Raw genomic sequence first — 278,495 nt, 5'->3', positions numbered from 1 at the left:
TTCCAAGTAAGGGGTGTGTTGGAGACCCTTCTGAGGGTAGCTTGTCCTGGAAGAATGGGAGAAAGGTGGCAGCAGTGACTGTCTCCAAGGACATCGGTGTAGCAACCTGGGGGACCCTGTGCTCTCCCCCACCCTCCCAGCCCAGGCGAGCAGGGACCAGGCTTGCTTATTATCACCTGACGCTGAGCAGCCACTGATCCCATTGGTGGAGCCAGATTCTGTCTGGCTCTCCCGTTCTTTCTCGCCTTCCCTGCCTCTCTCTCTCTCTCCTCCACGCTGCTTTGAATTTGCTCTTGCCTCTCGTGTTTGCTTGCTCGCTCAGCTGGGAACCTCGTCTCACTGGGGGCGGCAGCGCTAGCTGCCGAGTCAGATAAGAGCTGCCTGCTAGGCATGGAAACAGCTTCCTTGGCAGTCCCGAGAAGGAGGAGCGCACACTGCTGCCTGTAACCCAGGCGTCCAGCTTCTGTCCCCTGCCTGGGGAGCTCATCCACAGAGCTCTCTCTCTTTCCCTCCTGCCAGGATTCCCTCTGCAGAGCCCAGTAAAGCCAGGTAAGTGTCTTTCTCCCTAGACCATCCTGCTGTCTAGCTTGAGAGGCTGCAACTTGGGGACACTGGGGTCTTGCCACTGTCTGGGGACCCACTTGGGATGCCAGGCCTGACGACCTTGTTCCCTGTTCCCTAGGTCCTTGGCAAAGAGCTTAACAGCTGGATCTGGTCTCCGGGGCGACACAGTTAGTTACCCCGTGACCATTCTGCTGCAGTCAGCGATGTCAACAGGGAAAGCGGGTGGGGGAGAAATCCCTTTGGCATGCCCGTGGCTTTCTGGATGGGTATGGGGAAGGGGGTCCCCATGTGAACAATGTATGTGCGTGCTTGCAAGAAGGCTGGAGACTACTTGCATAGCTAGGTCTGTCGGCATATAGTGATGCCCTATAAGGGATTTGACTGGCTGGTGGCATGTCTAGGAACATAGCTTCCTTGCACGAGTGAGGTACATGTGTGTGGGGGGGGGCATCGCTTATCTGAGTAGCCTGTGGGCATACGTGGGCGGGGACTCTGTGAGGCAGTATATTTAGGGGGTGGACATGTCACCTGTCATGTGGGTGGGAGTGGATGTGGAGGGAGGGTAGCAACCAGATGGTTTCTATGTGGGGTGGTCTAAGTCGAGGACAAGACAGTGTGAGTGGGTGGGAAGTGTGGGCAGATACCAGAGTCGGGGGCAGACCTGCTTAGGTGCACAAACCTGTTGGCGTGTGAAGGATCGGGCTGGCAGAGTTTGGCCAGAGACAAACATGTTTTCAAAGTCTGAGTCTTTGAGCCTGGAGAAGACTCCAGAGAGAATACCAGAGAACCCAGGCGGGGGCTGGCATGTGCACAAATGTACATAAGTGCGCAGGCAGGCCTGTGCTGTGCCTCCTTGAGGGGGAGGCGGCACACATACGTGTTGGTGCCTGCGGCTTCCTCCTTTTCTCCAAATATGGCTTGTGAGGAGGGGCACATGTGTGGGGGTGGGCCTGGGCCCACGGACATGAACACGTATGGGTCTGGCACGAAGGCAACAGCTTACAGAGGGAAACCTGGGGGACATTCTTAGACTCTGCAAGGTGCCAGAAGGTCCCCCGATAGGTACGTGTCTGGGGGTGAGGGTCTCCCAGGGGGTGCACACAGAGGTGGGTACCTCCTCGCATGTGTGTGTATGTGTGTGTGCCTGCCTGTGTGGGGGTGTGAGCAGGCTTGCCCCAGGTGGATTCACATGGGAGTGTGGGTGTTCCTAGGGTGTTGCCTCAACCTGTCTCTCACAGCCTGCCCTTCCCAGGCATCTGGGCGTAGAGAGGCAAGGTCCCTGCCCACCCTGAGCCACCCTGGCGGGTTCTCTCTCACTGTCATTCTCTCAAGCAAAAGTAGGCAGTCATCTCAGGTCCCCAAGAACTGGAGAGAGGAAGGGATAAACAGCCAGCCTGAGCCTAGAGCCCGCCACATCCCCCCACAATTGTTGGACCTCTAGGAAGACTCTCAGGAAAGGAGGTATAGAGACAGAGACAGGTGCCCACCCACAGGGCAGATGTAAGCTACATCTCACATGGGTAGAGGCTGCTCAGGTCTCCTCAGATGGGAGTGTGTGTGTGTGTGTGTGTGTGTGTGTGTGTGTGTGTGTGTGTGTGAGACACATATGTTCCCTTTGGAACTTGTCAGGATCCAGGGTGTTGGTAACTCCCCACTGTTTCAACACCTGTTCCCCAGATAATAAACAGGTTTGTTACTATAAGGTTATTTTCAGGCACATATCTGTTGTATTTTGGGGGTGTACCTGGTAGCACTCCCACTTTTATTTACCATAGGATTCTCTGTGCATGGAGCATTGGCATTTTAGGGTGGGAGGCTAAGATGAAACAGGGCCTGAAGGACGCTTGGGGCAGGTAAGGGCCCACATTCAGAGCTTTCCCTGGCATCTGCCACCTAGTCAGCCCACAGGCTAATTTAGAAGTACTCGGCTTTAGAGCAGGCTTAATTGACAGGGAAGTGTGGGCTGGATCTTCTAGAAGCTATAAATAAAAGTACCTGCTTTTTTCAAGCACACGTTGCCCTCACCCTTAGCTCCTGGGAAAGGAGAGGAGAGGTAAAGAGAGGAGAAGAGGTGGCGTGAAGTATGCTGGCTGATGGGCTGGGGGAAGGAAAGTGTGAGACGGAGGCTAACTGCTTTAGAAAGTGTACCCACAGTTGTGACTCCCCCCTCCCTTCCCCACTGGGTCCATGGAGCTCAGGTGAGCCAGGCTATGGGTCAGCACAAGTGGGAAAGATGGCAGAACGTAGTCCTTTCACACCGGAAGGGCCCCACATGCCAGAACAGAACAGGAGTGGGAGGGGAAAACACAATTGCTAAAAGGAAGAAAATAGACATCAGAAACGTATACATCCCATGTCTGGCCACATGACATACCCAGAAATATATACACACATACACACACAGCTCAATGCAGCAGCCTTAGCTCAGCGGCAAAGAGCCCAGCCTCCAGAGAATGAGCCATTTGCTGGTTGTGTCCTTGGGCATGTTAGCATCCTCGGTCTCAGGTACCTGTCTGTAAAATGGGGGGAATGACAGTGGCACCCTACAGTGAGGCACTTGTGACATAATGTCAGTGGAATTACAAGTACCTGCCATCAATCTCAAAACTAGTTACGTAAGAGTCAAGTGAGGATCAGCAAAAACAGGCAGCGTGCTTGTCCAGAAATTTTGGGATACGCAGAGCTTGAAGGTGGCTGTGGGCCAGGGCCACCCCCTCCCGCCACGAATGCATTCAGGGACACCTAATGATGGCACTTGTCCTCCCAGCCCTCACTGGATCACTCTGGGGAGGAGACAGACCTCAGCACAAGGGTCTTGGCACCTGTGGACGTTGAGCTGTCCTGCCTGCCACCTCCCTCTGCCCTCAGCAGGCGCTTCCTGCCTTACCTCCACCTCCCACCCATCCCCTCCATCCCCACCCTTTCTCTTTTCACGCCTGCTGGCTGAGGGCCCCTCCCTCCTCAGCCCCATCTGCTGCAAATCTGTCCCTGCCCAACGTTTACAGCATACCCACTGCCTTTGCCACCTGTCAGGTGCCATCTGCTATTGTAGACCCTCCAAGGAGAGAGCAGAGCCCCGTGGGAAGGACCCCATCTTACCTCGGGCACTTCCCCTTCCGTCTGCCTGCCATCTTTTCTACCCTATTTACCAGGCAGGTGCCTCTGACGGAGGCGCTGAAGGTTCTAGCTCTTAAGGCATGTTGGGAGCTGCACATTCCAGAAAGTTCTATGGTGGGAGGGAGCCGCTGATCCTCTGATGCTCAGTCCTCACAGGAGCCAAACCACAGGGGAGCATGGAGCTGCTGTCCACCCCCCACAGCATTGAGATCAACAACATCACTTGCGATTCCTTCCGCATCTCCTGGGCCATGGAGGACAGTGACCTGGAGAGAGTCACCCACTATTTCATTGACCTCAACAAGAAGGAGAACAAAAATTCCAATAAGTTCAAGCACCGGGTAAGGAGAAAATGCCTGGCACCCATCTCCAGCTGCTGCTCTAGAAGGAGGAAGGAAGACGAACCACTGGGGAGAAGTTGGGGCCGAGTTGGGGGCCTGGTTTTCTCATTGGGTTATCTTAGGAAAATGACTTCTCGGAGCCTGAGTTCTTCTCTGGTGAAAAGGGAATAATCACACCTAGCCTAGTTCGGTTGTCGGGAGGATTTCATGAGTAGTGTGTGTGTGTGTGTGTGTGTGTGTGTGTGTGGTGTTTGGCATGATGCCTAGCACAGCGTGAATGCTTTTATGAGTAGCAGGACTGGGACTTCTGACAGGGGCAGAGTTTCCGGTGGGTGAGATGGGGCAGATGTTGTCACATCTGGGGGTGATGCTGCAATTTCTAACAGGCACAGGACTTAGCAGCCTCGTTGACCAGATGCACACCATGTTCCTTGGACAGGAGTGAGCCCTTCTTTTTGTGCTGGATACTCCATGTTCTTGACATTCTGTCTTCCCCCTATTTACCAACTGCTCTAGAAAAGTAATGAGAGGGGCTTCACTGGGGTGTCCTTTCCCTGGGTTACAAGCTGGCATGGAGCAGGCGGGAGGGAGCCTCAAATCTTCTCCAGCAGGAAGAAGCTTGGCTCCCAGGACACCAGGCTTGGTGTGGGTTATTCACCCTTGTTCCTCCATCTCTCTGAATCTGGCTCTCCTGATCCGGGTGTCTTTTGGCAGGCCAGTTGCCACGGTGATGTGAATGCTCAGCACCGCCCCCTGAGTCCTCCCCCCCAAAGAATAAGGCATATTTTTCTTTCCTCCCTGGCTTCTCAGCATTTGCTGTTGCCATGGAGATGCACTGCAGTGTGCAGAGCTCTCGAAGTTTCCATCAAAAAATGGTCTTGCTACTTTCAACTTTGGTGGCCTCTTCTCTAGTGGCTTTCCTGGTCTGTTCCCAAGACAATAGGGTGCCAAGGAGAACCTCAGGAGCTGTAGAAGCTGGAGAGAGTCAGTGGTGCAGCTGTCCCGAGCTACTTTTTGCTTCCGAAGGCAGATGGTGGCCAAGAGACAGACTTATTGGGTCCCTGAGACTCTTTTCCTCCCTGGAAAGAAGAGGGGGGACCATCTGAGGAGCAAGGATTCTAGAAGAACACTATCAGGTGTGACCTTCAGATTGACTCTTGGCTCTCTCTGTAACCCATTTCCTAGGATGTCCCCACCAAACTTGTGGCCAAGGCGGTGCCACTACCCATGACAGTAAGAGGCCATTGGTTCCTGAGCCCCCGCACAGAATACAGTGTGGCTGTGCAGACAGCAGTGAAGCAGAGCGATGGCGAGTACCTGGTATCTGGCTGGAGCGAGACAGTGGAGTTCTGCACTGGGGGTGAGGCCCGTTTAGTACATCACTGCTTTGCTTGCTTGGCACATCTGGCTCCATCTTAACCCAGCAAACACTCATGAACACCTAAGCGTATTGTTGAGACCAGGGGGAGGCAGACACATCTGGCCAGGACCCTCCCCACCCTCAGAAAAACTGCTCCTTTTCTAACAAATGATAGATCAGATTCTATCCGGTGACGATACCACCTCCAAAAAGGGATGAACTTACTTTTCTGGCTTAAGCCAAGAATATTTTTTAAAAATTGTGGCAAAACAGACATCACATAAAAATCTATCATGGGCCAGGTGCCAGTAGTTTACCCTTATAATCTTAGCTACTCTGGAGGCTAAGGTATTAAGATCATGGTTCAAAGCCAGCCCAGGCAGGTAAGTCTGTGAGATTCTTAGCTCCAATTAACCACTGTAAGCAGAAATGGAGTTGAGGCTTAAGTGGTAAAGTGCTAGCCTTGAGCAAAAAAACAAAAAACAAAACACTAAAACTAAAATAGAAAAGACCAGAAGTGGTGCTGTGGCTCAAGTGGTAGAGCTCTAGGCTTGAGAAAGCCCAAGGACAGTGCTCAGGCCCTGAGTTCAAGTCTCAGGACTGGCAAAAAAAAAGAGCTAAAACAAAGCACCCTGAAGGAATAGTGCATAGTGCTTAGGCCCAAGTTCAAGTACAAAACAAAATAATAAACCAAACTTAACCACCGTTTTTTTTGTTTGTTTTTTGTTTAGGGGCTGTGCCTTACCTTTTTTTAAGTGCTTGACCACTTAAACCACAGCTTAAGCTTCCAGCTATTTGTGTGGTTAATTGGAGATAAGAATCTCAGGGACTGTCCTGCTGAAATGGGGTGGGGGGAGGGCTCCAAACCAAGACCTTCCATCTCATCCTCCTGAGTAGCTAGGATTTCAAGTGTGAGCCATCAGCAGCTTGCAGCTCTTAACTATTTCTAGCAAATGATGCAGTAGTGTTAAATGTATTTACATTGTTATGCAACTAATTTCTATGACTTTTCCATCTTGCAAAACCGAAACTCTATGCTCATTAAACAACCACTCCCCTTTTCCCCTCCCCCAGGCCCAGGCAACCTCATCCTACTTTCTGTGTAGGATTTAGACTACTGTAGGTGCCTCGCCAAAGTGAAATTATCCCAACATTTGTCCTTTTGGTGACTGGCTTATTTCTTTCAGCATAATATCTCAAGATGCATGAGTACTGTATAACTTGTGTCAGAATTTCTTTTGCCTTAGGGCTGAATAGCATTCCGTAGTATACAGAGATCACATTTTCTTTAGCAGTGGTTTGTCAGTAGTCTCTTGAATTTTTTTTACTGTTATTATAAAGGTGATATACAAAGAGGTTATAGTTATATAAGTCAGGTAAAGAGTATATTTCTTTTTGGACACTGTCACCACTGTTCTTACTCTCGCCCAGGTTTTCCCTCCCATCCCCACCCACAAGTTATATAGTTCATTTTCAAAACAGTGTCTAGTGAGACCCATTGATGCATTGTTCATCCATTATCCATTTCTGTGCCCCGCCCCCTTCCATCAGTGGTCTCTTTTTGGATGGTTATGTCTTGCTAGTACTGAGTCTCTTCTTGGCAAAATGGCCTCCACTGGATAGCCTTGCAAGCTCTCTCTTCTGAGCCTAGATTGTACTTTACAGAGTGATCAAACACTAGCCTCGTATTTGCTTGCTCACAGATGACCCAAGATCTGCCCCGTAATTTTCCTTCCCTTTGGCATCCATGTGAGAACTGCTCCAGATTGCTCTCTGTCTCAACCAAGGGACAGGGAACATTCTCTGCCCTCAGGCCTCTGAGGCTGCTGGCTCCCTCTTCTGCCAAGCTCCTTGAGCTGCCATGAGCCTGACTTTGGGGCAGCGCTCCTAGCCCTTGTAAGACAGACTTCTTGTTTTGCCCGGAAAACTGAATATGCAGTGGGCATTTAAGTCTAACTGGGGAGCTGGAGATGCCTGCAATCTAGTCTGTGCTTCTCTTGCCAAACCAATCAGGGATACATCCACAATGAGCAAAGAGTACTATTGCCTAATTTTACCAAGAGGCTGTCCAATCTAGCAGCAGGGAACCAATTTTCCCATCTTGGTGGCAACCCTTCCCTGTATGTCCTGAGAAGACCATGCAAAGCACAAAGCACCCCAGAGCTGGGTCTACTTCAACATTCACATGCTTTGTGGGCCAAGGCTCTATTTTCCACAAGACCCTCTCCGTAATTATAACTGGCTTTCACACAGTGGTGCTTGGAGGTACCTACTGCATTTGAGACACCCTCCTCCAAGGACCTTGCATTCTCTCCCATCCCCAGTTCAAGTCTTTCTTTTGCCTACTTCACCTCTTTCCACAGGCCTGGGATGATAACAGGGCAGCCCCCTCCCTTTCTGGACTCAGGGCGGTCTGAATCTCTAGCAATGACACAGAGGTGATGAGGACAAATGGCATGCAATGTTGCCAGCCAGTGCCAGCTGGCTTGTGCCCATCTGAGTCCAAGCTGTTGTAGTAGCTAGCTCTTGTCCCCCTCCTGGACTGCTCCAGAGGACAGAGGTCGACCAGCACAGCACAGCGCATGTGTGTGCGGGGAAGAGGTTGTATTCCTGCAGCTGGTCTTGGCTCACCTCATCTTGCCTGGACTCTTGCAGATTATGCTAAGGAGCACCTGGCCCAGCTGCAGGAGAAGGCTGAGCAGATCGCTGGACGAATGCTGCGCTTCTCCGTCTTCTACCGCAACCATCACAAGGAGTACTTCCAGCATGCCAGGTATGGCAACCCAGGAGACCGGGCTACCACCAGTCTGCTCCTGTTTCCCTCAGCTCTCCCTCCTCCTGCCCTGGCTGTCTGAGGTCACTGCTGCTGAGGGCTACCGGACTCTTCTCTAGAGTCCCTTTGACAGTTGATTGAGAAAGGACTGCTACTCTGGGATTGAGTCCCAGAGGTGAATGAGGTCTTTGCTTGATCCCCCTCAGGGACAGTTCCTTCACTGGGGTCCCCCACCTTAGATCTTTTTATTTTAGGACCCGGAGCACAGAGGAGGTGGTGAGGAGCAGGCAAAACAAGAGCTGCAGGGTTCAGGGAACACTGGGGCTCAGTGTTCCAAGCTGGGAGCTGAGGATCCTGAAGGCATCGTGGGGAATCCTTTAGGGGACTGGTAGGTCCTACCTCAGTGGTCCCACCAGAGCAGCCTCAGCCTTACTTACCTATGTATGATTTCCTTTGGGGGAAGGCCTCTTCAATCCCGAAGTACTTTAAAACTAAGCATCCTATCCCGCACCCTGCGGGATGAGGAGCTTGAGGTTGCTGTGAACCTTGGTTGATCTGTTGAGCCAGCAAGCTTCTCGTCATTCAGGAAGCCAGGATCAAGCAACAGTGACATGGGTCTGGGGCTGGCTTACTCGCCTGCCTCTATGCTGGCTGACACTACTTCCAATCTAAGCCTTCCAAGCCCAGCTAGGGCAAGCTGCCTTTAGTACCCCCATTATAGTTAGCTGGGGTGAGGCTTTGGATTGTACCCCCCTGCACCGGGTAGGAAGAACCTCAAAGGTCTTGAGTATTTTTATGAACGAAAACAAGCAATGGTCTGGAGACAGACACCAGTGTGTGCCAGCTCCTTAGTGGAGGCCTGGATAGGAAGATGAAAGCAGAGGACATCTCTTTAAGAACCTCAGAGTCTGGTCAGGGCTACAGGTTGAGAGGATTTCAGGTCTATTTGTCACTTGTGGAGGCAGTAAGATGGTGGGGGCACTGGGGAGCCCCACCAGTTCGCTCTCCTCAACCATGCAGCAGCCAAGTCCCAGCAGAGCTCATTTGCAGCACTTCCCCCTTCCTTTTGGCTTTTCTTCCTGGCAAGCAGGACCCACTGTGGGAACATGCTTCAGCCCTACCTGAAGGACAACAGTGGCAGCCATGGCTCCCCGACCAGCGGCATGCTCCACGGCGTGTTCTTCAGCTGCAATACCGAGTTCAACACTGGCCAGCCCCCCCAGGACTCCCCCTACGGCCGCTGGCGCTTCCAGATCCCCGCCCAGCGCCTCTTCAATCCCAGCACCAACCTCTACTTTGCGGACTTCTACTGTATGTACACCGCTTACCACTATGCCATCCTGGTTCTGGCACCCAAGGGTTCCTTGGGGGACCGCTTCTGCCGTGACCGCCTGCCCCTCCTGGACATTGCCTGCAACAAGTTCCTGACCTGCAGCGTGGAGGATGGGGAGCTAGTCTTCCGCCACGCCCAGGACCTCATCCTGGAGATAATCTACACCGAGCCAGTCGACCTGTCCCTGGGCACTCTCGGGGAGATCAGTGGGCATCAGCTCATGAGCCTGTCCACTGCCGATGCCAAGAAAGACCCCAGCTGCAAGACCTGCAATATAAGTGTGGGCCGCTAGGGACTCCTGGGGAGCTGGGGAATTAGGGAGAGGGTAGAGATGGGTGGCTGAGGTTCAGGGAGCTGGCTTTCTCTCCCCTGCCCCCTGCTCCCTCCACTCTGTCCACCCCTCTCCCTTTGCCAAGAGAGGCAACAGATGGCGGCCCAATCCAGGCACAGTGGACTTGGGAGGGCTTCCCAGCCTCAGTAGGTCAGCAGGTGGGCTGCATTTCCAGAGAATTCTCCCTTCATCTGGTTTCCCTCTCCCTATCATGACTCATCCAAGCTTCCACCTCCCAGAATCCTACCCACCTCCTCCTGGGCTCTCCTGAGAAGCCTTTTCTCTGGGCCAAAGCCCACATGTAGCCTGGCTGTTTCCATGGAGACAGAGAGCTGTGGGGCATCTCTTCCTTAGCCCCACTTACCCCACTCAGGGCCACCCCAGGAAGCCCCCTCTCAGCTGAGATGGGCCTGGGGGGTTTTCCCCCCTGCTCCAGGCTAGGACCCCCCTCTATAAATAGCCACCTGCACTGCTCTCACACCCTGGCTGCTCCTCACCCCAAGAGCCTGTTCCCTGCTGGGAAGAGCTGTCCCTCCCTCCCTCCTTCCCACGTCTAGAAAGAGACCTTTTTGACCCTGGGAGCCTATGGGCTCCTGGGATTTTCCTCTTCATCTATCTGGAGATAATACATTCCCCAGCAAACTTTTCCTTGCTCAGATTGTACGGGAGCTGGAGCAGCAGCCTCAGAGGCCTAGAACAGGAGCCACTGGGGTCGAGGAGGGGGCAGGACACCCCTGAGACCCCTTCCTCCGCAGAAACGGGCTGCCTCATGCCTTGATGGAGCCTGACATAGAACCAGGGGACAGAGGGCTACCCGCAGAACACTGGCATTCCGCCTGCCACTGTGGTGACTTCTCCGTGACTGCGTGTGAGCTGGGCCGTGGGCACTCTGCTTCTGGCCTCTTGGCCAGCACACTAGCCCTCTCTGCTCTCTTGACCACTGCTTGGGGAGTTCTTGATGAAGCCCTCCCTCAGTTCCCTGTTGTTGTTGTTGTTGTTGTTGTTGTTTTAAATCTTGTTCCTACTGCTGTCTGGGTCATGGGGGTGATCCCCAAGGCAAGCAAAGTAGTTGGAGAGATGGGTGAGGACTGGAACCTGTGAAGAGCAGTCTCCTCAGTGACTTCCCCAGAGATGACAGGGACAAGGCACAAGCAGCTGGAGTTCTGCGAAGAAGGACAAGAGGGGCTGGCAGACCAACAGGCCATGCTCTGGATGGCCAGTTGCCAGTCAGCTGTCTCCTTGGGGTGGGCAGGAGGTCTGGGGCTCTGGGAGAATGTGGACGAGAGGATGCAGCCCCCAGGCCCTTCTCCCCGTACTGACAGCACTGCCATTGAGTAGCTGTTGCCTCCCCTGGCCCTGGCATCCTCCCTGGGTGGGGGCATGCCCGCCTATGCTGTGCTTGCAATATGTACCAATAAACCACATGGCCTGAAGAGCTCGTCTGCGTTGGTCCATTCAGGCTGCTAGAACAAAACACCTCAGGCCAGATGACTTATGGAAAACAGAAAATTGTCTCTGATAGGTCTGGAGATGAAGAAGTTCAAGATGAAGGTATTGGTTAATTCAGTATCTGGTGAGAGCCCACGTATATGCATGAGTAGCCATTTTCTCCTTGTGTCCCCACAGGGTAGAAGGGATGAACCAGCTCCCTCTGCTTCTTTCCTGAGGCCACTAATCACATTCATGAAGGCGCCACACTCATGAACCCTGGCACCTCTCAAAGGCCCCCATCCTAATACCATTGCCATGAGATTAGGATTTCAACACATGCACTTTGGGCTGGGGCTTATCATCCCGGCTACTCAGGAAGCCTACACCTGGAGAATGGAGGTTCAAAGTCATCCAGAAGAAAGTCTGAGACTCACTCTCCAAAATAGCTAGCAAAAAAAGCCAGTCTGGGGCTGAGAGTTTGGCCTAGTGGTTAAAGTGCTTGCCTAGCATGCACGAAGCCCCGGGTTCAATTCCTTGGTACCACATACATAGAAAAAAGCTGGAAGTGGTGCTGAGGCTCAAGTGGTAGAGCTCTAGCCTTGAGAAAGTCCAAGGACAGTGCTCAGGCCATGAGCTCAAGTCCAGGACTGGCAAAAAAAAAAGAGCCAGTCTGGAGGCCTGGCTCAAGTGGTAGAGCATTAGCAAGTACACTGATTGAGCAGGATGTCCTGAGCTTAAACCCTGGTATCGCCAGAGAAATAAAAGCATGAACTCTTCCAGGCTGGGGGAAGGGTAAGATGCACAATCCATAGAAAAGCTCAAGTGAGGATACCCAGGGTAGACCATCAGGAACTGGATGGTAGAGTGGACCCAATTTCTACTGTGGGTGACTGTGCTCAGAGTCCACAGCCACAACTCAGAAGGGACTCCTGTTAGGGCCCTATGCACTATTGCAGGCTATCATGCCTCAGACCTTGATGCCACTGGGTTTCCTATCCAGCAGTGCTACTCTGTTGCACATCTGAGTCACCTCTGAATCTATTATTATGGGCTTATTAAAATGGTCCTTAGCTGGAGTGGAAACGCTCCAGAACAGTCAGAGGCACCTTACCAACCCCGCCTGAGTCAATGCCAAGTTCACATGTGTCAGACTGTCACACTGTGAAGCATGGCCTCTTTGGGTTAGGAAGGAAAGCTGAAGGGCAGCAATCACTTCCCGATGGCCCACTGTGTGCAGACATGGACTGATGTTTCCGTATCTATCAACTGTTGATCTATGCAGTGGCCCTGGTAGGGGTAGAATTCCTATCTAGCAGATGAAGGATCTGAGGTACAAAGAAATGAAAAGCCTGGCCCGGGATCACATCAATTCACAAACAAGTATTTGAATGCAGAGCCATCCTGGACAGTTAGACACAGGCAGGTCCTGTCTCAGACATGGGGGTCTCCTCTTCTAGCTACGTGAGGTCTAGTTCCAGAGTAACGCCAGGGGGTGCTGTGGAGTCACACATGCCATGGAGGCATGTGGGCAGCACTTGAGCCCAAGCTTCCAAGGATGGGGAATGACTCTGGGTTTCCACAATGCTCCAGGGGAATGGGTTCAATTTTTCTTCAGAGTCCTTCTGTGTTTCTTGGGAAGTGGGACTAGTTCTCAAAGTCTTGCTATAGTTACAAGAAGAGAGAACAAAGGTGTGTATGGTGTGGGTGTGGGGAGGGGGGAGGCTGTAGCTTCCTCCAGACAACCTGCTTCTCCGTCCTCTGTCCAGATGGCCACTCCTGTCATATAGCCAGCATGGACTGCGCAAAGCACCAGTCAGATGAAGCAGGGGTCTGGGCATCTGCTGGAGTCCGGCCTGGGGTCTAACCTGACCCAGTAGAAGGAAAGAGGTCCCCGCATGAGGCACATGCCCATGTACGCTATGTGTGCCTACATGCATGCCCTCCCTGGACTGCTCAAGACAGGTCCTGATCCACAGACAACTGTGAACTGTAGGGGCTTAGCTCTGTCTTCAGTCAGGCAGGGAAGGAAACCAAGGCTGTGGTCAGAAAGTAATGCTCCAGGTTACAGGTGGGTATTATACCGGGCAGGTACTGACACACAGACAAACCCAACACAGACACATAGTTGTACACATGTGCTCCTCAACACACCATACACATACGACTCCTACATTCTCCTCTGCTTTGATACATATCCCTACTTCCCTTCCTCTTCTTTCCTTCCAGCCCAGCATTTTTGCTTTTAATTCTGGGTGAATACGAACCCAAGTCTATTATGAATCAGAAAGAGAGAAGAGGCCAGCTTTAAGGATCAAAAGTCAATTCCTTGTAGCTTTGGTATGCATCTCTTCTCCATCTTAGAAAAAACAGGTGACTGGGTCCCAAAAAACGGGACAATGATGGGGTAATCCCCTGAAATGAAGGGAGGCCTTAGTCAGGAAGCAGAGCTGAGGTGATTGGCCATAAAACAGTGTGGCCACGGCATCTGGAGGAGATTGGAACCAGATGTCCCTGGATGGGGGCAGGGAGGGTGTGGGGTAAGGAGCAGCAACTCTGATCGGCAGGAGGCTGGGTTTTGGGGGAACCTCCCAACTCTCTGGGGAAAACATCTGGCTGTCCTCTCCCCTCCCCACCAACTCTCCAAGTCAGACACTATTTTTGCAAACTAGAGCAGCAAATCTTTCCACGGATTCCAGAATCAGCCTTGTGCAGAGGGACAGTCAAGTACAGGGTGTGACTCAGGAGGTACCCAGAAAGGCCACCAGATGGCCAAAAATATGTCCCTGTTGCCCCACAAGCTCCTCCTTGCTGTGGGTTGAGCTCTGCCCCAAGCTCTGAATGTCTGACTGGAAACCAGTGAATGGAAATTTGCTTTTAGTCTAGGATTAAATGTTGGGCAGAGAAAAGGCCCCTTAGGAAGAGCCTGCTGTTTGACAAGCACAGTGTCAGGCTTTCCTCCAAGGCTACCCTGGTTCATTCTTTATCATGACAGGTGTTATTATCACCCGGGTTGACAGATGAAGAAACTGAGGCTCTAGGCGGTTAAATGACTCATTCAGTTTCATACAGCAACCAAGGGTTCAAAGACTCGTTGACTCTCAAGCTTATCTCTTCCTCCCTCCTTCCCTCCTTTGACCCATCCTGGTCTTAGGCTTGAACTCAGGGCTTAGGTGCTGTCCCTAAGCTTCTGTGTTCAAGGTTAGTTCTCTACCATTTCAGCCAAAGCTCCACTTCCAGCCCTTTGGTGGTTAATTGGGGATAAAAGGTTCATGGAGGGCTGAGAGAGGGCCTTGTGGTAGAGTGCTTGCCTAGCATGCACAAAGCCCCAGGTTCAATCCCTCGGTACCACTCACATAGAAAAAGCCAGAATGGTACTGTGGCTCAAGTGGTAGAGTGCTTGCCTTGAGAAAGGCCAAGGACAGTGCTCAGGTCTTGAGTTCAAGCCCCAAGACTGGCAAAAAAATAAATAAATAAAGCGGTTCATGTTATTTCCTGCTGGGGCTAGTTCCTAATCGTGATTCTCAGATCCCAGCTTCCTGAATAGCTAGGATTATATATATCAATTATTAGCACCTGGCTCACTCTTTTCCTTCCTTCTTTCTTTCTTTCCTTTCTTTCTTTCTTTCCTTTCTTTCTTTCTTTCCTTTCTTTCTTTCTTTCTTTCTTCCTTCCTTCCTTCCTTCCTTTCTTTCTTTTGCCTTTTAAAAAATTCCTTTAGAAGGTTGCAGAAAGGGCGGGCAGGAGAGGAAGGAGTAGAAAAGAAGAGCAAAAAGGAAGAAGCTGGGCACTAATCGTTCACACCTGTAATTCTAGGTGTTCAGGAGGCTGAGATCTGAGGATCCCAATTTGAAGCTGGCCTGGCTTCAATTAAATGACAGAAACAGCTGGAAATGGCGCTGTGGCTCCAGTGGAAGAGTACTAGCCTTGAGCAAAAGGAGTGAGAGGCACAGAGTAGGAGGCATAGCTATAGCTAGGCAACCAACTTTCCAGATTTTTGAGCATTGAGCCAACAGTTGGTCTTAGAAATGAGCTGTTTCCCAAAGATCCCAGTTGCTTCAACAGCCTGGACCCCTACAATTCAGGCTGCCTTGAAGCCTAGACCCTGGGTTGATTTGCCTCTGGCTGTGGTAGGAAGGGCACTGGGAGAGAGAAACCTGGCCAGCCTCACAGAACTAAGTGTGGCAAAGCCTGACTGCAAAGTCCATTTTGCAGAGGGATGGCTATTGCTCCCAGAACCAAGCCTGGAAGCTCGGGGGTGGGGGTGGGGGAGGGGTGCTGATGGCCTCCTGATTCTGGGTGCAGAGTGGAGGAGTCCATCTTGGCTCTTCCACAGGGGCAGGCACTGGAGCCACAGGGAATCCTCAGGGGTAGGTTGGAGGAACCACCGAGCCTTCCACAACCAAAGCCTCACCTGCACTGAACCAGAATTGGCCTAGTTCAGAGCTGGAGGCAGCCAGAAGGCAAGCAAGGGTGGGCTGGTCCTGGAGAGCAGTTTTGATTTTTACTAAATTCTGAACTAAGTTTCTCTGGCCTGCAGCCAGCTCTGAGCCACTTTCCCCACCCTGAGAGCCCTGTTCCATGTCTTTTTCCCTGCCCCCCCTCCCAATCATCTTGTCTTCCTTTGGTATTCTCTATCCTCTTTCCAACAAGGTTCCTCCTCCTCCATCTCTCCTTCCTCTTCCTTCTCTGCCTCTCCATCAGAGCCTGCCCACTATCCACACTTCAGGCTGTCGGCTGCTGTATTGTAAGATTTGGGGGTGGACATGTGGGCATCCAGACAGGTCTGTCCCCAACAGGGCCTTAACTTCTGTGAGGCTCTGCTTAGTGGTCTGGAGATGTGGATTCACACATTCTACTGGGTGGAGTAGGCGCTCACCCCACGAGCTGACCCTGCCCCAAAGCCTCCCACACTGGTTTGGTCTAGGTTTGGGGACTCTAAGACACTGCACTTGTTGCTACTAGCATAGTTTCTCCTGTTGGGTCTGCCCTAGACCCGAGGTGCTTTGGCCGCCCAGCTGCCTCTGAACACGGGCCCTGGGAAGGCTAGGAGCCCCTCTCACGCCCTCAGAGGGGTCTGGTTCTGCCTGGAGCCCTTCTGGAGGGCATCATGGTCTTGGCTTCTGTGGACACGTGGTTTTGGGATTGTGATCCTCTGAGCTCTGGAAGAACCTAAAGGGCTGGCACGCGCAGCTGCCACCCCTGAATACAAACCTTGCTATAGAGTCAAGTTGGTAAACAGATGGAGTAAGATGCCAAGGCAGCGCCTACCATTTGGGGGTCTCTCCATCCTGCTTAAGGCTTCCCAGGCTGTCTTGAAACAAGGAAGGATAAGCGCCAGTGCCTCATCTGCTGTGGTGTCTGAAAGGGCCACAGCTTGATGATAGGCAGCTGGCTTCCTGGAAGAGGACTCTCCCAACACACACACACACACACACACACACACACACACACACACACACACACACGAGGACTCTCCCAACACACACTTCACACACACACACACACACTTCATGGTTTCTATATAAAAAGCCAATAGGGGTCTTCACATGTCACATTGTTCCCTGGGGGGGGGGTCTGTCTCAGTACCTGCCCCTGCAATAGTGATGGGCCTGGGCTAAGAGAAGACTCGGGTCCACAGACGGTTCCTAGGAAGCTCTGGCTTGGAGGCTGGCGGCTCTGTCCAGAATCTGGGCGTGGCCAGTCCAGGCAGGAAAGCCTTATCTCCAGGTCCTCTCTTTGTCATCCTCAGACAGATCCAGGCAGAGAAAGGAGAGGGGAGGTGGCAATGGCAGGAAGGAGGAGGCTGGACAAGACACAACCTCAGCTTGCCCGGGAGAGAGGCCAGAGTTGGAATGCTTGCTCAGTGGCTGTGGAGCCAGTGTCTGCCTCTTGTCTCCAAAACTGGAAGATCCACAAGGCCTGCACTCGATGTCGGCACTCTGTCCGCCCATCAGAAAGGCAGGCACTGAGTGAAACAGAGGACGTGTCCTAGCTGGTCTGCGTTTTCTAGCTCTGGGTGGGCTTCCCAGCCAGACTCCCTGCAGCCCACTTACTCTTTTTCTAGATGAAGACAGAAAAACCAGATGGACACCCCCACCCCACTCCTTTTTCATGCCTCCTTCCTCCCCTGAACAGACTCTTTATAGAATGTTCTACCTCTCTTGTGTGGGAGGGCTACAGCAGTGTGTGTGTGTGTGTGTGTGTGTGTGTGAGAGAGAGAGAGAGAGAGAGAGAGAGAGAGAGAGAGAGAGAGAGAGAGAGAGAGAGAGAGAGAGAGAGAGGGAGGGAGAGAGAGGTGCCTACAGCCTGTGTCCAAGTGTGAAAGCACACCCTTAGGAGTCCTGGGACTGTGGGAGAGAAGGGCAGCCAGTAAAGCCAGGTGTTCTGGCCACATGCTGGCCTCAGATACCCAGCAAGCCTGCACATCTGGAAGAGATCTCCTCCCCTATGTCCCAGACAGCATCTGGCACCGGCTGTTAGTGGTATCACTTTCCGTTTATTGGCTGGTGCGCCCTGCTGTAGCGGACCAGCCATGGGCCTGAAGCAGCCTGGCCTTGCTTCTCCAGCTCTTCCTCTCCATCTCCCCACTGTGGCTACCAGAGGACACGCATGGACACTCATACCCCTGGAAACCAGGGAAGAGGGTCAAAATAAAACCAAAATGAGGCTGGAGAAGAGGCCGGAAATGTACATTACAATGAAGATTACAGCCAGCTGCTCTACACAATACAGCGTGTAAGACGGCAGGGAGGGCAGCTGGATCCTACTGACAGGTCCTCTCACAACTGGGCAGGGGAGAAATGGTCACTTCAAGTGTCTCAGTAGAAGCTCTGGCTCCCTGGCACAGGCCCTCAGGCTGGTGAGGGGACTGTAGAAAGGTGGCATGTGTGGAGTCCAATCCCCCACCTCCTGAGGACAGACTCATGCGGCCCATCAGCTCTGCAGGTCCTGGTGTCTGGTGGTAAGGGACAGTATGTCACCTCTGCCAGCTCCCCTCACTGTCCAGTCTAAGAGACTGAAGGAAGCTGGACTTCTATCCCTGCCCCTGTGAGAGGGCAGTGGTCACTTCCGGCTGTGGAGTGTGTCCTGGAACTTGGTGCTTGTGTACCGCAGGTGGAATCCTTTCTTGGTGATGGTGTCATCTGAATGGAACTTCACCAGGACAGAATCTCCAGCAGAGTACACCTCCTCAGGAGGCTGCAGAGAAAGAGATAGGCATGAGGCAGAGGGAGGAGGCTGGGACTTCTCTTCCCTCTGCTCACAGGAAAGCAAGAGGTGTAGTTATTTTGGCCAGATCTCCTAACTCCATGAAGCAGAACGTCTGCCAGGCCTGGTGGTACATGCCCATAATCCCAGCACTCTGGAGGCAGAGGCAGGAGGAAAATAAGTTTGAGACCAGCCTAAGGTAAATAGTGAGTCTGAGGCTACATAGCAAGATCCTATATTAGGAAGGAAGGAAGGAAAAGATCGAATGGAGTTTAATGGGATACTCAAGAGAGAGTAAATTGTCTTAAGTACAGTCACCTTCCATTTTAAACCCAGCTCTTCTACTAACTAGTTAGCAGTGTAGACCCAGGCCAGCCACCCTCTTCTCTGGGCCTGTAGTCTCTCAACTGCGCCTGAAAGGTTGCTGGAGAAAAATCAGCAAGAGGATGAAGGTGAGAGAGTGACGGCAGAGGTCGCTGTGGGGGCCACATCCTGGCTGGCTGGGTGTCTCAGGCTTGCAGAAAAGATGGAGCAGCATTCCTCTGCCAGCCAGGTGGTGTAGTAAACCACAGGGAAAGGACAGTGGCCCTCAGACTCTGCTGTCCCCCACCATCCCCACCCCTTCTGGATCTGACCATCCATCTGTGCCAGATGATACCCTTCCTAAGGTGGTTCTACAAACCCACAGGGGCGCTCCAGTCCTCCAGGCATAGAAGAACCATTCTGAAAGCCTTGGGGATCTTTCCCACATCCCATCCCCTTAGCTCCAGCCCAAGGAAGTCTCTGGAAGAATCTCCCTGGAGATATTCCATTTGGTGTATGACTCAGAGGAAGGGGCAAAGTGGGAAGAGGTGTGAAGCTTGGAAATCAGATGCCAGAGCAGCTTGGCAGGCAGGCTGGGGTTTTGTACCAGCTTTTCACTGTCTACTTTACCTTGGCGCAACTCCTGCTGTTCATGCAAGGCTCCTAAGGAGCTCTGTGCCTAAGGAGAGACCGACCCCAGCAAAGCCAGGCCCCACAGCTGCTGCCACTCCTGGACACTTAACCCTTCCCAGGCACCAGGATGCTGGGGCACAGCCTTGAGAGAAGTGGGGGCCAGAGACTGCTTTGAATTTGAGTGCATGCATGTGAATCTAAGTGAGTATGTGTGTGTATGTGAAAGAGAGAGGGGGAGGGAGGGAGGGAGGGAGAAAGGGGGAGAGATAGAGAGAGAGAGATAGAGAGAGAGAGAGAGAGAGAGAGAGAGAGAGAGAGAGAGAGAGAGAGAGAGAGAGAGAGAGAGAGAGCGCGTGCAAGCACATAGCTCTTGCTGGGAGGAAAAGAAATCCATGGCCCATGGCCTTTGTTAGAAGCTTGCTAAACTGACTGTGTCCATAGCCTCCCAGGTACTGCTTGGATGGTACCAGAAATGGCTTTGGAACAAGATGGCTTTTCAGAGGGCAAGGGATGGGCAGAGTAAGAAATGCTGGTACTTTAACTGGGTGTGGGTAACTCCCCCTTGTAGTCCTGGCTACTTAGAAGGCTGAAATCTGGAAGATCTCAGTCAGAAGCCAGCCTGAACCAAAAAGCCAGTCTCTCAGAAAAATGTGTGTGAGTCTCCATCTCCAATTAAGCAGGAAAAAAAAATCTAGAGGCATGGCTCAAAGTGGCAAAGTGCCAGCCGTGAGCAACAAGGCTGAGTGAGAGCACAGGGCTCTGAGTTCAAGTCCGGACACCAGAAAATTAAAAAAGCCATAGAAAAGAAATCAGGGTGGGATTTTTCAGTTTTTTTTTCCTTTTTTTTTTTTTTTGCCAGTTGTGGGGCTTGAACTCAGGGCCTGGGCACTGTCCTTGGACTTTTTTTTTCTCAAGGCTAGAGCTCTAACCACTTGAGCCACAGCACAACTTCCAGATTTTTTCTATGCATTTGGTACCAAGGAATCGAACCTGGATCTTTGTACGTGCTGGACAAGCATTCTACCACTAGGCCAAACTCCAGGCCCCTGAAATCAGGGTATTTTTTTTTTTTTTATGGTTCCACTTAGTCTAGTTCCCACAGGTCAGGCTGGCTCTGGTTGCAACTATGCCCCCATTCCAGGCCCTAAGGGACTCTGCCCTAGGACAGCTGAGGGGACAAGGGAAAACGCCATCTCTTCTTCAGACACAAGCTGCCCTCATAGACCTAATCAAGCTGGTCCGGAGCCAGAGTGGGTCAGTACAGAGCCTGGGCCAGAGGCTGCAGAAACCTGTGCTGCCCAGAAAGAACTCTAACCTCCTGGGTGAGGATGGACTGGGGTGAGGATGGAGGGTAATGGGGGGCTCACCCCAGAGCCGCAGTAGCGCCCTAGTCTGGGAGCTGTGCTGTCATAACCATCGAAGAGTTCCATGTAGTCATAACCACAGTCAGTCTCCTCCTCCACCTCGAAGGTCTGGAATACCAGTTCCACGCCATAGCCCTCCTCAGCCACGATGACCCACTCGCAGTCCACGCCCCCGGGGTAGTTGTTGTCACCGAATTGGGCATGAGAGTACAGGTCCTTAGTCTTCACATCTGCTCGCACCTGGCCTCCACACTCTGCAGAAACAAACAGGATTGGCCACTCCCCCGGTCACTGACAGGCTGGGACCTGGTCCTGAGGAAGTGTCTTGCTGTCACTTCTCTGGAGAGATGCATGGAGCTTTGGGGTGGGGTTCCCAGTGGAAGTGGACGTTTGCTTCAGCTGAGAGATATCATGGAGGAACATGGCCCAGTGTTGCCAGAATATATTTTTAAGAAAGAAGCTGTGCATCTTGGCTTTTTTTTTTCATGAGAAAAATCCTAGTTTTTAAGCATTGACTCAGATGAAAAATAAGACAAAAAATACTGTGTGATCCAGACACAGAGGTTTGGCCAGATGGAGTTCTGGTTTGTGACCCTGGGCTGGGCTAGGTTAAGAGGGAACACACAGGGCGAGGCTGGCAGTAGCCAACCTCCCCTAGATGCTCTGGCCTGTCCTGTGCCCAGTGTTCACATCCTTTGGAGGAGGTGAAAGAGAGAGGGCCAGGATGCCTGCATCACGATGGAGGAAAGTGCAGGCAGGGGGTGGGAGAGAGGATGTCTGACAGGTGACTCAAGACCCACTAAAAGACTGCATATTCTGGTGACTGATATTCTGGGTCTGATTCAGGCCTCTGAGAACTGGACTATGTAGTTACATAGTCTTCACTTAACTTAGGTTGTCATATTTCTTTTTTTTTTTTGCCAGTCCTGGGCTTAAGCTCAGGGCCTGAGCACTGTCCTTGGATTTTTCTCAAGGCTAGAGCTCTACGACGTGAGCCTCAGCACCACTTCTGGCTTTTTCTAAGTATGTGGTACCAAGGAATTGAACCTGGGTCTTCGTGCATGCTAGGCAAGCACTCTACCACTAGGCCAAACTCCCAGCCCAAGGTTGTCATATTTCTTTCTCTGGCCATACTAAGTGATTCCCAGTCATCTGGGTACACCCTGAGCTGAGCGAGAGCCTGGGGACCCAGCTGAACCTGCTCCCACCCAACCTTTCTTCTCTTATTGTGTTCTTTACCCTGGGGCCAGCAAGGCTGATGGTCTTTGTCCTATCCATTCCTAGGCACCTGCAGACTTTGGAGTAAGAAGAGCTGGAGAGATGAATGTGGAAAGAGACCCTCGGGGCCTAGGATGGTCTCTGTTAGCTCCATTTTGGTGACTTGCACTTAGAATTCAGCCTCTTACATATTCTTTGTGAATAAATACCCGCGGAATAACTGAGCAAGGGCATCTGGGAGTCAGAGGGTGGGTAGGACAATGCAATGCCAAGTGTGCTACCAATGCAGAGACTGGGGGGGGATTCCCTTCCAATTTCTGGCCTCTCTGTCTGCCCTTCATTGCTGTTTTTGGATCTTTGTCACCCCTCCTCATGACTGCCCCTTCCCTGGCCTTTAGTGCCCACGCTGCTCCTCCACACAGTCCTTGGAACCCCCTGCCTTGCCTCCCAGGGCTAAAGGATGGGCTGTCCACTGTTTATGAGCCCCTTGTAAACCCAAGGCTTGGCCTGGAGACCAGGATCAGCAGTGACACTGGAGCCACGCCGAGGTGGACCTCACCTGTAGAGTGAGATGCCTGGAAGCCCTTCCTCTGGACTGAGTTATCTGAGTAGAAGCGCAGGAACATGCGGTTGCCTGTGGCCAGGACAGGCTCGGGCTTCTTGCTGCCACAGAAACGGCCAAGGACTGGTGCCTTGGTGTCCCGCCCGTCGAACACTTCCAGATGATCATAAGCGCACTCAGGCTGAGACTCGATGTCCATCTCCACAAAGGTCTGGGGGAACCAGGGAGGAGAGCAGGTTAAGGGTTCAATCCAAGGCACCTGAGCTAGGGATAGGGTACAAACCTAGGCTTGTGGGCCCCATGAGAGTGGTCTTAGCTGGGGATGTGGTGGTGAGGGAGGGCCTGGCAACAGGCAATGGCAGGTGCACTCTTCTCCATGTTTACTGGAAAAGGGGTCCTCTGTCTAGGAGGCCTTGTCCTCACAGGGGCAGTGGGCCCAGTGGCTCAGCTGGTCTGAGGCCAGCATCTCTGACTCATGCAGGGCTTTCGTGAAACAGAAGCAGCCCCCCTGATATGGAGACAGAGGGTGCCCAAACAGCTGGGGCATCTTACCAGCTTGACACGATGCCCAGGGGTGCTGGAGATAGCCCATGTGCATTCTTTCTTGCTGGGATATTTGTCAGGCCAGTTGGGACTGGTGATGGTACCACTGGTGGATGTCACCTTGTGGTCACAGCCAGCTGTGGGGGACATGGATGATAGAAGGGGACCCACAGAGACTCCATGCTTCAGTGAAGGCCCTCCCTTCTGGCCCTCTTCTTGTCCCCCCTCTTCTATAATGGACTGAGGACCAACGTCATTGCTTCTTCATTTCATCATCTATGCCCAGCTGCTTGGTTCCTACAGAAGGCTTGGGTGAGGACCCAGCAGCATTTGTGTGTAAGGCTCTATGTGGCCTCATCACACCTGCCTAGAAACCTTCATACCACAAATGTCTCTCTCCTCCACTCTCCCAGCACTGGAGCCTGAGAAACTGTGAATCCTGAAGCTGTCATCTACAGGGCCACATTAGTTACAACCACCGGAGGCTTTACCACCTGACTCAGTCCTCCCCAGCCCTGCTCCTGCCACTGCCACGGGCAGCTGGTCCACTCACAGCAGTCTGTGTCCCTTGACCTTCTCAGCCCTGTTAGTCTGTATTTCCCTTTCTCACAAATGGCTACCTCCCATCTGCCCAGCATACTCAGGCACCATCTTTCCACTTTAGAGAGAACCCTATGGTCTTTCTTATAAATGCGCTACAGGGGATTTAGTCCAGGATCCCTCACAGCTACCCAAACCCACACCTGTTCAAATCCTTTATATGCAATGGCATAGTGTTTGCATAGAAGTAACATCAACCTCCCTTGGAATTCAAATGGTCTCTGGATTATTAATATGCAACCCTAATGGCTGATATACAGCACTGTTTAGGGAATAACGACAAGGAGAAAAGTCTGGACACGCTCAGTACAGAGGCAACCGTCATAGGCCTAACTGTATTTTCGATCTGAGTTGGCTGGATTCAGATATGGAGCCCACAGACCTGGAAGGCTCACATCTTCCTCACGTAGCCGATTTGGCTGACTGCCACTGAAGACGGACTACATGGCTGGTCACCCAAACTGCTCACTGACCATTCCTATAGGCTGCTTCCCTCTTCTGCTCTCCTTCCACTGAGAAACCCATTTATGGGGCAGGTACGGTGGTTTATGCCTATCATCCCGACTTCTCGGGAGATAGAAACCAGAAGGATAACAATTCAAGGTTGGCCAGAGAAAAAACTCCAGACCCCCATTTCAACCAAAAAGGAGGGAGTGGTGGTGTGTGCCCATCATCGAATCTCCTAAGAAGGTATAAGCAGGAGGAGCAACGTCTAAGGCCACCCAGATAAAAACTCAAGAGCCTCTCCTAAAAATAACTAAAGCCAAAACAGGGTTAAGGGTATGGCTCACGTTATAGAATAGCTGCCTAGCAACAGTGAAGCCTTAAGTTGGAACTCTAATACCAGAAAAGAAGGAAGGAAGGATGGAGGGAGGGAGGAAACATTTGTGATGTTCAATTTGCTGGGCCACCAACCACTAAGTTGTCTTTCATGAGCTGCTGCTCCGCAACTGCCCAAACTGTCATCCCTCTCCTTTTTTTTTGCCAGTCCTGGGCTTGAGCTCAGGGCCTGAGCACTATCCTTGGACTTTCTCAAGGCTAGAGCTCTACCACTTGAGTCTCAGCACCACTTCTGGCTTTTTTCTATGTATGTGGTACTGAGGAATCGAACCCGGGTCTTCCTGCATGCTAGGCAAGCACTTTAACCACTAGGCCAAACTCCCGGCCATCCCTCTCCTTAAATGCAGTCTCCATTGTATGCCTGTTGTCTTAGCTACCTGAAAGATAGCTAGGAGGGTTACAGCTCAAGGCCAAGTCAGGCAAAGAGGTAGTTAGACTCAGTCTCACCCAATAAGCTGGGAGTTATAGTGTTTGGTGATTGGCCCAGCTACACAGGAGTCATAAATAGGAGACTTGTTGTCCAAAACTGACTCGGGCAAGAATACAAGACCACATTTTGAAAACGAGCAACAACAACAAACCTAAAGGAAAAATGGTTGGGATATGGCTCAAGTGGCAGAATGCTTGCCTAGCAAGCACAAGACTCTGAGCTCAATCCTCAGTACTACAAGAGTACTTGTAGAGAGTAGTTGTTATTGTTGTTGTTTGTGTCTGTATGTCAATACTGGAGCTTGAAATTGGCCTGGGCATTGTCCCTTGGCTTTTTTACTCAAGTCATGCTCTACCACTTGAGCCATAGCTTTACTTCCGGCTTCTGCCAGTTAATTGAAGATGCAAGTCTCAGGGACTTTCTTGCCCAGGCTCGCTTCAAATCAGGATCCTCAGATCACAGGCATGAGTCATTGGCTCTGAGTACTGGACAAAAGTTCTGACAAGTACTAATCACTAGCAGAGCCTGGAAAGAGAACCTTGGGGCAGCTGTGAGCTCCTCTCCTGTGGTGGACAAATGGAGACCACCAGTGTGTGTTTGAAGAGGAGGAGAACCTGAGCACTACCAAGAGGTGAAACGAATGGCCTCAGAGACCCCTCACTCCATGAGTAAACTGAGTCTAACAGAGATGGCACTGCCAATCTTCCCGTTCCCTAGCACTAAGCACCAAGCACCTAGCACAAGCTCTCCGCATGTGGATGTCCCCAGTCAGTGCATAGGGAAGTTATGGCGGCCCCCACAGCCAGCCCCAGCCTCCACACAGCCCTTACCTTCCTTGCAGTCGTGTTTGTTGTCGTGGAGGACGAAGCCGCTGCGACACTGGCACTCGTAACTGCCGAACGTGTTGACGCAATCTTGTTGGCAGCCGCCATTGTCCTTGGAGCACTCGTCCTTGTCTAGGAGAGCAAACAAGAGCGGTGCGTCTGTAAGGGCTAGGGTCAAGTCAAGGGGGGTCTGGCTGAGATCTGTGAGGGGAAGAGGGTGGCCCGGTGGGGCATCCCCCCGCTGGGAGGGACAGCGCAAGGCCTGTGCCAGCCAGCAGGACTTGTGGGAAGGAGGTGGCAGGGGCCCCAGGCAGGCTCTGCTGTGGGGAGAGGAGGTAGAAGTGATGGGAAGGGGTCTGAGGGGTCAGAGCTGACCGGTCTGGGGGACCTCTACCATTACCTGCTTACTGGACAGACGGACAAGTGGAAAAACAGACACACGGACAAGCAGACTGCAAGAGAAAGGAGCAGGACGCAGGGGTCCCTCTTTTACTTCACAACAGGAAATGTCACAGACACCATCAAAACGGGAGGGGGGAGGGAAGGGCCCTCTGTCATCTGAGGTGGACAGGGGGAGAGGAGAGCACCAGTTCTGTCCAGCCAGAGGAGGCGGCCGGAATGGCAGAGAGGAGGCAGGGGTGGGTGGGCTCCGAAGCCCCCAGCCCACTCTGTCCGAGGTGAGCTTCCTGAGTAACGAAGGGTCTGGGAGGCCTGCAGGCCTCACTGGGGGGTCCGGTTTCTTTTCTGCACACGGAATTTGACCTGGTGGGGGCGTCCCCGAGGGGGCTGCAGAGTTGGCCTCTTTTCTGAAACGAGAGAGAGAAGGAGAAAAGGGACCCGGGGGTGGGGGGTGGAAGGCAGGGGCCAGGCAAAGGACAGCCATGAAAATCAGACCCAGGGCTTTGAGTCAGGTGGGCAGGGTGGGGTGGGGGTGGGGTGGGAAGCAGACAGACACACACATGCAGGGTGGCCATGTCCACGCAGCCAGGTCATGGAGGGCTGGGTTAGCAGGTGGAAGGAGGCACAGCCACAGGGATGAAACAGGGCTGTGGCAGGGGGAAGGGCTGCAGGGTTGGCTCGCTCTAGGTGTGCACACTGGGAGGGAGGAGAGACCAGGCACGGTCAGCTGAAGGCTACCATGTGTCAAGAGGGCCTCTCATTCTGGTGGCTGCACGTGGAATGTTAGATCTGGACATACAACTCACACAAACACAACCAGACACTGGCTCGTGGCACAGCCCCAAGCATAGATCTACTATTTTCCAAACATGGTGATGCATGTACATACCACACAAACACACAATATACAACCACATGGATGCAGAGACACAGGAGGCCACTCAGAGATCCACGTTGCCATTTGTGTGGGACAGATACAGGTAGAAACACAGGACACCTGGGAACTCAGACAGGGACATGGCATACGCATGTGCAGAGAACTCAGGCTCACAGGCAGCCCACTCGTATCCAGAGTGCCTTAAACACACACGCACATGGTCACACACGTGTACACTGACACAAATGCACAAGGTCACAGGTGTATGTAGAACACAGCCACGCAGTCTCACGTCTGTCTGTGGTGTGACTGTTAGGGGAACGGTGTGTTTGGCTTAGAGGCAGGCATTCAGGGACGGTGGGCACCCAGGATTCCAGATGCTAATTAGTGTGTCTACGACAAGGGACTCTATTCCTGTATCCTCAGGAGAGGAAAACGAGGGCTGGATAATCAGCTAGCTTTTCCTGCCCAGTCTCACGGGGTCCACAGGAAGACAGGGAAGTTAATGGAGTCTCCATCTCTCTCTCTCTCTCTCTCTCTCTCTCTCTCTCTCTCTCTCTCTCTCTCTCTCTCCCTCCCTCCCTCCCTCCCTCCCTCCCTCCCTCTCTCTCTCTCTCTCTCTCTCTCTCTCTCTCTCTCTCTCTCTCTTTCTTTTTTTTTTTGCCAGTCCTGGGGCTTGAACTCAGGGCCTGAGCACGGTCCTTGGGCTTCTTCCTCAAGGCTAGCACTCTGCCACTTGAGCCACAGCACCACTTCAGGTTTTTCTCTGTATGTGGTACTGAGGAATTGAACCCAGATCTTTGTGCCTGCTAGGCAAACACTCTACCACTAGGTCAAACTCCTGGCCACTGTGTCTCTTTCTAAGAGTTCTTGACCAAGGGCTATAGGATGCTGTCTTTGCGCTAGCCTGTGGCATGTGGAGGTAAGGGGATCTACAACCTGTGCAGAGTTTCCTGAGGGCATCGCTGGGGGTTCTGCTGGAGTTGTACGCTTCTTCATAGCTATACCCCAGATGCCTAGCCAACGCATGAAACACCATAGAGGTAAAAATAAATGCTCGCCAAATGAATGAGTGGCTGGATAAGGGAATGACTGCAGGAATGAATAAGAGTCCGGGTACTTGCTTTGGCATTTGGGTGGGGGCTCTGGCACCTGTGGGAGTGGGCCATCCCTTGATACCAGTGAAACAAACTGCAGAAGGTGCTAGGGCAGGGAAGGTGGTGTGGGCCCCCAAAATGAGATGGCACTCACCCTACAGTGCCCAAATGCCCTGGAGGTGCAGGGGTCTTCAGGTTCTTGCTTCTTCTTGGATTAGGGTCTCCTCGATGGGTGTCCCAAAAGTCCACACAGACCCCCTCCTGGGAGTCCAGAGGCAGATGCCCCAGGCCCTGAGGCTGCACCTCGATGTCCTCTGCAGGTTTCTTTTGCAGTGGAGCAGTGTGAGTGAGTGTGTGTGTGTGTGTGTGTGTGTGTGTGTTTTATGCAGGGCTGAGTAGAGAGGGCCATGTCATATGGGGGTTGGAAGGGGGAGACAAGGCAGTAACTCCAGACAGATGTGAGTGTTGCCCCATCCCCTCTAACACTAGAGCAACAGAAAGGCAGAAGAGACGAGAGTAAGCAGGTAATGGTTTCCCTGGGCAGCACCAACCCGGAGCAGGTATCATGCCCCACCCAGCCCTCTGGTGAGCACCTGCCAGGACTTCTACATGGGCCAGGGAAGGAAGGGATTGTGTTACATGGGAGGGTCTCAGCAAGCAATAGGACTGGAATCTGGGGTAGGCAGAAGCTTAACTGAGCACTTGAAGCAGAGCAGTGGCTGGCAGTGCCGAGCAAGGAACTAGTACACAAGGGCAGGTGCATGGCACCAGGGTGGGCAGGCGCATGGCACCAGGGTAGGCAGGCAAGGGTGCAGGGTGGGTGGAGGATGCAGGAGCCTGCTCAAGCAGGGGAGTAAGGAGGAGTATAACTGTGGCCAGGGGCTTCCTGCTTCCTGCCTGCTTATGCCTGGCCCCAGGAGTGGTAAGGATGGGTCCCTGGGCCATTCCTCCACAAAACACCTGCTCCAACCAGCCCACCAGCTTCCTGCTCTCTCCATGCTCCACTGCAGGCAGCTCTCACCCTTCCCTGCTTGGGTCTGGGCCCTCTTGACTCTGGAGGCCTCCGGCTGCCTCAGAGCCTAGGCAAACCAAAGACCTCCAGATTCCAACAGCAGGGGAAAGATCTCCTGGGACTCCGGAGGTCTGGCTCCAACAGGCTGGGAAGACCACCCGGACAGAGGCCTTAAAGGGCCAGATGAGGCCAAAGAACTAGAGCTCAAGTGTTACATGGAGTGGGTCTCCGTTGATATAAGCAGAAAAGACCCAAGTCTTCCACCCAGAGGCCAGGAAAGGGGGACTGGTATAGAAGGGGCAGTGACTCCTCCTTTCAGAAGGCCTGGTATGAACCCATTTGGCTTGTACAGGGTCTGATTCGAAGTCTGGCTGCTGCCAGATAATCTGTCCTACACAGTCCAAGGCAAACACCCTCCTCTTCCCTTGTTCCCTTGTTCTCAGCCAAACTGAACTTGCTGTTCCAGGGCTTGCCCTCTCTCAGGTCTTGGTTTGCAGGCTCCTAACACCTGGAACCTGATCTTCCTTCACTGGGAATGTGTACATTCTACCCTTCCCCAAGCTTGACTCCACTGGGGGCTGAGAGGGCTCAGAAAATGGGATTTGGATAGCCAGGGGCTGGCTTGATGATGGAGACAGCAGTGGGCAGGGCAGGTACCATGAGAGCTGGGGAACACAGGGATAGGGGTGCGGGAAGAGGGGGAGCCCTGTCCTCTGAGGGAGGCAGGACTGGGAGCTGAGAAGTCTGGGGTTACCTGAGAAGAAGTGGGCCTTGAAGCCCTTTTTGGATACGGTGTTGTCGGATTTGAACTCCACACGCATATTGTTGTACTGGGAGGTGATGACCTCTGGCTTCTCGGAGCCACAAAACTTGCCATGCAGCTTGGAGTCCGCTGTGAGTCCACTGCGCACCTCCACAAAGTCGTACTTGCATACCTGCAGGAGAGGCCAGCCCTGGCTACCTCCTCCGGAAAGCCTCTCCTGACTACACCCACCCCTGGAAATGTCCAGCCTGCAGATCCTTCAGCCAATAGTTTCCCCGCCCCATCAGATGCACTTGGGCACCCACAAAGCCTAGGGGGCAGCCTCAAGCCCATCCTTGGCCCACAGGCATCTGACTCAATGTCTGAGTCCTTCGAGGTCCTCCCAGAGTGGCCAAGCCTTCCTGGCGCCCCACACCTCCCAGCCCAGCTTGGTCTCAAGGGGTACTTACATCATTGCCCTCTGTCTCGAAGAAGTCGAACTGCAGGGAAATGCGGTACTGGGTGGGAGCCACCAACTGCCAGATGCAGTTTTTGTTAGGAGGGTATTCCTTGGGCCAGCCCGGGCTGGTGATGGAGCCATTAAGTTTAGTAAGGAATCCACCACAGGCAGCTGGTGAGGGGGAGCAGGGAAGGAGGGGAAGACAACAAAAGAAGAAGCATCATCATCTGCCAGGAGTTACCATCGGTCCAGTAGCCCAGAGGCTTCAAACACATAGGAAGAGGTGAAGTAGGAGGAGGGAGGAGAGGAGCAGAGCGGCTGCATGTATGGCTATTTCTACATCAGTGCTAGAGAGCAGAGCAGAGAACTGCTGGGGAGAGGAAGGCAGGGAGGGGTTCTGGGAAAGCAGAGTGGCTCGGCAGTCTAGGGAGGTACACAAACGGGCTGCTCATAGGCTGGACACAATCAGCGCATGCTGGAGTTACTAGCTGGAATGCTGCTACCAGCACCTTAGGGACATGCATGGAGAGAGGCCGAGACTCGGTGTCCATCCAAGAACAGTGGCTTCCAAATTGTAGATGGGGATCCTCTGCTGGGTGGTGACATCAATCACCAACTCAAGACATTAACAGAAGACCTAGAGCTAGGCACTAGTGGCTCACATCTGTAATCCTAGCTGAGAGGCTGAGAGCTAAGGATCAAGGTTTGAAGTCAGCCTGAGCAGGAAAGTTCATGAAACTGAACTATTAGCCACCAAAGGAAAAGTGAAAGTGGGAGGTGGCGCTGTGGCTCAAGTAGCAGAGTACCAGCCTTGTGTGAAGAAGCTAAGGGACCTCACTCAAGCCCTGAGTTCAAGCCCTAGTATAAGTACGTACACACACACACACACACACACACACACACACACACACACACACACACACACACACACACACAGAATAAAAACTATCCTAAAGCTAGCCATGCATCCCACAGGATAAGAGTGTTCCAGGACTGCAAGAAAAAGCTGTGAACAGCACTAGGAAATAAATCTCTCAGCTTGTTGAAGAAGTTGTCATTTCAAGGGCGCAGGTAAGGGATCCCAAGGGTCTGGGGTACTTACCCTCACAGCGACGCTTGTCTGGGGCCAGCTCGTACCCAGGGTCACAACTGCACTTGTAGCTGCCCAGGGTATTCAGGCACCGCTGCTCACAGCCCCCACGGTTGGGCCGAGAGCACTCATCTACCTCTGCGGGGAAGGAAAACGGGTCAATGGCTGCCAGGCCAGGCCAGATTCTTCTTCTTGTCTTCTGCTTAGTGGTCAAGCCCAGAGGCCTTTGGGCTTTGCCTCTATTCCAGGGGCAAGTCAGCTGAAAGCCACATTTGTCTGCTCCAGTTAGAGCAATCTGGCTGCTTAAAACCCCACAAGGAGACCCCACAGGGTCTTCCTTCTAAGCATTCTGATTGGCTGATAGTGATCACCACCTCCTGCAGCTTCTTAAAAAATAGTTACCTATTTTTCTTGTCCCTGTACTAGGGCTTGAACTCAGGGCCTGGTCATTGTCCCTCAGGTTTTCACTGAAGGCTAGCACTCTACCACTTGAGCTGTACTTGTGCTTCTGGCCTTTTGGTGATTAACTGGACAAAAGAGTCTTATGGATTTTCCTGCCCAGGCTGGCTTTGAACCACAATCCTCAGATCTCAGTCTCCTAAAAAGCTAGGATTTCAGGTGTGAGAGCTGGCACTTGGTTTTCCTGATGCCTCTCGCGATGGTCCCTGGTGCTGAAGTACTACTACTCTCTCATTTCTCCTTCAGCCCTTCCATGAAGCCTGTGCTGGGGACAACTACTGTGCCCAATGCATATAGGCCAGAACTGAGGCCCAGGGAGAACACATGACCCAAGTCATACTGATTAAAAATGTCACACACATTTGCTTCTCCCCAGAATACTGCTGGCCTCTGCTCCTCATGGGATTGCCCTTTTCTCCCTGCATTGCTCTCAACTCCTGAAGCCCAGGGTCCTAGCATCTTTCCTGGTATTTGCATCTTGTCATGGGGTATCCATGTTAAAACGAGTGCCTGAAGAAGGAATGAAGGAAATGGATTGGTCACAGGAGGGAATGGAGATGAAGACGAGGCACCTTTGAAAAAGTTGACTGCAAAGCCAGCTTTGTTAATGGAGCCATCAGAGACGAACTTGAGCCAGAGGCGGCTGGATGTGCTTTTGATGTCATCAGGCTTCTCGTAGCCACAGTAGCGGCCGATGAGGTTGCTGCTTTCACTGTGCCCGTCTCGGACTTCCAGGTAGTCATAGGCACAGCTGTCATGGCGCTCGATCTAGAGGTCAGGGGTTCCATCAGTGGAAGGAGGACTGGCTACCAAGGCCCCAGGCCCCTGGAGCCTGCAGAAAGGAGAGGAGGGCTGTCCCCGAGAACACCCAGGACATTTAAGGGTCAGATCACAGGGTATCTGACTACCTCAAAGGACTGGAACGTGAGGCCCACGTGGAAGCCCTCAGACACCTGGATCCGCCAGATACACACTTTGCTGGGCCGGTAGTCATCTGGGTAATTGGGTGACTGGATATGGCCGTTATCCTTTTTCACATCACCCCCACAGATGGCTTTGGGGGCATAGGGTGGGGTGGGAAAGGTAGTCAGTCAGCATGTTCTGCCCTGCCTGGGTGCCCCTTGTCCACTCCAGTCCTTCCCACGTTCTTCTACCCACCAGAAAATCCCATCCATCCCTCTGCTTCTTTCCTGGAGAACCCACAACGGTGCCCCCCTCCGGGGCCAGCTCTGAGTGGTTCTAGGATACCCAGGGACCCCCTCCCCCTCCTCAGTACCTTCATAGACAGCAAAGAAACCTTTTCCAACCCAATTGCTGCTGCTGCGGAATTCAACCCAGAGGCGGCTGTCGGTGGAGACAATGGGCTCAGGGAGTTTACCCCCACAGAATCGGCCTGTAGACATTGTGAACAGAGGAGCCCTGAGCCTCCATGGCATCTCTAAGAAGCCTCTGCTTTCTGGGGCCCAGGTCTCTGGTTTGTGGTTTCCATACATCCCTAAGTTACAACAGCTGACAGCTGGCTTCTGGCTCATACAAAGCTCAGCTTTTTCTTCAGTTCTGAAGAACCAGAGAGACCTCTTGAGGGAATAGAGCATAAATTTGTTTGTGAAGGGTAAGGTGGATCCTCAGAATATCTGAGGATGTTTAGCTTTTGAAAGAGCCTATTTCAAGCTGGGCATGGAAGTACATACCTATAATCCCAGTACTTAGGAGGTTGATGTAGGAGGATTGTGACTTACGAGGCCAACCAGAGCCTTAAAAAGCATACTGCCATCATTGCTGCTGTTTATTTGCTATCCATGCCAAGAAACAGCAGCCCAGAAAGAGACACAGCTTTTCCTGCATGTTAAGACAGGCTATCACTGGTTCACCATCATTGAACCAAAAGCAGGGGAAGGCTCGGATCATCACATAAATCCCAGGATCAGAGAATTAGGTTAGAAATGAGATCTAACAAGAGTCAACCTAAGGAGTGAGGCTGGCCAAATAGGGAATTTCTTTGCGGTCAAGCATTGACTGTGTTGCCTGGGAGTGTGGCCTAGTGGGAGAGTGCTTGCCTAGCATGCATGAAGATCCAGGTTCAATTCCTCGGTACCACATACATAGAAAAAAACCGAAGTGGCTGTGGCTCAAGGAGTAGAGCTCTAGCCTTGAGAAAGCCGAAAGCCCAAGGACAGTTCTTTTGCCAGTTCTCTGGCCAAAAAAAAAAAAAATTGTTGATGATTTGTGTGTTTCTAGTAAGATTATGTGTTTCTCAACTGTCGGGAGGGGCAGAGGGTGCTGGCTTAAGAATGTAAGTTATGAGGAGGGGAAAAAAACCTCCAAGGAGACCAAACATGGCTGTGGAGGAAGTGGTGGAGTGACACTGCTTTGGGTGACTAATGAGAACTCTGGGTATGATATCCTAGGGGAGAAAGAGAGGGTGAGAGAGTGGTGTTGGGCTGCTTCCCGCCCAGGCAGGCTTCCCGCTGAGGCCAAGGGCCAGTCCCGAGCCTCTCAGGACTGTGTCCAGATGGGAGGCAGCATCACACAGCTCCTCAGGCTTCATGCAGATGGCCGCTAGCAATGTCAGACTCACTTTGCTCTAATTCTATGTGGGTTAATGTGCCTTCTGTGTCACATGGTGGGTTTTTGCACACATGGCAAGAGACAAAGTATCCAATGCAAACAAACTCAGGCATTGCTTTATTACTCAGAACTAGACTGTACTGTGGATGCCCTAAAACTGGATGGAGAAAACAGAGCCTCTGAATTGGCCCAACAAGGGGAGAGCCTAGAGCAGAGGGATGTGCAGCACGGCCTGTGACTGTCAGCTTTTATGGCTCCCTCACTTGCAGAGTGACATCCATGCTCTGGGGGAGGCCCAGAAACCAGCACTGAGGACCCTGAGGTCACGGGTGAGACACAAAGGTCTGATGCTAGTATTAGAACTAGCCAGGCCTCACTCTACCAGAACTCCTGGGCCCCACATCTGAATGTCCCGCAGGATGTCCCCTGGATGAAGAGCATGACGTAAGCTGTTCTAAAAGAAAGCAGGAGGCGGGGCGACCAGCATCCCTTACCTCGGAGGGGCGCCTTCCGCCAGAAGCCATCCCGAACCTCCACGTAGTCATACCAACACAGGCGGCTGCGGTACAGGTCCATGGACGTGAAGTTCAGAATGATCTGCGGGACGCCAGAGGAGGAAGGTTACTGGGCTCTGCAATCTGCACCTACAACCGTCCTCCCCTGGCCAGTGCCAGCCACGTGACCACTGCCAGCCTTATTTTAGGCAGGTTGCCATGGGGGTGAGGGATAACCACTCTCTACCAGGGTCAGTGGGGTTCCCATGCCAGCCCCTGCTGGGAATGCACGACCATTGTTCCCACAACATACATAGACCAGGGTTCCACCGTATTTCTCCCCTAGTAACAGAACCATCTAGGAGATTATAGCCTGCTTATAATTGATCTAAATCACCATGTCTTGTGCGTGCGTGCATGTGTGCGTGTGCGTGTGTGTGTGTGTGTGCGTGTGTGCGCACGCACGTGCACACATACACATGTTCTTAGGCTTGAACTCAGGACCTGGGCAGTTGTCCCTTGGCCTTTTCACTCAAGGCTAATACTCTATTATTTGAGCCTCTGCTCCACTTCTGGCTATTTTGCTGGTTTACTGGAGGTAAGAGTCTCATTGACTTGCCTGCTCAGGGTTTCAAACTGTGATCCTTAGATCTCAGTCTCCTGAGAGGCTAGGATTACAGACCAGAGTTTAGGATGAGGGGGATAAGACATGTATGAAAGATCACACAGTTAAAGAACTCAAGTCATGCATTTTTATGCTAAGACCTGAGCCAACTTCAACCAGCTTGTATACAAGATTGGGGGAACAGCCTTGGACCCAATACGGTGCTCCCTGCAGACAGCACTCTTCACAGGCTTCACAGCAAGGCTGGCTCAGGCCTGCCTCAGTGAGTCCCACAGCTTCGCAGCCAGGGGTTATCCTGTGCAGGTGCGAGGGACCAGAGTGAGTCAAAGAAGGCTGTACAGTTCCCACCAGCAGGCGCTTTAGGTAAATGGTCACTTTGAGCTGTGAGGTATGGATGCCAGAGGGCCTGGGCGCTTCCCATTCTGAGCTGGTGGGCTTTCCAGAGGGGATGGGCCAGAGCTCATGGACAGCTAAACAGAGTAGAGGCCAGGATGAAACACCCCAAGGTGGGAGCTGGCCTCTGCTATGTCATGGCCCATGCTGTGACTGGTCAGGAAAGAGCTTCTGGTGCCCAGGCACTCTCATGGCTGGGAGGTTTTAACACAGTTGCATGGTCTCTCTGCTATAGGACTATCTCTGTCCACTTTCTCTTCGTTCCTGTTCCTTTTAGAACATACCACAGTATACCATGTTAGGCCCTCACACCATTTGTAAACAGGGGTGCTACCCTCTTGATCACCCAGTCTTTCCTGGCTTACTCTGCCTGTTGAGTAACTCAGGGCGTTATGCTCACTAAGCAGATGTTTTACAGCTGGAGTCAAGTCTCTAGTCCATTTATGCCTCGGTTATTTCTAGAGTAAGTCAAGTTTGGACCATCATCCTCCTATCTATGCCTCCCAAATAGATGAGATTAATGATGCATGCCACCATGCAACTTGTTGTTTAGACTGGCCTTGAACAATGATTCTTCTTATATTTCTGTCTCCAGAGTATCCAGCTATGATTTCAGATGTATGCACTTGGCCCCTAACAATTCTCACTGGGCCTCAGTGCACTTACCTACAACACCTTCCCACACCCCCTCTGCTGCTTCCTTCTCTCCTTTTCTAACTTATAGTGTCTTCCTTTTCTTTTCTGTCCTAAATATAACAGTTTAAATACATTTATATTTAGAAACATTTTAATAATTGTGGTACTCTACAATCTAACTGAATGAGATCACGTTTTGAAAAGCAAATGATATATTTATCTTTTTATTAATCAGAATCACTGGAAGTTATTATTCCTAGAATTTTTTCTTTTTTCTTTCTCTTTCCTTCCCTCCCTTCCTCTCTTCCTCTTTCCTTCCTACCTTCTTCTCACAGAAACCAAAGTGGGAATGACTAAAAAAATTAAAGGGAGAGAAAGTAAGAGGCTACAATGACTAAGCACCCACGAAAATGAACATGGCAACTCCATGCAAGCTGACATGGAGAGAAGCTGTAGAAAGACCACATGTGTCTACGTAAAGTCCTTTTGGTTTTGTGTGCATGCACACAAGTCCAGAAGAGTACAACTGTGCTTGAATGCCTTCCGATGAGTGGGATGTAGAGGAAGATACTAGGGCTGGAACTCAGAACTCAGAGGCTCACATTTCCATGGCTTGCTTGCTAGTGCTCTATCATTCGAGACACAACCTCAGCTGGCTTTCTGCTGGTTACTTTGGACATGGAGTGTCAATGAACCTTCATCCTCTAGCTCTCAGTTTCCCTAACAAGATAGATTATAGGCATGAGACATCAGTGCCTAGCTAGAGGAAGATTTGTTTTTTACTTAAACATTTTTAGACTTCAAAAATTTTTATGACATGCGCGTGTTATTTTTATATCTAAGAAATGACAAAAAATATCTTTGAAAGAGATGCTGGATAAAAGAAGGAATGCAGATGGCTGAACAAGTGTCCATTCCCACCCTCCCCCCCCTTACAGAAGCAGGCCTGCATCTTTTGGGAGGGAGGATATGGTATGGGTTCCAGAGACCACGCCCATTGGGCAGAAACCCAGCAAGCCCACCCAATACCTCCCAAGGGGAGGGAGGAAGCACGGTCACCTCCCACAGGAAGAGACCCCGCACTGGTGGTTAGTAGTGTTCTGCAGGGAGGCACAGCCAAAGCTATATTGAGACTGGAGGTGTCTAATTAAGAGTTGTACCAACTTCTGTCATGTGGATACAGCTGTGCCCTGGTGGCAGGGGCAGTGCCTTCTGCCAAAGAAAACCTGTCCAGCTCCACCACTTCCTGGCTGGGGACTCTGGGCTGTGGATCAGCTTCCTGGATCCTCAGGGTCTTTGTGTAACAAATGGAGGTAGTCACCGGCTCCTGTGAGGACTTGGGATTAAATGCGATGTAGTGCAGTGTCTCTCAGTATCCCCTTCATGGGGGAAGGTCATCTATACTTAGAGGATGTTTTCCTGGAAGAACTGATAGAGCTAACCTCCTCCCTAGCTCCAAGCAGAAGCCATGCTTGCTACCAACCAAAACAACCCCCAGCCACCCACTGGCTTCAATGCAGTCTCACTGCTGGATCTTAGACTTGGAATTGGATTCCTCTCTGTCTTCTTTTATTTCTAAGAGGGTGAAGATGATTAGATCTAGCTCTTGGGGCATAGAGAATAAACTCAAAGGCTTACAATGGGGTCTGGCTGTCTATAAGTATAGATTTTACAGTTGGATGCTGGTAGCTAATACCTTTAACCCTTGCTATTCAGGAGGCTGAGATATGAGGATTGTGGTTCAAAGCCAGCCTAGGCAGGAAAGTTCATGAGACTCTTACCTTCAATTAACCACCCAAAAGCCAGAGTGGAGCTGAGGCTCAAGCGGTAGAGTATCAGCCTTGAGGAAAAAAAGCAGATGAGGGAGTATATTCTGACTGTGAGTTCAAGCTCCAGTACCAGAAAAGGAAAAAAAAAAAAGTATAGATTTTACCTTTCAAGTTGAATTTGTTTAAGACATTTAAAATGGCTCAGGCCAGATCCTGGAAGTAGAAGCAAGTAGGCTTCTAGGATGTGACCAGGATTTAGTCACTGGGTAATTTATGAATCAATTTAATAATTTATTCTACTAGAAATAGAAGAGACAACAGTAAGCCAGGCACAGTGCCTCATGTCTGTAATCCTAGCTACTTGGGAGGCAGAAACCAGGAGGACGTGGTCTCAGGCCTGCCTAGCTAAAAGATTCAGACAGAAAAAAAGCGCTAGCGGTGAATGCCCATTACTGTAGCTATGGGAAGCGCAAACTAGGAGGGTGACAATTCAGAAGAAAAAGAAAAGGCCATCAGCTTCTGGTACTGGCTGAACTGTTACTGTGAACTACTCTAAACACTTTATCTGGATTTGCTTCTCTGTGACAAGCCCTGAGAAGGTGAATCATTTTCAGGCCCCTTTTACAAGTGGGAAACAAAGGTACCGGGAGGCTAAGCCACTTCCCCAGATCTCACAGCCTGGAGCCAGCAGGCAGACCAAGATATACTGGCTCCCAGATCTGCCCTTGACAATGCCTCCACAAGCTTCGGATCAATTCTTCTCAGCAGCTGGGCTGAGAATTGTATCTACTTCCCCTTTCTCCACAGATCCTCAAGTCTTCCAGTACCAAAGAAGCAGGACTAAGGGGAGGGTCCAACAGAGGCATCCCAGAGAGGACTTCCTCCTGCTTGGGGGGGGGGGGGAAGGCTGCTCTAGGACAGCCTGGTGGGGGAGGGGACTTTGAAGATCAGATGGCATTTCCCAAGGCAGAGATAGGATTGAGGGTGGATGCCTGACAGCTCCAAGACATTTACAGTTCTTATCTTCCTGGCTCCTTTGCATAGTTGGCTAGCCTGCCACGGCTCCTCCTTAGAGCACTCTCCTCCCATGAAGTCTGCTTTGTTGCCTGGGAACCAAGGTAAATCCTTGAGTCAGCTGCTAATTATGCAAGTTGGGACACTCAGGGGGGCTCTTTCTTGTGGCTGACATATCTGTGACGTATGGATTGTATAAGATTTATTTTATACATTCAGACCACTGGCAGGGAGCCGAGCACTGGGAAGCAAGAGAAAAACAACTCCTGGGAGCTGAAATTGATGTCAAAGTCCATCCGCACAGCAGGTGGCGTTATTTAAGGTTTACTGTTGAAAGATCAGACTTTGACCAATCCAGAACCAAACATTGGTTTTACCTGGGAATCTGAGCTATGAGTTTCCATTCCCCTTTGTACACAGCAGGGGTAGCCAAGAGTACTTAGCTCTGAACATTGTAAGGCCGCAGGGCACCAGTGGCTCACGCCTGTAACCCTAGTTACTCAGGTGGCTGGGATCTGGGAATCAGGGTTCAAAGCTAGCTCAGGCAGGAAAGTCTATGACTCTTATCTCCAATTAAACACCCACAAGCCAGAAAGGGAGCTGTGGCTCACGTGGTAGAATTCTAACCTTGAGCATAACAGCTCAGGGACAGTGCCTAAGCCTTGAGGCCACGCACAAGTCTATGGCCTGCACAAAAAGAAAGAAAGAAAGAAAGAAATTTTTGTAGGGAACAATGAGGCTGTGTATGTAAGATACTTCCACTGACACATACTTGCTACAATAACAAAGTCAAGGCACAGACAGTTCAAACCAGCAAAAGCGGACTAATTTTTTGCCAGTGCTGACATTTGAACTCAGACCCGTATGCTTGCTAGATGAGTGCTCTACGATTTGAGCCACCTATACTTTGCCTTTTTATTTTCTTTCGCTGCGTTCAGATATTTCCCCTGTTTCTTGCCTGGGGCTGGCTTCAGACCTTGATCATCCTACTTATACCTCCCACATAGCTGGAACATATGCAATGCCTATCATCACACACCTAGCGTATAGGTTAAAATGCCCCAGATCGCAATTTTTAAGTGAGATTTGTAACAAAAAGAAAGTAGAGGGGCCGGGAGTTTGGCTTAGTGGTAGAGTGCTTGCCTAGCATGCACGAAGACCTGGGTTCGATTCCTCAGTACCACAAACATAGAAAAAAAGCTGGAACTGGTGCTGAGGTTCAAGTGGTAGTGGTAGAGCTCTAGCCTTGAGAAAGTCCAAGGACAGTGTTCAGGCCCTGAGCTCAAGCCCAGGAATGGCAAAAAAAAAAAAAAAAAAAAAAAAAAGTAGTCATTTTATGACACCAACCTCTCAGGGCTCCTGAGTCCTTAGGCTCCCACTCCGCCACTTTTTTTTTTTTTTTTTTTTTTTTTTTTTTGAGACAGGGTATCTCTGTGTAGTGCTCAAACTAACAATCCTCCTGCCTCACTCTCCTGAGTGCTAGGATTACAAGTTTTCCATAGGCCCTATGAAGCTCAACACCCCCAGGTGCCATCTTGGGTTCACTTACAAACAGACCTGATTTTATGTGATACATTTCTATAGTCATGTATTGATCCATGCACAATTTTTATCCTAAGCTTTATTCCTGCCCTGGAGCTCCAGACTTTGGGGAATTATAGAGGAACCAGTTCACAAAATGGAAATGCTCCTGCTACAGACAGAGCTCTGTATCCATCAGAGACACATGGGCCAGTGTATGTCACCAGGAATAATAGGCCCTGCCTCTCTGCCTCACCCTGCTGCCTGAGCCAAACCCTATGAGAGAAAGCAGTCTTTCCTGCCTGCTGTTCGTTGGGGCTAGGACTATTTTATAAAGCTGCATGTCCCTAGTGCTTGGCCCAGTGCTAGGCACATAGTAGGTCCACAGGTTTAATGGAAGAACATCAGGGCAATTATTGAAATGCAACAGAGCATTTCAGTGTCAACCCTCAACTAAACTCCATCATACTTCAATCATAGACTCGTGTGTCACAATCCAGGTTCTATGTGACCTTCAGCCTTATGACCTTAAAGGGACAATGTCAATGCCTACCCTACATTGTCATTGTGCTAAGAGCTATAACAGATATAAACTACTGAATACCCACCTAATCAGATATATGCGTAGGAATTGTTAGTTGTCGCTATTAATATTATTATCATCATCATTTATAGGTGAAATGTTCACAGACTGGAGGAGTAGGGATCTTGGGAGAGAAATGAGAGCCGCCAGAGCTCTGCTAGTTCAAAACAGCCAAAAAGACTGGAATTTTCTTTTTTGGTGCCAGTACTGGGGCTTGATCTCAAGGCTGGCACTCTGTCACTTGAACCACAGACCCATTTCCGGCCTTTTTTGGTAGTTAATCAGAGATAAGAGTCATAAATTTTTCTGCCTAGGCTGGCTTTAAACCATGATCCTCGTATCCCAGCTTTCTGAGTACAGGCATGACCCACTGGCACCAGCTACGATTGCAATTTTAAGTGAGATTTGGAACAAGAACAAGAAAGAGATGATTTCATTTCTGAGATGATGGTAGAACACCAAGAGAGATGACAGAATTACTCACTTCTCACTAAAACATCTATTTTATGTGAGAGCAATCTTCAAACTGGTTGGAAATAAAAGGTCAGCTGCTCTATACAGAGAAAGAGAAGTCAGGGAACACCTCTCAAAATTGGCTTTTGTCTCTGCTCACAAATGACATCAGAGGACAATCAAATAGCTTGCAGATGTGTGGTTAGCATGTACAAGAACTCAGAAACTTCCCCAATCTCTGAGGGGAGAGGGAGAGGGAGAGAGAGTGTTGAGAGTTGGGAAGGTGTTAGGAAGATACTGTGTACCAGAACTGAACATCAATCTCTAATTAAATAGATATCTATGGCCATGTAAGAAAGAAGTAGTGATTGCTGGGAGCGATTTTCCTTTTTAGGCAGCCGTGGTAGAGTATGCCTATAATCCCAGCACTTAGGAGGCTAAGATGGGAGAATCAGACTATAGTAAAACCTTGTCTTACACACACACACACACACACACACACACACACACATGCGCACACGTAAGGGTGTTTTATTCTCAATGGAAGTGATTTTATGAGGCATACTGGCTTATGTATTAAGTACTCATTCATCACTTCCTATGCCAGAGAAAGAAACATGACAGAAGAGGTTCATAAACAGACCCTGCAACTTGTGGGACCTGTGACTGGAGGACAGTGGCAAGTGGCATCAATGATGGCCAATGGGAAAGTAGCAGATGAATTGCTGTTTAGAGGGGGAATCTTGGGCTGATTTTGGTTGGCAATTTGTTCAACATATGGATCAAAAACCAGGACAAAGAACAGGATGTGTGGATGTGTCTATCAAATGAACCATGGCAGAGGTAAAAGACTCTTGAGAGACATGCTACAATAAACGATATGCCCAGTAGTAACACTGAGTCTAGCTCAGGGCTCCGGTGGTACTTCAAGTACTGTGTTCCAATCGAAGGAACAGTCTTGTGGCTCACTCTGGGGAAGTAACACAAATATGAAGGGCACAGAAGTTCCAGACTGCGCCTGATAAGCCTGCCAATCAACCTAAGAAGGCTCAGAAGTGGCCTACCCAGGTTGAGGGAATGACTGGGACTCAGGGACAGAAGTTTTAGTGAACTGCTTCTGGGAGAGAGATGTGAAGTTTCAGAGACAGAGATCCTCCTCTCTATCAGGAAGACACTTTGTGGCGCGATGAGATGGCAAGAGAAGAGAATGGCAAATTCTGAGAAGCAGTGAGCCTGTCTTTAGTCATTCAAAGCTAGTCAACTTCGGAGGAGGGAACGGTACTACAGGCTGAGGCCTTTCGGCATCTTGTGTGCACTCTGCTTGCCTACCTGAGTAGCAGGCTCAAGGTTGCTTTCTGGGGGAAGTCCTTTCTGAGTAGATCAAGAAGGTGGAGACGGCTGGGCTCACTCTAGTAGCTCACGCAACTCACACATCCCTAGCTACACAAGAGACTGAGATCTGAGGATTGTAGTTTAAAGTCACCTTGGGCAGAGGAGTCTAAGAGACTTATATCTCCAATTTATCAGCAAAAAGCTGGAAGTGAACCTGTAGCTCAAGTGACAGAGCTTGAGCACTAAGCATAAAAGCCAAAGAGACTAAGTATCCGAGATTAGTGTTCGTAACATTCCATTTACTTGTGTGTTCCATGTATTTATAAAGACCACGTATGTCCTCCTCCCTGAGATCCTGGAGATGGGGCTCCCCAAGAAGACAAATTCTTACTCACTGGGTACTAGCATGTCTGATTACAGTTACCTTCTCCCCAGGCGTGACAGAGATGCGCCACACACAGTGCATGTGGGCAGAGTAGCCATTGGGGTACTCAGGCGAGGAGAAGTTGCCTGTGCTGTCCTGCAGGGTCTCTCCACAGGCTGCCAAGAAAAGGAAGAGATTGGACAGCTGGCTGCAGGCACCATATCCCCCTGTCTCTGGCTCACTCCCACCCTGACTCTTGGTACACTTTAGGGGACAGAGGCGTGGCTGAGGAGAGGAATTGGTCCTATCCCTTTAAGATCCACTCCCTCCTCCTCCCCTCACACACCATCCTACTTCCTGGGCCTAGTGCTACCAGGGTAACCAGATGCCCTGTTGTCAAGGCAACATGGGCTTCAGAGTTAAGGTCAAGCTCCTTTGGTGGGCCTCACTTCCTCTTCTCCCCTGAAATGGTTCTGCTCTTCCCTTACTGCTTGGATCACCTACCCTGCACTTTCCTAGAATCCCCTGAGGCAGATGGCTCCATTTTTTCCTGCCTAAGCCTAGCTCCTGTGGCCTCTGAGCTGGAACCCTAGCCCTTCCTTAATGGCTGTCCTCTAACACCCTTCTCTGAGAATTAAGGCTCTGACATTCTTGGTGGCCCCAGGCCCCAGCCTCTGCCTCTTTTGGATTCCACCTTTAACCCCACAGTAAGGCCTGTCCTTTCCTGCTCCAACCTGGGCACTTGTAGAGCTTGCGGGCCTGGGCGATATCCCCTTTGCTGAGTCGGGTCCTTTGGCCAATGGGAGGCTTCACTCCGTTTACCTCATACTTGGGGACAATAGTGTCCAGGAAGATGCCCCTGAGGAGGACATGGAGAGGGTAAGGGCACTGGTCAATGGAGAGTGAACAAGGAGGGAGGGCAGTGTGCCTGTCTGCACCCACAGGTCATGACCCCACCAGAGCCCAGACATTCCTCAGCAGGGTCAGGGACGGGTGGAGACATCTCACCCTGTCATTAAGCTGCCCACTGACCAGCAGCCACCCTGCTCCGTGGCAGCCATACCACAGGAGCTGTGGGAGACCTGGGCTTGGGGACTGTCCCAGCTCAGTCGCCCCAGCTCTCAGCCCCAGGGAAGCTTCGGGCTGAGTCCATCATCTCTGCAGCCCCTCCCAGCCTCCACTGCTGACTCAGCCTCCACGAACCTCTCCCAGGACTGTCGGGGCCAACTCATCACCCTCTGATCCACTGTGTCTGACAGAACCTGGAGAAAGGCCAAAGGGCAGGGGCAGCTTCCATTGTGGCCCAGGCCCCATTGTCTATGTCTCCTGGCTAAGCCTGCAGCATTGATGTAGGGAGCTGGAGGAAGGAGAGGTGGCAGGCCAACATCTCCCAGGGCTCCTGACTCACACACAGCTGGGCAGAACACAGCAGGGGTGGGAAGTGGAAGAAGGGTCTGTGGGTGTGGAGGGCAGAATGACTTCACTGCCCTGCCTTGCTCTCTGTTGTCAGGTCTGGAGCAGGAAGAGTGTGTCTAGAAGTAAGTAGGAAAAAAAGGGCCACCACCCTAGACGGGGATGTGAAGAAAGAGCCTGGCCATGAGAAGGCCAGGCCAGGCAGGAACATGGAGGGGGTCCCTCTACTCTCCAGTCGGAGAAATTGGGGTGGGGGCTGAGACATTGGTACCTTGTGTGTGTGGGGGGGGTCTTGCTGTGACTTCTGAGAAACCAGTGGATAAGGAAGTTAACTTGTGAGCTGGCAATAGGGAGCAGAAGCCAGGCTTCGTTCAAATTAGCCACAAAAAGGAAGATAACTAGAGAATGGTGCTTTCCTCTAGGAACCAACAAGAAAAATGGGCCCTTTTGTAAGAGATGAAAGCCCAGCCCATGCTAGGCACAGGTGACTCACACCTGTAATCCTCGATACACGGAGGCTGAGATCTGAGGATCAGGGGTTCAAAGACAGCTGGGGCAGGCTAGCCCATGGACTCTCATCTCTAATTAAACACTAAAAAGCCAGAAGTGAAACTGTGGCTCAAGAGGCACAGCACCAGTTCTAAGTTCAACCCCAGGACCAGTTCCCAAAAAGCCCATCCCAGAGGTACCTTTGGGCCATACAGTTTGGGACCTCACAGAGCAGGGCTCATGCAGCACTGGATCTCAGCTTTCCAGGCCGATGCCCTTGGTGTGCACAGCAGTAGACTAAGAATCTGGAGGGCCTACCCCACCCTGGAAGCGGACAGTAGGTCGGGAAACTCCACAGACCTCCTTGGAGGCTACAGTCACTCAGAGGGACCGCTGTGTCCTCACAAATGGGAGCTATGAAGGGAATGGCTTCCAAAGAGGCTCAGCCCTTCTCTCACCTGGAGAATGTATTCCGAGCATAGTGCATGATGCTGTCGAAGTCATATGTCTCCCCCAGGGACTCCACCTCCTGAACCTCCATCTTTAGGAAGTTATACTCCTGCCCTGTGAGAACCAGGAGAAGGGGATGGATGGAGGTAGAGGACAGCGCTTCATCCTCCCTGTACATGAAAAGGACTCCTACCTAAGGGCCAGGAAGCAGTCAAGGGGAGTCAAGGAGCAGGGGGGTAGGGGAGGGGGTGGGGTGGGAAGGGGGAGAGCTGTAGAAGAGTCCTGTCCAGCCAAGAGACTGGTGAATGGTGGACTTGCTAGGGGAAAGGCCAGGGACACAGTCTCCTGACTGAAGGCAGATGACTGCAGAAAGATGGAGAGAGAGGCCTGGAGTAGGGTCCATGGAGGAACTAAGTGCACCTGGCTCCCTCCCCCCAACTCAGGCCAGGTGGATTCTAGAGATTCCACATAGTCCTTCTGACCAGAACCATGACTTGTGACAGCCTCCAAGCTGCTCCACTGATATGGTGTCCCTAAGTTACTAGCAGCCTTGAGTAGCTGCCTCGGGAAAGGGTCCAGACCCCTGGGTTGTGGGAAGCAGTTACAATTCCCACCCCACAGGGAGACCTAGAGCAAGAGGTTCCTCATACCTGGCTGGATATTCTCACGCACAATAGAGACGTGGCGGTCCCGGTCAGGTCGTGTGTGTTCATGCCAGAAGCCAATGACATGGCCCAGCTCGTGAACCACGATGCCAAACTTGTCACAATTCTTGCCGATGGAGATGGCCTGGGGGCCCCCACCACGGCGACCCACGTAGGAGCAGCACCTGGAGGGCGGGGCCAGCTCAGGGGGGTGGTCCCGAGCTGGGGGAGTGCATCCACTCAGGGGCCGGGCCAGGCTGCCAGGGGTGGTAGGGGAGTCCCGAGCACCCACTGCCCAGGCTATGTGCCAGGCATAGAGTCACACCAATGGGAGATGCCCCATTGGCAGGAGGGAGTGGGCAGTGTCCAACTGGAGGCAGTGGCAGTGCCCAGGGCAGAACTTGGCTGGGGGCAGGGGGTCAGGGTCCAGGGTACAGCACCCAGGGGTCCCTGCTCACCCGCAGGGTCGGTAGGTGAATACGATATAGCTGTCCTCATCTGTGCGCTCCAAGAAGGTGACACAGGTGTGTTTCTCCCAGTGTCTCATGGCCTGCCGGAAGACTGCCCGCTGGCTGCCTACCAAGAGGAAGGAAGCCGGGCTGTCACAAGGTTTAGGGGGACACCTCCACCCACTTCCAATGCGTCACAGCCCATCTGGGAGCTTGCAGACAGACAGGCCTAGGTGGCAAGGCCAGGGTCAGCTGCAGGATGTGCCCAGGGCAGCATGAGAGTGCACTCACCAGTGAAGTTTCCCCCAATCACAAAGGGGATGACCCCATCTGGCCACACGCGCTCAGGTCTGGACGTCGCTGCCCTCCTGCTCCGGCTCCGAGATCTGCCTCTCCATCTCCCCCGGGGTTCCCTCTGTGTCTGCCCACCACAGCTCAGGCAGCCAGGGACAGAAGAGTTTCCTGGAATTGTAAGAGAAAGAAAGCACTAGCAGCCAGCAAACAGAAGAAGAAAGGAAGCACAGTAGAGCCCCACCGTGGGTGGAGTTCATGGATGCAAATTTGCCAACTTGCAGAAATTTATTTGCAATTCCCAGATCCATGCCCAGGGCTCTCATGGTCATCTACAGATGTACACAGAGTGGAAAAGCTGTCGCCAGGGCACACACTGCCAGCAGAGGTTCAACAAGGCACCACTGCCTGCTTGTTTCAGCGGTCATGCTGTAAACAAGCACCCCTTTGGAGGTGTATTGAGAGTCACTTTTTTGTAGTTTGGTGCTTTAGGTTAATAGTTTTGCTGTTTCAAATGGCTCCCAAAATATGTTGAAGGGCTGTCTTATGTTCTCAAGGATAAAAGGACAGGGAAAGACATGTATTCAAAAAATTGGTTCAGGCCTGGTTCAGTAATATTGGCCATGAGTTTAATTTCAGTAAAGCAACTGTGTATTATTAACTAAGGTGTCCTTAAATGAAACACAAGTAAAATACAATCATAGCCAGGCACAGTAGGTCATGCCTATAATCCCAGCTCCTTGAGAAGCAGAGATGGAAAGATCATAGATCAAGTCTAGACAAGTAAGGAGGATCAAAGTTGGAGGCCAGACCTAGACAAAAGCAGGGGAACTATTGGAAAAATAACTAAAGCAAAAAGGATGGGGGAGGGGAGAGACTCAGGGAATGGCTCAAATGATAGAGTGTGAGGCCCTGGGTGTATTAAACCTCAGTCACACACACACCAACACATAGTAGTTGGTTGACAAATGTGACCAGAGCCCACACTTCTTCTAAGTGTAATGACTCAGTATTCATGAATTCAGTGTTTTTGGTGACAATATAGAAAATCCCTAAAGTTGTACAATAACTATGAAACTATGCTATGACTATGCATCACTCCCACGTGTGGCAAGAATGGGTTAGGTTTGCAAATGAGAGCGATGATGTACTCATTTCCTAGGAACTGGAGGACCCGGGGAAGCTGTGGTTTGGAAGTTGTCCTTTCCCAATGAAGAAACCTTGATATGTGTAGTGCAATACAGAACTTTATGTTTTCTGAAAGGTTCTCAGATTCATGTGTTTACTTGACATGGCAGCTCTATGGGAGGCTGTCAAGGGCATTAGCTACAGGAGATGAAAGCCAAAGCTTTGCCCAAAGATTTGCTCTTGTGGCATGCCTACTACTCCCCACTAAGGTCCTATAAGCTTTGTCACCAGGTCACCATCGACCTCTGATGCCAGTTGTCTTCTGGAATAGTTGCCCTCCCTTCCCCCAGCTGCCCACTGTAGAATCCTCCCTCCTGCTGGTCAGGCGATTGCCCAGCACACAGAGCCCAGAACTGAACCTCAACCAGAATCCCTGCTTTAGACAACAGGAGAACACTATGTGATCATGCAGGTCCTGCTCTGAGCCTCAGCACAGAGTGGACAAGACTTAGGGGAGGCTGAGAAGAATTGATCCATCCCAGGCCCTCATTCCTCCATGCTCTTTCCCCTGTATTGGTGCCCCAGGAGCTGCTGGATGCCCAGGCCACCAGGGAAAGAAACTGCCCTGACCCTGAAGAGCCACATAGAAGATAGGCCACAGAAATCAATTATTTGCATGTAGAGTAGTTAAGAGAGATGCTTGCTAACTATTCACACAGAGCAGAGGGCATCAGGGCTGCAGGTGTCTAAGGGATAGGCAGGAAAGAGTTACAGGAGAAACCCCTGAGATGGACCCTGGATGACATGTCAAAGTTTACAAAGTAGGACTTGGAGACTCAAAGGAACTATCAGATAACATCTCATGAGACAGAAGGCTTGGGTTCAAGTCCCATTTCTGTCTCTCACCAACAAGATATATCAGCATATCACTTTCCTTCTGCAAGGTAGGTAAGACAAGTGTTTGCCTGACACATCTCTCTGAAGGTGACTGGGGATAAAGCAAGGGCTAAAACTTGGGACTTTTCACTCTTTCTTGGCTTTATCTGCTCAATACTGACTTGCCACCAATTCAGCCACCATCTCCACTTCTGGTTTCTGTTGGTTAATTGGAGATAAGAGTTTCTTGGATTTGTCTGCCTGGGATTTCTCTGTTAGGGCTGGCTTCTGAATATGATCCTTAGATCTTAGTTTTCAGAGGTGTGAACAACCAGCACCAGGTTAGGGTAGGTAATACTTATGGAGAAATTTTGTTGGCTGTAAAGTAGAAAACCTGTCACTCTCAGCCCCTGGGTAGGCATAAAGACATCCTAAGCTAAGACAAGCCCTCATGCTGCGTTCAAACTCATGGCCTCTGTTCAAGGATAGCCTGGAGCTCTTCTTCTGGAAGGCATCTCTGGGTCACAGGAGGTTGGCCTGTCCCCAGCATACCTATAGCTCTAATGGACGACCTGTGGGCTGCTCGTTGTCTAAGATCTGCAGCCCGCTGCACCTGGAAGGTCTTCAAGTCTTCCTCATCCAGAGCAATGTCCCCAAGAAAGGCAGCTGGAGAGAGAAGGAAGAGACAGAATTAATCTTAACCTGGATGGGGTGCAGCATGCTCACGGCCTAACTGTAGGGACACAGCCCTGGTCCCCAGAGCATCCCCAGCCTTCAAATACCACCATCAGCTTCTAGAAGCTCCTGGAAGATCATTCTGGCTTTTTAAAAAAAATTCCAATAAAAGCTGGCAAGGTGCTTATGAGGTATGGGCCTATAGTCTCCACGACTTGGGTGGCTGAGACAGGAGGGTAATTTGAGCTCGGGCCAGGGGCCAGCCTGAAAAACATATAACCTGTCACGTGTGTGTGTGTGTATGTGTGTGTGTGTGTGTGTACAAGTCCATGTGTGACTAAGGATTGAACACATGTGTGAGGCAAGCACTCTACCTTTTAAGCCATGTTCCCAGTCCTTTGGTTTGCATTTTGTCTTATTGTTGTGTGGTACTATTGGTGTTTGAATTCATGAACTCCTAATTGCTAGAGAGAGTCTCACTAACTTTGTCCAGACTAGCCTGAAACTCACTGTCCTCCTATCTCTGCCTCGCAAGTCCCCAGGATTACTGGCATGCACCATATCATCTGGCTGAAACTCTAACTCTTAAGAAATAATACAGGCAGCCGGGGTGGCTCACGCATGTCATCCTAGCTACTCAGGAGGCTGAGATCTGAGAATCAAGGTTCAAAGCCAGCTCGGGCACAAAGGACCTGAGACTCTTATCTCCAATTAACCTCTAGAAAATGGCAAAGTGGGGCTTGGCTCAAGGGTAGGGCGGTAGCCTTAGGCTGAAGAGCTCAGGGACAGCGCCCAGGCCAAGTTCAAGCCCCAAGATCTACAAAAAAAGAAAAGGAAGAAAGAAAGAACACAGGCATGGTGGTTCATACCTGCAACTGCAGCTATTCAGGAGATGAAGATCTGGAGGACTGGGGTTGAAAGCCAGCCCAGGCCAAAAATGAGTGAGACTTTCTCTCAACAAATAAACTGTGCAAGATGGCATATGCCAGTAATGCCACTGCATTCCAAGTCTTACTCTGAACAAAATCTTGAGACTCTATGTTAAAAAAAAAAATTGGGGGTGTAGTTCAACTGATAGAGTACTTGCTTACCAAGTGCAAGACCCCAAGTTTAAACCCTAGTACCACTCAAAAATAATATGTACTCGACGGGCTGGGGGTTTGGCTTAATGGTGGAGTGCTTGCCTAGCATGCACAAAGACCAAGGTTCGATTCCTTGGTTCCACATACATAGAAAAAAAAGGGGGACTCTTGCCTCTCCTGAAGAGGCATATAAGCCCCTGTGTGAAAAATAAAATTCGCAGCTTGATCAGAAAAAAAAAGGGGGGGAAATGGTGCTAAGTCTCAAGTGGTAGAACTCTAGCCTTGAGAAAGTCCATTGACAGTGCTCAGACCCTGAGCTCAAGCCCAGGACTGGCAAAATAAATAAATAAAAAATAAAAATAAATAATAATATGCACTCGATCATACAAAAATAAAATCAGTCTGGGGTTATGTCCAATGTAGAGTACTTATTTGTCTGTCAAGAACAAGGTTTTAGCTTCCATCCTTAGCACCACATAAAACAAAATAAAACCCCAGCAAAGGAGAGACACCACACTAGAGTTCCACGAATACACGGTCATTTATTTCATCATTCTTCAGCAAATACTTAGTCAGCATTGACAGTGGTCAGGCACTATGCCAGGGCAGCAAGACAGAAGAGATCTCTGTCCTGGTGGCCCAGCCTTCAGCAATACAGGGTGCACAAGTACTGACAGACCAGTCCAGGTAGACACAAGGGCTTTGAAAAAAGGCAAGAGAAGAGGTGACTGTGTCTACACTGTGATGTAGGAAGTGTCCACCAAGGGCCCATGGATCAGAGGCTCGATCCCTGGGACAGTGTGGTTGGAGGCTTATGGGAGAGCCATGGCCTTGAAGGATACCCCAAGTCTCTGTCCCTTCTTCTCTTGGCTTCCTGGTTGAAGAAGTGAGCGGTCCTGCTTCTGCCAAATGCTCTCACCATGATGTGCTTCCTTACCAGAGGCCTCAAACCATGTCTTCCTTGCCACCACCAGTACCTAGACACTCCAGGACTGGCAGCCCCAAATCACCTTTTCTCTTTCTAAGTCAACAATCTCAGGTGTTTTGTTAGAATAACAGAACGCTAACACAATCTATCTGTGGACCCATAACCTTAGCACTGGGCACCTGGCCAACGTCATGCCAATCAAATCAAGGAGAGAGTACCAAGTATTATAAAATGTCTAGTATCTTTATCTGTTTCAATAAGATTCAGAGCAGGTAAACCAAAACACACACTGAGAGCTTCCCAACTAGCAGGAAAAAGTTGAACAGTTCTCAAGCGATTTCTATTCTGATGGTTGGGTCTCCTCTCTGGAGAAGAGGCCCTGGGGCTTCTGGAGCTGGGAAGAGATATTCCCAAAGAGATAGGCTGAACGAGGAGGCAGGACCAGAGAACTGGCCACTCTGGAAGAAGCCCAGATGTGAGCTCCACTGGGGACTGGGCTGGAGGCGGAAGCAACCCCAGTGGCTGCCCCAGTGGCCACACCAGGCCACCCTCATCATGCACACTATCTTGAGGCGTTCTACATAAATTTCTCCTTCCCAGTTGATTCGATTAAGTGAACACATACACATATGCTTTTGTCACCCAGAGAATCAGACACATGTAGTGCATATAGTAACATACGGTGACACCCCACCCCCTGCCGCCATGCTGTCAAGTGCAGCACCATGGAGGGTGGCACACATCCCTGCTCAGGCAAGCAGGACCCAGCTCTAGGTTTTGAGGAGGAAGGCATTTAGTGAGCTTTCTCTAGAAGAATGAAGTGCCATGCCTGAGTTCTCCAGCCTATAACCACACACCCAGAGACACATGTTCATGGAGACACAGGTCAATAGAGTGTGAGTGATCTTGACAATCACCTACGCCATCATTCACTTAACAGTTAGGAAAACTAAGGCCCAGAAAGGCACTGACTCAATGGAGACCACACTGCTAGTTGCTGGGAGGCTTGATTTATAACTGGAAACTGTAAGCCTTCCCAGTCCAGTGATGACTGCTGTCAGATTCATTATCACCCTAGAAACCACGGTGTGTGTGTGTGTGTGTGTACAAAAATAAACACAAAAACACAAACACAAATACATGCAGTCATAGATGGTCCTAGAAAATATACAGGAACAAACTCCAACAAACACACAAGCCAAAGGCTTGCGAACACATGAAGCCAATAATAGTAGCCATAATGACACCTTATGTAAATGTCTGTTGAAATTTACCTGGTGTTTGCCAGTTGAAGAAGTTCTTGCACTTTATGAGTTCATTTAATCCTGGCCCACCCATGACACACCCAAAAAGCTGTACACCATTCCACGCTTTTGCCAAGGGCTGTCCCATCACAAGCAACCAACCAGCCCTCCTGACTCCAAAGGTTAGAAGCTTTGGGCCCAAGAAGGAAATGACCTGTCTAAGGTCACCAGCCTACAACTGATGCAGAGTCCCTTGCAGACTACAAGCAGCATCTCCTCCTTCAGAGCTGTTCTCAGAGCCTGGGCTTACAGACCCATGGGAGACACTTCTCAGCTGATTTATGTGAGGAGCTTTCAGGCAGATATGAATAAGAAGTCAGCTCCAGAGAAAGTCCTTTCTGCCAAGGTCACATGACTATGTACATGTCACATGAACATTTTGTACTTCATAAACTGCAACTTTATGCACACACACACACACACACACACACACACACACACACACACACACACTGCATCTCTGGGCCTCCAGTCCACACCCAAAGCTATCACCAAACACAGCTGTGCCCTCAAGTCCCTAAGGAATTGGTCTAGGATTTCCCCCTCTCCAACGGACACCAAAACCTGAAGATACTCAATTCCTTTATTGAAAATTACAACATTCTTATATGTAACCTACCCAATATCCTCCTGTATACTTTAAGTCATCTCTAACTTTTATACGTAAAACAATGTAAATCTGTTATATTGTGTTGCTAAGAAATAACAAGCTGAGTGCTGGTGGCTCAATCTGTAATCTTAACTACTTAAGAGGCTGAGCTCTGGGGATTGCAAATTCAAGGCCAAATTGGGCAGAAAAGTTCACTAGGCTCCATCTCAAAAATGACCAGCAAGAAAACAGGATAGGAAGCATGGCTCAAGTGATATAACACAAGCCCAGCAACTGTGAGTCCCCAAATTCAAGCCCCAATATTGTCCCCCCCCCAAAAAAAAAGCCAGAAATAGTAACAAGAAAGAAGTCTATACATGCTTAGCACAGACACACTTTGTAAAAAAAAAAATTGTTGGGAATTTATTAATTTAGTCACAATTTTATTCTCAAACATTTTTAATCCATAGTTGGTTGAGCAATGGAGGTGGGGGGCCATGGTTATGAATTGTACCCATATGGCTGGATTTTCAGACCCTCATTAATTAGCCAGCCAGCAAAGAGCAATGTTTTGAGTCAGACAGATTTTCAAAGAAATTAACTGTTTTTATGCCTCAACTTCATTCTAAATAAAAAGGGGACTATTGCTTAAATGCAGCTTCTAGAATTCCAGGCAAGTAAATGAAGCTCCTAGAGCACAGAGCCTGAAGCCCAGTAAACACCCCGTAACCAGTACTCAGTACTACCCCACTACCAGTCCAGAAGCCCACAGTCAGCTCTACATCTCCCTTGGCTCCTCCACACTCACTCCTGCCCCTCAGATGAAACCCCAGGACAGAGGCCATAAAACCATGCTAGCCTGAGGAACGAAGGCAGGGCAAAAGGAAGGCGGGATAGGGCTGGCTGCAAGCTCAGCTGGAGAGGGCGCCCTGTGGTGGGGATGTCATGGCTGAAGAATGCATGGGAACAGAGTGGGGGTGGGGTGGGGGGCAGAAGAGCCTCACAGCTGGGAAATGGGCCTGAGGGCTGCCCATTTGGGACTCTGACCTCAGGAAGCTAGGGCATCTGGATGCCCCTCTGACCCACAGGAAGTCCCAAGGTCAGAATGTCTTCAACACAAGACCAAAAACTTTTGTTTTGCTTTGTGGCTGTAAACTGGCCAGAAGCACTCCTGACTGCTCCATCCCCAGGCTGGACAACAGGAGAACAGAGAGTCACATCACATGTCTGGACCTGGGGAGGAGTTTGTTCTCTAGACTCTGAAGCCCCCCCACCCAGGGGCCCAACAAAGCCTCCCACAGGGAGAAGTCTGGTAGGTGTGATGGCTTTCAAAGCTACACATGCCTTGGGGCACACGTGAATACAACCTCCTAGAGAAGGGAGTTCACAGCTAATCCACACAATGGGCATAATCATGTGTCCTCTACACATGCTGCACATTTACACTCCTGCTTACTCAACGATCAAGCACACACAGTGAACAGACCTGCCATTAAGCAAGGCAGTACCCATAAATGCACATCAGCTACTTCTGAGCAAGTTCTGATGTTCTCGAACACTTGAAAAACTGTAGGTGTGCACTGCTTATCACAAGCTGCCTTCTCTAAAGTTCTGAGAAGGGTGACCCTAGAAATGGACAGGATGGGGCCAGGAGTTTGACCTAGTGGTAGAATGCTTGCCTAGCATGCACGAAGACCGGGGTTCGATTCCTTGGTACCACATACATAGAAAAAAGCTGGAAGTGGTGCTGTGGCTCAACTGGTAGAGCTCTTGCCTTGAGAAAGTCCAAGGACAGTGCTCAGGCCCTGAATTCAAGCCCCAGGACTGGCAAAAGAAGGAGGAAGAGGAAGAGGAGGAGCAGGAAGAGGAGGAGGACGACAGGATGTATATATGTATAGGGAATGGAAAAAGGAGATGGAAAGAGAGGACTGAGCCTCCCCTATTCCTTCCTCAGTGGTCTGAGGAATGACCCATTTACTTCCTTTCCCCTAATATGGCCTCCCCAAATCTCCAGATGAACAGAATTCTTCACCTTTCTTTTCTTTTTGGTGTTGGTACTTGGGCTTGAACTCAGGGCTGCTTGACTTTGCTTAGCTTTTTTACTAAAGGCTAGTGTTCTACTACTAGAACCATATCTCTCCACTTCTGGCTTTTTGCTGGTTAATTAGAGGTGAGTCTCTTGGATTTGTCTGCCAGGGTTGGCTTTGAACTGTGATCCTCACTCAGGTCTCCACCTCCTGAATAGATAGAATTACAGGTGTGAACCTCAAGGGCCACACACGTGGGGGACAGAGTCCCTTTCTCCCTAGGACTTTCACTAGTCCCTCTCCATACAGAGCCCAGGTAGACTGCATTTTCTTCCTCCCTCAGGGCACTTAAAAGACAGGGTGACTCAGGAAGCAGGGGCTTAGGTGGGTGGGTGACTCACTCAGTGTGTCTGGAAGGGGAAATGTGGTTTGGTAAAAGAAGAAATTGGGCTCAATTTCCTGAAACTGCATCCTGTTCCCAAGCTCCACGAAACCCATACCTGGGTCTCTAGGGTGAGGATGGTGAGGAGAGGTGGCCTGGCGTGCTATGTAGCTTCCCCAGACCTGAGCTGAGGGAGCCAGGGCTTTCTAAATCTGGGTCGGATTTCAGGGCTTCTCTGCGTAGGGGATCAACTTTGTGCCCATTCCTGCCTCCAGGGTCTAGCTGTCCCAGAGCCACATATGTCACTGACAAGTCACACCTGGGGCAGCCAAGCCAAGCTGGCAATCTCAGAGAGAGACCTAACATACCAAATATCAGGACTGCCTTGAAATCTCCCTAGGCAAGGCTTGCAAGAAAAGCCCAGAGCAAAGCAACAGGAACAGTCCTTATCAGCTTCCTGTCCACTGTGTGGTCTTGCTCCAAAGTCCAGAACCTTCCCCAGGGTCTTAAGTTTGGGTCTTAAATTTGTTCTTTGCTGGGTATAGTGGCATATACTTATAATCCCAGCATGCAGTAGACTGAGCCACTCAAGTTTGAGCTTGCCTGTGCTATATAGTGAGACTCTGCCTCAACAACAATGTAAACACACACACACACACACACACACACACACACACACCACACACCCCATACACCCCACACACCCCACACACCACATATTTGGACAGTAAATCTCAGAGGTGATTTGAAGTAATAAGGCTCAGCCATCCATGGGGCAACCTGATAGATCACAGGTAAAGTCATTTTTATTGCTGGCCCTCAGTGTAGGTAGAGGAGGAGAAAGAGAGCTGGAGAGGGAAGGCTGTGGGGTGAGAAGTACACCAGCCAAATCCAAAGGAAGCAGAGGCAGGCGCCTGCCAGCATCAGGAAGTCAGGGCTGCTGAGCAGCCAAGAAGCAAAACCAGGCAGAAGACAATGCAGAAATGAGAGCCTAGGGACCAATGGCTTTTGGGGTAGGAACAGGGAAGAGGCCAAAAGGCCAGACTCAGCAGAGGTGTCTCTGAGTGTGCATATATGTCTGTGCATGCATGTACACACACACACACACACACACACACACACACATACACACACACAGGAAGAAAGATCCAAATCCCCTCCAGAGGTGGGCTACAGTCACACTCATAGGGAGGCCTGATCTGACCTTGTCAGACTCACAGGTCCTCTCAGCCACCCCCAGGCCTGGCCTATCTCCCTACCAGCCTTACTTCACCCTGGTGGAGAGCTTACTCCAGAGCCCTTGGGTGAAGTTCCAATTCAGCCAGCTCCACCCTAGCATGAAATATGAACCAGGGTAGAGTCTTCAGCCTCTTGCTGTTCCCCCAATTGTGCCCATTTTCAGCATCAGTATGGTTCCCTATCTATTCCACCCGTCCATGTCTCTGCTCCAGGTCCTCTACAAAGACACCAAGTTCCCTTGATCACTTTGTCCTGTCATGCCTGCTCACCACCAGGACTGTGGAGGGGGCATGGGGCACCCCACCCGCCAGTGCAGCACATCTCACCCAGGAGCTGTCATGTATTCTTGGCTCTGCTGGACTGTAAGCTCTCCAAGGGCAGGGGCCTGTCTACACCTGCACCCCCAGCAACAACAAGCCCAGGCCTGAGACATACCAGCGATCAGTAAATGCAGACTGGTGAATAAGTGACAGGCTCAAGGATGGAGCCAGGACTGCTTTCTTAAAATAAATAAGAAGGAAGGAAGGAAGGAGCAAGCCTTAGGCATGTTCTCAGATTTAGCCCCTGACCACTAGCCTGATGGAGAGATGCATTATCAGTCCATTTTCTGGGAGAGAAAATTGAAGTTCAAAGATGTTGGGCTTTCCCAAGGTGGGGATATGCCCTACCCACTCTGCTTCCTGCCCACCCCACCCATAACCAGTGAGAAACAGTACTGTGGTTTGCCATAGTACTAGGAGTGTGGAAAAGGGGTTGGGGGATTTGGCTTGTCCTTCCTGCACTGGAAGGGTCTCCTATTCCTGCCTGTGACCAAAAGAACAGGGGTAAAGGCAAACAGAGTCCCTAACCATATCTCCAAGACCAGGGCTACAACAACCTGCCCCAGCCCCCGGTGTCCAGTTTGAAGAACCATGACCCTCTGGAGCCGATGATTTGGAAACAGGATGGAGTCTGAGGCAGGAAGTCAAGGAAAAGTTCTGATATCTCACCCCTTATGTGTCCCAAGCAGCCCTGCTCAGAATCATCTGTTCAGGCCATCTGGTCACGCCAGAGTCCAGATCCTTCTGGCTGGAGCAGGAGCAAATCCTCTTGGACAAAGAATACACACAGTTGGGGGCCCTGACCTTGGCTATTGCCTCTTGTGTCTGTGGGGTGAGAGGGCTGATGTGAAAATGTCTGCGTTCTCTCTTGTGTGTCTTCTTTGCCAGCCCAAGTAGCCCCAGAAGGGCTCTTCTGATGCCCAGGGGTAGAGGGTACACAGGTAAATCCAGCTCCTGGACTGGCTTTGACAGCTGTGTGGTGAGTCTTAGAGAGCTGCTTCAGCTGTCCAGGAGTGGGATACCCACAGAATGCGATCCCGGGGGATCTCTTGGAAAACTCCTTCCCCTTAGTTTAGGTGGTGCCGGGGAGATCTATTCCTTGGAGCTGCAAGTCTCCTGGTACCAACCTAGCCAGATGTGCAGCCCCAGGGCAGCCCAGACAGACAGGTTGGCAAACACCAGTGTTCCACGGAGCAGGAGAGATGAGAGGAAAGACACACACACACACACACACACACACACACACACACACGCACACACACACACACACAGAGTCTGGCCAGGAAAGTTTCCTGCACACAGTAAAAAGCCTCCCTGATGCAGGATTGTCTCGGACCCGGGGAGATTTCCCCAGGAATCCGCTGGGAAGGCAAGAAGCGGCAGCGGCGGCGGCTTCCACCAACCGCAGCAAAACTTCAGTCCTCAACTCCCCCAAACTTCCCCTCCCTTCTCCCTCGGTCTTTTGTTCCCCACTGCATTGCCAACCAGGCAGCTCCCGGCTTCCCACACTGGACTGTCCTCCCCCAACCCCAGCCCCTGCCCGGCCCCGCGCCTCGCGCCCGGCCTGCCCCGCGCCCCTGGGGCTCTGCGCACCCCGGATCCCCGCCGGGGGTGGGGTGGGGGCGCTTACCCGCCTTGCAGGGGTCTTTGTAGTTGAGGGGCTCGGGGGCATCCTCTTCGCCCACATCGTAAGTGTAGTCGGCCAAGTCCTGTGGCCGGCTGGGGCGCGGGAGCAGCAGCAGCAGCAGCAGCCCGAGCGGCAGCGGCCGGGGCGGGCGGGCCACGCCGGGCATGCTGGCTGGCGGGCGGACGGCGGCGGCGGCGGCGCCCGGACGCGGGAGCGGGCGACGGGGAAGCCGAGCGCTGGTGGCGGAGGGGGAGGCGCTCCCGGCGCCCGCGGCCCGCGCTCCCCCCTCGCGTCGACCTCTCCCCTGCGCGCTTCCTGTCTCCCGCCCCGCTCGGCCCGGCTCGCGCGCGCCCTGCGCCCCGGCGTCCGGCCCCTCCGGCCTCCGCTCCCGTTCTCTCCCGCAGGACACCCCCCCACACACACCCTTTTAGGGAAATGAGCTCGCTGGAGGCGGGTTCTCGCCCAGCTCGGCCCCCGCGGGGGTCGGCACTGGGCTCGGCCCCGCCGGGAAGCGCGCCAGCCGGGCGGGGAGGGCGAGAATCCGTCCGTCCTGGATGGGTTCGGTAGTCCGGGCCCCGGCTGGGGAAGGGGGCGCCAATCTCGGGGTGTCCGTGCGGTCCTGAGCCCCTCCCGGCGCGGGACACGCTGTCAAGTCCACCCCGACGCCTTGCCGCCCCGCCCCTCCTTCGCGAGTGGATCCCGGCCTGCGCCCCCCTCCGCGGACCCCGCGCTCCCTAGCTCGCTCGGTCTCTCCGAGTCTTGCGGTCTCTTTCCCGGTCTCAGCCGTGGTGTCTCTCCGGACACACCACTGGAGGGCGCCTGGCTTCCGTGGATGGCTCCCGGTCCCCTCCCTACCGCCCCCCCTCACCCCCAGCCGGACTGGACTGAACCCCCTGCGTTCTGGGACGGGGTGGGGTGGGGGGAACCAGTCCTCATTTGCTCCCGCAACACATTTCCCTTCTCCAGCCGACCCCCACCAGGAGCGGGCTGAACAGGTGTCCAAGGTAGAAATTCCAGCCTTTGTGTGTGCTTTTGTTGTTGTTTTTTAATCAGACTGCTTTATTCTTTTGTGGAAGGGGTCCTCTGGCCCATAGAAGCCGTCTCTTCCCGGCCAGCCATGCCCACCCTCTCCTTGCAGCTCCTGGGTTTGGGCATAGCTGCTCCCTGCCTTTGCTCCTGAACTTTCCTGTTCCATTGAGGCTTCCACAGACCCTGTTAAGCAAAGAGGTGTTGTTTATGATGTGAGGGAGAGAGGAGTCATACACCGGCCTAGGTGTGGTCTGTCAGCCATCCTTCTCCTCAGCTCTCCAGAACAGCCACTTCCGGGGATCCCCAGTGCTTGGTCAGCTGATGTGGCAGATGGCCCAAGTTCATGAGCTCCCCACCGCATGCTTCCCGCTCAGGCACCCTAGCCACACCTGCTCACCTGAGGAGTCCTAGATGTAGAAGAGAGGGAGCTCTCCACACAGTGTGCTCATGGCAAGACCCAGGAAGGCCCTGTCTCCTGGAGATGCAGAGCCTGCATCTGGCCCCCCCTCCTGGCCCACCTTAGAGGTGGATGCAGGCTTGGCCTGGAAAGAGACATACTCTGGGGTCAGAAAACTACCTGCCTGCTTTTGTGTATATGTGTATCAGTACTTGGGATTGAATTCAGGATCTCTTGCTTTCACTCGGCTTTTTCACTCATATCTGACACTCTGCTATTTGTGCCATTTCTCCTGTTAAAGTTTTTTTCTGGATAATTGAAGATCTGAGACTCAAGAATTTGTCTAACCAGCCTGGCTTCAAACCACAATCCTCGGCTCTGTGCCTCCTGAGTAACTAGGACTATAGACATGAGCCCCTGGTGCCCAGCTAGAAGCCACATTTCTGCCTCTCCTACAGCCTTTATGTGGAACCCTAGGCTGGTCAGGTAACCTCTCAGAGTCTCAGCTTCCTTACTAACACAAAGGGCCCGCCCAGATGTGGGGTCTCAACTGAGGTGAGCAGCTTCCGCAGTGGGAGGGCTGGAAACAGGGAAGATGTGGTGCAGAACGCCACTCACTTCACCCAGGCCACTCAGCCTAGGAGAAGCAGATGACAAATAGCCATCATTGCTAATGCTCTCCCCCACTCCATCTGCCCACACGCACCTGCAAGTTCTGAAATTTCCGAGTGAAAGCTTCCAGACTCGGGATGCTCTCCGGAGCCATCTTCATGATGTAGCAGCAGGTTCCTGGGGCTGGCTTATAGGCTGTCAGGAGCTGGGTACGAAACACCATGAGGCCACTCAAGAGGGTCCCCATCCTGCCCACTCCCCAACCTTGGTCCCCAGCTCCCGCCCACTAGGTTGGGCTCAGGAATCACATTTTAGTGTGGGATTTGATCACCTCGGGGAAGACAAAAAGTCTTGTCATTGGTCCCCCAGGGCAAGAGGTCCAAGCATACCCACCCGCTGGTAATCATACACAACGATCCCAGTGGCGCCAATGGAGAAGGTGGCAGTGGTGTCCGTGGGCTCACCCAGGGCCAGGTGTTTCTGGGCTTCCGGTGCCCCAATGCTCATCTCAAGAACCTGGGTGAGGGGTAGAGTGCTACTTGGCATTCCTCTGTGGTACTCATGCCTGCCTACCTTGGTCTCTTTTCTTCAAATGCAATTTCTTTATTCCTGAGGGCTGGGGGAGTTGAACAGTATCAGGTGCCCAGGGAAACTGATTATCACACCAGAGACCTGATGGGAAAGCCTCCGCCAGGCTGCCACACCCATTCCCACTGAACTATGTCCTTGCCTGCCCTCTGTTTCCCATCTTCCTGCCTCACCCAGCTCTTTGGCATGCCTGTCCCAAACCTGCTCACCATCTCGGTATGCTTCTGGCTCATGTGGAGACCCATGAGCAGGGCCCCCACAATCACCACAACGACAAGCACCACCACTACCACCACGATGAGAAGGCGTTTGAGGTGCACCGGGCAGCAGGGGATACGGAACTGGCCCCGAGTGCCTGCTGAGTAGTCCTGACAAGATGGGGTAAGAGGGGAAGAAATGTGAGGTCATGCGGACAGTCCCCTCCCCTCCCCACACAAGCTGGACACCCTCCCATAGCCTCTTAAGGTGGACAACGAATCCTTTAGACATGTGGGGGAGGGATGGTAGGATCAGAGAAGGCTTCTTGGAGGAGGCCGTCTGGATTCCAATAAGATGTTTAGAAGCTTAGAAAGAAAGATGAGTTAGAACATCCCAAAGGGCCTGCCTTATCAGTCTCATCTTCTGTCTTCTGAGACCCCTGGCACTGCAGCTATGGCTGCCCAAATGATCCAGGCTACCTAATTTCCATACTGCCCTTCTCCCTGCCAAACATGCGTTATCTTTTCTGGGATGCTTCCTGTGACCATCAGCCTCTCCACAGTCCTTTCCATTGGCTCCTGGAATTGTCTGTCACCTTTATCTCTGCCAGGAACTCTGTCCTAGTAATCTTGGTATCCCCAACCTAACTTAGAATAGTCCCGAGCTAGTTAAGTAAATGAATCTGGATAAGGAAACAAACCCAGAGAGAACAGAGCCCAGAACCAGTACATTTGTGCACACACATGTCCACACACACACACACACACACACACTCACTGGTGGGCTCTCCATCAAGACCTCTTTGCTGCCCACATCCATCTTGCTGCTGGCTTTGTCTTTTCATCACCCAGGTATGACCAGGGTCTTATATGTGTCCACAGGAAGAGGGGAAGAAGTGAAGGATCTGATCTCCTGTCTACCAGCCAAGCCCTTGGCTTTGAAGCCTGTTTGCATTTTGGCCCTCCAGAGTCAAGGCCCTGATAAGCCAGCTGCAAGAGCCCCCAAGGGCCCTTGGCCCAGGCACATGAGTTCTCTTGGCCCCAGCAAGAGCAAAGCTAAGTGAGCTGAGCAAACTTGCCCTCAGGCCACCTGCTCTTCTCTCCGTGGGTGTCTCCTGGCTGGCTTGCTTCTCTTGCTGGCACCTGCCCCTGCAGCCCTGTGGCTTTCCTTCTTCTTCTGCCAGACCGAACCTCTCCAGCAGCCACCAAGGGTCTGGCCATCCGCTTTCCCAACATAGTTTCCTCAGGCATAGCCATGAGCTACACAAATATTCAGGGGGCTCTGCTGAGGAGGAGGAGCTAGACTAGCAGTCCAGGGAAAGGGAGTCTCTGCTGTGGGGATTGTGCACAGTTCTCAAAGAAGGTCAGTTTCCTCTTTACCTGTGCCTGACCTTACACTTGTCCTCAGTCATTCTTCCCCTAATTCGGAAACTCTGTCACCTGGTGGGAAACTCTTTACTCCTAAGTACTATTTTATTCTTTGTTCTGAGCTTGTTCTCTTTTTTTCTTTTCTTTCCTTGTGTGTGTGTGTGAGTGGGGTGGGGGGCTGTCGTGGGGCTTGAACTCTGGGTCTGGACACTGTCCCTGAGCTCTTCAGCTCAAGGCTACAGCCCTACACCTGGAGCCATAGCACCACTTCTAGTTTCCTAGTGGTTAATTGGAGATAAGAGTCTCACAGACTTTTTAGTGCCTGGGCTGGCTTTGAACCACGATCCTCCAATCTCAGTCTCCTGAGTAGCTAAGATTACAGACATGAGCCACCAAGCCCATCTTGGGCTTATTTTCTTTATGCTGAAGGCTCTGATGGAAGATTCCATGCCTGACACCATTTTTTTTTAATATCGAGGGATGAAATCTAAAGCTGTCACCATGATTTACCATGGAGCTAGACCTCAGCCTCAGATGCTCCTTTCCTATGTCAGGATTGCTCTGCACAGGGCTGGATGTTCTCCTAATCTTCCCATTCTTGAATCACCTCATGTGTGCCCTGTCTCCTAGGCTACTTTAGATAACCTTGAACCCTGAAAGTGCTCTGACAGTGAGTGTTGTACTCTCCAGTCCCCTCTACTTTCTGGATTTCCTACTCTCTTTCTCTGCCTACCTTGATTTCCTGAAGCCATTTCTGTGCTTGGAGGATCAAGTCAAATCCATCACCTGCATCCTTCCCTCAACCTCAAATCTTTCATGAAGCCTAAGATTGGTGGCTCACACCTATCATCCTAACTATTCTGCAAGCTAAGATCTGAGGATAGGGTTCAAAACTAGCCAGGGTAGGAAAGTCCATGTGACCATTTTCTCTAGTTAGCCAGTAAAAGACATGGAAGTGTGGCTCCAATGTAAAGTACTAGCCTTCAGTGGAAAAAGCTAAGGGACAGCACCCAGCTCCTGTGTTCAAACCTTAGTACATACACATACACACACACACACACACACACACACACACACACACACACACACACACACAATTTTCATGGTTGTTTAAGTCTGAGCCCCACACCTTCCTTTCTTGGACCAACTCTCCTATCCTCCTATATTACTCTCCCTTAGTATCTGCTGGATCTGGTACAGGACTCACCACACATGCTCTAGTCCTTTATGTGAAATAGCATATTGTATTTTCCCCAGAAGCTGTACACAACCTTCTGTGGACTTTAAATCAGTTCTAGATGGTGTTAAATACCCATAAAATATAAATGCTTTATATATAGTTATGATACCTTATTATTTAGGGAATAATGAGAGGGGGAAAAGCACATGTTCAGTAGATGTGCAATTTTTCTTTTTTTCTTTTTTATTGTTGGGGTAATGTATAGAGGGGTTACAGTTACATTTGTCAGGTAGTAGGTGCATTACTTCTCACACACTGATACCCCTTCTCATGTTTTTGTCCCCATTTCCCTCCCCCGACCCCTCCCAATCATCTTTTCCCTCCTTCCCTTTCCTATTTCAAATAAACAAATAAATGTATATACAATATACCAGGTTAGAATACTTTCTATGAATACTTTCCATCTACATTTGGTGGCTGTAAAACCTATGGCTACAGAGAGCCAGCTGTACTTTAACTCAGAAAACATCATTGCCCTTCTGTCCCCGCCCTGGGCTCCCTCACACCTTGTCCCAGCCACAGCACTGTACATCTGAGCTAAGAGCCCCTGAGAAGCTCAGGAAAGGAGAGAGGGAAGGAAATGTTTGCTCCCCTTGCTTCCCTTGCCCTCTTAACGGGCCCCATTTAAATATTTGTCCAGGACTTCAGCAGGGAGACTTTGTCCTAGGATGAGTGGAAGAAGAGGAGGGCCGTGGTAAGGGGATGGGGACCACATCCTCTTTACTGTTTCTCTCTGCTTGGCCGCAGCTGTGTTCAGGTGCCAGATGTAGGAGACAGCCTGCCTAAAAAGCCCCCATTCTGCTCCCTCCTCTGCCCCCCCTTCCCGTTGTCCTAGCAACCTTGGGATTGATGGCTGACTCACATGCACTGGGCCTAAGCCAAGTGGGCATTTAGCCAGCAGGAGAGCCGAGGAGAACTACAGTCATCTCGGGGTCCCTGTGGGCATCTCAGGGGGCCGCAGTGCCCAGTGATGGGGCTTGCTCTGAGCAGGTGCTATGTATAACGAGAGTTAGGTCTCCTGTGTGTAGGGAGAGGGCCTCTGTTCTCCCCCAGGTCTTCAGTTTCCCCTGCATGCTGTTCTTAGGCTTAAAAAAAAAAGCGTATTATTGTTTTCTCAGGCACTGGTGGTTCACATCTAAAATCTTAGCTACTCAAGAGGCTGAGATCTGAGGATTATGGTTCAAAGCCAGCCTGATCAACCAAGTCTTTGAGACTCTTGACCACACACACACACACACACACACACACACACACACACACACAGCTCCAGTTAACTACTTAAAACACAAACAGAAGTGGGAATGTGGCACAAGTGTAGAAGACTGGCCTTGAGCAGAAAAGCTTAGGGACAGTGCCCAGGGCCCAAGTTCAAGCTCCATGACCACCACCATCACTACCACCACCAACAACAACAATGAAACACTCATTTTTGTCTGTTTGGGCACTGGGCTAGGTTTCCTAAGTGATTTTCACATATTGACTCCATCTGGTAAAGGTCTTGAGCTCCTTTGAGGAGAGGAGAGGCTGGGTCCTTTAGCTGGGCATCTACAGCCCCCTACCTGAGCCCCAAGCCTTAGTCCTGGGCTGCAAGCTTCTGACTTGTGGTCAGCAAGGCCTTGCCTGCTACATCTCACCTGCCACTCAGCAACCCAAGGTCATTTCTATCAGCCATGTGAGAGACTCTTGTCACTCTGTCTTTCCAAGCAGGCCGCCATCCTGGGAAGGGAAAAGGGCATGCTTTCCTCATGTTTCTGTTGACTTGCACAGGGCAAGCAGCATGCACACAGCATGCTATGTATTCCTCACCGAACGAGTGGGTGTTCCTTTCACTTGCTCCCTAGTTCCTTCCAATGGCCGCTCTGGGACCTGCAGTAGGTAGGTCATTCTGCTTTTAGTGTAGCCATCTGTGAAATGGAAAGACAACTTCCCGTCTTGTCTAACTCACTAAGATGGGAGGTCTCAATGACATCACCTCACCACCACCAACTTTATCCCACCCCACCCCCAGCTTCTCTGGAGCTAAGCCTAGGACCCAAATTCCCCTTTCTGTGTGGCTCTGGGTTACCCTGCGTGAGAACTGTGGATGATGGGAAGCCCCACGGTGGCTCCCCCTCTGTGTGCCTTTCCCTCTCCTCTTCCCAGCCCCTCAGCTGCATGGGTTGGGACAAGATTCACTTGCCCTTTGTGTGCTGGGCAGAGCTGTGCCAGGGACGGGTAGGGACGGTTGCCCAGTCACCCTCTCCGCCCCCATTTCTTCCCTCCCTTCAAGCTGGAATGGAGAGGGAAGCACAGGCAGCTGGATGGAGAGAGGCGAGTGGGTGTCACAAGCCAGGGACATCCCTGGCCTGGAGAATGTGGACCTAAGCTCAGAACAGATGCTGCTGCTGGCAAAAGCCAGGGACAGCTGGAGCAGCATCAGGCTGGGTTCCCAGACTGTGGACAGAGCACAGAACTGGGAGCCCAGCACTCACTTCCAGACTTCCCTGCCCTCTGCCCATACGCTATTGGGACAGAATCCCTATCACTCCCACATCCCAGGTGACATGAAGTAGAACAGCAATTCCTAACCTTTTTTGGTATAAGGACTTTTTTTTTGGTCAGTCCTTGGGCTTGAACTCAGGGACTGGGCATTATTCTTGGGCGTTTTTTGCTCAAGGTTAGCGCTCTGCCACTTGAGCCACAGTGTGACTTCCGGCTTTGTCTGTGTATGTGGTACTGAGGAATCAACCCCAAGGCTTCGTGTATGCTAGGCGAGCACTCTACCACTAGGCCATGCTTCCTGCCAAGGACCTTTTTTTCTTTGTTCTTGTTTTTGGTACACGATCTCAACATGTAACCTTCAAACTCTTGCTCCTCCTATCTGTGTTCTCCCATGTAGCTGGGCTTATCGTATGTGTCATCACACCAACCATGACTTCTTAATGCTCTCAATATCACCAAGAATTCCTAAAAGGCTTCTGTGGGTAAACTCTATTAATATTTATAAGTTGTTCCTTACTAAGAAGTTTTAAATCCATATTTATTTAAAACAGCCACTCTAAACCTGCCATATAAATCACGTATATATTTTTAAATTGTTCTATTGTTCATTATTATTACAAAGGTGATATACAGAGGGGTTACAGTTGCACACATCAGGTAAAAAGTACAGTTCTTTTTGTACATTGTCATCCCTTCCCTCACTATCTCCCAGTTTTTGCCTCATGTTCCTACCCACAAATTGTATAGTTCATTTTCTTTTCTTCTCTCTTTTTTTTTTTTGGAGTCAGGAAGCTTGAACTCAGGGCCTAGGCACTGTCCCTGGACCTCTAAAGCTCACAGCTAGTGCTCTACCACTTAAGCCACAGCACCACTTCCACTTTTCTGGTGGTTAATTGGAGATAGGAGACTCACAGACTTTTCTGCTCAGGCTGGCTTTGAACCTCAATCTTTAGATCTCAGCCTTCTGGAGTAGCTAAGATCACAGGCGGTGAACCACTGGCACCCAGAGCTCATTTTCAACATAGTAACCATTGTTCATTTATTTACCTATTGTCTCTCAATTTCTGTGCCTCCCCTTATACTCCCAAAGATATAAATAAACAAAAAGAAAATGAAAACATATAAAAAGAAGAAAAAAAAAACCTCTTGCTTCCTGGGAAGGAACCTGTGGTTGTGTTGTGCCCTAAGTCCCAGAATCCCAAGCCTTTTCTTATCCCTTTTCTGTTCATAGGCACAAAGGCACGTCTCTTCTCATGAAGAGACAGCAACCTTGAACTGGAAATCACGCCTATTAACCCAGACACGTGGGTTGCTTAGGCCCCTCGACGGAACTTCATGGCCCTTCACGTCCAAGACAGGTGCACAGGCCCGCAGAGGCACAAGGACCCCTGTGCCACAGTATAAGGACAAGTGTGCGCACAGCTGCACCTGTCTGCAGTCACACGCGCGCACTGGGCTCAGCGTCCCGGGACCGGACAGCCGGGCAGGGCACCCTGCGGCCAGGCCAGGGGCTGCCCGGGATGGCTTTGGCGGCCATGGGCTCTCGGGTGGGCGTGGGCCTCCCCGCTCCGCCTCTGCGCGCCTCCGCCACCGCCCCGCGCAGCGCCGCAGTCCGCATCCTCCAGCCGGCAGCCAGGGACTGCGGGGCCGGGCTCTGCGCGGCGCTCCCGAGCCGGGCTCGCGGGAGCGAGCAGGGGAGGAGACCTACAGCCGACGCCAGAGGGCACGAGGCATCTGAGGGCGAGTGACAGACCAGAGGTGGCAATCCCAGCCGGGTGGCACAGCCTGCAGGGAGCGGAGGGCAGCCTGGGGCTGGAGGAAGAACCCGGGGCGGCATGGTGGGGCTGCGGGCCAAGCGGGGCTCGGAGTGGGGGCTGCTGGCGCTGACCATGCTGGGTTTCTGCCTGATGCTGCACGTCAGTGCCAAGAGGCCCCCCAAGACGCCTCCGTGCCCGCCCAGCTGCTCCTGCACCAGGGACACCGCCTTCTGTGTGGATTCCAAGGCAGTGCCCAGGAATCTGCCCTCAGAGGTCATCTCCCTGTGAGTGTGTGCCTGGCCTTGGCGCTGGGGATGGAGAGGAGGGCGAAGGCTGGTCCGGGATGGGGGGAGAGACTCAGGCCCACCCCCTGCTTTGACAGAGAGGGCATCAGGTGCAGTCTCTGGGATCCCTCAGGGCTGGGCATTCCAGGCCCTGAGCAGCAGAGATCCCTGCAATCCTGCAGGTCATCAGCCTTATAGCTGGGAAAAGCCAGGGTTTAGGCCAAGAATGAATCATCTCCAGCAGCAGCAGCAGCAGCAGCAGCTTGGGTGACACTGTGGCCTGGGTAGGGGTGGGGTGGGGGTTGCGGTGGGCTCTAGATCTGCCCCTACATAAGGGTAAGTTAACAGGAGCCTGTGATGTTACACCCAGCCCAGAAAGGCAGAGGAGGGAAGGTGGGGGGCGGGGAGACTCATGGTACCCTGGCACGGGGGCAGATGCCCAGTACTGAGCCAGCTGCTCTACCCCCAGCTGGACCCGCCCCCACTTGCAGCAACTGGCCCCAGTCCTCCCACCGCCCTTCCCTGCAGGACTAGAAAGGCTGCCAGGTCCTTGAGAGCAGTGTGCCCGCTCCCTCCCTCATCCCAGTGCCCCATCCCTCACCATCAGCAGCCCGCAGGGGCGGTGTGGATGGGTATGATGGTGCAGGTAAGGGAACCTTCCCTTGGCCTGGCTGAGAGAGAAGGTGAACCTGAGGCCATTGGGCTTCTGCAGGTAACAGGAGAGGGGAATGGTGAGAAAGGGGAAGGACCAGTTCAGGGTGGGGGCAGGGCTAGTGTGTACAGAAGCCGTTGTCCTGTGCACTTGTGTGCTGGCACAGGGCCGACACACTCCCCACAGCAGTGACAATGATCTCCACCACAGGACCCTGGTGAATGCCGCCTTCTCGGAGATCCAGGATGGAGCCTTCTCTCACCTACCATTGCTGCAGTTCTTGTACGGAAGGGGTGGGGTGTGATGGAAGGGTCACATGCTGGGGTGGTGAGGGACAGTTGATGGAGGCAGCTTTCCTCAATGCCATGGAAGCTGGGACGGCCTGGCACCTGGGCAGCAGGTGGTCTGCACACCGAAGCTAAGTGCATGAGATTTGGAGTCTGGACTTGACTCCCAAGTGATCTGAGGGGACTGAATAGAATAGTTTGACCCAATGTCAGAGAGTGGACCTTGCGGGGTGCGGGGGGGGGGAGTTAGAGACAGGTGACCCCAAACTTAAAGAAAGGCTTGGAGCTACAAGGGAAAAACATCTATGGGCAACTATTAGGGGCGGATTGGAGTAGACAGGGGTGAGGATGGCTGGAGAAGCAGGGAGAGATGTCCTAGAGAGGAGCCAGCTTAGCAGAACTCTGTCCTCTCCCCCTCTTCCTCCACCCCTGCCTCAGGTTGAGAAGCAAGTAAGGAGCGTGGAAGCTCCTGGCAATGGAACAAGGTCTTGTGTGGCTTTGTTGCCCAGGTGGCTCAGGGGCCCTTTGCTAGGTGTAGAGAGAGAGAAGCCAGGTAATGGAGAAGCTCCAGGGAGAGGCAGCCGGCTAGAGGCACACCCTTGCACAATCTAATTCCACCTTTGTCTTCCCAGGTTACTCAACTCCAACAAGTTCACACTAATTGGAGACAATGCCTTTACTGGACTGTCCCACCTGCAGTACCTGTGTGTAAAGGGAAAAGAGGAAATGGAGAAGGGACGAGGGAAAAGGGAAGAGGGAAGAGGGAAGGGAAGAGGGAGGGGGGAGACAGGAGGTGGGAGTTCAGGCCTGGGGGTGGGGCTGAGGGAGGTGGAATGAGAAGGCCAGGGGAGGTGGTAAAACAAAGGGAGCCCTTGAATTGTCTGGCTTCAAGACATAGCCAAGGATCATTTCATCCATGCCTGTGGCATCTTACCTAATGCTGTGTTGCTCTGGGCTCAGTGCCACTGCACCCCATGGAAGCCTGCCTCAGGAGTCAGGGGAGTGGGGTCAGGACTGGGGTGTAGAAGTTTAGAGTTCTGGGAGCTCATGTGGCAACTGAGACACTTTCTCATTTTCTCCAGCTTCATTGAGAACAATGACATCTGGGCACTGTCCAAGTTTACATTCAGAGGGCTCAAGTCCCTCACACACCTGTGAGTACCTAATTCTTCCACACTCATTGGCCCAAAGCCCCACCTGTCCTCTGGCCTTTGGCCTCAGCCATGATCTTCAGGTAACCCTGGGGTCTCTCTTGCAGCTCATTGGCCAACAACAACCTGCAGACCCTGCCCAGAGACATCTTTCGGCCCCTGGACATCCTCAGTGACCTGTAAGGCCTGAGTCCTGCCTCTCCCAATGATGTCATAGACAGCACATCCCTGAAGGGAGGGGTGGGGTCACCACGGGGCGGGATGGGGGGAGAGGTGATCATAGGGTCTCTGAGAAGGGAGATCCTGATAGATGTGAGGGGTGGCTTTCCAAATTGAGATTCTCAAGGCATCCATGGGCCCTCTTCGAATGAATTTGAGATATGCATGTGCTTCAAGATCATGATGGGGTTTTTTTTTGGCCTAGCATGTTGGCTTACTTGGAAGGAGAATGGGTAGATCAAAGTTAGAGACCAGCTTGGGCAAAACATTAGCAAAGTCCTATCTCAATCAGTAAGATGGGGGCGATGGCTCCTGCCTCTCATCCTAGCTACTCAGGAAAAACCCCAAGACCTTATCTAAAAAATAAGGCAAAAAAAAAAAAAGGCTAGAGTGTGGCTCAGGTGATAGAGTAGCTACCTAGCAAGTGTACAACTCGGAGTCCAAACCCCAATATCAATGAAAAGCTCCACAAACACAAATGTGCCTACTGGGAGTGGTGGCTCCAGTCTGTAATCCTAGCTACTGAGGAGGCTGAGATCTGAGGATCCAGGTTCAAAGCCAGCCAGGGCATTAAAGAACGTGAGACTCTTATCTCCAATTAACCTCTAGAAAAAACGGGAAGTAGGGCTGTGGCTCAAGGGGTAGGGCAATAGCCTTGAACTGAATTGCTCAGGGACAGTGCCCAGGCCCAGAGTTCAAGCCCCATGACGGACCAAAAAAAAAAAATGTGCCTTTTAAATGTGTACTTGACTTAAGTTTACATTAAAGTCCTATTGCATAGTTATACTTACATATCATTATTTAAACAAGAAAATAAATGTTGGGCTGGAATGTGGATCAGTGGTAGAGTGTTTGCCTTGCATGCATAAAGCTCTGGGTTCAGTTCCTCAGTACCACATAAGCAGAAAAAGCCAGAGTGGCGCTATGGCTCAAATGGTAGAGTGCTAGCCTTGAGCAAAAGAAGTTCAGGGACAGTGCCCAGGCTAGGCCCTGAGTTTGAGCTCCAGCACTGGCACAAAAAAAAAAAAAGAAAGAAAGAAAGAAAGAAGAGAAGGAAAGAAAAGAAAAGAAAGAAAAGTAATCCTAGAAAGGCTGGAGGAACAGGAATGTGACTTATAGCTGTACAAACTGTCCACATTTTTTGTCCAGTCCTGGGGTTTGAACTCTGGGCCTGGGCACTGCCCCTTGAGCCCTTTTGCTCACAGCTAGCACTTGAATCACAGCTCCACTTTCAGCTTTTTGTGATTAATTGGAGATACGAGTCTCACAGACTTGGGTTGGGAGCATGGCCTAGTGGTAGAGTGTTTGCCTGACATGCACAAAACCCTGAGCTCAATTCCTTATACAAAGAAAAAAGCAGAAGTGATGCTGTGGCTCAAGTGGTAGAGCTCTAGCCTTGAGAAAGCCCAAGGGCAGTGCCCAGGATTGGCAGGGGAAAAAAATTAAAAAGAGTCTCATAGACTTTCCTGCTTGGGCTGGCTTTTGACCATGATCCTCAGATCTCAGCCTCCTGAGCAGCTAGGTTTACACCAGCACCTCGCAGGCCTCACACTCTTGCACACCTTGTTTTGCTCAAGACCAGTGCTCTACCACTTGAGCCACAGCTCTACTTCCAACTCCTCTCTGGTTAATTGGAAATGGAAGCCGTCATGAACTTTTCTGCCTGGACTGGCTTCAAACCATAATCTTCAGATCTCATCCTTCTGAGTATCTGGGATTACAGACATGGCCACTAGTGCCAGCTTAGGGTTTCCCAGATTCCCAGGTCCTTGGCAGGACCTACTTCTGAAAGCCTAGATTTCACAGGTGGTGGGCACGCAGCTGAGGGCATTTCCATGTTTTTGCCCCTGCCCCACCCTCACCATCCAGGGACTTGCGAGGCAATGCACTCAACTGTGACTGCAAGGTGAAATGGCTGGTGGAGTGGCTGGCACACACCAACACCACTGTGGCTCCCATCTACTGTGCCAGCCCACCCCGCTTTCAGGACCACAAGGTGCAGGATCTGCCACTGCGAGAGTTCGACTGTATCACCACTGGTAAATGTCGCCCCTGGCACTGGCCTAAGGGCCCACCCTCCCTCACACCCAGATTCAGGAAGTAGCCAGCCACTGCTGCCACCCAACAGACCACACCTCTTGTCCCTGCAGATTTTGTGCTCTACCAGACCCTGTCCTTCCCCGCTGTGTCAGCTGAGCCCTTCCTCTACTCCAGCGATCTGTATGTGGCTCTGGCCCAGCCCGGTGCCAGTGCCTGCACGGTGCTGAAGTGGGACTATGTTGAACGGCAGCTGCGAGACTATGATAAAATCCCAGGTACTGGTGCCTCGTCTCTCTGTGTGGGCCCCTCAGGGAAGTGCGGCCTTCGGTTTCTTTGTCCAATTCTATCGATCCCAAGAGAAGGAAGAAGAGACAGGTATAGGTCTGCCTGTGAGTGATCAATAGTGCTAGGAGGACGCTATGAACACAAAGTACTGGGTAATCCAGGAAGGCTCCCTGGACTGGGATGTGGTTCCGTGGTCGAGGGCCTGCCTTCCCAGCACAAGACCCTGGGTTCAATCCCTCTTGAAGGATGGGGGAGAGAAAGGAACCAAAGGGAAACAAGGAGGATGTAGGAGGGCTGTGGAGCTCAGTTTTGAATCTAGTGCATTTCAGTCTGGTTTTAAGGCATATTGTGGTAGAAAGAGAAGAAAGGAGAAAGGACGTTCCTGGCAGAGGAGGTGACACACAGTCCTCATCACAGGTGTGTGAGAGCATGGCGTGTGAGTACATGTGTGCGTGCACTGTCGGCAGCTTGGAAGACTGCAGAGTAAGAATCAAGTGGAGAGCTGCAGATGAGACCAGAGAGCCGTGAGAACCCCATCTTGACAAGGTCAAGAGGAATATATGAGGCAGGCATTGGTAGCTCTTGCCTGTGACCCTGACACTCAAGAGGCTAAGAGACAGAACCATAGCTCACAGCTGGCTTGAGCAAAACAAGTTAGGGGACTTTATCTCCAAAATAACCAATAAAAATCCAGGCTGAAGGCATGGCTTTAGTGGTGGAACACCAGCTGAATAAACAAGTTGTGTAGGCTCAGGCCCTGAGTTCAAACACTCATATTTTGGCACAAACACATATACAAAAAAGCCGATGTGAGGGGATCCACTCTGCACTTTGGATAGCACTGTGAGCAGAAGAAGGTCATGTGTGGGCCAGGTTGCATGGGAAGCCCTAGCAGAGCAGTGCTAGGGGTGAGACTTGGGCAGCAGCAAAGGCTGGAGGGAGGCTGAGGCTGAGGGTTCAATAGACACAGACAAGATGCAACACAATGCTTAAATTGCCCTGTTAATGAACCTGTCCACTTAAAAACAAAGATCTTCCCCAGTGAAAACTCCAGTCCAGAGAGTTTCCCTGGTGAGTTCTATCAAAACTTTAACAAAAGCAATCTTAAACCAACGCTTAGAAATGTTTTAGAGAAGCCGTGGCTCATAGCTGTAATTTAGCTACTCAGGACGCTGAGATCTAAAGATCTCAGTTCAAAGCCAGCCCAGGAATGAAGTCCACGAGACTCTTATCTCTAATTAACCACCAGAAAAATAGAAGTGGAGCTGTGGTTCAAGTGGTAAAGCACTAGCCTTGAGCTTAAGAGCTTAGGGACAGTGCCAGGTCCAGAGTTCAAGCCCCATGATGAGAGAGACAGAGACAGAGACAGAGACAGAGAGAGCACCTGGTCAGGTCAGAGGCTGATCATGAAAGGATCATGTTGGGGTCTAGCACTTGATGACTTAGGGCCACATGTTGATATCAAAAACTCAAGAGAAGAAACCGCCACGGGTGCCTGTAATCCTGGCTATTCAGGAGGCTGAGGTCTGAGGATCACAGTTCAAAGCCAGCCTGGGCAGGAAAGTCCATGAGACTCTTATCTCCAATGACCCACCAAGAAAACAGAAATGGAGCTGTGGCTCAAAGAGGTACAGGCCTAACCTTGAGCACAAAAGCTCAGGGACAGCATCCAGGCCCTGAGTTCAAGCCTCAGCTCTGACACAAAGCAATAGCAATAACAATAAATACAATAGGAGCCATTTTAGAAGTAGGGTGCAGCTCAGTATGGGCCAGGCTGAGATTGAATTGGGTGTGTGTATGGGTATGCAGAGTTTGGGAGACAGAGCTGGAGTTGGGGGGGGGGGCCGGGTGGGGACAAAATACAGCTCAAAGAAGGGTTCAGTAACTGCATGAGCCCCAGGCTGCAAGAGCTTCCCCAGGAGAAAAGCTGGATTGTGGTGAGGACAGTGGATTCCGTGGGGAGAGAAGGTGGAAATGAGGGGACTCCAGGTGAGCTGAATGTGGCCTCCTGCTTTCATGACTCAAGGGTTCCAGCTGGTCAGGTTGTGAGCACAGACATGTATGAGCACATAGCCTTACAAATAAAAGCCCTTCCATAAGTGGGAGCTGTGGGGAGACCTGTTTCCAAGTACCAAGATGCTCTCTCAGATTGCCTAGAATTCCTCCCTCTCCCCACCTGGTCTCTGGACCAGTGGAATAGCCTTGGGCAAGGCACTGTGTCTCTCTGAACCTCAGCATGCTGCATGCACCGGAGCAGGAATCTATGTTCACAGCAAATAGAGTGGCTACACACAATAAAAACCTGACAACCCACACAATGGTTAACCAGGGTCCAGGGATATCTAGTTTATTCTGGATTCCAGCTTATTTGGACTGGCTGTGAGGCCAGGGCAGGATATGGGGGTGGCTTAAGAGTCACATGCTGCTTAAGAACTACAAGGCCCTGAGTTCAAACCCTAATACTAGGAAGAGAGAGAGAAGGTAGGGGCGGATAGAGAAGGGAAAGGGGAGGGAGTGAGGGAGGGGTGTTGGTGGCTCATGCCTGTAATCCTAGTTACTGAGGAGGCTGAGATCTGAGGATTATGATTCAAAACCTGGGAAGGAAAGGTCTATGAGACTCTCATCTCCAATTAACCACCAAAAAGCTGGAGATAGAAATGGGCTGAAGTGGTACTGTGTGCCAGCCTTGAACAGAAAAAGCTGAGACAGTGCCCGGGTCCTGAGTTCAAGCCACAGTACTGGCTTGCACGTACACGCACACACAAAGAAACAAGAGAAAATAAAACAAAACAAAATAGGGAGCGCTATGCTCTCAGTGGATGGCATTACTGGGAGTGGGGGGGCTGCAAAAGTCTCCCTCCCAGCCCAGGATCTTCTCCAGGGGGCGAGATGGGATGGGAGCTGCAGGCCTGCCTGACACCACCTGACCCTACCTGACCTCTGTCCTGGCAGCCCCTTCAGCCGTGCACTGCAAGCCCATGGTGGTGGACAGCCAGCTGTATGTGGTGGTGGCCCAGCTGTTTGGTGGCTCTTACATTTACCACTGGGATCCCAACACCACACGCTTCACCAAGCTGCAGGACATCGACCCACAGCGTGTGCGCAAGCCCAACGACCTGGAGGCCTTCCGCATCGACGGCGACTGGTACTTTGCTGTGGCCGACAGCTCCAAGGCAGGCGCCACCAGCCTCTACCGCTGGCACCAGAACGGCTTCTACTCCCACCAGGCCCTGCATGCCTGGCACCGCGACACCGACCTGGAGTTTGTGGATGGCGAGGGCAAGCCACGGCTGATCGTGTGTAGCAGCTCCCAGGCGCCTGTCATCTATCAATGGAGTCGTACCCAGAAACAGTTTGTGGCCCAGGGAGAGGTGGCCCAGGTGCCCGATGCCCAGGCGGTAAAACACTTCCGCGCTGGCCGGGACAGCTACCTGTGTCTCAGCCGCTACATCGGTGACTCCAAGATCCTGCGCTGGGAGGGCGCCCGCTTCTCGGAGGTGCAGGCTCTGCCCTCTCGGGGCTCCCTGGCCCTGCAGCCCTTCCTGGTGGGTGGCCGCCGCTACCTGGCCCTGGGCAGCGACTTCTCCTTCACGCAGATCTACCAGTGGGATGAAGGGCGGCAGAAGTTTGTACGCTTCCAGGAGTTGGCAGTGCAGGCCCCTCGGGCCTTCTGCTACATGCCTGCGGGTGATGCCCAGCTGCTCCTTGCCCCCAGCTTCAAGGGACAAACGCTGGTGTACAGACATGTGGTGGTGGACCTTAGTGCTTAAGGGGGTGCCAGGGTTCCTCGGGGTAGAGGCTGGGGAGGAGCCTCTGTGAACAGCACGTGTGAACACACATGTGGCCAATCTGTGTATGTCCCAGGCACCCAGGCCTGTATAGGAATGTCTGCCCCCTCCACCTGCAGACCCCCCTCTCCCCCCGCGCCCCTGCTCTGCTCTCTTGCTCTGTGTATGGGTGTTGGGTGTTGGGAGGGGAGGAGTCAACACCTTCCTGTGTGCTGCTTAGCCTCTGCCCTGGGGACATTCCTGTCCAAGCTCCACAGTTACACCCACCCATGTGCATGCACACATGGACAGGGAGGACGCTCTCAATTACCCAGTTGCACACACATGTACATGCCCATTTCCACGTCTGGCTCTTGTGCACACTTGTTGCTCCTGGGAGGAACTTTAGCATCTTGATTCCTCGTCTTAGAGGGGCCTACATGTAATGTCGTCTTTCTGCCCACCCCACTGTGCCCACCGCATGGCTGAGAAGATGGGGTAGTGATGAGCCTGGGAGGGTGGGGTGGCCCCGTCCTCCCCCCCCCACCCCCCATGCTGTGACAGTAGCAGTCACAGCCATGGCCACCCAGATGCCCTTTCCAATGCTTCTGTCTTCTGGGTCCCAGCTCATTGGAGACGAGAGCGCCCCGATGCAGGCCTTCTTATGGTTTTTCCCAGCATCTGGAACTTTCTCAGGCTGAGCTGGAACCCTGGCTCACCCTGCCTTTAAGCAGTGGTCCTGAGCTGTGTTTGCTCCTTGAGCAAATATAAGAGGCAGGCTCTGTGAACACCTGAACCGCGCCTGTATTTGCCAGTTATTAGATTGGCTTTGAAAACTGTGGGGGTGCTAGCACCCTTGCACTCCACAGAATCAACTCCAGAAGCACTGCCTTTCTGTGGAGGTTGAATACCAAGGGGCCAGGATCCTGAGGGAGGGGCACCTGGGAGCCAGGCTTCTGCTGCCCTCTGCTGCCCATCTCTGGGAACTGCAGCTCAGCAAGGCCAGGCTGGCAGCAGCAAGGCTGTGTCTGCACCATCAGGACTCCTTGAGGCCAGGTGCCCACGGGCACTTGGGGGCAATGCTATGACTCATCCGCTTCAAATAAAAAGTTACACCACTCTTTCAGGTGTCGCTAAGGTGTTGTGCCATCTATTCCTGCTGCACACGGCGGGGCCACATCAGCTTCCAGACTCTCTCCTGGCTCTTGTTGGACACCCCCAAGGTTTGCCGGTGGTGAGGCTGGGCGTCCACAGTGATGACACTCAGTGCTGAGCTTGCATGAGGAGTCTCCTCCACCTGGGCTTGAATCACAGCCAGTGTTTCTTCCTGGAGATTACAGACAGGAGACTCACTAAAACTTGCTCGGCTACTCAAATCAATATATCAAACAGGTACCCAAAAGTTCCCTCCTCTAAGCACCCAGCTTTTCTCCAGCTCCTCTGCTGGGGCATTGTCCCTCACTGCCTCCACCCTCCGCCCAGGTGAGGCACCCCGAAGTCCTGGCCAATACCTTGGTGCTCTTTCTCTCTGTATCTAACCAATTCCCAAGACTCTTCTCCATTCTTTGTCCAATGGAGTGCTTTGGTTTTTCCTCTTCCTTTGTCCAAACCTGCCTTTGTCACTATTATCTCAGGTCCTTCACACATCTCCCTGCCAAGCCAGCCTAACCTTACAAAAACACCTTTCTGTCACATAGTCCCCTACCCTACAATCTGCCTTGTCTTCCCCATCTTCTGGCAATAAGCCCATGGCCTTCTACTCAATGTCAAAGTGCTTGGGACCTGTTTTGCTCAATGTACCTGAAACCTTGCACGCAGCCAGGGCTCCCCACATGCCTGAGAACAGAGCCCAGAGGACAAAAGGGGAATAAGGAAGGGACAGATAGGTGGACTCAGCCAGGAGGGTCACCAGGAAATGGGGGTCTCAGAGAGAACGCACAGCTCTATAGCAAAGTGGGAGTGTTGAACTTTGGGACCCATCTTCTCCAGGGCTTGAGTAAATGGTACACTTTTGCTGCTTCCACAGTCAGCCACAGAGGCAGGGACCGGAGAAATGGAGAAAGTAAGCCAGCCACTGGTGGCTCACACCTGTAACTCTAGCTATTCAGGAGTCTGAGATCTGAAAGTCATAGTTTGAAGTCATTCTAGTTAGGAAAATCCATGAGACTCGTCTCCAATTTACCAGGAAAAAGCCAGAAGTGGTGAACAAATGCAGCAGTGCTACTCTCTAGACATTATCTTGAAAATGAACTATACAAGTTGTGCATGGGGATGGGAGAGAGCAAGGGAAGTGGTGAAATTGTCTGAAAAAAGAAAGGTACTTTTATCTGACTTACATAATTGTAACCCCTCTGTACAACACCTTTATAATAGCAATTTTAAAAACCTAAAAAATTAAAAAGCCAGATATGGAGCTGCAGCTCAAGTAGTAGAGCACTGGTGTTGAGTGGAGAAAGGGTAATGAACAGGGATTGAGGCCCCGAGTTCAAGCCTCATTATCAGCACCAGAAAAAGAAAAAGAAAGAAAGGGAGAGAGTGACAGCTCGGAAGTGCAGCCTTGGCCCTCCTCTTGGCCCTCATACATGTCATTCTTGTGTCACTCCAGAGTCACATGGTATGTCCTTCTTCGATCTGTCCTGGGAAAGGGGGGATATCACTGTGTTCAACAGGTAAATGGAGCTCCTAAAAGCTCCAGGGGCTCAGGGACAGCAGCGAAATTGTAAGCAGCAGCAGAATGAACTCTGGGCTCTGCTGACTGGATCACACATATGTGAATGTGAGTTCAGTCCCTTCCCTTTGGCATGAGATTTCAACTGGCGTCCCTGAGCCTCAACTTCTGCAAAGCAGATAAGGAAAACCTACTGTTTAGTAAATGAGCTGGTTAACACTTGACCATGTTATTTTGTCTGTTTGTGACTCAGTCTCTTCATCTATAAAGTGGGTATAAACATGATAACTACCCAACAGGGTCATCTATCAGGATATTTACAGGCATTAAATATATATTACAGCAGGTGAAGCCCTTGGAAGAGTGGGGCTGGCACATAATTATGATCTGTGCTGTTCTGCAGGAATGTATGGGGTACAGAGGTGGAGAAGGGTGGCTGTGAGGAGGGAGATGGGTGATTTGGGGGAAGAGCTGCTCTCTGAGGGAGGGGTTTTTGTCCATCTGTAGTCTCGGAACCCACACACACCCCACCTGCTGACCGCCCCCCATGTGCAGCTAGCCTAGCCTGGCCACATCCTACTCTTGTGCCACCAATCTGGGTTTCTTTCTACTCCAACTACACTCCTGTGTTCTCCATCCTCATCATTCTAGGAGTCTTTTTCCGGGGTTTTCAAATGGGAAACAGACCCTTACCCTCCTGCGGTGGGAGGTTGCCAAGGAAACTGGACTGTCTCTCCCAGAGCATTGGTATTCTGCTAACCAGTCAAAAGGTAAACAGCACCAGTGCAGCCCCCCCCCCCCAAGGGAGACCTTCTCCGAGCATGGGCCATGTTTCTTCTCAGTCCTGAGTGCCCCGATTTCTGCTACATGGCTGCTTGGTTGCTTTGGACTCATCCATGTGTCCACAAAGCTGCTTAGCAACCCAGTGTAACTGGGTGACTGTGTCAACAGCTCAGACCAAAGGCCACCAGAGCCAGAATCCATTCACACTGCCAAAATCAAGCAACATGCCTTTGCTGCCAGCCTCGCTCTGCCGCCCTACCCGCAGCAGCAGACCTCTGCTTTCTTGTCCTTCAGATTGCCCACGTACAGTCACTGGGGCCAGGAATGTCCATGACACTGGCCCGGCCTGGCAGGCTCAAAGTGGACACAAGAGAATTCTGCCCAGCAAACGGGGACAGCAAGAGGATATATAGTATTTGAGACATGGTCCAGCTATGTAGCCCAAACTGATCTCAAACTCAAGATCCTCCTGCCTCAGCCTCCCTAATGCTGGGATTACAGCTACTCAGCTCAGAAGAGGCTTCTGAAGTTGTTGTCAGGCTTAGGATTCTTTTCAGAAGGCAGCCAGCAAAGTAGACACAACAATGGACCCAAGATTCCCTTTTGTGTAACCTCCCCAGCCACCCCCCACTTCCTGAGCGAGTCCCCCTCAAGTCCCCTTGTCGTTTTTTGTCGAAAGAACAAGGTCTATGACTTCAGATGAGTTGTGGCTGGAACTTTTCTAGTGGGATTGTCAGCCCTTGATGTTTTCTGTTCCTCCAAAACAGAGCGAGGTGGGCTGAGGGCGGGGGGGGGGGGGGGGGGGGGGGGGCAGTTGTGATCAAGAGGAGCAAGACAAACATGAGGCCTCAGAGACTTTCTCCTGTGGGCCAGTCTCACTGCTGGCTCCCACACCCAGCAATACCAATAAAATTGATAATACTAATTAAGACCCTATAATCACCATGTGTTTATTATCCCCAAGAAGCCTCCTTTCCCTGGCTCCCATCATTAACCATTCTCTTTCTCATAGGTGGTGGGTGTTCTCTGTGGCTCTAGTAAAAACCAATCAATGCCTGCATTTCAGCCTGCATGGCACATTTCCAGAGGGAGTAACTGAGGAAGGAAGCACAGTCCTCCAAAAGGAAACCCCACTTGGGAAGGGACAGAGGCTGCAAGCCTCTTCCTGAAGAGATCCCCCCAGTTGCCTGCGCCCTCTCCACACACATACAGCTGGCACCTCAGAAAGCTGACCATGCCACACATATAAGTCAGCAGACACCAGTGGGTGGTGTTGGGTCAAAAGAAAAAAGAAAAAAAAGGCGATCACGGTGCAAGGCTCTTCTGAGAGACTGTGCTAGACTCCTAGAAACAGGTGGAATCTCAAACTCCTGGTGAGCTCAGCCATCCAGGTCAGTCTGCCCAGGTGTCGTCCTGGAGAGAAGTGGCTCTCCCACCCCATCCCCAGCTGTCAGGCAGGAATTCGCTTTCCCGCAGCCCAGCCGGAGCCTCCCGGCCGCCACCCCCGGCTTTCCTGCCCTGCCCACTTGACAGAGGGCGGGGGGAGGAGGCGACAGGAAGGGACCCCGGAGCTGCCTGCGACCAGCCGCGATGGCTCAGGACTGCTCAGGTCTTAGCCGTCCCTCTCCCGCTCTCCGCCCCACCCACCGAAGCCTCTTCCGGGTCTCCAAGGCCCCGCCCCCCCGATCCCGCGGCGCGGCCCCTTTAAGGGGCGGGACGCTCGGCAGCCCCGCCCCCGCCCCGGGGGCCGCACTGCGCCTGCGCTCCAGGGGCTGCGCCGGGGTTGGGCAGCCCCGGGTTCCGTGCAACTTTCAAGTGAGTTGCAAACCCCGCCCCGGAGGCCGGTGCCCGCGGCCGGACGCGTCGGGCCGGCAGCGTTCTACCGGAGCCGAGGCCGCGGCCGTCCACTCGGGCCAGGCGCCAGCAGGGACACCCGGCGAGGGCCGCGACTCCTGGCTCCGACCCGCAGGGCCCCGGGCCCCGCCGCCGCCGTCCTCCCCGCCCCGCCGGGCCCCCCGGCCTCCGCGCGAACCGCCCTCCGGCCCGGCTCCCGAGGCGGTCAGCATGGTGTCGTGGATGATCTGTCGCCTGGTGGTGTGAGTATGGCGGCTGGCAGACCCTCCGCAACCCCCACCCGGCAGCATTCTGCCACGGAGGGGGTTGGGGACGCTGGTGGGGAAGGGGGCTGTCCGAGCCCCTCCCCACCCCCACTCCCGGAGGGGTCAACGGCCGGGGCCGCGCGCTCACCCCCGGCCCAGCCCCCCCCCCCGACCCAGCCCCCCCTTCCCCCGGCCCCGGGCCAGCCCCGGCCCAGCCCCGGCCCAGCCCCCGGCCCAGCCCCCCTGCCCAGCCCCCCTGCCCAGCCCCGGCCCAGCCCCTGGCCCAGCCCCGGCCCAGCCCCCCGGCCCAGCCCCCGGCCCAGCCCCCGGCCCCGGCCCAGCCCCCCGGCCCAGCCCCGGCTCAGTTCCCCCCCCCCCTGCTCCCCCCTCCCCGGCCCCGGCCCAGCCCCCGGCCCAGCCCCCGGCCCAGCCCCCGGCCCCGGCCCAGCCCCCCTGCCCAGCCCCCCTGCCCAGCCCCGGCCCAGCCCCTGGCCCAGCCCCGGCCCAGCCCCCCGGCCCAGCCCCCGGCCCAGCCCCCGGCCCCGGCCCAGCCCCCCGGCCCAGCCCCGGCTCAGTTCCCCCCCCCCCTGCTCCCCCCTCCCCGGCCCCGGCCCAGCCCCCGGCCCAGCCCCCGGCCCAGCCCCCGGCCCCGGCCCAGCCCCCCGGCCCAGCCCCGGCCCAGTTCCACCCCCCCTGCTCCCCCCTCCCCGGCCCCGGCCCAGCCCCCGGCCCAGCTCCGGCCCAGCCTCCGGCCCAGCCCCGGCCGGCCCAGCCCCGGCGACCTTTCCCCCTGCATGTGCACACATGCACGCCCGCACATACATGTACATACATGCATGCGTGCATACATACGCGCACACACACACACACTTGCCCTGCAGACTGGCGCAGAGAGCGCTGGATAAACTCAAAAGTGGTAGTAGGCACGCTGTGGGCGTCGGAGCACTGGAGCAGCAGGTCCTGGGTTCCCCCCTGAGCAGTCACTCAGCCGAAAGCATCCCTGTCTAGGGTCTGGCAGCGCCAGGTCTGGCAGCCCTGGCACAGCCTGCTGCTTTCAGCCACCTTGTTGAGTGGCTCCACTCTCCCTCGTACCCATGGGCCACCTGTGCAGGCCTGGGCAGGTTTGGGGTGTTTGTAAACAACAGGGTGGGGAGGTGGCCTTCAGGGCACTGACTCAGGCACCTTGGGTTGTGCAAGCCAAGGGGTGGGGGAAACAAGGCAGGCACTGCTGCCTTGCACCCCAGTGGGGGGAAGGTGGCCACCTGGGTAGGGGGGAACGGGCACAGCGCCCTTTACAGTCCTTCCCATTGGCTTACTCTTCCCATTGGCTTACTCTTCCCATTGGCTTACTCTTCCAGGCTGGTGTTCGGGATGCTGTATCCTGCCTATGCTTCCTACAAGGCTGTGAAAACCAAGAACATTCGGGAATATGTGAGTGCCATAGTGAGCAGGAAGACTTCCTGAGTTGGGGTTCCATGACAGCCTTAAGGAGGACTGGGGAGGGTAGTAGGGCTTGGTGAGATGGGGAAGGGTCTGAGCTGACCGTCCCTCCTCCAGAGGCTTGGTGGTATTACAAATCATGAGTGGATTGGTGAGCACAGGCCCTGTTTAGGGGGTGGGCGTGGGGGTGGAAGGAGGGCAGGCCATTGGCACACCTGTGGAGAATCCTGTGGGCGAAGTACCCAGGAATAAGCGGCAGTTTCTCAGGGCGTCCTGTCTGGCCAGGCCTAGGGTATGCAGCAATGTAGTGAGACAGGCTTTCTGGAATCTGAGGGTTGGGCAATGGAATGGGTGTTGGACTCCTGAGCTGACCTCGGTGCTCTCTGCCCCACAGGTTCGGTGGATGATGTACTGGATTGTCTTTGCGATCTTCATGGCGGCAGAGACCTTCACAGACATCTTTATCTCCTGGTCTGGGCCCAGAGGGCTGTGGACTGTGGGGCAGGGGTGATCTACACTTAGCCTGTCTCCTCTCTCACCATTACCTGCCCCTCTGTTCCCACAGGTTCCCTTTCTACTACGAGATCAAGATGGCCTTTGTGCTGTGGCTTCTCTCACCCTATACCAAGGGAGCCAGCCTGCTTTACCGGAAGTTTGTCCACCCATCCCTGTCCCGCCATGAGAAGGTACCCCGGGGAGGAGTGGGTATCAGGGAGGCATAGAGGTGACTATGAGGCAGACCCTCACTGTAGGTTCAGGGTGCCAGGGACACCTGAACTCATCACAGGTCTACTGCTATTTAGTGGTAGGGTCCTAACAGGACTTGGCCCCACTTGTGGGCAGGGATGATCACATGGGTTCACGGGAATGACCTTTAGATATGTGCCACTCAGCGGGAAGCTGGTTTGGGAAGTGGGAAGTGGAACACAGCTGCCCATTGGAAAGTCCTGCCCTCGGTGCGTCTTCTGGGCCCATTTCTGGCTGCTAGGCATTAGGTGGAGTGGGGCAGGAGGTAAGACAACCAGTGGCTTCATGGGTTCTGGCTGTCAGCTGAGCTCTCTGCCTTATGTTCCCAGGAAATCGACACGTACATTGTGCAGGCCAAGGAGCGCAGCTACGAGACGATGCTCAGCTTCGGAAAGCGGGGCCTCAACATGGCTGCCTCGGCTGCCGTGCAGGCTGCCACCAAGGTGCCTCGGGCCCCGGTTCTCAGAAGCTCCTACTCTCCCCTTAATACCTTTGGGGGCCAGTTCAGCTGTTAGTGGTTAGCACTGGGGCCTGGGCACAAGGCCACCAAGTTGCTTCCAGTTGAGTGCTGTGTCCCAGTGATTAGGTGTGTGCTGGTCCTGGACTTGTTTGCAATGTCTTCCTCTCCTTCACAGAGTCAAGGCGCCCTGGCTGGCAGGCTGCGGAGCTTCTCCATGCAAGACCTGCGCTCCATCCCTGACGCCTCTGTCCCTACCTACCAGGACCCCCTGTACCTGGAAGACCAGTTACCTCACAGGAGGCCACCCATCGGTGAGGGCAGAGGGACCCCCACACCGTCCTGGGAGGGCTGGAGGAAGGCCTGGCTGTGCCCTGTGTAAATGCCCAGCTTTGCCTCCCCTGGATGCCCTTCACAGGATACCGAGCAGGGGGCCTGCAGGACAGCGATACAGAGGATGGGTGCTGGTCAGACACTGAGGCAGTTCCCCAGTCATCTTCCCGGCTCCGAGAGAAGCCCCTGAACCGCAGCCAGAGTCTGCGCGTGGTCAAGAGGAAGCCAGCAGTACGAGAGGTCAGTGTTGAGAGGCAGTGGGGGGTGAGCTGTGCCATTGTATCTGCGCACTGTGTTCAACACTTACGGTATACTTATCTCTCCAGGGCACCTCACGCTCCCTGAAGGTTCGAAGTCGGAAAAAGACCATGCTCTCAGACATGGACAGCTAGGTTCTGCCGAGTAGACTCTTACCTTGTGCCTGCAATGTGCCAGTGACAATCACCTTTGGCTTTCCTGTACCAGGTGCCAAGGCTCCATCCCCTCCTGGCTCCCACTTAAGGACCAAGAGAGATGTTACAGGGTCTATGTAGAGATGTACCCACAATGCACCAAAGCGGGACATGCCCAGGGGCCTATCTGTTGCCTTCCTTAGCCCTCTGCCTTCCCAGATGTGGGACTAGAGGCTCTGAACACCTGCACATGAAACCAAAAGTCCTCCAGCTGTGAACATTCCCTCCTGTCCTTCAAAGTACTTGACAGCCTTTTTTAAGGCCTGGTGTGCATGTTCTGGCTGTGTGTTTTGTGTTGATGAGTGAGGTCAGGCTTGTAAACATTTTGATAAATAAATTCATAAAGGTGTTCTCCTTTTCCTGATTTCTCTTACTATCTTCATCACACACTGAAAGCAAACAGCAAATGGTAGGCCAGGCTTGGCCAAGGCCCCTGTGGAAGGGCAAAGTGCTAGAGGAAGTACTTGGAGGAGACAGCCACTGATTGGGCTAGAGGCAAGGGTCTTTAGAGTCAAAGCACACCGCATGATGACCGGGCCCTGGTGGCTCACACCTATAATCTTAACTACTCAGGAGGCTGACATTTAAGGACCACAGTGCAAAGCCAGCCTGAGTAGAAAAGCCTGTGAGACTCCTGTCTCCAACTAATCACCAGAAAAGTGGAAGTGAAGCTGTAGCTCAAAGTGTAGAGTGCTAGCCTTAAACAAAAGAGCTCTGAGTTAGTGCCCAGGCCCTGTGTTCAAGCTCTATGACTGAAGGGGATGGAGCGGGGTGATGTGGTGGGGGTGGGGAAACCTGTCAGGAAGGAGCAACTGTAGACAACCAAAGGTATAGAAGGGCTCAGGCTACATGTTGAGAACATGAAAACAGCACAGAATAGACCTGAAGAGGGGATAAGTCCCCAAATAGCTGGCCACTGGGCACACTGGCTTCTATAAACACTGGTCCCACTAGGGTGAGAGTGTATTCTGAGCAGTAGCCACAAGAGGGCAGCAGGTGCCGGGAGCTGGGCTGCCCCCAGCTTCCAGGTCAAGGTGGGTGGAGCTGGGAGTCAGGCCAAAGCCTCGCCCTTCTGGGGCTTGGCTACTGGCCGCAAGGCTGGAGGGATGATGCAGGACTCTGGAAGGGCCTCTGGTGGCTCTCCCTGCTGCTTGTGGTCTCTGATCCGTGGCCTGCCCGATCCACAGGCTCTTTGCCTCAGCTGGCTCTACTCCTTCCTCTCCTCCGATCCCTGGGTAGCTGGTGACACACTGTGCCCCAGGCTGCTGCTCTTTCCTAGCCCTGAGTCTGTTCTCCCTTTCTGCTCTTGAGTAAGTCTCAGCATGCTAGCTGAGAAGGGAAATGGGTTGCTGACGAGAGAGAGAGAGAGAGAGAGAGAGAGAGAGAGAGAGAGAGAGAGAGAGAGAGAGAGAGAGAGAGAGAGAGAGAACAGCGCAAGGATTAACTCTTGATGTGGGGATTATCTGGGGTTTATTTGGGGGAAGGCACCTAATCTGCAGGGGTGATTATGTCCTCACATATTAGAACTCAGTGGCTTCCTATATGGTGTGCCTGTCCTTATTAGTCCATTCAAAAACATCTCCATCTCCCAAATGTGTTTTAGATACCATCAAGTGCCAAGTCTAGTAGTGGCTGGCACCTAAGCACTATAACTCTGAGCCCCTGGCATATATGAGTTTAATCTTCCCAATAATCTCAGGAGCCAGAAACTAGTATTTAAATCTTGGTTTCACAGAAAAACAAGCACAGAGAAAGCAAAGGATTTTTGCCCAAGGTTCACAGCAAGCAGGTAGCAGAATTGGGCTTTAGACCAGGCAGGCTGGCTCCAGTCAGTGTGCTTAATCACCATGCACTGTGCAACTAAATGAGCTGTTTCTTGCCTGGGGGACAAATCAGGTAGGAGCTCTGCCCACTTTCCAGATGAAAAGCAGGGGCTCAGAGAACTGTAGTCCTGCCCCCTCCTCCCCACACCCCCCACACACAGTGCTGCAGGCCAGCTGGGGACTCTGCCTCTTGCAACAAGTCTGCCCTAGAGTCACCTTCTTAGATGCAGAGTGGTAGTGAAGGAACAAAATGGAAGAATGCATGAGGAAGGGGCAAAGGAAATCCAAGTTCAAGAGCAGGGAGAGCTGGGGCGAGGACTGCAGATGTGGGATGTGGAGGATCTCACAGAGCTGGGGGTGGGATGTGGGCTTGGCCTGGGCAGCGTTACTTTAGGAACCTTGTTGGAATTAGCAGCACTTTGTGTTCTCCATGGACCCAGCCTCTGTGCAGCCACAAATCATGAGTGTTGTCCCCCTGCCATGCTCTCCCTCCCTCCACACTTGTCCTCTTCCTGTTTGTGCTTTGAACCCCACTTGGACATCAGGTCCAGGAAAGCCTGCTGCAGCCCTGGGCCTAGACCCAGTTGCTTATCTGTAGTTCCTGCCAGCTCTCTTCTTATTTGTTTCTTTTTATTAGTATATATTAATTATAGAAGGGAAATTTCAAGCTGGGTGCCAATGGCTCACACCTGTAATCCCAGCTACTCAGGAGGCTGAGATCTGAGGATCACTCTTTGAAGCCAGCCTAGGCAAGAAAGTCTGTGAGACACTTATCTCCAGTGAACCAGCAAAAAAGCTGGAAGTAGAGCTGTGGCTTATGGGGTAGAGCACTAACCTTTAGCAAAGAAGAGCTCAGGTCAGCCAGGACTGGCACATATGTGTACACACACACACACACACACACACACACACGGGGGAAGACATATTATTTCCATACATGTACACAGTGTGTCCCACCCTATTAACCTTAACCCTTCTGTTATTCTCTCTTCTGGTTGTTGTTGGTTTTCACTTTGTTTTGTTTTGTTTTTTAGGCAGGGTCTCTCTATGTAATCCAGGTTGGCCTTGAACTTTTGACCTTCCTTTCTCAGCCTTCTAGGTTGCTGTGATCAGAAGTATCCCACCATGTCTGGCTCAGCAGACTTTGCATCTCTGACTTTTCATGGACTTCTGTTTTTACCATCTGAACTTACCTTACTGTTGTAACCCAACAAGTCATTTAATCAAACAAATCTTTTTCTAAGTGTGTGATTGACTGATAAAGTCTTGTTGTCTGATGTCTGCGTTCAAGCATCAGCTCTATAAAGCCCCCCTGATTTTCTCAGAGCAAGATTAGAAGATTTGAGTAAACATTTTCCTCAGCACTAGACCTGACACCTGTAAGGCCCAAAGAAGGATTTGTGCCAAAACTACTAAATAAATGCACAACATGACAGAAGCCCCTTGAGGGCAGGGATGGTTTTGAGCCTTGCGCCTTGTGTCCTGTATCTCTGCAGACTTACTTCAAAGGCTTAACACTGTCAGTGTCATTGTGGTAAGCACTGATGAATGGCTGACCTCAGTTATAGATTCCTAAGCACCCTGGGCCACAGAGGAAGGAGTGAGGGGAAGTCCAAGAACATTTCTGACCAAACTTATACCTGATCCCGAGGCTTGAGACATGGGATGTCAGGTGGACTTCCCTCCGAACTGCCCCATCTTTATGAGAACTGCTCTGATACGACCTCTTCCCAGCGCAGCCATGCTCTGGATGGGTCCCAGGCCCATCCTTTAGCCCATCTGGCTGGCACTCCTACCTACTTGTGACCCTAGCCTTCTTGGGATCACAGCTGGGAGAGGACCTGAAGCCACCACAGCCAGCCCCTAGAACCACTTACCTCCACTGGGGTGCAGGTGTGGCTGGTACCTTTCAGCCTCCAGTGGTTCCTGTATTTTCTCCCCGTTCTGGGAGCAGCTGGCCTTCTTTCCTTCCCATTCTTCCTCTTCCTTCCATAGAGCCTCCAGTCATCTGCAGGACTGGACTTCCAGGGGACACCTTTAGCTCCTTGCCTTTTGGTCCCTCTGGCCCCTCAGTGTCACCTACCTTCCCCCTATCCCCAGCTCCCTATCCTGGCTCCCATGTAACACACACAGCCCGTGGCTGATTTCTAGCCTCTAGATTCAACAGAGCTCTGGCCCAGGCTGAGTGGGTGGTCCTGAGGGCACTGTCCCTCCTGGAGAGAATTAATTTCTCAGGCTCTTGTGCCCATCCCCCCCAGCATCAGGGACTGAGTGGGACTGGAGCCGTCCAACAGATGAGAAGGGGTCCCTACTGCTGGGGGAGTTCTGGGCAAGAGCTGAGGTCACTGGGCACAAAGGTCCTGAGCTGGAGCCTAATGGGGGTTGGTGCAGGGAGAGGAGGTTGGGGAAAAGAGGAGGGCCTCAGAAGAGGAATTAGGTCAAGGATGTGGGTGGGTGGGCGAGAGGAAAGGGTAGCATCTGCCACCGAGCTTCCTCCTGGCTCCAGAAACATCTCCACACTTCCCTTCCCTGTGCCTTCCCCTCAGGTCCTGGGAGAATTCTCCTGGTATTCCCCGAGCCCCCGGCCCCCACCTCGGCATCTTCACAGGGGCGGGGGTGGGGTGGGGGGAGGCCAGCCTCAGCTGTCTGAAGGATGGAGGGGCTGGGGAAGCAGGGCTAGGTGCCCAGACGGCCGCGTGTGTGGGAGGGGATGTCCTCAGATGCCCTCCACCGGCAGTCCCCGCTCTGACGTGGGTGCCCCCCCTCTCCCCGCCCGGATTAGTGGCAGCTTGGCCTGACTCTCCGGGGCTTCTTCCCCCGCCCTGCCTGCTGCCCACCCCTGGGCAGGGGGCTGCTCCGCCTGAGGGGCACTGTGCTTGCCCAGGTAAGGGGCTGGGGCGGAGAGAGGGCAGCTGGCTGTGAGTGAAGCCGTGGCTGTGAGCAAGAGTGTGTGTATTTGTGTGTGTGTGTCAGTATGTGTGCGTATATTCATGTGCAAGGGGTCGGTGTGGGCTGGGGCCAGACCCCTGTGTGTCTGGGTGCAGGGCAGCTTGTCATGGTCCCTGATCTGGCATTGTGGACAGGGTGCCTTTCCTTCTGTTTGTGTTTTCCGTGTGTCTCCTTAGCTTTGCTCCATCCTCAGGACAGTCGGCTCCCAAGACTCTGGCCTGTGACATGGTCTCCCAGGCAGGATGGGGGACTGGGTGAGGTGGAAAATGGGTGCTTCCCCTGCCCTTTTCTCCATCAGCCCCTTGGCATTGCAGGAGTCTGTCCAGAGAGCGCTGGTCTAGTCTAGAGACTGTGATCTGACAGGCAGACATGACAACTGGGAGTGGGGCGGGGTGGGGGGGGCATCTGTTCTGCTCCCTTCGGGCAATCCCCATTGCCTTTGCTGAGGATGGCAGCAGGCCCTCGGGGCTCTAGACAGCCTGGGCTCCCACTATTTCCTCTTCTAGGCCTCAAGCCACAGGAGTCTCCCCCCAGTTTAGCTCTCCCACTAGTCCTGGCTGCTGGAGCAGGCCAAGGGACACAAACGGGAACCACAGACATGTCATAGACCATCGCTCACCTTGGAGACAGTTGGGGAGCAGGAGAGCAGGCCAGGGCCTTGGGACTCAGATCCTTATCAGACCCTCGACCATCATCTCCCCTGGCACTCTTGGCTGGGGAAGGAAGGGAGTGTGAATAGTTCAGCCATGTAAACAACCGCTACCAGCCTGGCCTGCCTAGCCTGGGGTGGGGGAGGGGGAGGTAAGGGGCTGGGGGATCTACGCCAACTTGACCCAAGTCCTGCCCAGAACCAGCCTCTTTGGATCCTTCTCAGGACCCCTTCTCATCTCTGCCATGGGTACAAGGCTCCCCAACTTAGCTTCTGTCACTTGGGAGGAAATCTCTGGTCTCTCTATGGCTTCCTCTCTCCAGGGATGATGTGACCTGGGACAGGCTGGAAGCTTCTAGACTCATGGCTTTCACAGGATGGGAAGAATGGGGAGGGGGAATCACTTCTGTTTCAGGTAGGCATAGGGAAGGGAGGGAATTAAGGGGCCAGAGGTGGGTGCCTGAGGGGAAGGGAAGCGCCCGTTGGGCGTGTGGGTTTCTGTGTGTGTCTGAATCTGTCTGTGTGTGTTTGAATCTGTCTGTTTGTGTCTGTGTTCTGGAACCACCCCCGCAGAGGAGCTGGGATGCTTCCTCCGGTGGAGGGTGCCCTGTTTGCCCATTTCCTCTCCTGCTTGCTGCTCCCTCTCAGGAGCCACTCCCATGGGCTCCTCTCCAGGCTGGGCCTGGGAGTACCAGGCACCCTGGGGAAGGGGCAGACCCTCGGAGTTCTGGGGCAGAAGCTTGGATCGAGCACCTCAGACTCCATCGCTGCTCTGTATACTTGATGAAACCAATGTCCTTAGACAAGGGACAGATTAGCTAGACCGCAGCCGCTCCATGACTCTTAAGCACAACACTGTGTGCCGCTGACCTCTGGGAGGGGGAGGAGAGGGGGGCTTAGGTGCCAAACAATGGGCCCCAGAGGCTTGGCCAGGTGAGCCTGAACATGAGGATGAGACAGGGCAGACGCTGGGCAGTGAGGTGTGCCCATGAGCCAGAGCTGGAGAGGACCAGAAGAGAGTGTGGTCCAGCAGGCACAGGCCCGGCTGGCGTGGGTCACAGTGCCCATCACTGACCCGTGAGAACCCGACTGCCCCTGCCAGCTCTGGCACTAACCCCCTCCCAGCCGCCCCGCCCTAGCACCCCGGGGGGCACCCCGCCCGGTCCGGCCCCTCCCGCCCTTTGCTCCAATTCCCGGGCTTGGCACCTATAGTGGGGGTGCTGCCCGCCTGCCAGGCTCCGAGCCGGGCCCACGGGAGGGTGGGGCGGCTGGGAAGCTGGCACGCTGCCCCGGGGGAGCCTCTCTCGGCAGGCGCCCGGGTGCCGCGGGGGGGAGGGGGGAACAAAGGGCTCATTCTCCCCGTGCGCAGCCGGTGGCATCGCCGGGGCGTTGGCGGAAGCCCCCGGGGCTCAGGAGGGGGCAGGCCCAGGCGGGGCCGCCGAATCACGGGCTCCTGTTTCCCTCAGGGTGCTGGAGGAGGAAACCGGCGGAGCAGCTTCCCCACTCTCAGTTGCGCGTCTGGCGATGGCGATCGGAGGTCCTGCTGCGCTCTCCGCCGCGCTCTCCCTCCACTAGCCGCGCTGCGCGGTGCCTCTCTCCCGGGTCACCGGATCGGCCCCGCTTCCAGGCACGACCCCCTCCCCCGGCCGCTCGGCCTCCCCCCCCCCACTCGGCCATCTCCGACCCGGGGCGCGCGTTCCCCCCGGCCCGGCTTCCTCTCTCCCTCCGGGGACACCGGCTCCTTAGCCCCGGCCCGGCCCTCCCCAAAGCGCAGCACGGAGTCTCCGCGTCCCATGGCGCAACCCACAGCCTCGGCCCAGAAGCTGGTGCGGCCCATACGCGCCGTGTGCCGCATCCTGCAAATCCCGGAATCCGACCCCTCCAACCTGCGGCCCTAGAGCGCCCCGGACACCCGGGGGGAAAGACAGCGCGCGCGCCGCGCTGAGGAGAGCGCGAGAGGACGCGTCCTCGCCCACCGGCCGGGAGGCCCCGGAGCCGGCCCATGGGGAGCAGGCACCCGGCGCCGGCCAGCACGACCGCTGCCGCCCGTGCCGCGCCCGGCCCGTGAAGCCCAGGTAAGTGCCGAGGGCCCGGGTCGGGAGCCAGTCCCCGGGAGCGCGCAGGCAGCGAGCTCCCCGAACCCCTCCGGGCTGGACCACCCGCCCTCACGTGGACACGGGGAGATGCGTGTCTAGGGTTGATTCTCGTGGGAGCTCCCGCTCCCGCCGGTGTCTGGGCATCGTCCGCCCTCTCCCGGGGCTTTCCCGCCCTCGAGCCGAGCGCTCCGAGGGTGTTGTCGCTCTGGTGCCACCTGTCATCCTGGTCCCTCGCACGCACGTTCAATTTTCCCTCCCTTGCGTCTCTCTGGGGCTCAGCCTGCTTTCTCCGCCTCCTTTCCGCCGGCTTCGTGGCGGCTTGGCGTTGCGGGCTGGGCTAGGAGAGCTCAACCCACCCCAGCTGGCGCTGGTTTATTCCTCCCCTTGGGGTCTTCAGAGATCCTTGTTCCCCACTCCTTGTCCTGGGACTCTGCTGAGAAGCCAAGAAACTAGAACCTGGAAAAAAAAGCAGAGTTGGGTGTAGAGAGAAGTGTAGCCCACCACCCTGGCCAGCTGCCCTCTCCGTGACTCCAGTCCACCTGACCTGGACACCCCATCCTGAGAGCCTGCCTGGGACTGGGCAAGGGAGGGCGCAGCACCCCCTCAGACACTGACTGCCCTTGGCAAAGAGGAGACCCAAGCTTGTTTTACACAGGGTATACTGAGGCACCTACAAGCAACGTGACTGTGCTCAAGACCACAGTAGGTGATTGAGCCACAACCAAGATCAGTGGTTCTTCTGGTTCAGTGTCTTCCACGGAACGAACGTTTTAGGTTCATGTGCCCTGTCCTCCTCCATAGTTTGTGACCAGGTTTCTGGTTCAGTGAGGTCTGAATGTGTCATCCTAGAGATAATATCCACTTGTGGAATTTAAAGGCAAGTGAGGGCCAGAACTTGGGGAGCATCCTGGCCAGACAAGATTCTGCTGTCTGCGTGTGCGCCGCTGTGGCCTACCACCTGCTTTACTGGTTTGAGCCACTTCAGTGTTGCCAGGGCGGTGCCCACTGTGCCGACAGTAAAATGCTTGGGGCATGTGCCCAAAGAGCTCATGCTTTGGTTGTTGTGCTCCAGGGACCCCTGCGGGAGACCCTCATGTGGGCAGGAGAGTGATGGAGAGTATGCCCAGCTTCCTGAAGGACACGCCAGCCTGGGAGAAGACAGCCACTGAGAACGGCATCGTGGGACAGGAGTCAGGGAACCCACTGCAGAATGGCTTGCGCCATGGGGCTCTGTGCCTCGGAGAGCCCACTCCCTTCTGGACGGGGGTCCTAAGCAACCCAGACTCCTGGCTCCCCCCTGGTTTTCCCCAAGGCCCCAAGGACACACTGTCACTGGTGGAGGGTGAGGGCCCCAGAAATGGGGAGAGGAAGGTCCACTGGCTGGGCAACAAGGAAGGAGTGCGCTGGAAGGAGGCAATGCTGGCCCATCCACTGGCCTTCTGTGGGCCAGCATGCCCACCTCGCTATGGCCCCCTGATTTCTGAGCACAGCAGTGGCCATCCCAAGAGTGACCCCGTGGCCTTCCGGCCCTTGCACTGCCCTTTCCTGCTGGAGAGCAAGATCCTGGAGCGAGCTCCCTTCTGGGTGCCCACCTACTTGCCACCCTATCTGGTGTCTGGCCTGCCCCCAGAACGTCCTCGTGACTGGCCCTTGGCCCCACACCCCTGGGTGTACTCTGGAGGCCAGCCTAAAGTGCCCTCTGCCTTCAGTTTAGGCAGCAAGGTGAGTACAGGTAGCTCAGTTGGCCCTGGAGAGGCCTACCTGGACAGTACCACTCTGCCCTTTCTGGTGAAAACACAGGTCCACTCCTACACAGAGAAGCCTGGTAGCTCAAAGCCATCCCGAGCCCTGAAGTCCTTTCCTAAGCATTCTGACCTGGTAGCTCCATCTCACTGGCCCTCCTTAACCTCTGTCCTCAGGCCTGCACTTTTCTCCCAGGGCCTCTGCTCACTGACTGTCTAGGACAAGTCTTAGAAACGCTGCCCATAGATGGATGATCTGAATGTGGAGGAGGAGTGAGCTGGTTCTCCACCTGGGAGAAGGATGTGCAGGCAACCTCGTGGTCTAGGGCTAAAGCTCCTCCTCCACATGCAACTGGCCAGATTGAGAGTTTATTAATTAATTAATTTACTCTGTGTGTGTGTGTGTGTGTGTGTGTGTGTGTGTGTATGTGTGTGTGTGTGTATGTGCCCCTGCGCGCGCACGCGTGTGTGTATGTTGAATTCAGGCCTTGAACTCAGGGCCTTAGCCCTGTCTCTTAGCTTTTTTACTCAAGGATGGCATTCTACTACTTGAGTCAAAGCTCTACTTCTGGCTTTTTGGTGCTTAATTGAGGATAAAAGTTTCTTGGATTTGTCTACCCTACTGGCTTTGAACCAGGATCCCCATATCATAGCCTCTTGGGAGCAATCATGATAGACGTGAGCCACCAGCGTCAAACCAGATTGTGATCTTAAAATACTTAAAATTCGGTTTAAAGTTAGGTGTTGTGGTTCATATCTGTAATCCCAGCACTTGGAAGGCCTAGGCTAGAGGAGTGGGAGTTCAAATCCAGCCTGGGTTACATAATGAGACCCTATATAAACAAAAACAAAAACAAGACTAGTATGGCCGAGGGCACCAAGTAATCCAGATAGGTTCTGAATAGCCTTTGGCTGTTCCAGGCATTACCCTTGAGCTGCTGGGTCGTGGTGAAGTAGAATAAATCCTGAGAGAAGATGTGAAGGAACACAGAACAGTGGGGGGGCCTGTAGGAAGGGACCATTATGGCAATTGTTGGAGTCTGCCTTGCCTGTTCTTTCAGGCCCTGGGAACTAAAGTTGTCCTGTTTTATCTCTCTCTCCTCCCACAGGGCCTCTACTACAAGGATCCAAGCACTCTAAGGCTGGCAAAGGAGCCCTTGGCACCATCGGAGTCTGGGTTGTTGGGCTTAGCCCCTGGTGGGCACCTCCAAAGAGCCCGGGAGGCCGATGGCTCTTCACTGCACCAGAGGGATGGGGAGGCAGGAGCTGGCAGGCAGCAGAATCTGTGTCCACTTCTCTTGGGGCACGCAGACACTATTCCCCAGACCCCCTGGCCTGCTTGTCCTCCAGGCCTTGTTCATTCTCTCAGCAATGTCTGGGCTGTACCTGGCAGTGGAAGCCTTGGGTGCCAGTTGGGGCCAGCAGCCACACCTAGGTGCCCATCTCCTGTGCCTCCAACCTCCCAGGGGGGTTGTTGCTCATTCCACCCGACCACTAGAGAGGGAGACCTTGGTCCTTGTGGAAAATGCCAGGAGAGCCTGGAGGAGGGGACCAGTGGGTCCAGTGAACCCAGTGGGGAGGTGAACAAGGCCACTGGTTCTGGGGTCTGCCCCCCAAGTTACCACACGAAGCTGAAAAAGACATGGCTCACACGACACTCGGAGCAGTTTGGGTGCCCAGGGGGCTGCCCAGGAAATGAGGATAGCTCAACTGCCCGGCCCCGGGCCCGAAAGAGGGCTGGCAGTCCTGACATCCAGGGGGCCATGGGTGCCCCACCCCCCAAGCAGCAACCGCTCTCTTTCTCAAGCACTGTAGAGAAGGGAGTCAGGGCCTGGCAAGAGATGATGGACACATCCACAGGACGCAGGGCGGAGTCAGATGAGCAGAAGGAGCAGAAAGGTAAGGGGCCTGCTGGGGGTGGAGCAGGCTCATGCCAGGGGAGGGCATCAGGGCTGTGACCTCACAAGAGTGAGTCAACACCCAGCTGTCGGGTTTCCTACCTGATTCCGATGGCTTTCTGGGCTTCCTCAATATGTCTCCTGCCAAGCCATGGTGTCCTGATGTGTGGGCAAAGACATGGATCAGATCATGGCTCTGGAGTCAGAATGTCTGCTTTCTGACTGGGCCAATCAATAGCTGTGTCACCTTGAATGGGGCACTTCAGCCCTCTGGATCTCAGTTTCCTCATCTCTGACATGAAGAGAACAAGGGTACTTATAGCCAAGACTAGCACAAGGATTAAGTGCTATCATAACTCATCAAAGGCACTCAAGAAACTGCTACCATTACTTGTGCCACAAATCCTGCTTTTACCTGTCCTGAAGGACCCTCTATTGTGCCTCTCTTGGCCATGTGGATTGTGGAGGCTCGGTTTGGACATTACTAGTGTTAGAGCCTTGGGCACACATTCCTCTACCATGCTGAGTCTATCACGAAGAGTTCTGGCATGGCTGGTGTCAACCCTGGTTCTTCTGAATCCCTTCATTCTCAGCCTCCTAGACTCCCAGGCCTGGATCAGGACTGGTGTGTATGTCCTTGTGCCACTTCATGCCTGGCATTGGCCAATTTGTGCCCTCACAGTCCTACATCTAATCTGGGAAGCTGTTGGCCTCTTTATCATCTATTATTTCTGCACCTGTGCTCTGTGTTGAAATGCTGTGGCCTCCTCAGTGTCTTGCACCCTACCCTCTGTACATCTCTCCAAGTTCTCACCCAGACAGCGGGATCACTGAACCTCAGTGGAGTTAGCCAAAATCCACACTGACTGGATTCTGCACTTGTGTGAGGACCATCCCCCCAGGTCTCCAAAGCCTTGGACTGGACATGCTAGACCACTCTTATGGTTCTGAATTATGGCCTTATAGGCCTGGGGCCAAGAGCTGTGGGTGGGGTGGGGCTGGGATTAACAAAGGCCCTGAACCCCAGACTCCTGAGCAGCTATCTTGTCTCCTTAGGACTCGGGGGTGGCAGGAACAGCCTTCAGGACCCATCTTGCCTGGCTTTCTCAGACATCACTCAATGCCAAAGCTGTACCCCTGCAGCTGGAGAGGTGGGAGGGCTGTCTGGCCCCTCAGAACAGGAACAGACTTGGAGGTGAGCAGTCTATCCTGGTTCCCGCAGCCAGCATTCCCCAAGGGGCTTCCTCCTCAGCCCCTCTGTTCTATCTCCAGATTGCCTCCGGGAGGGGAGCAACTGCAAGAAGAGGACTCCCCAGCCATCTCTGAGGAGGGAGGAGGGTCTGGCACTGAAGCCCGGCTCAGCCAGGGCCTTGCCAAGCACCTGCTGAATGGTTTGGGGGACCGACTGTGTCGCCTGCTGCGGAGGGAGCGCGAGGCCCTGGCCTGGGCGCAGAGGGAAGGTGAGAAGACTTCCTGTGGGCCTGCCTGAGGCCTGGATGTCCCTCCCTGCACCCTACCAGTGGTGTGGTTCCCAGGCTACCCCACCTCTGAACTGCTCCACCTCAGCTGCTCCTCCCTCCTCTGTCCCTATTCCTGACTCGGCTGGGGCGGGCTCTTAGTCAACGCTGAGGTTTCTGGCCTCTGGGTGGGGGTTGCTGGGAAATGGAAAACTTGGACTGGCCCAATTGTCTGAGAGGGTTATGACTTGTGGGGAAAACAGGGATGAGGACATGTTTGCCAGAGCTCTGGAGGTAGGGAAGCTCTGGAAAGGTTTAGGCTAGAGGAGCTTCTGGAGCCAGGGAGCCTCTTGGGACTTAGGAGGCCTATGGAGTTTGCACTGAGCTTAGAGAATGAACAGCATTCCATAGGATCCTTGGCTCTAGGCTCCGCTGCTGTAGCCCTTCTTCCTAGCACCAGTGAGGTCTTTGTCAACACACAGCCCTGCTAACTCCCTGAGTGGTCGTCACTGATGGCTTCTTGTCCTCAAAAGGTCAGCCTCTCAAGGGTTTCTTCAGTCTCCAGCCAGCTTCTGCTATTCCCAGCGCATCTTCCCAGTGTGCACACGGGCACACGCGTGAAAACACACACACACACACACACACACACACACGCCACTCATCCTGCCTTTCCTGGATCACCCATGCTCGTCTGTCCCCTTAGGCCCTGGCACTGGCTGTTCCCTGGATCTGGAATGCCTAGCTCCTCCCTTGCAACCTGGTGGATGAGAACTTACTCATCCTTTGAGGCAACTTGTGAATCTCCCCCCACCCCACCCACTCTCCTTCTTCCAGACTCAGGCACTAGAGCCATGGCTGCATCTGTGGCTGTTTCTCCTCACATGGAGTGTGGGTGCTAGGAGGGCAAGCCCAGGGCTGAGCAGCTCTGAGTCCTCTGCACGTGAAAGAGTGCTCAGTGGGTCTCTTTTGTCCTAGTGAGTACAACTTAGTCTGCTCCTCGGCTCTTAAAGGAATTCTATGCCATACTTGGCACCGTTGGCTCACACCTGTAATCCTAGCTACTTACTCAGGACTCTGAGATGTGAGGATCCTTGTTTGAAGCCAGCCCAGGCAGATAAATCCATGAAACTCTTACCTCTATCTAGCAAATAGATGGAATTAGCTTAAATGGTAGGGCTTCAGACTTGAGTGGAAAAGCTAAGAGAAAGTGGCCTTGGTCTCGAGTTCAAGCCCCAGTACCAGCAGCAGCAAGAAAAAAAAAAAAGCTGTCCCAGTGGCTTTTGCCTGTAATCCTAGCTAGCCACTCAGGAGGCTGAGATCTGAGGATTCTGGTTCAAAGCCAGCCCAGGCACTAAAGACCATGAGACTCTTATCTCCAATTAACCATCAAAAAACAAAAACAAAAAACAGGAAGTGGGGCTATAGCTCTAGGGTAGGGCTGAAGAGCCCAAGGACAGCACCTAGGCCCAGAGTTCATGCCTAGGCCCCACGACTGACCTAAATAAGTAAATAAATAAAGGAATGAAAAGCATTTAGCTGGCTACTGGTGGCTCATGTCTGTAATCCTAGCTACTCAGGAAGCTGAGATCTGAGGATCATGATTCAGAAGTCTATGAGACTTGTATCTCCAATTCACCACCAAAAGCCAGAAGTGGAGCTGTGGCCTAAAGTGGTAGATTATTAACCCTGAGCATAAACAAACAAATAAATATTCTCTTTTCATTAGGGGCAGGATCAACCTCTTAGATTTCTTGTTCTAATATAACAAAGTCCCTTGGAGAAAAGACCATCTGAATAGTCGCTGTGCCTTTACATTTGTGGTAGGGAGGAGGGATTGGGAGAAGGGAGGTGGATGAAAGCAGGTGCTGGAAGTGATGTGCATTTGTAATGCAGACACAGTGGGGAAACCCCTGGGGCAGGGCTGGAGGTGGGGCAGGAATGCGAGCTGACTCTACCACTGTCCCAGGAGGGCTTGTTGGACAGTGGAGCTGGTGTGGGACTAGGACTTTTGATTAAGTAGCGGGACAGTGAAGAGGTTGGGTGAGCAGTGGAAACTACTTTTTGCTTCTCTTCCTTCTGCTTGGAAGTTTCTCCTATGAAGTCCTCAAAAGAGGCCAGGGCTTTTGGCCCTCTGACCCTATTCTGTCTTGTGTTTAGCAGGCCAGGGGCCAGCTGTGACAGAGGACAGCCTGGGCATTCCACGCTGTTGCAGCCGTTGCCACCATGGCCTCTTCAACACCCACTGGAGATGTCCTCGTTGCAGCCACCGTTTGTGTGTGGCTTGTGGTCGCATGACTGGTGCAGGGAGGGCCAAAGAAAAAGGAGGTGAGAAAGGGGCCAAGAGAGGTGGAGTGGGTGCGGGGAGGCCATGACCAACCAGAGGATTACATCTGTGTCCTCAAAAGAAACCCTAGGGCTTGCAGTAAGCTTCCTATTTGGCTCACATGGCATCTTTTAAAACATTGTAACACTGTGAAGTGAATGTTATTTCCTCCACTTTCCAGATTAGAAAATATCAGAGGATTAAATGACTCATCCCAGGTCACAAAGCAAACAAATGCTATGGCTAAGAGGACTCAGGTCTTCTCTTCCCGTCCTGTTCTTTCCGTGATGCTCAGCTTTCTCTCCTTTGGCTCAAGTTGATCACTTGAGGTCCTGCGCATCCCATGGCCAAAAAGTAATTTCAGAATTGGATACATTCTGGAATGTTCTCTCACCATCTTGCATCCTGCAGGCCAGGAATCTTTTGTTACTATGTTCCCAGAAGGCACAAGTTTTGTGGATTGTTGATCCCCCTGATTGAAATATTGTGTATTTGGCTTTCTCCCTGACTGTATCCTTGCTTTCTGGACCTGCAGCTTCTCCTTTCCTACCCCACAGGCTCTCAAGAGCAGTCCACACAGGAGTGTGCCCAGGAGTCTGGGCATGCTGCCTGTTCCCTGATGCTAACCCAGTTTGTCTCCAGCCAGGGTGAGCCATCATGGAGGGGTGGGGCATGCATTGGGTGGGTCCCCAGAGAGACAGTCTTCCTGTCTGGCTGTGCCTGACCTTGGTGACATGCCTGGGGTAGTAAGGCCAAGTTATGATACACACCTACCACTAAACTCCATTTCTCTTCTGTACCTTCAGTGCTGGCAGAATTGAGCACAACAATGCACCAGGTGTGGGTCAAGTTTGACATCCGAGGGCACTGTCTCTGCCAAGCTGATGCCTGGGTGTGGGCTCCTGGGGATGCAGGCCAGCAGGTAAGAATCAGGGTATGGCCAGTAAGAACCAGTTACTAGGCCCCAGGATGGCACAGTGTGCCTGCAAATGACTGGCTTTTGTAGGTAGGAATTTTCCCACTGAATCAAGTATATGCCCTTTCCCTGGGGATCAGAATCCTGGCATGGAACTTTGTCTAGCCCAATACCACCACCACCTTCTTGCCTCCCTGGGCCCTGTCTAATTTGCACATCCAGCTCAGTACTTGCCTTGACACCCTCATGTTGCTGTGGGCATGGCTGTGATCCTAGCCAAAGGCTCCTTTGGGTACAGTATCACACCTCCTTCCCAGAATTCCTGGCGTCTCACTTGTAGCCCATACGCCATACGCACTATGCAAAGCTTTCATGAATTTGTGTTTTGTGAGAGAAGTTACCCATTTGAAATGTACTTTATTATGTGCATATTGTGTGCCAGGCACTGTAGAAACATCAGAAAATGTACAAAGGTATGAGGAAGAAAACAACAACAGCCTTTCCTACCTCACTGCTATTTTTGACATAGTTCTTTCCAGTCATCTATGTATTTATTCACATCAATTTTAGACCCTACCTGTAGATGTCCATGAAGAATTATATAACATTTTGCTCTTAGGACTTTGTTTTAGGATTTTGTTCCAGTCCTGGGGCTTGAACTCAGGGCCTGGGCACTGTCCTTGGACACCACCCCCCACCCCCCAGCACATTTTTGCTCAAGGCTAGAGCTCTACCACTTGAGCCACAGTGCCACTTCTGGCTTTTTTTGTGTATGTGATACCAAGGAATTGAATCCAGGGCTTCGTGCATGCTAGGCGAGCACTCTACCACTAGGCCACGCTCCTGACCCCACACGTAATTCTTATATATTAAGTAGGACTGAGTTGAGTTGTACTTTTCATTTCTTAAAAATCTCTGGTCGGGTGGGGGGCGGGGGTTAACAGAAGGAGCCCACAGAGAAAACACCTCCAACTTCACAACCTTCCTGCAATGGGGACTCCAACAGGACCAAGGACATCAAAGAGGGTAAGTGGCTTCCCGCCTTCCTCTGCCTGAGTGAGGTGGTAGATGTTTCCAGAAGCTATATGGTATTGCCTTAGCGAACAATTCTTCCCTGACCCCTGGTAATCTCCATCACTTCCTTCCCAGCCACATTCCCCTCCTGAGCCACCCCTCTACAGTGGAAACTGCCTTTAGGAACGTGGTGGGAAGAAGACTTAAAGCAGCATGGAGTTGGGGTGTAAGGGAGGAGAGTGGACTTGGTGGGGAAATGGGTGGCTGCCTTTGAAGGGAAGGGTGAAGAAGCCAAATGGGCAGTCCCTCACCATTTTCCTCTCCAACAGAGACCCCCGATTCCACTGAGACCCCCACGGAGAACGGTGCTAGCCAAGCACCCCTGCCTTGTCCCTCTCTCTGTGAACTGTTGGCCTCTACTGCTGTTAAACTCTGCCTGGGGCATGAGCGGATCCACATGGCCTTTGCCCCGGTCACTCCAGCCTTGCCTAGTGTGAGCAAGGGTGCAGAGGGAGGGCCCCTGGGGACCAGAGGCTGGGCTCTCCTCCCTGCGAAGCCAGACAGGTCCTGAGCCTTCCTGCCCCTCCATGCCTCCCTCCCCGCAGGACGACAGAATTACCAACATCCTAGACAATATCATCGCGCAGGTGGTGGAACGGAAGATCCAAGAGAAAGCCCTGGGGCCAAGCCTTCGAACGGGACCAGGCCTGCGCAAGGGCCTGAGCCTGCCTTTGTCACCTGTGCGGTCCCGGCTGCCTCCTTCTGGGGCCTTGCTGTGGCTGCAGGAATCCAGGCCCCGGTGGCGTGGCTTTCACCTCTTTCAGGAGCACTGGCGGCAGGGCCAGGTGAGCCAGTTGGTTTCTCCCCTCTCAGTATTTCTTGCTTCACCTGCTCAGCAGAACCTAGGTCCCCAGCCCCACATGGCCCCGGCGGCTCGTTCTTCAAGCTGGTCTGCAGCTGGGAAACAGCTCCAGCCTAGCAGCAGAGGGTTCTCCTCCAATCCTCCATGTTCTTCTCCCCCTTTCCCTGTGACAGCCTGTGTTGGTGTCAGGGATCCACCGGACACTGAGAGGAAGCCTGTGGCAGATGGACACACTGGGGACACTTGAAGGCCATGTGCAGGCGGTGGCCGCCCTTGGGCCTCCTAAGCCTACAAGCCTGAGCAGCACAGCATTCTGGGAAGGATTCTCCCAGCCTGAGAGTAGGTATCCTTGATGAAGAGGGAGCTGGGAGGAGCTGGGAGCCTAGCATGGCCCTGGAAGCAGCGACTGGGGCAGAAATTGCACTCAGATGCAGCTGAGCTGTGGGCAGGAGCTTCCGGACCCAGGATGCTCCTCCTCACCTGTCTCTTTCCCTAAGCTCGGCCAAAGTCAGAAGAGGGTTCTGTTCTGCTGCTACACCGAGCTCTGGGCCATGAGGATACCAGCAGGTGTGTACACTACCAAAGGCCAGTGCCACTTCCCAGCCACCAGCCTGCCCCTTGTCCACCCTTCCTGCCATCTTTACCTCCTGTGATCCTCCTATTCCAGCCTTGTCCTGTAGGAGTTAGCCCTGCAATGTGGGGAGAGGGGTGCTGCCAGGAAGGAGTGTCATACCTGGTTTGGATCTGTTGGACGTGACCCTTGCCTCTGCCTACAGGATAGAGAGCCTGGCCTCCAGCCTGCCACTTCCAGAGTACTGTGCTCCCCACGGAAAACTCAACCTGGCCTCCTACCTCCCTCCGGGCCTCGCTCTATATCCGCTAGAACCCCAGCTCTGTGCAGCCTACGGTAAGCGCCTTTCCACTCCTGCCCATTCCCCACACAGCTTATCCCCCCTATCTTGGAGCACACGTGCATCTGGGCCAAGGTACGAAGTGCTTCTCAGCCATCCTTTTTCCTCCACACAGGTGTGAGCCCACACCGTGGACACCTGGGGACCAAGAACCTGTGTGTGGAAGTGGCTGACCTGGTTAGCATCCTGGTGCATGCTGAGCCACCACTGCCCGCCTGGCACCGGGTTCAGAAAGGTGGGTCCTTGGCTGGAGATGGGAAGACAAGGTAGCATAGCAGGTGTCCACACCACCACCCTGAGACTCACCTCTGAGCTTTCCTTGTCCCGCAGATTTCCTCTCAGGCCTGGATGGAGAGGGACTTTGGTCCCCAGGCAGCCAGGTCAGCGCAGTGTGGCATGTGTTCCGGGCACAGGATGCCCAGCGTATCCGCCGCTTTCTCCAAATGGTGAGAAGGGATCATGGAGCCCACTCCTTCCCCCTGCCCAACCCTGAGACTTGTCCTGTGTAACTGCTCACGTCAGTGAGCCCACCCTTCCACTGACATGATCTGGACAGACCCAATTCCTGCAGACAGGTGCCAGAGATGGCAGGCAGGGATTCCAGGTCTGTATGGGGTTAGAGAAGGAGGGGGCCCAGGGCCTGTTTCTCAGGCCTCAGGAGGCTGAGATCTGAGGCTTGTGGATCAAAGCCATCCTGGTCAGAAAAGTCTGTGAGACTCTTATCTCTAATTAATCACCAGAAAACCAGAAGTGGTGCTCTGACTGAAAGGGGTAGAGTACTGGCCTTGAGCAAAAGAGGTCAGAGACAGGGCCCAGACCCTGAGTTCAAGCCCCTCAACCACCACCACCAACAGCAAAAAAGGAAGGGGTGCCATCTCTAAAGAGATGGCTATCTTAATTGGACCTCAGCCCTTATTTGGGCCCTTGGTGCACTATCTCAATTAAAAGACCCAGGCAGTTAGTTGCCTTCCCATTTTGTTGACAGGGAAAGTGAGGCTCGATGTTAGAGTACACAGTCTCTTCCAACCCCAGGTGACTACCCCACACTCGACTCTTTCCTGGGCTTTGAAGGAGGGAGGCCATTAGAAAACCATGAAAATCCCTGCTCACCCTTCTCTCCCCCTATGAAGAGAGACTTCCTGGGAGGAGTTAGCCAGGGAGAGGGCTGCAAGAACCTGGTGCCTCATGCCTGTAATCCTACCTACTCAGGAGGCTGAGATCTGAGAAGCACAAATTTTAAGCCAGCCAGAAAAGAAAGTCTGTGAGACTCATTATCTCCAATTTAATCACCAAAACGTTGGAAGTGGAGCTGTGGCTGAAATGGGAGAGTAGAAAAAATTAAGGGACATAGCCCAGGCTCTGAGTTCAAGCCCTTAATATTGACACACACAAAAAAAAAAGAAGGAAGAGGAGGAGGAGGAAGAAGAGGCTGGCTAAAGAGGCGGGTGAAGTGAGAGTGTGGTCAGGATAGGGGCAGGTGAAGTAGAACAGGCTGAGAGCTGGGTGCGAGGCAGGAGGCTCCCCAGGTGTCAGCATGGTGCCCTCCACTGGCCCCTTCCCATGACATGCGCCCTTGTAGATGCCGGGACAGGCAGAAGGGAACAGGCAGACACACTGTCATCACCAGGTGGCCTGGTCTGGTCTAGGTGGGGCCGTCTGTGGGCAGTCCTGTGTGGCTTCACTTGTGACTCATGAGCATCCGTGCGGGGCACTTTCTCACTGGGTGGCCTGGGAAACACTGCCCCAGGAAGGACTTAAGTCTCTGTGGCAAGGGAACCTTGGCACCTGACTGGGGCTCCCTTTTGGGTTGTTTAGTTCACCAGTCTTCCCCTGCCTCTTGGCCCAGGGACAAAGGCAGCGTCTACCTGAAAGGGGGTGGATGGAACTGGTGGCCAGTTGAAGCATGATGCTGGCATTTGCCTCCGCAGCTATTCCCTGGGCCCCTCCTATCTGGCCTCCACAAGTCCCTGCCTGCCCCAGGAGCTCTGGCTCTGCCTGGGGTGGTGACAGTCGCCGTAACAGGCGGCAGAGGCCTTGGTCTGGACAGGCCAGTCTGTCTGCCCACTGGGAGTTAGAGCTTCGGTGTAGCTTCGATTCTTCTTAGAAGAATCTGTGGAGTGCTTTGGGGTATCTTTCCAGTGTTCCTCTACAGCTGAGCCTCTAATGCAGGCTAGTCGCAAAACCTCCAGACAGTTTTCTTGTGGAGGCTGTGCACTCATTTTCCTGGGTATCAGGGAGTGGAAGAGCACGGGTCCCACCAGGACATATGAAAGGCCCTTCATTTTTTCCTCTGAGCTCTTTCCAGTTGAATGTTTTGTTCTGCTAGCCTGGGCTATCCCACCCTCTCCCCTGGCCCCTTTTTCTCCCAGCTCCTGCCCCTGCCCTTCAAGACATGACCCCTTCAGCTGCTCCTCCCCTCCCCGGTTCCTCCACAATGTCCACATTCCTGTCCTCCTGGTGCTCTCTGTCTCCCCCGATCCTGACTCAATTACCCTTTTCTTCTTTGAGGTGTGCCCCATGGGAGCAAGGACCTTGGAGCCCGGAGCCCCAGGTACCTGCTACCTGGATGCAGGACTGCGGAGGCGCCTTCGAGAGGAGTGGGGTGTGAGCTGCTGGACTGTGCTGCAGGCCCCCGGGGAAGCTGTGCTGGTGCCTGCAGGGGCACCTCATCAGGTGCTTTCCTGGTCTGGGGAGCGCTGGGGGTCAGGGGAGGAGATGGGGCATTCTCTCTCTCCCTGCTCTCAGGCTTGAGAGTAGGGAGGCAGAAGCTGAAGGGTCCTCAAATAGGATTTGCCCAGGGATTCAACCTAGTCCTGTGAGCTTAATGTGCTTATGGTTTATGTCCCTTTTGGCTTCCATGGGTCTGGCTTTGGCCATACCATTGGGGGTGCCTCATGCTTTCGAGGGGTCTCTGCTCTCTGAGGGTATCTAACTCCCTCAGTTGAAGGGGTCAGGAGAGGGAAAAGAACCTCAGGGACAGTGGGATAAGGAGAGGACTTGTAATGTTGATCCTCTCTGGCCTTCTGACCCCTTCCTCTCTGGTCTAGGTACAGGGCCTGGTGAGTACGATCAGCGTCACCCAGCACTTCCTGTCCCCAGAGACCTCTGCCCTTTCTGCTCAGCTCTGCCACCAGGGACCCAGCTTGCCCCCTGACCACCGCCAGCTTTATGCCCAGGTGAGTGACACTGACCCACAGCTGAATGTCCTCCCCAAGTATGCCCCCAGCTTCTGTGGGAGGACAGATCCAGCTGGGAGCCAAGTGGGGTGCCAGGGTGGCGATGCAGGCAGCGTGTGGGAGCAGTATATGACTATGAATTCTGTCTTTTCTCCTTTCCCTAGATGGACTGGGCTGTGTTCCAAGCAGTGAAGATGGCTGTGGGAACCCTACAGGAGGCTAAGAAGGGGATCCCCAGGGTGTGAGAGGGGCAGTGGGCAGGTAGACCCAGGCAGGCATAGATAGCTTCAGTAGGGAATGGCACAGGGAGACACAGGTACTTTGGTCAATCCCATAAATACCACTCCAGGCACAAATGGGGCACCCCCATTCCTTGGCCCTAAAACCAACAACTGCAGTGCCACCAAAGCTCATACCTGCCCTTTGCAGGCTGGCACCTGCTCCAGCCCACCCCCCACCCTCTTGCTCTATGTGGTACTATGTTTGTATTAGAGATAATAGATTTCCTTCAACTCCTGTGCTCCAACCCAGGAGATGCAAGCTCTTCCTTGGGGGACTTTGGGAATCATTCTGGCTTAAGCAATACTTCTTTTTGCTGCCTCATCCCCCACTGTCCTACCTGTGCCCTGAGTTTTTATATCACCCACATCCTCACTGGGTTCTGGGTAGCTGTTTGCACTGAAGGCCTGCTAGACCAGAGGCCACCAAAATCCTGCCCTCACAGAGGGGTGAGAAGTGTGGGGAAGAGATGGCATCAGGGATGGCCCAGGTTTGGCTGGAGGGAATGATATGGGAGATGTAGCTGCCCCCGCTCCTGCCTCTGCCTGCCTCCTTTGAGATGTCCATTAAAGCCTGTTCTTTATGACTTCTGTCAGTGTGCACAGCCCTTCTCCTGCCCGCCATGTGGCCTAAGGAGGAAGGGCAGACACAGAAATCTGGAGCACAGGCAAATGGTCTGAGGGGGTAGCAGGAGCCTCACATACCACTGCCTGGTCTTCTGGAGGCCTGCACCCCTACAACCTCCATGGGGCCCCCTGAAGATGCTCCAGAGAGTAAGAGCAGGCAAGGCAGAGTTCTAGGGCCAAACCCAGGAGGACCTCTCTGTGGGGCATCAGCCTGTGGAGACTTCAGAACCCCACTGCTCCCAGCAAATTCCAGACCACCCTGTCTCGCTCTAACCTTGAGCAAGATCTGAGCGAACCCTTCCCCTGACTGCCCTCGGTGGCCTGTCCTCGAGGACTACATTTTACTGCCTAACAACTCTTCTCTCCTCTCCCCATCCCCTGGTCCTTCTGGTGTGGCTCTGCCCTTCCCATGTATCTCAGCCCCACGGATGCGCCAGCTTTTGTTATATCTGACTGTTCCTGCTGTGGTTCGGGGAATGTTTTGTTTTTTAATTAAATAAATTTTTTTATTATAAACATGACATCTGTTCAAAACCATTCAAAAATAAGAAAGTTACCTGCAAGGCCATCTCAACTCAACCTCTCCTTCTAATGCAACCTCTCTTAGTATTTTATTATTAGTATTATTTTCTCAATCTTGAACACAGGGCCTTGGTGCTGTCCCTGCGTGCTTTTGCTCAAGGCTAGTGCACTACCACTGGCTTTAAACTGAAATCTTCAGATCTCAGTCTCCTGAGTAGCTAGGATTATAGGCATGAGCCACTGGCCTCAGCACGTTTGTGACTTATCGTCTAGTATTTTCTTCAGGGATCTGTTGTGCACATGGTTGATGTATTTTGTACTTGGTTTCTTTCTTAATTCTGTCCCATCATCATTTTTCTATCTTGCTAGCTAACCTACATTTTAAATGGCTGCTTACCCAGGCACCCTGGCTCATGCCTGTAATCCTAGCAAAGATTACTCAGGAAGCTGAGATCTGAGAATTGTGGTTCATAGCCAGCCCAGACAGGAAAAGTCTATGAGACTCATCTCCATAATTAGCCACAAACCAGAAGTGGAGCTGTGGCTCAAGTGGTAGAGTACCAATCTTGAGTGAAAAAAAACAAACTGAAAAACAGCAAACTAAGGAATGGTGCCCAGGTCCTGAGTTCATCAGTCTTGGTGGGCACGGACACACGCGCGTGCGCGCGCACACACACACACACAAAGATGAAAATGCTATTTATATCCCTTTAAGTGCCTATTCTATGATTTAAATAACCATCGCCTGCTTCAAAATAGATATCAGGGGGCCGGGAGTTTGGCCTAGTGGTAGAGTGCTTGCCTAGCATACACAAAGACCTGGCTTCAATTCCTTGGTAGCACAAACACAGAAAAAGCCAGAAGTGATGCTGTGGCTCAGGTGGTAGGGTTCTAGCTTTGAGAGAGCCCAAGGACGATGCTCAGGCCCTGAGTTCATGCCCCAGGACTAGCAAAAATAAAGGAAAAACATGTATATCAGGCTTCTTCATTAACAGTTTAGTTATTTTCACTTTCTCTCAGGACTAAAAAGAAAAATGAGAACATATGTTTTACCATGCTATTCTTTTTATTTGCTTTATTTAATCTCTTATATGGAAATAGCTCAATCCCTTATGACTATTTTGAGGTAGATATGTTTTTTTCCATTTTACAGAAGTCGCAGGCAATCTAGGGTTAAATAAGTCACTCCAGGCCACACAGTAATTTCAGGGGAAGAACTGGGATTTGAACCAAATTTTCTGACTTAAGCCACCCTGTTAATATTAAGGTCTTAATGTTTCCTGGAATTTAGATGGGCTTACTCTTCTCTGTCCTAATTCATGCACTTCATAGTTGGTCACATTCCAAGTAGCATTAAGTAAAGAACACCTTTCCACCTACACTTCACCTTCTACAGCTGTGTCCCGATGTCACCCCAGAACCCTAAATACAAGATCCTTCCTGGTCAAAAGACCCATCTCTTTTGCTCCATTTTCCCCTCCCATGGCGGGTCACAGCTCCTTGTGGGTATATTTGGTCTGGCCCTTATAAACAATAGGTCAATGTGCATTTGTCTCAGGACTAGGCCAATAACAAAGCCAGTCCTGGTGGAGACTCACTGTGAACCTCAGGCTGGCACTCAGCAGTACTATTTCTCATGGAAGCCCTTAGCCTTCTCCTTCTGCCAGGGTGAACCACTCACTGCCACCTCCTGCCCCTCTCTCCAGCGCAGATACCACAGTGTCATGAGCTAAAAAAGTTGGTAGTGGGGGGAAAACCAAGACAGGTGGAGGGTGTGGGGGGGAGGGTAATGGGTACCAAGACATGTGAAAGGGTATCAATGTATGTGAATTAATGCACCTTCTATCTGGCAAATATCATGTAACCCTTTTACTAATAACAATAAAAAAATTAAAAAAAAAGTTGGCAGTGAGTGTGGGTATGCACATCCAAGGCCTGCTTTTCTATTTTTCTTACACAGTTACCACACTTGTTTATTTTGGAACAATTTTAGATTTACAGTTGAGCTATAAATTCATCATGGATTCCCAGTTACCCTTCACCCAGCTTCTCGGGGAATCTTATAGGAACATGGTGCCTTTATCAAAAGATATTAACATTGATTTCCTTAATGTTTTCTTTCTTCCTTCCTTCCTTCCTTCCTTTCTTTTCTTCCTTTTTTGCTCAAGATTAGCGCTCTACTGCTTTGAACCATAGCCTCACATCCAGTTTTCTAGTGGTTAATTGGCGATACGAGTCTCACAGACTTTCCTACCCATGTGTGCTTTGAACTGTGATCCTCAGATCTCAGCCTCATGAGTAGCTAGGGTTACAGGTGTGAACTACAGGCACCTGGCTTTAATGCTTCATTTTCTGTTCCAACGCTTTCAACTTGACATGGCCTGGATGGCAGCTATAGTCGAGGTCACAGAGGAGCTTAGTAGCAGGGCCCGCCTGCAGCAGGATGCTGTTCTCCTCCTGTACCTCAGGCCTTGCTTTAGGTTGTCAAGGGTCAGGGTCCGCTGCTCTGTACATTGCCTGAGCATCACAGACAACCTTTCCCACCCTGCTTGTCTGTCTCAGAGGCTGCCTACGCCAGGCTTTTCCCCTTCATGTGTTCACATCTACATGTACATACTCATGCTCCAAGATGGCTCTGAGCGTGCTGGGAGAGTTGTGCATACACACTCAGTCCAGAAGTATTTTTCATCCTAGGACACACATGTTTCTAGTCCAATCTCCTTCTCTCCCTCAATTTCCCCCTCTATGTTGGGATTTCACCAGTCTCTGTCTGTTGTTCTCTCTCTCCAAAGGCTTTGAGGAACTCGATCTAAGCCAGGTGCCCGTGACTCGTGTCTGTAATTCTAGCTATTCAGGAAGCTGAGATCTGAGGATCAGGGTTTGAAGCTAGCCCTAGCAGGAAAGTCCATGAGCTTCTTATCTTGATTTAACTACCAAAAAGCTGTAAATGAAGATGGACTCAAGTGGGAGAGTGCCACGCGTGAGTAGAAAAGCTAAGGGATGACACCCAGGCCCTGAGTTCAATGCCCAGGCACCAGCCAGCATACACCAAACTCTTCGCTGCTTCACTCAGCACTCTGGGAAGGACCAGGTAGACTCCTTGAGGACCTTCTGCATGTGCTTTATGAGAGGCTTTTTGTGTTCTTTTGCCTCAAGTGAGGCTCCACGATGGGGGTGATTAGGCCCACTTGACAGAAGAACGCTTTTCCCCAGTGATAATGGGATAGGAGCTGTGGTTTGCGGTAACCTGGCTATTCCAGGCAGTTAGGTTGTCTGTTTATCTTAGGACGCCTCTGAAGCTCCCATAGCTCAGTGTAGACATGACCTCACCTTCTCAAATCATCCCTGGGAGGCAGAAAAGAGTCTAGGACCAGTGCTGCCCCCACTTCACAGATGGGAAAACTGATGGCTAGAAATACAGTCACAGCAAAGAGACTGGCAAGATGCCAGTGAGCCCTACTTCACTAGTTTGGAGGAGAGGAGAGCATTTCCATATGGGTTAGGGTCAGGCCCCATCTCCACATCAGCATGTGAGAAGAGCCCAAGGAGGCCAGTCTGAGATGCCTAGGGTTACTGAGAGCCGATAAGGGTAGGTCTTCATGTGGCAGAAACAAGCTACTGTGGCCAAGAGGGCTCAGACTGGAGGGTTGGCAGCTGTGCCCGGTGTTGGACAATTCCTACAGATCCTCCCCTCAGATTTTGGCTCCCTAACAACTCTAAAAGGAGGGCTGTTGTGACCCTACATTACAGATGAGGAACTGGAGGCACAGAACAAGCTGGCCAGCAGTTGGCTGGATGTCTAGCTTGAAGTCTAAAGCCTGTCAGCACCACCAAGCTGCTGTCCCACTAAAGGCAGACACAGAGCCAGCAGGAGGGAGAGGAAAGGGACAGTTTGGATAGGGTGAGGAGACCAGACTTGGCCTGCTTCAAAGATTCCTCCCAGCTGGCTCTGCTTTGCTGTCCTGAGAGGAGGTTAGAGGAAGCTCTGAGGAGGAAAGGTCAGTCTCGGAGAGAAACAGGAGCTGGCCAGACAAACCCACACCCTGTTTCCCACACTGCAGGCCCTGCGTGCTGGGTGGAGGGCACTGCTTTTGCCCTCCAAGGCTTCAGTCTGTGGTGGAGAGAAGCCTCGAAACATTATGAGAAATGTAGTGATGCCAGCTGGGCCAGTCTCTTAGTTCCAAATCCCTCCTCCCATCCCTTGCCCTGATCTACCTTCCTTCCCGTCAGCCCTGAATCTCCCTCCTCTGATAGATCTACTTAAACCAGTCGTTTAGCCCTTAGCCTATCCCCTTGAGTTGACTTCTCATGTCCCTCTCTCCACACAGATCAGAGTCTCCAAGATAGAAATCTATGGGAAAGTGAGGTTCTAGTAACTCACACCTATAATTAATTTCAGCTCTTCTGGAGGTTGAGATCTGAGGATCAAGGTTTGAAGCCAGCTGTGGCAGAAACGTCCACTCTTCGCTCCAGTTAACCAGTAGAAAGCCAGAAGGAGAGGCACTCAAGTGGCAGAGTGAAAACCAGGGCGCAAGGCCTGGGATCTACACCCCAGGGCTGGCTCGCTCGTGGCATTCGGTCACAGGTCAGGCAGGGAGGCATCTACTTGAGGAGTGCTCATCTCCGGTCATTCCTGAGTCTGTTCATGGCAGATGGTAAACAGAGTCCAAGCGGGGGCCCAGGCCGGGGTGACGTCACCGTGCAGTGACGCCACCGACGCTCTGCACCCCGCAGTCGAAGTGACGTCACCCTCAGCGCCTGTGCGGACAAGCGCGCCCGTGGGGGGATTAGTAATCTGGCGGCCGGAGAAGTCCGGAGAGCTGGAGAACGGAGAAGGCAGCAAAAACACGGCAGGTCCTCACGGCCCGCCCTGCGCGCCCCGCCTCTTAGCGGGCTGGTCCCGCCCCTCGGTGATTGACGCGGCAGGCCTCGTGACGTACAGCCTATCAGCAGCCGGGATTGTCCGGGCACTTCCGCGTTAGCGTCGGCCGGAGGCCGCGGGGGCGGGGCGAGGGCGGGGCCTACGTCGTCCGCAGGGGCGGGGCGAGGGCGGGGCCCACAGCGCCCGTAGGGGCGGGGCGAGGGCGGGGCCTCCGCCGTCCGCACCCCCAGCAGGGCCCGCAGGGTCCGCGCTCGCCGCCTCCCAGGGGCGTCTGATGGCCTCGGAAAACCCGGCGGGGGCTCTGGCGGCCGTGCTGGGGGGCCAGGGGCTACTCGTGCACAGGTATGACTCAGAGCCCCCCGGCCACCCTCCGGTGCCCGTGAGGCTGCGGAAGAACGTCTGCTACGTGGTAGTGGCCGTGTTCCTCAACGAGCAGGTGAGCCTCCGCCCGCTAGGCCTGGGCGCGCGCCGCCAGCCCCGGGCCCGACAGCCAACAGCCAACGGCAGGCCGCAGTGGCCCGCCGGGTCGCTTCCCCAGTGTTGCAAAGCACTCTTACATTCGTGTCTGAGTCTGGGGGTGTGGGGGGACAGGAGGAAGCCAGGCCAGGGCCCGAGAGGGAGATCCATCTCATCCCCCAGGCCCGGCGAGGACTGCGTTACTTCTCCCTTCCTGGGTGTCTAGTATGGCTCCCCCATAGAGGTCCCTGGAATGGCTCCCCAGGGCTCCCCAGGCCTCCCAGACAGTAATGGCAGCGTACACTCAGCCTCCGCCCGCCCCCCTGCACCTGCTGATGCGGATCACTGCTTGAGTCAACGTGACAGTCAGTGTGATGGGGACCAGGGTAACAGGAAAAGGGTCAAGAAAGGTGGGGGGGGGTGAGAGCAGTTTCAAGGCTCTGCCCTCAGCTGGGGACCGTCCTAAGCGGTTTGTAAAGCCCATAGGGAGTGAGAGCTGCTACACACCACATCCAGACATCCGTGGGTCTTGTAACAAGTGGTCATCCCATCAGGTCTCAGTGGTCCATCCATTCCTGAGGAATCGCACCTCTTTTTCCTACCATTGAAGTCTCTGAACCCAAAGAAGGAGGCAGAGGAACGAATTGCAACCTGTGGGACAGCCTGGAGGAAGGGGGTCTTGGGCCATTGCTTTTGAATCTGAGCCACAGGGCAGGGCAAGCTGCTTGTTGGATTGCTGTCCTGGAGCTCTCAGCCTGGCAGTGGTGAAAGGGTGAAGGATTTCCCTCTGTCTCCCCTCAGGATGAGGTGCTATTGATTCAGGAGGCCAAGAGGGAGTGCCGGGGGACCTGGTACCTCCCAGCAGGGAGAATGGAGCCTGGGGAGACCATCGTGGAGGCAATGCGACGGGAAGTGAAGGAGGAGGCCGGACTGCTTTGCGACCCTGTGACTCTGCTGTCTGTGGAGGAGCGGGGCCCTGCCTGGATCCGCTTTGTGTTCCTCGCTCGCCCCACAGGTACAGCCCACCTGGTGGCATGCTAACAGGGACCCATTGCCATTCCCACCCCACCCCCACCCCGTCTGCCCTTTGGTGACTGGAACCCCTCTGCAGCCAACCCCATACTCACTGGCCTAGACGCACATTTATACATTTAACACACACACCCTCCACCTCCTTTAGGTGGAACTCTCAAGACTTCCAAGGAAGCAGATGCTGAGTCCCTGCAGGCTGGCTGGTATCCTCGGCTCTCCCTGCCCTCTCCACTGCGAGCCCGCGACGTCCTGTACGTGGTAGAATTAGCTGCTCAGTACCTGCAGCAGGCCAGCCATCCTCTTGTTCTGCCTCAGGAGCTTCCTTGCAGTCTGGTCTGCCAGCGGCTCGTGGCCACCTTCACCAGTGTCCAGACAGTGTGGGTGTTGGTGGGTACAATGGGGGTGCCTCACTTACCCATTACTGCCTGTGGCTTCACCCCCATGGAGCAGAGGGGGGGCATTAAGGTGGCCATCCTACGGTTGCTACAGGAGTGTCTGACGCTGCACAATTTGGCAATAGAGACCAAGGGGTTGCTGGGACTGCAGCATCTGGGCAAAGACAATATCGATGGCATATGCATGAATGTGTTGGTGACCGTGGCTTTTCGGAATCCAGGAATCGAAGATGAGCCACCAAAGGTTCGGGGTGAGAACTACTTTTGGTGGAAGGTGATGGAGGAAGATCTACAAAAACAGCTCCTACAGAGACTCCAGGACTCCTCTGTTGTTCCAGTGAGCAGATAGGGAGATGTGGGCAGGGACTGCAGCAGCCCTTGCTGCCCTGTCAGGCAGGCAGGTAGCACCGAAGTCAGGGATCTTATTGCATGGATGCAGGGGTGACTCTCCTGGTTCTCAGGAGAAGGACCCCCATTGCATCTGATTGGACAGTGCCTTCCACCCAGCAAAGGGGCCAGAGCTCAAGCACTGAATTGCCCTGAGGACATATGATGCTTCTCCTTCTGGGAGAGGAGCTTTCTAAAATGGATGGATTCCCTTCATTATCTGTATCTGTACATTCTTCATAAAGGCTGCATGCTAAGCCTTTCAAGCATTGAGAACTTGGGGGAGGGTTTTCTTTGCTGAGTAAACAGTGTTGTTATAACCATTTCTTGCCTCAGTGCCTGTCGGGAACAGGTTGTCCTGGAGAACTGCCAGCCCTTCGTCTTGCCCACAGCCACTAGGCCTGTCCCTGCCAGTGTCCCAGATGTTCTGCGTGTCTGCTGGGCTGGGAGTGCAGGTGACACCTGCCAGGCAGCACTCTCTCCAGCTCATCTGTCCTGCTGGGATGGGATGTGACCATAAGGGGCCACATCCCCCAGGAAAGACCTTTCTGGGGGTCTGGTGGTGGGGAACAATAAATGCAGACATCTGCCCACATTTCTTCCTCCTCAGGCTTCCTGGTGCCCTGATCTCTATTAGTTCCTTGTCCTGCCTTCTGCTTTTTACCATTTTAGTCCAAACCTGATTATACCCTCCCCCACCTTTTTCCCCCCAGTTCTTTCAGCCCAGTGGAATCATTGCAGGATTTTTTAATAAAAGAATTTTTGGGGAAAATGAACTTGATGACAAACAAAAATCTAGGCTGTGCTGATCAGAGCCTTTTAGGTGACTGGGCGTTCTCAGTGTCACTGAACTGCAGGCTGAGGAGCCCTGTAGGAGTCCTTGGCCCTTCCCCTGCTCCCCCCACCACTTAGATGACACTACCACTAGTTAGCCTCTTAGGATTCGTTTTGGAGTTCATTTTGATAAATAGTTTGATCAGAGGCACACAGGCCTTGCACTTTCGTTCAGCCTTGAAGTTTTCAACACTGGGCACACATTAGAATCGCCCAAAATGCTACTGGAACATACTGGCCCGACTGTTGACCAAACTACTGGAGGGAAATGGGCAGTGACATTTCTCAAAGTCCCCTAGGTGAACTGTGTACTCAAGTGAAAGGGGCCATTGGAGAGACCCTCTCCCAAGTCTCAGCCTGCCTGCCCCACGCAGCCATCAGTACCTTTGCCCTTTACCGTACATTTTTGTTTTCTTTGCTGGTTTGGGGGCATGAACTCAGGGCCTGGGCGCTGTCCCCGAGCTTTTACTCCAGCCTAACCCTTGTTATTTTGAGCCAAAGCCCCATTTTCAGTTTCTGGGGGTTCACTGGAGATAAGAAACTCATGGCCTTTCTTGTCCAGGGTGGCTTTGGACCCGATCCTCAGATCTCAGCCTCCTGAGTAGCTAGGTTATAGGTGTGAGTTATCAGCGCCTGGCCACACATTGTTTTTTGTGGTGCTTGGGATGGAACTCAGGTTGTTGCCCATGCTAAGCAAGTGCCTTACCACTGAGTGGCCCCTCCTACGCAAGGTTAAGTAGCAGGTCCACTGTGCTCAGCTAAAACAGTCATACAGCACACAGCAGAAACACAGGAACTAAGACTGGCACGCAGACATTATCACTTAGCCTTGCCCTTCAGGGTGGCTCCATGACTAGGTCCTAGGTGAGCCAGGCGTATGGTTCACAGGTGTGGGAGAAGAAAATGGGGTTTACACTGCCAGAGCCTCTTCTTTCTAGGTCTGGAAATTTAGTTTCTTGGGATGGAAGATGAGTCTAAAGTAGCAAAGAAATTTTACTAAGTAGCCGAGAAATTTCAGGTAGAGGACAAGCACTGTGTCCACACAACCACACGTTTATTGCTGTGCTGTCTGGGGATGACACCATACAAATGCCAAAGTGCTTTGATTACAGAGGTGAGGGTCTGTGATGCCCAGACACCCCTGAACATTTTAAGAACTTCAGAGTCCAGATTCAGTTTATTCTCGAGATCTTCTCCGGTCTCCCACCAGCACTGGGATGTGTGCACACAGCGTGTGCGTGCACATACACACACACACACACACACGTGTATTTTTCAGAGCAGCATGAAGTCCTCCCCCGCTGGGAGGAATGTGGGAGAGGTAGAGGTCATTGAGTTTCCTCCTCTTTCATGTCACCTCTTGGCACCCTATGCCCAGCTTCTAGAAGCGGCATGGGTAGGAAAAGGAAGCGAAAGGGGCTCTGGCCTGCTCCTCCTTGCCCAGAAGCCAAGCCAGTAACTGCAGTCCCGCTGTGAGGTAATGCCTGGCGCCGCCCGAGTGTTCTTGCAGGTCGAGACAGATTCAGGTTGGGTGGGGTGGCAGCCCCAAGTGAGGAGGGCACACAGGGAGAACAACACCAGAGCAGGCCTCCCAGGTCTTGGCTCCTCCCCACCAGGCTCAGGGATCTGGAGTTAGGGGTACCCTGCCTCATTTGCACCCTAAGAGCTTATACCCTCTGAGGAGGGCTCTCTATCAGAAACCCTGAGGTCTAGGCAGGACCTGGAGGGGAGAGTCCACCTCCAGAGAGGCCTCTGACCTCTCTGCCCAGGTGTTGTGGACCTGCCGAGACGGGTTCAGAAGGCGCCAGAAAGGAACCAGCTGGAGCTGGAGCCTGGCACCCAGCTCCTAGGCCCTCGCCCGCCCTGGCTGCAGCTGCGCCAAGGTTCTCATTAGCAGCTGCCCCCGCCTGGGCGCGGAGCATGCTTTGGGCATTTGCCATGAAGTGGTTGGGAATTTTGCAAGTCTCCAGGAGGGCAGAGTAGGAAGGGGGGGGCTTCATCTGCATCCCCTTCACTGCCCCCCTACTGCCAAGAAGACAGGAGAGAAACCTGTCAAGTTTCAGCCGCTTCCCACATACCTAGTGTGACACAGACAAGGTTTATGGCCTCTCTCTCACTGGCCTGAGTTTCTGACCAGCCTCGGAGTCAACATCTCATTCCCTGTTGCCCGCAGCTTGGTGCAGATCAGGGCCCTGCCCACACATGGTCATCACACAACACGCGAAGGTCAGGGTCTGGAGCTCACTAGCCATTACATCACTGGCTGTAGACGACTTCAAGGACAACTTGCCTCCTGGGAGGCCAGCTCTTTTGTTTCTTGACACCTCCCTGAAGTCCAGGACTGGAGGAATAGGCCAAGGTCTTCTGGAGTCAGCTCAGGAGCCAAAGCCTCCAATCCAGAGGACAGCAGGGTCAAGCAGGAGGCTGCTTTGGGGCAGAGGTGCAGGTGTCTCCCCGCCTGTCCCACTCCTGGCTCAGACTTGCCCTTCCGGGGGTGGGGAGAGGTTCAGGTGAGGACCATGAGGAGGAAACTTGACGAATGCGATGGCAGCCAGCTCCTTGCAGAACTCCTCAAGCACTACCACACCCTGAAGGAGGGTCTGGTGGTCCAGCCTGAGGGGAGATGGCAGAGAACCATGGCTGGCCATGAGTGGGCACTGTCCATGAGCCTTGGCTCAGTGGCCAGACACCTTCCCGTTCCCCTCAAATACTTACTGTTCCCCAGGAACCTGGCCCATGAGCTGCTTTCGTACCAGGAGTAGTTTGCCCGGAAACTGGGGTACCCTATGAATTCTCTGCATCAAGTCCCCAATCACCTACAGCAGGGACCAAAGAGGACTGAGACAAAAGCCAGCTTGTGGGCTTTCCGGGCTCCACCATGGCTCGGGAGGTGGGGTGGGAGCCCTGTGCTTTCCCTGGCACTGGCCTGTGTGCCCCTCCAGCCTTGATGGCCCTCCCCTCCTTGGCCCCCAGGATCCTCACCCTGACCAGCACAGAGAACAAGCTCCTGCAGCCAGGGGCCAGGTTGATGTAGGGATCCAAGAGATATTCGTGGATATGGGGGTGGGGGAAGAGGGCGAGCCGGGACAAGACGGAGGTCACTTGCAGGTTCAGGCTGTATGGCTGTAGGGAACAAGATGGACCATGGTGAGGGGTGGTTGGCTGGGGGTGGTAAGCATTTCTGCACTCCCCCAGTCAGGCGCCTGGCTGGTGTGAATGTGTGCGGGGGTGGGAGACTCACGTGATGTGTGTGTGTCATGGATTCCCTGGGGCTGAGGGCCAGAGCGTGTTAGGGCGTGTGGAGCAGAGGCGAGATGGGGCTTCCCGCCCGGGGAAAGGTGAAGGGTGGGGGGTAGGGGCAAAGGCTGGGACATGGGGGAACTTAAGAAGGGTGACTCTGAGAAGACCCAACCTGGAATTGAACTGGGGCCCAGTCCTGTGGGCTACCTGATCCAAAATCCGGGCCATGCGGTCAAACAGCACTTGGAGGAAGTGACCCTCAAAGAAAGGCCTTTCTGGCTCAAGGGGGTCCAAGGGTGCAGGGCCCAGGGGCCAGCCCCAGGGGGCCACGCGGGAGCTGCATTCCTGGAACTGAGAAGGGGGGAGGCAGGGTGAGGGAGTGGCTCTCTGGGATACAAGGGACAGGTTCAGGACCACATAGGCAGATTGAAGGGTTTTCACACCAAGAGCTTGCAAGAACAAGGAGAGGAATATAGGCATTGCCACTTACCAGCCCATAGGCATCATGGACGTATGTGTCGTACCCTGTCTCTTCCAGGAAAGCGGAGGTCTTGGCTTCCTCAGGGACCAGGCAGAGGAAGCTGAGGGACAGGGGCCTCAGTGTAGAGCTGCTTCCTCGGCCCTACCCAATCCCACCCTGCTGCCTGGACCTTGAAGACAGCACACAAATGCCAACCTTTTCCTCACCTGTTGACGATCTCCGTTACTGCCGTTTTGCCATCAGAACTGGTGGTGGGAGCTGGGCGCGGTTTTGCGGAGGGCTGAAGGCCAGAATCAAGGAAGCCATCTGTGAAGTAGGGGTCTTCCTCCAGGTCCCTGCAGCCGGGGGACCGGCACGCATGAGTAAATGGATGGATGCACCAGGTGTGGGTCCCACGCAGACCCAGGCTCCCCTCTCAGTTACACTTACAACGTGTCCTCATAGCTCTCGGGCTCAGGTGAGCTCCGAGCCACATACAGACGGCCCTCGAGGTGGCACAGGACCAAACCATGGACAATCTGCTCATGGGGCTTCTGGAGTAGCTCTTCAAATAGCCGTAGTGTAGCAACGCTGATCTGGGGCAAGAGGGGCCAGCGGGATCTAGGTAGTACTTCCCCTCCCCTGGGTGCCCAGGAACTATGAATCCCTTAAGCCTAAGAGTCAGCTCTCTTGGCCGGAGACTTTCAAGGGGTGAGGAAGAGGGACCCAGGAAGTCTGGATGGTCCCATTGGCTGCTCTGTGATTCCATTTCCACATTTAAAAAACTGGACTTTCCATTTCTTCTACCTCTCACTGATGCTGCAGTCTCCAAGACAAATAAATGAGAAAGCAGTTTACAAAACACACGGGGCCATAGAGAGTCTGTGAATGGATACTGTCATGACAAGAACAGTTTGGCTGTTCTTGCCACTTGCTTTGAGAGGCCCAAGGCCTCAGAGGTGGAACTACCTGGGCAAACTAGCAAAAATGTGGAGTGCCCAGGAGACGTTTCGGGGTGCTAGGCAAACAGAGATGAAGGCCCTCCTGCCTCACCTCGTCAGAGAGATGGTCACAGTGTGCAATAAGGCGGGCACACAGGGTACGAGGGCTCTCCTCCAAATCTGCAGGCTGACAGTCGGTACCCAGGAGGAAGACCACCGCCTCCTGAAGCAGCTCAGGCGAGCAGAGCTGGCGCAGCAAGGCTGTGAGGAGGGCAGTGGAAGTCAGGATGCTCTGCTCAGATCTGTGGAGAGAGGGCACCTTAGCCAGGCTAGCGATGTGCCAGGTAGGGGGAAAGAGTGAAGAGGAGCATAGAGTAAACGAATATAGGGGTGCAGAATTCTTTAAGGCTGTCCTTTCATCTTTAGCTACCAAGTCTCTCTGGCTGCCTCCAACTCTTGCTGAGAACATCATTTAGCCCAAGTGGCTCAGAGCCACATCAAACATGCTGGGGAAAGGCCTGGCTAACTCTAACCAGTGGAGTCCACAGATGTGACTCTGACCAAGCTGGTTCCTAGCCTTTGAGCTGGAAAGGGATTTGAGGTGGGGTTGGAGTTGGTGAGGCTGATGCAGACCAGAGCTATGGACAGGGAACTAGACAGATACTTACACGTGCAGGAGCTGGGGCTTCAGTGTCCCCACAAATAGCTTCTCAACCACAGCTTTGGCCAAAGCATCTGCAACCACCTGGGAACCAGAGCCAGACTGCAATGAGTTTACACTTCTCACAATCACCCTGAAGAACCACTGTGTTCTTGCATAGCATTAAACACCCTGGAGAGGCCTGGTGAGGCCTGGTTGCAGGTGACCATGCATCTGCTGCAGTAGTCTGTTCTCGAATCCAGACAGCCAAGGGGAATCCTGAGAGAGCCCTGGCCACACCCACCCTTGCTTACCGACTGTGCCTCTGTGATAAGGTGGTCACAATAATCAAACCAGCCCAAGAAGGCAGCCAGAGCCTCCCTGCCAGGGAAGGATGCCTCATCCGATGGTGCACTGGGTAGCCTAAAGGAAAGGAAGCAGGGTATCAGTAGTGTCGAGGTTTTCCTCAAGGATACCGGGGAGCTGGGCTCCTCTCTTACATCTGGTGGCTGGGGTAAGTTAATGGGGCTTGCTTTGTAGTCAGAAACAAAAATGATGCTTTCAGAGGGCTAAGAAGGCCCCTGGGAAATGGCTCATAGGCATCTCCATGCCATACAGCTACCAGCCCTGGATGTGGCCCAGCCTTCTCACCCACCTCCAGCTGATGCCTTCTAAAGTGGCGATGTCTGCAGGGTCGAGGAAGGCAGGCAGGGACCGGTACAGCTGGCAAAGGTGCTCCGCGATGGCGATGCAACAGGGGGTACTCTGTGCCAGGTAGGCAGCAGCTGCTGGGGAGGCCACACTCACCAGCAGCAGAAGGTTCTCCTGGGCCTTCAGGGCCACTCGACTCTTCTAAGGGATGGGAAGACAACTTGAGGGACTAGCAACGAGTCCCCCATGTCACCTCCTCCAACTTCCCCCACCCTTGCTGTGCCCACCCTTGCCCTCTCTGCAGCACACCTTGCTCTTACATAGCCCGAGCAGGGAGGTGATTAGGTTGCTGTCCCCAGGGCCACCCTCTGGCCCTTCTGGCTCAGCAGGCAGGTGGCTGTTCAAGGCCTGGGCTCCATGGGTCACCCCATCCATTTGGGGACGTCCGTCAGGAGCGCTGCTAGAATAGTCCTTGTCCCTGTGGCTACTTGGAGCTGGAGGCACAGCTTTCTTCTTGTTTATAATCTTTTTACCCTGTAAAGAAGGCAGAAAACGCCTAGGTTGCAGCAAATCTCACTCCACTCCTCAGGGTCTTTCCTTCAAAGTTCAGGGTGATATGATGATGTCTGGGCACTGGTGGCTCACAACCATAACCCTAGCTACTCTGGAGGCTGCGATCTGAGGTCTGTGGCTCCAAGCCAGTGTGCGTAGGAAAGCCTGTGGGACTCTTATGTCCAGAAGTGGAGTTGTGGCTCAAAGTGTAAAGTGCCAGCCTTGAGTAAAAAAGCCAAACCAGAGTGTGAAGCCCCGAATTCAAGCCCCAGTACCAGCACATAAACCAACAAAGATGATAAACATTGTTATGTGTGTTTACTACAACTAAAACCAAAGGTGCAGGGGAATAATAGACAGGGCCTTGGTCTGGAGTGCCTCCTGGGCACCCATCTTCCTGTAGCTCAGGGACAAAGGAGCTTCGCCCTGGATTCTTCCCACCCGTTTCCCACGAAAGTGCTTACTTCCAGGATATAGGTGAACAGCTCTGGGTCTTCCTGGATCTTGGAGCAGAGGACACTGGTGAACTGGACCTCTTCCTTTTCTGTGAGGGACCCAGGGACTGTCCCACCAAGTCGGAGAAGTTTCTGTTAGGGAAGCAGGACAGAAACAGGGGAGCAGGCTGGAGGGGAGGGGGATTCTATGCCCAGACACCCCTTGGGCTCCTGAGCCTCACCTGCACAGGTCTGTGGACGCTGAGGTAATGCAGCAGGGGGTGCCGCACCTGGGCCAGAACCTTGCTGAAGAACTGAAACACCTGCTGCCGCATGCCTGGGGGATACTGGGTCAGGAACAGAGCACCCATCAGAGCCCAGGTTACCACCATCTGCCAGAACACTCTTCCCTGGAGAGCTACAGGGCTTAGAACTTCCTCAGGCACAGCTCAGAGGCCTCCTGCACTACCGCCACATTTGAAATTGGCTTTCCTTGTGCTCCTGACCACAATTCCTGCCTTAATTTCTCTTGGAACTGGGTCACTGTTGAACATGATGATAGCTGGCTGTCCCTATCTGCAGATTCCACTTGTGGATTAAATCAACCTCGGATAAAAGTATTTGAACCAAGCTGGGCACCAGTGGCCATGACTGTAACCTGAGCTGTTCAGGAGGCTGAGATCCAAGGATCATGGTTCAAAACCAGCCTGGGCAGGAAAGTCTGTGAGACTCCTATCTCTAATAAACTACAAAAACAACAACAAAAAAAGCCAGAAGTAGAACTGCAGCTCAAGTGTTAGAGCAAAAAGAAGCTCAGGGACAGCACCCAGGCCCTGAGTTCAAGCACCAGGACCAGAAGAAAAAGTATTTGAACCAAAAACATCAAAGCTGCACTTAATGTGTACAATCTTCTTCTTATTGTTATTTCCTAATCCATTCAGTGTAACAACTATTTTCATACAATGACACAGTACTAGGGATTGTAAGTCATCGAGAGATTATTTGAAGATATGGGGGGAGAAAGGGCTGGGACATAACTTGGTGATAGAGTATTTGCCCTGGATAAGCAAGGCCCTGAGTTCCATCCCCAGCACCGCATAGACACACAGACACACACACAATCAAATGCTGAGGGCATCCCTCAGTATCCATGGGGATGGATTCCAGGGCTCTGTTGATTTCGGTATCTGAGAGAAGGGATAGTGGGTGCTGGAACCAATCCCCACAGATAACAAGGTGATCATCCTGTCTACAATGATCCCGCTCTGGCCTACAGCAGGTGCTCTACGTGTTCAATCTACCTTTGCTATGAGAGGAGAGCCTCAGTACCCACCTCCTGCCTGGCCTCCCCCCCTCATGTCAGAACACTGGATGGCGGGAAACTTGGCCTAGGAGGCTGGCTGGCGTCATCGGGGCATTCGTACCTCGGCCTTGCCCAGGGTGCACAGGGTCTCTAGGATCTTGTGCTGCAGCAGGTATTCCAGACAGGGCCCGGCCTCACCCGCGGCCGCCTGCTGCTTCTCCTCATACACCAGGATGTCCAGCATCTGCTTCAGCCGCCAGGGAATATCTGTTTTCTTGGCTGGGGTGTTCTCATCTAAGTGAGATTCGTGATACAAGGGTGGATGGAGAAAGAGGCGCATTCAGGGTTAAAAACAGTACCTTCTTGGTGGATGCTAATGACTCAGACCTGTAATCCTAACTACTTAAGAGGCTGAGATCTGAGGATTGAGGTTCAAAGCCAGCCTAGCAGAAAAGTACCCATGAGACTCTAAGGGATGGCATCCAGACCCAATACTGACATGTAACAAAAACAAAACCCTCCCACAACAAACAAACGGCACCTTCTTCCTGCCAAACCTGGACAGCAGAAATCATGCCTGCGAGTTGTGGGAGGGGCTGAGGGCCTGCAGGAAATGCAAGTTTGTAGCTGATACTAATATATCAGAACAGACAGAAGTCCCTTTGGACAAGGCTCTGGACATGACCCTCTGCTTGCTGCAGGATTATCAGAAGGCACCAGCATCATTTTCTTCCAAACTGGGGACAGGGGCACATGGTTATCACCAAGAATGGAAAGTCTTGAGAATTGCCTGTCTAACCTAGGCACAGGCTGTTAGCTCTGGGCTCGGGGATCTGTCATAGGATATAGACGCTGTATTCAAGCCCCTTTCTGAGTGCCCACTTCTAGTGCCTGTTGATACCCTCTTTCTGTTCACCGAAGGCAGTGCAGTGTTGTTCACAAAGCAGAGAGCAGACTGCATAGCAACCATAACTGTTCCAGCAGTGTGAGGAGGAGTCACTGCTGGTGGGATATAGGGAGCAGTCTCAGAGGGTGTAGTGTTAGAAAAAGCTCCACCAGGCTTGGGCCTGGCCTTGGAGCGCCCCCTAGCTTTTCTTTAGGGCATAGACTCTTGAGCAAGGCAAGCGTGCCTTATCCTCTCCCAAAGTGTCTAATTCTAGAAACTATTCTGGAAGCTAAAGAGCTGAAGCCCCACCTCAGTCAGCCTGTTGCAGGCTTTATCCTACTTTCTTGTGGACTTGGGGCTCTCTGGCAACAGATGTTTAGCCTTAAAGGGGTGGCTCCCAACTGTGGAGCAAATTTATACCCTCGGGAATATTTACCAAAGTCTGGAGACATTTCTGGCTGTCAGTGGAGGAGGCAATACTAATATCCCAGAGGCGGAGGTCAGAAATGCTGTCCCTTAATAACCATGCATGGGACAGTCCCCCCTTAATGACAATGATGTAGTTCAAATGTCCACTAAGCCAAATCTCAGAGATCTCATCTAACAGAACACTTGAAAGGTCCTTTATCCTGTCCAAAGGCCACTTTGTAATTTTGTGGGGTGGCTAAGGGTCAGAAGGAGACCTCTAAAGACAGGCTAGAATCAAACTCACACTGAACTGGCAGAGATGGAAAGCTAGGGATGTAGGATTTCCATATCTAGAAACCAATTTGTATCCACCAATGAGCATGACTTGACTACAAAGTATCCAATGAGAGCCTTTCCCCTTAGTGAGTGGTTATAGTAGGCCAGACAGATGGCCTAAGGCTTTGGTCCTCAGAAATGCCAGCTAGAAAGAAGGAACCAGGCATGCTCTGTATCTTGGTTTTCATTCTTCTCTGACCTTAGGTTTCTATAAAACAAATGTCCTTCAGTTGGCTTAGGGAAAAAGGAAATTTGTTACACTTGGGACCTGAGGGCCTGGGGGTGAGGGGAATCTACCAGCCAGAAGCTGAGACAAGTGGAGCCACTTCTACCTTACAGCTAGTGGATCCTCAAACTCCTTGTCCCACCTTATCCTTTCTCTCCCAGAAAGGTCAGGATGGGGCCAATAACTGCAAGTGACCAGAGTTCTCCATGCTTCTTCCATCCATCTGCTCCTCCATCTCCACTGGTCAGCCCCAGCTCTAGGCAGTGGAGGCCAGATGACCCTCTTCCCACACTTTCCTCCTAGCTTTCTCCTGGGGTTCCAGGCTCTTTCCTGGGGTTCGGGGCTGGGGAGGAACAGGCCTTACCTGTGCTCTCGATATAATAGTGTGTGATACCCTTCCAGTGTTCCACGAAGGCCTGCAGCAGGTCAATGCTGGGCTCCCGCTGCAGAGAGAACAGAGACACAGCTTCAGTGAGGGCTTCAGTGACCACAGGCCGCTGCCGCTGGTGCTCATGGAACATATTCTCCTAAGCTTGCTCCGTGTCACTAGTGTCACAGGTGGACACTAGGCCTTAGAAGATGAGCTCCACTCTTAGTTTTTCACAGGGAAGAGTAACACGTCATCTCTCCAGGACACAGCAGCAAGATCCTCACATCTTACCCAAAGTCTCTTGGCACCCTCCCCATCCCTCAGCTCCTGTCCCAGAGCTCAGCATAACTGGAGGTGAAAAAGACACCACCCATTTCCATGTGACCCCATTGGGCCACAACTTCAGGACAGGCAGGAATGCAGGATGGGATGATAGAGATGGAAAACAGTGCAAAGATACAACTTTCTGGTTCTTCTCAATTTCAGTTGCTCTCCAAAACTCAGTCATCAATTCCAAGACAGGCTCTATTCAGCCAAGAAGTAACCTCAGCAACTTATAAAGGAAATGCCTTACTTTTAATGTGTTCTTAGTCTTTTGTCCCAGGCTTCAGCTGTATCTCTAACACCTTTCCTGTATCTCTAACACCTCTGTCCCCCCACCCCTTCTGCTAATCTGAGCAAACCCCCCACCCCTTTTCCACAAACACACTTTATCTCCACACTCTGGCTGGAAGGGGCCTTGAACTGATCACCATCATTTTCCCTGAAAATGTTCCTCTTTCCTAACAGTCAATGTTGTCCCAGAGGCATTCATTTCCACCTGCAGGTCTTTTCTCAGGTAACTCACTGTCCTAGGGCCCCATGGACCTCTACAATTTGTCTAGTTCCTGAGAACCTCTAGTGGGCTCCAGCAAAGGGCTGGCTGCTCCATGGAACCCTTTCCCAGCCTGCATGTCTCTCTCTCCAGCCATGTGCTTTACAATGTTACAGAGCTCGCCATCTTGTTCAAGTTACCCATTCAGTAAATACCTTGTGAGCACCTACTAGGTATAGGATGTATTGTGAGATACCTCAAGCAAATCCAAGGATGACTAACTAAGCCTCACTCTCAGAAAATGTGCCAGGCAAAGAATGTGAAGTCACTGAATTACCTACAAAGCAGAGTGCATTCCCGGGAGAGGTAGAAGGAATCTCTCGGAAAAGAGAGGTCATTCGTAACAGACTGCAAGCAAGATAGCTTTACTGAGGTCCTGCCTGAACTCCAAGTTGAATGGGGTCACATTTCCAAGGTGAAGAGGTCACTCCTTGCAGAAGAATCTGGGCAAAGGGCATCTGAGGAAAGGGCAGCAATGCTCTTGTGGGTCTCAAAGGCCAAGCCACAATGCCCACTTTCTGCAAGTCAATGCCCCCTTCTGGGCAGTGTTGGGGAAAGATCCATCGGGCAGTGTCATGAAAAGGAGGAGATAAAGGCAGGGAGAATGTCTAGAAGGCCATGGTAATGGGAGTACCGGGCAGCCCTGCATCCGACAGGGGTGAGGGAGGCGCGCCCACCTTGGTTGAAGGTGACCTTGATTGCTTTCAAAGGTAGTTGTAGGTGCAGTGACCCTTTCTGTAATGGCTACACCCACGGTCTTTCCAGATACTCCTGCCTTGTCACATTCTGCGTGGCATTCTTACTGCCAGGCTTCTCCAAGACAGTGACCTCCTTGAGGATCACAGTTCTACTTCCTGCCTGCTGCTGACTAGGACTGCACACGGATGTTTGCCAAGTACCTCAGCAAACCCTGGACACGCTGGGCCCGTACTGCCTTCTCTTAGGAAGCCTAGGACCCTTCACCAGCACCAGCCATCTCAGTTTCTGTAATGAAGGTCTCACTTAGTCTCAGATTTCAGTTATAGCATCCAAAACCCTTCAGCTAGGCTTCAACCAAAAAGAGTGTTCAGGTAAGACTGGGAGGCCCATGAGAAAGCAGGTCAGCCAGTGCAGGCTGGTGGAGAGAAGAAAGGAAGCTGAAATCTCTACCTGAACCTACAACCAGCTACTTTAAATACCAGACCAAAGAAACTGTACCAAATGAATTCTTTACAAAAACAGAATTATTATTATTATTATCGAAATAGCCATAAAAGCTTACAAAACTTAACCCCTCTCTAAATCACCTTTATAATAACAACTTAAAAGACAGAAAGAGAGAAGGCCAGATGCAGCCGGTGGCTTGGCTCACACGTGTAATTCTAGCTACTCCAGAGGCTGATTGGAGAATGGAGGTTTGAAGCCAGCCCCAGCATGAAAAGACCAGGAGACTTATCTCCATTACCCAAAGAACTGGAAGTGAAAATGTGGCCCAAGGTGGCAGAGCCTCGTCTTGAGCAAAAAAGCTCAGAGACAATGCCCAGGCCCTGAGTTCAAGCCCCACAATCAACAGCCAACAAGCTGGTTTTGAACCTGGATCCTCAAATCTCAGACTCCTGAGTAGTTAGGATGGTGGGTGTGAGCCCCCTATATCAGGTAAAAGGATCCCTTTCCTTGATTCACATGTGGATAAAGACTTAGATCCCTGGACAAGGAAGTGGAGCTGAAAAGAAGGATTCTAGTCTGGAAGAAGTCACACCAGTCAGTCAAATTTCTAGGACATCTTCTATATACTGCCATGGAGAGTGGGAAATCTTGGCATCTTCACTAGGGCTGGGAATGTGGCTTAGTGGTAGAGTGCTTGCCTAGCGTTCATGAAGTCCTGGGTTCCATTCCTCACAGAAAAAGCCGGAAGTGGTGATGTAGTTCCAGAGTACTGGCTTTGAGCAAAAGAACCTCAGGCCCTAAGTTCAAGCCCAGCATCTCCTCAGGCCATGATGCCTGAGCTTCCAGCAATGAAAATTTAGTCCCCAGGCTCATAGCATCACATGGGGCCTGTCCATCTCTCTATTCTCCTAGTAAATGAAATGGTCCCAGAGGTATGAATTAATTAGATGGTCAAATCACATTCTCCATAATTAGATTATCAAATCACATTCTATATGTTGGATTGGGGGATAGGAAGGAAGGAAAGCTCATTTGGAAACCTCACCTCTGGGATGCCTAAGGCTCTCCCCTCCTTTCCCAGCTTGGGGCTGGAAAGTGGAGAATTTTCTTTCCTTCACAACTTTGCCTAAGGCACAGCCTGAGGTCCTGAAGAGCCCTGATTGGGGGTGGGGGGGTGGGAGGAGGTGGGTAAGAGAGAAGTGAAACCCAGGTCCTTTCTCCAGAAACAACTGATAAGCTATACTCATCAATTAGAGGGGTGATTTAAACGGAGACAGAATAATTAACGTCGCTGCCGGTTTCTTACTGAGGCTGCTTTGAGGAGCGGGGTTTCTCCTCTGTCTAGACGGCACTGAGCCCTTGCTGGATGTGGAGGGGACCGCAGTGGGCTCCCGGGACCTGCCCTCCAGGAGGGCCAAAGCCAACAAGAGAAATCCGTCCGGCCCTCCACCCGGCCCTGGGGGCGGGCTGACCTCTCCCCAACTCAAGGACAGCTTGGTGGGTGGGTGTGCGATGCTTTCCGGGAGGCTCCGGGCCCCCAGCCCTCACCCGGGCGGGGAGCGGCCTAGAGGGGTTGTCCCGGAGCTCCGCGGGGAGGGAGCGGGGAGCGGGGAAGGCGGACCCGGGCGACGGAGGGGACCTGGGGGGGGGGGGGGATCGGCTACGACGGGCCGGGTGGCCGGGGTGGTCTGGGAGCCGTGGGGGCTCCGGGGCGCAGGACACATAAACAGGAAGCGGTGTGGAAGCGGAAGCGGGGGCGGTCCGGGGAGGATCCGGGGTGAGGGGCGGGCGCGCGACCCGGTGACGGGAGGCCCGGAGCGGCACCCGGGCCCGGGAAGGGTCCCCACCCCCGCCCCCCAGCCCCGCGCCCGCCCTCCCGGCCCGGCCGGCCCCGGGCTCACCGCCCCCACGGCCTCCTGCAGCAGCGCCCCTAGCCGGCTCAGCATGATGGCGGCCGGGCCCGGTTCCTGGCCCGGCTCCGGGCGGCGGCGGCAGCGGCGGCGGCGGCGTCTGTGGCGGGCGGAGGAGGCGACCCGGTCGGCAGGGGGCGGGGTCTGGCGAAGGGGCGGGGTTAGGGGCGGGGCTGGACTCGGAGCTCCGCCCCCGTCGGTGGGCGAGGGTCGCTGGGCTCACGCGCTGAAAGTGGCCCCAGGGGCGCCTGCTGGAGCTGTGGGGCGAGGTGCTGGGGGGGGCGGGGGGCGGGGGGGCGGGGGGGGGCGGACGCACTTCCCGATCCGGTCTTGAATGCGGAATTCGAATTGCTTTTGAATGAAAGGTGTGGATTCTTAAGTCTCTGCTGCTCACAGCCCTGCCCAGTCCGCAGCCCAGACCACGCAGGACTGGAGGGCTGGAAATGTGCCCCTAACGGAGGCCCGGTGTCAAGGACACCCGTCCACCAGCTGGACACAGTGGGGAAGGAAAGGATGCCATGGTCCCTCCCTGATGATCATGGATTATATTGATGAGATGCTGACATGTAAACCATTAGAAATACCGTGCATTTCACATATAGTTCTAAGAAATAGAGGTGTATTTGTAAAAATTAATGTCACTTGTTGCTTTGTACTTTTTCTAAGTGACTTATTAGAAATTATCCAGCAATGTATTTGGCTCCGTTGTGTTTCTGTTGCACAGCCTGTGCAAGGAACAGCTCTGAAGCCTTAGGAAGGAACAAGTGTGTGTGTGGGGGGGGGGTAAGAGACCTGAGTTCTAGTCCAGCCTCAGCCTCACCTTCCTCAGGTCTACTTCCTCACTGATAAGGGAAGCAGTATGGACAAATTCAACTTTTCTCCTTTCCCAATGTTTCAGGTAATTCCAGGGAGTCATGGGAGGGCATGAAAAGCTCACGACATTTAATTTGACTTTTTTTTTTTTTTGCCAGTCCTGGGCTTGAACTCAGGGCCTGTGTACTGTCCTCCAGCTTTCTCAAGGCTAGCACTCTACTGTTTAAGCCACAGCACCAGTTCCAGCTTTTCTATGTATGTAGTACTGAGGAACCAAACCCAGGGCTTCGTGGATGCTAGGCAAGCACTCTACCAATAGGCCACACTCCAGGCCCTAATTTGACTTTTTTAAATGTTAAGAAGGGGCCTGCCTGGTCTGGAGAGTTGTGGTTAGGGTCGTTGACCAACCAAGGCAAAAATTGAGACACAATGCACTAGTATTACCTGACTTTATCTGATTGAAACAGATTGAGTGGCTGCCCAAAACAAAAAGGGTTCAAATGGTTGAGAAATTGTTTGCCTGGCAAGCACAAATCCCTAAATTCAAACTCCAGTACTGCCAAAAAATAAATAATAGTGTGCGTGTGTGTGTGCACCCAAGAGCAGGGATTGAGGGTGCATGACTGTAATCCCAGTACTTGTGAGGCAAATGCAAGAAGATTGCTAGTTCAAGGCCAGTCTATACTACAAAGACCTTGCCTCAAAACAAATAAACAAAAATAACCTACAAAAACAGCCAGGTGCCAATGTCCCTCACCTATAGTGCCAGCTACTCAGGAAGCATCCATCCGGAGATAATAGTTTGAAGCCAGCTGGAGCAGCAAAGTGTCTAGCCAATAAAATACCAGATGGGAGGATGGTTCAAGTGGTAGAGTGCCAGCCACGAGCAAGAATGCCCTTAATTCAAACCCTGGTATGAGGGCAAAATCAAAACAAACATTCACACTGTATGTGTTATATGCCAAAAAAAAAAAAATTCCACACACACAAAATGTGGTGGTGATTTCTTTTTTGAAACCATCCTGGGATTTGAATTCAGGGCCTTCTACTTGCTACACAGATGGCTCTGCCACTTCAGCCGTGTTCTCAGCCATTAGTGAGTTTTCTGATATACTGAATTTTGCTGCCACTGCCAGTTCATTTGAGGATGACCTTGCAGAAAGCCTCTTCCACCATTCTAATAGTATCAGATGGCTCTTTCAAATGCAAAGGTGCTAAACCCACACAAAAGGTGGGGGCCCCAGGACTCCCTTGCTCCTTTTTCCCTTCCCTCCCTTCCTTTCTGTCTTGTGTTTTGTTTTGGGCCTGTACTGTGTGGCTTGAACTCAGGGTCTGGGCACTATCTCTTAGCTCTTCACTCCATGCTGGCACTCTACCACTTGAGCTACAATTTCACTTCTGGCTTTTTGTTGGGTTAACTGGAGATAAAGGGTCTCCCAGACATTCCTATCTGGGCTGGCTTTAAACTGGGATCCTCAGATCTTAGCCTCTTGAGTTGGTAGTATGGATTATAGGCATGAACCAGGTGTGCATGGCTTGGTAGAACCTTTTTTACTCATCAGACAACTTCTCTGTTCCACATTGATTACATAGTTAACTATAAAATTCAACTTAAAAATGACTAATAATGGGCTGGGAGCATGGCCTAGTGCTTGTCTAGCATGCACGAAGACCAGAGTTCAATTCCTTGGTGCCACATACTGGCAAAAAAAATAAAAAAATAGTAATAAAACAGCTGTAGGGGCTGGGAGCATAGCCTAGTGGCAGAGTGCTCACCTTGTATGCGCAATGCCCTAGGTTCAATTCCTCAGTACCACATACTCAGAAAAAGCTGAGAGTGGTGCTGTGGCTCAAGTTGCAGAGCACTAGCTGTGAGCAAAAGTGTCCAGGGACAGTGCTCAGGCCCTGAGTTCAAGTCCCAGGACTGGCCAAAAAACAAAACAGCTGTACATATTCAGAAGGGTCTAGAGAGTTTGGTGTAAAAGCATTTGTCCAACATGAACATGTTTAGTTTACTAAAGAGACAGTAATTAGGAGGTGAAGATTGAGAGGATGAGAACTCAAGGCTAGTCCAGGTAAAAAGGCCGTGTGAGATACAGCCAGCCTGGGTTAGCTTACACCTATAATTCTGACTATTCAGGAGGCTGAAATTTGAGGATCCCAGTTCAAAACCAGCTGGGCAGGAAAGTCCCTAAGATTCTTATCTCCAATGTAACCATCAGAAAACCTGGAGTGGAGCGTGACTCAAGCAGTAGAGTGCTAGCCTTGAGCAAAGAAGTTCAAAGAGAGCATCAAGCTCCAGGACTGGATCAGAAAGAAAAAAAAGATAATTATAACCATCTTACCAATAGTTCAACATGGTCTCTTACACATCCAGCTAGGCAGAACAATAAAACAAGAGGATTATGGTCCAGGCTAGCCAGGGTAAAAACAAAACAACAATAACAAAAAACCCCATAAGACCCTACTTGAAAACTAATGAAGGCAAGAAGGGATGGCATGATTCAGCTGATAGAGCATTTGTGAAGTGGCCCTGAGTTCAAATCCCAGTACTACCTCCCCCACCATGGAAACACTAAAAGAAAACAAAATTGATTTAGGGACCCAATGCAACCTTTTAATTCCAAGCAGAGTCCTCTCAACATGATCTCTCTCACACACACAAGGGGAAAGGGAATGCCAAGGTCTGGGCAGGAGCAAAACCCAGAGCTGGGCAAAAAATATATATATATAATTATATAAACATACGTATGTGAAGGGGAGAGCTGGAGTGAGTAGGTAGGGTGGGGTTGGGTGAGGAAAGCTGCAGGGGTGTGCCCCAATAAATTACATTCTGTAGACAGCTTAGTAGGAGTGGGGGGGGGTGTGGGAAAAGGTGGAACCTAGGAGCCAGGCCTCTCAGAGATGTCCCACGCCTGGCCTCTTGATCCATCCAAGGAAGGCTGATGGCCTGGGCTCTGTGGTCCCTGGGTGGATGCAGGAAGGAGGCATCCTAGCCGGCTTTGGCTGGAGGCTGGTGGTAGCTAGACATTGTATAGGCAGCATCTCCACTTCTAGCCAAGGCTTCTGGGAGCCCTGGAGGTAGAGCAAGGGAGGCTTTGAAGCTTGGGGTCACAAGTAGAGGACAGGACAAGCTGGAGGGAGGATGGCCTCCATCAAGGAGGCCAGCTGGAGCCTGCCCCTTCCATTTAGAGAAACAGGAAGCTCAGGTACAGGGAGCTGCCAGAAAGCAGTGGAGGGGTCCACTCAGGCAGGGCCCCACAGCAGGTCCACCTCTGTGCAGGACAGCCAGCAGCCTGACCATGAATGTCCCCTTCATTCCCCTCACCCTTTTCGGAGGAGCTTCATGTGGGGGGTGACAGGCAGGGAGAGGGTGCAAACATTAACTCAGTGTGTGCTGGAGTCCAGGCTGGGTTTAGTGAGGCAGTGGGGACCTGGGATGGGAGGAAGCCCCTGGCCCACTGCAGGATTGCAGGGGTCTTGGCTCCCCTTCTCCCTGAGCAGTGAGCTCTGCTCCCACCTCCCACTGCTCCCAGCCCCCCCAGGGAAGAGGATGCTTTGGGTTTAGTGGCCCTCAGGCCCAGAGCCCTGGAGCTGCAGGGAGGGACTGTCACCAAGAGGGCAGGCAGGACAGTCAGAAGAGAGAAGCCTTCTTCTTGAGCTCATTCCGCTTCCACAAGGCCAGCTTGCTGAACTCTTCTGGAGACATGGCAAAGACCCTGGAGAAATCCTCAGCAGACAGGTGTCTCTGTGGGGTGAGGGAACACATGCAGATGCGGCTTGAGGCTCATCTCTTAACGATACTGAGACCCAGGTCCTCCTGAGGTGGACATAGGGCGGGCCAGGGAGAGCAGACAGAAAGAACCCCATCCATAATCTTGTACCTCGGCAGAGCATCTTGCCTGCATACCTCAAGTCTCATCCGATCCACCCCTGGGGGCAACTTGGTTCGTCCCTTGTTGGTCACCACCAGCATTTCATAGGGATAGATCTAGGGAGGGGGGGGGAGGGGCTCTTAGGCTGCAGAGAGATGTCCATGCCAACCCTCTACTGCTTGGGCCTCAGTGTCCACTTGCGGAGGGGCCGTCAGGGTTCATGCCATTTCATCACCATCCATTTCAATGCCATCCACCTGCCCAGCTTCTCTGGTGCCACCCAGCCCACCTCTTCATCTCCAGGAGGACCCCTAACAAATGAGCTAGCACATTCAGCTTGCTGGCCTCTGCCCCACTCCCGATGCCCCCCCCCCCCCATGGTGGCAGTCAGGTCCCCTGCCCTCACCTTCTGCTCCAGCACACAGGGCAAGGAGTTCCCCCGGTCCATCCTCCCCCTCTGGCCCTCTCCGTTCTGGGGAGACCAAAGCCGCAGTGAGCCAGAGTGGGGTGGGGGACCTTCCCAGTCTTACCCCAGGCTTCTTGAATCTTCACCAGGCAACTCTGTGGCCCCACACACCCCAGTCCCCACACTGTCCCTGGCCTCGGATGCGCCACCTGTTCCCCTCCAGGGGGCACTCACCTGCAGGCCTGCAGAGAAAGAGCCATTGTTCAGAGGCAGCTCCCAGGCCTGGGGCCTCCACACGCCCCCTCCCCAACAGACACTGGCTGCTGGGGAGCCTGTCGACCCCACCTTTGCCAGCTCCCCGCAACAGGCTGCCACACTACTCACCTGGGCTTCCTGCCTCACTCCCCGATGGGCTGAAGTCTGTGGACTGTAGCTAGGAAAGGACATGAAGAGGTAAGAGGAAGTTGGGATAGTCTTAGGGGTCCTTTCACCCTCAGAAGGCCTCCCCACCCCCACCCTCAACTACTCGCCATTCAGAAGCAGCCCCTGGTCCCTTTGTCCTCTGCCAGGAGGCCTTACCCGGCTCAGAGTGGTCCTGCCATAGGAGGGAAGGGAAGAGGACTTCGACGTTCCTGGGTGTAAGGCTGGAAGACAGCAAGAGAGCCTGGACTCAGTCCCTTAGTCATGACAGTGCTTTCCAATGAGACTGATCTTTCTAGCGAAAACATGGCAGGAGAAAACTAAGAGGGTCCCCGCGGGGGCTTCTGCAGTGTCTACAATACTTTTCCTCCCCTCTCTAACTGGAATTGTACCAAGTACACAAGTACACAAAAGCCTGGGACGTAAAGTCTACAGCTCAAGCTGAGACTCGTGAAATGGTGATTAGATGTGCCACTGACCCCAGCCTGCACAGCCACGTGACTGTGTACACATGACTCCAGGCTCATCACAGAGACAAACGGGCTATTCTAAGGCAAAATGGACATCTTTGAGCTAAATAGAAGAATCTGGTGGAACTCAGAGGCTGAACGCATGCCCCAAGGCACAAACCTATCAGCCTCATTCTCCAGGCCTCAATTATTGACTCCGCATTCTCAAAAACTCTTTTTGCACCTCTTCTCACCCACTCAGGACCTGGACCTGTTTTTCTGTCCCGTCCACATCAGACAATCCTTTCAAAGCACCAGCTGGGCCCTGTCTACAGCTACAGTAGCTTTTCCTCCCCCCCCCCCCCCCCCCCCCCCCCCCCCCCCCCCCCCCGGCTCCCCACCACTCCCTGGCTCTTTAGTCCCACACAGACTGCCAGGTTCCTTCCTGTTTTCATTTTTTGGTTGTTGTTATTGTTCTAGTCTGCTTTTGAAATAGCATCTGGCCATGTAGCCTTGTGTTGATTTGGAATTTACTATTTAGGCCCAGGCTGGCCTTGAACTTGAGATTCTCAGCCTCCCCACTCTCCCCACTACCCCCAGAGTGCTGGGGTTACAGCCGTATACCATCAGCTTAACACAGACCACTTGTTTCTTATCTCTGCAGAGTCCTCATTTTCTGCCACAGTCTTCCCAGCTTCTACCCTGTAGAAGGGTGCAACTTTCACCAGGGCCTCCACTAGGCAGTCTGGCACTCAGCCCCTCAGTTGCCTCTCTTACCAAACACTGATCCTCAATCAACCCAAGTTCTCCCATCCTGCCGGAAGGGATTGTCAGAACCTAAGCCTTACAAAGGTAAGGCCTTGCGCCACTTCCCATCAGTAGCTATTTCAAACTTAGGCTAATTTCACCACACACTCATTTTATCACACTCCCAACTCAGTAGAGGGCCTCGGCTGCTACCCAGATTGCTCTTGTTGGAAGCCTTCAGCCATAGAGAAGGGCCTTCACAATTGAAGGCTCCATCTCCTTTGCCTGCGCCAAGCCTTCCCACTCTACCAATCCTCCTGCTGCACCTTCACTAGGCTTATTCTCTAGGGACACGAGGGTGCCCTGACCTTCCTTCCTATATCCAGTCTCACTTTCCTCTCTACATTACCATTATACGTAAGCTGAGATTCTAGAGCCTAGCTCAGCCAAACTCAGCTCCCACTCTATCACTTATGTGGGACATTCAAACCCAACCTGTCTGAAACCAGCCTCGGCCCCTTTCCAGAAAAACGTGCTTTCTTTACTATCTCATTTCCAGGATGTCATTCTCCAATACCCCCAAAACCAAGTTCCAATATGTCTCACCCATATCCCCACATTCAACCAGCCACGGGATTCCATCCAAGGGATTCGATCAATCTCCTAGATATTTCTCAGCTTCCTTTCCTTTTCTCCATATCTATGAAAGTTTTTAGACATTAGACAATGCTATAGCTCCCTCTGTTCAAATTGAAACCCCATCACGAAGTGTTAGAAGATGGAAATGGAAGCAGTGAGGCCCCTGGAGGTGATTAAGTTGGTCAGGTCATCTTGGCAGGGCCCCGGGATCGCACCCTGGTGGCTTTACTAGAACATGGTGGGGCCTAAGGTATTCAGGGCTTGTCTAGCAAGTGCAAGGGTGTTACCACCATCACAAAAGAGAAAAGAAAAAAGAGAGCACTCAATAGTCTGAACAATGCACTTAAACTTCTAGAAAAACAGGAACAAGGTAAACTCAAAATTAACAACAGAAAGCAACAGTAAAGATCTGGGAAAAAGGTTAATGACATGGAAACTTTATTAAAAAAAACATACAAAGAAACAATGAAACAAATTCGTTCTTCCAAAAAAAAAAAAAAAAAGATTGGTAAACCCCTAACCAATCTAGGAAAAGACTCAAATGGATAAAATTAAAAGATGAAAAAAGGGAATATCCTAACAAATACCAAAGAAATTAAAAGAAACATGAAGGAATACTTTGAAACTCTATACTCAAATAAACTGAAAACCTACAAGAAACTGATAAACTTCTAAATATATTTGACCTACCAAAACTGAATCAAGATAAACGAATTTGTTTAAAATCATTTAAACAAATCTATAACAAACGATGAGAGTAAAGTAGTAATTCTCAAACCAATGTTTCTGAAACCAAACTCTTCCATAAACTAGAAAAAGAAGGAACACAACTAACCTCAAGTATCCCACTCATTCCAAAATCAGATAAATACACACAAAAAAGAGAATTATAGATCAATCCCTTTGATGAACACAGATGCAAAGATTCTCAATAAAATTCTTGCAAACTGAATTAAAATACATTAAAAGATTATACACCATGGGGCTGGGAGTTTGGCCTAGTGGTAGAGTGCTTGCCTAGCATGCACGAAGACCCAGGTTCGATTCCTCGGTACCATATACATAGAAAAAAGCCAGAAAGGGTGCTAAGGCTCAACTGGTAGAGCTCTAGCCTTGAGAAAATCCAAGGGCAGTGCTCAGGCCCTGAGCTCAAGCCCAGGACTGGCAAAAAAAAAAAAAAAAAAAAAAAAAGATTATACACCATGATCAAGTTGGCTTCATCTAAGAATGCAAGGAGAATTCACTACACTATATGTAAATCAATACACGTAATACATCACATAAACACAACTAAGAACAAAAATCCCATGACCATGTCAACTGGCACAGAAAAAAAGCCTTTGACAAAAATTCAACCTTTTTTTTTATGGTGAAACTTCTTCTTCTTTTTTTTTTTTTTTTTTTTTTTGCCAGTCCTGGGCTTGGGCTCAGGGCCTGAGCACTGTCCTTGGACTTTCTCAAGGCTAGCACTCTACCACTTGAGCCTCAGCACCACTTCCGGCTTTTTGGGGTACCGAGGAATCGAACCTGGGTCTTCGTGCATGCTAGGCAGGCACTCTACCACTAGGCCACACCTGCCCCCCCATTCATTCTAATCTTATTCAATATGATACTGGAAATCCTGCTAGAGCAATAAGGCAGGAGAAAGAAATAAAAAGGATTCAAATTAGGAAAGGAAGAAGTCCAACTGTCACAACTGACTGTACTAATCAATGGACTGTACTGATTCCACCAAAAAACTTACAGATCTCATATAGCACAACATAAAATCAACACTCAAAAATCAAAATCAATAGCTTTTCTATACACCAACAGTGAATAGGCAAAAAAAAAAGAAGTCAGGAAAACAATTCTATAGTGGCCTCAAAAAACAACCAAACACTTAAAAAATAACTAAGGAAATAAAAGACTCTACAATAAGTACTATAAAACCTTGGAATAAAGAAACTAAAGAAGATATCAGAAGATGGAGAGATTCATATGCTTGTGAATTTGTAGAATCAATATAATGAAAATATCTAGACTGCTAAAAACCATCTACAGATTTGATGACATATTCATCGAAGTCCTAATGTTATCCTTCATAGAAATAGAAAAATCATTCCAAAACATCTACATGGAGCCAGGTGCCAATGGCTCATGCCTGTAATCCTGGCTACTCAGGAGACTGAGATCTGAGGATCACAGTTCAAAGCCAGGCAGGAATGTCCATAAGACTTATCTCCAATTAATCACCAGAAAACTAGAAGTGGAGCTATGGCTCAAAGTAGGAGAGTGCTAGCCTTGAGCAAAAGAGCTCAGGGACAGCACCCAGGCTCTGAGTTCAAGCCCCACCACTGATAAAATAAATTCATAAAAGATCATGAATGGAAAGAGAAATTCTGAATAAAAAGAATAGCACAGAATATATCACAATACTAGACTTCAAATTATCCCTGAACTTTCTATGTGTGGGCTAGTAACTGGTTGACCTTGAATGCAAGATAATCCTGCCTTAGTCTCATTCCCTATCTAGCATTCCATATATATGTCTAACTATGGAACTATGTAGGAAGATAAGGAGATAGGAGAAGAAAAGGAAAAAGAAATATGAAAAGGAATAATTTTGAAATATAGTGCAACTATGCAATGAAGATGACATAAGTACAATGGAAAACTCAGTGAAAATTGTGGCTCAATAGGAGATCGAAGGGAAGGGGAAGAGAAAGCAAAAGAGTGGGGCATCCTGAGCAAAACGTATATATGTACATCTGAAATATAGTGAAATCTTGTAGAGCAGTTAATGCACACTAAAAAAGAAAAGTCTGAGCCTAGTACCAGTGACTCACACCTTATAATCCCAGATACGCGGGAAGCTGAGCTCTGAGAACCCAAGATCAAAGCCAGCCCAGACAGGAGAGTCTGTGAAACTCCTATCTCCAATTAAATCACAGAAAAAGGCAGGAGTTGGGCCCTGGAAGTGTGCTCTAGTAGTAGAGTGCTTGCTTAGCACACACGGGTTCAATTCCTTGGTTCTACATACACAGAAAGAGCCAGACATGGTGCTATAGCTCATGTGGAAGAATGCTAGTCTTGAGAAAGCTCAAGAAAGGTGCCCAGGCCCTGAGTTTAAGCCTCTGGACTGGGGAGAGAGAGAGAGAGAGAGAGAGAGAGAGAGAGAGAGAGAGAGAGAGAGAGAGAGAGAGAGAGAGAGAGAGGAAGAAGAAGGAGGAGGAAGAGGAGGAGGAGAAGGAGAGGGAGGGAGGGAGGAAGGAAGGAAGGGAAAGGAAGAAAGAGAGAAAAGAAGGACAAGAGAGCCAGGAGCTTGGCCTAGTGGTTCAGTGCTTGCCTAGCATTCATGAAGTCCTGGGTTTGATTCCTCAGTACCACATACACAGAAAAAGCCAGAAGTGGTGTTGTGGCTCAAGTGGTAGAGTGCTGGCCTTGAGAAAGCTCAAGGACAGTGTTCAGGCCTTGAGTTCAAGCCCTAGGACTGGCAAAAAAAAAAAAATGACAAGAGAGTGAAACCAGCTCAGATGGGAGGACTAACGAAGAGGGTAAATGAGAATGAATAATAAGGGACCTTATTTTCATGTCTGAAAACTGAACAAGGAAATCTGTTGAAATTGTGGACAGACGCAAAGACCTAGCTCGCTGCACTCATCTCGGCTTCATTGGGTGAGGCTCTTTTCTTTTTCTGTCTCCCAGCTGTCCTCGGACAGAGTGTTTCTAATGCTCCCAGCCTTTGCTCCCATGTTGTTCGGATCATGTGCCATGACCTCTTCTATTCCTTTGGTTGGCTTTATCTTCTTCTAAGACTCAGTTTTCCCTCGGGCCTTGTTGCTGTTCTTTCAAGGCACCCACTGTGCTTTCTGTACCCATGCCTGCCAAACCCCAAACCCAGGCTCCCTGTCAGTCTTCTCTGTTGACCTCCATCCACCTCTGGTAGCTTGGATGTCCTTAGTTCCTGGTGCCTGGCAGACCCTCCGTAATTACCAGTTACCCAAGCCAAGTACTGGTGCCTCACAGCTGTGATCCTAGCTATTCTGGAGGCTGAGATCTGAAGACTGTGGTTCAAAGCAAGCCTGGGTAGGAAAGTCTGTGAGACTCTTATCTCCAATTAAACACCAAAAAGCTGGAAGTAGAGCTGTGGCTCAAATGGTAGGAGCTCCCATTTTAAGCAGAAACTAGCTAAGGGACAGCACCCAGGTGCCGAGTACAAAAACAGCAAACAACCATTGCTGGTAGCCCTCCTTGTACTGGTCTCTCTTCCCATCAGCTGCTGGCCAGGAGCTGGTATCCTGGGCCCCAGTTCTCCCCAGGGCACTTACAGGTATGGAAGGGAGTCCTGTCAGGCAAGGAGCGGGTTTTCCTCCGGATTGGCAAGGACTTCTCCATCTCTTCTTTCAAGATCATTTTTCCCAAGTTGGAAGTAACCTGAGAGAAGAGAAAGGAGGATGAAGCCTGGCTGATCAGCTATAAACCACCCAGAGTTGATAGACTGTAAGACTAGAGTAGCAATCCCAGGATTCCCATGCTCTGGGGCCTATGGATTCCTTGCCCTTCATTGCAGAACCCTGCACCATATCATCTGCCATGGCCTTTTCAGGGCCCCCTCCTCTCTCCCCTTCCCTGGACCAGTAACCCACACTGCCCTTCCAAGAGCCAGTCACTCTTCTCTGTGCTTTAATCCTAAGAATCTCCCCCAAAGCAGTCCAGCTGCCAAATGGCCTTGAAAAGTGACCTCTCAGATTTCTGGGGAAACAGAGGCATTTCTTCCCTGTTCAGATCCAGGTGTTTTTGTGACATGCGCAGTTTAAACTAGCAACAAGACCATTTGTTCTGGTCTGGCTCTGAGATGCTACCTTACTGAGTTCCTCCTTCTGACGCTCCCTGATGGCCTTAAGCTCCTCTTCTGAGTCATCATCTTCTTCCTCCTCCTCTTCTTCTGTCCCCTTGCGAGAAGCTTTCCGCTTCCTCCATTCAGTCTCTGGGAGACAGAGGCAAGAGAGACAGCTCAGCCTATCCGCGCACTTTTCAGGTGCAGGCTCTTTGCAGGTGCTGGGCTGAACCTCAAGAACAACACTACCCATTTCTTTTCATTTTCCATTTTAAACCATGTTTTAGAGATGGGTTTTGCTATCTCAATCCACTGGCCATGGGGGCTCTGCTGGGAAATCCTGTTACGATGGAGTCTAAACAGATCTGTTTCCCAAGGCTGTCCTCCACCTTCTGGCTGGTGTGCCTTCTGCCTTAGCCTCCCATGTACCTGGGACTTCAGCTGGGAACCATTATGTTCAGTAGCACAAATTCTTGAAGGAGGAGGAAGAGAAGAAGGAGGAGGAGGAGGAGAAGGAGGAAAGGAAGGAAAAGAAAAGAAGCTGCTAGTAGTTCACACCCATGAGGAAGCTGAAATCTATGGATTGGGGTTCAAAGCCAGCCTGGACAGAACAGTCAGAGAGACTCTGAGAGTGTGTGTGTGTGTGTGTGTGTGTGTGTGTGTGTGTGTGTGTGTGTGTTGGTAACAGGGCTTGACTTCAGGGTCTGGACACTGTCCCTTAGCTTTTTCTGCTCAAGGCTGGTGCGCTACCACTTGACTCAGCTTCACTTTCTGCTGGTTAACATAAGTAGCAGTCTCATAAACCACCATTCAAAAGAATTGTACTCATTAACTGACTTATGTGACTGTAAGCCCTCTGTACATTACCTTTACAATAAAAAAATACAAAAAAAGAAGGAATCTCAGCCAGGTGCAGTGGCTCACATCTCTAATCCTAGCTTCTCAGGAGGCTGAGATCTGAGGATCATGGTTCAAAACTAGCCCGGGCACTAAAAAGTCAGAGAGACTCTTATTTCCAATTAACCACCAGAAAACTGGAAGTGGGGCTGTGGCTCAAAGGGTAGGGCAGTTAGCCCTGAGCTGAGGAGCTCAGGAACAGCACCCAGGCCCAGAGTTCAATCCCCATGACCAACAACAATGACAAAAAAGGAATCTCACAAATGTTCCTGCTTGGGCTGGCTTGAAACTGTGATCCTCAGATCGCAGCCTGCTGAGTGACTAGGTTTATAGATGTGAGCCATGGGTGCCTGGCTCCAAGAGACTCTAATCAGCAATTAACTAGCAAAAAGCTGAAATGGAGGTATGGCTCAGGTGGTAGAGTGGGGCAGCCTTGAACAAAAAAGCCAAACAAACACAACAGGCTCTGTAATCAAGTCCCAGAACCGGTAAGCAAACGAATGAATAAAGTAAGGGGGGTTGGGAGTGTAACTCCGTGGCAGATCACATGCTTAGCCTATGTGAGGACCTGGGTTCAATCCCAGCACAGTAACTAATTAATAAGAATAACACCCTCCCTTTCCTATGGAGCTGGTAGGAAACATGGGGGACCCTCTCTTATTTATTCTCCTAAGATTTGAGAAATGTCTGCTGAGTGACTAGATCCATGAAGGTGGAGAGGAGTAAGTGATGGGCAGGCCTTCCGAGCAGCATGGCAGGATGGCAGAGCTGCAAAATTAAAAGGGTACACGACAAGCCTGGATACTGAGAAAGGCACATACACACACACACACACACACACACACACACACACACACACACACACACACACGCAACCTAAGAGGATTCCTAGGCGGTGGGGTGGGGTGGAGAGGGCGGAGATCCTTGGCTCCCCCCCGCCTCAGTTTCCCTACCCACAACAGCCAGCGACGGAGGGCATGGCCAGTAGTCGGTTTCAATCTTGGCTGGCTGGTTGGGATCGGGAGGCTGTGCTGCGGGGAACTTGGACGACTCGATGATGAGGTCCTCGATGAGGTGCTTGCTCTGCGGGCTGCCTCCCATGGACTCTGAAGACAAAGGGGAGGGTTAGTCCATCCTCAGGCCAACCTGGACTTCCCAGGGTCCCCGGCACTATCACAGGTCCCCTCGCACCTGTGAGGTCACAGATGCAAGAGCAACATGCAGCGAAGAACACAGAGCAAACAGTCCATGCTGTAACAGGTATCTGCCCATCTCCCTGCCAGCCAGCCCTCAGCACCTGCCTGGTGCAGCCCCCCTGGCCGGTGGCAGACAGGAGGCATGCGAAGTGAAGGAGGCCCTCACCTCTCTGCTTATAGATAGGTGGCTTCTTGTAGATGTTGGAGTCTGGGCGGGTAGTCTCTGGGAAGGGAAATAAAGGCAGATGAGAAGAGCATATGTGGATGGCAGGGGACGCTGGGTAGAAAAGAGAAGGGGCCAAGTGGAATGGGTCAAGAGCCAAGACAGACCTGAAGGTCCTGGGGTCCTAACATTATGGAGTTCAGTGGTGAGCTGGTACCTCAGAGAATGGGAGAGGTGGAGAGTAAGAGAGTTGGGGTGCTGAAGACAAGTCAGGGGGAACAGCTGCAGTCAGGCCAACCACAAAACCTACCAGGATGGTGGAAATGGGGCAGGCTGGTCCGGGGGGTTCCTGTGGTTCTTGGAGTTGAAGTCTGAGACAGAATTCCAGGGGTCCGGCTCTCTGCCCACACCTGCAGAGTGGAGTATATTTCTCCTGTATGTCCCCTGCCACCCCATCTGTCCCCACTCCTACCATACCCTGTGTCCCCATCCTATACCCAACACCCCTAACCCAGGGCAAAGAATTCCAAGGCCTCAATCTGTTCAAGGGACAATGGCTTAAATAAGGCCTTGAGAGTCAGACTGACAGACAGACAGACAGATCTGGTTGGTGACTGGGAGGGATCTGCTTATCCCTTTGTGCCCCTGCTCTGTAGCGCTGTCTGGACACAAGGAGATTTGGGGTCCCATAACAACAGGGCTGGGCAAGTCTCAGGGCTAGGGCAGACTCACCTCTGGAGAAGGTGGGGGAGATGTGGATTTGGGGGACAGTGAGCGCTGTGGACAGAGAGGACAGTGGTAAGTCACAGTAGGATAAAGCTTTGTCCCTAGAACCCCAGAGGGGCCATTCCAGCCCACATCTCAACTCCACACCCTTCCCTAACCACCCTTCTCTCAGGGCCCAGTCAGGTCTCAGCCCAGCCTTCTATCCTGCCTATTCCCAGGATGCTCCTGATAAAATGCTGAATCTTTCTGTATGGAGCACAACGAAGCGGAGAATCTTGGAGCAATGGGCCCAGTGCACTGAGGGCCGGCCATGACTTCTGCAGAACCTGATGACAAATGTCAGGGACAGGACCACAAGCCACAAGGGATACAGCATGAGCTCCGCATTCAGGTACCTCCCTCCCACAGTCTGGCTGCACCCCACAGCTCAATCAACACTACTGTTTTACTTCAGTACCTGCTCAGGCACTGCGCAACTTTAGGGGGATGAACAGGGAGGAGTGGAAACTGAGGCAACCACACACACCCATACTTTTAAGTTCAGTAACTCCTGAGATCTTTCTGCCCACTTCTCATCCATTCCTACAGCAACACCTCCCACCCCCTTCCACACATACACTCTGCGTCCTTGTCATTCAACTGCAGCTGCCCCTTGCTTTCTACTTCTGGGCAGCATCCCCCCTTGACCCTCCCTGTCTGCTCCCCCCCTCCCAAATGGGGTTGATTGTACCCCAGGGAGATTCCATTCATCAGTCTCCCCCAGTCGGATTCCACTCCCCCACTTCTGGAACCAGAAATACCCCCACCTCCCGGCTTCTAGGCAGCTCCACGTGTTCCAGAAGGGAGTAGGTGAAGTGGGGCTCATAGATCATGAGGTCTGGCCGCTCTATGTCCAGGATGGCCTTGTCTTTGGGGATGGCAGCCAAGTCCTTGTAGCCCAGTACCTGGTTGTCCATCTTGGCCTAAAGGGAAAAGGGCACAAATGGAACAGATCCTAGGTCGCCTGTGGAGACTTACTGTATTACCAAGAATCTAGCAGTCATTCTACACATCCACAAGTTACTACCTCCAACTGTAAAGTCTACACATTTAGGGCGTCACCTGGGAAATAATGACAGTCCTTGGCCTGGCACTTTGAGTACAGCCAGACAAGACAGCAAGGGGCCGGCAGGGACCTCCGGCTCCTGCCCACCTTGGCAGCATCTCCCTGGGGGGAAGCTGGGGTCCCAGTCCTCCCTCCACCCAAAATGAGGAGTGGGCGGCCTACAGGGGTACTCACCACGATGCTGGAGGGAGAGCCGGGCACACTGGAGTCTCGGGAGGAGCTGACGCTCCCGGGGGAGGTAAGAGGTTGCTGGGGAGAGGGAGAAGGGGGCGGGTGGGCGCGTGCGTGGCTGCGAGGGCGGGGAGGGAGGCGGGGGTCCGCCCCAGGCGCGGGAGGGCCCGGCCACCAGGTGGCGCCGTGGCGCTCCCAGGCTGACCCCGGCGGCCCGCGGTCCCCACCCGACCCCAGCCCCTCCGCGGGGCCCCGGGGGCACCGCACCTTCTGCAGCCGCTCCATGCGGAGGCTCAGGCGGATCCGTGCGCGGTGAGGTCAGGCGTCAGGCGCGGCCCGGCTCCCACGATGAAGGCGTCCCACCGCGCCGTAGGGTCCTCATCCCTCGGCGCCCCGGCACGGCGCACGGACGCGGACGCGCGGCTGGGGTGGCTCTGCGAGGACGGAGGGGGCGTCAGGCTCGGGGGGGGGGGGGGGTCCCCGCCGTGCGCTCAGCCCCGGGGAGCGCCCTGCACGCAGTCCCGCCGCGCTGCTGCGTGCGGAGCCATTGTTCTCCGGAGGAAATGACGGCAGGGATCCGCCAGCCTGCCCGGGCTGTGGCCTCCCGTCCCCAGCCTTGGCCACCTCTGCCCCGCCCGGGGCGGGCTCCCGCAGTCAGGCCCTCTCCAGGGCTTGGGGACCCCCCGCCCCCCACATCCACCGGGTCCCCTTCTTCCTTCCCCGCCCCGGGAAGGCGCACGCGGAGGGACTGAGTCATACCGGAGCCAAGCGTGGACGCACGAGGCGTGGACGCACGACACGCGGGGAGGAGAGGGACAGGGATGGATTCCCCCTGCGTGTGAGGCCAGGCCCTGGCGCAGCTGCTCCTGCCCCTTGTTCCTGTCCCCTGTATGGCGGGCACTCGGTACAGCACCCTTGGAGCAGGCGTGGGCCACCTCCCTACGCCCCCCAGTCTCTGCTCCAAGGCCCACCACACCGCTGGGCTCGCAGGGAGGCGGTGTAAGTGGGGACGTGAATTCTGTCAGTGCATTAGACAGGCCATGCTTTCCTGGGCGTCTCCCTCAGCCTTCCTCTCCCTCCCTCCTCCCTGCACCCAAGGGGGCAGTGGCTGCCGTCTGCCCCCTAGCCAGAAGCCACCAAGTCCTTGCTGCTGGTGGCTCACACCTGTCGTGCTAGCTGCTCTGAGGCTAAGAGCTGAGATGTGCAATAATAATTAAGCCTCAACGTTTGTATTAAAGGAGAAAAAAAAAACCCACAGGAGAATAGTAATGGTCTCTGCTTCTTAGGGCTGCGATAGACAGTTAAGTTCCAGTATGAGATGTGCAGAAAGTGCCACATGTTCCAGTTCCACGTAGAAAGTTAGCTGCTGCACTATTTCTACCTCCCAGGGACTAGTGAGCTTGGGGGGCTTTTCTGTAGTTAATTCCTAGCATCACAGTCACAAAAGAATGGGTCTCCCTATCTTATTTATTTTTTTGTGCCAATCCTGGGACTTGAACTCAGGGCCTGGCTGCTGTTCCTCAGCTTTTTCATTCAAGGCTCCACCATATGAGCCATAGTTCCACTTCCAGCTTTTTGGTGTTCAACTGGAAGTAAGAGTTTCATGGATTTTTCTGCAGAATCACAATCCTCAGATCTCAGTCTCCTATGTAGCTAGGATTATAGGCAAGAGCCATGAGTACACAGCTTGCCAATCCTTTTATCTACACTTTAAAAGTATGTATAATACTGGGATGTGGACTCAGAACTTTGCACTGATACTGGACCAACACCTCCAGCACTTTTTGCTTTAATTTTGAGATAGGGTCTTTTTTTTCCTGGGTCCGTCTGGACAGCAATTCTTTGTGTGCTTCCCTGCATGGCTGAGGAGACAGGCATGTGCTATTAGGTCCAGCTTCATCCACTTTTAGTATCAGCTAGTTGGCTGTTCACTCAATCACTAAATTCTCTATCTGCCACAGAACTCACTCCCTCTTGCCACCCCTCTGCTCCCCCCCCCCATCATCCTTCCAGGGTCCTCAGAAGGCCCGGCCCCTGTCCTCTCTACTCTGGAGCTTCAAAACAAGGGTTACTAAAGAAAGCAAGCACTTCACGGTAGGCTGAGGCATGCGAAGAACTCGTTGTGGACTTCTAGTGGCAGCCACAGTACCCCAAAAACCCTCACTGAACACACAGTCTGTGAACAAACAGCACAAAAGCATGATTCGGTGTGGTCTTGCAGGGATAGGCCCACTCTACAGATGAGGGCACCGAGGCTGGGCAAGGCTGAGGAGCTGCGGGTGGAAGTCTCTAGCATGGTGAGGTTCACTAAGATTGACCGGTATTCTATCACATGTGTAGGGAGAATCAAGTCCCTTTCGAGTTCTAGAACCAAGGCATCTCTAAGAGAAGGTTCCAGTCATCATACACACCCTCAGTGTCTCATGGGAAGATTCCAATCTAGAGGTGCAATGCCTCTCAAACTTTCTTAGAAATGCTTTTTTTTTTTTTTTTTTTGCCAGTCCTGGGCCGTGAACTCAGGGCCTGAGCACCGTCCTTGGGCTTTCTCAAGGCTAGAGCTCTACCACTTGAGCCACAGCACCATTTCTGGCTTTTTCTATATATGTATGGTACCGAGGAATTGAACCCAGGTCTTCGTGCATGCTAGGCAAGCACTCTACCATTAGACCAAACTCCCGGCCCAGAAATGCTTTTATTCATTATTTAATTTTTTGTGGATCATTATTTAATTTTTAATTATTAATTTGCAATAGTGGAGATGGAATGCAGAGCCTCATGCATGCTAGGCAAGTGCTCTACTACTTGCACCATGCACCCAACCCTTTTACTGTAAAAAATAGAATCTAGCTGACTTCTGATTCTCCATCTGCCTGTCTCTGCCTCCTCAGTAGACGAATATATGCTGTGAAATGCTTTTAACTCGCTGTCTGAGGAGCCTGATACATTCTACTATACATTGAAGAGCTCCCCCTCCTTCTGTTTTCCTTTGGAATTTGCTGGTGGCACAACAGTTTTGCCCTAGAGGCAAATGTTTGTCCATCTACCCAACTATCTCTCCATCCATCCATCCATCCATCCAATCTGTCCATCCATCCTCTCATCCATCCATCCAGCCAGCCATCCATCCATCCAATCTGTTCATCCATCCTCTCATCCATCCATCCATCTTCCATCTACCTAGTCATCTATTCATCCCCCCATCTGCTTATCTACCCATCCATCCACCAGTCACATATTGCTCCATCCACTACATGGATTCTGTGGGGATCACAGTTCAGTTTCCTCACAGAGAGCAGAAAGGTGAGAGGAGAGTGAAGAAGAAGATATGCTGCCCACAGATAGCTACTGTGCCAATGTGGAGGTGCTTGTGCCAGATAAGGGCCTCAGGAGCCAAGGGGAATCAAAAGGCTGGAGAGTCCCCAGCATGAGAACTGAAGAGGTTTCTCAAAGTAAGATGTGTGTGAGAAGGGGTGGACTTGAAGGATGTGGTGGGGAAAGGTATCCTTGGACCTGAGTGAAGGTGTAGATCTGTGGACAGGCTGGGGCAGGCTGGAGAGCAGCAGACATGGCTAGAATGTAGCGTTCAAGGAGGAGATACAACATTTTGGACAGGAGGTTGAGTCCCGCCTTGGGTTAGATTCTATTCCTATGGTCAACAGGGGATGGTAGAAGGCTTGGAACATCTTTTTTTTTTTTTTTTTTGCCAGTCCTGGGCTTGAGCTCAGGGCCTGAGCACTGTCCTTGGACTTTCTCAAGGCTAGAGCTCTACCACTTGAGCCTCAGCACCAGTTTTGGCTTTTTTTCTACGTATGTGGTACCGAGGAATCGAACCCGGGTCTTCATGCATGCTAGGCAAGCACTTTAACCACTAGGCCAAACTCCCGGCCCTTGGAACATCTTTTTAAGCATGGAAGTTCCAGGAATCCAGTACATGCTTGAACCAAATGAATCTGCTAGCAGCCTGGGAGCTGGACTGGGTAGGCAGAGGTGGCCCACGGGCTGCAAGATGGGAGGGACGAAACAGCGTCCAGGCAGAGGACTGTGAAACACCAGACTGGGGCATGGGCCAAGGACAGGAAGGTGTTAATGGGAGAAATTCTAGAGGCAACCTATACAAAGCAGGACTGAATCCTAGGGCAGGGGAGGAGGGAGGAGAGAGGAGGAGAAGAAAGGGAGAAGAAGCGAGAGGAGGAAGGAAGGGATGAGTTCACTTTTGCTAGACTGGCCAGCAGGTAAGGAAAGGAGCTGGAGGAGGGAACATGCTGGAAATAGGGATTTTCTTTTGGGAGCCATTTGCTTTGAGGGGGACTCTGAACCAAAAATTAGAGGGAGAAAAAAAACCCCAATCATCCAGCATCCTAGAGAGCTAACACTGTGGTTTAAGTGGTAGAGCCCTAGGTATTGAAATAAACAGATAACAACAACAAAAACACTACCACCAACAGCAAAACAAGCAACCAGCATCCCGGTAGTGGAGGACAGAATAGCAGAGGTGGCATGAGTAGAAATGGAGACAGAAAACAGGTGGCTCACACCTGTAATCCTAGCTACTCAGGAGGCTGAGATCTGAGGATCCCGATTCAAAGCCAGCCTGGGCAGAAAGCCCATGAGACTATCTCCATTGAACCACTAAAAAGCTGGAAGTAGAATTGTGGTTCAAATGATAGAGCAAGAACCATGAGGAAAAAAGCTAAGGGACAGCATTGTAGGCCCTGAGTGTAAGTCCTAGTACCAGCACACACACACACACATAAAATGAAAGCAAGAGCCAGTACTAGGGCACTGTCTTCAGCAAAGGGCCTGGCATATAATAAGTGTGATGTTAAGAATGTCATAGAAGGAGGGGCAAGAAACTGGACCACCATGCAGCCCTGGGGCCAGCACTGGGGAGAATGTGAGGAGAGATACTGGGAGAAGAGCTTTCCTCCCCATGGCCCCCTGGTAGGGAGGGCAGAGGCAGGGCCTGGCCAGGCCCCGAATGTAGAGAGCATAGGAGCTCACTCCTGGCAGGCAGATGCAGGAAGGGGTTGAGGCTGGGAAGAACAGGGAGAACAAGACTGGTCTGTTCCAGGAAGTACCAAGCGGAGACCTGGCTTTGGAATCAACCACATGCTTCTAGAAAGGAGAAGAAAGGGCAAGATGTTGATTGGGTAAGAAGATTCTAAGACATTTAGGGGAAGCTAGCCTAGAGGTTCTACTTTGGGGGGGGCGGTGGGAGGTGTGATGGAGGTACAGCATGGATCCCACATGCTTCTGGGTACAGACTGGCAGGGACAATGTCCAGTAATACTCACCCAGGGTGGCCCTGGAGCCCCACCCTGAGCAGCTAGCATGGGGTGCAGAATGAGTTTGTGGCTATGGGTGGAGGGTGAGAGCTTGGAGGTGAGGGGTCTCAGGCCAGCCCCCCAGGGCAGGTTATAGTCATAGCTGGTGCGTGCAGACCATCCATGGCGTGGCTGTTCTCCCAATCTCGGGAACCAACTGTTTCCTCACATTGTTGCTGAGGAAATGGAGACCACCACTAATCAAATCACTGGTCAAGAACACTGCTCTAAGTTGAAACCTTTATCCAGGATCCCACCTTGTGCAGAGCAGGTCAATGAGTCAGTCTGTCCATCTGTCCCAGCCTTTCTTACCTATACTGTTCCCTCTCGCTCGAGGGTCATACAGCTCAGCCTCTGTGTACACCGGAGAGTTCCCTGTTCAGTTCTTTCCCTGGAGCCCTAACAGTGGAAGCACAGCCTTATTCCTCCATGACATTTGCATTTTAATTTGGTTTTTTTTTTTTTTTGCCAGTCCTGGGCTTGAGCTCAGGGTCTGAGCACTGTCCTTGGACTTTCTCAAGGCTAGAGCTCTACCACTTGAGCCTCAGCACCATTTTTGGCTTTTTTTCTATGTATGTGGTACCGAGGAATCGAACCCGGGTCTTCATGCATGCTAGGCAAGCACTTTAACCACTAGGCCAAACTCCTGGCCCCTGCATTTTAATTTGGAATTTCTTAAGAAATAAAAGTTCTTAGAGCCTTGCTCTCTTCAGTATTTACTGCTATTTGAAAGGTAGAGAGTAGAGGCAAGAAGTTAGTAAAGACTCCCTCTAAACAAACCAGGTGGGTGTTGTGGTTATACCTATAATCCCTGTAAGCTACACAGGAAGCAAAAGGTCAGAGGGTCACAAAAACCTGGAAACCGTGTCTGAAAATGAACTAAAGCATAAGGGCTAGGGCATGATCATACGGTCCAGGCACCTGCCTGCTTCATCTCTCAATACTAATTTCTCTCTCCAGGAGGTGGTCTGACCCTCTCCCCATCCATGTTGTACCCCCTTCATATATTTGTGCTGCCCAGGAGCTCCCAGCATCCCCATGGGCAGAGACCAAAAGGGCAGGCTGCAGCAGGAAGGGAGGGAGGAAGGGAGGGGAGAGAGGGGAAGCCCTGGGGAGGAAGGCAGCCCAGGTGGTGGAAGGCTGGCTCAGCTTTCCTGGCTCTGGTCAGTCACCAGCAGGTTTCTCATCCTTCCATCTCAACCCCACCCACCCCCAGCTGTGGAGTCTGGCCTTATCTGAGCCACCAGCCCAGCCCCACCTCACACCACACACCCTCTCTTGCCTAGGCTACTGGAGCAGGCAGCTCCAGGGATGGACGTGATAAGACAGAGCCCACAGGGACCTCCGTGGGTGCAGCCACCCATTACAGGCAAGGGACAGAACCCAGACAGAGCCCCTGGACTTGTAGAAACAAAGTGAGCACCAGGAAGTTCCCAGCCGCCAGTTCTCTAGCCCATCCGGAGCCAGCCACAATCTGGGCAGGGAACTTCACCCAAATCAGCTTTTGCTCACTTAGGAGGACAAAGGCGGCCAGAGATTAACTTGCCAGAGGGAGCCATTGGCAGCCAAGCTGGGTCCCTACCCAGGCCCTGCTCAGACCAAAGGCTTGGGATGCTGTAGTTATCCTAAAGATCACCGGGGTGGGAACCAATCCTCACCTGTGAGCGGGAGCCGGGCTATGGGGGCCTGGCTGGGTCAGGCCAGGCTGGAGACTGTCCAAGTGGGCTGGGTCAGGTGGGGGACACCCTGCCCCTCTAGGACTGCCTTGCCCCTCCTTCTCCTCCTGCTTCCTGCCTCCCCCCACACCACATTTCTCTTTCCCTTTCACCCTCACCCCCTCCCAGCCCCACCTCCACAATTGCTATGGCAACAACTCAATGCCAGAAATAAAAGCAGGATCCAGCTAGGTCACCAGTTCCCAAAACAGCATCCCAGGGAGGGGAGGAGAAGGCACTGGGGCAGACCAGCAGGGCACTGGCCAGGCGAAGTACACAGTGGCTCTGTGTGTGGGGTAGGGTGGGGCAGGACACAGACCAATGGCTCACCAGACACAGGTCCATTACTTAGGCCAAGATGGCCTCTGGGCTTTTCTCAGGCCAGCACATCCCATTATCTCTCTCTTCCCCTTTCACCTTTTCCCTTTAAGCAATGTTCTGGGTGCGCACACACACACACACACACACACACACACACACACACACACACACACGTGCATGTACACACGCCAGTCCTCGGCACTGTCTCTGAGCTTTTTTGCTCAAGGATATTGCTCTACCACTTGAGCCCCAGCTCCACTTCTGGCTGTTTTTCCTTGGTAGTTAGAGATAAGAATCCCATGTCCTTTCCAGGACTGGGAGTTTGGCCTAGTGGTAGAGTGCTTGCCTAGCATGTATGAGGACCTGGGTTCAATTCCTCAGTATCACATACATAGAAAAAGCTGGAAGTGGAGCTGTGGCTCAAGTGATAGAGCACTAGCCTTGAAAAAGCCCAAGGACAGTGCGCAGGCCCTGAGTTCAAGCCCCAGGACTGGCAAAAAAAAAATCTCATGGACTTTCCTTTCCTGGCTGGCTTTGAACCTTGCTCCTCAGATCTCCTGTGTGGCTAGTAATACAAATATGAGCCACCAGCAGTACAATCGTTTTTATTCTTGATCTATCTGCTAGGACCAGAATCTCTTTATTTTTATTTTTGGTCAGTCATGGGTCTTGAACTCTGGACCTGGTTGCTGTCCTTGAGCTTTTCAGCTCCACCACTCTGCCCCTTGAGCCACAGTGCTACTTCAGATTTTCTGGTAGTTAATTGGAGATAAGAGTCTTACATACTTTCAGATCTCAGCCTCCTGAGGCTGAGATTACAGGTGTGAGCCACCAGTGCCGGACTTTAGGACCAGAATCTCTTAATACTAACACTTGACAAGGCCTGTTACCCTGAGCAGACAGGCGTTGTGTACAGGCCTGTTTCAGGTCGTGCCTGTCCACTGAGCCACAGGGGCCTTTCTTTTCCTATAACCCCATGAAGTGTGCATCTCCTCATGCAAGTTTTCCTTAGGTCTCTCTTGCCTGGGTTTGCAGACCCTGTCTCTAGACTTACGTCTGGAGAGGTGACCACTTCCTGAGTCTTCCAGGCTCTCTGATTTGTGCTACTGCACAAAATAAGCTGGGGAAAGCAGGAGGATCTAGCTATCCTAAATTTGGCTTCCAGAATTAATTCTGTGAATATCTCTGCTCTGTTCTCTTCACACATGAGCTCTGAATGAATGTTGGAGACCTGGCTTAGGAGTGGATCTGTCCAGTAGTGCTGAGACAGGCCCCACAGGTACACAAGCAGAAGAGTCCCATACAGTGCACAGTTGCACATGGAATTCAGGCACAGGGGTGCACATGGGGACTCCACAGTCGGCTTGCCAGTTCACACCCCCACTCTCCCACATCATGACACACGGCGCTGACACCCACTTGTACCCACCCACTGATCCTCCTCTTGGCACACACTTCTCCACGCTCACAGCCCTCACACCACGTGCTGGCACCCAGCCCGGGGCTATGCACATGTAGACCAACAGTCCCACTGCCGCTCCAGCCCCTCCCGTGACCCCACAACTCCTCTGCTTTCCCTCTTCTGCTCCCCTGGCACCCTGTCTCCTGGAAGGGAAACACAGGGACACAAGGGGAGAGAGGGGAGTGTGGCCAGCCAGGCCAGGTAGGGGGCTATCAGAGCTTAGTGCCCAGATCCTTCCAGCACACCAACCAGGGTGGTGCCTGCAGCCACACCCAGACACCCCACATTGCTCTTTGGGTTCCTACTCCAGTCTCCAGCCACACCAATAGCACTAGCCCCAAAGGGGATCTCTCCCACCCTGGAAAGGGAAGCCCTCCCCCCTGCCACCAAGGGCCTCTTCTTCCATTATTCAGTAAGGAGCAAACAGCTCCTCTACCCACCCCATGCTTGGATCCGGGGTGGGCAGGACTGGGGTGTTGGAGATGGCAGTATGGCTTCCATGAACTTGGAACACCCCAGCCTTTCTTCCTCAAATCAGAAAGAGATTTAATCAGACCAAGGTCTGCCCCTTGCCCCATCCCAGGCCCATCCTCTTTCTGAACAGGCAGCGGAGCTGTCAGTAGCCTGCTACCAACCAAAGTCCGGATCTCTGGTAGGGGCTGTAGCTCAAAATGCCACCCCCCCAGAAGGGGAAAGAGAGATGGGACTCTCACCTACCTCTTCCCTGACAGTGTGGCCCAAAGGCTCCGAGACCCCCAAGAGGTATAGACCCTGGTCCTCTGGCTGTGCGATTTCTCAGGAGCCTAGGTGAGAGGCTCCTCTTCCAGACACCCAGCTGAGCTTTCCAGCTTTTCCGAAGCACAAATAACAGGAAGAAAGCTGGCTTGGGGTGGGTGGGGTGGGAGCTGTCGAAGGAGGGGAGCTGGTCGCGCCAAGCAGTCTGGTGTCCCCTCTTGGGCCCCCACCCCCGTCACCCCCACCCTGCTGCTCCACAAGCGCTAGCCTTTTGGGTCCCGGTGCGGGGAGCTGGTGTCAGATGGGCGGGCCGCGGCTCCCCCACACCCTCCCGCGCCCTCCCCACGCCAGCGAGCTGAGCTGATAGTGGCCGCTGGGCCAGGGTGTGTGTGTTTGGATGGGCTGTGTTTCTACCTCAGCTGCAGCAGCGGCAGCTCAATCCATTACAGACAAGGGAGGCATTAAGCAGCATCATGACGAAGCAGAATCAGCTGTGCTGTCCTTTTCCCCTTTCCCACACCCCAGCTCTACAACACACACTCACACTCACAGCCCCTCACCCCTCCCCGTAAACAGCTAGAGGTCAAGTCACTGGAGGGAGGGGAGACGGCTGCTAACCCAGGGGGCCAGTGCATGGCTCTCCAGGAACCCATGCCTCTGCCCAGCCTCATGGCCCCCCATTATCTTGCAGAAGCAACCACAGAAGTCTTTGTGGGGGGAAATCTCACTTCTTGGGGTAGGGGTGCAGGCAGAGGTGCCACACCTGAACACTAAAAGATTAGTCCCTGAGCTACAGGTTGGCACAAACCCCCTGGGATCCACAATAAGGCACAACCCAGAGAGAGGATGGAGGACCTCCCCCTCCCCCACTAACCCCCCCCCCCTGTGTCTTCCCAGGGAGGGAGGCTTGGGGAAGAGGGAACTTCCTGAGAGGTGGACCAGTTCCCAGTACAGAACTCACAGAAGTGTGCCCTTCCTGAGACCTGGCAAAACCTCAGCCACCTTAGGACACCTGGGAAAGGAGCCTAGCTAGAGACCCCCACAGGTGCCCGCCAGCCTCCTCTCCACCTCCATGTCCGCTGCAGACTTGCCTACCTAGGCAGTCTTGCTGTTGCCTTGGTAACTGCTGCCCACAGCCGGTCAGCTGATAGTATCGACCAACAGTTAAGAAATCTAGACTCTGGGGAGGGGGCTCTGGATACCCAAAGGGAAAAACCATATAGGGAGGGGTCTGATGGGGTCAGGTAGGAATGTACTTCAAGGTCTTCTCCTGGGAGGGGAGGGAGAGGTGGATCCAGACAGGGGAAATAATGATGGCAGGAGGCTGAGAAAGGGGGAAAGGGTTTAGGTTTAGCTGCCCAGTGGTCCTGGGAGGACCGTGTGGAAGATATGGAGAAAACCTGGGGTCTAGTCTATAGGACCATGGAGGGAAGGGTATAGCTTTAACTGCTGGGGGGGGGGGCCCACAGTCTTGGGGGAGGAGCTACCTCCATCCTCACAGCCAGCTTGTCCTTGGCAATTCCGGAGGCCTTAGGTTCTTTCCACCCCACCCTTATTTTTCCAAATCAAGATTTGAGAGGGAGCAGATCCCAGCCAGCCCCACGCCAGTCCTGAGCCTGCTCTTATCCCTCCAGGAGACCAAGCACCTCTGGGGCTCTGAGTTCTATGGCTCAGCCTGTTAGGATTCCTGACATTCCCCTAGCTTCTACAGTTCTCCCTCCACCCTCGACCCCACCCCAGGAGACATCTTCCAGAACAAGGGTTCCCAGAGGCAGGGCTGGAATGAGATGATGCCAGGGGCCTGGAACGAGGTGGGTCTGAGCCCTGGGTGGAAAGCTGGGCTGGGAGGGGACTCTCCTCCTGATTGCAGCCTTGTGATGTAGGACAGAGTGGGGGAGGGAGAGACTGGGGGCAGGGCGGGGAGAAGGAGAGGTGGAGGGGAAGGTTCCCGGTACCTTTAAGGGCCTGGGGCGTGGGGCAGGAGCACTGCAGCCTCAGCGGTGACATACACCTCCATCCCTCCGCGCATCTCTCTCCCCGCCTCCGGTTGCCAAGACAACCTGCCGACAGCTCGGCCTGTCTAGGCGTGGTGGGAGGGGGAAGGAGGAGGATGCTGTGGCTCCTAAGGCCTCTGCCTTAGGTGGAGGGAGGGGACCTGCAGGAGCCCCTTAGTGCTAGGGCTGCACCCCCAACTATACCCCCTCCCCACTTTCTCCTAAAGCTCCAGGATTGGCTCCAGAGGTAACCTCCTTACTTTAAGGCAGGATGGCATTAGCATTTGCTGGTCTGGAAGGGGCATGCAGGCTGTGCAGACTACCCCCATGGGGTAATGGAGACAGAGACAAGGGATGGATAGCCTGGATGTTGAAGGGCCAGTGGGCTGGTTTCCAGTTGGTAGGGCCTGTAACTATGGGCCCCTTACTTATATATACCATCTACTAGGGTGCTCAATCCCTCTGTGTCTCCTAGACCCAGAGAAATATCACAGTTGTTTTCTAATCACATAGGACATGACCTCACCGCCCCCAGGCCCAGTCCCCCAATCCTCCGGAATGTCTCTTCACTGGCCAGCCACCTTGGCCAGCTCTGGACCCAAGGGAATGCAGAGTTAGGGCTCCCTCTGTCGACCTGAGGTATGGTTGCTGCCAAGGTTATTTCCTGCTGGTGTGAATGCTGGTGGTATAAGTTGGCCAAACCCAAAGACCCTCATCGCCCCTGCCAACCTCAGTTTCTGCAGTCTGCTCATACCTGTCCTGAGGACAGGGTCTTCCTCTAGCCCCTTCCTCCTGAGAAGACCCCCGACTCCCGATGCCAGCGGAGCTAAAGACCAGTCTAGTGATCGTCTGATCTCAGGTATAAAATCTCCCCAGACAAGGGGCAGACAGGATTTGTGTACCTTTGGAAGCTCAGGAATTCTCAGGCCTCGCATCCACAGCAGAGAGCAGGAACTCCTCCTCTTCTCAGGCAGAGGTACCAGGCCTCAGACACCCTACTTTTTGATTCCTTTCCCCAACAAGGTCACCGGTGCCAGATGTCCTGAGCAGACTGTGGCCTTGTACCTGCCCCTCCCCCAGGCCTGTGAACTAGTCCTCTCCACCCACTGCTTGTACCTCTGTTTCACTCCAGTGCCTAGGCCCTGCCCCATGTACCAACCTGCTGGGGAGGGGTAGTACCAAGGGCACCCCTCATGCTGTCTAAATATTAACTCCCAGACAGGCTGTGCCAGGGTGCCTGGACACCAAGGACAAGGGAGAGATGGTAAAGACGCAGGCCAGAGAAAGAAAAGGAAGACGCAGAGCAAAAAATGATGCTTTCTAGCCGGGCACAGTGGCTTACGCCTGTAATCCTAGCTACTCAGGAGGCTGAGATTTGAGGATCAAGGTTCAAAAGCCAGCCTGGGCAGAAAAGGACCTGAGACTCTTATCTCCAATTAACCTCTAGGAAACGGGAAGTGGGGCTTGGCTCAAGGGTAGGGTGGTAGCCTTGAGCTAAAGAGTTCAGGGACAGTGCCCAGGCTGAGTTCAAGCCCCATGACCCACAAAAGAATAAAAAAAAAAAATGATGCCTCCTCATGGGACTGTAAGACTGGACCCTTGAGCTGCGGCCCTCTGGAGCTTTCACCACACCACTGTGTCTGGGACTCCCCTTCTTATAGCTCTTTGTGGTCTCCTCAGTTGCAGCATCAATATCCAAGTTTATAATTTATGTGTATGTACTGGTATTCAGGCTTGAACTTGGGACCTCACACTCTTGCTTAACTTTTTTGTGCAAGACTGCCACTCTACCACTTGAGTCATACTTCTACCTCCAGTTTTTGGTTGTTGTTGTTGTTGTTTTTTTGCAGGGTAACTGGAAAGAAGAGTCTTCTCATAAATTTGTCTGCCCAGGCTAGCTTCAACCTGAGATCCTCATATTTCAGACTCCTGAGTAGTTAGGATTACAGGCATGAGCCACTGGTGTTCAGCCTCAAACTTCCTAGACTAACCCAACTCTTTATGTAACCTTTCAGTTCCCGCCAAACAGACCCAATGGATCGCCTCCCCCTGAGCGCACCTCACACTTTCCTGCCTTTAAGCCTCCTTTCTCATGCTCTTTCCCTTTCAGTGTCTTCCCTTTTGTGCATTTTTCTCACCACAGAAATCCCGTAATCCCACGCCTGCCACTGGGCTTTGGCAGAGGAGCAGAAAGAAACATTTCTCTGGAAGCCATGTGGGTAACAAGAACCTAAACAGACAAAGGGACTCACATCCCCTACTGTGAGCCATGACATGTGGGAATAATCTTCCAGTCCTAAATGTGGGAGCCTGCCTCCAGCTGCATCCGTGTCTCTGGACCTCAGTACATTTTAGTGCTTTATTTCTAGCACTTCTTATTTCTTCTTCTACTCTTTTGGGATGTACCAAAGGCTGTCTGGTTACCTTTAGGGTTGGAGAGAGAGATTTCCAAAAGCCCCATGAAGGAACTATGTTCTTATGGGTAAATCCCTCCAATTAAATTTCAATTGCCCCGAGAACTTCATCTTTTTAATTAACAGAAGGATCAACACTGTGTGTGTATAGCTATATCTATCTGTGTGTTTATAAATATATATATATACATACATACTAGTGGGGGGAGAGAAGAGAATAAAGGAAGATTCAGAATAGCTCCCAAAGAGTTCTCCCAGCACCCTGGGATGCTGGTTTCCTGCCCTTCCTAAACCCCGAGGACCCGCTGGCTGACTGCATTCCACACAGACTTCCCCTACCTGCTGTACTGTCTTAGGCACAAATGGGGATGACTATTTTTGAGACTTGTTGGTGACACGAACACATCTAATGACGGTGGGCAAGCTGTGATCCAGGCCAGGATGCAAGGGTATGAGAATAATGACAGAGCTCAGCCACAGCAGAAAGGAGGTTGGCACAGGGGAGGACCGTGGTCTGGGAGAGCAAGCATGCTGATGCAGGGCAATGTGGGCTGTGGGAACTAAGAATGCCTGGTGGTTGGCAAGCATTCTAGTTTTGCCAGGGCCTGGAAGGAGAGCTGTACTACAGGAGAGGTCTGGATGGAAAGACTAGACTGGAAGGCTTGAAAAACCATGTTAGCAGTTGGGTATGATAATGACACCCAGCTGCAATCCCAACTATTTGGGAGGTTACAGACAGAAACATTAAAAGTTTAAGGCCAGCAAAATTAGCAGAGACCCTGTCTCAAAAACAGAATAAAAGCAAAAAGGCTGGGGGTGTAGCTCGAGTGATAGAGGGTTTGCCGCAGAAGATTGAGGCCTAGGGTTCAATCTCTAGGGCCCTGCACCAACTGCCACACACACACATACACAGAAAGCAAATCACAGTAGTGACAGGCCTGGGCAGAGATGTGGTGTGTGGTGAGGCAAGAGAGGGAGGGGTTACGGAGGAAGGATGGAGAGCAACTGTGTGAGACATCAGAGGGGTGCAGGGCACGGGGGGGAGGGGGGGGGCAAGACTATAGGCAGATCCCAGGAAAGTCTTCCATGCACTGAGTTCCAGGGCCTGGAAGAGAAAGCAGCTGTGTTCAAGGGAGTGATAGTTGAGATATGGAGACAGTGAGGGAAAGCACTCAGGGACGCCCATGCAGGACCCTAGACATGTGTTCCACTGGACAAGCCAGGACAGAAGCCAGGGAGGACACTTCTTGCAAGTGGAAAAGGGAAGAACTGAGGGTCACTAGAGTCAAGCAGTTGGGATCTAGGGCAAGGCTGAGGGCTGGGGTTAGAGTTCTGGTGTGGCGACTGGAAAGCCACTGGCATCTGAAGGACATGGTGGAATAGTGTGACATAAAGAGCAGCAGTTTTCATGGCTTAAGAAGTGAGTGGAAGCTGAGTGCTGATGGATCACAACTGTGGAGGCTAACATCTGAGGATCGTGGCTAGAAGTAGGGGCAGGAAAGCCTGTGAAACTTCCATTTCCAATTACCTACCAGAAGATGGGAAGGGGCCCTGTGGCTCAACGTGGTAGCTAGCCTTGAGCAGAAAAGTTCAGGGACAGTCCCCAGGCCCTGAGTTCAAGCCTCATGACCGACATAAAACAAAATGACGACAACAACAAAATGTGAGTGGACATCTTCCTTGACTTTCTGTGCTGGCTCCCTGGGTCAGGGACAGGAAGGAGAAGATAGAGATCGATATGCAGGCTATTCTTAGGCAGAGCAACCTAACAAGCAAGGGGCTGGAGGCATGCCACAGACACCTTCCCCCACCTGTGTCTCTCTTGATCACCCCAGTATCAAGGCCACCAGTGTTCACACTTGCTTAGGAGTTTTAAGCACTTGCAAACAGCCAGGGCTGAAGGCAGGTGTGTGATCCACACTTTCCACCACAAACACATGCCCTAGTCCCCTGGTTTCTTATTTTTAAGGTAGGGTTTCACTGTACAGCCCAAGCTGACCTCTCAAACTCACATCTCTCAGGCTTCAGCCTCTCCAGGGCTGATATTACAGTCATGTGCCACCATCCTTGGCTCTGGCTTCTTTCTTGTATTATCTTGAACAGGACTACCAGTCCAGAAGAATAAAATGAGCAAGCAGACTTCCCCAGGATGAGGAGAGTTACCTGGGGTGGGACGGGGGAGAGGTATTAAGGTATGGTAAGGGAGGGGTTCTGCCTCTGGCCAAGGGACCTAAAGTCGGAGCAGGAATCTTGCTGAGCCAGACTTCGCTGGGGACATGGCCCTCGCTAGCCCTTTCCAGGTCCCAGTCTCTGCTAGGCCTCCCTTTCTGCCAGGCCTCACCTCAAATAGCAAGAAAGGAAACAGTGAAGGCTTTCTGGAGCCGGGGGGCCCCCAGAGGCCTGTCTGTGCTGGGGAGGTCAAAGAGGGAGGGAGGGGCCGGAGAGAGGCCAAGAAGAAAGCCCAGGCCAGACAAAGGGCCCCGTCCACCTTTGAAGCTGGCTCTAACTCTAGCTGGAGTGGTGGGGGGGAGGCAGTCTAGAGTCTCAAAGAATGTCTCAAATTCCTGCGGAAATCAGAGGGATCAGAGACCCCCCCCCCTCCCCAGCATAACTCCTTCCCAGCCTCCTCCCTCCACGCCCCCTCAAAGTCCAGTCCTCCACACCTGGGGGGCCCCAACCCTTTGTCCTCAAGTAATTGCTGGGTGTTACCCCAGTTTTAGAGTCCCATTGAACCGGCAAGTTATCAGCTGCGGCTCCAGACCACCCGCCCCACAACACCCCCCCAGAAAAGCGACCCCCAACACTCCCGCGGTCTTCACCGGGATTAAGTTCTTTGTGAGGGGGGCCAGAAAAAAAAAAAAAGCAACCTGGTGAAAAAGTAATTATGACGAGCGGGAGGGAGAATGTCTGTCCTCCCCCCGCGGGACCTCCCTCTTTGGCTGCAGAGGTTTCCATCTTCTAAATGGCCCCGGGGCTGGGGTCAGGCGCCCTCCGGCCCGCCGGGTCCCCCCCTCCCCTGTCCCCGCCGCCGCCCCCACCCCTTCCGTTCAGGCCATTCTTGGGAAAAGTGGGGAGAAGGGATGGCTTTCATCCTGTTTCTTCTCCGTGTCATAATCCTGCCCAGCATTTTCTCAGAGGGGAGGAGAGGGGAAACTGAGGCGGGGGAGCATCCATAGACGAGGGGGAGGTGAAGAGGGGGACCCCCGCTCCGAAAGGCCTCCCCCCCTGCACCAGATGAAAAGCCGAGGCTCGGGAGGAGAGGGGTGGCACACCTGGAGGCCCCTGGGAAAGCCCACCCACCCGAGGAGCAGGAGGGGGCAGGGTCGGCCCTCCCTCCCCTCCCCCTCGGCGGCTCCGGGACAATCGCGGCCCGGCCCGCCGCCGCCGCGGCTGGAGCTCAGGTGTGGCCCCCCCCCTCCGCCTGGGTGCCCCGCGGGGAGCAGGGAGAACCGGGGGCGCGTTCTCGCCACCCCCTCCGCCCCGCCCGGCCCTCCTCACCGGAAGAAAGCAACCTTGCTCCCCGCGAGGAGGCTCCGGGCCCTCCGCCGCCCGGCCGCGCCTGGGGGTTGGGTTTTCCTCCGGTCTACAGGTAGCTCGGGGCGCGCTGGGGAGCCGGGGCCCGCGGAGAGGGAGGGGCCGTCCCCGGGGCCGGCGCGCCCTGGGCCGCCCGCCTCCCCGCCTGCACGCGCGTCCCCGGGGCCCCCCCCCCCGCGCCCTGCACCTGCCGCCCGGGCACGCGGGACCCCCGGCCACCGGGAGCACCCGCCACCTCGCCCCCAGGTGCACTGGGAAGGCCCGCCCCACGGCTGCCGATAACCCGTTTGCTGGAACATGGTTTTATTCCCGGGCTGGGGGCACAGGCCCCGGGGGGAGGGTTACGAGGCATGGACACGAAACCCCGAGTCCCTTCCGTCAGGCCCGGAGGGACTGGGGGGCGGGCTGGGGGAGTTCAAGGGAACGGGGACTGGAGGACAGCCGGGTCCAGGTCGGAGCGGGCAAGGTCTGATCTACTGTCCTGTCCGCGGTCAGGCAGCTGCCCCGAGAGGCTGGCTGGGGTCCAGGGGCCGTGCTGGCCCCCCTCTTGAGTCTGCCCTTCGAGTCTGCTGAGCCAGCCTGCCCAGGGGCCAGCAGTCCTGTGGCCTTTTCCCAACTGGGACTCCCATGTGTCTTGGGACCTGGCTCCCCATCCTCCACCCCAGCCCCATCTTTGGATCAGGGAGGGTTAAGGGTGGGAAGACTGCTTCGCCCCTGATTACGTGAGGGGCTGGGGTCTGCGGGTACGCTTGGTCCTGCGGGTGGGGGCCGAGCCCACAAACTCGAACTGCTTCTGCCTCTCTGCGTGGTTGGGGAAGGGCGGCTGGCCCTGGTAGAGGCGCTTGATGAAGTGGGCCTCTCGCTGGTTCTGGCGGCTGCGCGAGGCCTGGCGAGGCCGGCCCTGCCTCGTGAAGGCCATGAACCAGCCCTCATGCCGGGCGTTCTGGAAGGCCGTGTAGTTGTTCTCCAGCACGATCTCGGTGAACACACAGTCTTTGCTCTTCCCGCTGGGCTGCACAAGGGAGGAGAGGAGGGGAATTGTCCACCCACTGTCTGCAGTCCCTGCCTTTGGGCCCATTTTATAGAACCGAGTAGGGAACAACTGAGTCTGAGAGCCCAAGGAGCTCATGGCAAGATGAGCATCGATTAGACAACATGGGAGAAATGCACAGGATTTGCCTGCAGTCGCTTGGCAGTCATGTCCCCTAAACAAAGTTTTACCACTGGGCCTGCGTTTCCTGAGCTGCAGCATAAAGATGGAGGAATACTGAAGCTGAGCCCATGGGGTGGGTGGGGGAACCGGGCCTCTGAGAACTATCATGCAGGCTGGGGGAGGCCTGCTGATGGGCGGTGGAGGCCGTGGTCTCTGATGGAAGAAGCACCCCACCCTATGCCCCTTCTCATAGGAGAGAAGCCTGAGATCAGTTAGCATAGCCACAATTGCCTGATTCCAATAGAAACATAAGTACCAAAACTGCTGAGGCCAGGGGTGTGGGCTTAAATAAGAGTATTTTTCCTGGTCAGGAGTTTGGCCTAGTGGTAGAGTGCTTCCCTAGCATGCACGAAGACCCGGGTTCGATTCCTCGGTACCACATACTTAGAAAAAGCCAGAAGTGGTGCTGAGGCTCAAGTGGTAGAGTTCTAGCCTTGAGGAAAATCCAAGGGCAGTGCTTAGGCCCTGAGCTCAAGCCCAGGACTGGCAAAAAAAAAAAAAAAAAAGAGTATTTTTCCTGACAAGCACAGGATCCTGCGTTCAAACCCTAGTGCAGCCAAAACACTAGGACAGCCAAAACAACCCTACAAAACCCCAAAAAGGAAACCGGGTACTGGGTGGCTCATGCCCATAATTCTAGCTACTCAAGAGGCTAGGCTCTGAAGATCATGGTTTGACGTCAACCTGAGCAGGATATTACATGAGATTCTTACCTCCAATTAACCACCAAAAAGCTGAACGTACAGCCGTGGCTCAAGTGGTAAGAGTGCTAGCCATGAGCACAAAAGCTCAGGAACATCGCCTAGGTTCTAAGTTCAAGCCCCAGGATTGGCATGTAAGCCTGCATGTATGTGTGTACATGGAGCAGTGGAGTGATTGGTTGGTTGGGTTGAGAGCCTGTCTTTCCCAGGCAGGTGGGGCTCAGCAGAGGGAGTGGGGTGTATCGCTGGGAGCCCCCAGGTTTCTCCCTGTCTCCCGGGCCTCACCTTTCCGATGAGCTTGCCCCTCTTGTTCATACAGATGTACTTCTCACTCTCTGCCCCCTTGATGCGCACGCGGCTCCCGAACGTGTCCGTCTCCACGATGAGCTTGGCTGTGGACAAGGCGGGGAGGGGAGAAAGACTTCTGTTCAGCCCAGAGCTGCCCTGCAAACTCAGGCAAAAGAATTGGGAACTGTTGGGTAGGTATACAGCCTGTGGACCCTTGGGGGGGGGGGCCTCTACCATGGGCTTCTTCCTGCTCTCCCACTGCACCTCAGCTCTTACCCAGGACCTGGGGATGGACCAGGAGGACAGACCCAGCATAGTGGTGCACATGGCCCTGGGGGCCAGGACCAGGTCTCACCAAACTTGTTGCCGTCCTCAGCCGTGGCGGAGATGCGACGACCGGTGACCTGCACATGCTTGCCGCTGGTCCGACTGTAGAGCTGGTACTCACGGATCTGCCGCCTGCTCAGCTGGTCGGTCATGGCACCCTGGTCCCTCACGTACTGGTTAAAATTAGGAGACGGGTGATTCTCCCCCTTTGCGATTAGCAAGGGAAAAATAGTGTCAATTTGCTTTGGGTGACACCACCACTGATCCATCGGGGACATGGGTGAGGAGGTGAATGTGGCAGGCAGGCCACCTGCCCTGCAGAGTAGAGGGTGAAAGGTAGAAGCCACCTGTGGTATGGCCATGCCTTTCCCAGGTTGCTGGGTGGGCTCTGTACCTCTCTTGAATTAAGGAACTTGTGGCGTGCCCAGGCTTAGAGAGCACTTAATAACACACAGAGCTGCCGTCAGAATTCAGGAGCCATGGATCTTCAAGGTCATGGTGTCCTATGCCTATGTCCAGTGGAGCAGGTGCACAGTGCACACAACTTACTAGACAAAACTCCTTTCCTCTTCTCTGGGGTCTTGGCCTCTTTAGCCAGGATAACCAGATTTCTCCTTGATCCTCCCCACTGATCTGGAAAGGCATGAGTGGATGGGAGCAGATGGTCTATTAGCTGCTTTGAATGAGGGTCTCTAGAGAATATTTTGGCATCTCTTAGGTCTCTGTTGTAGAGCCCCTGTAAACTAAGGTTCTCATTCTCTCTCTGTCTCTCTCTGTCTCTTTGTCTCTCTATCTCTGTCTCTCTGTCTCTCTGTCTCTCTGTCTCTCTCTCTCTCTCTCTCTCTCTCTCTCTCTCTCTCTCACACACACACACACACATTCCATATACACTCTCACTTGACTTTTTTTGTCAAGGACAAGACTTGAGCCATGCCTCCAGTCCAGAATTTTGCTGACTAACTGGAAACAGGAGTCTCCAGCTTGGTTTCAAATCTGAATCCTTCAGGTCTTAGCTTCCTGAGTAGCTACAATTATAGACCTGAGCCACAGTATGCATTTCTTTTCTTTTGGTGCTGGCCCTGGGGTTTGAATTCAGGCCCTGGGTGATGTCCCTGAGCTTTTCTGCGCAAGGCTAGTGCTCTATCACTAGCCTAGTGAACCATGATTCCACTTTGGTGGTTAATTGGAGATAAGGGTCTTACAGACTTTCTTGGCAGGGCTGGCTTCAAACCTCTATCCTCAGAATTCAGCCTTCTGAGTAGCTAGATTTAGGCATGAGTCACTGCTGCTGCCCAGACTGTATACATTTCTTTACAGCCCTCCCCTACCTGTGTCACAATACCCAGAGCCCTTGGAGAAGCAGGACCCTTCCAGTGTTCTTCCTGTACGGGCTGTGCCGTGTGAGGTTCCTCTGTATGTGTTTCGTAATCCTGATATAGAAGTCTCCAAGTATCAGTGCTAGGATAGTAGGTTTGTAACTGTTTTGGACTAAGATGTAGCTTAAGTGGTATCGAGCATGAGGCCCTGAATTCAATCACCCCTAAAACAAACACACAGGGAGATGGGGGCAGCAGTGATGGTTGCTATTAAACGGAGTCCCTTGTCTGCTGGTTTCACAATGTCACCCAAAGCAGGGCTTGTGGCCAGTTGGAGATGCCGCTGTCCTCAGACTGGAGAAGGAGCCATTTCCATGTGGGCATTATAGGAAAGCAAGCTCAGTCCCACCTCAGTACTAGGCCTCACCTTCCCTAGCTGTAACACCCAGTGGTGGAGAAACTGATTCCTTCCTGCCCTCTGTCTCCTGCAAGGTGCTTGCAAGGGTGACTGTCCCCAGTGGCTGCAGCAGCTATCTTCAGTTCTAGCATGAAAACACACCGTCGATCATTTCTCTATCTAGTTTCTGCTGGTCTGTGTGAAGACAGCCCTTTCCTGACCCCACCTCAAATATTGATCCCCAGGCCTAATTACAACCGTCTGGATGGAGCTGGGTGTAGCTCAGCATATCAGGGGCCACTCTCACCTTGGGGCAGGAGTGGAGAAGGAACAGCTCTGAGGCAGAAGGTTTGCTCTGCTCAGCGCTGACCCGCTGGGTCCGATAGGTCGCACTGTCCATTCCTCCAAGGCCAGGCGTGTTGCTGGGACTCTAGACCAGCCACATCTTTGCCCCCCACCCTACCCTCCATCCCCTCCTGGAAAGGCCTGGGAAGAAAGATCTCTTGGCTTGGCCCTCCCTGGCCTCTCTATCAGGGATGGGGTCCTGCTTGCCCCAGCCCGAGCCTCCTGGCCCAGGTTCAGACCATCCACCCCTCTTGGCGGGCAGCTTCCTCCTGGCAGTCTGTCTCAGGTCAGGGGCAGAAAGGGCCCCCAGATGCCCCCTCCTCTCCTTGTCCCCCTTCAAGCCTTTCACAAAAGCAGCCCACGCCCGCCCCACAGCCCACAGCCCACAAGTCCCTCTCCCCGCGGGACCTTGCCTGTTCCTTTCATGTTCCCGCTGCAGGGGGACCCTCCCCTTCTACTGCCCAAGACAGCTGCTTGTCAGCCGGCCCCTCAAGCATGGCTGCGGTTCAGCCTGCTGCCCCCCCTCCAGGGGGTGAGGGGGCACTTCAAGGGGAAAGGACAGCCTTGCCACCTTCCTGAGTCCTGAATGGGGCCTCATCCAGGCCATAAACGCCTGGCCAGCCGCACCATTGTGCTAATTCCCCTTCCAGAACAGGTTGGACCCACCCCCAGCCCCCTCCCAGCCAGGCTGGGGGCTTTCTTCTTGCTCTCCCTGGACGTGTGAAGCAAAAGGCCTGGAACGGGGCTAGAGCAAAAGGGGGCAGGAAAAGAAGGGGGTGTTGTCTCTCTCCCACCCCCCCACTGCTTCAAAGCCAGCCCCCCCCTCTGTTTCTCTCTCTCTCTGTCTCTCTCTCTCTTTCTCTGTCTCTGTCTCTCTGTCTTTTAATGGCATTTACCTTAAAAAAAAAAAAAAAAAAGTCCCCTGGATGGGAAGAGAAGCAGTCCTCCAGCCTGGGAACTCCAGGCCATGGCTCCCTAGAGTGGTTCTGGACCAGTGCATTTTAATAGCTGCACTTTTATGGAGAATCACACAAAAAAAGGGAGTGAGTCCAGCCTTGTATGGGGGGGCTGAGGCTTGTGGAGGGGGGCGGTGGGAGGTGTGTATGGGAGAAGCAGAAGGCAGACTTGGGGGAGTATAGAGAGGAAAACCCTGAATTCTATCCCAGATGCCTCTCTCTGGGCTTGACCCAGTGCCCTGTAGGCAGGCAGTCACCTGGTCTACTGGGTACTGTTGCCAGGAAACCAGATTGAACATCCCCAGACACCTGTGTTACTGGGAGTGGCTGGAGAGTGGGCCAGACATAAAGTTTTGTACCAAAATCTGATCTTTCAGGTACAAGTCTACTCTGGACCATTGCCTCTACCCCCTTCCAGCCGCTTCCCCCACCTCTGGAGGGTCTGAGTTCTCAGTCCTCCTGGAACTCAAGGCAGAGGGGTACAGAGGGCAACAACGACCCAGGGGGAGCAGAAAGGGCTGTCAGAGTACTGAGATGATGAGTTCAATGATCCCCAAATTTGCCATACCCTCTCCCTCAACAGGTCCCTAAGCTGGCCCTTTAAGTACTTCCTGGACTTTCCTGGAAGACAGAATTACCTTCCCTCCTCTTAGGTGGGGGCAGAAACTAGGCAGGAGGTGCCTACCTGAGTTTGACCGCAGAGAATCAAGAGCTGCAAGCACCTGTGTAGAGAGACAAGGTGCACCCAGCTGTAGGTGCCAGTGGCAGCCCAGGGCAGACCTGCCCAGGGCACACCTAGTCCCCACCTACCCCCCCCCCCCCCCCGCCTCCACCTGCCCCCTGCCCTGACCCACCCAGCCAACCCAAATGGGAGTCCAGAAGAGCCAGGTCTGTGGTGGGGCTGGAAAGTGTAAAGGAACTCCAGTCCCAGGCGGCACGGCACTTACAGAGTCAGGTTAGGCAGCAGGCGTGTAGCTCCCATCGCTGGACAGACTTCGTAGGGCTGTTGCCCTCCTCTGCCCCCAAACTCAGGAGCAGATGTGGGCAGGTCTCAGGGGTAGAATCCCAGAGAAGCGAGGGTCTCTGAGCCACAGGTTTTCAGGGGGGAGAGAAGGGAGAGGGGAGGAGGAGGAAAAGGGGAGGAGGAGGGGGCGTAGTTGGAAGCTGAGGTGTGAGGTGGCCACCTTCCTGGCCAGTGGGGCTGCGAAGTCGGGGCTGGGGGCTGCCAGGCACTGGGGATGGGGCTGAGGGAGTTTTCCGGACCAGAGGCTGGCCCCTGAGCCCTTCTGCTTTATTCTTGACCCGCTTGCGCACGCACAGAACCTGCTGGCCCAGGCAGAGCGCAGGGTCTGTGACCGGCAGGGGGAGGAGGGCTCCTTGCCTTCTAGTCTCAGGGCAGTGGCTCCCCCTCAGGTTTGGAGCCCCTTCTACCCCAGGGCAAGCCAGCAGGTACTGAGCGGTGGTAAGGCATACAGGTCCTAGCTTGGGATAGAATTAAAAGGAGGAGCCTCCCTCCAGGGGGCAGGGATGGGCTTGGTTAGGATGGCTAGTGGAGTGATCCAGGGAAAATTGGCTTGTACAGAGAGATCTGCTGTGCTCTGCCTCTATCTTAAGCCTTTGTGCCTCTTTCCCCTGAGCCCCTAGGGTCTCCTCTGAGAAATGGGGACAGTCCTTTCCTTGGGAGGTCCGAATGAGATAGTAGTACTTAGAAGGCATGCTTGCTTCTGGGCCCTGATGACTCAGGTCTGTAATCCTAACTGTTCAGGAGGTAGGATTACATGATCCTTATGAGGTTCAAAGCCAGCCTGGGCAGAAAAGTCTGTGAAACTCATCTCCAATGAACCACCAAAATAGCTGGAAGTAGAGCTGTGGCCCAAGTGGTAGAGCTCCAGCCTTGAGTATAAAAGCTTAGGGACAGCATACAGGTCCTGAGTTCAAGCCCGAGCCTCACCACCTCGACAAAAGATATGCTTGCCAACAGTCTGGACACATGGCTGGCTCTGTATCTTGTTGGGTTCTCTCTGCATGAACAGTGGCCAATCCCTCCAGAGACGTCTCCCTGGACGTCTCAGTGACAGCTGAGGTCCTGGAAGCTGGTGATCAGGAGTGTGCCTTATCACACACCTCCCTATCAAAAAGTGGATGGTAATATGGGTGAAAACGGGGTGCTTGGAGGAAGGCCCCAACTATGGTGCTCTGCCCTCTACTGAGGGCTGTTCCTGTATGTTGTGACTGTAGACTTACTTTCCTAGAGAGCTGACTGGCATTTTCACTCTGGGTTCCTTCTCACCTTCCTGAGCTCTGTCAATCCACAAAGAGGTCTGTCACCTTCCCCCATGCAAACAAGCCAAGCAGATACCTTCGGAGCATTGGCCAGATCAAGCTGGGGATGCTCAGGCTTGCCCAGCCCAAACTCCAGGTTCCACTGCAGGGGGCCCGGAGGAGTGGCCTGTGCTGGTGTGCAGAGGGTGGAGTTAGGCCTGCTCTAAGTCATACCCAGGAGTCCAGCATCTGGGAGTTTAAACTCGAAGAATGTCAAGCTGCAAGGTAAGAGCCCCTAACCTGGCATGAGGAAGTCATTGCATAGTCTATAGCTGCCCTCCACACCACACAGCCATTCACCAGCTGGGTGAGGCTTGGTATCCCGCTCCCAGAACAAGTGCTCACCATTCTCCACACTGCCTTGTCCTACTTTTCAGCAATGCTGGGCCTCCTGGCCATTTCCATTGTCCACAGTCTTCCTACCATTTGAGGCTCATTTGTTTCAGTTTCTGCCCCTTCCAGGAGTCTTCCCCTGTGACTCTGATCTAATCCAGGTCTGATTTGACACCCCATCAGTTTCCAGAAGTATTAAAGGCCACCTCCTCTTGACCTCAGTGCCAGGAGTCAAGCTAGGTCACAGGTAGAAGGGTACAGATGCCTCAGGGATAGCTCAGATCTTGGGGTCCCATGGCAGGTGTCCTTTGGTCAATGGAAGGCAGGTGTTGGGGCTCATTGGCTGTGGGGGGGGGCGGGAAGAAGATATTGGAAGCTACTTAAGGCCTCTGGGTCTGAATACCTGGTGATTTCACTGGCTACCCTCCGCCCCATCCTGGGTTTCCATCGTAACAGATGCCAGAGGCAGATGCCAGAGGACTCTGTAGAATGACAGGGGCAGTAAGCCTCCTAAGTACCTCTGGTTCTTCACTCTCTCCCATTCTGCACCTGCATACCTGGCTGCCTGACTACCTTTGCTTGTCTGTCCACGAAGGAGAGCCAGAGGTGGGCCCAGAGACAGCATGCAGAGTCCAGGGGCCTGGGTATCCCTCACTGTGGTCCTCAGGCTGTGTGACCTATGACAAGTCCCTTTGCTTCCCTGGTCTCAGGTTCCCAGTTTGTACAAAGAAAGTAGCTACTCTCACGTCAACGGAGATAGGAATTCACTGAAAACTATGACACATTGACACCATGGAAGAACAGGGCATGGGCCTACATGATTCAGCCTCAGTTTACCTAAACTTGACACTTGCTCCTGATGGAGTGAGCTGGGGGTAAGGAGAGGGAGAAGGGAGGGCTCCTGACCACCTCTGGGGAGGTGGGGTGAGAGGTGATTAGGGGACAAGTGACTCTGGCTGTAATTTGCCCCCCCAGTGCCAAGTTCAACACCCTCCAGCTGGGGCTGTCTCACACCTTCCCCTCACAGCCCAGATGCAGCCAGCCGTCCTCCTGCTCAACTGCTCCTGGTCACCACCTGCCTCAGCACAGCAACCCTTTTCCTGTTGAGTCACCGCAGGCTTAGGCCACGAGAGGGGCCAAGGGCATCCTAGCAACCTGGACTGACTGTTTGCTAGCTGATGCCTACTGTCTACCAGCAAACCATGATCAAGTGACCCCAGCTGTCTGAGGAGCACCCTCTGTGTGGATCTGGATGCCACAGCTCGCAGTGTGCCTGACCGTGGCTATTACTCCCACCCATCTTCCTTCTCGGTAGACTCAAAAGCTTCCTCCCACCTCTAGCCCTGTGCACACGCTTCCCTGTTCCTAGAACACTGTTCTGCCAGATCCTCATGCAATTCCCAGTCCTTTGCCAGTTACGTGCGCCCAAAGCCTCCCTAGACCTAACTAAACAGTCCATTTCTAGTCACAGATCTTTTTTGTTGGTGGTGGCTTGAACTCAGGATCTGAGCATTGTCTGAGCTCTTTTGCTCAAAGCTAGTGCTCTACCACTTTTGAGCCACAGCGCCACTTCCCATTCTAGTCACTGAAATCCTAATATTGGCTTTTTTGTTTCCTCTATAGATTGCAGGCAACTTGAATTGAGAGGAGCTGGCTTTTGCCTGTGGCATGTGGCTCAATGAACACCATGGAGTTGAAATCAGGAGTCCACGCTCTTGTGGCGGATCTTGCCATGTAGGTGGGCATGCCGAGGTACACCTGGGACTGGAGGTTTGTGTTTAGACCAGGCAAGGTCAGGGAGGCCCCGACAAAATGGAAAAGAGTTGTGGTTCAAGCAGTAGAGTGCTTGCTAAGGCTCTGGGTTTAATCCCTAGTACCAGGGACTCAATCGCCCATACCTGGAGTGTCCTGAGAAAAATATCTACTTGTTTGTTCAAGTCAGGCCCATGGAGAAACGCACAGAAGCTCAGCAGAGGCTATGTATGTGTAGTCCCTGGTCCGGGGGTTGGGGGGAGGGAGAGAGGAGAGGGCTCCATGCTATTATGTAACAAGAGATGAAGACAGGACCATGAGAGCCATCGATCCAAGCCTGGACAGGGAGACAGCCAGAGCCAAGAAGTAGCGCTTTAACTCTCTACTTGCATCATTTACCACTGAGCTGGATAGATCCTGTTCAAGGGGCTTGTGGGGTTCAACACTCACAGAAGCCTGAAAAAGCAGGTAGCCCGTGGTCTCTACTTTTGATAAGTGCCTCACAAGAGGGGAGCAGATTCAGGATATGGGTCTTGGGGTCCAGGTCTTTCTTGGTCCTGATGTTCTGTACCTGTAACCTGGTCAAAGGGTTTGAGCCGCTCATGCTAGCAGCTCAGCCCAAGGCAGGCTCAGCTGAGAAGGAAGGTGAGTGTGCTGGTTTAAGGCTGCCCTCTGCTGGACACGGGTGGGTGCAGTAGGAAAGTCTGCCCAGGGAAGAAGAGAAAAATCCTGACCAAGTAAACTTTATTGTGGCCCTGTACTTGATTGCTGGGCTCTTCTAAGGCCTCCTGGAACTGGAGGTATTTTTTTTGGGGGGGTGGAGGATTCTTGTGTGGCCCCCACCACGTTGCGTCGTATTGTGACTCAGGTGGAGGGACCAGTGGGCACCAGCAGAGCAGTCGGGGAATATACTCTCTGCTTGGTGGGTCATGGGGCAAAACCATTGTAGGCTCCTCATTTCTTGACTGGTTTCTTAGTTTTGAGTGTCATTCTGGCCTGTGGAGACAAGGGAGCTTCAGTCTCTACTCCACCCCCACCCCTTCACCTGAGGTCCACCCTTCTACCTTCCTACTCACCTTCCTCACAGGGCTCTTGTCTGAACCTGGAGTGGACCTGGAATAAGTGGTGAGTTGGCAAGGAGCAGAGATACAGGTGGGCAAGTCAGAGACCAGTGAGGGCCAAAGCTTCGGCTCTCCTCACGTCTGCGCAGGGAGCGAGCTCAGCCTAGGTGGCTCTAGGAGGCAGAGGACCCAGCCTGGAAGCTGTGGGGCAATTCCCTCCACCTTCCCACTCAGGCCACTCCGCTTCTCTTTTCATTTTATTATTATTTTGTGTGTGTGTGTGTGTGATGGGTGCTGGAGATTTGAATTCAGGGCCATAAAATCCTAGGCAAGTGCCCTACCACAGAGTCATGTCCGCCTACCTACCACCAGCCCAGTCCAGGCTTTCTCTTTTTAAACACTTGTCTTCCTCTTTTTAGGCTAACATCTGCATTCTTTTCAGTTGTCTAAATAACTTTTCATTATGAAATGTTAACCGCATTGCAAATAAGAGAATAAGTTACTACAATATCCCTTACTTCCTACCAGTATTAACATTTGTTGGTTTATTTTTTCCCAGGCCCAGAGTTCAAGTCCCACAACTGACAAAAATTATTTTTCATGTGTTCAAAAACCGGTATGATGGGTCTTGGAGTTTGGCCTAGTAGTAGAGTGCTTGCCTAGCATGCACGAAGACTTGGGTTTGATTCCTTGGTACCACATACATAGAAAAAAGCTGGAAGTGGTGCTGTGGCTCAAGTGGTCCCCAAGTTCAAGCCCCACGAGTGGCAAAAACAACCAAACAAAAAACTGTATGCTATCTTGTCCTTTTAACTGTATCAACACTTTCCAGGCTACTGTGCACTTTAAAAGCATCAGGTGACATGCACTCACCATAGAGAAAAGATATATTTCAGTAAATTATGATTGGGTAGACATTTAGAGGGCTTCAATTTTCCACTAGTATTTGGACAAAACCATGGTTAAGTTTCCTGGCTCATACAGTTTCCCCCCATATCTTGAACTGAATTCTCTGGAAGGATTGCCTAAGTGGGATCAGGTCCAAAAAATAGGAACATTTGCATGCTTTCTAAGATGGCTGTGCTGACCTCCAGCCCTTGTGTGTGTGCATGCAGTCTGTATAGAAGCCAGGTGTACCATGCTTTCTATCTCACGTAAAGAATCTAGGGCAATTAAATCGAGTTACCTTGCTGTTGCTTCTTTTTCCAGCTTTTTTTTCTGGGAATCAAAGACAAGCATTATTTGAGAGAGTTAGGCTGAAGCCCAGAGCCAGAATAGATTCTCCAAGCCCAAGCCATCCTGGCTGAGCAGCTGGCAGAATTCCCTCCCCCAACCTGGGAGGCCTGGCCCAGGTTCTCAGAGCCCAGTTTCTCCCAGGTGCCTCTACAGGGTCCCAACCTTGTGGAAGGAAGACTTTTTTTTCCTACCTTAACCACACTCGTCTGTTTGTGGGGCATCAGCCTCTTCACTTGTCGGACAGGGGTGTCCTCTAGAGACACATCTGCATCATCGTCATCATCGTCAGAGTCTTCTTCCTCTTCCTCACTTTCTTCTTCCCCTTCTTCTTCTAGCCAGGACAAGTCTGAAATCTCTGTGATGGTGTGGGTGAGGCAGATGCAAGAGGAGGAAGGAAGAGCAGAATTCTGAGGTGTAGAGTGGCGTTTGCCTCCTAATTTAGGGCTCTGTTTACCTCCTATTTTAGGACTCCTTTGACTCCAGGTTATAGTCTTGGGGGAATTCTGGAGATGAATATGTACACCTCTCTTTCTGTACTCTAAAATAGGGACCAGGCTATGTCAGGAGGTAGAGAAAGAACCCTGTAAAGGCAAGAGACTGACAGATGTGCTGGCAAGTGGGTAGGTAGGGACACAGAGGAAATGGATATGGCAGCCTGGCCTGTGCCTTGGTCCTGCTCTGGTCCATGAGCTCCCGGCTTGACCCCAGTGTGGCAGCAGTGTTGTGTGGAGACAGCTACAAGAGCTGGGGCCAAGCTGAAGGTACCAAGGTCATGGGGGTCCACCCTCACGAATGCATTCATTCTGTCTTGAAGGACTAGGTCTTGAGACTGTAACAAAACAATATGGTGGAACAGAACCAAAGTTCCTCCTCAGCTCACTAAATTCTCACACATATTGGGGGCCCTTGCCAGTTCTCAGAGCCATGTTTCCAGCCACCAGAACTGTGAGCCAAATAAACCTTTTTGTTTGATTTATGCTAAGCCGGTCTTGGGGCTTGAATTCAGGGCATGGTTGATTTATGTTAAGCCGGTCTTGGGGCTTGAGTTCAGGGCATGGTTAATCTCTTGAGTTTTTGTGTTCAAGGCTAGCACTCTACTGCTTGAATCACAGCTCTATTGCCTAATTTTTGATGTTTAATTGGACATTAAGAGTCTCACAGAGGGCCTGGAGTGTGGCCTGCTGGTAAAGTGCCGAACATGCAGGAAGCCCTAGGTTCAATCCCTTGGTACCACATACACAGAAAAATCCAGAACTACTGCTGTGGCACAAGTGGTAGAGCTTTAGCCTTGAGAAAGCTCAAGGACAGTACTCAGGCTCTGAGTTCAAGCCACAGGACTGGCCAAAAAAACGTTTCAGACTTTTCTTCCTAGGTTGGCTTTGAACCATGGTCTTCAGATCTCAGTCTCCTGAGTAGCTAGGATTACAAGTGTGAGCCACCAGTACCTGGCTAATATTTTCTTAAGATAGGGTCTCACTATGTAATCCAGATTGGCTTCAAACTCATGGTCCCCCCACTCAGATCCAACTGCTAACAAACATCTTTTCTTTATAAAATACCCAGCCTCAGTATTTATAACAACATAAGATGGACATGACAAGAGGAACCTCAAACAGGCAGTTAAGAAACTAGAGCTTATTCTAAGGCAAATGAAATGTGCCAGGGCTCGGAGGCAGGACACTACCCTAATTACTATGGCCTTATGCTTTCTAGCAATCATGTTTGCATGTATTATGCTGAGCGTTTTGGTATAATCCATTTAAAACTATAAAGACACTCTGAAGGCTGGACGCCAGTGGCTCACCTGTCCTCCTACCTCTTCAGGAGGCTCAGATCTGAGGTCACAGTTCAAAGCTAGCCCAGGCATGAAAGGCTGTAAGACTATCTCCAGTGAATCACCAGAAAAGTGGAAGTGGAGGTGTAGCTCAAAGTGGCAGAGCTCTAGCCTCAAGCACAAAAGCTCAGGGACAGCATCAGGCCCCATGTTCAAGTGCCATGGTCACCACCACCAACGAAAATACTCTGAAGGGGACCGGGAGTTTGGCCTAGTGGTAGAGTGCTTGCCTAGCATACACAAAGACCGAGGTACATCTCAGTACCACATAAATAGAAAAAAAGCCGGAAGTGGTGCTGAGGTTCAAGTGGGAGAGCATTAACCTTGAGAAAGTCCAAGGACAGTGCTCAGGCCCTGAGCTCAAGCCCAGAACTGACAAAAAAAAAAACAACTCTGCAGGTGAAATCAAAGACAGCTTCTCATGTTACCAGTGAGGGCTGAGGCCCACAGAGTCACTGTTGAGAGCTAAAGAAGAACTGAATCCTGACCCTTTCCTATGACCTTCCAGGCATAGGCCAGGCATAGGCAACCATGTTGCCTTTGGGTAGTTTTATCCAGAAAAAAATCCATGACTTCCTCAAGTGTTTACATTACCATGTCTACGTTCTGTGCTCAACACAGCCCCCTCACCCCTTGCCCATATCCAAGCTCTGACTTACCATAGCACTCCTGGCCGCAGAGGAACACAGGTCCTGAGCCAGCCCGAAGCTGAAAAGTGACTGGAGGAGAAAGCTCTACTCTTGACATGGCGACCTGCAGTGGGGAAGTTCAGGGGAAGACAGGGTTAACTCAGGTCTTGGGACCTGACAGGGGCTGCCATGAGCCTTCTCCCTAACCGCCCAGGTTCCTGGATTCTGTGGGCTTTAGTTTTCACCTTCTTGCCGAGGTAGTTTACCCTAGAGTGGGTAACTGAACCTCTTATTCTCCATAGGGCCTGGGCACTGTCCTTTGGCTTTTTCAAGTGCTCTCCCACTTGAGCCACAGCTTTACTTGTGGCTTTTGGTGGTCAATTGGATTTTTGAACTTTGATCCTCAGATCTCAGCCTCCCGAGTAGCTGGATGACAGGAGTGAGTCACCAGCAACTAGCTTTTGAGTTTTCTTTCCCATCTGTACATACTCCCCTGGTTTTTATGACTCTTGTTCTAATCCTATAGTTAACTGGGTAGCTGCTAGATGTCCCAAATTTAACAGAGATCTTTAAAATTATAACCCATATCTACCATTCTGTCCCAGTAGATAGCTGTTATTCTATTGAATTAGGCACAAAAGTGCCTTTCTCTTCCATTCTATGTCTGATATGTCAGCAAATCCTGTTGGCTCTGTTGCCACAATATATCCAACTAAACCATATCTTTGCAGATACATTGGAAGTACCATAAGTGAACAATGTATCATGCATATATCTGAATGGAAACCCGTTATGAGTCAAGGTGCATCTGATTGAAGGTCCTGGACATGCAGCAATGAAGTGGAATTATATCTAGAGAAATGAAGTAGAATTAAACAGAGAGAAAAAGCAGACAGACTTGGTGGTACAAGTCTATAATCCCAGAACTCAGGAGGCTGAGGCAGGAGAATCTCAAAATGAAGGCTGGCTTGGGGGTTAAATAAGACCTATCTTAAAAGAGTGGGAGGGAGGGAAGGAGGGAAGAGAAGAGTTAGGCACTGGGGTCACAAATCTATAATCCTAGCTACTCAGGAGGCTGAGATGGAGGACTGCAATTCATTGTCAGCAGGAAAGTTTCTTTAATACTTATCTCCAATCAACCACCCGAAGACTAGAAGTGGGGCTGTGGTTCGAAGTGCTACAGCACTAACCATGAACAAAAGAGCTTAGGAACAGTTCCTAGGCCCCGAGTTCAAGCTCCACGACTGATTAAATAGAAGGAAAAAGAATCGCAACATGATTCACAAAATCTGGTGCATTGCACAGAAAGCTCAAGATAAACTGGCAGAAATGAGAGCTTCTCTACATAGGGACGGCGTAGTCACCAGGGTCTCAGTCACCGGCAGGGGGCGGTTTAAAAATGTTCCTGTTGCCCCGGACAGGCTCACCATGGGCAGCACAGAGGCCTTCAGCGACGCAAGAGTGACAGGCTGGGTCTTCTTGTCCTCCAGGTTTGCTGGTGTCAGGACCTCCACCCGGTTCACCTCTTCTTTGGCTTTCTCACCCAGGCAAATCTGCAAGGGATTGAAATTAGGCAGGGGCGCCTCATTGCACTGGAGGAAGATGCTGCTACTTTGCTCTTGCTCTTCCTCCCGTCCGTGGAGGAACACTCACCGTACTGATCAACAGCTTACAGCTCTCTTTCTTCTCCAGCTGGGGCTTAAAGGTGCAACTCCGTTTCTCCTGATTTAGTTCAGCACCTGCTCAAGCAGGGCTGAATGACTGCAGTGCAAAGGCCCATGGGAGGCTTCACAAGTTCCTTTGCCACCCGCAACCCCAGCAACACCTCCATCTTATCTCAGCTGGGGGACAGTGGGACATGACAGGCTGAGCTGGGCAGAGCCTCTGCCCTCACTCACCCCAGAGCACGGTCCTTGTATCCTTTTCAGTCATGGTGTTGGTGCTGTTGGGACTTGGTCCTGGGAAGTAATGAGGTGGCTGGGCAGGCAGCTGGAAGAAGGGATCCTGTAGTGAGGAGAGGCCCTGGGCCCCTGCTTGAAGCTCAGCGGCACTCATTCTCTGCTGAGAGGCACCAACAGGGCACCGCTAGGTGACAAGGCTTTGGTTGCAGACTGAAAAGGGGCCTGCCAGGGTCAAGGGCCATTTAAACAGGCGTGGAAGACAAGAATCAAGACAAAAAGAAGTCTGGTCACAATAGCTCAAAGGTAAGTCTGGAATACTTGTTAGACAGCAGAGTTTAGACAGAAGTGATTCCCACAGGCTGGCTGGGAGGCTTGCCTGTCTGCCCCTGGGTATGTGTCCGATTTGGGCCCAGGTCTACTTATTCGCTGGGTCTTGGCCTTCTCAGCTCCTGATCAGTCTTACCGTGCTATCAATCAAGCCATGGGTCTTCCAGCTCACTGCAGCCTCATCAGCCTTCACCTTTACTGGAGCCAAAGCCCTCTGCCCTCACTAGGCTGTTAAGAAGCCTGGGAAGGGGGAGGTATCCAATCAGCCGTAAGGCCCATTCTCCTATTTCATTCTTCTGTTCTTTCCTCCTGGTGTCTCGGTATCACCTGTGCACTTGTTAAAACACAATGCTCGGCCTTTCTTCTGCTGGTTCACATTGAATTGTTTTAGGTGGGTAGAGAATTAATACTTCTACAAGCTCCCAGGTGAACTTGCTGCTGCTGGCCCAGAGTCAGAGTGAGAATCACTGTGAGGGCCAAGTTTACAGAGGCAGACTACAGCGAGGGGTCCTCAGCACCCCGAGGCATAGAGATGCGTTCGCCAGGATACAGCAAGTACTCACTCCCATTGCACATGTCTGCCTATGATTTTTAAGAATTGTAATAGTTCTGCATCTTTGTCAACAGTAGGCATTGTCTGAATCTAGCCATTCCGGTGGATGTACTTTATTTATTTTTGCCAGTTCTGGGACTTGAACTCAGGACCTGGGTATTGTCCCTGAGCTTCTTTTGCTCAAGGCTAGCACTTTTATCACTGGAGCCACAGTACCACTCTGGCTTTTTCTGTTTATGTGGTACTGAGGAACCCAAGGCTTCATGCATGCTAGGCAAGCACTCTACCAACTAAGCCACATTCCAAGCCCTGTATATCACCACCACCATCATCATCATCATCATCATCATCATCATCATCATCATCATCATCATCATCATCATCAGTCAGTTTGGGGGGTTGAACTCTGGGCCTGGACATTGTCCCTGAGCTCTTCAGCTCAAGGCTACTGCCCTATCTCTTGAGCCACAGAGCCACTTCCGGTTTTCTTGTAGTTAATTGGAACTAAGAGTCTCATGAATTTTCGTGCCCCGGCCCGCTTTGAACTACAATCCTCAGATCTCAGCCGTCTGAGTACCTAGGATTACAAGCATGATCCACCAGCACCGGGATTGTACTTTATTTTTTTGGGCCATTCCAGTGTGTGTGTGTGTGTGTGTGTGTGTGTATTCTCTTGAGAACAAGTGACACTGAGTATCTTTTGAAGAAATTACTGGTCACTCAGATCACAGCTGAGCCATACATTGAGTTCAGTTTCATACATCTTGGAGTTAGGTAGCATGAGTCCTTCAGTGCTGGCTTTGTGTGTGCAGTCCTGGGGTTTGAACTGAGGGACTGGGTGCAGACCCTGAGCTTTTCTGCTCAAGGCTAGCTAGCACTCTACCGCTTGAGCCACAACTCCACGTTTATTTTTTTTTTTTTCAAGAGTCTTATTTTCTTGCCCAGACTGACTTTGAATGGGTCCTCAGATCTCAGTCTACTGAATAGTGAGTATTACAGGTGTGATCTACAAGCTTCACTCTGGCTTCAACTCTGGCTTTTTATTTAAAAACTACTTTAGGAACCTGTGTGCTGGTGGCTCATACCTGTAATCCTACGTATGCAGGAGGCTGAGATCTGAGGATTGAGGGTTGAGGACTGAGGTTTCCTGCTAGCCAGGGTGGGAAAGTCCGTGAAACTCTTATTACAATTAAGCACAAAGAGCTAAAAGTGGAGGTGCAACTCACATGGAAGAGTGCTAACCTTAAGCACAAAAGATCAGGGACAGTGCCCAGGCACAGAGTTCAAGCTCCAGGACTGGCAAAAAAACAAACAAAAAAGGGCTGGGAGTTTGGCCTAGTGGTAAATGCACAAAGACCCTGTGGCTCAAATGGTAGAGCATTAGCCTTGAGGAAAAAGCCCAAGGACAATGCTCAAGTCCTGAGTTCAAGCCCCAGGACTGGCAGAAAACTCCCAAAACCAAAAACCAAAAAACAACCCATAACAAAACAAAACATACACTGTGTAAACATTTATACAATTGGTTTTTATGTATTAGTATTATATCCTATGATTTTGCAAAATGCAGCTTATCCCAATGCTAGTTTTCACTCTAAATCTTGGCACCTGTAAATAAACACAGTAATGTTATTTAATCTTTCCTGATCTATAGTTCTTTTCTTTTTGGTGTCTCACCCCGCAGCCTTTTCTTTTGTATCTCATTCCTCATCAAGCACCCAATCCTCTTTTCCCAGCTTCAGTACTAGAAATACAGAAGGGAACTATTGGCATTTTGCTTTTTTCTTGATATAGGGTAAAGATCCAAGTTTTTTCTTGTAAGTATGATGTTGGCCTCAAAATTGTAATCCTCCTTCCAGAGCCTCTTGAGCAGCAGACTTGTTTGATATCCATGGCCAGGTTAAGAATGTTTGGGATTTGGCAACAAGCACGAGATGCTGGGAGTAACCATCCCAGTACTTAAAAAAAAGTTTTTGCTCATTCTTCTTGTGCTAAGTTCAAAAACAAAACAAAACAAAACACATCATGAGTAGATGCTGACTTTTTCTTTTTGTGCCAGTTCTGGGGCTTGAACTCTGGGTCTGGGCACCTCTCTCTCTCTCTCTTCTCTCTCTCTCTCTCTCTCTCTCTCTCTCTCTCTCTCTCTCTCTCTCTCTCTCTCTCTCTTTCTTGACTTTTTCTTTTTGTGCCAGTTCTGGGGCTTGAACTCTGGGTCTGGGCACCTCTCTCTCTCTCTCTCTCTCTCTCTCTCTCTCCCTCTCCCCCCCCCCCCTCTTCAAGACCAGCACTCTACCAGCTGAGCCAGAACTCCACTTCCAGATTTTTTTGTGGAGTTAAGAGTTTCACACACTTTCTTGTCCATGATAGCAACTTTTAACATACTTTTTTCTTTATATATTGAGATGATCCATTATTTCTGGTATATATATGATGGTTTTGGGGCTTGAACTCAGGACCTGGGTGCTGTCCTTGACTTCCTTTTGCTCAAGCCACAGCTCCACTACCAGTTTTTGAGTGGTTAACTGGAGATAAGAATCTCATGGGAGGGGACTTTTTTGCCAGGCTAATTTTGAGCCACAGTCTCAGATCTCAGCCTGCTGTACAGGTAGGATTACAGGAGCCACCAGCACTTGCCTAACCTAATTTTTAAAAAATGAAACCATCCTTGCATTCCTAGCATCAATCCCTCTTGATCATGATTCTGTTACTCCTTTTAGATATTGTTGAGTTACATATGTTGGTATTTTCCTAGGACTTTTTTTTTTTTTTTCGCCAGTCCTGGGCTTCGACTCAGGCTGAGCGATGATCCTTGGGACTTTCTCAAGGCTAGAGCTCTACCACTTGAGCCTAAGCACCACTTCCAGCTTTTTTCCTATGTATGTGGGGTACCGAGGAATTGAACCCGGGTCTTCGTGCATGCTAGGCAAGCACTCTACCACTAGGCCAAATTCCCGGCCCCTGGCTTTAGCTTTTTGCTATTAAGTACAATCCTAGCTGTGGGTTTGTCATACACAACCTTTATTATACTGATTAATGTTCCATGGATTCCTATTTTCTGCAGAGCTTTTAGCATAAAGGGGTGTTGTATCTTGTCAAATGCCTTTTATGCATCTATTGAGAAAATGATGTGATCTTTGTCCTTGGTCATGTTGATGTGTTGAAGTATATTAATTGATTTACATATATTGAACCAGCTATGCATCTCTGTGATTAACCCTGTTTGGTCATAGTGTATAATTTTTTTGATGAGTTGCTGAAGACTGTTAGCCAGTATTTTGTTGAGAAGTTTTGCATCAATATTCATCAAACAAATGGGTCTATAGTTCTCTTTCTTTGATGAATCTCTGTCTGGTATGGGGATGAGGGTTATGGTGGCTTCATAGAATGAGTTTGGCCAAGAGCCTTCATTTTCAATTTTGTTGAAGAGCTTGAGGAGTATTGGTGTGAGCTCTGCTTTGAATAGCTTGTAGAATTCAACTAGGTGATCAGGGGCTTGAGAACGCCACCCCCCCCCCCCCCCCCCCCCGCCCCTGGAGCCTGCAAGGGGCGGGAATCCCCCTGGATGCATGCTCGGCGGCGCTTTCTTCAAAGGCTGAACCCGGACCAGGGCGGTGGTCTTCTGGGTACAACATCGGGTGTGAGTCTCCCTGCAGAGCCTTTAGATTGTCCCCACCCCTCCCCATCTCTCCCTCAGGCCTCCAGCAGGCCCCGAGATGGGGGGTGGGGGACAGGAGCGGGGTACTGGGAGCCATTTCAGATCTTGGAGTTGGAGGAGGAATGGGAGTGGTGATAGAGGTAGAGGCGGCAGTTGTCTGTCCAGTTGAGTGGAAGGCGCGCCTTGCAGATCGTGGCTTGTCTGACAGTCCTAGGCCTTGAACTCAGAGCCTGGGCACTGTCCTTAGAGGTTTTGCTCAAGACCAGCGCACTGCTACTTAAACCCCTTGCGGCTTTGTCTGTGGATGTGGGTTGCGGGTAATCGAACCCAGGGCTTCGTGCATGCTAGGCGAGCGTACCACGAGGCCAGGCCACGCTCTTGGCCTTTCACTTGATCTCTTGACACAAGCTCCAGACTGGGTCAACAGTTGTCTGATGCCATGAGAAGCTTTAAAAGTGGTTTCATTTGCAAGTGGTCCTCTCATTTCCCCAGTTTGGGATGTTTTATGTTCATTATCCAGTTTTCAGGAGCTGGGGAGAGGCTTGGGTGTTCATTTAGTTCGTTTTTGTTTTTTTTTTTGCCAGGCCCGGGCTTGGATTTTCTCAAGGCCAGAGCTCTACCACTTGAGCCTCAGCACCACTTCTGGCTTTTTCTTTTTCTTTTTCCTAGTCCTGGGCTTGAGCTCAGGGCCTGAGCACTGTCCTTGGACTTTCTCAAGGCTAGAGCTCTACCACTTGAGCCTCAGCACCACTTCCGGCTTTTTTTGTATGTATGTGGTACCGAGGAATTGAACCCGGGTCTTCATGCATGCTAGGCAAGCACTTTAACCACTAGGCCAAACTCCCAGCCCACTTCTGGCTTTTTCTATGTATGTGGTACCGAGGAATCGAACCCGGGTCTTCGTGCATGCTAGGCAAGCACTCAACCACTAGGCCAAACTCCTGGCCTAGTTCTCTTAAGTTTTGAAGTCAGTTTGTAATGTTCTGCTGTTATACGGAGCAATGGAAATAAGTAGCCTTGCAGTTACCTTCTCTACTTTTCATCAGCTGCTGCTTTAATTGAGCCAGTTTCTGAAACACACTCATCACAGTCTAGCCACTGTTCAGTGTTATCTAAGCCACCCCAAGTAATATTAATATAGAAGACAGCTCAAAGGGAAGAATCTCCTGAGACTGCATAGCAGCTTAACTGATGAGCCCCAAGCCCCAGATCTGAGCCTCCCAAGTAGCTAGGATTACAATCATAAGTCATGGCACTATGCCCAATCTATTATTTCTGAGGTTGACACTTGTCATTGTAACTTGGCATTTCTGCTCAAACCCATTACTGCTTGAAGCTTTTTTAAAAACCTGAAACTTTGACCCTGGGCCAAATCTTTTCTTCCACTGATTTACATTGCAGTAAGAAATAACACTCTTTAAACATTTAAAAATTTGTTACAACAAACTTTACCCAATTTTTGTGTGATTTTTTGGCCAAATTTTAATCAGCAGTAAGAATTTAGGCATTGTTTCAGTCTAAGGTACAGTTTATACCAGGAATCACACTTGAATTCGTCAACCCAGTGCCCCGTAAATAGCCTAGCCCAGACTCTTCCAAATAAATTTGTTTTGACTGCATTTCTTAAGACTACCAGGATTTCTTTTTGTCTGAGACTGGGACTTGACTCTGGATCTGAAACTTTTGCTCACTGGCTGGTGTTCTACCACCTGAGTCATGCCTCCAGGTCCTCCACCAGGATTTCTGATGAAACAAAGGTAACTGGCTTTGTTATTCACATTTATTAGGTTGAATTATGAAATTAGTACTTGTTTTGTGACCAAAAGCTTTCCTGGGGGACACTTTTTCCTGAAATTCTAATTAAGGGAGGAGTAACTCTTTACAATGTTTTATAAAGTTCAATGGGCTTTTGTTAAATTTTAACCATGGCCCGCATGGTTAAGCCATGATGGGACAGCCTTCAGGATGCACTAAGGAGACCACCATTTGTTTAGTTTCTTGCTTCAAAAATCCTTGCAGCAGGGGAGCTCTGGGTTTGTGCCCAACTGACTGGCATCTCAAGATGGTTGGAGCTCAAGTTGTTCCCCCCCACCCCTGATCATTTACATGAATTAAAACTGTGGAGTGCTGCCTGATCTGTTAGTGAAGTTTCAGCATTTTATACTCTGGTAGGTTTCTTGTACTACATAGTTTGGGATTACAGGAGTCCCTGTTAACTAGTGTTTATTTGGCCTGTGAGGTCTATGAAGTATCTAGGGAATACCTGAATTGCCTTTGAACTTGCCAGGTCCCAGGAAAAGAAGCCTAACTCACATTAGAGGAGCAGAGTTCAAAACATTAACAAAATTGTGCTTTCTTCAATCATTACTTGTCTGCAGGTGGCCATGTTACTTTCTGGAAACAAGTAAAAGAACTTTTTATAGCTGAGGATAATATACAGTATGCTATCTATTTCAACTAAACCAGTTGTGCTTTTAAATTTAAAAGAAGTTGAGCCAGATTTCATCCAGGTAGAAGCAAATGATAAGGTTCAGGGACCCCTGTCAAGCAGTGGCTTTCAAGAATGCATGTTTCAACATTATGTTTAACATGATGCATGTCCTTGACACACTACACGTGATTGCTGAAAACAAGTCAGTAGAAACCATTGAAGTTTATTGGCGGTCACAATGCTTACACTGTATGCAGCAAACACCCTTACAAGTCTATCCGCAACCAGATCACGCAAGAAAGGATTCACCACACAGTTGCCAGAGGAGAAGGAAAAAAATAATTAACAGGCTTATTTGTGGGGGTGGGGGAGAGAAATAAAAAATAAAACCTAATTGATGAATGTTCCACGGGCAAGAGCTGAACTAGAGATGTGTACAACTAGCAGCAACAGTTGTGGAAAAAGTACAAGGCAAATAGCTTTCTCCATTAATTTCCTCTGTAGGTTAATTTTTTTAATATTCAAAACATTTATGGTTTTCATTTTATAAAAATGTATATTTTCCAAGGGAGAATGTTAAATACTTCATGCTAGATAGACCTTGTTATTAAGAACTGCTCCCCTTGGTAACTCCCTCCAGATCATACATTCATGAGTGCAGGTACATACATAAATATCCACACGCACACATCCACACACATTGCCTCGAGGGCTGGGGAAGACACAGTTATGGCCACACACAGGCCTCTGGTGGGTGGACTCACCCAAATTGCTGAACAGGAACAACTGGCTTGATGCTTCTCTATAGTCTCTACAGAGACCAAGAACCCTAAAACATTAAAATCCAATTTTTAACAAGAGGCATTTTTCTGAGGATGACGCTAGGCAAGGTGGGACACAGAATGGAGATAAGAATACCAAACACTTTTAGCTGGAGTTGTCACTGCAAGAGGCCAGGGGACCTAGGGCAGCATCCACAGTTAACAGGGAGGGACAGTGATCTGGCATGGCTTGGCGTTCCTAATAACAAGGGTTAATACAGCAACAGGAAGTGATTGTTGGGGGAGGGCAAGGAAAGGGCATTAAGAAAAAATATACATTTGGAACTTTTACTTTTCTTTTTGCCTCTCTACACTGTGTCACTAAATATATCTCTGCACTTTCACACATCTTTGTCCAGTAAAGCTTCAGGCCACCAGAATACACATTTTCTTCACTCGCCATACATAATCCCTCGCATCAGCATTGGTGCACTAGACTCTGTAAAAATTTTTTCAGTCACACTTTGTTTTTAAACTTGAGTCAATATAAACCTGTTCAAAATGTTATGAAAAAATGTACATGTTTATACAAGGCAGGTTGTGGCAGGACACTGGGGGTTCTCCCCGCTTGGGTGGCTGCAGGAGGAGGGAGGTGGAGTCTCAGGTGTCTTATCTGTCTCCTCCCACCACCCTTCCCACCCAGCCCTCAGGAACCAGCAGCACCCTGCCCCCTAGTGAGTGCACAGACACCCTCTTCCCTGGGGAAGCAGCTAGGTGACCTTTGCCATCTTCCCCACATCCCTGGAGGAAGGAGCCAGGATTAGCCAGGCCGTCTCCCTTGCAATTGTTCGCCCCTCTGGGCCAGACCAAAGGGATGCTGCTCTGTACAGGTGGAGCTGGAGGGGTGTCAGCTCATCATGTCATTGCTATTCACGCCGTAAGTGGAATTCTTCATTGAGTCGTTGACTTCTCGACGGAATGCTGACAGGTTCTGGGTGAACCTGCAGAAACGATTCATGGGGTCAGAAAGGAGGAAGGGAAAGGAATTTGCCTAATTTATTTTCTTTCTTCCTTCCTTCCTTCCTTTCTAAATATTAGAGAAGTAGAATGTGGGAATATAAGGTTGTTTAGTCTTAATCTCTAGTCTTAAGACTATAGGAAAAAGCTGGCCTACTTTTGTCCCTATTCTAGCAGGAAACTTTACAGCAGGCTAGAGATGGGTCAAAACTGGGTTTCTGAGGACTATGTTGAGCTTAACACTATCAAAAAAGAATCTTACTGATCAAGGTAGGAAGTAACCCTCACAAGCTGAGGGCAGAAAGAATGGTGAGTGAAGGTGTTGCATTTCCTATGTATAAAATACATAGGGCTTAATTAAGACATAAAATAGTTACGTCTCAATTTAAAAGTATCAATTATACACTGACAATATTTTAGATAAACTGCTGTATAAAATACTAAAATGAGGGGCTGGAAGGGTGGCCTACTGGTAAAGTGCTTGCCTAGCATGCACAAAGACCCAGGTTTGATTCCTCAGTACCACATACACAGAAAAGGCTGAAGTGGTAGAGCTCTAACCTTGAGAAAGCCCAAGGACAGTGCTCAGGCCCTGAGTTCAAGGCCCAGGACTGGCAAAAAAAAAAAAATACTAAAATGACTTGTTTCTATTTTTAAAATGTGGGTACCAAGGAATTTGTAATTGCATGTATGGTTTGCTTTCCTCTTGGAAAGCACTGCTTTAGGTGGCCTCAAAATAGGGGGGCACAGAGACTTAGAAGGAGATACTTGATTTGAAAAAATCACAAGTGCACAGTTCTTGGCAGGCTGCCCTAAGCACTTACCTGTCTCTGTTTTTTGTTAGAAGATTCCGCTCAATGCCTTCCATCAGGTTTTCAAAGCACAGATGCATGGCTTGCTGCTTCTCTGGTGGCTGGCTATTGACGATACTGTTCCTTAGATCAGAAAAATACTGTGGGACAAAGAATGAAGGAGAAGGTAAGGCAAGGTAGGGAAAGGTGAATTTGTCAGTTGCAGGTGGAGAATGTTCTTCAAGGAGGGATGGAGCACAGTGTATACATATGTATACTTAACTTAGATAAGCACTTATATGACTAGTTCCTTTATGTTACTGCTCAGTAAATAGGCCATGGATCCTGTTTTGCAAAATATTTCATCTTCAAAATGTCTTAGAAGTCTCAGCCACATGAGGGCCTATCATTGCCTCAGGTGTGGCATCAGGGAGCTGGCTCCCTACCTTTTCATTAAGTAGTATTAAGCCAAGGAGGGGTCGGGACATGGACCACTGATTCCTACAGTCTTCGAAGATGATGATATTCAGCACTGTGGACAGCATCTGAAAAAAAAAAATTGTGAAATAGGAGGCAATGACTGACAGTCTGTGAGTAATGAGATGAGACAAGATGCCAAATGAAGGAGCACAGTAGGCTGAAGGTCTGTGTATGGTTAAATCACATACTTCACAAAACTTTAAGGCGGGAGCGATGGCTCAGGCCTGTAATCCTAGCTACTCAGTAGGAGGCTGAGACCTGAGGACTGTAATTCAAAGTCAGCCCAGGCACTAATGACCCTGAGACTCCTCTTAATTAACCACCAGAAAACCGGAAGTAGCACTGTGGCTCAAGGTGAAAGGCAGAAGTCTTGAGCTGAAGGGACAATGCCTAGGCCCAGAGTTCAAGTCCCACAACTGACCGAAAAAAAAAGGTTTAAATGTAAGTAATTCTACCCATTCAAAAATATACTTTAGAATTATATTTCAGATTGTAGAGTGTCTAGCAAAGCCAAGGATATGAGTTCTGAGCCTACTAGTGAAAAAAAGAATTACAACAACAAAAAAAGGTTTTCTACGTTCAATTTACTCAGAAAAATAAAAATTCATTGTAGGGCTGGGGATAAGTCAGTAGTAGAGTATTTGCCTAGCGTTTTCAAGACTCAGTCTTCAGTACTACAAGTAAACAAAATAGCCCCTCAAAACCCCCTCTACATTAGTATTTGAACTTGGGACCTTTCACTTAATGTGGCTTCCTTACTTGGCTAGAGCTTTCCAAACTTTAACCATGTCTTCAACAACCCTCACTGCAACTTTAAGGCACTGACCTTCACCTCAGCAGTATTAACACTGTTGAGGTGTTAGCTCCCTTCTCTACAGGTGTGTGTCAATACAGGGAGTCACCAGGGCCTCTAAGCGCTCAGCTTCCTTACCTGTTGGATCATCTCTGGATGCTGCTGCATGATATGCAAAAAACGGTCACTCTCCTGGTTCAGGGGTGTTGTCCTCTTCTTGGTGCTGCGTGACAGCTGCTTGAAGAGGTATGTCACAATGTGGTCCAGACAAGAGCAGCAGCCTGTGCATACCATGGTATCTAGAGCAAAGTGGCAGGTAGGAAAACCGGAACATTGAGCTGCTGATGGCTACTTTGGGAAAACAAAGCTGAGAACCCAGCAGAGTCTCCCAGTTACCTGGGGATATAGCCTCACCACTGCTCAGAATGTAACCTGCTAACCATATACAAGCCACACACACAGCAAAGCCCAATTTTAACTTTGAAACCGAGTGTGTGGTAAAAATAATGCAAATAAATCATTTAAATTGTCAGCTCAGTGTGCTTTGGATGTATCTCTTAATTATCTGCATTCGGATTCTGTGCTAAGTACATTCTAGGTACTGTTTCTTAATTTATCCTACTAAGAACTCACAGGAGGTTATATGTTCCACTTGACAAATAAGGAAACCAGTTTGGAGAAAATGACTCATCTAAGGTCACTGCTATAAACAGAGAACTGTGATTAGGCGTAGAGTGCAGACACCATCATCTATGCTTCTACCAAAGAAAAGCTGGCACCAGGACTGAATGGTCAGGAGGCAAGGCTTTAGGACTGATTTTTTTGTTTTGTTTTTTTCCTTTTCTCCAGAAGATGTAAAACAGTCTCTTGAAGCAAGTTTCATACTCTGACTACATTCTACATTATATGGCTGCACCCTAGATAGACGTTAAATATCATGTCATGGAAGTGACACAGAGATATGGATAATTTACAATAATCCAAAATTTATTCTGTATGCATTTGCAATATATCCCAAATATTCTACAGTTGACTTAATCTTATTTTTGTTTTGCTCAGCTTAATAGGAATCATACTTTATTTTCTGAACACCTACATATATATTAAGTTTTCTGGAAGGTAGCTTAAGTGAAAATGTTTGATAGGAAACAAAATGGGCTGTGATGGGAACACTTAGGTGGCTAGCTAGCTGTGTAAAATATTCCTATAACTTCACTCCCTCAGGTAGAGTCCCAATCAGGCACTTCTGCTTATCTCTTCAGCTTCACTTCACTCCTTTTTTTCCTATATTAGTTACCATCCATCTGGACCACTCCTTGCTGTAGACAAGCACCTGTAAGGTGCTAGTACTTACTGGAACAGTCTAGTTTTTACATGCACTCTTTTATGGCAAGTTATCCTTGATGCCTTAAAACCAGTTTAATCTTCCTGAGGGTTCCTGTGGCACTCTGTTCTTACATGTCAGGGCATGTAAGGGGTTAATATTTACATGTTCATCAGCCAGATGTAAACACTAAGGACATCTTTAGTCCCTGGTACTCAGGAGAGGATCAGTAAGTGCTTGTGGATGAGAATGTACCATGAACACTGCGGCCTGTTGTTAGGGCCAATTGCCCCAAACAGTAATTCTTCTGGACATTTAAGTGTTACAAAGCTAGGAGCTTACCAAGTGCAGTAAGTCCTTCAGAAATGGAAGAGAGAATATACATGATGACATGAGGTTCCAGGCTTGCAATAAAGTTCATATGGTCCTGGGTCAGGACTTCCAGTAGTGAGTAGTAAGACTGGCTGAGTTTGGGGTAATCCTGTAGCAGAAGAAGAAAATCATCCTAGGCATTTTATGCTTCAGCAGAAGAAGGCCATAAACAATATAATTCCTTTTAAGGCTAGTGGTGTGGCTTAAGTGGGAGAGAACTTGCCTAGTAAGTGTGAGGCTGAGTACAAACCCCAGCACTATGCAAAAAAAAAAAAAAAATTCTTTTCAGTTGTAAAAACAAATGACTTGCAAGGGCTAGGGAGTGTGGCCTAGTGGTAGAGTGCTTGCCTAGCATGCACAAAGCCCTGGGTTCAACTCCTTGGTAACACATACACAGAAAAAGCTGGAAGTGGTGGTATGGTTCAAGTAGTAGAGTGCTAGCCTTGAGAAAGCTCAAGGACAGTGCCCAGGCCCTAAGTTACAGCCCCAGGACTGGCAAAAGAACAAAAGAAAACAAAAAAACAAACAAAAAAACAGAATTAAAACAAACAAAACAAAAGACTAAGTTGTTTTAGAAAGTTTGTAGGTTCTTTTTTTTTGAGCAAGGTCTGGCATTTACTTTCATGCTTGCTTGGACAGGCACTTTACCACCAAGCCATGCCTTCAGAGTGAGTGCATGCATGCCTACCCTCTCTTTGTGCCAGCACTGGGGCTTGAACTCTAGACTCTTGCTTAGCTTTTTCATTCACAGCTGATGTGCTATCACTTGAACTACAAATCCACTTTGAGCTTTTTGCTGGTTATTTGGAGATAACTGGATTTTTTTGTCTGCCTGGACTAGCCTTGAATGTGACCTCAGATCTCAACCTTTTAAATAGCTAGGCTTTTAAGTGGGAGCTATTGGTGCTGGCCAGCATATAGTGTCTTAAAATCTTTAATCATGGTCTTAGGTGAACAATACAACGAGAGAGGTAAAGTGCTGTCATCAAGGCTTAGGGCTCACCAGTAGGTCACTGTGGGGGATAGAGAGAAGCAGCTTGATGAAGGTCTGTAGAGCGTTATCCAAGGCATCATCTCCATAGAGACGGAAGACTCCAAAATTGACGTAACTCCCACTGAGAGCAGCCTTCAGCATGGAGAAGCAGATGGATATGCCCTTGAGCTTAAGAGCATAGACCTGATCCTTTGGCACTTCTCCAAGTGTCAGGATGCGATTGCCTGAGTAAACATAAATTTTTTTTTTTTCAAACTTGATAGGCACTGGTGGCTCAAATCTATAATCCTGGCTTCTCAAGATGCCACAAAGCTAACCTGAAACACTTATCTCCATTTAATAATCAAAAAGCTAGAAGTGGAGCTGTGGCTCAAGCAGGAGGAGAGCACTAGTCATGAGCAAAAGATGCTCAGGGATAGTACCCAGGCCTGGAGTTCAAGCCCCAGGACGGACACCACACACACACACACACACACACACACACACACACACACACACACACACACTTGTCAACTATTTATTACTGTTTGTGCTAGTACTTGGGTAAACTCAGGGCCTGGGTGTGTCTCTTAGCTTCTTTGCTCAAGGATGGTTATGTTACCGCTTGAGCCATTAGATCTACTTCCAGCTTTTTAGGGTTGACTGGAGATAGGAGTCTCACAGAGCCTGGTGCCTGTGGCTTACACCTGTAATCCTAGCTACTAGGAGGCTGAGAATTGAGGACTCAGTTCAAAGCCAGGCAGGAAAGTTGGTGAGACTCCTATCTTAAATTAACCCCCAGAAAACGGAAGTGGCTCAAAGTGGTAGAGTGCTAGCCCTTAAGTGAAAAAGCTCAAGAACAGTAGCCAGGCACTGAGATCAAGCTGTATGGCTAACACAAAAACAACAAACAAAACCACAGGCTTTCTTGCCTGGGCTGGCTTCAAACTATGATGATCAGATGTCAGCCTCTCGAGTCACTAGGATTATAAGCATGAACCACCAGAACCCAACAAGGCTGGTCTTGAACTAGTGTGCCTCCTGAGTGATGGGATTATGGGTATGTGCCACCATACTTGACTAATCAATATTTTTTATGCCAGTTCACTCCATTGGGCACTCTGAGACAGCTGGCACTACTACACATATATGAGAAATACAACACTCATGGAATGCTACAGGGCAGCCAGAGACTACACTGCTGCATTCAGTTCTGGATCAAGCTCCTCACGAGCACCTACCATACATTGTTATCATCTTGCTGGTTTCTCGGAAGAGTAAGATGCCATTGGGGGAAGAGACATCAAACTGGAGCCGCTGAGATCTAAGCAGAAAATACGTAAGGATTTTTTTTTTAGCAGTTTTACCAACCATAATTCATTCTGGAAGCTTTACAAGACCAAAGTGAAGAGTGTTTTCTTGGAAGAATGGGGTACTATGGGATCTAAAGAGTACCCTGGGTTACTGTACTAAGACTCAGACTGCCTACCCCAATAAGACAAAAAGCCAAAAATTGTAATCAATAATGGTATTTATCTTAAAGCCCAACATGTGAGATTAAAGTTCTGTTGCTCAGATGCTCAAACAGACTTTTTTTTTGAAGACAAGGCAGCAGACCTGTAATCTTAGTTATTTAAAGGGCTAAGATAGAAGAACTGAGGTTTGAAGCCAGCCTAGGTAGGAAAGTCTGAAAGAGTCGTATTTCCAATTAACCACCAAAAGCCAGAATTGGAGGTGTGGTTCAAGTGGTACAGTATCAGTATAGAGTGAAATATGTAAGTGGTAGCACCCTGAGTTCAAGCCCCAGTATTGGCGTGCGTGCGTGTGTCCAGATACAAATACCAAGTGTAGCTTTAATCAGTCCCTTCTTGCTACTAACTCAAGCCCTATGACACTTTTGTGGGGCTTGCACTCAGGGACTGGGCACTGTCCTTGAGCTTTTTTGCTCAAAGTTAGTGCTCTATCACGTTGAGCCACAGTGCCACTTCTGGTTGTCTGGTGGTTAAGTGGATATAAGAAGTCTCATGGACTTTCCTGCCCTGGCTGGCTTCGAACTGCAGTCCTCAGATCTTAGCTTCTTGGGTAGCTAGGATTACAGGTGTGAGCAACCAGCACTTGGCTCTGACACTAATTTTAAATGTCTCCTTGGATAACTCCCTTAGCAACTGAGGGAGGGAATGAGCAGTAATACCAGGCTACAGAGAAATCTGAAAAGATGAAATCAGCAGGGATAAATAAAACATTAGCAACCACAGTTCATTCTGGACACTCCATAAGACCAGTACACTTCTGTCTGCTCTGCCTTTGAGTTTTTTTTAAAGTTGGTGAGGCCCGAGACCCTTCTTGATCCCACCATCAATCAAATAAATCCATCATAACCTTGTCTATTTCCTACAGCCTCTGTTTTTTCACTATTGCTCTACTAAGGCCCACAGGAAAGGTAGTGGAAATGACATCTTTAAACCATGGGATTACATCATTTTGCCACTTTGTAAAATGGCCTAGCACTAAAGGGCAAATGCCTGTCTCTCACTACTGTTGTGCCAAGTAAGGTACTGGATGGCCTGTTCTCTGCACACCAGTTTGACTTCCTCCACCAGAGTCTGTTCACTCTTCAGGCTCCAGCTACATGTGCATTCAAACTCAGCTTATCTTGATACTTCCAGGAAGACACTTGCAGTAGTGTGGTAGTGTCTACAACACCCTACTTTGCAGGGCCACAACCACATCTTTGACTGCCTGAAATTATCTTCTGTACTCATCTTTACCATTTGCCTTCCCTTTTTTAGAAGTCTTTTTTTAAAAATAAATTTTTAAAGAAAGTGTATTTTAGCCAGGCATTGGTGGCTCATACCTCGAATCCTAGCTACTCAGGAGGCTGAGCTTTAAGTTCAAAGCCAGCCTGGGCCAGAAAGTCTGTGAGACTATCTCCAATAAACTACTCAAAAAAGACCAGAAGTGGGGCTGTGACTCAAGTGGTAGAATGCTACCCTCAAACCACAAGAAGTTCAGAGACAATACCCAGGCCCTGAGTTCAATCCCCAGGACTGTGCCCCTCCCCCCCCCCCCCCCCCCCGCCAAAAAAAAAGAAAGACAGAACAGGTACTTTCAAGCATATCACATCTTTCTCAACTGCTTCTATTGTGAAATGTGGAGAAAGCAGTATCACCAAGTGGTAATATCTGTGGTTAGAGAAATGAGATTCTTGATTACAAAATTACTTATTAATCAAGAAGAATAGAGGGTGAATCATTTTAAAATACATTTCAACTATATGTTAAAACATTCTACGAGAACTTCCATGAAAGCTGCTGACCAATGCGAGTGAGCAAAGGGAAAAAACATGCTATTGAAGATGAAGAGTACTAGTGGTAAGGGGTTAGACAGAGAAGAGGGTGAGCAGGATATATGTGGCCAAGTGGATTACATGTAGGAAAGTATAACCATGACATCTGACCAAACTACTTGAAGAAGGGAAAAAGGGAGTAACATGGATTTTGGAAGACAAGGAATATATACATGCACCCCATGTGGCCCCCAATTGTTGTATAATTTGTATTTTAATTAAGAAAAAGAGTAAGAGTGGGTATCTTTCTATTTTACATGGGGACACTTCTTATAGGCAGCTTACATAGCTGGGGATATCCTTTTTGTAGACACACAGACACAGAGAGACACACTTTAGAGCTTTCTAAATCTGATGTTAGAATGAGATAAAGGAAATTCACTCAAGACTTGCTCAAATAAAAGAACAACTGTGCCCTTTGAACATCTTCTTGCTTACCTATTATGAACTAATTCAGCCATCAGCTTGAGCACTGGTGTGGTACAGGCGGGATCATGGTACCAGAGCTCTATTGCCCGCTGGAGAATTGGCATGTAGGATGGATATCTGTAAATGAGGAGCTAAGGAAGAAATTCTGAATCCAGAGAGAGATACAAAGTTTAAAGTATTTCCTCAGCACCAGCCAAACATAAATTCAAAACTACAGGTTGGTACTTTCTTGTGTCTTGCCTGCTAATCTTGGAGTCTATATAGGAAATATGGGACTTTCTTCGGAAGAACACAATGCATTTCATATTATTTCACATAACGACCACTTCTATGACGTAAGGGATTAGCTATTTCTTTTATACATGATTGGAAAGAGGTACTGAATTGAAATGACCTGCTCCAGGTTATGATTTCATTAAAGTTGGATGTCCTAATAACTGCAAGTTTTTTTAAAAGTAGGTTGAAATGTCTTAAGTGTAACAAAACTCACATTTCAATAGTTCCTCAGTAGTTAGTTCCTAACATTATATCTGGGAACCCAAAGACAAACTGGGAAACTATCTCTTTTACCCCCAATTTCAGGAAACATTATGCCATTAGATCACAATGTAATGGAGCTTATAGGACACACACACTTGTTGAGTAACTCCATATTCTTGCCTTACCATGTACCCACATCAGCCCCAATGACTCCATAACCCAGCTACCTTCCAGTTAAGGCTTAAATAGTATGCTCCTAGTTTGAGTTAGGATACATCCATTCAAATAGCATCATGAAGCTGGTCTTGGCATTGAAGGCGAAAGCTATCCCTCTCAGGTCTCTCACTAGGCCAACTAGAGTTCGCTGTAGTAGAATGTAAAAATACGTTAAAAGAGAAGAAAATCCAAACCTGATCTGATGGGAATTCACACATCTGTATCACCCTCTTCATCTCACAGTTTAACAAATACTCCTCCCCAAATATTCTGAATTGATTTCTTTCATGCTAGAATGGAATTTTTTTCATTTCAAAATTAGTTAGAAAGCTTGTTATACTGGTTGAACATCTCTCATCAGAAAAAAAATCTGTAATCTCCAATCCATAACTTATTTTTGGTAGGGGAATCGTGGGGAAAGAATGTGAGTCCTTACACATGCTAGATAAGCAAGTGCTGTAACACTGTGCTGCACTCCAAGTCCCATCAAAATCCCAAACATCTTAATTGCCAACATGCTAATGAATTACTGTGTTGGAGAGCCAGGAGCGGCAGAATATTTGCCTAGTACTACCATGTATGAGGCCCTGGGTTTGATCCTCAGCACTGTGAAACAAAACAAAACAAACCTCACAAACACAATGTTTGAAAGTATACATAAAAGTACTATTAAACTGCTTGTTAAGGAATGAACAAATGAATTTTGTGTGGATTAGGGTTGTGTTCTCCAAATATTTCATTATGAATCTGCAAAATTCCAAACTCTTAAAATTCAAAATACTTCACGCCTTAGCATTTCAGATAATGGCTATATAAAAACAGTGTGGTTTGTGGCTCATTACAGCAAAAACAGAGTTGTTTTATTTCCATCCCACCCCCCATCAACCCCACAGACTTAGGCATACTAGAGAAGTGTTCTCCCAGCTATACCTCTAGCGCAAGAATAACTGAAGTGATAAGTCATATATCTAAAGTGGGAAATCAAAATAGCTCATTCAAAAAGGCAGAAAGGCCCAGAGAAGAAAAAGCAGAAGAGGGATATTCCCTAAAGATTTGTATCTTAGAAGGAACTCAAGTGTAGACCGTCCTCCTAGGTGAATCTATAGGAATCTTTTCTTTGGTTGAATGTTTGGAAATAAGACCGTGTTCTCTTTCACAGAAATGTGACCGAGGTGTGAAGCAGCCATAAAATGTGCCCATGGTCATGTTGCTAGGTGGGAATAGGAGGGTTTAGGATTAGAACTCAGATCACATATCCAGACTCCATTTTCACCAGGCTTGGTGGCTCATGTCTATAATCCCATTTACAGGACGTGATGATCAGAACTGTGGTCTGAGCAATTGCACCAAGTGTTAGTGACATCCCATCTCAAAAAAAAAAAAAGAAGAAGCCATGTGTGGTACCACACAGCTAAAATACAAGCTAGGAAGATATAGGTACAAAGAAGGTATAGGTCTGAAGAAGGCTCTACAAAATCAGACTCTAGGGCTGGGAGTTTGATGTAGTGGTAGAGTACTTGCATAGCATGCATGAAGACCCAGGTTTGATTGCTCATAGTAAAAGCTGGAAGTGGTGCTATGGCTCAAGTGGTAAGAGTGCTAGCCTTGAGAAAGCCCAACAATGGTGCTGAGGCCCTGAGTTTAAGCCCCAGGACTGGCCAAAAAAAAAAAAAAAAAAAAAAAAAAAAAAAAAAAAAGAGAGAGAGACCGTTCGTGAAAATTAAACTTAAACCAAAAGGGTTGGGTACAAAAGTCTAAGTGGTAGACTGCCTGCCTAGCAAGTACAAGATCCTGAGAGTTCAAAACAACAGACTTCAAATTTAATACTCCTTTTCTCAATAGAACATTTATGCTAGGGGTTCTGAAACAGTAATAAAATTGTTTTTAGTCATCAATATGCTTGAGAAAATAGAGAAGCTGGGCATCTTGACTCATTTGTCAAAAAACTTCCAGACTTCTGTGAAGTTTGCTTTACATAGTTCTATTTCTGAGCTGGTTATCATGAGCTCAACTTCTGACATGATTGATGTAAACAATTGTTATATGGGACTTGAGAAAGATTCAGGTGACCCTGGGAGTTCATGGCCTAGATGGTTTTTTCAGATAATTTTATTTGTTTTGTGTGAAACTAATATGATGGGGAAAAGCTGGTATTTATGGATACCCAGCTAGTCCTTGATATTGGTTGACACTATTATTTGTTAGGGATGTTTTATTATAATCCTCTCCTCTTTGGTGGTGTTCATTTCAAATCTCACAACACAAGTATAAAGGTAAGAGGCACTGGTATCACATTCTCTATTTTACTGATATGAAGATGAAAAATTAAGAGGCCAAGAAAAATGTCAGATAAAAGCTGGAGATGTTTCTGGTAATAACCCTGGCCATTTGGTGGTTCCACACGTCAGTTTTGGTGACGTTAGAACACACAATGGTATTCCAATATTAATTAACATGACCCTGCAGTCTTCTAATTTTACCACAACTATCTATAGGTCAGGAAAGCAAGTATATATAAAGCAAGAGATAAGAATTCTGAGAATCAGACATCAAGAACTAAAAATTCTACATGAGGAAAATTCAAAGAAGAAATCTTAGTTGCAATGAGAACTTACAGAGCCTGGAGTGATAAAGAAAAGCTTTGCATATTAAAGCTTATGGATTCTAAGGCTCTGTTTCATGACAATGTTGAAATGTTTAACACTATTAACCATACAGATAAAATAGTTAAGATGGTAAAGTCTGAATTTCTGAGTTTTTTTCTGGTGTGGACTCAGTACTTTTTGCTTACCAGGAAGGAATGCTGTCATTTGAGCCATGCCCCTAGCTAATTTCATTTTTTCTCTTTTGGCCTAAGACCAGGACTCGAGCTCAGTAGTTGATGCTTTCACTCACTGGCTAGCGCTCTACCAACTAAACTATGCCTCCAACCTCTGCTTTTTTTTTTAAGCCACAATTATGAAAGAAAATTGTGGAATATTATGCTTAGAGGCACTAATAGTCTTACAAGGTAAGATTATACTGGGAAAAGAGGAAAAGCTAAAAAGTAAAAGGAGCAATAGAACAGCATCTCCAAGGAACAAGAAAACAAAGACAACACAAATGAGACAGAAAAATGGAACTAAAACAAAAAATTCTTTTGCAAATGATAAAATTGACAAATTAGTAGCAAGAAATGATTAGAAAGACAGTGAAAGCATTAATAAGCAGCAACAGAAATAGAAAGGGGGGCTGGGAATGTAGCCTAGTGGTAGAGTGCTTGCCTAGCATGCACGAAGCCCTGGGTTCGATTCCTCAGTTCCATATACATAGAAAAAGCCTGAAGTGTTGTTGTGGCTCAAGTGGTAGCCTTGAGAAAGCTCAAGGACAGTGCCCAGGCCCTAAGTTCAAAGCCCCAGGATTGGTGAAAGAAAAAAGAAAGAGAGGAGAGTGAGCGAGAGAGAGAATGAATGAGGAGACATAAAGACATAGCAGTGATTAAAAGGCAGGTCAATATGGAAATGACCCATTTCCCAAAAACTTTCCCTAAATGCAAAATCAATTTTCTTATACTTTGTTTTGGGCTTAAGCTCAGGGCCTGAGCACTGTCCTTGGATTTTTCTCAAGGCTAGAACTCTACCACTTGAGCCTCAGCACCACTTCTGGCTTTTTCTAAGTATGTGGTACCAAGGAATCGAACCTGGGTCTTTGTGCATGCTAGGCAAGCACTCTACCACTAGGCCAAACTCCCGGCCCCTTATACTTTGTTTTTTGCACCCAAAATAAATTTCTGAATTTTGTCTTTTAATAACAAAAAGGCAGTAAGAAATGGTGAGAGCTGCTTAAGAATATACTTAAACTTAACTTATAATCAGACTATAAATCTTTATTGGTTCTTTAAAAATCCCAAGAGCCCAGGAGATCTGAGTTCAAAGCTACCCAGTAGTTTATGGATAATCACTATTTGTAAAAGTACTAGCTATAGCTAGGCTGATCTAGTGGAGCTGGTCAGTTGGTGGGTGATGAGACTCACCTTTGCCTCTTGCTCGTTGAAACTGTTAGTGCTAAACATCTGAGCCACAGCTTCAAACGCTGCTGTGAGTGGCAGCATGAACTGCTCGTACTGATCTTCATCCTCCCCTGCAAGGGAAACAACCCCAGGTGTGACCCTGATACCAGAAGTCCAAGCTGTGTATACTTGAGAAACAGGCTGGACGAAAGCTGAGCAGGACCTAGATAATTTAAGGGTCCATTTATTATACCGTCAGGTGTTAGTAGTAATTTTAGAATAAAATGCATATACAGAAGATGTCTTCAACTAGCAAAGGACATAAAACTGCCCAGTGCAGGGATATCCTAAGTTTCTGAGGCTGAGCCAGTCACCAGAGATTCACATGTATATAAAGGACACATGCTATGTATCTATTCTGCCTTCAGTGAGGACAACAGTTAGTCAAGAAAGGACAGATATTGGTGTATGTGAGAACTAAGTGAGAGTCAAACTTGAAACAGATGCTTGTGGAGGCTTTAATTTATACTTACTCTTCTTAGCATATCTTTGGTATATCTAGATTCCATAGTATCATTTTATTTATTTATTTATTATTATTATTTTTTACCAGTCCTGGGCTTGAGCTCAGGGTCTGAGCACTGTCCTTGGACTTTCTCAAGGCTAGAGCTCTACCACTTGAGCCTCTGCATCACTTCTGGCTTTTTTTTTTTCTTTCTATGTATGTGGTGCCGAGGAATCAAACCCAGGTCTTCGTGCATGCTAGTAAAGCACTCTACCACTAGGCCAAACTCCCGGCCCCCCATAGTATCATTTTAATAGAATGAAATTTAAACAGCTCAAAAATGGAAGGCCACTGAGCATGAATTATTCATTAGGCCATACCAGCTACCACCATCACCACCAGTGCTACAGTGGATAAGTGATTAAATCAAGCTGGTTTACAGGTGGTAGAGACCTGGATAGGAAAACCTTTATCGACTATTCAGATGGCTTTAGTCCTCAACACGACGTGGAAGAAGTTTCTGGCCAACCATTTAGGAATCTCAATTCTTAAATGAGGAGAGAATGTTTTCAAGTTTTTTAAAATTTTAGACAGGTTTCACCGATCTTGCCCAGTCTGGCCTCAAACTTACACACCTCCTGCTTAGCCTCCCAAGTAGCTGGTATGTGCTACTGTACCTATGGTGAAGAGAAGTTTAAAGCTACTGTACATCATGATGAAAACTTTGGGGGCTTACTATTTATTCTCTTCTAGTTGTAGGGAGCATGACAGCATGATGTGCTCTTCACACAATCTGACTGTTATTTCAGATGGTTTCATTACTGTTGAAACAACAGAGATTTCCCCCATATCTAGTCTTCTGTCTTCAAATAAAAATTTAGAACAGTGCCAGATAACTTCATGAGCCTCTAGGATTTATTGCAGTACCTAAATCCACCATGAGGAGACGCCCAAGTGCTGTGTAGAAGGTAGTCCGACACCGCATGTCTGTCAGGTTGGACTGATTGTTAATACCCAAAAATGAAAAGTGCTCGCTCTATTGAAAAAAAGAAAACAAGTTAAAAAGGTAAAAACATGGGTTAGAGGCAGAATGAAAGCCAGTAATTTTAGAATTACTGAGCCTTTTCAAGTTAGTGCTCCGTGGTCATGCCTTAAGAATCTAGGAGTGTTTTTACGTTTAAAAAAATGATTGTGACTGTTACCCACTACAAATATATCTGGAGTATGAATAGTAGTAGGTGACTTCATTGTAGCTCAGTTCTGTTTTCCCAAAGAAAAGCTCTGATGGCAAGAAGGATAATCTGGAGGTATGAAGGGAGTCAGGGACCAAGTTTTTGTGTAGTAGCATTTAGAACCTCAATGTAAATATAAATATATATAAAAAAATATATTTTAATGTGTCAAGGAAGTGTGTGTGGGTGGCTAGAGTGGACAGGGAGAAGAGCTAAAGTCACTCACCGTGTGATTGTTCAGCATGAACTGTACCGCACTAAGCTTCACTAGCTTCCTTACACTACTGTATGTAAATACGGAGGGAGAAGGTCAAGGAAAGTGTAGAGAAAACTAAGAGTCTTTAAGGCAGATGTAGTAGTAAGCTAACACAGGTATCATTTTTCTAAAACACTTGACTATACCACTACCAAATAGAAAAAAACAAAGGTATTTATTCCTTGACAATATTGAACTGCTGAGTAAGAGAATACCCACACCCAACTCCTGTCTGTTAGAAAATAATACCACCCAGATGTTTGCTTTTGGAATCATGGCTATCTTAGAAGTTTGTTGTTTTTTTTTTCCCTAGTCCTGGGCTTGAGCTCAGGGCCTGAGCACTGTCCTTGGACTTTCTCAAGGCTAGAGCTCTACCACTTGAGCCTCAGCACCACTTCTGGCTTTTTTCTATGTATGTGGTACGGAGGAATCGAACCCGGGTGTTCGTGCATGCTAGTCAAGCACTCAACCACTAGGCCAAACTCCGGGCCCTGTCTTAGAAGTTTTTATGGTAGAGATTCTAACAGGGAATTAAAGCCCCAAAACCCTGTCTTCCGCATCTATTATGTATTGTGAATGAGATCCTTTCCTATTCAGAATGGCACTAGCTGTGAACAAAGTCACAGACTTTCCAGCTCTTTCTGGCTTGACTGTGAAAAGCTGTTTTAGAATAATTTAAACTTTTTACAGCTGATATTGTCTAAGTCAAGAAGTGGCACAGCCTCTATATTAGGTAAAAGCTTGGCATTTGGATGTTTCTACAAGTTAGTTGAGGGACTTGGTATTCATTAAGGACGCTGAAACATTTGACATACCTGAGAGCTAGGTTCCCTGGATATTTTCAAGCCACCTTAGAATTAGCCAGGAATAAATTAGGTTGTGTTTTGGCTCATTTGGTGGGTCTGGAATTCTGGATTTCTGTGTTAGCATACCTAAGTTTATACTAGAGCTAGATTAAAGCAGCAAGAGCAGGAGACCATGACTTCTTACTTCTTAGGTGGGCATGTTACAGTTTCTGTTTTGCACAGGACCTAGCTTAAAAGGATATCCAATGGAGAGATCGTTGAGAAGCTGTAGTGTCTTGGAGGTGATTGGTTCACAGCGGCCCCAGTACTTCAAGTTGGTGATGCTGGAGAACAACAAGAAAAAAGAGCAGGAGACACTTTTGATTTGTCTGATTTCTTTGAGGGCTGAGAGAAGAAAAGCCATCCATCAAAAGTCACCACACATCTGCATCATCAATTCACAGACATCACAACCACAAAAAAAAAACAAAAAGTGGGTATAAAATCTCCGTACTTACATTTAGTTGACTAGAAAAATTATCCTTCAGATAATCTTCACTACTTGGTTCCAAAGCTACACTGGCCCATACCCAGGCCCTTGGAATTCTGGGGCACTCCAGGGCTGATTTCTGCAGCAAGGGTAAGAGATTTCTGCGGCAGTGATAACATGCAGACGTATGCAATTCTGCACCTGCACCATCCACTGTCAGCTGCAGAATTCTAGTAGCCCTTGCTTCTGGATTCTTGGCTGGCAGAGTCCTTTAGACCCCCTTTATTTTTTCCATCTTAAATATTAACCAGCTCATGGATGTGGGGGCTTTAGGGTGAGTATAGTTATAAGGAAGCAAACAGTCACTTTGCACACAGCCCTGGATAATATATTTAGCATCTAGCGTGTGCTTTGATAAATCAAGCTCCTAAAAAGAAAATGTAACCAAAGGGGCATAACTTAAGAAAAAAAAAACAAAACATAAATAGGGCCAATTAGGAGCTTCAACTTTGAAAACCTTTCAAACAACAGAACTAGATTTTGAAGACGCTCAGAGGGTGTGATGCTTCCTGAGAGGAGTAAGTCCACCTGAAAGTGGGCTCTTCCAAGGGGAACAGATATATAACTAGTGGAAATCAGCACCAGAAAGCAAATGCCTACTCTGGGCACCCCAGGCAGCTCAGTGATCTATCACCAAGCTCAGAGGCTGAGCACCAATCATGGGGAAGGAGCTCCATTTGGTGAATGCCATGATGGGGTTTCACCCATTATTCCAGAGGCTAAAGAGGAAATGCTGCAAGATTCTGTACAAGCCTGGAATGCTCTGGGGCCGGGCCATATCTCTAAGCACAGCTTGTCACACACTCAAATGCACAATTTTCTGACGCAAACGATCAATGCTTGAATACCAAGGCAGTGTCAGCACAATGCCATGATAACACTTTATAGTTGCAACAGGACAGCAACTGCCTCTTGCTGAGGGTGAGCCAAAGCACTTACATTTTTCCTATGAAGACGCTCAGAACCATGGTCTCATCATTCAAGCCTAGGACTTCTGAGAGTCGGCGGTACAGCTGATGTCGCGTTAAAGGAAGAGAAAGGAGGAAGCATGGGTTAGAACAATCACATCCATGGACTGTCTGGAGAAGACACGGAAAAATAAGACAATTCTGGGGAATACTTGCTGAAATGATGGACCAACTTCAAGTAAATACTACTAAATAACATACAGAAGGTGAGTTTGCATACTGGTGTCCTGCAAATTTTTTTCTTTTTGGGGGGCAGATGTGTGTGTATTCTGGTACTAGGGCTTGAACTCGGTCCCTTAGGTTTTTTGCTCAAAGCTGGTGCTCAATCACTTAAAGCAACAGCCCCATTTTCACATTTTGTTGGTTAATTATAGATTAGTCTCATGAGCTTTTCTGTCCGGGCTGGTTTGGAATCACAATCTTTAGACCTCAGTAGCTAGGATTATAGGTATGAGCTAGTGGCACCCAGCTCCCTTCAATCTGGAAATTGCAAAAATCACTGCCAAAATCTCCTGCTGTTCTGGATATTAATTCATGTAGAGACGAAGAGCTGCCAATTCTGGGGGAAGAGCAACAGATGTTTTGACTGGCCTTTTGTTTAGCATATGGAGCACTAGAGAAATGGACTCAATTCTTTGACGAGTCTCCCAGAATTCTATAGAGTAGGAAAAACATTTGGTCTACCCCAGTACCCCAGATCTGGAGGTTGTTTCTCAACTGTTATCCACTGTTTCTCTCAATCAGTCACTGTACATCTAAGAAGTGAGAACTTAAATGGAGCCAATTATGAATCTGTTACCTTCGAGGATTTCTGCACCTGGTCCCCAATGTAGATCTTACGAAACTGCTCAAAAAAACTCAGCATGGCCAATTCAAGCTTCTCATTACCAGCCTGAGCCAAGCGAGAATCTGTTAGGTTCATCAGCTGGAGCACCCTAGAGGAAGAAGAGCAATGATTCTCAACAGCAGGATATCCTGGTCATTCTACACAATCCAAGCTAACCCCAAATAGCCAAACATGCCTCCTTCTCCTCATCCTCATCTCCCCACCCTAGAGGACAGGCATTCTTTGCTGGCTGTAAGCTCTGGTATGGGAATGAACATTTCCCATTTCTGCTTCACAGGAACTACAGATGTTTGTTTACTGAAGCTGTAGATGGGAGCAAAACTCATAATCAGCTTAAAAACATGGTAAATTGCTGTTATAAAGGATAATATCTTTTCCTGAAACTTCTGTGAGACCTTTATGCAGTAGTTTCTTGCACTCTAGTTCATCTATGCAGAAGAGGAAAACTGGACTACTTCAATGGTTCTCAATTTTCTTTCTCATAGAGCCATGAAAAGAAGAGGGACATATGAAGGACAATGAATATCACAGGAAGGGAATATGTCCAAGGACAAACAGTAGATATACTGCCTGTGACTTCACTCCTTTCTCTGTACTTCTCTCCCTAAAGAAAGCATGTGAATACTGACTGAATAAGAACGATGTTATTGTCAGTTATTTCTATTCTAATAGAATGAGAACAGGTAGCAACTATTTGCAACACATCATTAGACTCAATCATGGTGAGTCTACAAGACACTAGCTAAACTAAATTTATGATAAACAACAGTATCATGTCAAAATGTAGAATCAGAAAGTCTTTTTAAATGTTTGCTCAACTCTTCAAATCTTCGGCCAGACAATAGCATGGAGATCTTAGTTGGGATGAAGGCACCTGAAGACAAAGGAGCATGTGATAAACAAATGGAAACTGGAAACAAATGGGCATTTTTGGAAGAATTATGGATTAAGATGTCTGGTGAAGTGGCACTGTGGCACAAATGGTAAAGCAGTAACTTTGAGCTGAAGAGTTCAGGGACAGGGACCACACCCCTGAGTTCAAGCTCTATGACGAACAAAACAAAAAACAAAAACCTCATGCATCCTCCCTTCCGGATAGAGTCTCTCTGCAATGTCAATGGATGAGTTTTACTACACTAAAGCATTGATGTTCTAGGTTTCCTAGAGCCTATAGGATATATGACAAAACAGAACCAGATAGGAAAATATCGCTAACTTCTACATGTCAGACATGAAAGATTGGTGAAAATTTGTGAAATGTAAACACAGCACTGTTCTCATTAATTCTTTTGGAAAATATTGATAATTCTTCATAAAAATGTATTGATGGCATATAGTGGGCTCATTATTATTTTGAAATTAAGTAAACCCCCCCCAAATGTTCTGAGATTAAAGTGAAATGTACATTTAGGGTTTAAAAAAAATCACCTTTTAGTGGTGGAGGCTTGGCTCAAAATGGTACAGCCCATGCCTACTGAGCATGAGGCTCAGAGTTCAATGACTTTGTATTGTATTATGTTACTTGAAGTTTTACAATTCTAAATCACTAATTATCGTACTTGTTCCTCCCTTCAACTTCAAAGCTTTCATTAGTGTAACACTCATGTAAAGGATTTTTAATAAAATAATTATACAGACAAAATAATGTATGAAACTATAAGTGGGTGAGCTTATGGCCAAGAAATCAGAGATAAATTCTATACCTCTTCCTTTTTTAGAACTGTATTGGCATTGCAAAAGCAGCACATGTCCCACTAACTTCTTAGTGCTTTAGCCACCATTTCTGTGTGAATTATTGCTAAAATGTTTTTCAGTATGGCTCACAATTCCTACTGTACTCCTCAAAGGCTTAGAGTTGGACTTCATTTCCATGGACATTCAGTACCCTAGGTCTACGTTCTGCAAATAGGGAGCAAAGCATCAACAAGGTCCTATCAGTGAATGGGCAGAGGTCATAAGTGAAATAGAAATGGAAGGCTTCCATGGAATATACTTACCGACAGACAAGCTCACCATCCATAGCATCTTGCTCATCAGTGCTGGCAAAAGAAACGCGGCCACCAATCACAGCCCCAATGATGTAAACCAGCCATGTCAGCCGTCCTGCAGCAGGAGGAAGAGTCATCATGTTCCCTCTAGGGATGATTTCACTAAGTCATTTCTAATTAGGAGCTTCCTTAATCTTAAGAACACCCTGGTAAGACCATGAAGTCTTACTTTTCTTACAGAAAAAAGTAATGACAAGGGGGAAATTTGTCAGATAATCAATGCTCCTATATCAGACTTCCTGTATCAGAAAAACACCCACTGCAAATGCTTTCAGTTACTCTTCCCTAGTTCCCTGTGGCACTGACTCATTCACAAATACTGTGTGTACATGGAGGTAATGAAGAATAATGAACGCTTCTGTGGGGAGACAGGAACAGGAGGTGGCAAGCAGTGAAGAGTTCCTACAATACGTCTTTGCAGGACTGCAGCTTCCTGAACACTGCACTCACCTTCCTGCACCGCAATGTCCATTGGGCTGGCACTGGCGCTCTGCAATAACTCCTGGTAGGACTGGGCTGACTGGTCAAACAACTGCACGAGGAGTGCACAAGTCTTCTCGTACTCACAACGCCCAATAGTGGACAGCTGGTCCAACTGTTGCTGGACCAGACCTGTATCCTCCAGGGGATCTTCCAGACCATCCCTATTCCCAAGGGAAAAAGGAAGGCAGCTGTCTTAAAAGTATGGTTACTAATTTCCTGGATACAGCAGCTCTTTTTCTTAGTTTAGCCACTATTCTGAGTTGTAGAGGTCCACATCCCAACATTAATTTTTCCAAAGAAAGGATAATTAAGTTGGAAGACAACTGCCTTCACATTATTAGCTGTAGTAAACTTTGTATCGGGGCTTGAACTCAGTCCCTCACAGTTGTTCGTTGGGCTATCCATTTGGGCCACATCCACAGACCAAATATAGCAAATAAATGCATAGTCATTTATATGTGAGTTTATTGTGGCCAGATGGTTTTAGAAACTCAGGTACTTTCACATTTAGGAAGGCAATACAATGCTTCTGATCAGCCTTATAGCTTATCAAACTCAATCTTTCTGAAGCAAATGTATGAGTATCATAAACTGACATTAAGTATTTTTTTGATAAGCCTGGGGCTTGAACTCAGGGTCCGGGCATTGTACCTGAGCTTTTGTATTCAAGGCTAATCCTTAACCACTTGAGCCACAGCTCTGCTTCCAGCATTTTGGTAGTTACTGATGCTAAGAGTCTCATGGGTTTGCCTGCCTGGGCTGGCTTTGAACTGTAATCCTCAGATCTCAGCCTTGTGAGTACCTACGATTATAGGTATGAGCTGGTGGCACCCAGTTCTAAGTAGGATTAATATCAGCTCATATTTTTAGTCAAGTGAATTCTGGTGCCAAACTGACGGGAAAATTTAGTTTCACATGTTGCTGGGTTTCAAAACTGCAGGTGAAGGAGCCGGGAGTTTGGCCTATGGTAGAGTACTTGCCCAGCATGCACCAAGACCCAGGTTTGATTCCTTGGAACCACATACATAGAAAAAAGCTGAAAGTGGTGCTGTGGCTCAAGTGGTAGAGATAAGCCTTGAGAAAAGTCCAAGGGCAGTGCTCAGGCCCTGAGTTCAAGCCCCAGGACTGGCAAAACAACAACAAAAAAAACATGCAGGTGAGGATTTATGACTCTGTACTGTGCCTTGCTACATTTACTGGTTCTAAGTTTTTAACACTGTAAGCTCTGTATTTTCTATTTCAGTAGGGTGGTGGCGGTGGCAACAGCAGCACCTAAATAGTTGGCTGATATGTGTTTACCATGTGTCACGTGCAAAATTCATTTAATCCTTGTACAAACGGTGAGGCAGGACTTTTAATATTATTATTATTATTATTATTATTATTATTATTATTATTTTACAATTAAGGAAGCAGAAAAACCTTCCCACCTTCTTGATCCGAGTTTCTATATACTTCTCCATTCCCCAGTATTTTCTCTGGGAAGCCAGATGAACTGGTTAAAACTGTCTAGTGAACTTCACCAAGACCGAAATGACTAAAGTCATAAACAGGTAAAACTAAAGACAATTAAATGCACTTGACTGTGAGCAAAGACTATGAATTAAAAAAAACAAAATCAGACCTTGAGACAAAGTAAATTCCCCTGAGAAAAGCCAATGGAAAAAATATACAGGAAAGGTACCTAAGGAAAGACAACTTTATTTAAAATAGGTCCCCTTTGCAAGGATCTGACATTTCTTTAGCTACAGGTTTCTGGTCTAGGCTAGTCAAGTTAAGGTACATAGCAACCGCATTAATGCAGCATAATGCAATGTAACATAACATAATGATCAGATGCCTAGAATTCTTATATTTTCTAGCAAGCTTGGAAATTAGGAGTTGGTAACTACACTATATAATTTTATTTATTCATTTATTTAGGAGTTCACAAGTGCCATAACTTACATGTCATAATTCTTATCAACTTTAGGGTAGGGAGCCTTATTTTCCTGACAAGGGCCATTTGGAAATTTTAACATTGTTACAGACAGAATATATCATCCATACAACAGGCAGGCAGCTAAGGGCAGCTGATGAGAAGCATACAAGACTGTCCTACCAAATGGTTTTGAGGGTTTGAGAGCCAGAGGTTCCTCACCTCTGACTATCCTACAAACATTTCTCATGCTTAACAAAAATCAGGAGAAAGGACACACACATAAGCATGTGCTCTGTACTCAAACACTGAATGGGGACATGAATAGAATGTTAAAGAGAAAGACTTCTGTCAGACTTTTAAGGCTCTCACATATTCTAATACATGGACAAAGAAGGTTAACCATGAACATTATTACTCTGCGAATTATGTTAAGTTCTCTTTTGTCAGCAGGATATCTGATTTCTAGTATGTAAGATACCAGGCTTCTGGTAAGGAAATGTGAGAGTTAGTCTAAGTTTTCTTACCTCAGTATAATGTGCACAGATTCCAAACGGGACGTGATGTAGGCTTTGGTGACCTCAGGAGTATAAGTTTCTAACATGTGGGGCTCTGTGGCTTTGACATATGGCACAGAGGCTGCAAGCCGTTGCCACAGGCTCAGGAGATAGTGCACGCTATTTGGAGCAAACTCCCAGTGCTAAGATAATCAAAGAATAGAAGGCAAAATTTTCATTTCTGTACACACAGCTTCAAAGCATTAACACAAAAGAGAAAGATTATAAATAAACTTTCAGGGGCTTCATTCACTTTTATATGGTAACTAGCTGAAAGTGGTCATTAGAATTCCAGAAAATAAGGTGGCTCTCTGTTGGCTGAGTAAACCTCACAAGGAAAGCTGTACCTAAATTTTTAGATTATTAGCAAGGATGTGAACTGTCTGGAGAACTTTAGTTACAAATTTAGATGCCAAAGTCCTACTATGAGCCTGAAGAACCAGAAACTATGGGGGTAAAGCCCAAGCACTTGTGTTTTTCATCAAGCAACCAGATAATTCTGAACAAAATGTACAGTTTCTTAGTTGGGGGAAAAAATGTACAGTTTGAGTTGCAATGTCATCTTTTCTGCTCTAGGGCTGGACTGGAATTGCAATCCTCCAGATCTCAACCTCCTGAGTAGCTAGGACTGCAGAGGTGGTCCAGGCCTTTTCTTGGAATCTAAGTGTTTTAATTTCCATATTTAATTTCTCTAACCATACTGCTTATATTCCCCATCCCAGGTAGTCAGGGTCTTACATACACTTGCCTAGCACTGTACCACTGAGTTTTAACATCCCCAACATGGGGCTTAAATGATGGAGTTGGGTGCTCAAGGCTAGTGCTCTACCATCTGAGCCACAGCACCATTTCTGGTTTTCTGGTGGTTAACTGGAGATCAGAGTCACATGGACTTTCATGCCCAGGCTGGCTTTGAACTTCCATCCTCAGATCTCAGCCTCCTAGAGTAACTAGGATTACAGGCGTGAGCTACCAGTGCTTGACTGTTCTTTGTCCTCTTGTAAATTTAAATGAATAAGCTGTAAGTGTAATTGCTCTGCAAGGTATCTTATACTTTATATCCCCTTTGCCAAGGGGGCCAGCTGGAAGAATGTTCTTATGAAGCTAAAATCTGTAAGAGAAGAGATCCTAATGTTTAAAAATACACAAGCAACCCAAGACAAACCTGTAGGCTGGTCACAGTGAAGTTGGCTATTAACCGGATGACCTCTGGGTAGTTTTCCACCTTAACCAGTTCTCCCAGTTGGTAGTTACTCTTCAGTCTGGCCAGTAGTCTGCAAAACTCATGGTAATTGTTTGGGTCTGATAAACTCTGGCAACAACACAAGAGAAAATTAAAATGGAAAATGTGATTCACCCTTACATTTCAAGAATGATATGTATTAGGGCTAGCATGGGAGAAGGGTAAGAATCTATTAATTCCAGGTTACAGATTACAATTCAGAATGATACACCTACACAATGTTTAGGAACAAGTAAAAAGTAACTTTTATATAAGAATTATCACATTACCATCTCATGTGTTCATAATAATTGCCTACAAGATGGATTAGCTGCAGTTGGCAGTGGGCCAACAAGAACTCAGAGCGGATCTTGTATACAACTTGCTAAAGCTGATTAACTGAAGAAGAAGCTAAGATGTGACTAGCCTGTTTGGTTCTCACATCTGTCAAAGTGACTACTAAAACAACCCTGTAGTTTACTAGAAAGTTAGTTACACAAATGCCGCGCGTGCGTGTGTGTGTGTGTGTGTGTGTGTATAAATACATACATTTTTTTTCCTGCCAGTCCTGGGGCTTGAACTCTATCTGGGCATTGTCACAGAGTTTCTTTTGCTCAAGGCTAGCACTTTACTACTTGAGCCACAACGCTACTTCTGGCTTTTTTCTGTTTATGTAGTACTGAGAAAGCAAACCCAGAGCTTCATCCATGCTGGGTAAACACTCAACCACTAAGCCACATTCCCAGACCACTGCCTCATATACTTAGCATTATTATGCTAAATTAATGCATATTATAAACTTGCTTATATATTGTAACAATGTATTTTATTAGGTTTCTTTATGAGATTTTATTTTGTTCACCACTGTAATACTAGTACATAGTGAGAGCCTGGTATAATTTGCTGAATGAATAAAGAAATTTTAAAAAATTCAGGGCTAGTCAAATACTCTACCATTTTGATTTTTAGTTATTCTTCCTGGGAGCTGGTCTTTGGCCATGATCTTCCTGATCTCTGCCTCCTGAGTAGCTGATTACAGATACCATACTTGGCCCAAATAAAAGAATTTTTAGATTGGGTCAGTACTAAGTTTATTTAAACACACATTGCTTTTATGAATTTTTTTCTACTATAGAGAAATAATGGTTTGAAATATGTCATGTTAGTTGAAGCTCAGGGTCCAAAAATAAAAACACAAGAAACAAAAATGGCAATCAATAAAGAAGAAATATTTGCAAGAGGAACACTGAATTTCTATGAAGACAACTCTATACACTTAGGATAATATCTATTTATAAAATGTGAACACAAACTAAGATCAAACTTTAGGTCTTACTTGCTTGGGGGAGAAAGTGACCAACCAGCTTCACGTTTATTTTTCTACATCAATCTGACCATCCCTCCCTTATCATTATTCCTGTATGTTTGAAGCTTTGAGGCAAATATACTCAGTAGCTGTCTAGTGCTATAGATACTTTGAAGAACAAGATTAAACTGTTTTCTGGATTTCTGGATGTCTAGACAGATGTCCTTCAGATTCCTACAACTTTGCATATACTAGTAAGACACATATGCAAAATTTCCAAATCTTACCTGTGGATTTTCCAGTATTCGTTTAACACCATCAACAAGGTGAGAGAGAAACTTGGCCCTTTCAGCATTGTTAAACAGGGATCTTCTGACTGAAGCGATCTGTACTAAGCAGGATAATACCTGAAAGCCGGACACAACAAACAGTCATTAAGCTACTTTCACCAGACCTTGTCTTCTCTTACTATATTCATAAGGATATCTTTAAGTAGTTGCGTGTGTGTTTGTGTGTGTGTGTGTGTGTCCTGGGGCTTAACCTCAGGGCCTGAGCACTGTCCTTGAGCTTTCTCAAGGCTAGAGCCCTACCACTTAAGCCACAGCACCACTTCCAGACTTTTCTATGTATGTGCATAGGCAAACACTCTACCCAGCAGATCACACTCCCAGCCTCTTTAAGCAGTTTTATTAAAGAAAAAGTAAGAAGATCATAGCAACTATCTACGGTTGCATTCAGCCTGAAAATTACCTTAAGTATTAGAAATAGCCAAGCTCTGGAAGCTTTAGCTAATGGTTGGTTTCAGAGGATAGGAAAGAAAGAGGTCCCCTCTCCTATTGTGGCTAGAATACAGGTTAGCAGTTTCTCTACAGATGGATAATAGTTCTTGCTCTATGGCTCTCCCTTAGCCCATGGCTTTAGCTCTTCTCTGGTTTCCTTCCCTTTCTCCTAGAAATCTCCATTCCTGACAGCCCCACTGGGGTATACTGTGTTGGAGTCTCTTAATTTTGCTAATGCCTATACAGACACTCCTTTCATTAACTCTATAAACTGTGTTATCTTTCTCCAGCACTGTCTTACAGAAAAATACAACACTGCCAAGGGTGCTGTGGCTCACACCTGTAATCCTAGCTACTCAGGGGGCTGAGATCTGAGGATCAAGGTTCAAAGCCAGCCCAGGCACAAAAGGACCTGACTTATCTCCAATTAACCTCTAGAAAACTGAAGTGGGGCTTGGCTCAAGGGTAGGGCAGTAGCCTTGAGCTGAAGAGAGGTCAGGGACAGAGGAGAGCCTAGGCCGGGTTCAAGCCCACAAAAACAAAAACCACTGAATTCACATTTTTGGTAAAGCAAGAGTATTAATTTGGAGATAACCAGGAATGTAGTTTACTGCAGGGACATCAAGTAGAATACCCTGGTACTTTACTGCATTTTGGGGGTAGTGGTGGTGGTAATATTTTGTGCACAGCAGTTCAATTGTGGTCCAACAATCTAATATTGGATCAGAATGGTTTTAGAACCTGAATGAATTTTCGATTTGAGATTAAGCTATCCTGCTTTCAAGGATAGTTTAAATTATTCAGGTAAAGTATACAACTTAGCCTTCACCTAGCAGGTTCCATTATCTCTTTGTATCATATGCCTGAAGAATTCAAAAACTTTCCTTAATCTGGAAAATCTGGGAGGATCAGTTAGATAGTATAAGGCAACTCCCACCCTAGCCTGTAGTAATCACTGTGAGGTAGAGACAGAAGATGGGAGAGCTGGGCTATGTGCAGAAATTCCAGAAAGGAATCACTGAAAAAGAATTAAGACTTTACTGCTATAACTTTTAGGCTGTCATCTTAATCTCATAGGCCAGGTAACTAACCTTAAGTGTATGTGCTATTTCTATGGTTTATAAAACAAAGTGCACATAAAGTTCATTCACTATTGTTATTTTCTAGAAATAGATTTGCTTCAGAAATTGTGGTTCTGACTTACCAGAGGTGAGAATGAAGGAGGGATGGAATGATACAGGTCAAAAAACAGCTGCAGAGTTGAAGAATCTAAAAATGCTAGGAAAACAAACCAGCCAAAACATCATTGTCTACAGAATTGCTAGCATTCTTTCACTTTACATTAGAAAATTAAATTTTATGCTTATTTATCCTACAGAATGTCTGTTCCCTTAGAAAGCAATAAACTAGGAGAGGATTTTGTTTTCCATTTTTATACACTCCCCACCCCCACTTCAGTACTGGGGACAGAATTCAGGGTCTTGCCAGTACTCTATTTCTGACCTACATCATCTTATTCATATATCTCTATCCCTATCTATCTATCTATCTATCTATCTATCTATCTATCTATCTATCTATCTATATGCCAGTCCTGGGGCTTGAACTCAGGGCCTGGGCACTGACACTTTTCGCTCAACTCTGCCACTTGAGCTACAGCACCACTTCCAGCTTTTTCCTGTGTATGTGGTACCAAGGAATTGAACCCAGAGCTCCAGAGCTTTGTGCATATTAGGTGAGCATTCTGCCACTAGGCTATGCTCCCAAAGGGTGTGTGTGTGTGTGTGTGTTGAGCATTCTACCACTAGGCTATGCTCCCAGGGGTGTGTGTGTGTGTGTGTGTGTGTGTGTGTGTGTTGAGCATTCTGCCACTAGGCTATGCTCCCAGGGGTGTGTGTGTGTGTGTGTGTGTGTGTGTGGTGAGCATTCTGCCACCAGGCTATGCTCCCAGGGTGTGTGTGTGTGTGTGTGTGTGTGTGTGTGTGTGTGTGTGTGTGTGTGTGTGGTGAGCATTCTGCCACTAGGCTATGCGTGTGTGTGTATGTGCCAGGTGAGCATTCTGCCACTAGGCTATGCTCCCAGAGGGGTGTGTGTGTGTGTGTGTGTGTGTGTGTGCTAGGTGAGCATTCTGCCACTAGGTTATGCTCCCAGGGTGTGTGTGTGTGTGTGTGTGTGTGTGTGTGTGTGTGTGTGTGTGCTAGGTGAGCACTCTGCCACTAGGCTATGCTCCCAGGGTGTGTGTGTGTGTGTGTGTGCTAGGTGAGCATTCTGCCACTAGGTTATGCTCCCAGGGTGTGTGTGTGTGTGTGTGTGTGTGTGTGCTAGGTGAGCATTCTGCCACTAGGCTATGCTCCCAGGGGTGTGTGTGTGTGTGTGTGTGTGTGTGTGTGTGTGTGCGCTAGGTGAGCATTCTGCCACTAGGCTATGCGTGTGTGTGTATGTGCCAGGTGAGCATTCTGCCACTAGGCTATGCTCCCAGAGGGGTGTGTGTGTGTGTGTGTGTGTGTGTGTGTGTGCTAGGTGAGCATTCTGCCACTAGGTTATGCTCCCAGGGTGTGTGTGTGTGTGTGTGTGTGTGTGCTAGGTGAGCACTCTGCCACTAGGCTATGCTCCCAGGGTGTGTGTGTGTGTGTGTGTGCTAGGTGAGCATTCTGCCACTAGGTTATGCTCCCAGGGTGTGTGGGTGTGTGTGTGTGTGTGTGTGCTAGGTGAGCATTCTGCCACTAGGCTATGCTCCCAGGGTGTGTGTGTGTGTGTGTGTGTGTGTGTGTGTGTGCTAGGTGAGCATTCTGCCACTAGGCTATGCTCCCAGGGGTGTGTGTGTGTGTGTGTGTGTGTGTGTGTGTGTGTGTGTGTGTGTGTGTGTGTGTGTGTGTGTGTGTGTGTGTGTGTGTGTGTGTGTGTGTGTGTGTGTGTGTGTGTGCTAGGTGAGCATTCTGCCACTAGGCTATGCTCCCAGGGGGTGTGTGTGTGTGTGTGTGTGTGTGTGTGCTAGGTGAGCATTCTGCCACTAGGCTATGCTCTCAGGGTGTGTGTGTGTGTGTGTGCTAGGTGAGCATTCTGCCACTAGGCTATGCTCCCAGGGGTGTGTGTGTGTGTGTATGTTAGGTGAGCATTCTGCCACTAGGCTATGCTCCTAGGTGTGTGTGTGTGTGTGTATACAAGATCTAAGTTGCCTAGATGAACTCAGAGCTTCATCTGGCTAGGCTTGCCATGCTTCCACCCCAGCTAATTGTTAGTTGAGAGATGAGAGTCTAGTGAATTTTCCTGCCCAGGCTATCTTTTAAATATGATTATCCAGACCTCAGCGTCTTGAATGAAAGGATCACTGATATGAGTTATGGGTGTCTTCTGTAGGCTTTGATTTTCATGAATAGATATTATCCTAAATAAATAGATCACAGAACAGAAATTCTTTTCATTTTTCTGCCAGTCCTGGTACTAGGCAAGCACACTATCACTAGGCCAAACTCCCAGCCCAGATAACAGAAATTCTTGTGCAACTCATACAAAGTAACAAGACATACTTATTACTTAATAATTAAGAGTTCTTAATTGTTGAGGGAATCTAAAGATTTCTCTAACAGCTTTTCCATATATGAAGACAAATATTAAAATTCCAAGTTCTCTTTCAAAGTAAATAAGTGATATGTAGGGGGCACATTTAGGTTTGTAGTCTCTCTGTTACCTGATCTCCAGCTGGTGGGGATTTGTACTGTACACAGGTCATCCGAGGACTCGTCAGTAGATGTGCCGATGAAATCAAAGTTCAGGCAGTTGTGGGTAAGTTTGAGTAGCTGCATGAGCAAGCCATGCTGACTTTCGTCATTCAAGTTCAGATTCTTTCCTGAAGCCTGAAAAATTGTCACAATAAGCACCAAACAATTGTTCTTTTCCCAGATTATTCCCAGATTCACGAGCAGGCTGTTAAGCCAGAAAAGGAAGGGTCTACTTTAGCACATTAAAATGTTTGTTTTTTTCCTCCCCTTTGAATAAAAAGGAAAACACCTATTCTTTTTATGATAACACCTATCCTCCTGCTTTTACTATTAATACACAATTGCTACAAAAACATGAAGCTAATATTTAAAGAAATTTATTCTCTTAACACTTATTTCTTTACATATTGTAGACATAATGAGCAGAGAATTTTGAAGCAGTGAATTTAAGAATTGCTAGGAAGCTAGGGACCAGTGGCTCATGCTGTAATCTTAGCTACTCAGGAGGCTGAAATCTGAGGATCACAGTTCAAAGCCAGCCTAGGCATGAAAGTCTGTGAGACTCTTATCTTTAATTACCAGAAAACTGAGGCGGCATTGTGGCTCAAAGTGGTAGGGTACTACTAGCTTTAAGCTGAAGAGCTTAGGGACAGTGCCGCAGGCCCTGAGTTCAAGCCCCATGAACGACAAAAGCAAAAACAAAAACAAAGAATGTATGGGAGATTGTATGTAATAATTTCTATATAAGGTTAAGACAAAACTCGGGAGAGATTTCTGAGGAAGTTCAACCCTACTCTGCCTTATTTGAGGAGGGGCACTGAAGGGATTGAACTCAGAGCTTCCTTCTGCCCGCTTGGCCTGCTTGGCATTCTCCTACTTGAGCTATGCTTCTGGCCCTGTTTTTTTGCTGCTAGTTATTTTGAAGTTGGGAGTTTCATATACTTGTCTGCCTGAGGTTCAAATCATGATCCTCCAGATCTTAGTCTTTTGAATAGTTAGGATTATAGGCATGAGTCATGGGCACTCAATTCTTCCTTCTTCCCTCTTTTTCTCCTCCCTCCCACCCCTGCCCCTCATGGGGCTTGAACTCAGGGCATTAGTCCTGTCTCTGAACTTTTTAATACCATGGAAGAATCTTCACAACTAGAATTTAAACAAAATAATTGAATTTTATTCATTCTCTTGCAGTGTATCTCCAGATAAAGCTGAAAACTAGCCCATATCTACTTTATACACTTCAAAAATGTACCAGCCAAGCCTCAGTGATTGCTCATCATCTATATCTGATAGCATCAGTGAAGAGGACTTGATTCTTAGTTTTCTCATAAGCTACTCTCCCAAGGAGGTGATATAGCTTTGCTAGACCCTCTGGCCCCATCCAAAGAACATACATGAGAACTCAGAAGTAACTTAGATTGGGAAATGTTGGAAAATAAGAAAAACAAAAATCCCCACAGAAGTACATAGAAAGCCAAAAGGACAAGACATCCAAACACAGGTATAAATGCACAGGACTCTTAAGATTGTATTTCTTGCTTACTTCAACTCTATCAATAAATGATCTGGAAACCAACTGTCTACTTTAAAACAGGCAATTTCCTTATGTGATACTGTCTACCCTTTCAGGTTATTAAATCTAAATGGATGTTAAAGATTCAAAATCTACTTTCTTACAGATGTTACTTGTTTATTTGATACTTTTAACTCAGCAGGAGATAACAGAGTCAACCTAGTTTTGTGTAACAATATAGTAGTCTGAACCTGTTTACTGAATGCTAAGAATCCAAATACCATAAAGCTAACATGCTTTCATTCTGAACAGAGATTTTATGTGGTTATAAAACAAGACAGCAGATTTCTAACTTTGTGGTAAACTAGAAATCTTAAGATAGGAGCATGGGATGAGTGTTCATTTACTGGTCTTTACCTGGAGAACATTTTTGAAGTGGGGAAATCACAATCCCTTTTCTAACTCAATGTTTAACCTTGCTGGCTTCCCACTTTCAGATGCCTATTTTCTGAAATAAGAATGACTTGAGACTTATCAGTGTTCACCGGTTAACTCCTAATGGATTCCTGTCTCAGGCTTCAAAAGGAACTGGGAATCATGATCCACCATATAACTTACCTGTTTTAGTAAATTGCAGGAAAGTGTGAAGATATCAAATAGTGAGGAATCGCGGAAAGAAGAGGCTATTTTTCTGTGCTTGGTTAACGGATGAGTGGTGTCTGCCTGTATAAAAAAAGAAGAGGCCAATCCAAGTTACAGAACTGATTGCAAGCTAGGAATTCTTCATGTAATCTTCAAATAAACCAGAAAAGACTTCAATAAATAAAAGATAAACACAAAGTATATTTTTAAAGCTTAAATTACTGCTAAATTGTATCTCATGAGAAGATGCAGAGGACAGTAAGCTCCCAGTTAACCAGAATCTTAGTTTTTCTCTAGCTTACAGAGGAAAAACAAAAGAAGGGTGACTATTTCTACTTCATATTTAAAAATTTCCCTGTAGTTAAGAGGGGTAAAATTTAAATTGTTAGGAAACACTGCTAGTAATTATTGTCACTGTCACATTGTGACTTAGTCACAAAACCAGACACAGTTGCAAAGCTTCGATTCTGATAAATAAACCAATCAGGAATGAAGTTATTACAGAAATCCCAAAACAGTCATTGACTAACAGCTCTTTAAATTCATGACTATTAAATGACAACAGCCTGTAATACTCTTTTTTTCTTACTATTTCAACATATCATCTATTTACAGTGGAAGTGAGAACTTAATTTAAATGGTCTATAATCTCAATTTATTCCTCTGGCTTTATCTTTGTTTAAATCATTATTATTATTATTTTTTTGGTGGGTCATGGGGCTTGAACTCGGCCTCTTCATTCAGTTCAAGGCTACCCCTTGAGCCACAGCTCCATTCCCCATAGTCTAGTGGTTAATTGGAGACAAGAGTTTCATGTTCTTCAGTGCCCGGTCTGGCTTTGAACTGCAATCCTCAGATCTCAGCCACCTTAGTAGCTAGGATTATAGGCGTGAGTCACCGTGCCTGGCTGTAAATCATTAATTTTTTTTGTGACTAAGGATGAAATTGTCATTAGTATGCTTTCTTTAAACACATAGTAGGGCATTCAATAAGTGGAATAAAAGACTTCAAGACTGTCCAGTGTATTTTTGGTTTAATTATTCACTGAAAACTTACACTTCAGTTCATCCAAAGGGATGCTAATTTTACTTTTGCCACACTAAAGAATAATATAAGCAAGCTTTCTAAGATAAAACCGACTTTCTTGACTTCATTTCTAACTTTAACAGCAAAAGTAGCAGAATTTGAATTTGACAACAAAAAATTAAAAGTCAGAAATTTAAAATAATTATATTAGATACCATTACAATACTGAAAATAATTTATACTTTAACTATGAGACACTTTCACCATTTCCTCAAGAAAGAGAAATAAAATCCTGAAAAGATTTTCTTTTTGTATCAATATACATGCATTTTGGGGAGACAAGCTTCCAAGCTAATAACATTAAGCTCACAGTTTCTGTAATTAATATTTTCCTACTGTACAGGTACTAGTGGTTTCATGGTAAAAGCACAGGCTGGGAAATAAAACTACTTGTATTTGAATTCAGACACTGTAGCTTATTAATGGTGAAGCTGTAAGTAAATAATTTAGTCATATGTGTCCTATCTCCGTTTCCTCATCCAGAAAAAGGGATAACCAGAGTACCTCCCTGACAGGACAATTGTGGAATAAAATCAGTTGATAAAAGTAAAGTGCTCACATCAGTGGTCCTGTGATAATAATTCGAAAGTTCAACCTGCTATTAATAGGGTTTGCATAAACAGAAAACACAAGAACACCAGATTTTTAATAAGATACTGCATTAAAAGAATACTGACAGGGTTAATAAATTGCTTGCATAAGTGTGAGCAATAGCAGCAGTAATGCTAATTTTATTAATGCTGGTAACCTGAGGTTGAGATGTTACAACCAATATTGGCTTGAACAACAATTATATGTAAAAGTAAATAATTTAAAATATAACAGCTGGAGCAAAAATTACACTAAAACAAAAATGCCACTGGTGTTTCCTCTGTAGTGGAATATGACATCACGGATGATTTTAAAAATTAGGTGGTATTTATTTAGCAGAATGTTTCATATACTTCGAAAAGATTACTGACAAAATGTTTAGTAGTAGCATATGGGATTTTTAAATGACTAATACATACTAATGTGTTCAGGAACAGAAGGGTTACAGAAATGATGCTTGTTCCACTTTTATGATTCTTGTTTTGGGATTATTCTTTTCTATCAGCAAGACAACATTTCATTATGATTCTGACATAACAACTATCACTCTCATCTCTATAATGAACATTAGTACCAATATGGAAAAATGAGATGGGAGTGTAAACATTGTGGAAACCTCCAAAGGGCACCAGGACAAAGAGAAGGGAGAATTGTACTTACAGAGGAAAACTCAATGGAACTAGTTTCAAAGGGGCATTAATCACTTACCGCAAAAGCACACAACTGCCAAAAAAGATCATCCCACACATAGCAGAAACATCAAGACTAAGAAAAAATATGTCACTTACTTCAATGAGGAAGGCTGTAGCACTTACTTGATTAATTTCATTGGTCAGCTGAGATAAAATTGTGACGCCAATGATGCAGTATTCAACACTGTCCTGGAAAGGAAAAGTGTACAGTAGAAAGAGATGATGTATGTTTATTCCAAAACTTGAAACATCCAGTCCTGTGTGTCATTAATAAAACTGCCTTGATAAGGCAGCCAAGAATTATACTATAAACCTGCTGTTTCGAAGGACATTAAAGTCAACTGCCACAGGGTGATTGCTAAAACTTACCTCATCAACAAGTAAAAATTTCATATTCTGAAAGTTCCCATGTTATTATTATAATTTGAAAGATAAACTGCAAGAACCATTTGTAAGATGAATGATAATGGATGACATAATTTACAGAGACTACATATAACAATAAGAAAAAGACCAAGATTTAAGAGTAAAACATATACATAAGACACAAGTAAGAAGTTCACAGAAAAACAAATACAAGTACTAAATTAACAAATAAAAATTTGTCCTGAGCTGGGAGTATGCCCTTATTGGTAGAATGCTTCCTTGCTTTAGCATGTATGAAGCTCTGGATTTGACTCCTCTGTATCACATGTACAAAAAAAGTCAAATAGCTGGGTGCTGGTGGCTCAGGACTATAATCCTAGCTACTCAGGAGGCTAAGATCTGAGGATAGCAGTTCAAAGCCAGCCAGGGCATGTAAGTCTCATGGTTCCGCCAGAAAAAAACTGGAAGTAGCGCTGTGGCTCAAGAGGTAGAGTGCTAGCCTTGAGCTGAACAGCTGAGGGACAGCATGCAGGCCCGGGGTTCAAGTTCCAGCCAGAAGTGGTACTGTGACTCAAGTGGTAGAGCAATAGCCTTGAGAAAGCTCAAGGACAGTATCTAGGCCTTGAATTCAAGCCCTAGCATTGGGGGGGGGGGGGGGGGAGGGAAGATTGTCCTGTCTCATTCGGACCCCAAATAATAAGATACCAATTATTTTTCTACATATTGGTTTGACAAAATAAAAATGACTAAACCCCAAGGTTAGGACTCTACTCTATAAATACAATTATTCAAAGGTGGACAAGATACATATGGGGATATTCATTGAGTTTTTTGGCAGACCAAGAAAAAAAAGTGCTCACCTATAGGTTACCAGTTAATTAGGGTTTTGTTTTGTTTTTTTCCTGTTTGTTTTCTAGTCCTCAGGCTTTAACTCAGTGCCAAGGAAGTCCTTAAGTGATTTTGCTCAAGGTAAACGGTTTACCATTTGAGCCATAGTTCAACTTCTGTTTTTTGGGTGTTTAACTGGAGATAAATTTCACAGATGTTCCTGGTCAGGTTGATTTTGAACCATGATTCTCATATCTCAGTGTCCTGGGTAGTTAGGATTATAGGTGTAAGCCAGGAGTGCCAGCTAAATTAAGGTATTTTTAATGTGCGAGACTACAAGTTCAATTGTATTATTAAATAAAAACCAAACACCCAAATCCAAAAAGATATTTTAGTTTGAAATAGTATGAAGACATTTTCAAAAGAATGTGCAAGGTTAAAAATGCAGACGAGAATAAACCAAATAAATTCATTTTATGTCATTAAAAGAGATAAGCATTGTACAAATTTATTTACATTGCTTCTCCCACTGCTAGTATACCAAATATATATACCTGTAAAAACCTTGTGACATCTGTGATTGCATTTCTGAAGACATAGTCATCCTTCTGACAGTCAAACCATCCTAGTTTTGTGATTCTGGCATATAACTGAATAAGAGCTTGTGTCACAAAAGTAGCCAATTTTGGCCGCGTGGCAAGGTAGTTGAGAACATAGTTCCCTATAAAACAAAAAATAGTCCACATGATGAAGAACCCTGCCAGAGAAAGGGTGCATGTATTTAAATATGCTAATAAGCAAAGGAATGACAAAACGTCAACTATTTACCCTCAACCCTCCAATTTCTATATGCTACTAAGAAATGGGACACCGAATTTAAGATTGGTAGGCTGTCAAGTTCCGAATTTTAAATGGTTGTAACTGAGAATTTGAAGTACACCAGCCTTGAATCTATCCCTAAATGGCTAAATTTTCAAGTCCAACATTATAGAAAAAAACTAGATACTAGATAGTCTGTATGCTTAGCAATGTTAGTACACTATCACATATACTTAATTTATACTACTAAAGCACTAAACAATTCAATTTCTTAGAATAGAAAATTCTGTACTTACGAATATCTATTCGCTGTTCCAATGGTAGTGGATTGTTTGTGCGTGATACAAGCTTGGTAAGGCATGTAGCTGCTAGTAACTGGGAGTAAGATGACTGTGAAAAGGGTTTAAAAAAAAAAGGACTCAGTCACAGGTGTATCACTCACATCTAACAATGATGTTTCAAAAACTTTCACCTTAAAATATTCCTGTAATATGTTATTAGAAAGGAAGAAAAAGGAAATATTAGAGGAATCACCACATTATTACACTACCACATTGTGTTGCAGTTCATCTCCAAATTTTATATTTTGAAAGGCACAGTTATCAGCTCTAGATCTGGGGAATATATAACAATTTTGTAGTATATATCAAAACAATTATTTATGGAAAAGAAAAATTATATTCTGATCTACGGACAATATTCTCTTAGTCTCAAATTTATCTTTAAAAATTTCAGTGTCAGTGGCTAGGAGTTTTGCCTCGTGGTTAATGCCTGCCTAGTATGCATGAAGACTGGGGTACCACATATATAGTGAAAGCCAGAAGTGGTGCAGTGGCTCTAGTGGTAGAGCTCTAGCCTTGAGTAAGCCCAAAGACAGCCCTGAGGTCCTGAGTTCAAACCCCAGGACTGAAAAAAAAAATTGAGTCTAGTGGCCCAGAGTGTGGCCTAGTGGTAGAGTGGGTAGCCTTGAGAAAACTCAAGGACAGTGCTTGGGCCCTGAGTTCAAGCACCAGCACTGGCAAAAAAACGAATAAAAAACATGAAAGAAAGATTTCAGACTCAAAAAAACTTGTTTTTTCGTTTCATACAGCACTATCAGAGTCTATGTAGTTATAATGTATAAGAAGGAATCAAGCAAAAATTCCTCCACATAGTTTAGATAATATTATATATCTGGAACAGACTTGCACTACTAAAAATAATCTAATAGAAGAAGATTAAGGATAATTATTAACAAAACTAAAAGTCCTAAAGATAGACTATCCATTTATGTTAATATTACCGAATACCACCAAGTATAAAACCAACATGGGACCAAGCTTCTTTCCAGAAGCAGGAAGGAGTCAACTCTAAGAGCTGGTTATGTATCTCCTAGAGAGCAGATACAATGAATCTACTGAATGATTTCAAGGAAGTACATAAAATTTAACTCAGGCTGGTACTGGTGGCTCACACCTGTAATCCTAGGTACTTAGGAGGCTGAGATCTGAGGATCATAGTTCAAAGCCAGCTCAGGCACGAAAGTCAGTGAGACTCTTATCTCCAATTCATCACCAGAAAACTGGAAATGGCGCTGTGGCTCAAAATGGTAGAGTACTAGCCTTGAACTGAAGAGCTCAGGGACAGCACCCAGGCCCATGGTTCAAGCCCCACCAACCCCTACCTACAAAAACAAAAACACGAAAACAGCAACGAAAAATTCAAAACACTATTCAATGTTTGCCCATGACGTCATAGTCTTCAAATAGCTGGAAAAAGACTTAGCTTTCCTAGCTACCAAAGGGCAATTTTAATCAACTATAATTTACCTACAGAGATAAAAAAATAATTTAGAATTCTACTTTCAACAGCTTAGCTCTTCCACATTCTCATATTTCTTGCCAATCTAAAGGCTATTCTCTGGAGAGTAATTTTTTTCTTTTTTTTTGCCAGTCCTCAGGGTGTGGGCACTGTCCTTGAGCTTTCTCGAGGCTACAGTTCTACCAATAAGCCACAGCATCACTTCTAGCTGTGTACTGAGGGCTTTGTGCATGCTAGACAAGCACTCTACTAGAGAGGCCACACTCCCGGGGCCTGGGAGTTGTCTCAGGACTTTGAACCGCAGTCCTCAGATCTCAGCCTCCTCAATAGCTAGGATTACAGGTGTGAGCCACCGCTTCCAGCTGAGAGTAAATTTTTACATACAAATTCTTTAGGGGTCTATTGCTGTTTAAGACACAATTTTTAGTTATCACCACAGTGATAATTAATAGTAAGCTGTACTTTTTCTTGAATTCTCTTATCTCTGAAACAGAATAATGTAGGTAGACAAGCCTAAAGTCATAAAAAGGAATTGAGTAATTCTGTTATCACTTTTTGAAAGGAGGCTGGTGCTACCTGTAAATCTCGAGGTGGGATTCTGACCCTCCATGCCTTTTCATGACACCAATAGGCTCTCATTAAGACTCCCACCTTGCCAAAAACAGTAATTATTTTAAATGGAGTTTTGGTTACTTTAACCATTTTAAGCTGTAAGGATTCTGAAACTTTAACTACCAATAAATTTCATTGTCAAGGCTATTTTCTCCTAAATTTTTAAAGCAATGAATAGTAGCATGGAGTAGGAAAAGCAGAGAAGATGGGGAAGTTTACACAGTGACAAAGGCTATATAAATTACAAAGGTACCTTATCTACAGCTTTATTTTCTGTAACAGAGGTGACACTTAAGAATTAAAAACAGAGAATGAAACTTTGAACTCGGGTGAAAACTCTAAAAACTGCCAGGACAGATACGTTATATAGAGATTTTTCTGACGAGGCCACATGGCTTTTTCTTCCTAACTTGACAGGTACGGAACTTTGCAGAAATGAAAGGATCAAGGAAGAGACTGTACAATCTAATCCCTAAAGTATAGAACCACCGAATTTCCCCTAAGCCTTGGCCATCCTCCACGACTTGTCAAATCTTACGTACACTTCCTCTCTCAAGGAGCAGCTGGCACTTGCTCAGGCAATCCGGGCTATTGGTGAATTCAACCAAGGCTTTCTCTGCCTGAAGTCGAGTGGTTGTATCTGTTGTTTCATATAGCTGTTTGCACAGATTCTCTAGTTGGGCCAGGCTCTGGAAAAGATCAGTCAAAAAATAAGTCAGTCTAGCCCACTATCTGCCCAAAGCATTCCACTTGAAATTGTGGACAAACTTAAGTGATATTCAATGAAGAAAGAATTGCTTCTTATGGAAGCTAGACAGTTTTTATCTAATAACCATATGTAGCTCGCTTAATTGTATTTTTTAGAAGACAAAATGACAGAAAGCTTACAATTTTAGCCATTCCCTTGAAGATCAATCACAAATGATGCTCTTTTTCTTTGCAAATACCCACCCTTCTAAGGACTTCAAATAAAAATTTTAATCTTACTTGTTCTGACAATTTTAAAATATAAATAGAAGCAATATTGGTACAGTGAAACTCACAAAACAATTCAAATGCAAGAGATTTTTACATAGTTATCAAAATATTTTCCTTTTTAAGCAGTGGCTGTTAGCTTATACGTCTCCCTATACATTAAAATATCACCTCTGAGAGTTCTAGAATGGCTGAGAATGCAGTACCCACCATGCTCCTCAGGTCACGCATGTTTAAAGTTCAGCACTTTCTTCTGATGTACTTTAAACTCTTGCTTCAGTTCCAATTTAAATGGAAGGGTCAAAATAAATTCAACCCTAACATCTGCTCATTGAAAGATAAGAAAGGGGAAACACCCCCAAACAAACCCTTCTCTCCAAATCTTGAACCAGTTCCAAGAAGGCAGGAAGGGTATGGGTGTGTGCTTTGGTCAAAGTGATGTGAGTAAATCTAGAAGTCAACATGCTTTTCAAGGCAAAGTGGAATGGAACTAGTTAAGACTATACTTAACTATCACCTTTCATTGACTGAAGAGGACAGTAAACTGTGATCCTTTAAAGAAATGGTTTGGACTTCAAGTTGTTTGAGGGATCCTACTCTTGTAAGTAACTATTCTAGCTGGGCAAGTGGCTCATGCCTGCAATCCTAGCTACTTAGGAGGCTGAGGTTTGAGAATCAAGGTTCAAAGCCAGCCCGGGCACAAAAGGACCTAGACTATTATCTCCATCCAATCTACAGAAAAACAGGAAGTGGGGCTTGGCTCAAGGGTAGTAGGGTGGTAGCCCTGAGCTGAAGAGCTTAAGGGACAGTGCCCAGGCTGAGCTCAAGCTCCATGAATCACACACACACAAAAGAACTATTCTGATAAAAACAAAAGCCGCCAAACTTTAGAGACTGACTGCCTAACACGTATTACACAGTCTGCCCAAGACTTTTCATTATCTTCATTATGCTGTGACTTTATAAAGTGCAGCTTTTCCACTAAGTAAAGCCTTACGGCAGGATTCAATCTGATCAATAAATTTCCAACATTAACCAAAGGGAAGTAGGAAAGACAAATACTGACACTCCATAATCAATGTTACTTCAGCAAGCTCATGAAAGAACATTTACCTCATTAAGAATAAATTGCCATTCAAAATATTTGAGGACTATGTTTAGCCTTATGCTTCTCTCTGATTTTTAGGGGGCCAATTTGGATTTCTTCACTTGGGAAGCACAGAGAAAACTGTTTCTGAAAAGTCAAGATATTAAGCATGAAGTTCTATATGCAGCAAGTACTTAGTATTTTCTATTTCCAAACCAAAGGAACCAAAGAAATGAGTAATTACATACTCCATAAACAAGTCTTTTTTTTTTTTTTTTGCTAGTCCTGGGACTTAAATTTAGGACTTAGGTGCTATTCCTTGAGGATTTTTATATTCAAAGCTACTATTCTACCACTTGAGCTATAGCTCCATTTCAACTTTTTTGGTAGTTTAATGGAGATTAGAGTCTTATACACTTTGCTGCCTGGGCTGGCTTAGAAGTGTAATCCTCAGATCTCGGCCTCCTGAGGAACTAGGATTACAGGCATGGGCCATCAGTGCCCATCATGTGCATGTCATTCTTGTGCTTTCCAGTATTGACTTGAAACCTTACTGAAAAATTCAACGAATTTAATTACAAATCTCTACATTCCTAAGCAATGACTAGGACTCCTTCACAAGATCTTGTCAACAGCAGTTTTTTATTTCCATCTGTAAAATGATTCACTTAAAAAAAGAACAAATTTAAAACACAGGTAACACAAAAGACAAGAAGGTCAATAAAATCTGCTCTTAGGGAACAGATGAACTCCATAAACTCATCGTAAGTTTCCAATATTCTGAACTGACAGTCCCCAACAGACCTGCTGCTTAGTATATAATGACTCTCCTTGAGGTCTGATCAGTCAGTTCCCATAGCTCCCCCTCTGCAGCTCTCATTTATGTTTATTATAGCCGAATTGTTCACCCAACACTGGCTAAGCATCTGTCTCTGCAGTTCCTGTTAAAAACCTATATGCAAATTACTCTGGTGGTAGCTGTTTAGTTTTGAGTTGCTAATTTAGCAGACAAAATACTGCTCAAGAAACAAGACTGTTTAAAATAAAAAAGTAATTTGACCACTTACCTTACACAAACAGTCTGAAGAATTAGGCTTATTTGTTTCCAGAAAAACAAATAGGAAATAATTTCGTTTACACAATTAGTGAAAACACCTAAAATCACAGTGTTGTAAGTTATTTTGGGTTGCCCACCCTAGCAAGAAAGAGAAGCAAGATGCTTATATTTATCATCTTTTGATAGCATTTCCAAAGCAAATTGAACGGCTGGGATTATTCTGAATTACTTTCTTACGTGAACTCAACATAAAACAATTTACCTTGTGGTTATCTAATTACAACTAGTAGTTTATATTTGGGCCAGCAACACACCACAGCATTCTCCACTTCCAACAATAGTACTGGGGTCTAACCCTTTCACTCTCCTGCAGTTCTTATTAAGGACATCTATTTTGTGATGCCACTTCAGTCACAAAATAAGACTCAGGAGTATGTCTACTTTTTCCCCCAGGAACTGTCACACTTAAAGTCTCACCTGTTGCCACTACAAGCTTAAAAAACACACATATAAAACTAGAAGGTGATACTCCTTAACTTGAAAAAATGTTTTTGAGAGGTGCTGGTCCTGGTACTGTCCTAAGGCAGTGCTAGTGCTGCCATTTGGCCCCATCTCCACTTCTAGCTTTTTGGTGATTAACTGGAGATAGGAGTCTATGGACTTGCCTGTCTGGGCTGGCTCAGCTTTCTGAGCAGCTAGGATCACAGGTATGAGCCACCTGGACCTGACTTCCTTTGAAGTTTTGGTTATGACTCTGTCAAAGTTTATATTATTCTATATCCAAGAAAAAACTGCCCCACACACAAAGTTTTCCAGTTCAATTTAAACCACATTCATCTTCTAAATCATCTTTTACTAATTCACAATGTTTTATTCATTAAAAGCTGATTTTTTTTTTAAACAACCAGAACTTATAAAACAAAAAAAGCAAAAATCTACTCCAAAAGCTATTTTACCCCCAAAGCTGAGGACCAAACTCAGGGCCTTGTACTTAACAGGCAAGTGCTCTTCCACTGAGTTGAATCCCCAACCCCCACAAAGCTATTTTAACAGTTATTTATTACTATTTCTGTTTTTTTTTCTTACCAAATATCCTAAAAATATTCCACTCAAGATCTCCTCTTGTTTATTAAGTTAATGTAAGACAAAATTTTGGGGCAAGGCTCTCAGAAGTTGTTTCTGAGAAAACAATATTTATTGTAAAATATTTATTGCAAAGGAGTCACTGGGGAACACCAGCTAGCTTTCTGAATTAGAATGCTCATGAGTGAACATTTTTTTTTTTTTTTTTGCCAGTCCTGGGCTTGAACTCAGGGTCTGAGCGCTGTCCTTGGGATTTCTCAAGGCTACAGCTCTAACACTTGAGCCACAGCACCCATTTACGCTTTTTTTCTATGTATGTGGTACTGAGGAATTGAACCTGTGACTTTGTGCTTGCTAGGCAAGTACTGTATCACTAGGCCAAACTCTCAGCCAAAAAGTTACTGTTTTTTTTTTTAATTATTATTTTTTTGCCAGTCCTGGGTCTTGAACTCAGGGCCTGGGCATTGTCCTTGGACACTTTTTGCCAGTTGAGCCACAGCACCACTTCTGGCTTTTTCTGTCTATGTGGCACTGAGGAATCAAGCCCAGAGCTTTATGCATGATAGGTGAACACTCTACCACTAGGCTATGATCCCAGCCAAGTTACTCTATTTTTAAAAGTCAGCTGATGAAAAAAGCTTACAAAGCCTAAGCACAAAAGAGCTAAATATACAAAATATAAATGGCTAATAAGACAAAGGAAAGGGACTACAGTCTTTGAAATCTGCCTTCAATGAAATTCAGAACTAAACAATGGTGATTAGGATACAGAAGTGGAACTCACAACCTGCTAGTAAAGTCTGAATTGATTCAGACCTGTTGGAAACATTGTAGTGCCTACTAAAGCTAACAGATTCTTATGATCCAGCTTTTATATTCCCACATACACAGTCAATCCCGATGAGAACTAATTCCACCAAGGGCATGTTCAGGAATGATCGTGGAAGCACTGAACACAACAGTTTCTAAACACAATGTAAATGCTCATTAATTGTAGTATGGGGGCTGGGAGTTTGGCATGTGGTAGAGTACTTGCCTAGGATACATGAAGACGCAGGTTTGATTCTTACCACACACACAGAAAAAGCCAGAAGTAGTGCTGTGGCTCAAGTGGTAGAGCTCTAGCCTTGAGAAAGCCTAAGGACAGTGCTGAGGCCCTGAGTTCAAGCCCAAGGACTGGCCAAAAAAAAAAAAAAAAAAGGTAAGATGGATATATCTTTCACTTCTTAGTTTGTCAGGTTACTAAGGCAGGCTTCTGAATATTAATTGGTATTATATATTATAATATCTGCACTTTTATTTCATTTATTTTTTGCCGGTCTGGGGCTTGAACTCAGAGCCTGGGCATTGTCCTTGGACATTTTTTGCTTAAGTCTAGCACTCTGCCACGTGAGCCACAGCACCACTTCTGGCCTTTTCTGTGTATGTGGTTCTGGGGACTCAAACCCTTAGGCTACACTCCCAGCCCCTGCACTTTTTAAAATGCATGAGGAATGACACAGTTCTTGCAAAATTCTCCAGATACTTATTCTATGGACTACTTTTGGTTATTATTGGAAAAGAAGTTCATAAATCACCTAAAATTACACTTTAGATGTATAACATCTTGGTTTTATATCAATTCATGTTTGTTTTTTTGGTAGCACTTGGGTTTGAACTCAGGGTCTTATGCTTGTGAGGCAAACATTCATCACTCAACAAACCAAAGATTCAGGCTGCAATTCATGTTTTGGAACCATGCTTCCCATTATTTTTCAGGAAAATAAAGTTGTACTGGACATACTTGGGAAGATTCTACTTTGGAGAATACTGAGAGTAACACTTTGGGGCTGCAGATGCTGTGTAATGTCTACTGCCTCAAAACAAGATAAATATGCATTTCAGCACATGATAATGCTATGCCAGAGCCTTGCATGTATTAGATAAGGATGGCAAGTTTGCTAACATATGAGACTGCAGAATTCAACATTTAACTTCTAAACACAAATCAATTCTAACTTGTAATAAACATATGATCTTTGCATTATGGATTTGCATACATGGATCAAAAACATAAATAAATTATTCACGAAGCAAACAGTCAGAATGACCTTTTCTATACATTTGTTTTCTGATTTAGCTATATAACCCATCAGAATTTACTCATCTGTACTAGAATCTGGTTTTCTTATAATGACAAATGATGCCAAGATTGGAAAGTTTCAGCATTAAAGGGAATCCACTAAAACAGCCCACAGACATTTTGGGGTTTGAAGTTTGACATATGTACCAATATTCCATAATAATGTCTAATATTCTCATGAAAAAATGAGAAGGTATGAAATTTCTGGTCCTGTCTTTAAAAGTGTACTAGCCACATGGCTTCTAGAAGGAAGTGTTTGGGGGTGGGGAAGTCTGCCTAGCTCCCACAGTTCCCCTGCAGGAACCCATCCCCCCTGCTCCCCATTCACTTACAACTCCCTTTCCTATCAGTGGTTCACTCCAGGATATCAGGAGTAAAAATTAGAGAGTGTGATAGTACAGATCTTGGAATAATTTTGGCTATAGCCAAATTTGGTTAAAACAATCTTCTGAGAACAAGGAACTTCTTAAAACTTAGGCAGAGAACATAGGGAGACTGAGAGCTAAGCATCTTGGACACCAACTCTGATTGTAGTTCATTTTTAGTTCTCATGTGTGGATATTTATGTAAGTGGATTTTACACGATTTTTTTTCCCTATGAATATGATACCAAGGAATCAAACCCGGTCTTCATGCATGCTAGGCAAGCACTCTACCACTAGGCTAAACTCCTGACCCTTTACATGACTTTTAAAAAATCTTGCAGATATTTTTTTTAAATTTATTACGATATACTATTCTTCCTATTAAAAAATTATTCTGATCAGAATTAAAAGTAAGCAAATACTAAAACAATCATGAAGACAAATGTTAGAGATTTTTTTTTTAAATAAGAGAAGATTCTGGGAGACAAGGGAAGGGGTAAGATTACCCAAAAGAAATGTATTCTTAGCTGACCTATTTAACTGTAAACCCTCTGTAAATGACCTTTATAATAACAAAAATTTTTTTGAAAAAAGAGAAAATTACAGTTGGCTGGGTGATACTGGCTCAGGCTTGTAATCCTACTCAGGAGGCTGAGATCTGAGGATCAAGGATCAAAGCCAACCTAGGCAGGAAAGTCCATGAGATTCCTATCTCCAATTAAACACCAAAAAAGCCAGAAGTGGAGCTGTAGCTCAAGAGGTGGCAGTGCCCAAACCCTGAGTTCAAGCCCCAGGATTGGCACAAAATAAAGAAGGAAGAAGAAAAAGAAAAGAGGAGGAGGAAGGGAGGGGGGTGGGATTACATAAAAAAAAAAAAAAAAATCTGGGCAGGGAGTTTGGCCTAGTGGTAGAGTGCTTACTTAGCATGCACAAAGACCTGGGTTCAATTCCTCGGTACCAGATACACAGAAAAAAGCTGGAAGTGGTGCTAAGGCTCAAGTGGTAGAGCTCTAGCCTTGAGATAGTCCAAGGACAGTGCTTAGGCCCTGAGCTCAAGCCCAGGACTGGCAAAAACAAACAAAACAAAAACAAAACAAAAAAAACACCCCAAACAAACCTGTAATGGGTCTTCTAAAGGAATTTAAATGCCTTTTTCCTATCGTGGAAGGGGATTTGGATGTAGGATATACAACTAGTTCTCACTGTCACAAATTCTAATTTTGTAGATTCATCTACTTATTAAAATGTACATAAAACACAAATCAATATGACTTTGCAGTCATTTACAGATATGAAGAGAGGAGACAAAGAGAGGAGACAAATAAATGTCTGGACACATACTGCCAGCTGAACTTGAACACTGTAACATGTTGCTTTTGTTTCAATTCCCCTCTCTACACTTTTGTACCTTATGTAGTAGAATGTCTTCTGGTAGTTTTGTTCCTGTTACTGGGTAAGGATATGTAATAAGACTGTTAGCAGGAGGTTAGGAGGACTTGTGAGTCAAAGACTTAGCTTTGAAACTGATATTGCATTGTATGGCTTACTGCATTTCAAACCTCGAATGTTTTAGGGATAAAAATTTTTATATCAGGGGCCGGGAGTTTGGCCTAGTGGTAGAGTGCTTGCCTAGCATGCACGAAGACCCGGGTTCGATTCCTCGGTACCACATGTATAGAAAAAAGCCAGAAGTGGTGCTGTGGCTCAATTGGTAGAGCCCTAGCCTTGAGAAAATCCAGGGACAGTGCTCAGGCCCTGAGCCCAATCCTAGGACTGGCAAAAAAAAAAAAAAAAAAAATTTTATATCATGTAATTTACAAAATAGAACAATGAAGTTAAAAAAGAGAGACAGGCTGGGTGTGGAGGCTCATGCCTGTAATTCTAGCTCCTCAGGAGGCTGAGATCTGAGGATCAAGGTTCAAAGCTAGCCTGGACACAAAAGGACCTGAGACTCTTATCTCCAATTACCTCTAGAAAACAGGCAATGGCATGGGCTGGGAGTTTGGCCTAGTGGTTAAAGTGCTTGCCTAGCATGCATGAAGACCCAGGTTCGATTCCTCGGTACCACATATATAGAAAAAAGCCGGAAGTGGTGCTGAGGCTCAAGTGGTAGAGCTCTAGCCTTGAGAAAGTCCAAGGACAGTGCCCAGGCCCTGAGCTCAAGCCCAGGACTGGCAAAAAAAAAAAAAAAAAAAAAGAAAACAGGCAATGGGGCTTGGCTCAAGGGTAGGATGGTAGCTTTGAGCTGAATAGCTCAGGAACAACACCCAGGCCCAGAGGTAGGGTGATAGCCTTGAGCTGAAGAGCTCAGGGACAGTGCGCAGGTCGAGTTCAAGCCCTAGGATCCACACGCACACAAAAAAAGACAAAAACAGGCATCAATGGCTCATACCTGAAATCCTAGCGACTCAGGACAATGAGATATGAGGATTATGGTTCAAAGCCAGCCCAGGCACAAAAACCCATGAGATTCTTATTTCCAATTAACCACAGAAAAACAGAAGAGGTGCTGTGGCTCAAGTGGTAGAGTGCTAGCTGAAGAGCTCAGGGACAGAGCCCAGGCCCCAGAGTTTACGCCCCACAACTGACAAAATAGCTGGGTAAGAAAGTAGATTGTGTAGGTTAACAGACAACCCAAATCTGTAGTTTAAAACAATCACATATGTAAATAAAACTTATTGTTATACTATCATTTCCCCCCAAACCACATTTTTTATAAATCAGGTCAATATATCTGAATAAACTTCCTGGACAAACATTCAATATTTTTATTTACAGGTGTCACCCCACAAACCTAACAATTTAAAGTGCTGATACTGTTTGAAATTATTCATTTTTAAACTTACTATTGAGCATTGGTGGCTCACACCCATAATCCTAGTTGCTCAGGGGACTGAGATTTGAGGATAATGGTTCAAAGTCAGTCTGAGCAGGAAAGTCTGTGATTCTTATTTATTTAAACTACTACTACTACAAAAGAAGAAGGAGGGAGAGGAGGAGGGGAAAAAGGGAGAGGAGGAAGACAAGGTAGGAGGGGAAGAAGGGGGAAGAGGGAGGGAGGGAGGAGGAAAGGAGAGGAGAAGGGAGGAAGCAGGAGGGGGAAAGGAGAGGAGGATGAGGAGGCTGAGGAGGGGGAGGGGGAAGGGAAGGAGGAGAAGAAAAGAAGTGGCAGCCACCAGCAGAACTGTAGCTCAAGTGTAGAATGCTAGCCTTGGACAAAATGAAGCTCAGGGACAGGACTCAGGCCCACGGTTCAAGCCCCAGGACTGGCAGGGGAAAAAAAAAAACCCAAACAACAAAAACCCTGCCTTACTATTCATTCATTATTCATTCACATTGTGGGATCTAAACCTAGTATACTGGGCAAACTTAACTTAAAAATAGTAATCTTTACGATCAAATAATCAACTTTAAAGTTGTAGAAAGTGGTCAGGTTGATGATTCACATCTATAATCCTATCTACTCAGGAGACTGAGATCTGAGAAGATTGGAGTTCTAAGCTATACCAGGTGGGATAAGTCCATGAGACTCTCATCTCCAATTAACGACGCAAGTGAAGCTGTGGTTCAAATGGTAGATTATCTATTTTGCTCAAGGGACAGCACCCAGGCCCCAAATTCAAGATGGGGGGAGAGACATGCACATATGTACACACACGTACACACACACACACTCACACACACTCCCTCCAGAAAACAATGACTTCTTGGCTACTAGGAATAAAGCAAGTCAAAATGTGAAAGCTGAGTGTATTGCTTAGTCCTGGTTTTCGGGAACTATTTATTTTTTAGTTGAATGCAAAGGGATACTGTTGAGCATAAACGAATTTATTAATATCAATTTGCTAGCAATATCCGAAATTCAGAGCACTAGGGGTATTCTGTCAGGGATCCTACTAAAATATTAAAAGCTACGTTTAAATACTGAATTATAAATAATACAGCAAAGGAAGCAATCACACAAAAAGGATTTTAGATCTAAGCAATACACTAGCCAAATAAGTGCAAACTGGCTTGGAAAACAAAAACTTCAGGCATTTTAGGGTTCCAGTCTCTTTCTAAGTTAGTATTCTTACAAACTCCAAGATTAATAGCAAATGAATCTATATAAAGGGAATCTAGTTTGTTCAAAAAAACACTAGCTATATACAAGGATGCTATAAAACTAAAAAATCAGAATAGACAACTCATAATGAAAACAACCTACAAATGGTAAATAAACATACTAAAAGTAGCTTAATATCATTTATCATGAGGGTACTGCAAACTAAAAGGACAGTGAGCCATACTACCTACCTACTAGACTGGCAAAAAACCCCAAACTCTGATAATACTAGATATTTCCAAGATATGGAACAACAAAATCTACTGGTAAGAAGACAGCCAGGCAGTTTTATACAATTGAAACATACTATTACCATATGATCCCTCATCTGAGCTCCTTGGTATTTAACCAAATAACTTGAAAACTTAAGTCTCCAAAATCTGTACAGAAATGTTTATAGCTTATAGTAGCTTTACTTATATTGCCAAAACTTGGCCACAAAAAGGCCCAGTAGAACTTAAATGTATGTTGCTAAGTAAAAAAAGGCAATCTGAAAAACCTGAATATTGAATGATTCTACCTATAATTTACCTTCTAGAAAGGCACAATCAAGAATTCAGGGTTGGAGCACAGCAGATATTTAGAGCAGAATTACTTGGTTTGATAAATGGTGAATAATATCATATTTTAGTTAAAACCAATAGGGTGAACATGGTAAATTCGGTTAATAGGGAAACTGTGGGGGACAGATGAGAAGGTGTGTAAGAACCCTGGATTTTTTGTTCAGTTCTTCTGTAAATGTAAAATGGTTCTGAAAAAAAAAAGTCCAGTAAAAACAAATCTGACAGTCTAAGAAGACCTACTATTTCTACAAAGTTTTGTCTAAATACTGCCTAATTTATGTTCTATGCTAAAATGCTGACATCTTAAGTTACACCTGCACACACATACACACACACACACACACACACACACACACACACACCACACACACAGTTACAGAGCAGCTACAATTCTGCAACATATTACCAAGACATTGTAACTGTCATTCATAATCAGAGATGAAGTAATGGAGGTTTTGAATCTAAATTAGAATCCATATTGCAGCCCTGTGGTATAAAAATCTTTTACTAGAGGACCTATATAGGAAAAGACCTTTCAATTAATAATAGATTAATAATAATAACAACAATAATGTAAGGCTCACACTTAAATAATGTAAGTTACTTTTCTAAATTATCCCTTACTATCCATTGAAATACATTTCAGATCCATAAAATATACTGATTTGCCTTATGGGTTTGCTACTTTATATTTACCTCTGGTACTCTTCTCTCTTCTCAAAATGTTAAATAAGGATGGGAGTTTGGCCTAGTGGTAGAGTGCTTGCCTAGCATGCACAATGACCTGGGTTCAATTCCTCAGTACCACATACACTGAAAAAAGCCAGAAGTGGTGCTGTGGCTCAAGTGATAGAGCTCTAGCCTTGAGAAAAGGCCAAGGATTGTGCTCAGGCCCTGAGTTCAAGCCCCAGGACTGGCAAAAAAAAATGTTAAATAAAAATTGGACACATTTCTACAATTGGAAAATAAATTCCTGCACCTTAGTCATTCACTTGCTTGTATAAAAAATGCACAACACACTTTAACTGAAGAACAATAAATGGTAACAGATGTGTTGCCACAAGTACCACAAAATACACAAAATAAAATATACAACAAATATGTTTTCTTCTGGTAGTACCAGGGATTGAACTCAGATTACACTTGCTAGGCAGGTGCTTTACTGTTGAGTCAGGCCCACAGTGCACAAAAAACAAACAGTAGATACGTAACATTCCAATTCTTGTTTTCGGAGATCTCCAGCCTCCCTGACCCACTGAACTCAGGACCCTGCACTTGCTGGGTAGTTGTTCTACCACTTGAGCCCTTTCCCCAAGCACTTTTGGCTTCAGTTACTTTCTGGATTGGGTCTTGGTTTTTGCCTGGGCAACCTGTGATAAGTCTATCAATGATTCTTTCACAGCTAGTATTACAGGAATGAGCTAATGCAGCTGTCTTTCTAATGTATTTATTAGTTATTGCAGGAAACAAGTGTGTGTATATTTATTATTTATTTTACCATATCTCACCTCCCAAACAGGCAAATGAGTTTTGAGTTACATTCTCACAAAGGAAGTGGTAGACCAAATGCTTCCGACATTCTAGAAGAGAATGCTAATAATATCAGGAAGTATTTCTCTGTTGGGTTAGGACTGGATGACTTTTATTCAAGTTTGCTGACAGGGATGGGTTGTCATCATTCTATCCTTAAGTGCTGCATCTTCACCACTTCTAGGGAATCAGACCATCCAATTAAATGGGCAAAATTAGCATAAAACCTTCTAACTTACACTGTGGAATTTTCCAAAGAACACAAGGCTTAGGACAGTTTTAGTCATTGCAGAAACTCAGTAACAAAGCAGCTGACCACACATCTACCTATATGACTATTCGGGTGGCTGCATCAATAGTTAAATGAATGAGTGGCAAGGTAGGCTAATGAAAACACTTCAGAGTCAGAGGATTTTCTCTAGTGGCTTTATGTGTACCCCTGCTTTACACTCTTATGTGATTATAAAAAGGACCTGAGACTCTTATCTCCAATTAACCTCTGGAAAATGGGAAGTGGGACTTGGTTCAAGGGTAGGGTGGTAGCCTTAAGCTGAAGAGCTCAATGACAGCACTCAGACCGGTTCAAGCTCCATGACCCACCAAAAAAAGAAGTCTACTAACTACATTTAATTATGTCTCTTCCAAAGGTAAAAAAAATTATCACTTTATTGTAAAAGATTTCATTCAACCTGAATTCATCCAAGTAAAGTCCATTTAACACTTGCAAGCTGATAAGACAACTGGAAACAAGCAGATGAAAATAGTAATGTTCCCAAATAGTCATAATGCATCTTAAACATCTCAGTGTCACCCCACCAACAGATCTTACTCATCTGATGGGAAGAACAAGTTGCTCTCCTCATTAGATGAGCAAAAACTAGCTCTTCTAGTATATGAACAAGAAATATTCCTTCAACAAATGGTACTGGTAGTAATTAAATCTCCAGGCACCCACATATGTCCTTAACAGCCCATGAAATCAGTGAGATTAAAGAAACCACATGCAAAGAAATTAAGAGTTTTAAATTCAGCCTAAATGGATACTGAAATATCTTAAGGAATGGTTGTGAGCTAGGTAAAAACAATCAAACTTAATAGTACGTCATTCCTTTTTTTCCTTTTCTTATTCTTTGGTTCCAGTTCTAGGTTTGCATTCAGGACCTGTCTTCTTTTTGCTCAAGGTTAGTGCTCTCCCACTTGAGCCATAGCTCTACTTCCAGCATTCCCCCCCACCAAAAGTAGTTTATCAGAAAAAAGAGACTCATGGACTTTCCTGCCCAGACTAGCTTTTAACCATGATTCTCAGATTTCAGCCTCCTGAACAAGTTTTTCTCTCTCTTTTCTCCATCCCCTGGTTTAAAATTAATTTTTGCCAGTCCTGGAGCTTTAACTCAGGGCCTGGGTACTGTCCTTGAGATTTCTTAAGGTTGGTATTCTACCACTTGCACCACAGTGCTACTTCTCACTTTTTCTGGGTGTGTGGTAGGGCTTTGAGCATGCTAGGCAAGCACTCTAAGACAAAGTCACACTCCACACTCCTGGCCCCTTTCTTTTCCTTTTTCTTTTTTTTAAAAAAAGACTAACATTATATAGCTGAGCTGGTCTCAAATGCAGAGATTACAGGTGTGTACCACTAAGGCCAGCTCTCATGTATGTTACTTAAACTTCAAACAAAATGTCAATCCAAGTAAGAACGACATAACTTTCACTTTAAAAATAGTGTTCTGTAAACTTTAGGTTTGTACAATATATAAGAATAAGAGCCTTGAAGACCCTGAACTTAGTGCTTTTAAAAGCACTGCCATAGGCCTGACTGAGTCTTATGACTGGAAAAGTGAGGGAAGGGCTGATTTACCCTAGTGGCCAGTTGGGGGGAGAATGTTAAGAAGTACTTGGTCTTTGACACTACATTATAAACCTTTTGGGCACGTGTTTCCCAACCCCCACAATGTTTTTAGCTCACAACCTTTCAAATGCTAAGCATTCCTCTAACTACTCTGTCACAATTATTACATAAAAGCAACTTCCAGTTGAGTTGCAACCAAGTTAGATAAGCATAATTCAGAAAGGATGTGAGAGTTCTGTTAGCTTTGCTGGCAATCTCTGGACAGGCAATGAGTGAGGATGCCTGGGTCAGTTTCGGGTGGTTGCTAGACCAACAAATGAATCTCAAAAGAGCTTAACTAGTAAGAGTTGTGCTACACTAGTTAGGATGTCATTTTATTATAAATGTGCAAATTACGCTCAAAGATTGGAAACGATAAATTAATTCTGTCCACGACTAATGTCTTCAGTGTTTGTGAGATTTTTTTATTTTTATTTTTTGGTGAACTCTGGGCCTGGCACTATTCCTGAGGTAGTGATTAACTGGAGAGAAGAGACTCACATTCTTTGGTGCCTGGGGTGGCTTTGAACTGTGATCCTCAGATCTCAGCCTCCTGAATAGCGAGGATTATAGGCGTGAGCCACTGCTGTTTGGATATTTATGAGATTTTCTTAAAAAATGTGATTCAGAGCCAGCCGTAGTGGTTCACGCCTGTAATCCTAGCCACTCAGGTAGCTAGTGTTTCACACAAGAAACAAGGCTCATTTACATCTGGACTAGCAACCTTTAGAAAATTATTCTGAATTGTGGAAATATTCCCATTCCCAGTTTGAAACCCTTAATTTGCTACTACTGTCAGAATTCATTGGTCTATGCCAGTTGCTTTCAGGGAGGACTCTGCCAACTATGGATGGAGCCTACACATTAATTCACTAGGGTAGTAACTAGCTTTGTAAGGGATCATTAGAGGAGACCAATGGTTTCACTGAAGTAATTCCGTATTACTTCTAGCCTGAGAATGTGTCATTAGTAAAGCCTGTGATACCTTGTGGTGCACAGAATATTAAGTTCATTCAGGAAAATTCTGGAAGATACTTTTGATAGGATGCCAATTTGTGGCCTAACATTTGTTTTTCTTTAGAAAGATGAATTAAAAACAATCAACCGAGAAGAGCTCAATTCCCTTTCTTTTGTTAGGCTGAATCATGTGAAAATGCCAAATACCCAACCATTCTTGACTTGCAAAAACAGCAATTTTATGTTGTTCACTCTACTATTTATAAAAATAACTTTAAAAAATCCTTTAAAATACGAGTTCTGTTTTTAATTAAGAGATGGATTCACTTGTAGGTCAAGTTTTCAAAGTAAGCTCTACCACAAACAGTAAATAATCTGACCTCTAAATGAACCATTTCACATCCACTCCCATTCCTCTTCACGTCTAAGAACTCTTGGGTCTCTTGTTTTCCAATTTGGGTCCTTATTCTTTCCTAGGCTTCCAGGACTTACTGATCACTGTGGCTTTGTGCTTCTTCATTTCTATAAATGTTCCATGTTGAGAACGTCTGTTAATCCAACTTGACAATGTGCATTCAAATCTGTGTCTTCTTTTTTCATTTGTCCAACTAATAGCTGACTGAAACTTTTTACTATGAGGTTAGACTTACAGCACTGTAACTTCATCAGTTTTTGCTAATTTTGAAGGTATTTTATGAGGTACACACAGATTTAAGAGCTGAATCTCTTAACAGTTTTTTTTTCTTTTGTGGTGGTTCTGGGCTTTGGACTCAGGGCCTCATGCTTGTTAGATAGGTTTTCTACCATCCAACCTACTCTCCTGCCATATTTAGTAACTCCTGAGCCCCATAAGTTTTTGTCAGATATAATATCTTTCTACTCCCTGAGGACTGTTTTTTTACTCAAATCTCAGTCTTTGAGCATGTGGCTCAAGTGGTAAGAGTGCCTGCTCAGCAAGCAGCAGGTGCTGAGTTCAATCCCTAGAACTGTCCCCTAAATGTATCTTTTTTAAAGATCTCTCTTTTGCCACTTCTGGGCTTGAACTTAGGGCCTGGGCACTGTCCTTGGACTTTCTCAATGCTAGTGCTCTACCACTTGAGCCATAGCATCACTTTATCAAGGAATCCAACCCAGGGGTTCATGCATACTAGGCAAGCACTCTACCACTAGGTCTACCACTAAGATCTCTTTTAATGAACCCAGGCTATTAAATCTATAGAGTCCCTCAGGTTTGAGTTTCCCTGAAAACTGACTGATGGCACTAGAGTTGGGCCTACAATCAAGTTCTATGCCCAGGTAAGATAACATAGGCAGTATGTGAAAGAACTCAAAGGTTCAAAATGCCTGATTAACTCTTGTCACATGAACCCCATATGGTTACTATTCAATGGGAAAGGATCCTAAATTGTAACTCTTTCCTCCCTCCCTCCCTTCTTGCTTTGAAGGTACTAAGGTTTGAACTAAGGTCCTTGTACTCACTGCTTGAGCCAAGCCTCTAGCCTGGCTTTGTGCTGGTTATTCTAGAACAAAATCTCATGGACTTTTCTGTCTGGAATGCCTTCAATCTCAATTACCTAGAGCTCAGTCCCTTGAGTAGATAGGCTGGTATGAACCACAAGTGTCAGGCTCATTTATTTTTCACTTATTAGTTAGGTTAGACTTACTGAACATTTTGTCATCATCTACTATTGTTTAGTTCATCTAGAAAAGACAAAGTATACATCTTGCATTTTCTAATTTATATTATGTATGGAGAAAAAAACCCACAAGTGTGAATTATTTCATTTGATGTTTTCAAAAGGGAATATTTTTCATATTCCCAGAGGAAAAAATTTTTACCAAAATGGATACAAACAAAACCAACACAAAAGGATAATTTCCATATGCAAGGTTAAAATATAACATCAGGGTGCTAGTGGCTCATGCATGTAATCCTAACTACTAAGGAGAGTTAGATCTCAGGATCAGAGCCAGCTGGGGAAGGAAAGTCTATGAGACTCTTATCTCCAATTAACCACCAGAAACACCAGAAAACTGCAAGCAGAGTTGTGGCTCAAAGTGGTAGGGCACTAGCCTTGCGTGAAAAAGCTCCTGGACAGTGACCTGGTTCTAAGTTCAAGCCCCATGACCAGCAAGAAACAAAACAAACAAAAATATATAGGGTACTTTCCTGGCATGCATGAAGCTCTGGGTTCAATTCCTGAGTAACATACAAACAGACCAAGCTGCAAGTGGTGTTGTTGCTCAAGTAGCAGAGTGCTAGCCTTCAGAAAAAGTAACAGTGCCCAAGCCCTGAGTTCAAGCCCAGGACTGGCAAAAGTAAATAACTAAGCAAATAACCTCAGCTATGTGAAAAATAAACTATGTAACTTATGGGCAAAAATGAGAGGGAAAAACTGGGGGAAAGAGACACTGGGGGAAGGAGTGACACTGTCCAAAAGAAAAATGAACGCATTACCAAAACTGTAAAATAGTTAACTAACTCCTTTGTACAACACCTCAATAACAAAATTAAAGCTGGGCACTCATGGCCTGCACCTGTAAATCTAGCTATTCATGATGCTGAGATCTGAAGACTGTGGTTTGAAGCCAGCCTAGGCAGGAAAGTCTGTGAGACTCTTATCTCCAATTAACCACTAGAAAACAGAAAGTTGCACTATGGCTCAAAATAGAGGGGTAGCCTTGAGCAAAAAAGATCAGTGCCTAGACCCGGAGTTCAAGCCACATGATTGACTACATAAATAAGTAAATAAAATTATATTAAAAATATATAACATCAGATTTGAAATGCCCATGTTCCTCATTTTCATTAAGAAACACGAGTGGCCTAGTGGTTTGACTCCTCAGCACTACGAACAAAGAAAAAGCCACAAGTGGTGCTGTGGCTCAAGTGATAAGAGCACTAGCTAGCCTTGAGAAAGCCCCAAGGACAGTGCCTGGGCCCTGAATTCAAGCCTCAAGACTGGTAAAACAAAACAAAACAAAAAAAATACCACAAACATATTCTGGATCATCTAGCTGATCACTTTACTATCACTTTACTGCATAATGACTCTGGACTTATCAGAAGCAAGCAGTTATACTTCAGTAACTGAGAGCTAATAAATAGCAGAGATAGGCTTGCTTGTTCAGATAACTCAATCACATTATGAACAAACATCTCAGTATTCTGAGTGCAAAAAAGCCAGAAACTTAGTCTGGACCACACGGCTGTTGTAACATACTACATTCAGATAAGAACTTAAGAGTGACTACACTTCATTGACATGGTGGTTGTTTGAGGGGTGATGAAAATGTTCTGCAATCATGCAGTGCTGATAGTTGCACAACACTGTAAATGCACTAAAAGCTACAGAATTATCTACTTTCAAATGGAGTATTTTACCATTTTATAAAGAAAACACACAACATAGCAAGAAGTATTGTAGATATCAGTTTCTATCATAGTAAATGTATGTTGTTAATAGAATTGATTTTGTGGCTTGTTTAAAATCTGTAGATCATTTCATAGTTACACAAGATCAACAATCTTGAGAAATTCACAATTACATATCTATTAATATGTTATACTAAAATCAAAACAGGGCCAGGAGTTTAGCCTAGTGGTAGAGTGCTTGCCCAGCATGCATGAAGACCCAGCCTTGAGAAAAAAAAAAGCCCAAGGACAGTGCCAAGGCTCTGAGTTCAAGGCCCAGGACCGGCAAAAAACAAAACAAAAACAGTTAATCAACACTGGAGGTCTGAGAAGCAGCATTTGCCCTAAAAAGAGGCTATATATTAAAAGTTTTAGGAAAACTATATGAAAGGCTTATAAAGTCCTCATTTTAGTTCTCTGAAGTTTCAGTAATGAAACAGGAAAGTAATGAAACATTCATATCTTTTTTATAAATTACTTCAAGGCCACTGAAGATTCTTATATTCGTGTGTGTGTGTGTGTGTGTGTGTGTGTGTGTGTGTGTGTATGGGGGAAGTCACTACAGGACTTGAACTCAGGACCTAGCACTAGCACTGTCCTTGAGCTTTTTTTTTGCTCAAGGCTAGCATTCTACCATTTTAATGACAGCTCTACCTGGGGGGGGGGGGGTTGTCCAATAGAAAATCATTGAAGATAAAATATCTCGTGGACTTTCCTGCCCCAGCTGACTTTGAACCATGATCCTTGGCTCTTAGTCTCCTGAATAGCTAGGATTAGGCATGAGCCACCAGCACCCAGCCCTCAACAGAACATTTTTATTGGGCATGGGAGGGCGGGGGGGGGGGGGGTGACCACCTAGTATCTATTTGAACACAATATCTTAATATACATTGCTTTTATAAGAGAGGAACAGGGGCAGAAGCGTATTCTAGTGGTAGAGTGCTAGCATGCACAAAGCCCTGGGTTCAATTCCTAGGTACTATATATACAGAAAAGGCCAGAAGTGGTGCTGTGGCTCAAATGGCAGAGTGCTAGCCTTGAGCAAAAAGTGTCCAAGGATAATGCCCAGGCCTTGAGTTCAAGCCTCAGGACTGGCACAAAAGAAAGAGGGGGGGCGGGGAGACAAAGATACCAAGTACCAAGAATTAGGCACAGCTTTCCTTGTCAAGAGTTTCTGTTTGATACTCCATAATCATACAAAGTATGATTTAGTGACTTTAGCAAGCCTTTCAGTCACTTAATAAACTCAAAACCAAAATACTTTCCTTGTGCTGACAACTGGCAGTCGTTACAGATGGAACATTGCATTGATAAAGGAGTATGATGAGAACAGAATGACACAGCTATGAGCGCCTCAGACTCCAAAGGAAGCAGACAAGCACAGTCTGAAGAGTACATTAAACTCAGCTCCCACGAAGATGGCCAGCAAAACATCAATTAAAAGCTTTTACTATTATACATGAGCACTGATACATTTATTCTTAAGGGTATTAGATCAAAAGTGTTTCAGCCTGAACATATCAAGTCAAGATGTTTTAAAAGGTAAATAGTTTCATAACTAGTGTATTTCAGAAATTATTTCATAAACCCAAATAAAAATGACTGGTTCACTTAGTCAATATGAATTTGCATTGCTCTGTGGTGGTAATTTATAATATATCAATGGCTATGTAACTCATAGATGTTACTCTAAACATTTTTGGGCCATGTTGAAAATTCTAGAAGAGATGTGACTGGTTCACTTAGTCAATATGAATTTGCATTGCTCTATGGTGGTAATTTATAATATATCAATGGCTATGTAACTCATAGATGTTACTCTTAAACATTTCTGGGCCATGTTGGAAATACTAGAAGAGATGTAAGTTTGAATTCCAGCTCTTCAGAGGGCTGAGATGTAAAGATCTGGGTGCAAAGCAGGCCCAGCTAGATAAACTCGACACTTGGGCTTGTTGGCTTAACAGTGAATGCTAGAAATGTTTAAATATTTATATCAAATGTATAAAAATTGTTCCAGAAAAGAACTAAAAAGGGAAGAAAAAGTCAGGAACATGGCATAGTGACAAAGTGCTTGCTTTGCATGCACAAAGCTCTGGGTTCAATTACTCTGTACCACATAAACAGAAAAAGCCAGAAATGGTGCTGTGGCTCAAGTGGTAGAGCTCTAGCCTTGAGGAAAGCCCAGGGACAGTGCTCAGGCCCTGAGTTCAAGCCCAGGACTGGCCCCCAAAAAAGAAAAAGAAAAAGCCACAAGTAATGCTGTTGCTCAAGTGGTAGGGCTCTAGCCTTGACAGAGCCCAAGGACAGTGCTCAGGCCCTGAGACAGCCAGGTGCCAGAGGCTTCTGCCGTATAATCCTAACTCATCAGGAGGGTAAGATTTGAAGATGATGGTTTAAAGCCAGCTCAGGCAGGAAAGTCCATGAGATTCCTGTCTCCAATAAAGCCAAAATGGACCTGTGGCTCAAGTAGCAGAATTCTAGCCTTGAGTGAAAAACCTCAGGGGCAGCAGCCTTGCCCTGAGTTCAAGCATTAGGACTAGTACCAAAAGGAGGAGGAGGAGGAGGAGGGGGAGGAAGAGGAGAAGGAAGAGGGGATGAGGGGGGAGGGAGGGAGGGAGGAAGGAAGAAAAAAAAGAGCTGGGAGTTTGGCCTAGTGGTATAGTGCTCGCCTAGCATGCACGAAGACCAGGGTTCAATTCCTTGGTATCACATACATAGAAAAAGCCAGAAGTATGGGCCAGGAGTTTGGCCTAGTGGTAGAGTGCTTGCTTAGCGTGCACAAAGAGCTGGGTTCAATTCTTCAGTACCATGTACACAGTAAGAAGCTGGAAATGGTGCTGCGGCTCAAGTGGTAGAGAATTAGCCTTGAGGAAAGCCCAGGGACAGTGCTCAGGCCCTGAGTTCAAGCCCAGGACTGGCAAAAAAAAAAAAAAGAAAAAAGAAAAAGAAAAAAAAAAAGCCAGAAATAGCACTGTTGCTCAAGTGGTAGGGCTCCAGCCTTGACAAAGCCCCAGGACAGTGCTCAGGCTGAGTTCAAGCCCTCGGATTGGAAAAAAAAAAATTCCCAAAACACTCTGGGTACTGTTGGCTCACACCTGTAATCCCAGGTACTCAGGAGGCTGAGATCTGAGATCTGTGAGACTCTTATCTTCAATTAAGTGGTCCTGTGGATCAACATGGTAGAGCACAAAAACCAAGGGACAGCACCAAGACCCTGAGTTCAAGTGCCACAACAAACAAAACAAAACAAAAAACTTGGCAGCAATGGTACTCACTAGTAACTATGAACTATATAGCTTTTGGATGGGGATGGAAGGGAAAAACTGGGAGAGAGCAAGGAAGAAGTGACAATATGCAAATGGGTGATATTCTTTGTATATCAGTTTTATAATAACAATTAAAAATTAAGAGAACTAAAAAATGCTTAAAGTACTATAGCAACTTCAAACTGGTAGAGAAAGCTTGAGAAATCAATGCAAAAATTTATTCAGACGTGACAACAGATCAAGAATAGCAGATAACATGTCATGCCTTACCATATCAGAAACCAGAAAACTTACAAAATCACAGGTTTTAGGTAGAGAAAAAAACTCATGGAACAAACTCTGAATAAGATGTTTATCACAGATGCAGCAATAAGGACCAGTGGATGAAGTCTGTGGCAACTATACTAAAACTAAGAACACTCCTGGGAAAAGAACAAATTGGTTCTCTATGCAAAATGAATTCCAGTAAATACAACCAAAAGTATAATAAAACATTCGATTTTTTTCATTTAAATAGCTACATATTTACAATAGTATGATTTAATCAAAGAACATTAAATAGTAAAAAATAGCTTGGTTTTCTATCAATACTAGAATGCTCTAGTTATTTGGGAAATAAAATTATCAAGTTATATGTGCATAACATAATAAGGTTATGTGCATACATTCATGATGTACCAATTTTCATATTTCATTTTTTTTGTGCTGGCTCTGAGGCTTGAACTCCGGGCCTTGTATTCCACATGAACTACCACATGAACTATATCTCTTCTTTTCCTTTGGCATTATGCTGAAATAAGAGATAAAATTTGTCTGCCTAGGCTGGCTTAGAACTGCAATTTAAAATGTATATACTGCTTGACATTCCTAATCTGAAAACACAAAACTCAAAATTCTCCAAAATCAAAACCTTTTTGAATGTTGACACAAAGCCACAAGTGAGGGGGGAGTCACAGTGAAAAAAGGCACACTAAAAACATTGCACAAGATTACCTTCAGGCTGTGTGTAGAAGATGGTATGTAAGTTCACCTAGGTAAACTTCATGTTTAGACTTGGTTCCCAGCCCCAAGAGCTCATGGAGAACTCAAATATCCCTACATTCAAAACACACAAATGCATGTGAAAATGTAATAATTTCTAATCCCAAGTATTTTGGATATTTGACCTGTGTAACCAGTTTAGTTCTAAGAGATAACAAATCATCTTGGGGAAAAATGCTATTTTATTCAAAAGACAATGTCCATTTATTAGTGACAAAGCCCTTAATTTAGTTACATAGTTTCTTATGACCTAATTTTCACAAATAACCAAACTGAAAATATGCCTGTGATTAAATCACATGTGATTTGCTTTGCAATATACATGTTTCTGCCATCAAAAACTTCCCCTTGCCCAGACCCTGAAAATCAAAAGATATTTTTCTTTGTTTTGCCAGTCCTGGGACATGAACTCAGGGCCTGAGGCTTTTTCCTTCAAGGCTAGCACTCTATCATTTGAACTACAGCACCACTTCGGCTTTTTCTTGTGTAGGTGGTACAGAGGAACTGAACATGAGTCTTTGTGCATGCTAGGCAAGCACTCTACCACAAGGCCAAACTCCTGTCCCGTGCTCCTTGTTTTTTAAATCTGATTTATGGAATGAGCATTTTAGTAAACTGTTCAAATTTCTGAAGTTTGGTTTGAATGAACAATCCATCTTTTTCTAGCTCTTAATAATAATCCATCTCTTAACCCCATCTCCTCTGTTGGCCCACCAGGCTTTGGTCAGTATGGGCTTCTATTTCCCCCAGGCCATTGGATTTGTCATTTCTTTTTATCTGGTGCACTCCCACCCAAAAATGAGTCTCTTACAGTAGTTCATTATATTATCTTCCTTCATTGCACTTCTCAGTATATATTTAGCAAAACTGCACAACGGTAAGCACTATGAAAGCAATATCCATGCCATTCTTTTGTTTTATCTCCAGTATGTACAGAGTACCTGCCTCACAGAATCAAATAAGTATGACACTAAAATCTTTGAAGACCTATAGAGGGCTGAGACTGACGGGAACCTATTATCAACGTGTCAAACTGTAACAATGGAATCTCCCTTGTATTATCAATGTAAGCTAATAATAAATAAATAAATAAATAAATAAATAAAAAGTAAAAACCTATCTGTCTTTCTCATCCTTGACCAAACCTTCTCTGGTATGTTACCTCGTATTTTTCATTGTGCTAACCATATGGCAAAATTAATATTGCATTGGTTGGAAAAGTTAAAATTTATACATTATTTTAAAAATAACAATATATAGATGGCTAGCCAGTTTCCAAACAAGGAGCATCTAAGTTATTCTTTTTATACCGTATCATCACACACTTAAGATTATCTCTGCCAGGCATCTGTGGCTCACACCTGTAATCCTAGCTACTCAGGAGGCTGAGATTTGAGGATCATGGTTCAAAGTTAGCCGAGGCAGGAAAGTCTACGAGACTTTATCTCCAATTACCCACCAAAAAATTGGAAGTGTTTCTGTGGCTCAAAGTGGTAGAATGCTAGCCTTGAGTACAAAAGCTCAGGGGCGCCTAGGCCTGAGTTCAAGCCCTATGACCAATGAAAAAGATTCTTTCTAGCTTAAAAATTATATTATCTTAATCCTAGTTCATTACCGTGGTAACAATATTGCTCTAACTGATGTGGATATGTAGTAAAATTATATTCATAAATGAAATATTACAAATAATCAGGCATGGGCAAACAAAACCAGCAGATTTGGCAGAGAAATGTTAACTGGCTTAAGCCGGGTGCAGTGGCTCATGCCTGTAATCCTAGCTACTCAGGAGGCTGAGATCTGAGGATCGTGGTTCAAAGCCAGCCTGGGCACTACAAAGCCATGCAACTTTTATCTCCAATTAATCACCAGAAAATGGGGAATGGGGCTACGACTCAAGAGTAGGGTGGTAACCTTGTGCTGATGAGCTCAAGGACAGCACCTAGGCCTAGAGTTCAAGCTCCATGACCCACAGAAAAAAAGAAAAAAAAAAGAAATGTTAACTGGCTTATTAATACTTTCTAAATATACCTACATAAAATGTAATAATCAATATGAAACAAGCTATCACTATATGTAAACAGAATAGCTCTATCTCTCTTTTTTTTTTTTTAAAGAAGGGTTAGTGCCCGATGCTGATAGCTCTTCCTTGTAACCTAGTTACTTGGAAAGTTGAGCTGCGGTGGATCACAGTTCTAGGTCAAGTTTGCAAGACCCCATGTCAAAAGAAAAGCCTGGGTGGTGGCATGTATTTAGAATGCAAGCTCCAGTATAAAGCTTCAGTATAAAATAGGAGGACTGAAGTCCAGGATGGCCCATGCAAAGAGACTAACACTGTATTTCAAAATAACCAGAACAAAAGAGCTGGAAGCATACTTTAAGAAGTTGAATGCCTGGAGCCAAAGATGGCTGTGCCCAGGCACAAGGAGAAGGAGCAAAGGTTGTAGTGAGACATGAGCAGCCCAGGAGGAAACTGGGAGCCAGCTTCTGGGAGGCTCAAGATGGAAAATCATAAATCAGACACTATCAAGGAAAACTTAATTTTTGATAACATAACCAGAAAAATTAACCAACTTCTAGAAACAGGAATGTCTTTGAATATGGATCAACATATACTGGAGTTAATGCTGCTTTCTGTGGCTTAATAGCTAGCAGTCTTCTTCGATGTGTCTTGCATGTGACAAAGGCTCCAGTAGCATCTGGCTTAAAAATAGCAATGATCCCATTTTTGACAGCTAATTTGGCTTACAAAGGTTTTGTCACTTGACCTTTGAGTACAGGTGATTTGAGTTGTGAAACCTGTACTGTGACGTGAGGTGGACTGATTGGTTTAGTTGTGGGTAGTCTGTACCATATTTTCTTGGCTATTCCTATGAATGTTGTTCTTGCAGCCAGGTATGGATCAGCAGTGCTACCAGATACAGCAAACTTCTTAACTTACTGGATCAGGATTTCTAAGCCCATGTTTAGAAAGCTGTTCTTTCCCATTTTACTTCACACTGCATTTGCAGCATACCTTGGATCTAAACAATATAAGCTACTCTATTAAGGCTCTTTAGTTACCCGAACCTGACCTACAAATGATAGAATAAAATAAATTGGTGAATAAAAAAACTGAATGCCTGCCTGGCAAACATGAACTCTGGAGTTCAAATCCCAGTACAACCAAAACAAAACAGGTAAGGGGGTTTGGATAATACAGCAACACTTAAAAATCTGTATATATGAGTAGGAAGCTAAAAAATTATGGAGTAACAGTTAAAAAGCAAGCAAACAAACAAAAGAAGTCCGAGAGTTTGGCCTAGTGGTAGAATGCTTGCCTACCATGCACAGAGACCAGGGTTCAATTCCTTGGCATCACATACATAAAAGTAGTGTTGTGGCTCAAGTGGTAGAGCTCCAGCCTTGAGAAAGCCTAAGGACAGTGCTTAGGCCCTGAGTTCAAGCCCCAGGACTGGCAAAAACAAAAAAATAAACAGGAAAAGAAAGTAAAAACTCAGCAAAAGAAATTTTAATTCTAAAATCGTGGAATGCGATGTGTCCGTATGATACCAGTAAGATACTACACCAACACCAACTTAATATCCTTTTTTTTCTTTTCTTTTCTTTTTTTTTTTTTTGGTGGGTCATGGGGCTTGAACTTGGCCTAGGCGCTGTCCCTGAGCTCTTCAGCTCAAGGCCACCGCCCTACCCTTGAGCCAAGCCCCACTTCCCGTTTTCTAGGGTTAACGGGAGATAAGAGTCTCAGGTTCTTTTGTGCTGGGACTGGCTTTGAACCTTGATCCTCAGATTTCAGGCTCCTGAGTAGCCAGGATTACAGACATGAGCCACTGTGCCTGGCCTAACTAATCTTTCTTGTCCTGTAGAAACAAATTCCTGATTCTAATAGGGATCAATGTACATTATAGCCAAATTTGCTTGAGTGCACTCATATTGGGTATTTTCTTTCATACCTGTGCATCACACAGTATAAAAACTTATGATTGGGACACAGAGTTTATAACAAACATCACAATGAAATCCCTCCTTGCACAAATAATGTATGCTAACAAAATTATTTAATCTGACAGAGGCTACGATGAATTTCAATCAACCTACTGACATAATAAAGAATAACATAGTTCTGCTGGAGTATTAAGGCACCATCTCTTGTGGCTTCTGATTTACAACCTAACTACTAATGTAAATAATTACAAGTTGGGGAGAATTACAAGCATAGAGGAAGAAGACAGAGTTTCTATTGGCATAAAAATGCTGAAGATTCTCAGCTCCCCCATCTCTTCCTATGAAAAAACCCTAAATGCTATACGTGCTTCCTTTGGAAGGCACAATAAGAAAGCCACATAAGAAAAACCAAAACAGGGGCTGGGAGTTTGGCCCAGGGGTAAAGTGCTTACTTAGCATGCACAAAGACCCAGGTTCAATTCTTCGGAACCACATACATAGAAAAAAGCCAGAAGTGGTGCTATGGCTCAAGTGGTAGAGTGTTAGCCTTGTGAAAACCCAAGGACAATGCTCAGGGCCCCAGCCCAAGCCCCTCACACCACTAGTTTTCTAAATCATTTTTCCCTTAATGGTTCTGTAAAATATCAATTTGCTTTTCAAGTTTATACTACGATATGATTTATGAAGAATATTTTCTAGGAATTAAGTCAGCAAATAAAGAATATCAAGAAAACTGTACCAAGATGGGTGAGGGGGTGGGGGGGAGGGTAATGGGTACCAAGACATGTGAAAGGGTATCAATGTATGTGAATTAATGCACCTTCTATCTGGCAAATATCATGTAACCCCTTTATTAATTACAATAAAAAATATTTTAAAAAAAGAGAAAAAAGGCTGGGAGTTTGGCCTAGTGGTTAAAGTGCTTGCCTAGCATGCATACATAGAAAAAAGCCGGAAGTGGTGCTAAGGCTCAAGTGGTAGAGCTCTAGCCTTGAGAAAGTCCAAGGACGGTGCTCAGGCCCTGAGCTCAAGCCCAGGACTGGCAAAAAAAAAAAAGGAAAAAAAGAGAAAAAAAAAGAAAACTGTGATACACATAAAAGATTTAGTAAAGTCTTCCAACAGAAGAGTTTAAAAAATAATTCTTTTCTGAGCACTTCTGTCTGAAGCAAAGTTGATGGGGAAAAGGGAATCTAGTTTCCCTTAAGTTACAAGTAGGATGGAGATAGAACAGATCAAGAGTGGATAACTGAATTACTTTTGGTTGCCTCAATAACAAGGCTTTAAGAGGCACTGCTGCTCCTAGCAGTCAATATTGCATGGTTTATTCAATCTCCTGAAATATGATAGCCTGTTTTCTGCATCACCTGCATGCCAATCCATTAAACTTCACTGCTGCTATCACAAGCAGTTTACTCTTGCTGATGATAACAACTTGAGGCTAGAGCAGAAAACAAGTTAGAAGAATCCTTCAAGTCTACTGGTTGCTTTAGTTAATCAGCAATAAGATGGGCACATACTATGACCAGCTAGCATTTGCTGTACTTCTAACATCTCAAAGTCTACTGAAATGGACTTTTACTATGGAATAGTAAATACTTGGAATTTCCAATTCCAAGCTAGCCTGGGCTCCATTAGTGAGACCCTGTATAAAACAAACATGAATTCTAATCCAATTTGGCAAAAGAAAAAAAAATATCATCTCTCAAATGTATAAACTTTCAACGTTATGTTCAAGACTGACGTTACTCTTACTTTTTGGTGCCTGTCTTGGGGCTGTCCTTCATTCAGTTCTTTTGTTCAAGGCTGGTGCCCATACCACTTGAGCCACAGCTACACTTCTGGCTTTTTTTGGTGGTTAACTGGGGATAAGTGTTTCTTAGACTTACTGCCCAAACAGCTATGATTACAGGTGTGAGCCACTGGCACTCAGTTAACTTTACTCTTTTCAGGATTTTGCGCATCCATTTCAAATGTAATAACCCAGGAATGTGGGACCCACATTTCTTTACTTGCAACCACTTTGTGTAACCTCCTGTCATTTACACACATACTACCTCACTTCAAACCCTGATTATTTCTCCACAGTTGTCACAATAACTATTCTGTCACTTCTTTTGGGGGCAGAGTGGTACTAAGATTTAAACTTAGGCTGTCAAGCTTGCTAGAGAGGTACTCTATTACTGGAGCTACAATCTCAGTCCCTTTTGCTTTAATTATTTTCAGACAGATTCTTGCTTTTGCCTAAGCTAGCCTTAAATTATGCATGATCTTGTTATTTCTGCTTCCCAAGTATCTGGGATTATAGGCACGAGCCACCATACCTTAATTATGTCACTTCTAACAGCCTCTTAATGTTCTATTTTCTTCCTACTTTATTTTCCTGGAATGTCCTGGGAACACAAGGCTTTGTGAGGGCATTTTTTTTTTTTGGCCTGGTGTATTCTTATCAACCTGGAAAACACCAGGTCTATTTAGATCTGGTGTAACCATCAACCACATTAAGAATATCATTTGGCTCTGTGAGGGAGGACTAATACTAGTGTGTCATGCACACATGTCAAATTCCTGATGTCATTTCACCCCTTGGTAGCATTTATCTCTAGTTATAAAGGTCTTTGAGCATTGATTTTGTAAGCATCGATTTTGTACATTATTCACACATATATTCCCATAACTAGCCATCTGGATACAGAGCAGGATCAGAAAAGACTAGACTGGTTTTGCCTTATGTATGTATTTAGTTACTGTTTCTTCAGTCTTACCAAATCACCAAGTCAATATTCTTCTAAATAATTCCACTGTGCTACACAGCAAACATAACTTAGGTGAATATGAGAGACATTAGTAGTCTTTAGAACCAGAAAGGCAGAAGCCATTATTTTTCTGGAAACTTCAAAAATATCCTTAGTCATGTTCTCCAATGTTACATACTTTAGAACATTAAAAGAACACGTTCCAATGCTGCTTTTCAAAACAAGCCAGTTAATTCATTCATATATATATATATATTGATTGATCAGTCATGGTACTGGGGTTTGAACTCAGGAGTCTCTAGAAGTTAAGCCAAACTCCTACCCTTTTTAGTTTCATTTTTCAGATACAGTCTTATGCTTTTTGCCCAGGCTGGCCTTGAACTTCAATCCTTCAACCTATGCCTCCTACACAGTGGGGATTATGGATGTACTTCACCATATCTGGCTTGTGGGGTAAGTGCTGTAGGGATCTTGATAAAGTTTTTACTTGGGTTGTCTTCCTCTTGACTGAAGGGATTACAGGTATGCATCAACACACTCAGCCGTTGGTACAATTTAGATTCCTACTTCACCAAAAAACATGTATTTCTAGAATGGATTAGGAAAATAAAGTAAAAAATTACCTAAAAACTACTAAATATCTCTATTTTGAAACAGTAATAATTACATAGTATTTTTTCCAAAAACAAGAATGACTATTAATATGTTGGACTCCCAGACTGGCTTTGAATGAACTGTAATCTTTGGATTTCAGCCTCTTGAGTAGCTAGGAGTATAGGCCTGAGCCACTGGTGTCCAGTAGTAATCCTAAACAAATCACTTACTCTAACTATTTGTACTCATACAACATTAAGATAAGGCTGTAGCTTAATTTCACCTGCATGGAGGAGGAAGCAATATAGCTCTATATCCTATGCCACTTTAGCTTAGAATGTCTTTGGTTCATGAGCCAGTTTTTACCACAGCAATTTCAATCATAAAGGCCAGTATTTAACATTCAAACTGCACCATGACAGCCTCTAGCCACATATACATAAAATGTAGTTAGTTTTACTAAAGAACTTCACTTCTAATTTTTTTTGACAGTCCAGGGGCTTGAACTCAGGGCCTGGTTGCTGCCCTTGAGCTTTCTCAAGGCTTGGCTTTAACACTTGAGCCACAGTACCACTTCTGGCCTTTTCTGTTTCTGTGTTATGGAGGAATCAAACTCAGGGCTTCATGCATGCTAGGCAAGCACTCTGCCACTAAGCCACATTCCCAACTAGAACCCACAGCCAACAGTCAGAGAATTGAGCTTTGGTTAGAAACATCCTGATTACTCATCTCCAAAGTCACACAAAAGATGAGGACAGTTCTCCAAAGAAATATTCCAGAAATCTGTGAAAAGTCAAATTGCAGTACTCTTTTCCCTACTCCAATTGAGGTTCCACTTAAGTTTTATAATAACCATCAGCATCATCATATCTAAATCTTCTAACAGTTCTCTAGTTTATCAGAGGTACCAGTGCCAGGTCTTTTAATGTTTTTAAAGGAAATTTTCTATTAGTATTACTTTTATACAAAGTATTTATTGAGATCATGTAAAGTAGCAAGCAAGTAGGTAGCTAAAGTCTAATTAATGCCAATTCTGTCTTTTCTCAACTACATCTATTTTATGGCACTGTGTGTGTGGCCAGTTGTTGTCATCACTGTAGTACAGAGCCAAGGATATAGATTGTCAGAAATATGCAGAAGGTAGGTTTTTATCTCCCAAAACATCCAAGGATATATCCCCAGGGTACTATACTCATTTCATGGAGAACTCCATGCTAGTGGAATTCCCTGCTTATCATTATAAGCATGAGGAATAATGTGTATTCTTCAGAGGTAAGGTATAGGGGAAACATAATGGGCAGTTAACAATCCCTTATTCAGAGACACATTGACAAGATCAAGAATTCATTACTAATTTACAATTCCAGATCCCTCAATTCAAATGGAAGATCCCTGAAAGTAGAAATATTGCTTCTTGCCGGGAGTTTTGCCTAGTGGTTAAAGTGCTTGCCTAGCATGCATGAAGACCCGGGTTCAATTCCTTGGTACCACACACATAGAAAAAAGCCGGAAGTGGTGCTGAGGCTCAAGAGGTAGAGCTCTAGCCTTGAGAAAGTCTAAGGACAGTGCTCAGGCCCTGAGCTCAAGCCCAGGACTGGCAAAAAAAAAAAAAAAAATACTGCTTCTTGTAGTTTCTCCCATGGGTCATGGAGATGCTTTATGGTCATTGCTATAAGCCATTCATTCTCAAGAATGTAATTGAGTTTATGTATTATATGGGATACAAGCTGTGGTCTAGAATCAGTTTTCCAATGAGGTCAAAGAGAAACAGTTGAAAATCAGGTTCTTAAAGAAGTGTGAATATTGGGGGCCAAGAGTTTGGCCTAGAGGTAGAGTGCTTGCCTAGCATGCGCAAAGACCGGGATTTGGTTCCTCAGTACCACATACATAGAAAAAGAAACTGGAAATGGTGCTGAAGCTCAAGTGGTAGAGCTCTAGCCTTGAGAAAGTCCAAGGACAGTGCTCAGGACCTGAACTCAAGCCCAGGACTGGCCAAAAAAAACCCCAAACAAAACAAAACAAGAAGAAGTGTAAATATTTTCATTTAAAAAGGAACCTATCAGGCTGGGAGTTTGGCTTAGTGGTAGAGTACTTGCCTAGAATGCACGAAGACCAGGGTTTGATTCCTCGGTACCACATACATCGAAAAAAAGCCAGAAATGGTGCTGAGGCTCAAGTGGTAGAGCTCTAGCCTTGAGAAAATCCAAGGACAGTGCTCAGGCCCTGAGCTCAAGCCCAGGCCTGGCAAAAAAAAAAAAAAAAAAGGGGGGGAACCTATCTTAAACTGTAATTTTAAGGTTCACAAATGGTTTTAATTTGGATGAAAAATCTTGAGTAGGTGCATTTCCCTCTTCTCTCCACCAGAGAGTAGTAACACAACTTCTACCATGTTCTCAAAAGTCTCCTGAAGCTGAGAAGCACTTCTGGGGTAGAAGCCAACTCTCAAGTTGCCCAGCTCATAGGAATGAAAGCTCTGCAGATAGGGTGGGTAGGCAATACATGACTACAGGTTGAAGGTATCAAGGAGTTTTCTGGGATATCAGAATATTACTTTGGTTGAGGAACTGGTTACAAAGCATATGCACTTTGTAAACCCCCCCCCCCCTCACAAAGAGTTGGTTATCCCCCCCAAGATCTGAGATTGGGACTCGAACTCAGTACTTGTGCTATTTTCATGTACTGGCTAGTGTCTACCAACTGAGTCACGCCTCCAACCCCAACACTTAGGATTTTCGAACATCTTCCTAGGTGAATTATATTTAAATAAGGAGTCAGATGGGTCATTTATGCGGACCAAACATCCTTAGCACAAGGAGCCTCTGTGAGGACTGAGGCTCTCAGTCCAATAAGAGACTGCAAAGAACTCAACTTGCAGAGGACAGATCTCCAGCCTCAAGTCAAACCTTGAAAGGACTGTAGCTCCCACCGAATGCAAGATTGTAAAACAGACCTCGACCCAGGACCATCTAGATAAGCCACTCCCAGGTTCCCGACACTGAGAAAATCTGTGAGATAGCAATATTTCAAAACCCTATCTCCTTCACACATATGGCAGTGAGCAAAGTAGACCCAGTAGCTGTACTTACCCAGACATAAGCTCACTGGCTAAAACTGGCAACTCTCCTTCCTGGAAGCACTGTTAAAATACTGCTTTCAAAATCCAACTAAGAAAGGAGAAAATGCAGCTGCGATGAACATTCACTTCTGCATCAAATGGAAGGAAATTTCTAGGGAAGACACAGAATGCTTCTATTGCTCCATCTAAATTAAGAGATCATTCCATGAGAGTAATGGTTTTTCTATTTATTATATAAATGCTTGAATGACTGTCACATGCATGTACCTCCTTGAATTTTCTCAAGGGTTTTCTCACAAGAGCAGATATACTAAAGGCCTAATTGCCAAGTAAATATAAATGGATTATTTTAAAATAGAGGTATATTTTTCTTGGTGGAGTAGTAAATGCCTGTAGTTCCAGCTACTTAGAAGGGGAAGCAAGGAAGATTACTTGAGCCTGGAGTTTAAGGTCAGCCTGGACAGTACAGTGATACATCATTACAAACCAAAAATAAAATATGGATATGTTATGTATATAAATCCACAAAAGAGAATGACTGGGGTAGGAATGGGCGAAGGGATATAGGCATATTTTCAAAGGAACACCTTCATACTAGTATCAACATTTGTACTTCTGAAGCTGTCCATCACAGAAGTTCGCAGTATGGGGCTCAACAGTTTGCCTAGCAAGCACAAGGCCCAGGATTCATAAACTCAGCAGTGTGGGAGGGGGGGTAGCAGGAGGCAAAGGGAGCACCAAAATCTGTCACTGCATTGCTGGCTCCAGAGTCTTAAGCATTCTTTGCACAGCAAAGGGCTTTGCATACAATGAACATTCCCCAATTGTTTTAACTGAGAAAAAGTTACTAAAGTTATTTGTTTTTTTCCCCTATGTAAAATTCTCAAAAATTGCAGACTACTCCATTTTCAAAATGGGCTATAGTTTGTGCCTATCACTTCCTTGCATATATATAAAAAAAGAACAACTGTAATGACAGCTAGACAATCAGGCTGAATTTTTGTACCCTGTTAAATTTTAACTTTCCAGTTGTAATGATTCTTCATAACTCCCTAGAGTTACAGTGGTTGTCAATATTTAATTATGGTACCTGAAACTTAAGACAAACTTATGACAACTTTGAAAAGTGCTATTAGTTATAATGTAGTAATATTTTAAGATTCTTTGCATGCTCCAGCATAACTTAAGTAAGTCCAATAAAACACCAGAATTCCTCATTTACATTATTATCTTTTGTTTAATGCACTGATATATTAAATCACATATTTTGCATACAACTAATTATGTTATATTCCTTCTCTTTTCCAGCTCCTAAAGACAGCTCTATGAACCTAATATGATCTTTTTCATACCACTGTTGACTGAGTAGTTTTTACCTTTGCAATAAGTAGACAGCAAGGAACATACTGAATCTTCATTAGTTTCACTAAGTTTTATGTATAAATATATTTTAAATGTAGGGCTGGCAATGTGGCTTAGTGGTAGAGTGCTTGCCTAGCATGCATGAAGCCCTGAGTTCGATTCCTCAGTACTACATAAACAGATGAAACTGTAGTAGAGGTGCTGTGGCTCAAGTGGTAGAATGGTAGCCTTGAATGAAAGAAGCTCAGAGAAAGTGAGTAGGTCCTGAGTACAAGCCCCATCAGATCTGAGGATCTCAGTTTATGGAGCAGGAAAGTCCCTAAGACTTTTTTTTGGTCAGTCACAGGACTTGAACTCTGGGGCCTGCATGCTGTCTCTGAGCTCTTCAGCTCAAGACTAGCGCTCTACCACTTGAGCCACAGCACGATTTCCCCTAAGACTCTTATATCCAATTAAGCACCACCACCACCACCAACAAAAAGCCAGAAGTGGAGCTGTGGTTTAAGAGGCAAAGCGCTAGCCTTGAGCTCAGGGACAGCATCCAAGCCACAAGTTCAAGCCCTAGGACCAGGGGGGAAAAATTAAATGCAAGAGGGGAACCAAAGATAATTACAAATAAACCAGTTTTTCTTCTCTCAGATAATGCTTCACATTACTGAGGGTTATAGTCACCTAAGACTAAGAATAAGAAAACTATTACAGGGAGCTAAAGATCCAACAGAACTAACACACTAAATACTGTAACTTTTTGTTGACTTAAGTTTTACAATACTTAAAATGTTCCATGAAAACACACTTAGAAGAGAAATGCTAAGACTTCAACCTGCCAATCACACTCTTGTATAGGTTAAAAAATTGCCCACCCTGGTGGTTCTGAAAAGATTTAAGATTCATAATGACGCAACTATTTAGTTTTATGTGTATATCTTTGCAATAGTCATAAACCATAGTAGACTCCATGTGGTGTGTGTTGGTAATGAAGCTTCAACTCTACCAGTGGAGCTCTACCAGTTGATCCACTGTCCTACTTCTGGCTTTTTGCTGATAACTGGAGGTACAGTCTCTTGAATTTGCCTTTTCCTAGATTGGTTTTGAACCCCAATTTCAAATCTCAGCCTTCTCAGTACTAGTATTACATAAGTGAGCCACTGGTGCCCTTCTTATACAAACTGTATTAGGAAAAAAAGTATTACCCCCTCAATACACTGCAGATTAGTTTTCCCAGGAGTGAGAGGAATGGTAGTTCCAGGCCCCTGGAACCTGACTGACTCACACAGACCATTCAGGGAAAGTTTTTATTACTTGGCAGCATCTTGAAACTTGCATCTAATACGAAAACTGACTTTGTGGTCTAATAAAGAAAAGCAGTAGGTCCCATTCCCTCTAAAGAAAAAAAAATTCACTCAAAAACAATCCTGTTGATATAAAGACCACTAACCACGAATTCAGACATTTCAGCTCTTAAAAAGTAAATAAGAGGGGCCGGGAATTTGGCCTAGTGGTAGAGTGCTTGCCTAGCATGCACGAAGACCCAGGTTTGATTCCTTGGCACACATACATAGAAAAAAGTCAGACGTGGTGCTGTGGCTCAAGTGGTAGAATTCCAGCCTTGAGAAAGCTCAAGGACAGTGCTCAGGCCCTGATCTCAAGGCCCAGGATCAGCAAAAAAAAAAAAAAAAAAAAGTAAATAAGAAACACTGACAAGCATGCTCCTTTTTTTTTTTTTTGAAAGTTAATCCTTACTTTGGTCCACTTATTCTTAGGTGAATGAGAGGAAAATATCTCCTCACTAAAAATATTAGATAGACCTTCCTTGGAGGGTCATAAAAACAATGACTTCCTTTGCAGTCCAAAGCCTTGTTCCAAAAGGCTGTGGAAAGGCTGACTATGGATTCAAAGTCAAAGGGCTGTTCACGTGGCTCTACTTTATTTTAGCAAGTCTCCCATCAGTCCAGAGCTTGGGTTCTGCTCCTTTTAAGTTTAAGAGGTAATTCCTGTCCAGCTACTTGCTGGAGATGCACAAATTTCATAAAAAATAAAAAAATCACATAAATTCCTCCAAGTTTCTTAGACATGGCTGCTATAAAATTCAGGGTGCCACTCTATTAAAGTTTTGCTGCTATTTCTGAATCAGTGCATTGACACTGGCTTAAAAACACACAAAGCTTGTCGTTTCCCATTTGTGGTTGAGCTTCTTGATAAAACTGGGCCCTGATAACTTGCCCCTCACACCCTAAAGATTTACTATGCCAATGCATTAGAGTCTTCCAATCACTATTCCCTCTTCTAGTCAAGCAAACAGACAGAGGAAGCACAAAACTCTCTGCCTTCGTACTAACACACTGGGAACGCAATCAATCTTTCGCTTAGGCGAAGATATTACATAGTATGCCAAATAAGACAGACAGACAGACACACACACACCCTCAGTAATCTTTAACGAAGTCTTTAGGGCTGGGGACGTGGAAAATGGGAGGGCCGCGGACAAGAGATTTTTTTTTTTTTTTTGCACTAAGAACGAGAGTCACAGAAAGGAAAAAAAAAAAACTTTACCTAGTTTGCAAGAAATGCCGTGCAAGTCCTCGGGCCCCTCCTGGGTTTGGCTGGGCCTGTGCGGTGACCCCACGCGGGCCGCGGCAGGCTGTGCGCGGTGCGGGGTCGGCTCGGTGGCTGGGCCCGGGGTCTCGGCCCCCCCCCACCCCGCGGCAGCAGGCCCCGCGGCTCCGGGTTCGGACACACCCCCTTCCGCCCCGCGCCGCACGCGAGGTGTGGGCGCTCCTCCACTCCGGCCCCGCGGACCCGGGACGCGCGCGGGGCGGAGGAGGGGCCGAGGCCTCGGGTCCCGTCTCGGAGGACGGTCGGGACCGAGGGCGGCCTGGCGGTGGCGGGAGGAGGGGTGCGGGGAGGTGGTCGACATTCGGGGGCGTGAGGAGCGAAGGCGGCGGCGGGAAAGACTCCGGAGAGCGGGGCTCGGCGGAGTGGAGCTTTTTGTTGTGAGGGGAGGGCCGGCGGCGTGACGAGGAAGCCCCCCGCCCACCACCCCCACAGGACAGCCGGCGAGGGGGTCCCCGGCCCTCCGGCCGACGGGCGGCCGCCGCGGCCCGGCGCGCCAGCCGCTGCTCCGGCCTCGCCCGCGGCGCGCGCGCGAGGCGTGGGGCCGGGTGGGAGGGGATGGAGGAGGCCCCCCGGCCCGGGAGGCGGGAAGGGCCCTGAGGCCGCGGGGCCGGGCGGCGGCGAGGAGGCCCCGAGAGGCGGCGGCGCGGCCTGGCGAGTCCCGAGGCCGGCCCGGGCCCCGGGGGGCCGCGCGCACCCCCACCCCACTTCCCTCTCTCCGCGGCGGCCCCCTCCCCCGCGGCTCCTCACCTGCACATGATCCGCCATTTTGCTCCATTCATGCTCCTCTCCGGCCCCCCCTCCCCCCCAGCGCGCACCTCGGCCGGGGCCGCTGCTGCCGCCGCCGCCGCCGCTGCCGTCGTCGTCGCCGTTGCGCATGCGCGCGGGGGGCTCGTCGCGTTACGCTCGTGGCGTAGCGCCGCTCCGCTGCGCGGGCCGCGGCGGGCGGGCGGCGTTTGGAGAATGCGCACCGCCGCTGGGACGGCGTAAAGGCGCGGGCGACGTCAGCGGCCTGGAGACGACGCGGGGTGGGAGGAAGGAGCGGGCCCGGGAAGCTCAGGGGAGGGGAGCTGGGGAAGGGGGGGGGGAAACAAAGCTTTGTTTACATGGTTTTTAAAGGGGCCGCGCTCGCTCCCGCGAGCAGCCGGGCGCCGGGCGTGGGAGGCGGCGCTGCCTTCCGCTCGGGCCGCGTGACGAGGGCCTGTGCGTGGCGGTGGAGGGCCCGGGGGACCGGGGTCGGTCCCTGTGCCGAGCCTCTGCACCCGGGACGTCCCTCGGCCCACGTGTCGTCTGCCAGCCGGGCTCCCGGACGCCCCTCCCCTCCCCTGGGCGGAACCTCGCTGGTCTCCCTGGGGAAGGGGCTCGGGGTGGCTCCCGGCGCCGTCCGGGACACCTGCGCACCACTCCTCACACTCGCTCAGCAGAGTCTCATGGTTGGCGTCCTCCTAGCCTCCGGCTCCAGTGGGCTCAACTGGACCAACAAAACCCTTTTCCCTTTTTTCCTTCCACTCCTCCTCTCCATTTAAAAAAAAAGAAAAGCAAAGCTGTGGAACAGCCACCGGAGAGGTGATGGGCAAAATGTCACCAAAGCCATAAGCCGTGGTTGGGTCGGGTGCCGTGAGAGGCTCAGCGGGAAAGCTTCCCCTTTCCGAGGGAGGCAAAGCCTACACCGCTCGGCAGTTGTGGCCCACGACTCCCAATTACCAGTGTAAGATAATGCTAGTGCCTACTTTCCTGAGGCTTCTTTCCAGGCTTCAGTTAAGGCCCCTAGGGAGGATTTGAGGATTTCAGGAGGGTTTTTCTTTTTTCTTTCTTTTTTTGTAGTTGGTGTAGACTGAGGGGCTACGCGCAGAGCAAGGCAAATAAAAGTGGTAATTAATGACACACCCTTCCTTTTGTGGAGCTGGTGAGCTAGTGTTCTGCTTTCGTTTGTTACCTCCTACTTCCTCCTAGTGTCTTCCTGGTTCGCAAAGGTAGGACATCTAAAGACTACAATACCCAGACTTCCCTTGTGGCTGCGTTTCTGCCCGCAAGATTGGCTCCTTCCTTGAAATGGACTCAAGGAGATTTAGGAGGTAGAAGTAAGACAGAGCTTTTGACTGTTGCATCCGGCCAGCTTCGTTCTCCTGACACTTACTGGTTTTTGTTTGTATGCATTTGCAACCTTCCAATGTGCAATCGCTGGTTCTATGAATGTAACGGGTGTGTTTGATTAGTGGCTTCCTGACCTTGTATTGAGCTACAGAGGCATGTTAGAATCCCAGTTGAAGTGGTGGTCTTCAGTTCCCTACCTGCAGGACTGATAGGGTAGAAATGACAATGTTCTGGTGGGTCAGACCAAATCTCTGTACACTATCTACCCACTTCTCCCCTCCCCTCATTTCTTCTTTTTAGTATGCTATCTAGTCATTCACTCCCATATTCACATATTCAGAATAAATTCCGAGGAGTTCTTCATTCTTAACCTCTTTAATCTCTCATTTACAATCCCTCTCAAGTCCTGTTGGATATGTATCTAATATATACTGCCACCTGTCCCCTTCTCATCCAGGTCCAAGCTATCTTTGTGTATTTCCTAAATGCTAATCTTAGCTTCCCTGTCTTTCACTTTGTTCATTTTCCATACCACTGTAGAACTAAAATCAATTCAGAGAACGGATACTATTGCTTAAAAGCTTTAAGCAGCCTGTATTAGAATTCAAGTCCTTGGTGTGGCCCAAGGGGCTACTGATCTGGCTCCTTTGCCCACAATGCTCTGGCCATTTTGGCCTTCTTGCAGTTATTAAGCAGTTGCAGTTATTAAACCATGGTCTCTTTCTCTTAGACAGTTCCCAGAACTGACTTCTGTCTTTTATAGTGCAGTCATCTCTCACTTCTCCACAGCTGATATATCCCAAGACACCTAGTGAATGCCTTAAAATGTAAATAGCATACTTTCTACCCTAAACATACTTGAATACTTTAATAAAGTATATTTTTTGCCAGTTCCAGGGCTTGAACTCAGGGCCTGAGTGCTGTCCTTGGGCTCTCTCAAGGTTAGAGCTCTACCACTTGAGCCACAGCACCATTTCTGGCTTTTTCTGTGTGCGTGGTACTGAGCAATTGAACCTGGGTCTTGGTGCATCCTAGGCAAGCATTCTACCACTAGGCCAAACTCCAGGTCCAAAATGTAATTATTACTTTGTGTGCTGGTACCAGGGCTTGAACCCCGAGCCATCTACCTTTTCTTGTCTTTTTTGCTCAAGGCTAGGCCTACCACTGCTGTACTTCCACTTGCAGTTGTTGCTGGTTAATTTGATATGAGTCTCATGAACTTTCTGCCTGGACTGGCTTTGAACTGTGGTCCTTAGGTCTCAGCCACCAGTGCCTGGCCTAAAGTTTATAAAACGTAGGCACATTAAGAAATTAACAATAATAGTAATAATAATTAATGTACCATCATACAAATTCCTTATGAATTGTTTCTGATTTGTCAGAGTCCCTGCTTAGATTTCTTCGCCTAGACTTTCATTATTCTCAAGCCTATGTCCTATCTGTGCCTACTCTATACCTCTTTTTTGATTTTGGGCCCAGAGCTGCCCCTTGGGTAGCTCCCTCTTCCTACCACATCAGTTGAGGTTACCTAGTCCATGCACTTGCCTACACAGTCAAGTGTAGTCTCCTTTCCTCCTTCCTCTGTTATTCCTAAAAATTTGGGGTAAATTGATTTGTGTTAAAGATTTAGAAGGGACGGTCACTAGTGGCTCATACCTAGCAACTCAGGAGGGTGAGATCTGACAGTTCAAAGCAGGATAGCCCATAAGACTCTTAACTCTAATTAACTACTAGAATACCAGACATGGCACTGTGGCTCTAAGTGGTAGAATGCTAGCCTTGAGTGAAAAAGCTCAGGAATAGCACCCAGGCCCCAAGTTCAAGCCCCATGATCAACAATATAACAACAATAAGTAAAGATTTGGAAGAATGATAACAAAAAGTTGCAAAGGTCTTCCAGCTGTGGTCTTTCCTAACTCGTGCTGAAAAGGGCCTATATGGCTTATACCAGATATAAAGGTTAACTTTGTGGTACCCCTTTGTAATGAAAACAAGGAAGCAAAGGGCTAATTCAAACCTCACTCATGCTATGGAGATCCTTTCTTCTGTGAGGCTTTTTCTTCCATCTCTAGATACTGGGGATTCTAAGTTCCTCTTGCTTTCTGGGCCACTATTGTGTCTGGAAGGAATGTCTAGGACCCCTGCTCAAAGTGCCATGTGTACCCCTTCCCCTGCTAGGCAGAAGATACTGTGGTTTCAACTTCCACTTCAGGGTCCACATAGCTTGCTAGTGAAACTCACTTTGAACAACAGGTATGTTGTTCTTGGTACAATCATGCTCCCTAGCTTCTGTAGACAATGGTTATAAGAAGAGGACTTTTCTGACTTCTTTGGGTCAGAAACAGGAATGAGACATGACTCGATTGCCTGGGGCTCAGACCACCCCCCCTTATCCAATTTCCTAAAAATCTCATAACCTTGGGCTCCCCCCTGTGGCTCCAAGTGGCATGTACCCCTAATTACCTTTGGGAAGAAGAGTGGGGTGGCCTGAGAGGAGGAAATCCTCTGTTGACACACACTCTGCAGAATGTGGGCTGGTCCACCCAACAGGGCTCAGCCCAAACCAATGTACTGGAAAGTGCACTGTTAACAGGATCTAAAGTTTGCAGGGCTCTGCTCTGGCAATCCCAAAGATGACCCCAAACACCCTTCTCATTGCATGAGGCAAAGACCATACTTCCAACACTTAGGGATTTTGGAGATACAGTGGGTCACACCCCATTTCATACTTATAGCCACTTCCCAAGATAAGTTTTCCTATGCATTTGTGGTTCTCCTTTGGCTCCAGAGCCATCTGGTTCATCTTGTTGGGCAGTTCTGGTCCAGCAGGTGGCTAGTATGGAGCTGAAGACCTGAGGTGAATAGCACTTTGTTGTACCCACAAAGGTGAACCCTTTTATATCAACACTCATTGTGGGATTGACCCCAGAATCCTTGAACTACTCAGTTTTCCCCAATAGTTCTGCACTGTCTACATTTAGATTGCTTCTTCAAGTCATCTGGTGCTGCATCGAATTTCTCCATGAAGCAATTCAACTTTCATGGAGTCTGGTTTCTACTTAGAGACGTGGAAAATATTTTCTTTAACGTTAAAGATTCTTGAAACCTAGCTGTGACTTTAGGGATGTTACAAAGAGGGCTCCCACCTGCCCGGCCTTTGTAATGGGTCATGCAGCCTGATCTCCTGTGTTAAAGCATCTGGGAGGAGAATCCATTTGAGCAATGTCAGGTGTCAGTGCAGTGCCATGTATGTGGTTCAGTTTTTTTTTTTTATTAGTCACTGGTATTGAACTCAAGGCCTGGTTGCTGTCCCTGAGCTCTTTGGCTCCAGGCTAGCACTCTACCACTTTGAGCTGTAGCTCCATTCTGATTTTCTGGTGGTTAACTGGAGATAAGAGTCTCAGGGAATTTTCTGCCCAGGCTGGCTTCAAATTGTGATCCTCAGATCTCAGTCTCTGGAGTAGCGAGGATTACAGGCATGAGCCACTAGCCCCCAGCTGAGCTTACAGACTGTTTTCCAGTTGGGTGCCCTTGAAGGACCTTTCTGATCCTGTTTTGCTTTGTTTTTAATATATACTTATACTTAGAAGCTGGGTGTTGTGTGGCCTTTCCACTCAAGCCTGGCTTTCTACCACTTGAGCCATACCTCTACTTCTAGCCTTTTGGTGGTTAATTGGACTTTACTACCCAGGCTGGAAATGTGATCCACAGATTTCAGCCTCCTGAGTAGCTAGGGTTATAAGCATGATCCACCAGCCCCTGGCTTGGATCTTGTTTGTAATGATTGCGTTGTGGGGGTTGAGCCCTAAGGGCTGTCTGTCTGAACTCTGTTCTACTCAGCATAGCATGGGGCCTTATGCTACTGGTTTAATTGCCTAATCTGGCTTCTGGGTCTTTGTTCTTATGGGTCAGCCACTTCTAACACCAGCTTTTTGTACCTGAGTGGCTGCTCACTGAAGAATTTGGCATTTTGGACATTGTGTTACTCACTGGAAACACAGGAAGCTTGAACATGAAACTCATAACTGAAAAGAAAAAAAATAACCACGCACACAAAAAGCAAGAAACCACAGAGCCTATCAGCCTGTCATCATCAAGCAGACTAGAGCAGTGCAGAAAACTCTAGGCAGAGAGGAAATGAACTTGAGAGAAGGGGGAACACAAGCTGAGAAGAGAGAGGAGAGAGAGAGCAGGAAGAGCAGTGGAGAGAGCTGGAACCCAGGCGGCGATGGTCAGAATGGAGGAGGTGGTGGTGAAGCAGGGCTTCCTGTACCTTCAGCAGCAGCAGACTTTTGGCAAGGTGAGCACAGCAAGGCTGGGCTGGGCAGAACTCTTAGCTGAGGGGAGAGGTTCTTGGGCTGAAGGGGGATTTTCATGCTTATGTGGAAGACCATGTCTAACTGCAAGTTAGATACCGACCTTGGGAAGCTTCTTGCTAGCAGATACCTGCCTCCCAAGCCAGGCCAGGAATTGGGCTCTTTTGCTAAGGGCTGTTTGCCCTCTGGTGGGGTGGGGGATGGGAAGGGGAGGTACTGACAGAATCTAGCTGTGAGTGGGCTTCTCATTCAGACAAGTTGGAAGGATGAGTTAGGGGGACAATCTGGGGCAACGGTGGTAGTTTGCCCCCCCATACATCCCGGTGTCATGTGTTAGAGCGGGGCCTCCGGGAGTCAGGACCCCAGTGTGTCCAGTCTCCTCCTCCTCCTTCTCTGGCCTTTTGGAATTGAGGAAGTCCTTTCCCTCTCTACACCCAGGCCTCGTTCCTCCCAAGTCTGAGTCAGTGTCTCTCCCCCATCAATCCCAACTTGTCAAAGGTTCAGGAAGATGGAGGGAGGTTTCTGGAGCTAGGGTTTTCCTCAGCCCTTCTCACAGAAAGAGGATGAGGTCTCTGATCTAGACTGCCCTCCTGTCCTCACTGTTTCTCCTCTGGGCTTCTGTGACTGGCTTTTCTCCTTAGACCATGACCTACCAGAGTTTGTCTGTCTGCCTGCCTGCTCACCCTCTCTCCTTTTCTTCCTCCCTCCCTCCCTTCCTCCATCTTTCCCTTCATCCCTCCCTTCCTTCCTTCTGTATACCTGTCAGCTTTCTTCTTGGGCTCATGACTGATCTTCTAATCCTGTCATCTTTGTTATTCCTGTCTCCCCAGCTCTTTCGTGATCATTGCCTTTCTCTCCCCTCCCCTATCATCCCAGTCCCTCTCTCATGGCTCCTCTGTTCCCCTTTAGTCAGTCACCCTATCTCTCTAACACTGGGTGGCTTCCTCTTGACCTGTACCCCTGTGCCTGGGCTTAGAAGTGGCGCCGGTTTATGGCTGTGCTGTATGGAGAGTCTGGTTGCTCCCTGGCTCGACTGGAGCTCCAAGATGGCCCAGAGAAGTCCCGTCGAGGAGAGACCACCCGGAAGATTGTCCGCCTCAATGACTGCCGGAGAGTGGCTGAGGCAGGTGGGGAGGCCAGCAGCCCCCGGGACACCAGTACCTTTGTCCTGGAGACCAAGGAGCGCCTGTACCTGCTGGCGGCCCCCATTGCAGAGCGGGAGGAGTGGATGCAGGCCATTTGCCTCCTGGCCTTCCGCGTGAGTAGTCCAGTGTGCAGGGAGGGCAAGAAGGGTGGACAGCCTTAGGCACTTCCTGTGGGGAAGTGATACAAAGAGTCACAGTCAGGATGCTGGTTGCCTGCTTGGTATCCAGGGCCAGTCCCCTGAGTGTGCCTCAGACAGGGGTCTTGGGTAGGTATTGGTGGTGACACCACCCATGAGACCTCCTCCCCAGGGGCAGAGGAAGGAGTCACAGGGGCCGGAGGGGACGAGTGGCAGGCCCTGCATGGAGGAGAATGAATTGTACAGCAACTCAGCCACAGGTGAGGGGTGGGGACTGCAGGGCCTGTCTCCAGTGTGTGGTTGGGAGGAGGTGTGGGTCAGCTGTTGGCCAAGTCTTCCTGCGTGTGGTTGTCTCTGACCCAGTGGAGCTCCCTATCAGTGGCTCCTGCTGGCTTCCGCCCGCCTGTGGCTCCCCTGTCTTGCCTTGCTGCTTAGAGAGGGTGAGGTTTGAAGCCCCAGCTGAGGATATTGTTTGTGACCCTCTCCTAGGGAGATGGGAACAACTGCATGGGGAAAAAAAAGAAAGAAAGAAAAAAAGAATTGCTTTCTGTCTGGGCCTGGGCCTGGCTGTGCAAGGGAACTCTTTGCTGACAAGGCAGTCCTTACTCTTGCTGCCTCTGTGCCCTCTGCACTGGTGGCACAAGAACACAAGAGAACCTGCCCGCCTGCCTTCCCCTAAGCTATACCCACAGGCGGTAGCAGTGGGAGGGCAGGCAATGCCAGACTTCACGTGTAGATTTCCCAGAGGGACTGGGAAGGTAGCTGTTTCAAAGTGAGAGATGGGGTGGAGAAGACTGGGCTGAGGCTCTGGCAACAGTGGCAGGAAGGATGTGGGGCTGAGATTGGGTGAATTTGGGGGAGTGGCTTGAGATACAGAGAGGGGTCATGGAGTCTTCCCAGAGAGCTTCTAGCATTTTTTTTTTTTCCTATCAGAGTTGGGGCTTGAGCTCAGGGCCTGAGTACTGTCCCTTAGCTTTTTGGGTCAAGGCTGGCAGTCTACCACTTGAGCAACAACTCCATTTTTGGCTTTTTGGTGACTCATTGGAAATACAAGTCTCATGGACTTTGCTGTCTGGAATGACTTCAAATTGTGGTCCTCAGATCTCAGCCTTCTGAGTAGCTAGGTTTACATGTGTGAGCCACCAGCACCTCCCCATCTTTTTGTTATGATTCTTTAGAACAAGTCAATGTGGATGAAGACTAGCTGTTTTCTGCTAGCTGCCTCCTCCTTCCTTTTCTCCCCAGGGGTCTTCCTTAAGGAATTCGTTGTGACCATAAGACCCACAGAAGCCAGTGAGCGCTGTGGGCTCCGAGGGTCCTACACTCTTTCAACTGGAGAGAATTCCCTGGAGCTGTGGGGTGGCCCTGAGCCAGGCTCTCAGCTGTATGACTGGCCTTACAGGTTTCTGCGGCGTTTTGGGCGGGACAAGGTGAGTTGAGGGGCTGTGGGATAGGTTGAGAGAAAGATAAAGCCCTGAAAGAAGGGTGGCCAGGGAGAGGCAAAGGAGGCTCAAAAGAAGACAGAATGCAAGTGGGGAGGAGGAGGAGAAGAAGGAGGAGGAGAAGTAGATGAAGGAATGAAAGACAGAAAGGAAGTCAAGAAGGAGGAGTGGTGGAAGGAAAAGCAGGAAGGGAAAAGGAATGTAAGCCAGGAGTATATGGTTGATGAGGAGGGAGAGGAGGTGGAGAAGGAGGAGTAAGGAGGGCGAGACAGAAGCTGTAGAGCCAGGGAGGGGGCCAGTATTCCTGGAAGGTGAGCTGTATGCCAAACTATGTACTTGAACAGAGGGCCAGGCAGATGCAGAGAGGAAAACAAAACAAAAACACAGAGGGCAAGAGGGATAAAAAGCGAAGGAGTAGGTTCAGATAGTTCCTGGTGGAGGGAGGCTGGATCCACATATATTTGGGG

The 278,495-nt window shown here is 48.8% G+C and overlaps 14 protein-coding genes and 1 pseudogene across 28 annotated transcripts in view; 8 read left to right on the top strand and 7 right to left on the bottom strand.

The window, feature by feature from the left end:
• Nucleotides 1-247: 247 nt before the first annotated feature.
• Nucleotides 248-11,252, top strand: Phyhip (phytanoyl-CoA 2-hydroxylase interacting protein). Of its 2 annotated transcripts, none has more exons than XM_090354296.1 (5): nt 248-549; nt 3,829-4,022; nt 5,208-5,382; nt 8,038-8,155; nt 9,246-11,252. In XM_090354296.1, exons 2-5 carry the CDS (start codon nt 3,858-3,860, stop codon nt 9,778-9,780), a joined length of 993 nt encoding a protein of 330 aa, XP_090210422.1. In that variant the 5' UTR covers nt 248-549; nt 3,829-3,857; the 3' UTR covers nt 9,781-11,252. The 2 variants fall into 2 exon arrangements, with proteins under 2 accessions (XP_090210422.1, XP_090210421.1); XM_090354295.1 differs by lacking the exon at nt 248-549 and adding an exon at nt 1,552-1,626.
• Nucleotides 11,253-17,726: 6,474 nt separating this feature from the next.
• Bmp1 (bone morphogenetic protein 1) lies at nt 17,727-59,983 on the bottom strand. Of its 3 annotated transcripts, XM_090354292.1 has the most exons (20): nt 59,578-59,983; nt 49,954-50,067; nt 47,398-47,568; nt 47,116-47,233; nt 46,664-46,842; nt 46,022-46,127; nt 44,396-44,520; nt 43,722-43,837; nt 34,972-35,074; nt 33,186-33,302; nt 32,818-32,963; nt 32,482-32,677; nt 31,463-31,588; nt 30,371-30,531; nt 29,913-30,093; nt 25,780-25,905; nt 23,089-23,216; nt 22,534-22,747; nt 20,760-21,010; nt 17,727-18,447 (listed from the first exon to the last, which is right to left on the bottom strand). In XM_090354292.1, the coding sequence occupies exons 1-20, from the start codon at nt 59,738-59,740 to the stop codon at nt 18,313-18,315; spliced, it is 2,976 nt and encodes a 991-aa protein (XP_090210418.1). In that variant the 5' UTR covers nt 59,741-59,983; the 3' UTR covers nt 17,727-18,312. The 3 variants fall into 3 exon arrangements, with proteins under 3 accessions (XP_090210418.1, XP_090210419.1, XP_090210420.1); XM_090354293.1 differs by lacking the exons at nt 47,398-47,568; nt 49,954-50,067; nt 59,578-59,983 and having other exon boundaries at nt 46,664-46,879; nt 47,116-47,228; XM_090354294.1 differs by lacking the exons at nt 17,727-18,447; nt 20,760-21,010; nt 22,534-22,747; nt 23,089-23,216; nt 25,780-25,905 and adding an exon at nt 26,227-26,579 and having other exon boundaries at nt 59,578-59,801.
• A 610-nt stretch (nt 59,984-60,593) lies between these two features.
• Sftpc (surfactant protein C) lies at nt 60,594-63,284 on the bottom strand. Of its 2 annotated transcripts, XM_090354290.1 has the most exons (6): nt 63,176-63,284; nt 62,410-62,568; nt 62,006-62,128; nt 61,707-61,817; nt 61,001-61,145; nt 60,594-60,786 (listed from the first exon to the last, which is right to left on the bottom strand). In XM_090354290.1, the coding sequence occupies exons 1-5, from the start codon at nt 63,215-63,217 to the stop codon at nt 61,011-61,013; spliced, it is 570 nt and encodes a 189-aa protein (XP_090210416.1). In that variant the 5' UTR covers nt 63,218-63,284; the 3' UTR covers nt 60,594-60,786; nt 61,001-61,010. The 2 variants fall into 2 exon arrangements, with proteins under 2 accessions (XP_090210416.1, XP_090210417.1); XM_090354291.1 differs by lacking the exon at nt 62,410-62,568 and having other exon boundaries at nt 63,176-63,271.
• A 6,010-nt stretch (nt 63,285-69,294) lies between these two features.
• Nucleotides 69,295-79,049, top strand: Lgi3 (leucine rich repeat LGI family member 3). Its single transcript, XM_090354289.1, has 8 exons — nt 69,295-69,527; nt 70,390-70,461; nt 71,099-71,170; nt 71,549-71,620; nt 71,725-71,796; nt 73,706-73,875; nt 73,987-74,151; nt 77,114-79,049. Exons 1-8 carry the CDS (start codon nt 69,322-69,324, stop codon nt 77,929-77,931), a joined length of 1,647 nt encoding a protein of 548 aa, XP_090210415.1. The 5' UTR covers nt 69,295-69,321; the 3' UTR covers nt 77,932-79,049.
• A 4,288-nt stretch (nt 79,050-83,337) lies between these two features.
• Nucleotides 83,338-87,250, top strand: Reep4 (receptor accessory protein 4). 2 transcript variants are annotated; one of them, XM_090354288.1, is made up of 8 exons: nt 83,338-83,475; nt 84,837-84,909; nt 85,313-85,389; nt 85,484-85,604; nt 85,995-86,108; nt 86,301-86,436; nt 86,541-86,695; nt 86,782-87,250. In XM_090354288.1, the coding sequence occupies exons 1-8, from the start codon at nt 83,444-83,446 to the stop codon at nt 86,845-86,847; spliced, it is 774 nt and encodes a 257-aa protein (XP_090210414.1). In that variant the 5' UTR covers nt 83,338-83,443; the 3' UTR covers nt 86,848-87,250. The 2 variants fall into 2 exon arrangements, with proteins under 2 accessions (XP_090210414.1, XP_090210413.1); XM_090354287.1 differs by lacking the exon at nt 83,338-83,475 and adding an exon at nt 84,239-84,435.
• Nucleotides 87,251-94,083: 6,833 nt separating this feature from the next.
• Nucleotides 94,084-94,240, top strand: Hrurf (HR upstream open reading frame). Its single transcript, XM_090354285.1, has one exon. The coding sequence runs from the start codon at nt 94,122-94,124 to the stop codon at nt 94,224-94,226; it is 105 nt and encodes a 34-aa protein (XP_090210411.1). The 5' UTR covers nt 94,084-94,121; the 3' UTR covers nt 94,227-94,240.
• A 41-nt stretch (nt 94,241-94,281) lies between these two features.
• Hr (HR lysine demethylase and nuclear receptor corepressor) lies at nt 94,282-110,149 on the top strand. 3 transcript variants are annotated; one of them, XM_090354284.1, is made up of 19 exons: nt 94,282-94,403; nt 95,497-96,146; nt 97,276-98,065; nt 99,121-99,259; nt 99,337-99,524; nt 101,682-101,846; nt 102,402-102,491; nt 102,651-102,766; nt 103,705-103,786; nt 104,104-104,267; nt 104,380-104,619; nt 104,810-104,975; nt 105,134-105,203; nt 105,413-105,543; nt 105,663-105,782; nt 105,878-105,993; nt 108,056-108,220; nt 108,595-108,723; nt 108,888-110,149. In XM_090354284.1, the coding sequence occupies exons 2-19, from the start codon at nt 95,535-95,537 to the stop codon at nt 108,966-108,968; spliced, it is 3,564 nt and encodes a 1,187-aa protein (XP_090210410.1). In that variant the 5' UTR covers nt 94,282-94,403; nt 95,497-95,534; the 3' UTR covers nt 108,969-110,149. The 3 variants fall into 3 exon arrangements, with proteins under 3 accessions (XP_090210410.1, XP_090210409.1, XP_090210408.1); XM_090354283.1 differs by having other exon boundaries at nt 94,283-94,403; nt 101,679-101,846; XM_090354282.1 differs by lacking the exon at nt 94,282-94,403 and having other exon boundaries at nt 95,457-96,146; nt 101,679-101,846.
• Nucleotides 110,150-115,237: 5,088 nt separating this feature from the next.
• Nucleotides 115,238-117,625, top strand: Nudt18 (nudix hydrolase 18). 4 transcript variants are annotated; one of them, XM_090354279.1, is made up of 4 exons: nt 115,238-115,468; nt 116,290-116,503; nt 116,669-116,907; nt 117,010-117,625. In XM_090354279.1, exons 1-4 carry the CDS (start codon nt 115,307-115,309, stop codon nt 117,262-117,264), a joined length of 870 nt encoding a protein of 289 aa, XP_090210405.1. In that variant the 5' UTR covers nt 115,238-115,306; the 3' UTR covers nt 117,265-117,625. The 4 variants fall into 4 exon arrangements, with proteins under 4 accessions (XP_090210405.1, XP_090210404.1, XP_090210407.1 ...); XM_090354278.1 differs by having other exon boundaries at nt 115,239-115,468; nt 116,669-117,625; XM_090354281.1 differs by lacking the exon at nt 115,238-115,468 and adding an exon at nt 115,551-115,853 and having other exon boundaries at nt 116,669-117,625.
• A 1,544-nt stretch (nt 117,626-119,169) lies between these two features.
• Nucleotides 119,170-132,623, bottom strand: Fhip2b (FHF complex subunit HOOK interacting protein 2B). The gene is made up of 17 exons (XM_090354277.1): nt 132,505-132,623; nt 128,578-128,656; nt 126,479-126,651; nt 125,297-125,401; nt 125,085-125,207; nt 124,378-124,602; nt 124,073-124,269; nt 123,732-123,840; nt 123,446-123,522; nt 122,890-123,079; nt 122,287-122,432; nt 122,064-122,192; nt 121,867-121,957; nt 121,584-121,727; nt 121,119-121,259; nt 120,852-120,952; nt 119,170-120,749 (listed from the first exon to the last, which is right to left on the bottom strand). Exons 1-17 carry the CDS (start codon nt 132,547-132,549, stop codon nt 120,611-120,613), a joined length of 2,214 nt encoding a protein of 737 aa, XP_090210403.1. The 5' UTR covers nt 132,550-132,623; the 3' UTR covers nt 119,170-120,610.
• Nucleotides 132,624-135,921: 3,298 nt separating this feature from the next.
• Dmtn (dematin actin binding protein) lies at nt 135,922-160,534 on the bottom strand. Of its 3 annotated transcripts, XM_090354276.1 has the most exons (16): nt 158,479-158,660; nt 149,207-149,373; nt 148,943-149,017; nt 148,470-148,625; nt 147,670-147,714; nt 147,248-147,347; nt 146,941-146,997; nt 146,532-146,684; nt 144,707-144,831; nt 144,173-144,278; nt 138,187-138,251; nt 137,992-138,040; nt 137,842-137,849; nt 137,608-137,673; nt 137,237-137,317; nt 135,922-137,074 (listed from the first exon to the last, which is right to left on the bottom strand). In XM_090354276.1, the coding sequence occupies exons 2-16, from the start codon at nt 149,222-149,224 to the stop codon at nt 136,961-136,963; spliced, it is 1,218 nt and encodes a 405-aa protein (XP_090210402.1). In that variant the 5' UTR covers nt 149,225-149,373; nt 158,479-158,660; the 3' UTR covers nt 135,922-136,960. The 3 variants fall into 3 exon arrangements, 1 of the variants encoding a protein (XP_090210402.1); XR_016539046.1 differs by lacking the exons at nt 137,842-137,849; nt 158,479-158,660 and adding an exon at nt 160,452-160,534 and having other exon boundaries at nt 136,987-137,074; nt 149,207-149,371; XR_016539047.1 differs by lacking the exon at nt 137,842-137,849 and having other exon boundaries at nt 136,987-137,074; nt 149,207-149,371; nt 158,479-158,658.
• Nucleotides 160,535-167,156: 6,622 nt separating this feature from the next.
• Fgf17 (fibroblast growth factor 17) lies at nt 167,157-172,963 on the bottom strand. Of its 2 annotated transcripts, none has more exons than XM_090353798.1 (5): nt 172,929-172,963; nt 172,667-172,703; nt 168,996-169,173; nt 168,638-168,744; nt 167,157-167,450 (listed from the first exon to the last, which is right to left on the bottom strand). In XM_090353798.1, the coding sequence occupies exons 1-5, from the start codon at nt 172,961-172,963 to the stop codon at nt 167,157-167,159; spliced, it is 651 nt and encodes a 216-aa protein (XP_090209924.1). The 2 variants fall into 2 exon arrangements, with proteins under 2 accessions (XP_090209924.1, XP_090209925.1); XM_090353799.1 differs by having other exon boundaries at nt 168,996-169,140.
• A 69-nt stretch (nt 172,964-173,032) lies between these two features.
• On the bottom strand, nt 173,033-183,203 carry Npm2 (nucleophosmin/nucleoplasmin 2). Its single transcript, XM_090353725.1, has 11 exons — nt 183,047-183,203; nt 182,802-182,887; nt 182,576-182,701; nt 181,179-181,272; nt 178,877-179,040; nt 178,636-178,667; nt 177,465-177,501; nt 176,839-176,959; nt 174,341-174,435; nt 173,166-173,304; nt 173,033-173,064 (listed from the first exon to the last, which is right to left on the bottom strand). Exons 1-11 carry the CDS (start codon nt 183,201-183,203, stop codon nt 173,033-173,035), a joined length of 1,083 nt encoding a protein of 360 aa, XP_090209851.1.
• A 7,012-nt stretch (nt 183,204-190,215) lies between these two features.
• Xpo7 (exportin 7) lies at nt 190,216-269,745 on the bottom strand. The gene is made up of 28 exons (XM_090354274.1): nt 269,645-269,745; nt 231,646-231,792; nt 228,988-229,081; nt 228,427-228,593; nt 226,802-226,867; nt 224,286-224,390; nt 222,127-222,292; nt 219,643-219,716; nt 217,947-218,066; nt 216,297-216,443; nt 215,102-215,274; nt 212,624-212,817; nt 212,123-212,228; nt 210,078-210,213; nt 209,250-209,323; nt 208,024-208,104; nt 206,946-207,009; nt 206,415-206,523; nt 205,007-205,113; nt 201,054-201,142; nt 200,308-200,415; nt 197,765-197,847; nt 196,554-196,768; nt 195,521-195,659; nt 193,993-194,153; nt 193,028-193,126; nt 192,615-192,742; nt 190,216-191,774 (listed from the first exon to the last, which is right to left on the bottom strand). Exons 1-28 carry the CDS (start codon nt 269,660-269,662, stop codon nt 191,681-191,683), a joined length of 3,264 nt encoding a protein of 1,087 aa, XP_090210400.1. The 5' UTR covers nt 269,663-269,745; the 3' UTR covers nt 190,216-191,680.
• LOC150049391 (transmembrane protein 126A pseudogene) lies at nt 257,053-257,643 on the top strand (annotated as a pseudogene).
• A 5,207-nt stretch (nt 269,746-274,952) lies between the features above and the next one.
• Dok2 (docking protein 2) overlaps nt 274,953-278,495 on the top strand; it is a 5,066-nt gene continuing 1,523 nt past the window's right edge. The window contains exons 1-4 of one of the 2 annotated variants that reach the window (XM_090354273.1): nt 274,953-275,288; nt 276,281-276,562; nt 276,765-276,846; nt 277,832-278,016. In XM_090354273.1, the coding sequence (XP_090210399.1) occupies nt 275,217-275,288; nt 276,281-276,562; nt 276,765-276,846; nt 277,832-278,016 (621 nt within the window). In that variant the 5' untranslated portion in view covers nt 274,953-275,216. Of the gene's footprint in view, nt 275,289-276,280; nt 276,563-276,758; nt 276,847-277,831; nt 278,017-278,495 lie in introns of both variants that reach the window. The other variant, XM_090354272.1, reaches the window with a different exon arrangement.

Source organism: Megascapheus bottae, chromosome 20, assembly GCF_031878675.1.
Source record: "Megascapheus bottae isolate mThoBot1 chromosome 20, mThoBot2.hap1, whole genome shotgun sequence".
Classification (NCBI taxonomy): Eukaryota; Metazoa; Chordata; class Mammalia; order Rodentia; family Geomyidae; genus Megascapheus; species Megascapheus bottae.
This window is presented reverse-complemented; position numbering and strand designations above follow the sequence as displayed.

Bases quoted from the DNA above. Each gene is read 5' to 3' on its own strand.
- Fhip2b (XM_090354277.1), bottom strand. From the start codon at position 132,549: ATGCTGAGCCGGCTAGGGGCGCTGCTGCAGGAGGCCGTGGGGGCG. The intron at 123,841-124,072 runs GTGGGTGAGAAG...CCTTTCCTTTAG, and splicing joins TTAGAAGGCATCAGCTGGAG to GCTACCCAGTGCACCATCGG. The intron at 121,958-122,063 runs GTGAGGAAAAGG...CCTGTCCCTCAG, and splicing joins GTAACGGAGATCGTCAACAG to CTTCCTCTGCCTGGTCCCTG.
- Dmtn (XM_090354276.1), bottom strand. The intron at 146,998-147,247 runs GTAGGTTTTGTG...TTCCCTTCCCAG, and splicing joins GCCCCATTTCCACCATCCTG to AGACTACCCGCCCAGACTCC. The intron at 144,279-144,706 runs GTAGCATCTCAG...CTCTTCTCTCAG, and splicing joins AGAAGGAGGAACTCAGTAAG to GTTACTTCCAACTTGGGAAA.
- Lgi3 (XM_090354289.1), top strand. From the start codon at position 69,322: ATGGTGGGGCTGCGGGCCAAGCGGGGCTCGGAGTGGGGGCTGCTGGCG. The intron at 71,171-71,548 runs GTGTGTAAAGGG...CATTTTCTCCAG, and splicing joins CTGTCCCACCTGCAGTACCT to CTTCATTGAGAACAATGACA. The intron at 71,797-73,705 runs GTAAGGCCTGAG...CTCACCATCCAG, and splicing joins CTGGACATCCTCAGTGACCT to GGACTTGCGAGGCAATGCAC.
- Npm2 (XM_090353725.1), bottom strand. From the start codon at position 183,203: ATGAGTGCCGCTGAGCTTCAAGCAGGGGCCCAGGGCCTCTCCTCACTA. The intron at 178,668-178,876 runs GTAGGAAAAAAA...TTTGATTCCCAG, and splicing joins AACAGACGAGTGTGGTTAAG to AAAAAAAAGCTGGAAAAAGA. The intron at 173,065-173,165 runs GTGGCCACCTCA...CCTGTGGCTCAG, and splicing joins CAGCCCCACTGGCCAGGAAG to AGACCCTCGCTTCTCTGGGA.
- Reep4 (XM_090354287.1), top strand. From the start codon at position 84,311: ATGCATGCGTGCATACATACGCGCACACACACACACACTTGCCCTGCA. The intron at 86,109-86,300 runs GTGCCTCGGGCC...TCTCCTTCACAG, and splicing joins CCGTGCAGGCTGCCACCAAG to AGTCAAGGCGCCCTGGCTGG. The intron at 86,437-86,540 runs GTGAGGGCAGAG...TGCCCTTCACAG, and splicing joins TCACAGGAGGCCACCCATCG to GATACCGAGCAGGGGGCCTG.
- Bmp1 (XM_090354292.1), bottom strand. From the start codon at position 59,740: ATGCCCGGCGTGGCCCGCCCGCCCCGGCCGCTGCCGCTCGGGCTGCTG. The intron at 47,569-49,953 runs GTATGCTGGGGA...TTACAATTCCAG, and splicing joins GTCGTCCATTAGAGCTATAG to GAAACTCTTCTGTCCCTGGC. The intron at 46,128-46,663 runs GTATGAGGAACC...TGGTTCTCACAG, and splicing joins GCGTGAGAATATCCAGCCAG to GGCAGGAGTATAACTTCCTA.
- Hr (XM_090354282.1), top strand. From the start codon at position 95,457: ATGTGCCCAAAGAGCTCATGCTTTGGTTGTTGTGCTCCAGGGACCCCT. The intron at 98,066-99,120 runs GTAAGGGGCCTG...TTGTCTCCTTAG, and splicing joins TGAGCAGAAGGAGCAGAAAG to GACTCGGGGGTGGCAGGAAC. The intron at 105,994-108,055 runs GTGAGAAGGGAT...TTCTTCTTTGAG, and splicing joins TCCGCCGCTTTCTCCAAATG to GTGTGCCCCATGGGAGCAAG.
- Fgf17 (XM_090353798.1), bottom strand. From the start codon at position 172,963: ATGGGAGCTACACGCCTGCTGCCTAACCTGACTCT. The intron at 172,704-172,928 runs GTAAGTGCCGTG...CTCTCTACACAG, and splicing joins CTGCTGCCTAACCTGACTCT to GTGCTTGCAGCTCTTGATTC. The intron at 169,174-172,666 runs GTAGGCACCTCC...CTAATCGCAAAG, and splicing joins TTCTCTGCGGTCAAACTCAG to GGGGAGAATCACCCGTCTCC.
- Hrurf (XM_090354285.1), top strand. From the start codon at position 94,122: ATGGCGCAACCCACAGCCTCGGCCCAGAAGCTGGTGCGGCCCATACGC.
- Xpo7 (XM_090354274.1), bottom strand. The intron at 226,868-228,426 runs GTATATATATTT...TTTCCTTTCCAG, and splicing joins ATGTCACAAGGTTTTTACAG to GACAGTGTTGAATACTGCAT. The intron at 197,848-200,307 runs GTAAGCAAGAAG...TTTTCTGCTTAG, and splicing joins GCTGAATTAGTTCATAATAG to ATCTCAGCGGCTCCAGTTTG.
- Sftpc (XM_090354290.1), bottom strand. From the start codon at position 63,217: ATGGATGTGGGCAGCAAAGAGGTCTTGATGGAGAGCCCACCA. The intron at 62,129-62,409 runs GTGAGCAGGTTT...CCCCTCACCCAG, and splicing joins GCCAGAAGCATACCGAGATG to GTTCTTGAGATGAGCATTGG. The intron at 61,818-62,005 runs GTGGGTATGCTT...TTTCGTACCCAG, and splicing joins TTGTGTATGATTACCAGCGG to CTCCTGACAGCCTATAAGCC.
- Nudt18 (XM_090354278.1), top strand. From the start codon at position 115,307: ATGGCCTCGGAAAACCCGGCGGGGGCTCTGGCGGCCGTGCTGGGGGGC. The intron at 115,469-116,289 runs GTGAGCCTCCGC...GTCTCCCCTCAG, and splicing joins CCGTGTTCCTCAACGAGCAG to GATGAGGTGCTATTGATTCA. The intron at 116,504-116,668 runs GTACAGCCCACC...CACCTCCTTTAG, and splicing joins GTTCCTCGCTCGCCCCACAG to GTGGAACTCTCAAGACTTCC.
- Phyhip (XM_090354296.1), top strand. From the start codon at position 3,858: ATGGAGCTGCTGTCCACCCCCCACAGCATTGAGATCAACAACATCACT. The intron at 4,023-5,207 runs GTAAGGAGAAAA...CCCATTTCCTAG, and splicing joins CCAATAAGTTCAAGCACCGG to GATGTCCCCACCAAACTTGT. The intron at 5,383-8,037 runs GTGAGGCCCGTT...GGACTCTTGCAG, and splicing joins AGTGGAGTTCTGCACTGGGG to ATTATGCTAAGGAGCACCTG.